The sequence below is a fragment of the Dermacentor andersoni genome, chromosome 1 (genome assembly GCF_023375885.2).
Source record: "Dermacentor andersoni chromosome 1, qqDerAnde1_hic_scaffold, whole genome shotgun sequence".
Lineage (NCBI taxonomy): Eukaryota > Metazoa > Arthropoda > Arachnida > Ixodida > Ixodidae > Dermacentor > Dermacentor andersoni.
The window spans coordinates 176,536,476-176,795,015 of record NC_092814.1 but is presented as its reverse complement, the minus strand read 5'-3'; the positions used below and the strand labels follow the sequence as shown (position 1 = coordinate 176,795,015).

The 258,540-nt window shown below is 45.1% G+C and overlaps 3 protein-coding genes and 1 pseudogene across 5 annotated transcripts; 1 reads left to right on the top strand and 3 right to left on the bottom strand.

The window, feature by feature from the left end:
* Positions 1-22,155: 22,155 nt before the first annotated feature.
* Positions 22,156-180,077, bottom strand: LOC126547186 (heat shock factor protein 1-like). Of its 3 annotated transcripts, none has more exons than XM_050195073.3 (11): positions 179,810-180,077; positions 178,760-178,868; positions 142,992-143,113; positions 102,100-102,468; positions 101,583-101,860; positions 100,403-100,568; positions 98,960-99,228; positions 86,591-86,735; positions 69,956-69,994; positions 55,282-55,321; positions 22,156-23,088 (listed from the first exon to the last, which is right to left on the bottom strand). In XM_050195073.3, exons 1-11 carry the CDS (start codon positions 179,912-179,914, stop codon positions 22,778-22,780), a joined length of 1,953 nt encoding a protein of 650 aa, XP_050051030.1. In that variant the 5' UTR covers positions 179,915-180,077; the 3' UTR covers positions 22,156-22,777. The 3 variants fall into 3 exon arrangements, with proteins under 3 accessions (XP_050051030.1, XP_050051031.1, XP_054918785.1); XM_050195074.3 differs by having other exon boundaries at positions 86,633-86,735; XM_055062810.2 differs by lacking the exon at positions 69,956-69,994.
* On the bottom strand, positions 55,346-57,862 carry LOC126547193 (uncharacterized; annotated as a pseudogene).
* Positions 180,078-184,699: 4,622 nt separating the features above from the next.
* On the top strand, positions 184,700-239,615 carry LOC126547191 (inactive peptidyl-prolyl cis-trans isomerase FKBP6-like). Its single transcript, XM_050195086.3, has 7 exons — positions 184,700-184,809; positions 187,328-187,413; positions 193,160-193,388; positions 215,390-215,520; positions 220,994-221,246; positions 227,731-228,161; positions 238,990-239,615. The coding sequence occupies exons 2-7, from the start codon at positions 187,340-187,342 to the stop codon at positions 239,258-239,260; spliced, it is 1,389 nt and encodes a 462-aa protein (XP_050051043.1). The 5' UTR covers positions 184,700-184,809; positions 187,328-187,339; the 3' UTR covers positions 239,261-239,615.
* A 1,871-nt stretch (positions 239,616-241,486) lies between these two features.
* Positions 241,487-245,663, bottom strand: SWIP (strumpellin and WASH-interacting protein). Its single transcript, XM_050195058.3, has one exon. It carries the CDS (start codon positions 245,190-245,192, stop codon positions 241,749-241,751), a length of 3,444 nt encoding a protein of 1,147 aa, XP_050051015.1. The 5' UTR covers positions 245,193-245,663; the 3' UTR covers positions 241,487-241,748.
* Positions 245,664-258,540: the final 12,877 nt, after the last annotated feature.

Here is a 258,540-nt window from a genome sequence, read left to right as displayed (position 1 = left end):
AGGTTCTTTTTTTAAATAACATTCGGTGGGCTCTTCTATTGTTCCTTGAGCCACAGTCTGTTGCGTGCTACTCCCCCAAAGCACAATGTTTCTTTAGATCGGCTGACTGTATTACGTTCACGACTATGTCTTTCAATCACGTGATTTCCATTGCACAAAAAGCCTTGATGCTTTTGAATGGGACGTATTTGCAGTAAAATTCACCGAGGATGATTATATTTACAGTTTACTCCAGTTATACCTTTTACTAATGTTGTGAAAACAGTACTATGGTGCAGCTTGGAGGTGAAACGAGGCTAATCGTTGCCGTTGAATGCAAAACAAGACATGCCCACCTACAAGCCATGGTCTCCATGCTGAACTCGGCGTTGTACTGACGGTGCATGGAGACACGGGCGCCAGGTGCCCCTCTAGTAATTTTAGTATGAAACTCTGTGGACATACACATACACTGTGCCAGCAACAAATGAGCGACATCTTGGGCAGCCATCTGGACAGTCTATATTTATTTCTTCAAATTTACGCCTTCCAGGTAAAAGAAAAGATAAAAATAAAAGTCAAATGTGTAAAAGCTGTACTTTGTCTCATTTCCTTACTGATGTGTACTGAGTATGATGTTTGATGCCATATAGTAGCGACATGGACTTCTATTAGCATCATCATCATCATTTATTTATTTATTTATTTATTTATTTTAGATGCCTCTATAAAAGTTATCGCCGCGTTTTGTTGTTTATGATGGTAATGATGATTTACGTACTGTAATACATACCCCTAACACGGGATTGGCCAAGAAGCGGGCGGTACGTTTAAAAGAAATCAAGGAATGAAGAAATGCAGGACAATACAAGATTTGTCACACTGCGTAGCGCGGGTGCGCGAGAGCGCATGCGCGCGCGCCGGTTTCCTTTACGCCAAAAACGCAGGAACAAAAAAGGGCAAACCGAGAGCATTTAGTCAACCGAGGCTTCGCAAAGCCTTCGCCTCGCATACATTCCGAAAAAATGTCGCATTGGGTCTGCATCATTTTACCTTTACATCGGATTTAGTCGCAATGATTTAGCTGCGAGTCAGCTCCGTTGCTCGTGTACCGTTCCTTTCTTTTGTGACTGACTGCACGTAGGAGGCCACACATGGCTGCTTCGCGGAAGCCCCCCACCATAGAGAGCAAGCTCTTTTTGTCCTCGTTTTCAGTTCGTGCTCGGTTTCCGTGCACCTAATTCCCCCGCGTACTGAACTCACCGTATGCTGTACATTTAACTTAAACCCCATAACCATGCCTTTGTTCCGTACAAGTTTACAACTCTAGAGTACAACATCACGCTCTATCTATTATCTCATTAATATTGAGCCTTCCTATTCGTGCGCAAAGCTCTCGTCGTCTTAGAATTTCCTGCTTTTGTTGCAAAGTAATTATAAGTGCTTCATGTGGCATCTGAGCTTCTTTTCTTTCCTAGAGTGCTTATTTTCTTCCTTAAACTTGCAATAACGGTGAAATAAAGGTTTCGCGCAGGTGGTGGTACATGTACTACAGCCGTGAGCAATACAAGAGTGAAAATCGAATTCGTATTTAAGCAACGATTACTCGTGACTTGTGGGTTCGAATCCTACATTTTATTACACAGAAAAAAAAAAACTTTCCTTTCGAACATCGAACACCTTTAAGCGGGCATTTGTGCTTAGCTGCCACGCAATTGTCGCCAGTGGTGAGATTTATAGATCGTTATTTAAAATACTAACTTCAATTGTGCGCTACACGGGCTAGCGACCGTGTTGTGAACGAAAGCGTGAAATAAAAAAAAAAAACGTGACTCGCCCCTGAGAAAGTGGATGTCCAACGAAGCGGTTGCAAAATCATCCCTACAACTGCTGAGGGGAATATGCACTGCTTTATTGATGGCTCGGATGCTTGTTTTGAGCTTGTTCGATTTGAAACGTGTGCTGTTCTATGTGTTGTATGAGTGATTTCAACGAATGTATGCACCGTTCACTTCACCTTGCTGTGCGCTTGTAGCCTCTGCCTTAAGGGGGTATGAGACATTGCATTTTTCGCTTGCCCACGGGGGTATCGGCCATTGCTTACTGATGTACGAGCCATTGCTTATGATGACAGATGCTTGTCTTGAGCTTGTTCTTTATTAAAACGTACGCTGTTCTGTACGTTGTATGCGTGATTCAAATGAATTGTGCGCTGTTCTCTTCATTTTGCTGAATGGTTGTAGCGTTTAAATTACGAGGGAGATGAGCCATCACATTTTCGCTTGCTTAGGGGTATAAGCCATTGCTGCTGATGATAATTTTTGTTCACGGACGGACACGTAAAATGCTGACCATCGAGAGAACCACGATGGTGTTATTCCTCGCATTGATTATATTTTATTCAGTGTGAAACAAAGGCTGTGCCAAAGGGCACAGTCTCATGCAAACAATTCAATGTTTTTAATGACGACATACGTATGGCTTCACACAATCATGCCTCGCAAAATCATTATTTGAAAACGTCATTATTTCTCTAATGCACTGAATTGTGCAAGGTGGCTGCAAACAGCCATGCATTGGTTTATCTCGCATGCTCGTTATTTTTCTCATTTAACTTGAGTAAGGTTACGTTAGACATCTTGCTTGTATATACCTAGTGTTCCAACTTCAAATGTCAGTCATTCTAAGGATAATTGCAGATAAACATGTGATTTCCTTGTCGACGCCATATTTTCATCGGCGGACATCAAAAAGTGTGCGATAAATTGCTGATCAATTCTTTCACTAAGGAATACACTAAATATGTTCTCTTTAAACGGTATTAAAGAAACATGTCGCCATTGAGGACGAAAATCGTGCTCGCGGTATGTCCACTTCACCAGTAGCATCAAGTCACAGACATTTTTTAAAATCAAAATAACACCAATTTACAGACATGGGGTTCTAGAAACCTTCAGCAGGCTCCATTTTCCCTTAAAATCGCTTTGAAAACGTGCAAAGTCCACATTGAAGGCACTAAGGCTTTCTTAGGTGTGCCATGCGAGTACGAAGGGGAGGCACTGTTGTGGTTTTATGCATAATCGCGAGCGACGTCATTTAGAGAGCAAGGTGCTGCACTGTGATAGGGTCGTAGCGCGCGTGTAGAATTGGGGTTCAGCATACGTGACTTAGAATTAAATATGGCGCAATTGCAGCGGCTGTTTTCTCAGCCGTAAAACTTGAATTTTCATTACCAGCCAGAAAAGCGCATGTTTTTGCTTTTCTGAGTAAATTGTCGCCACGCAACGCGACTCACGTGCCAAGCGTCTCAAAGCTCTGGCTTGCACGATTGAATTTCGTAAGGGCGTTATGTGGAAGGAAGGAAAACAAGAGTTGAAAAGCAGAGAGCTTAGTTAACCAGATTAAGTGTCCGGTTGGCTACTCTGCGCAAGGGATGGGGTAAGGCCAGAAAAAATAACAAAGCAAGACAATATTAAAAAAGGAACTCATCAGTTTCTACATTCTATAATTTTTCGATGAATTTCGTTTCTTTTAAAAAGCACACTACAGCACTTTTAAAGCAGTGCATGCCGACGTCGGCTGGGACCAGGGTCCAAGAATTCTAGCTTTCCGTAAGGGGACGGTTGTCAATCTTGTCGAGCGTGGTGCTGAGGACCTTTCCTTGTGCATTGAAACGACGAAAATTCCAGAGAAGGTGATCTATCGTTTCTTTGCACCCACAAACTTCACCGTCTGGGCTCATGGTCATCGCGATGAGGTAGGAGTACGCATTGGTAAATGCCACTCCAGGCCATAGGTGACAAATGAGAATTACCTCCCATCGTGGTAAGTCATGTGGAAGGCGGAGCTTCAGATTATGATCCAGGGAACAAAGGCGCTGGTTCCTAGAGTCTGCCGAATTGCATTGTGCCAACGCAAGCTCGCGAGCAAGCACACGGAGCTTTCTCGCTGCGTCTGTTCTTGACATCGGGAAAGCGATGCAGTCGGCACTATAGTATGTGAAGATCGAGCGGCTGCGTCTGCTTTCTCGTTTCCAAGTGTGCCACAGGGACTTGGCCACCAATGAAATACGATTTCATGTCCTTTCTCAACTGCCCGATGGTAAATTTCTCGTGAGTCCGCCACAAGTAATTCGTGGGATCCACGGCGTAATGCACAGAGAAAACTCTGGAGGGCGGCATTGGAGGATTCCTAGGTTTGTCTAATGGGTATACCATAGTATACCATAGTATAATGGGTATACCAAGAATTCAAAATTTGCGCTCCTACTCCATGCAAAAGAAAACACTTCGAAACACTAGCTAATAAAGATAAAAGAGCACTTAGCTACGAACGACGTCGCTGAAGCCTCGAACACAGGAGCGTCCGCGAGCAATCCTCTCGATGGCCACACGATGCCACACGATCACACTGCTCACGAGCAGTGCGAGTGTTAGCCATGGAGCGCCACCACTCGTATACCTTGGCGGCAGATGTGTAAGATCCTTTCTGCCGCAGGCGTCATGAGTATATTATCTTTTTGGGTGAAGGCAACTGGTCAACAAATAACCCACACATGCTACCCGAAGGTATTATTTGACATTTCGTGGCTTCATGTTTTCGAGTTGTATACACAATAGGTACAATTACAATTTGTTTAATGCTATGTACATCTTGCAGTTTTTGTGCGTAAATGTCGCTACAATTATTTCTCGGAAATGCATAATCATCCAGTGTCATTTGCTGTTCTACCTTATCTTTTCTGGGGCTTTCATTCCTGCCTTAATGCAGCCATTGTAATAGCCACATTGTGTATGCTAGTGTTTTTAGCTTTGAATTCTTTTTCCTGTCATGTTTCTTTTTTTTTGGGGGGGGGGGTGCGTGACGGCTCTCTCTTATGGGGGCTGGGACTTAAGATGCTTAACTGCAGGCATCCTATCCAGTATTTTCAGACAGGTTGGGTGGAAACTTCAGTAGTCAAGGCCAGTGGGAGAAAAGGAGCCTCGGACCTGCATGCTTACAGTGTCATTATTGAAGGTAACTTTAGAGGACTGTTGTTTGACAAGGCATAAGTGCAGTGATTCTTACTCCCAAAATTCATGGTGTTCGGAATGAAACAAAAATTGATAGACACATTTTAAAGAGAAAATTGGCATGCACCCAGTGTAGCTACAGTTGGGTGGATGGCAATTTTTATATAAAACTCCCTCCCATTTGCAGTTCCATAGAACTGGGTTTCCACAAATTTAATGTATTAATTGCAGAACTGTTCGTATGTGACACTGATTCAGGTATAAGCCAAAACTGATGATACTCTGTGTTAATTGCATTGTTTGACTAGATGGTTTGGTATTCCAGAAGCTATTCGAATCTATTCCACATGGGAAAATGTGACGACCCGTGCCATTTGCCAAGCAGCAGTTGCCTGGTTGAAGAATTGCAGTTTGCAAGCGGGTAAGAAGTTGGCATGTTATGTTATTGTTCTGTTAGTTTTTATTCTGAAATTTAAACTACTAATGTTATTGACTAAGTCAGCATTGTGTAGCATGTTTAAATTTAAATAAAATTGACTGTTGGTTCTACATAAGAATTTAGTGCATGGTATATGATTAATATTTTGTCTTAGGGTTCTAAACTCTCCTTACATCAACATGTGGTCTTCAAGTACCTATTGACAATGGCTAGATGACGTCCGAGGACAGGGGCATAGCCAGGGGGGCTTAATGGGGCTTCAGCCCACCCCCCAACCCCCGGCCGAAATTTTTCGTGCTGTCGTGCACTGCCGACCAAAACAACCCCCGGCGCCGAAAATCATTCTTGATTTTGTCTAGAATGTATATTTATCACTCGAAAAGACATTTCAGAGTGAACATTGCGAATTCCGGCTGGATTTCGTAGCAATGCCCATCACCTCGAGTCGCATAAGGCAAGGAGGCCCATCTGAGCACAAAGTTTCAAGGGCGTTTTGATGGCCAGCGGGCTCATCGCGGCATCTCGCGGAGGCCGCGGAATCTACAGAACTCGTGGATTTCAATTCTGAAACTTTATGGGTGTAAAGTTCGCATAAACTTTTGGTGCGAAAGATACATTGACATTTCCAAAGTTGTGCTTTAGATTTTCAATTCCGGATACATTGCGGGTTTAATGTTGCTATAAACATTGGACGCCAAAGGTGCATTGACTTTTCTCAAGTCGTACAATTAACGGACCTTACAATGAGATAAGCGAAATAAACACACTATTACCCAGGTAGCACAAAAGAGATACGTAACGTTTTCGTAGCGTTTATCCAAGACGATAAAAACGGGTTAAAGAAGACACGAATGAGAGAACTTCGGCGGGAAAACGTCGTATATCTCTGCTAATGTCCGGCTTAATTACTTTCTTGAGACGATCTAGAACAGGTCTGCAAGACGTATTCGAAAAGCTGGTCTAGAAATAGGATTGGGAAAGACAAAAGTAATCCCTTTGCCAAAACTATTCGTAACCAATTTCTAAACGTTTTTAGGACGTTATCAAAAAGCTGGTCTAGAAGCGGTCTTGAAAGGTTTACGATCATCTGAAGCTAATTTTTGCGGGTGACGGGCGCGATCAGACATCGTTGTTCAAAACACGCGTTTAGTTTCGCCTCACGCGACTGGCCTATGCCGCGCAGACGTCGTCAGCCGCACCCGTTGGCACGGCCTAGGCCAATCGCATGAGGTGAAACTGATCGGGCGTTTCGAACAACGATCTCCAATCGCGCCCCAGATGAGTAGAAGCGTCGGTGTTGACTGTAAGAGCCATGGCGCAGTGCCAAGCACTGTTCCCCGCATGGCCGGCGCATCCTCTACCAAGTCGCACGAAAATGAGCCTGTTAGGAATAATAAATCCTTAATACCGCCTTTAGTAAGCTACAATGCTTACAACCACAATGGGAATGACATCCTGCAAAGAACAAATGGCCACGTCTTGGCAGGTGGCCAGACCAAGCCCTTCATGCCAAGAGTGCATGAAATGAGAACATTGTGACAAAGCAAAAACACTTTATTAAAATGTAATGCTTATGCAAGGTTCGAACAAACTGTGTGAGAAATGCAAATAGAAGTAAAAGTACATCAACAATGACAAAAGTCGCAGAAAGGATTCGTAATGAATTCGAAAGTGAACATTCACTAGCACATAAACAAAATTCCAAGTACACATACAAAAATGAACAGAAAAACCTGGAGTGTACTAAAGTGTCTAATTTATCATAGTAAAGTGCACGTGCTATTAGATGGACTAGAGTTATGCAGAAGTGACATCGGAGCGAATGGAAGAAGTAGACTGAAAAATGCAAGAGTATGAATCGGATGGTAACTGCCTCCAAGCAATGTTACCAATCAGCTGGAAGCTCGAAAAGAGCACAAGAAGAAATACCACCGCATACCATCATAAAACAATCCTGTGACAGAAATTAAAGAAAAATGGGAACAATGCAAAATTGGAAATATTGCCTTTAGAATATATCAAAGAAGGTAATGGCGAGAAAAAATAACCATACAACAAAAAGCAATAAAGTGAAATTAGTACAGAATACTTAAACGGGGGATTCAGTGTAACAAGTGAACACTACTGTAGTACAGCGAACGATGAGACAGTAATGCTGCATCTTGCCACTCCAGAACGTGAGAAATGAATATGCAAGCCTCATATTAGAAACTTACATAAACATGGAAATAAACTGGAATGCACTGGAAGCTGCATTTGTGTAACAAAGGAAGCAATGGTCGTAATAAATAGTAAGTGTTTTATCTAAAAAGCCCTTTATAAGAGGCAAAGTTGTACCTCTCTGGCAAAAACAAAGTTGCAACGAATAATTTGCAAACCAGCAAATACATTAATTAGCACACTGACATGTCACACTTTGCGCACATCTCCAGTCTCCTAAAGTAAAAAAAAAAGCACTCTGAATGAGAAAACGTTTCACACATGTAGCCCAGAGCAAATTCTTTGCCAGTTCACTCACACTTTCACATCCAAAAACATTTGCCACGAAGTCCAGGCACAGTTCCACTGATGTTTACCAATTACCCCCACTTTCACGTCCAAAAATATTTGGCCCACAGTCCAGGCCGAGCTTCATAGATAAACAGCTTGAGAGCACCCTACTGATTATTGTGCAGTCCCGCTGCTGGAAATAGAACTGCCGCACATGCTGGTAGTGGTTTCAATGTAGACACACTTGCTGCCCTGGACAGGTATGCTCAGATATCTGCACTGGTGCTCCATTTTGTCTAAATAGACACATTGATGCACTACGCTGGCAATTGAAACGTTTTGAATGCACAAGTATTGGCTTCACCAGAAAGACTTGCCCACATACCACCACTGGCATATATATGCACTTGCTCTTCACTCAGTAGCATTGAACTTAAAGTGTTCCCTATGTGGGAGCCATGTGTAAAACCGGTGTCACACGACCACTCTCGATCGCGATCAAGCCCGATCCGGATCGAAATTATCGATGCGACTGGCTCACTCTCGTAACTTACTCAAAGGAGCCAATCACGACCGAGAAATTCGATTTGTAACGGACTGGATAGCGGCTAAAAGAGCCCCGTGTGAAACTGGTATCAAATAATGCACAGACGTACGCTAGGAAAATGTGTTGCACAAGGACAAAGAACTGCGACATGCCCTGTTGTGCGAAGCGCGCGAACAGAACACATGTATATATAAAAAAAAAAAAATCTGCGAGAGCGCTTCGCGAACTCCATGCGCACACATGGCACCCGCACGAACTCGGTAGGCCGCCGACTAAGTAAAGCGCGAAGGGCGCACAGCGTACATTCCGACACATGTCCCAAACTGCAAACAATCGTACTACCTAAAGCATACAAGTTATTTTATACCAAGGGCATACTCGACTCACGTATGCAGTATCCACAAGCGAGCTATGCAGCGTACATGCTGTATCCATTCGCCAAATAGTAAAATTGATAACAAGCACAAAGCTACAAGGGACTCAATACATTACTACCATTTGAGGCGTCAAATAAAATCGAATTTGGCCGTTTCATATATTGGACACAATATATGGACACATGTGGTACCCGGTAATACCATGAAATACCCATCACGTGGGTAAAGGGGGCGAAAACACAATCGAGAACCTGAAGCGCAAACGATAAAAGCACGGTATGGTGCACTGTAGCGCGAGGGAAGAAAATAGGGCGAGCACTTGACCTCACCTTTTGGGATACCGCACTAGTACTGAATCATTAAAAAAAAGGCCTGCTTGAACCAGTTCCCTTGTCTGCAACACTCTTGCTAAACGGGAGACAAAAATACCACGATGACGGCTCTATTGCGGAGATCGGCAAGGTGCGCACAAACAGAAATTTTGCCGCCTTTCTTCGCATTCTGCAAAATACTTTCTTGTTAGGATCACGCATAGCGGCCGATCCCGACGCTAGGGACACACAGGCACGATTTCATCCCTCTAACTTTCGTCCTTATACTGCCCTTAACGCCTTAATTACAGCGTCAGTGAAAAGGCGCCTCACATAACATGACAATGAACTTGAAGAGCTGATTAGTGCCCTCCACTCCGCGCCCTCCAATTGAAAACACTACTGATTTCCAAATTAAACTACACAAACAGATCGCACAACCCAAACTAATCACAGAACGTCGTTTTCTTGACGGCAAAACCCTGCAACACTTACATGACAAAGGGCAGCGGCAGCACATTCAGAACAGCCGCTATCATACCACAGCGCAATGCAAGTGCGATAACGCTATTATGCCCGGCTCAAACAGATCGCACAACCCAAACTGATCACAGAATGTCGTTTTCTTGACAGCAAAGCACTGCAACACTTACATGACAAAGGGCAGCGGCAGCACATTCAGAACAGTCGCAAACAGACCATAGTGCCATGCGAGTGCGATAACGCAACTATGCCCGGCTTCACGAATAACGTGGCCGCCTTGGTCACATAACAATTGAAAACACTACTGATTTCCAAATTAAAACCACACAAACATATCGCACAACCCAAACTGATCACAGAATATCGTCTTCTTGACAGCAAAACACTGCAACACTTACATAGCAAAGGGCAGCGGCAGCACATTCAGAACAGCCGCAAACACACCACAGCGCAATGCGAGTGCGGTGACGCGACGACGCCATGACGACGCGACTATGCCCGGCTCGCCCGGCTGCCCGCCATCACGAATCACGTGGCCACCTTGGTCACATGATTTGACGACGGTATCGCCACCTTGCGCGAGGTTGGATCGCGTTGATGGGTTGTTGAATATTGTAGAAGCCGCTAAAGAGGCTGACGCGCCGTGGCGTGGCGGTGGCGCCTTGAGTCGTTTTCAAAACGTATTCACCCCTCGTGTTTAAGCTGCCTGGCTTCCAACGTTATCAAAACGTATTCACCCCTCGTTTTTAAGCTATCTTGTTTGGAACGTCTTTGATGCGTCGATTTTGGTCAAAAATCCGTTTCAGACGTTGAATCCCTTAATACGACGTTTTCAAGACTTTGTGTGCTACCTGGGAATACACGACCGCTGACAGCTGCTCCTGTGCAATACATTAGAACAAAGGACAGCGTCATTGAGATTTTTCTCTGGCCGCTGCATTTGTACAAAAATGTAAACAAGGTTCATGAATGACAAAAAGTTTCATTAAAATATTTGCCCTCAACTTGTTCATTTCATGGCCTTTACATTTTTCATATCAGCGGCATGCACTGCTTTGCTGGTTTCGAAATGATATAGATCTAAAGTTCATGTGATATTTTCTTTACTTATTAAATAGACAAGACATGGAAGCATTGACATTAGTTATTTCGGGTACATATTTTGGGACATACGAGTATATTCTTTCATGAAAAAATACATATTTTACTTGTCTTGACATTGTGCAGTGTTCAAGAATTCGTTTGCAGCATCTCTGGCAACGTAATGCAGTTATTCATCTATTTGATCCCTCAACAAATTCAGTCTGATCTTGATGCTGTATCCGCTTGGTGCAAGACTTGGAGCATGGAATTAAACACTAAAAAATGCAAAGTCATGCGTGTAACTAGATATACTAATGAAAATTTTTCATATCATCTTGATAACTTTCCTTTGAAAGTAGTATCGTCATATATATATCTTGGCGAGATATCTTGGCGTCACTATATCCTCAAAACTAACCTGGAATGATCACATTGAATCCATAATCGCCAGTGCCAACAAAACACTTGCATATCTTCACTGGAATTTCTCACGCGCTCCTCAGGCTCTTAAACTTTTACTTTATAAAACATTAATTTGTGCGAAGGTAGAATACGCTGCCTCTGTTTGGGACCCTTTCCACGACAATCTAATCTTCTCACTCGAATGGTTCAAAATAACTCTGCACGTTTTATGTCTAATTATGCTCGAACCGCAAGTGTGACTAATATGAAATCAAGCCTTCAACTACCATCACTAGCATCTCGCCATAAGATTCATCGCTTGTGTCTTTTTCACCGCATATTTCACCATCGTTCACTACACAATGATTTCATCTTTCCTCCCCAGTATGTATCATCACGCATTGACCACCGACATAAAGTAGCCGTTCCTTTTTGTACACTCTTAGGCAAAGTTACACCCTTTGGCTTGCCCCTTCTGCCACACAACAATAATCGTTATCTGCCTTGATGCGTTTCCTTTCTTTAACGCTGCGAGCCCGGAACTTTCCAGTAACGAACGGCACGCGCGTTATCAGAAGGGGCAATCCAAAGGGTGTAAACTGTTCTATGCTGATAACGGGCATGCCGTTCGTTACTGGAAAGTACCGGGCTCGCAGCGTTAAAGAAAGGAAACGCATCAAGGCAGATAACGATTATTGTTGTGTGGCAGAAGGGGCAAGCCAAAGGGTGTAACTTTGCCTAAGGGTGTAGGACTTCTACTTTTCAGTATTCATTTTTTTCACAGGACTTGCGAGGAGTGGAACCATCTTCCTACCACTACTGCAGAAATTACAGACCATCAACGTTTCAAAAATGCTTTAACTAAAAGTAACTAATTAGTCCTTTACCTCATGTTATTTTTCGTTGTTTCTTCTGTATTGTATTGTATTGGTACATTACATAACTCCATGTATAAGTGTATCTTTTCACATAAATGTTTTTTTGCCACTCCCCTCTGTAATGCTTCAGCCCTGAGGGTAAAATAAATAAATAAATAACGAGGAGGCCGAGCTGCGACATCATGCTTTACTGTGGTCATACGGAAATTTGTATACATTCTGATATATTCTACTTTAGACATAATAAATTTTGCTAACACCAAGTAGTGTAAGACATCAATTATTGCAGCTGTAATTGGTGTTCAGGGCCACTTGCCAACAAGATGGAAAGTAAAAGAAAGCTATAATAACTATTAACTTCCAAGCAGCAACAGAACATGGGAGATGCTTTGGGTGAACATGAATAGGCATTTTAAATTATAGAGTGAATTATACTGCTCTTCTGGCATTATGCTATGCCTTCACTTTTATATTTTTGGTCCCTTAGTTATGGTGCCTGTTATCGTTGTATTTGTTTTTATGCCATTGTTCAGTCTTGTGAGGACCGCCATGGAAAAGTGAGGCTTAAAACAAGCAACTATACATCGTGCGTGTTAATTGAAGTCCTAAAATATTGCAATTTCATAACTAGCATGAAATCAGTCCTTGAAAATGGTGTGCGTATTACTTAAACTATAGAGTTATAAAAATACACTTGACAGCTGTCAAAGGGGCACAGTATCTTTTTGGATAGTGTCATCGTTATTTTTTTAAATATGTAGAGATTATTTCTTAATCATGTTTATGGTAAGCATTCAACTCTTATTTGCTGGTTTTACTCTAAATGAGTAATTTTTTTTTGACGTGCAGATTATTCTGCCATCAGCTGACATGCCTTTCTTCGTCCTCTTTAGTCCTGTGCCTTAGTCTTAGGAAGTGGATGCGGGGTCAGTTTTTCTAGACATGCCATTCATAATATATATATATATATATATTCTAGTCAATCACTGCAAAGCATGCCATTTCATTAATTACTTATGTATAAATTTTGTCACAATCAATGCAAGGCTAGCAGATGTACAGAATTTGCAACGAAAATTTGTATTTTGCCGATTTCCTTGCTTCCTAAACATTGTTATAAAATGCTGGTTATAAAAAAGCATTTTACAGTATATTTACAAGATGTATTTTCAGTGTGCCCCATTCAACACCCTCGTGTGCTGCATGTATTTTTCTTGTGTTAGCAGTAGCCAAATTTCTGAAGTGCTGTTCACTTGCAAAGTGTTATGCTGTTGTGAGACTATTCATTCGTGAAGAATTTCATTTTGGTGCAGAAGTGACATGACTGCCATATGTACACATGCTTGTGTCATACACAGGCTCTCAATGTTATACATTCACAGATTTTATCCCTAACTGTGGAAGCTATGCAGGCGCTTTCAATAATCTATGCTTTTGCAAAAGCATGCATTAGGCCATAATACTGAATGTTTTTCAGGTTAGTACATTTTCGCGTTTTAATTTTGAAGTTAGAACCAGTCATACTGAATACATGTACACTTACTAGAAATCCAGGATCATGAAATTGGTCCCAAGACAAGCATACCAGTACAGTAATCTGCAATAGCGCATGATTAACATAGTTAACCTTTTTTACAGGGCAAATTGCATACTGGGTGATCCATCGAACACTTTCACATTTTTTAAAATATTACCTGTGTCAATTAGCATAATTCTAATTGTTGAGCTGGTCTACTCGAAGAGCTTTCTTCAAATGGACATGCCTCGCAGTCTCACCTGTTGGAATTTCTAAATTACAGAAGTGCCATAACGCAATTAGTTTAAAGCTTAATAAGTGAATTTTTGTTAATTAGCCAATTTGCATTTCAATTTCTTCTGCAAGTAATGCTCGCCTCTGCGAGAAGACCAGCTCATGGACTAGAATTGTGCTATCTGCCCCAGGAAATTTAAAAAAAGGCGTTTGAATGTTTGCTGAAACACCCTGTATTTTCTCAGGCAAATAAAATAAGTTTACTAACACGCCCAACAAATGGCAATGCTGAAATAAAATAAGCCTTCATATGCGCGTTCTACACAGTCTAACGAACAGCTTGCCAAGACTTCCCCAAGATGAATACAAAGGGACCATTAGCTTAGCTTCTGGAGTGCTTGCGGAGTTCTAGGGCTACTGCTCAGCTTGTACAAGCTGGATGGTAGACAACCTTTTGGCTTGAACAAGCCCAAATATAAATGTCTTCTAGATGGGTTTGTGCTACCTGGGCTGCTATGATTCAGTTATCGTATCATCACCATAAGTCGCCAGGATGGCTCCTTTTCTCTAGCGGGGCCATTTTAATGAAGAAGAGCTCGAGCATCGCTACTGCGGCTTGTCTGCTGAAGAGGAAGAGGACTGATGCCTCGGCACTGCAGCTCGTGCTTGGCTGGGTCTGCCAGGCCGCTCTGTGCTCGACTCGAGGTGACTGCTTACGGTTTCCCGCTAACTGTCAATAAACCCCACAGCAGTAGTAAAGTGTGAGGGTTCCGAGTCTCACATGTGAAGTGCAGCCCTCATTCTAGTTGGCAGTGCATGTAATCCTCAGGCTGCACAGTTCACGTCTGCCATTTTATGTTTTCTCGCTGCTATAACACTACTTTTAATACAATCAAATCGACCAGCAGACAAACATTGAAAACAGCTGTTTTGAACAAAACTGTACAGAGTGGTGAAAGAAGCTAGAGCAACAGTGTTCCTCTTCCAAAAGGAGGATACTGTTGGCGTTCAGTTAACTGGGCAAATCGCATGCGTAAACAGTGGCCGAGCTTTTTACGATGTGGTGCATATACAGCTAGCTAGCTTACTTCTTTGATGGGGCATAATGGGACATAAAGAAACTTTCTTTGAAGCAATGTCTACGTGCTTCCGTTACTGATTTCCTTGTTGCGCATCTTTTGATTCCGTCAGTTTCAGTGTGTAAAAAGCGAAAGCCACCAAAAAGAATGTGCCTGTGCGGCCTTTGATAGAAAGATGAACACACAATGCTTAGAAGGATACTTCTGCACAAGCGCGCTCTCGTAACCCAAGACCGCCGAGCAGTTTTTAATGCAATACCGTACGATAATTACTTCGCGCTTTAAAGCCCGCCAGGACTTTAATTATACACGATATACAATGAACCACACTGAGCTTGTGGTCCTTGTTTATTCGTCGCAAATTAACTCGCTGCGTGCACTTTCTTGTAAACATGCAGGCTCTCTTCGAAGAATCTTGGTTCGAGCAAAACCGGGAGTTCCTAATTTCATCGCTCCATAGTCTTCTGCCGTCCTCGAGAGCACTTCCCTTCTCTTGGTACCCATTCTGTAAACCTAATGGTCCAACGGTTATCTAACCTACGCATTACATGACCTGCCCAGCTCCATTCTTTTTCTCTTAATGTCAATTAGAATATCGGCTATCCACATTTGCTCTCTGATCCAAACCACTCTCTTTCTGTCTCTTACATTGCGCCTAACAATCTTCGTTCCATTGCTCTTTACCCGTTCCTTAACTTGTTCTCAAGCTTCTTTGTCAATCTCCAAGTTTCTGCCCCACATGTTAGCACCGGTAAAATGCATGGTTTGTACACCTTTCTTTTCAATGACAATCGTAAGCTTCCAGCCAGGAGCTGACAGTGTCTGCCGTACGCGCTCCAATCCATTTTTATTCTTCCGTAAATTTCCTTCTCATGATCAGAGTTCCCTGTGAGTAATTGAGCTAGATAAACACTCCTTCATAGACTCTAGAGACTGACTGGCGATCCTGAACTCTTGTTCCCTTGCCAGGCTAGTCATCATTATCTTTGTCTTCTGCATATTAAACTTCAGCCCTACTCTTACACTATCTCTGTTAAGGTCCTCAATCATTTGTTATAACTCGTCTCCTGTGTTACTGAACAGGACATCTGCAAACCGAAGGTTGCTTAGATATTCGCCGTTGATCCTCACTCCTAAGCCTTCCTAGTTTAATAGCTTGAATACATCTTCCAAGCATGCAGTAAATAGCATTGGAGAGATTGTGTCTCCTTGTCTGACCCTTTTCTTGATAGGCATCTTCCTACTTTTCTTGTGGAGAATTGAGGTAGCTGTGGAATCTCTGTAGATATTTTCTAAAATACTTACGTAAGCATGCTGTCGTCATCATGATCATCATCATGATCAGCCTGGTTACGCCCACTGCAGGGCAAAGGCCTCTCCCATACTTCTCCAACTACCCCGGTCATGTACTAATTGTGGCCATGTTGACCCTCCAAACTTCCTAATCTCATCTGCCCACCTAACTTTCTGTCGCCCCCTGCTACGCTTCCCTTCCTTCGGAATCCAGTCCGTAACCCTTAATGACCATCGGTTATCTTCCCTCCTTATTACATGTCCTGCCCATGCCCATTTTTTTTTCTTGATTTCAACTAAGATGTCATTAACTCGCGTTTGTTCCCTCACCCAATCTGCTCTTTTCTTATCCCTTAACGTTACACCTATCATTCTTCTTTCCATAGCTCGTTACGTCGTCCTCAATTTAAGTAGAACCCTTTTCGTAAGCCTCCAGGTTTCTGCCCCGTATGTGAGTACTGGTAAGATACAGCTGTTATACACTTTTCTCTTGAGGGATAATGGGAACCTGCTGTTCATGATCTGCGAATGCCGGCCAAACGCACCCCAGCCCATTCTTATTCTTCTTATTATTTCACTCTCATGATCCAGATCAGCAGTCACTACCTGTCCTAAGTAGATGTATTCCCTTACCACTTCCAGTGCCTCGCTACCTATCATAAACTGCTGTTCCCTTCCGAGACTGTTAAACATTACTTTAGTTTTCTGCAGATTAATTTTTAGTCCCACCTTTCTGCTCTGCCTCTCCAGGTGAGTGAGCATGTATTGCAGTTGGTCCCCTGAGTTACTAAGCAAGGCAATATCATCAGCGAAGTGCAAGTTACTAAGGTATTCTCCATTCACTCTTATCCCCAATTCTTCCCAATCCAGGTCTCCGAATACCTCCTGTAAACACGCGGTGAATAGCATTGGAGAGATCGTATCTCCCTGCCTGACGCCTTTCTTTATTGGGATTTTGTTGCTTTCTTTATGGAGGATAACAGTGGCTGTGGAGCTGCTATAGATATCTTTCAGTATTTTTACATACGGCTCGTGTACATCCTGATTCCGCAATGCCTCCATGACTGCTGAGGTTTCGACTGAATCAAACGCTTTCTCGTAATCAATGAAAGCTATATATAATGGTTGGTTATATTCCGCACATTGATACATTCCGCACATTGACATACATATTCCGCACATTGACCTGATTGATAGTGTGAATATCATCTATTGTTGAGTAGCCTTTACGGAATCCTGCCTGGTCCTTTGGTTGACGGAAGTCTAAGGTGTTCCTGATTCTATTTGCAATTACCTTAGTAAATACTTTGTAGGCAACGGACAGTAAGCTGATCGGTCTATAATTTTTCAAGTCTTTGGCGTCCTTTCTTATGTATTAGGATTATGTTAGTGTTCTTCCAAGATTCCGGTACGCTCGAGGTCATGAGGCATTGTGTATACAGGGTGGCCAGTTTTTCTAGAACGATCTGCCCACCATCCTTCAACAAATCTGCTGTTACCTGATCCTCCCCAGCTGCCTTCCCCCTTTGCATAGCTCCCAAGGCTTTCCTTACTTCTCCCGGCGTTACTTGTGGGATTTCGAATTCCTCTAGACTATTCTCTCTTCCATTATCATCGTGGGTGCCACTCGTACTGTATAAATCTCTATAGAACTCCTCAGCCACTTGAGCTATCTCATCCATATTAGTAATGACATTGCCGGCTTTGTCTCTTAACGCATACATCTGATTCTTGCCAATTCCTAGTTTCTTCTTCACTGTTTTTAGGCTTCCTCCGTTCCTGAGAGCTTGTTCAATTCTATCCATATTATACTTCCTTATGTCAGCATCCTGTACTCCCTGATTACTTAATATCTCTATGACTGCTGGTACCTCTACAGAATCAAAAGCCTTTTCATAATCTATGAAAGCCACATATAGAGGCTGATTATATTCTGCGGATTTTTTTATTACCTGATTAATGGCATGGATGTGATCCATTGTAGAGTATCCCTTCCTGAAGCCAGCCTGTTCCCTTGGTTGACTGAAGTCCAGTGTTGCCCTCATTCTATAGGAAATTATTTTGGTGAATATTTTATATAGTACTGGGAGTAAACTAATGGGCCTATAATTTTTTAATTCTTTAACGTCTCACTTTTTGCGGATTAGTATAATGTTGGCATTCTTCCAGTTCTCTGGGAACCTTGAACTCGACAGACAGTTAGTATAGAGGGCCGCCAGTTATTCAAGCATTACGTCTCCTCCATCTTTGATTAAATGGACTGTTATTCCAACTTCTTCTACCACATTCCTCGTTTTAGTCTTGCAAGGCCCTTCTAACCTCTTGTTGGTTACAGGAGTCTCGGTAACCTGTTCATAACTACTTCGAATGGAGGTATCGTGGCTTCTCTGGGAGGTCAGTATAGAATTCTTCCGCTGCTTTTACCATACCGTCGAGATTGTTGATGACATTACCCTGCTTATCTTTCAGTGCATACATCTTGGTTTGTCCTACGCCAAGCTTCCTTCTCACGCATTTCATGCTGCATCCATTTTTTTTAATGCTTCCTCAGTCTTTCCCATATTACAATTTCGAACATCCCTTATTCTCTCCTTGTTGATCAGTTTTGACAGTTCTGCGAATTCTATTTTATCTCTTGAGCTGGACACTTTCATTCTTTGTCGTTTCTTTATTAGGACCTTTGTTACTTGGAAAAGCTTGCCTACTGGTTGCCTTGGTGCTTTACCTCCCACTTCAATTGCTGCTTCTGAAGCCAGCCTAATTACGGTTTCCTTCATTACCTCATGTCATTTTCATCTCTCTATTCTAAGACTGCATATTTGTTTGCAAGTACCAGCCTGAATCGGTTTGCTTTTACCCTTACTGCGTCTAGGTTGGCCTGTTTTTTGCTGACCAATTTTACTCTTTCGCTCTTAAAATTGAGGCGAATCCTAGACCTCACTAACCTACGATCACTGCACTTTACCTAACATTTCAACATCTTGCACTATGCTGGGATCGGCAGAAAGCATGAAATCTAAATTATTTGATGTTTCACCATTAGGGCATTTCCAGGTCCACTTTCTGTTGCTACGATTACGATACTCCCTAATGCTAAATTTGGGCGCAGGTCTATACGCATTTTCATTTCGCGATATACTGGATCGCGCGGACAATGTCTCGTGCTACACGTTGCAAACAGAGCGAAGTGTCGCGCGACAGCCTCCCTACTCTAGAGATCGCGAGAGCCGTCGCGTGGGTGACGCGTGGGCGCGATTTACAACAGCCGCCGCCGACATACCTCCCAAACGATGGATAGATACTATGAGCGTCTCCTTTGGAACGAGCCAGTAGGTTGCGCCACCAAGCTCTTATTACATTTCCTAATGTCCTACCCATATTTAAAAAAAGAGAGAGAAACACGAAGAATTCCCAACACCAAACTTTCCTACAGCCTATGGGGAACTTTGTTTTTGTACGCCCCCGTTTGTCGTTTCCCTACTTTTCTTCCACCAAACTTCCAATCACCTCTTACTAACCTTTATTGCCGACCTTTATTGCCGAAGGGATTCAAAGAGGCCAGAGGCGCCTGAATCAACCGTTGGGCAAATATCTTCACATTCTAATAAAAAGTTAGAGGACGCAGGCTTTGCTTTGTCCCAGGCGGCACGTCAGCTCGGGCCAACATTCTTTACTTATTGGCACTTCCTGGCCCAATGATGGCCTAGGGTTAACAGCGTGGTGCCAATATGGGCTGCATCATTCTGATTCCTTGCCCGATGAGGGCGTAAGATAAGCAGCGTGAATCGAATATCGGCTGGAGCACTGCGATACGAGATCCAAGGTTGGCCGTTTGCACATGCAACAAACAATATTAGCACTGCCATTCAAAAAGGCGGGAATTATTGGACCTACATTTATGCGGATTTGCCAACATGGGTTACTAAGCTGACTTTCTTGGAACAACACAAGGCTTGAAGTAAGCAAATGCCTTATTCCCGATTTTTCAAATGCGTTTTTGTACGACTTGCTAAGCATAACTGACGTTTCAAAGAAAGTCGCTAAACTTAAAATCTCGGGTTTTATGTGCCTAAACCACAATGTGATTATGAGGCGCGTCGTAGGGACGGAGGGAGGGGGACTTGGGATTTATCTTAACCACCTGTAGTTTTTTCCACGTGAACCCCATGCATGGTACACGGCCGTTTTTTGCACTTTGCCTTCATCGAAATTCACTCCCCTAATGAGAAAAGCCAATGCACAACGTAGCAAGCAGGGGAAGTCATATATCGGGCAAACTAGCCGCTGCTTTATTGATCGTGCAAGTGAACATGAGCTTTCCATAAGATAGAAGGATACTGCGCATTTGCCAGCACATTGCATATTTTGTATGTGCGCTCAGTGGCTTTGGAGGATCTAGATTCTGTGGAGAATCGAGAATTTCGGAGCCACAGAGCTCATGGAACCGTTTTATATTGCCTCGAGATGGAGTGCATACCATATCAGTGAAACTTTTTTTTAGCAGCAACATGCATGCATGGCATGTTGTGGCGACCTAACAACCATCATGCTCCTATTCTAATAAATTTATAGATTTGCTTGTTTGTGCATGTGTAGTAAGCTCCTTGTATAGACGCCCCTGACTGAAAGAAAATTTAGTTGAAAGTTTGCGCTTGTCCGTGTCAACGCCCACTCGTCCTTGCCCTTCTTTGGCACAGCGCACTTTCACTTTTTTTCGGCCCAACTTTCCGTCTTTCAACCCCCACCTCCCTTTCCCCCACGCACCCTCGTGAACCTGGTCAGCACTATGAATGAAGCACTCTGGCAGCTGTGTCGAAATGGCTGCGCGCGCAGGCACAGACTGATGTTGTAGGGTGATTAGTGTCCCTCTTGTCTCCTTCCATCACTTGCGCACGAAGAACGCGGTGGGGAGAGGTCCTGCGGGGTACATACCTTTGGGAGAGCAGGAAAGAATAAAAAACGAAATAAAATGTCTAAGTTCATTTCACTTTTTTTTTTTTTGCCGATGCTCGCGTCAGCTAACGGATGGGGTGAACACTAAACGTGACACGTTTCCTGTTCTTAATTTTCATCGAGTGTCCCTCTTGCTGAATTTTTCTCTATGAAAAAGGCGCGATCACGGGAACACGTGGAGCGCATTCGCTCATGGCAGCGGCGCAAGCGAAGTAGCACATGCACAGTCGATCCGTAACACACGCCAGTGCTTTGTTTCCATATATGATATCGGTCGACACGCTCGCCGCATGCTGTTTGCTGCAGCGCGTCCACCGAACATAGTGCATAGGCAGAGTAACATATTCAAGGAGCAAAAGCCCCTAGATTTTCTCTCACGCCCGCTCTTACTCGTGTCTGCGCACAAACGGCTGGCTGGTGATCCCTCAAATGAACGTCTCGTGCTCACCACCATGACGCACGTCTCATGCAGCACTCCACTTTCCTCCTCACCCTTTTGTCATACTCTACTTCTCCGCTTTCCTCCTCGCGCTCTCGCAGTCTTTCATCCCCCGCTGTGCTCATTCGCTCGGTGACGCTGACGCTCAATGCAGGAATGAAAAAGGCAATGAATGCTTCGCTTTAGAAACGTGAGCTGCCGTCCACGCCTGCGCGCCTCCTTCCATATCCGGTCTCGCTTCCACTTCTCCGAAATAAGAGTCGCCTGCGCCGACGCCCGCACCATTGACAAGGTCTGCGCGGCTGGCTTGTGCGGTACAGGGAACGGCAGCTTGCATTTTTTTTCCCAGAAGAATGCTGCTCATTATTACATCAAATATATTTTTAAAACCGGTATTGTTATAAGTCGATTAAACTGTACAAAATCACCAGATTACTCCATGAAACGGTTATGATAGTTGGTAGGCCAAGCACACAATCTCAAAAAGCTACTCACTGTACACAAGTTGTTGTACTGCACAATGAGTGCGGTACAAGTTCTGGAAAGTCTTACCAGCATGTAGCTAGAAAAGACTATTGCTGGCCAGTTGATAACTTCACAGCCCTAGCTATAACTAAAAGTACATGCAAGAAAGCAAAAACATGGTCAACAGAAACACTTTATTTATCTCTAAACTTATGTGGTTTTCCACTACAATGGTGTACAATGTGCACAAGACAGCTGAAAATGTTGAAGTACAACAATATAGAAGCAATTGAAAGGCTTTTCAATTCTTCTCTTGGCCAACACTGTCACTCAGTGTTGGTTTTGCAATATATTTGACATGTGCGAATCTAGGTCAACCAAGATGTCACATACAACAAAAAATAAAGAATAGTATATTTAAAAGAAATGAAGGGAGTCGGCTGAAAAGGGAAGCCATCACAAGAGGTTAAAACAATAAAGGTGCAGAGAAACCTCACTTGTTGAAAGGGTAGTTATAGGTGTACAGTTAATAAATACACAATTTTCAACATGGGAAACACATTGTGCAGAAGAACAAGTTACTGAATATCTAAAATGCATGTAGGTATTACATGTAAAGGTACTACTAACAGGAGCTGGTCATAACAGAAGGCAATGATACCAAATACTTGAGGCAGTTGGTATCCTACACTCACAAAGACCAATGTAATGTGAAAAACTGGGTAAGGGTGTTAACGAGACTGGGTCCAACACAAATTTAGTTCACTAGTTACTTTCCCTTTCAATATTAGTCAGTTTCACTTTTTGCTATTTCCACGGCGCTTCTTGCTTGATGTACTTCCTTTCTTTCCAACTAACCGGGGCACAGTCTGCACCGCTTTAGTGCTGTCGGGTTGCAGGTGTGATGGGGATGCAGAACACAAGCTTGTACTCTTCTCGGAAGCAACCAAGGAGCCAGGCCTGCTGATTGATTCACCGTTAGCTGGCATAGATGAGTTGCTTGGGAGTTCATCGTCGGACAAAAGAAGCTCATTAACAGGCTGAAATGAGGAGTCGTCTTCAATGCCCAGGTCAAGGAGGCTTGGTGTGTACTGTACCACCTCGTTGCCTGCATTTGAGCAACAAGGCAAATCCTTTCAAGAAACAGAAAGGCAGATAAAAAGAAAAGAAAAAGAACTTGCACATGCAAACCTGACAACCTTAGTGTTTGAAAATATGCAATTGAAGCCTAAAAAACGCTAAATTTTTGTTAGAAATACTAAAATTTTCCCCTTGCTGCACCACTCTAGTGGAGGTCTTCTGTCCTTTGCTAACTGTAATAAGACATCTGCCGACTGCCCCAGTCTCTACACACGTCTTCTGCATCATGCAAGTCTCATCTTTTTATCCGCTCCCATTCGTCTACAGCTAGCTGAGCTCCGAGCTCTTAACTACTTATTGCAGTAAAATAGCACTACTTATTCATGTTGTGGCTTGCAATACATGTGTTATGACTTACTATCTTCTGAGCTTACACCACTGGAAACTCTACACACAGGAAATTCACAACCAAGCTGCAAGCTACTTATTTGCAACCACACTACTTATTCACCACTCATTTTGCCTTGCATAGCTCACATCTCGAGAAAATGCACACTTTGCAGTATTATTTTTATCTAACGAGTGCATTCATATAATATTAATTTCAATTAGTTGCAAATTACGCAAACTGCAAATACTGGGTCTCCATCCCCCACCACGCGTGCCAAGCTGTGATCAATGATATAGAGGACTGGCCATACTTGGATTAGTTAACAATTGACAGGTCTATTGATTATGGCAATGATTCCTACTAGTAGTGCTCACCTTGTGAAAAGGTCACTTAAACGGGCCCTGAACCACACTTAGGACTTAGTGGAAAAACACAGTCCACGAATAGCATACATTGCTGTGAACAACTCAGCCAAAGTCATGCGTGTCCTGTGGATCTCGCAAGCGGACGGCAAAGTCACCTTTCACTCAAACACTCTCTTTTCAGCAGAAGCCTGCTCCTCACTCTTCTCTGGACACTTTATTTCGTAATATAGTAGATTCCCATACACAGCTGCTATTGGCTGATACAGCTTACATCAATCAAGAAGGGTGTTTGGATCAGTGTGCGACTTCCCAATGTTACCGTGTATATTTATTGACACAGGATAATAAACAGGCTGAAGTGAAAATCTTCTTATGAATTTCAATAATAATTATGTATTTCCAGAAGAAGCCAACTACTGTCTGCTCACGCTTGGCCGCAACCACTCGCGTAGGAGTTAAGCTTTGGTCATCTTGCTCATCGGTGTCGTAGCCATCAAGTCTCGCTAATTTAGACTAGTTTTGAACACTCAATTAGCCTCAAACCACGCGAAACTTACGATCAGACCACATGCACGCTTGCTAGCGCATGCTCAGTCCTGGCCACTCCTGGTTAGATACCTTGCCAGACTTCGCTTCGTAATGAGTTATTGATAGCGCTTCAAAATGTGCAAGTTGGATGTGCGTACTATCGATCGGTAGAGCTGGTGCAAGACAAAGTCGGTCCACACCACGTAGAGCAGCCAGACAGGAGTATATTGCAAGCAGCCTTTCATCCTGGTCCACGGATGTCCATGGTGTGGCACGCTCCCGACAACAGTCCATTGTGCTACCACTGTGGGGAGGCTGGACACTTGTATTGTGACTGGCAGTACCGACGGATTATTCTGTGGGGATACCACCTGGATGCCCGTTGCCTGTGCTATGGTGAACGCTCACACAAAATCAAGGAATACTTGGAAAGCAACAGTCTTGCTCCTGCCCCACAGCAGACAGTGGTGGTCACCATCACCTTGTCGGCATGCTTCCCCCAAACCACACTCCACCCACCTTTTATTCCACTGGAGTCGACTGCAGAAGCCCGCACTGATGAAACTGATAACGGCAACCTCCGGGGGTGAGGCTGCTGTCATGAGAACTGTCAAATATCCTACGCCGACGTCACCCCCTCGTGTCGTACCGCTGATGCCTTCCTTCAAAGCCGCCATAAGAACTTCCGCTGCTATTACTGTTTCTATCGATTGTTATTTAGTAACTGCAACTGTCGATACGGGAGCTGATTACTCGGTTACGAGTGCCTCACTGGCCACTAAGCTATGCAAGGTGCTCACAGCGTGGGACGGTCCACATCTGATCACGCCTCAGATGTGGGCCACAGGAAACTCTACACACAGGAAATTCACAACCAAGCTGCAAGCTACTTATCTGCAACCACATTACTTCTCCACTCATTTTGCCTTACATAGCTCACTTCTCCAGACAATTCACACAGTGCAATATTATTTTTACCTAACGAGTGCATTCACAATAATATTAATTTCGATTAGCTGAAAATTGCACGGGCTGCTAATACTGGGTCTCCATCCCCCACCATGTCACCCATTGGACGATGCACCCAGGGTATCTACCAAGTTAACATTTCCAAATTCCCTGAGTGCCTTTGCAAGATTCCCTGAGTGACGCAGAACTATGTTTTATGTCAAGACAGGCTGAAACCATATCGCTCGATGCTGTCATTTCTGGTCAGCACGTGAAAAAAATTTAAAGAAAACGACTTAATCCAGTCTGAATACCAAGGAGTAGTGTTTATGTTATTCAAAAAGAGAACAGAAGGGAGGGGTCAGTAAAATGCACAGCAAATAAAATGTCTGCGAAAAAAATTGCAAATCGAGTCGGACATTTTCAAGTACGAATAGAAAGGAGATGCATATAGAAGCAAATATTTTCGAATATGAGCTATTTCTATCAGCTGATAGCAAGCTCATTGGTACAAGGCCCAAAACTTTGTCACAATTGAGATTCTCTCTCAACAGCTTGTAAGTCAACCTCAACAGTCCTGACATACTCTCAGCATGCACACGAAGCCTAAGTGTTGTGTTTCACTGCTTTAAAGAGTTTATTTTGGTTTAGATGAGGGACAACTGCATCTTGGCATCAGCCAACACTGCTTTTTGAGCTCAAGCTCCTTCAAAACGGCAGCAGCATGCTTCCTTTCCCGTTCATTCCTCAATGTGTAGGTCCTTTCTGTTCTCTTTGAAACATCTTCTTGGTCAGTTGCACAGTCAATGTCCGATTTTTCAAACTCCCTAGGGGTCACGAAAACGTCCAAAAAATCGGCCAGTTGGAAAAAATGAATGCATGTCTTTTACTGCCCCTAAGGGCTCAAACCGCCACAGGCACATTCGAAAACAATTTGAAGGCCTGTCGGTACATGTATTAGGCATATCGGTGCTCGTACTGTGACAGGAGATAACTGGGTGCGCGCGTGTATAATTAAAGAATACGTACTGTGTCCCTTAGCAATAGCCCCTTCCCACGCTTATGCTTTACTGCAATACTTTTGCGTATGCTTCACCAAGTAACATTTCTGTACAGAGGCGAAGCTGACTTTCGAGAACTGGCATTATGCAACGCATTGTGCTTTCCGAGCTTCTAAGCTAATCACGAGGACCACAAAGGCGGAGTCAGTGCCATTGCTGTCAGCGGCGAATTCTTTCAATGACAATCACGACACCCAATGGCAAGAAGCTTAATAGTGAACATCGAAGTGGCTAGGCCTAGCGTTGCCGCAGTGGTGGCTACGGCTGCCAGTGGATCTGCCCACGAGAGCGCCGGTTCGAGGCGGCGAGATAATCAAAATGGTGGCATTGGTGGCTTTGATTAATGCTGTTTTGGACGTGCGGTCACGGCAAAAAGTCTGGAAAATCGGATGGCGAATGGTTCTTGTGTCCAAAATTTCATACGTCCTTATACATTGACTCTATGGGGTACATGGTGGTATTGCGAAGCCGTCCAAATTATCGGGCATTCGGAAGGTCGGTCGTTGACTGCACACTGGCAACTCCTCCGGCCGACAACAGGGCGTCAAAGACGATTCGGTACAATTCCTGCCTGTTACTTGAGCCAGCATTACCACGAATTTCGCCCCTTTCAATAATATTACAGCTAATTTTCACTGATAGAAGCACAAGTTCCCTGAGTTTTCCCCGACTACTCAAAATCCCTGAGAATTATTCCCAGTTTTCCAAGTTGATAGACGCCCTGTGCACCGCCAGACTCGCAATCTGTATGTCGACTTCCATAGCATCTTTCCTTGTGCTGCCCAAGTGTTCTCGGCTGGTTATACTGGGTATGGATATCCTTCAGGAATATGGGGCAATCATTAATCTGCGTGACTTATTCGTGACTTTTTCTAACTATGTTTCTTTGGATTCAAATGTGGAGGATGAACATCATCGCACGGCTTTACGCATAGTCGACGACCATGTAACGGTATCGCCTCGAAGTAGAATCTTCGTCCTCATTCAGTGCCCACAAGATCAACTAGATATAGGCATTGCTGAAGGTAACCTCACCATTATTCTGGATCGAGAAGTTGGCATCGCATGCGGTCTCGTAGACCTCCAAAATAGGCAAACCACAATCCTCGTTACTAACTTCAGTAGCAAATTCAAGCACTTTGCGAGGCATACTTTGAGACACTGGACAAGTCCAACGCCTGTGCTTCGGTAACGACAATCTCGATTCAGGAACACAGCGATGTGGAGTTGACCAATCACATCCAACGTCAATCCACAACTGGAACAACCCGAAAAGGAGAGGCTCTTCAGTCTACTATCATCATTTAGCGACTGTTTTGCCACCACATCGAAGGTCAAGCAGACTCCTCTAACCAAACACAGAATCAGACTCGACCGTACAACCTGTTCCCCAACATGCTTACCGCATGTTGCAGGGCGAACAGGATGCTATTCGTGATGAAGTTAAACAAATGCTGGATGATGATGTCATGACTTTCTGTCAGTTATCACAAACTGAACAAGATCACAAAAAAATGACGTTTATCCCCTTCCTCGGATTGATGACCCTTTGGATCGCCTGAGACATGCCCGTTACTTCTCTTCAATGGATTTACCTAGCAGGGTACTGGCAGGTTGAAGTTGATGAATGGGAGTAGGAAAAAACGGTGTTTGTAACACCTGATGGTCTCTACGAATTTAAGGTCCTGCCTTTTGGATTGTGTTCCGCTTTGGCCACATTTCAACGCACGATGCCTCAAGCGGCACTCGTGTTTAGTCTACTTAGATGATGTTGTTCTTTCCACCAAGTTTGAGCAACAAATCGAGCAGCTTGAGGCAGTTCTTCAGGACCTCCGCACCGCTGCCCTGCCTCTGAAGGCCGAAAAATTTCACTTTGGATGCGAGGAGCTTAAACTTCTGGGTCATATTGTCAGCAGCACCGGTGCTCACCCTGACTCTGACAAAGCCACGACAGGTGCTTTGTTCTCAATACCGAAGACAAAGCATGATGTATGCAGATTTTTAGGGCTTTGTGTGTAGTACCGCTATCTTGTGCAAAATTTTTCTGAGATTGCTGAACTTCTGCAATGCCTCATCAAGAACAATGTCACATTTGTTTGAGCCCGGCACAGTCCAACGCTTTCCACGACCTTCAGTGACATCTACAGACACTGCCGATCCTTGGTCACTTTGACACAGAGGCCGACATAGAAGTGCATAGTGATGCTAGCAATGCTGGCCTCAGAGCAACACTCGTACAATTTCAAGCTGGTGTTGAACACGTTATTGCCAATGCCAGCTGCACATTGTCTGCTGCTGAAAAGAACTACTCAGCAACTGAAAAAGAATGTCTGGAGGTGGTGTGGGCTACCCAGAAGTTCCAGCCACATTTGTATGGATGCCCCTTCCACATCGTCAGCGACCACCACTCTCTCTGCTGGCTGGAGAAACACAAGGATCCTTCAGGCTGTCTCGCAAGATGGAGCCTTCGGTTGCAGGAATTTGATGTGAAAATCATCTATAAGTCTGGTCAGAAACACACATACACCAATTGTTTCTTCTGTGCTGCCGTCGAACCCGCACCACTAGATGCTGATGACCGTGGTTTTCTTTGTACTCTTCCATCTTTAAACCTAGCTCAACAGCAATGCTAAGAATCCAAGCTGCAGCCCTTGATTGAATATCTTGAAGGACGCCGCCAACAACCCCCATGGCAGTTCATGCATCACTTGTCCTCTTTCTGCCTGCACAGCAACATCCTATACAAGCGGAACTTTAATCCTATGGAAACCATTCTCCTACTCATTGTTCCCACTTCTCTTCGTGACATTTTACCTGAATGCCATAACGAACCAATGTTCGAGCATCATGGTTTTACATGTACTCCGGCAAGGATCAAGCAGAAGTACTACTGGTGAAAACTCACAAAAACCGTGAAGCGGTGCGTCAGAAGTTGTCGAGATTGCCAACATTGCGAAGTTCCACCAATGAAACCAGCCGGTCTGCTTCAGCCTGTACGACCTCCTTGGTCACCTTTTGACCAAGTTGGGATGGATTCACTCGGCCCATTTCCAAGTGTTCAGCTGATAACTGCCGGATCACTGTCACCACTGACTACTTCACTCAATACTGTGAAGCCGAAGCTCTTCACATGGTGCTCCCGCTGTCATCATCACAGACCGTGGTATGGCCTTCACCACGCAGCTGGTCCGAGACATTCTGCAGCTGAGTAGAAGAATGCACTGTATGGCAACTGCGTATCACCCGTACGACCAACGGGTTAATTGAGCATCTCCACAAACCGATTGCAGATATGCTTTCCACGTGTATGGAAAGCATATCTGCCTAAAACCAGTCTAAAACCAGTCTCTTCAGGGGCGTGGGTCCCTGTTGAGTCCCAACGGTGGTCCCACCGTTGCCACTAGATGTCAGAGTTGTCGGACGATCTCGCCACTGCCACCAGTTGAAGGGGTTGTAGGTCGTAGAGAGGAACTTGGGAGGAATTAGGCGTATAGGGTTTATTTACAATATTTACATTTTAAACAAGATACACTGGACAGTCTAGCGTGACTCCCAAATGGAGCATACAAACGAAGCATACAACAAACGAGCACGACGACGAGCACACCTAGCAGCCGACAAACAACCGCTTATAAACACTCAGTGCTCCCTAGATCCCTAGATGAGAGAACCGTTCGACCAGTCATCGAAGTTGACCCGCCGGTTGTCCATTATCTTGAGTCCTGTAGTCGCCACTAGTGTCAGAAGACTGTGACGAATCCTGGGGCCCACGCACCCCAAAGCACCCTTTTGGGGGGAAGCTTTTCTTGCTGCAGAGAGACCATGAAGACCCGGCAAATCAACCAACAATGCATGGGGCGCCAAACGTGGCCAGCCCTGCTGCCGTAGTCTCCAGTTCTCCGAAGGAAGTTCATGGTCGGTTAGCGCTGTCATCCTTGCTGGTTCTCGGAAGGGCGCCACCGCCGCGGGTCGATCGAAGCACCTGCAGCGGGCTGAAATAGCTTTGCAGAGCAGTACCCCTGCAGGCCGATCTTAACAGCGGCGTAGATACTGTGGCCGTCATGGTGTGCCACGAGTCCACTGGCTGAGTGCACTGCAGCTCACTGAGGCCAACCACGTTTGGCACGCTTTAGACGCCAAAATCACAAATAATGGCGTCTACATGAACATCCAAAATCAAATTTGCACAGCGTGCCATGGTTGCATTCAGTAGGCAGCACGTTGTGGGCACACCCCATTCCGCCATAGCCTTCGCAGTGCAAATCATCGAGGGAGCGAAAACACCGCAAACGGTTTGTTTGATTGCAATTAACTCCATTTCTGCTGAATGCACTGAAGAACTTTCTGCAGCAAAGTATTTAGGAAACAGTCTAATTTAACTTCAAATGCATTTCTCAACATTGATAAAGAAATGGATCAGGACCCATTTAATAAGATCCTGCTTCTGCAGGTTTATGCACTTCACCATTACATGTGTAGTTGTAGCTTCTCATTCAGTAGTGGAAACCGACTAGGTCCTTTTGCACTATTTTCCTGCACTGATTCCCCCTTGTTTGTAAAGCTTGCACTCGTTTGTCTGTGCAAAAAGTTGATTTTTATTTGAAGGTGACAAACACCCAGACACTATTCCTAAACAGCTGGAAAAAGGAAATCATAGAAGGAGTGCAGTGTATTCCCTAAAGTCTTGATGGACAGCACCAGGTACCATAAGTAGTAAACTATTTATACAAAGCTCTAGAAGGAGACAGCAGGATAAGAAAGAGTGCCAAGGATAGATTCTCCAAAAGTTGGAAATGAAAGTCATAGAAGGAGTGCATGTTCTTTCCGAAATTCTAGGACACAACAGAAAAATAGGCATGATTAGAGCAGTTAGAACAGATAAAAAAAATAAAACACTGATAACAAAAAAGAAAGATTTTTTTTTATGTATGATGAACTGCTGGTCAACATATCCTACACTCCACAGAGCCATGCTGGATTTGGAATATATATATATATATCGAGAAGAAAGGGCGTTAACCAAGGGGCCCAATTTTTATTAGTCATATCATAAGAAGCCAACAAACACTGACACCAAGGACAACATACGGGAAATTACTTGTGCTTAATAAATGAAATAAAGAAACGATAAATTAATGGAAATTAAAGTGGATGAAAAAACAACTTGCCACAGGTGGGAACCGAACTCACAACCTTCGCATTTCGCGTGCGATGCTCTACCAATTGAGCTACCGCGGCGCCGTTTTCCCATCCACGTTCTTGGGTATTTATGTGTCCTAGTAGAACCCTGGGAGTGTTAGCCAGCGCCACCACTCACAGACCTTGGCGGCGAACGTGGAATGTCCTTCTTGCCGCAGGCGCCACGAGAACGTGATCTTTTTGGGTGAAGGCAATTGGTCAATAAACCCACATATGCTACCTGAAGGCATCAATGTTGCCGGATTCGAGACCCTCATTATGTAATCAACGAGATGTCATGCCCATGACGCCGTGACAGTCGACCCTTGACATCAACAACAGCTACATGATACTTGCACACAGAACTTTCTGGTTGGCCGCGGAAAATATTAAGTTCCAGTGAATCGCTGCAGAGTGAAAAAAATCGACCACGCCAAGAAAACAACTACCTCCACTGTTTTTGCAGGGCTCCGTGGCAGTGACAAAATCATGTTTTTTGTGCATGCATTGAGCTTGCTTCTGTTTTTGATTTGTTGATTAAAAAAAAAAAACTTTAAATAATAATTGGGTAGCTTTCTTTTTTCTCTCTCTCTTTCTTCGTGTGCGCGGGTGTGTCTCGTGTGTATTTGGTCTTGCAGGATAGTCGGAGCGTCCTTTCGCGCAACGTGCTTTCAACACATGCAACCGGGTGGGACATCCAAGACTAATAGCTATTAGTGGTTTTACTGTGTGTCCTTTGGTATCGGGAATATTGCTTGGGAAGGAAAGTGAGAGCATCGCCGCGTGGTTGAAGACATGCGAAAATGTGTCATACTTTAAGTCGGTGCGGCATTGATTGCTTTTAAAACATTGGTGAGAATTACTTTGCAGCATTTTAAGGATTTAGATTCTGTGCATATCGGTTTTTGATAGAAGGCATGTGCTCCACATTATTACAGTATTATAGTAATTGAATTAGAAAAAGCCATGCAATACATGGCAAGAAAGCCGGAAAAGTGTGCAGTGTGCAGGGGGGGGGGGGGGGAGGGGGAGTCCCGCAAGGCAGACGAAGGGACGGGTGAGAATGGAGAGGGAATCGAGTCAATTGGCACGCACTGTGATGTCGATGCTAGGCAGAGGAAAATGGAGGCTTTCCAGGATGAGCTTGTAAAACAGGTCGAAGAGCTCAAAAATGACCTAAATATGGAGTATGATGCACGGAAGGTAATGGGAAAAAAGACTTCAAGCAGCCGAGGAACGGCTGAACAAGGCCACCATTGCGAACAAGAATGGTCATGACAATGGAACGCAGTTCCCCGACGTGACAGGAGAGGAGCACGTGGAATGCGTGCTACGTGGGGAGGGGGTAGCTGGAAAGAGTGGCACCAACCATGAGGCCACCACACAAAAAAAGCAGGAGCGCAGGGGTCAATGCCCCTTGTCAAGTCCAAAACGTGCGGAAAAGGACAAAGAGAAGCAGGGAGAGGTAGGAGAGAGTGGAATGCTGATTATCATCGGCGACTCAAACCTAGCTAGGTGCTCAGAAGAAATTGTGGAGAGGGTGAAAGGCGATAAAAGAGTGGTGGTAGGGACATTTCCAGGGCGGACACCAGGTTGCCATGGAGCGAGCAAAAGCAAAGCTCATGTAAAATGCCCACATACGCAACCTTGTCATAGTAGCAGGTTGGCCAAATGACATCCTAAACGGGAAAGGGACAGGACTAGCCCAGCGCTTGGTGAAGGGGGTAGACGACTTGTGCACGCTGTCCCCTCAGATGCAGATCGTGGTGTACACGGTGCCAGAGATGCCTGTACGTGACAGTCACGTACAAAGAGCCGCATTGGCTGCTAATGAGGCGATATCTAAATGAGCCGAGAGAGAGGTTTCGAGGCTGTCAAAGTAAACAGGAAAGTGAGAGTGCGTGGTGGTTTTGAATGAGACGAGATCCACTTCAATTACAGGCTTGGAAGAGAAGTGGGCTGGTGACTTGCTGGTCGCGCCGCTGCTTCTTTAGGGGGCCCACAGACGCTCCGGAGGCCAGTGTAGGTAGTAATGAAGACGGTCCTCTAGAGGAACCTCAGAATAGCATCGCCGTCAATAACAGAAAAAGGAGGAAAACAAGCAGGGTGTCTACCAAGTTGACATTTCCAAATTCCCAGAGTTTTCCAGGTTTTCCCTGAGTGCCTTTGCAAAATTCCCCGAGTGATACAGAACTTTTGTTTGATGTCAAAACAGGTTGACACCATGTCACCCAATGCTGCCACTCTCTAGTAAGCATCGCTCCTGCTAGGGCGTAGTGTTTATTTTATTTAAAAAGAAAGCAGAAGAGAGGGGTTAGTAAAATGCACAGCGTATAAAATATCCTTGAAAAATATATGGTAAAGCCCATTGGAAATCGAGCCGAACATTTTCATATACGAACAAAAAAAGATGCATACAGAATCAAATATTTTTACATATAAGCTATTTCTATCAAATGATAGCAAGCTCATTGGTATGAGGCCCGAACTTTGCCACAAGTGAGATTCTCTCTCAGCTCCTGGAAAGTCAACCTCAACTGTACTGACATACTCTCAGCCCACGCAAAGCAGCTCAGTGTTGCGTTTCGCTGCTTTAAGGAGTTTATCTTAGTTTGGATGAGGGGCACCTGCACCTCGGCGTCGGCCAAGACCTTGCTTTTTGAGCTCAAGCTCCATCAAAGAAGCGGTGGCACACTTCCTTTCCCGTTCATTCCTCAATGCGTCGGTCCTTTCTGTTCTCTTCCTCCTTTCGCCGTGTGTTCGCCCCACGGACAATTTGAAGTGTCCTCTTGGTCAGGTATGAACGCATGTCTTTTACTGCTCTTAAGGGCTCAAATTGCCACAGCCACGTCTGAAAAAGCTCTGAAGGCCTGCCAGTATACTTATTACGCATATTATCGCTCTTAGTGCGACAGGAGACAGCGGGTGCAGGCGTGTGTAATTAAGCAATATGTACTGTGTCTTGTGACAATTACCCTTCCCACCCTTGTTAAACTTCGCCGCAATACTTTTTGCATGCTTTACCACGTAACAGTGCTGTATTGAAGCGAAGCCAACTTTCGAAAACTGGCATTATGCAATGCGTTTTCCTTTCCAAGCTTCGAGGCCAATCACGAGGATTACAAATGCGAAGTCGGTGCCATTACTGACAGCGGCAAATTCTTTCAATTAAAAACATGGAACTGAATGGCCAGAAGCTTAATACCGAACGTCGAAGCTGCTAGCTAGACCTAGCATTGCCTGTGGCTGTCAGCGAATCTGCGTGCGAGAGCGCCGGTTCGAAGTGGCGAGATAATCAAAATGGCAGCGGTGGTGGCTTAGAATAATGCCGTTTTGGTGCTGCGGTCACGGCAGAAAGTCCAAAAAATCAGACGGCGAAAGGCTCTTGCGTCCGAAATTTCAGACGTTCTTATACATTGACTCTTGGGTACATGGCGGTACCACGAAGCCGTCCGAATTATCGGGCATGCCCAAAAAATCGGTCGTCGACTATACACTGGCAACTCTCGCAAACGACACGGCATCAAAGACAATTCGCTACGATTCCTCTCTGTTACTCTAGCCAGTATTAGCACAACTTCCGTGCCTTTTCAATAAAATTACAGCTAATTTTCCCTGATAGAAGCACATATTCCCAGAGTTTTCCCCGAGTTTTTTTTTAGACTTAGAAATCCCCGAAAATTCCCGGTTTTCCCGGTTAGCAGACAACCTTACAAGACAGAGAGCTCACCATGCAATAGGCTAAATCAACATGCAGGGCGGCAGAAGAAAGGAAAAGTGGGCAGAGATTGAGGAGCCGTTAAATAGAGAACAAATAGGGGTGTGAGCGGTTACAGAAACGCACCTTAGAGACTCAGAAGAGCCGCCAGTTATTGAGAATTATGTTTGGGAAGGGTGCAACAGAACTAAGTCGGAAATAAAGGGAGGGGGAGTCGGAATGCTCATCCATCAGGGAGCCAAATGGAAAAGAGTAAATTCAAAATGTCAAGAGCATCTTTGGTTATCAGGTACAATGAGTGGGAAAAAAACTTCGCTGGGCGTTACGTATTTGTGGACAGGAAATAATTGCACAGAGAAGAATAAAGAGTTAGTGGAATGCATAAGCGCTGATATTGAGGGTTTCGGGAATGGTGCTGAGATTGTCCTATTAGGTGACATGAATGCCCACATACAGGATTTAGATGGCTATACCGACAATAACGGGAAGTCAATGCTAGACCTTTGCGAGCAACATAACCTCGTGATCGTGAATACAGGGCCTAAGTGTGAAGGACAGATCACGTGGGAAGTGGGAAACCGGCAATCGACCATTGATTACTGTCTGATGACAGAAGGAATTCATGATAAGTTGAGAGAAATGGTAATTGGCGAGGAAGGGTATAGCAACATGGGAGCGACTATAAACTCGTCATCTTGCAAATAGGATATGTAGTTGGGAAAGAGAGCAAGGAGTGCAAAATGGCCAGTCCAAATTTGAACGCTGAACAAATAACAAACACAGTCACTAGAGTGGAGGAAGAACTTGGCAAATGGCCAAGTAAAGAGTGGGAATATAGTGAGCTTCTAAGTGTAATAACGACAAAAATACAGAGAGAGAAACAACATGTTCGTTCGAAAGGAAAAAAGAAACTGAAAAGCTGATGGAACAGAGAGATACGAGAAGCGATCGCCGAACAACAGAAAGCATCCCGAGAGCAATGGCAGGGAAAGACGGCACAGTTGCTGCAGGATGAAGTGGCCAGTAAATGGGAAATATACCGGGAGAAAAAGTACATGGCTTAAATACCAGTGCAAGCAAAGATAAAAGGTATGCGAGAATAAATACGCGAGAAAAAGAAGGCTGCACCTAGAACATTTTGGAACCACATAAAATTATTAGGCAGGAAGTCAACAACAATACAACATATCCTGGACGAAGTTGGAAACAAACTGGAAGGGGAAGCGGCATTAAATTACATCCAAAAAATAACAGCCGAATCTTTCCAAGGCAATGATGAGCTTGTATTTGAAGAAGAGCATGAAAGAGAACCGGACGGAAAAGGAACTGGTGCTGACAAACTTCAACGGGAAGAAAGCCGAAGAGAAAATTCCTAAGCGCACAGCCACAGGGCTAAACAAGGTTCGCGTTAGGCTGATTAATGAACAAGGACCAAAAAGTAAGGAAGTTCTGGTGAAAGCAGAGGAAAAAACTTTAAAAGATAGATGAATACCAGACAGTTGGCGACAAAGTAGAATGAACTTAACTTATAAAGGTAAGAGGGAGAAAGATAGAATTCACTCGTATAGACTGTTGCCCATTACATCGGTAATATACAGGTTAGCAATGCAGGCCATCAAATTAAAACTCCAAGCATGGGCAGAGAATAATGGTATTTTGGGAGAACTTCAGAATGGCTTCAGAATAGGTAGGCGTTTGGATGATAACGTATTTGTTTTTACTCATGTATTGAAATATCAAGAGTAGAAAGCAGACCATTATATGTGGCCTTTTTAGACATTACAGGAGCGTAGGACAAGGTATACCACAATATTTTGTGGGATATTCTGGAAGAGGAAAGCTTAGGGGACAATTGTCACTAGAAAATACCATTTGTGTTGAATGGGAAGGGATTAGGAGCGAATGGGAAGGGATATCAACAAGGGACTGAGGCTGGGGTGCCCTTTATCCCCACTGCTGTTTATGATGTACATGGTGAGGATGGAGAGGGCGCTAGAAGGAAGTAATATCGGGTTTAATCTATCAGACAAAGAGGCGGGTACAGTAGTAGAGCAGCAGCTTTCAGGTTTATTTTATGCGGACGACATTGTGTTGCTAGCTAACAAGCAAAGTGATTTGCAATGTATGGCTAATATCCGTGGACAGGAAGGCGAGAATTTAGGTTTGAAATTTAATGTTAGAAAATCAGGTGTTATGGTATTCAATGAAAACAGTGAACAGACAGTGGCAATACAGGGCCAGGAAATACCTCAGGTAACAGAATATAGATACCTTGGTATATGGATAAACGAAGGCAATAAATATTGGAAACACAAGAAAAACAACAGTATAGGGGAAGAGAAATGCAGCCATAATGAAGCAGAGCGCTATGGGGATCCAATAGGTATGAGGTGCTCCGGGGTATGTGGAAAGGTGTAATGGTTCCAGGACTTACTTTTGGAAATGCGACTGTTTGCTTGAAATCAGGGGTACAATCAGAACTCTATGGGAACCAAAGGTCAGTGAGATGCCTCGCACTGGGCACTCACGGGAAGACTACAAATGAAGCTGTGCAGGGTGATATAGGCTGGACTAGTTTTGAAGTGAGGGAAGCTCCCAGTAAAATTTATTATGAAGAACGACTGAGGAATATGGAAGAAAGTGAATGGGTTGGGAGAGTGTTGACGTATTTGTACAGGAAAAACTGTTTCACAGTGGAGGAAAAGAACTAGGAAGCTTACCAGCAAGTATGCGACTTGTATGATGGGCAACACAGCAACAAAGAACATCAAGCAGAAAGTCAGAGAGGCTGAAATGATCTCATGGGTGGTGGCAATGGAAAAGAAACCTGCCATGAGTAACTACTTAAGAGAAAAAAACGAAATCAGGAAAGAAACAATTTATGATATAACTCAAAGGGAAGCTCATTACGTTTTGAAGCTAGATAAGGATGCCTTAGAACACATACCCACAAAGCAAAATATAAGAAGGAAGAAGCATGCGCTTGCTGCAGTAAAGCTAGGGAAACAATGGAGCATGTTTTATTAGAATGTGAAGATATCTGCCCAGCAGTCTATTTAGGCACCACTGGCCTCCTTGAAGCCCTTGGGTTCAGCGAGAGCAGGGGGAAAGTAAACATGTCTGCAATAGAGATTAGTAAGGGGCGATTGCAAGATTGGTGGAAGAAAAGTAGGTAAGCGACAAAAAATGGAGACGTACAAAAACAAAATTCACAATAAGGGGTCAAAAAATTTGGTTATTGTAATTCATCGTGGGTTTTTTTTTTTTCTTTCTTTTTCTCCTGTTTTTTTTTTTTTTCTGTAGGTGCGTCTCTGTTAGCGACACGGCAACTTTGGAGTTCGTGAACCGCTAGCCGAGAGCGATCTTGCTGGCAAACGGCAAGATCTGCCTGTCACACAGTACGGAGGATCTTGCAGCACAGTGACGAGGCCACTCAGCAACAGAGGAGTGGTCGCAGCTGTGCTCTGGCATTCCGATTGCCTCACCGCTGCGGATCGCTCGCCACCGATATTGTCGCTAGGCCTTTTTTGGTTCACTTCGAATCTGTAGCAGGCGGTGTTTCAGAGTGAACCGCTGACGCTCCCATGCAGCAATGTTTTGTTATCGTTGTTACCACTTTACCCCCTCACAATAATTTCACACGAAGAAGAAAACATGTCGATATTTGTAGCACCGCCAGCTGCGATGCGAGCATGGCCGAGCCGCGGTTTGCTGTCTGCCGTCGGTAGCTATGCACTGCAGCTGAGCTCGACTTGTATCAGCACTCTCGTTAATGTTAAACATTTGACGTGGAGGAGTGTTTCGATGGTTTTGAGTGATGAACAGCACTAAGAAATCTTTGGCTTAACAAAGTTCAGGTCAAATAAAATTTTAAATCCATGCCAGCAGTGTAGTTTTTTTTCTGGCGGGAAAATTTTGCAGTCACCATCTTGAATTTTGGAGCTGTTCCACGATAGACCCCCCTCCCCCCTTTTTCCTGGTAATTTCGACTTCCTTGTGTGTGTGTGTATGGGGGGGTGGGGTGCGCTTGCTCGCAATTTAACGGTAAAGTGTCAAAGCCCTTTTCCCTTCCACTATGACTTTACCAACCATTATCCTTGCAATTAGGCTGAACTACCATCATTATGATTATAAAATTTACTGATTCACGCTTCTGAGCGTCTCAAGTGTTGCGTATCGCCGTTTTATATTCCTGTTGTTACCCACCCTGCCTTGATCTTGGTTCGGCAGAATTTAACAAATAACTTTTAAGCAAAACACCATCTCTGACACTCCTGGAAACGCATTTCATTGGTACAGCTTTGTATACAACATTCCTGCAGTTACAAAAAGACAAATGTAAGTGTCTCTGAGCTTTAACCGTGACAGCTCAGTGGCTAGCAGCATCTGGTGCTTAAGCACAGGACAACATACAAGATTCCCAGCCATGAAAGCTGCATTCCATGGAGGCAGAATGCAAAAATTCTTACATGTTGAGATTCTAGTACACATGAAAAAGACTTCACGTTGTGAAACTTATCAAGCTGTCAAACTATGTCATCCATGGTGCCCAGGTGTAGCTTTAAGGTAATTCCAACCAATCAATGAAACTCACTAGCTAGTATCAAATAATTTCTTCCATATTAAGTCAAGCTAGATTAAAGAAAAAAGATTAGGCTTCTGTAGCCGCGTTTACATGGATATGTTAGAAGCGTATCATACCAATTTATTTTATCGCATGTACTCATATGACACTGTTCACATGAATGCGCATCTTCCTGTCCAGTAAGCTAACACCAACTATAGTCGAATACAACTTTAGAAAAAAGGGGAGACCCCGCCAAGATGACCGAAGCGCGGCAGCCGATTGTCTCCACGACTAAAGTAGTCCTGCTCAAAACAACATGCTTTAAAGGGACACTAAAGGCAAATGCTAAGTCGACGTGGACTGTATAAAAAGCAATCCAGAAACCTCGCAACGCAGTTTCGTGCCAAGAAAAGACTTAGTTTATGAGAAAATTGCATCTGAAGGGTCCACATACCTTTTTCGAAATTCGAATCTCCCGCTACCTAACAGGGGGAGTGGTGATGTTGCATACGCCATCACTACCCTTTACTACCGACAGTCAGTAAAACAGCGCCTGTCAGACGGCAGTACCGAGCCAAGACAAAGTGGCATGCAGAGTGGTGAGTTTGCCGCTGCAGCTCCTTTTTGGTTAAGTGGCGAAGACCGTTCAGGCATACCGGAACATCACATGGAAGTTGAATTCTCTTATACTTGCAGTTTGCGCGAGTTTCGTGAACCATAAAACCAGCGCAGCACTACGCAATAACGAAACTACTGAAACACAAAAGTGTGGGCGTCGCGCAGTCGAGCAAAAACGAAACCATTCTACCGCCCGCGTCGTTGTCAAGGGTAATTTCAATTAGTTCTTTTATCAATATACGAATTGAAACTGGACTAGTAGAATTTTATTTCATCTTATACTACAATACAAGCATGTTTTTTTCAACGAGTGGTTCAATACTAGTGACAGAATTTAAATGAGGAGTGCTTTCATCATCGGGCAAGTAATTGAATGTCCCGGGAGAGTCTCTAATCATGTCCTGCATTTACTTCAATATCTCGATTATTAAGCTTATGCTCGCGATAATATTGATGCCGTAGAGATTCTCGAGCAATAATCTATCACTATAGATTGACTTAATATTTGCCTTTAGAGTTCCTTCAAAACGCGTAATTATCAGTATAAATAAAGATATTGTATCTTGATGAAGGGTTTGGTAGAGCTCTTGTAATTGGAATGCTACAGCACATGCCAGATCGCAAGAGAAAAATAACCCTGTGCCATCTACAATGCTGCATGTAGTCTTTTAAGTTTCATTGCAAGAGACAAACGAAGAGCAGCTCTGCATGGCTTTTGCGCTGGTTTACATGTACACGGCACGTTTACTATTTGTTTTCCGGGCTTAAAGTGAATCAGTTGCTATTTAGTATGTATTATTAAAAAAATGCATGGCAAAGGCCTCTCCCATACTTTCAACTACCCCGGTCATGTACTAATTGTGGCCATGTTGTCCCTGCAAACTTCTTAATCTCATCTGCCCTCCTAACCTGCTGCCGCCGCCCGCTACGCTTCCCTTCCCTTGGAATCCAGTCCGTAACACTTAATGACCATCGGTTATCTTCCCTCCTCATTACATGTCCTGCCCATGCCCATTTATTTCTTGATTTCAACTAAGATGTCATTACCTCGCGTTTGTTCCCCCACCCAATCTGCTCTGTTCTTATCCCTTAACGTTACACCCATAATTCTTCTTTCCAAAGCCCATTGCAGCGTCCTTGTCAAGATTGGAGTCGGGCGTGAATTAGAAGGTAGCTGGCCCAAGCCGTCGTCCAACTTATCCACGCTGAGGACGTTGATGAAGGGAAGGACTGCTTCTCATCGAGAACGAGGAATAAGGGTTTATTTACAGTATTTATATCAGTCTAACATGACTGTTTAAGAAAGTACATCAGTCTAACATGACTGCTTGAGAGAGAGTGACTTGAGCAGCCGCACAACAGCGGTTTTTAAACACTCGGTCCTCTCCAGATACAAGGTGACGCGAACGTTCGTTCAGTCATTTTCAACAGGCCTCCTTCCGGGACGGGTTACACACACACAAGCACACACGCATACACACAAGTGCGATGGTCCGGAGCCGACGTCAGAGGGGCTTCGTAGAACTCGGAGCCGTACCAGGTAGCATGTTGTCTAGCATCTTGGTCGGTGCGTGGGAAGGAGCCTGCGTCTGCGTTCCCGCGTCAACTCCCCCACCCGTAGCAGATCAGGTCGGCGTTGTGCTGTTGCGCACAAAGCCTGCTTCGTCGAACTCCTTCAGTCACAACGGCGACGAGGCTAGAGCGTAATGGTGACGGTTTCAGCACAAAGCCTGCTTCGTCGAACGCATCCTAGCTGAAGCGACGGAGAGTGGAGGATGCGCGTATTGTTCATGACACAAAGTCGACTTAGTCACGCCGTGGCTAGAGGTTGGCGGCGGAATTCCAAGATGAGGTTCCCACCACTGGCATTGGCTGGCAAACTTGCACTGCAGCTGGCCGTTCTTAACAGCGCCTCCATGGTCCAGAAAATCACGACTGTCTAGCGCTGACGACCGCTGGGCAGGAAGAGAACGGCTGGTGGACAGGGGGTGATGTCTTGGCTTGCAGTAACCACTTGTGCAATGATGTCACCGCCCCAAAACATCCAACAAGGACAGGCAACTGCAAAATGAACCCCACAACACGGCTCTGCGCCGAGATGACGTACCTTGGCTCTCACTTTAGACCCGCTAGGCTCAAAAAAAAAAAAAAAAGTGCAGACAGAAAAAAAAAAGCTTCATTCTGCTATGCCGATTTCTGAAGCACTTTCGTGCTGACAAATTCAGCAATCATGGAGGGAATCCTGCTATATGAGAGGGGATCTTCTTGGCTTAAAAAATTAACACTAGTAACCCTAAAATTTAGGCGGGACCCTCAAACTCAGAAGTCAAATTAGCCTGCTCAAACCATCCGCATTGCTATGCAAGTTTCCCTTCTTATATCTAACGGAGAAGTTGTACTCTTGGAGAGTGAGGCTCCATCGGAGCAAGCGGCCATTTTAGTGTGACATTTGATTGAGCCACGTCAGAGGACAGTGGTCGGTCTCGAAGATGAACTTCGCTTCGTACAAGTAACTCGACAACTTCTGGGCGGCCCAAACTAAACAAGTGCATTCCTTCTCTGAAGCGATGTAGGCTTCCTCTCTTACATTTAGTTTACGGCTGGCATAGAGGATAGGACGCTCCTCGTTATTGTCGCTGACCTGACTAAGTACCACGCCCATACCTCTGTCGCTTGCGTTGCATTGAACTATGAATTCCTTCGTGTAGTCTGGCGTGCGAAGCAGAGGACGAGAAACCAATAGCGTTTTCAAACTTTGGAAAGCGTCCTCTTTGTCCTTATCCCAGTGTACGTTACTCGGTGCTCCCTTTCGGAGGGCGTCCGTTAATGGACTTGCCATTTGCGACTAATTCGGAATGCACCGTTGATAGTACCCCACAAGTCCCAAAAATGAACGAAGGTCTGTTTTCAAGCACAGCTGAGAAAATTGTCCAATCGTAGCTGTTTTCAGCTCGGCCGGCCGTCTCGTGCCTTGGCCGACAACATGGCCCAGATAAGTAACCTGTGAACAACCAAATCTACACTTTTCCGCTTTCATCGTTAAGCCGGCTTCCCTCAACCGTGAGAACACCTGTTTCAGGTGCGATACGTGTTGTTGCCAGCTGTCCGAAAAAATTGCTACATCATCCAGATATGGCAAGGCAAACTCCTGCAAGTCCTTTAGGACAATATCCATTAACTTAGAGAAGCTAAACGGGGCGTTCTTCAGCCCGAAGCTGAGTGCGAGAGGGCGAAAAGTGCCTACAGGTGAGATGAATGCGGCATAGCGGCTTGCACTTTCTGAAAGGGGAACTTGCCAGTACCCCCGCACGAGATCTATAGTTGAAATGTATTTAGCAGCGCTAACTCTCAATTCGTTCCTCAATGTTAGGTATCGGGTACAGCTGATCCCTAGTGATGGCATTTAACTTCCTGTAGTCAACACACGGACGAGGGTCCTTGTTAGGGGTTTCTACAAGTATTAGCGGTGACGTGTAGTCACTCTCAGCGGGTTCGATAACTCCCAACTCTAGCATGCACTGTATCTCTGCCTCCATAATCTCTCTGTGTCTTGGAGACACCCTGTAAGGCTTTGATCTTACTGGTTCGGTTGATGTCAGCTCTATTTCATGCGTTATTAGTTCAGTTCTACCTGGCCGATCACGGAACCTGTCGAGATATTCCCCTAACACCTCTTTTAGCTCATCTAGCTGCTCGGGTCTTAGAGCGCGAGAGCTTACCGAGTGTTCTACTACTTCTTCTAGGCCGATTTCAGAGTTGGAGGTCGCCCTATACTCCTTAAACTTGGTACTAATGCCATCCGGCTCTTTGATGCTATAGTTAACGACTCCGCTCCGCTCTACATACGGCTTCATCAAATTACAGTGATATATCCTCACTTCCTTCCTGCGACCGGGCATTCTCAAAGCATAGTTAGTATCTGAAAGTTTGTGAAACACTTTAACGGGCCCGTCCCAGTGAACTTCAAGCTTGTTCTTTCTTGAAGGTTTGAGGATCATTACCTGGTCTCCGGCGTTAAACGTACGAAGCCTCGCATTCTTGTCGTAATAGAATTTGGCGTTCTTTTGAGCTACTCCCATGTTCTTTCCGACTAGTTCTTGGGTTGCGCTTAGCCGTTCCAGTAAATTTAGCACGTATTCAACAACTGTTGGACTCTCCCCTCTTTCCTCCCACATCTCTCTCAACATTCTTAGTGGAGAACGGAGTGTTCTCCCATACACTAGTTCTGCTGCCGAGAACCCTGTCGCTTCATGTGGAACAGTTCGCAAAGCGAACAAAGTTGCCAGCAGACAGTTCTCCCAGTCCTCCTTGTGCTCGTAACAGAGTGCACGCAAAACTCGCTTAAGCACCGAATGCCACCTCTCTACACTGCTTGACTGAGGGTGATAGACAGAACTGTGTATTAACTTTACCCCGCACTTTTGCAAGAATGTGGAAGTCAGTGCGCTCGTGAATACTGACCCTTGATCTGCCTGAATTTCGGCTGTAAACCTAACTCGTGCAAACACTGTCAAAAGCGCGTCTACTACTTCGGTGGAGCTGAGCTCTTTCAGAGGGATTGCTTCTGGAAACTTTGTAGCCGGACACAGCATGGTAAACAAGTACCTGTAGTCCGATCTTGTTTTTGGAAGAGGCCCTACTGTGTCTATTACAAGTCATCTGAAAGGCTCTGTTATTAAGGGCACTACCTTCAGTGGAGCTTTCCATGTCTCACCTGGTTTACCAGAGCGCTGGCAGGCGTCGCATGATCTTACAAAGTTTTCTACGTCTTTGAAACAGCCAGGCCAGTAGTATTCCATAAGCAATCTTTCCTTTGATTTGTTTATGCCTAGGTAGCCGGACCACCCATTTCCATGACAGAGACTCAAAAGGTCCTCCCTATACTTAGTAGGTACGACTAACTGATCTAAAATCCTACCCTTTCGATCTCTGTAATGCCGATAATACAATCCTCCTCTCTCATGTATCATCACGTTTCGCCTAGCAATGCCTTCTTTGGCTGTGTGATGTAATTTAGCTAAGCTCTCATCATTCTTTTGCTCGGCTGCCAATGACTCTCTATCCACACGTAAGAGTTTATCAAAGTTCTTTGAGGCCGGTGATAATAAACACCCTGTCTCGCTTGTGAGTGCGTCAGCTGGCACGCTCTCCTTGAATGATACCCGAAAACGAGCCTAGCTCGTTTTCGGGTATGGAAGTTATCCCCTTTTCTGCTTCCGCTGGAGCAGCTTGTGCATCTTCAGCCGAAAGCGACGCGATTTTACGAGCTTGGCCTCGTGTCAATGCCTGTGCTATGCCCTCTCCCAGTTTAAGCCCTTTGTCACGCAGTAACTGATTCGAACGATTCGAAAAGATGTAAGGGTACTGCAGTGACAAAAATTTGGAAACTGCAGCCTCAGTCTCTAGCGCCCCGAATGGTCCACTGATTTTGAATTTGGCCATGGGCAGACATACGCTGTGTTCTTCTACAACCTGTTTGATCCATGCTACTTCTCCGGTGAAGTCATCTACCGTCACGTAAGACGGATGAACAATGTCCATTGTGGCGGCACTGTCTCTTAGCACTCGGCATGGTTTGCCATTAACTTGCAGGTCGTGAAGATAGGGGCTTAAAAGTTCCATATTCTCGTCTTTTTCCTCTACGTAGGAAAAAACTACGCTAGGCTTACCGCAGTTTACAGCTATATTTCCCAGTTTGTGGCATTTATACCAGCGGATCGGCCTAAAAGATTCGAATTTTCTTTTCTGTTCCTTTTGTGCGGTTTCCCCGTTAAGTTTCTCCTCGCTCTTTTCTGCGGGCTTTTCCTCCACATCTACAGACTCCGATCGTCTAGTCTGCGATCCCTTTTTGAACGGAAATGGTTTCCGCGGTCCGTTTCGACCGTCCCAATTTCCATCCTCGGCGTTCAACTTTCTACGGGTTGCGCACTCTTCGGCTAATTCAGCCGCCCTTTCCACAGTGTTTACATTCCCTCTGTCTTGCAGCCACAGTTTCACAGCTTGGGGGATGGTTTTGTAAAACTGCTCTAGACACATGCATTCTATGATCATGTCTCTGTTGTCGTATGCTTCCGCGCTTTTCAGCCACTCGACTAGGTTGGCCTTTAAGCTATATGCAAACTCCGGATACCCCTCGCTATCTTTCTTGCCTGTGCTTCTAAACCTTTGCCGAAAAGCTTCGGCCGAAAGGTGGTATTTCTTCAGGAGACTAGCCTTAACTTTTGCATAATCATATGCATCCTGTGTACTCAGTCTGGCGATTACTTCCGCCGCCTCGCACGGCAACATAGACAGCAACCGCTGTGGCCACGTACTCGAGCCAAGGCTCATCTTCTCGCAAGTCCTTTCAAAATTGCATAGGAACAAGCCTATGTCGGTCCCGACCTCAAATGGCTTTAATAGCCTGTCCATGCGGTATGATTCTGCCTCACTTGATTGTCCCAGAGCCCCCTCATTTCCTTGAGACAACTCCAAACGTTTGCTTTCAACTTCAAGTTGCATTTTTCTTAACTCGCTATCTTTATCGCGTTCCTCCCTTTTTTTTCTCTCTCGTTCTTCTGTCTTTTTCAGAAGTTCAAACCCCATTTCAATTTCTTCCTCACTGGCCTGTTCGGTTCAAACCCATTTCAATTTCTTCCTCACTGGCCTGTTCGGAAATTAGGTGCAATAATTCCGATTTTAGCATTTCCTTGCGTACATCTAGGCCCAGTTCCTCACCAGCAATCAACAACTCGTCTCTCAGCAGTGTCCTTAACTCCATGATTGCTGCTTTACTGCCTTGATCCTGCTCTCTAAATCTAGCTAGGAAAACACAACCTAGCTAACACTCAACAATCTAGCTTCCCTACTGTTCTAAACAGAACAACCACAAAATGAAGCCTAGAGAGTCAAAGCAAGAACCAAGCACTCACCGCAGTCACAGCACCACGTCGCAAAGTCCATCTCACCGCTGTGAGCCAGTTGTTATGATTGAGGGTTCAATCCCATCGCTCGTGATCCGTTGTCAAGATTGGAGTCGGGCATGAATTAGAAGGTAGCTGGCCAAAGCCGTCGTCCAACTTATCCACGCTGAGGACGTTGATGAAGGGAAGGACTGCTTCTCATCGAGAACGAGGAATAAGGGTTTATTTACAGTATTTATATCAGTCTAACATGACTGTTTAAGAAAGTACATCAGTCTAACATGACTGCTTGAGAGAGAGTGACTTGAGCAGCTGCACAACAGCGGTTTTTAAACACTCGGTCCTCTCCCGATACAAGGTGATGCGAACGTTCGTTCAGTCATTTTCAACAGGCCGCCTCTCTCCGGGACGGGTTACACACACACAAGCACACACGCATACACACAAGTGCGATGGTCCGGAGCCGACGTCAGAGGGGCTTCGTAGAACTCGGAGCCGTACCGGGTAGCGCGTTGTCTTGCGTCTTGGTCGGTGCGTGGGAAGGAGCCTGCGTCGGCGTTCCCGCGTCAACTCCCCCACCCGTAGCAGATCAGGTCGGCGTTGTGCTGTTGCGCACAAAGCCTGCTTCGTCGAACTCCTTCAGTCACAACGGCGACGAGGCTAGAGCGTAACGGTGACGGTTTCAGCACAAAGCCTGCTTTGTCGAACGCATCCTAGCTGAAGCGACGGAGAGTGGAGGATGCGCGTATTGCTCATGACACAAAGTCAACTTAGTCACGCCGTGGCTAGAGGTTGGCGGCTAAATTCCAAGATGAGGTTGCCACCACTGGCATTGGCTGGCAAACTTGCACTGCAGCTGGCCGTTCTTAACAGTAATCAATGAAAGCTATATATAAGGGTTGGTTATATTCCGCACATTTCTCTATCACCTGATTGATAGTGTGAATATGGTCTATTGTTGAGTAGCCTTTACGGAATCCTGCCTGGTCCTTTGGTTGACAGAAGTCTAAGGTGTTCCCGATTCTATTTGCGATTACCTTAGTAAATACTTTGTAGGCAACGGACAGTAAGCTGATCAGCCTATAATTTTTCAAGTCGTTGGCGTCCCCTTTCTCATGGATTAGGATTACGTTAGCGTTCTTCCAAGATTCCGGTACGCTCGAGGTCATGAGGCATTGTGTATACAGGGTGGGCAGTTTTTCTAGAACAATGTGCCCACCATCCTTCAACAAATCTGCTGTTACCTGATCTTCCCCAGCTGCCTTCCCCCTTTGCATAGCTCCCAAGGCTTTCTTTACTTCTTCCAGCGTTACATGTGGGATTTCAAATTCCTCTAGACTATTGTCTCTCACATTATCTTCGTGGGTGCCACTGGTACTGTATAAATCTCTATAGAACTCCTCAGCCACTTGAACTATCTCATCCATATTAGTAATGATATTGCCGGCTTTGTCTCTTAACGCATACATCTGATTCTTGCCTATTCCTAGTTTCTTCTTCACTGCTTTTAGGCTTCCTCCGTTCCTGAGAGCATGTTCAATTCTATCCATATTATAGTTCCTTATGTCAGCTGTCTTACGCTTGTTGATTAACTTAGAAAGTTCTGCCAGTTCTATTCTAGCTGTAAGGTTAGAGGCTTTCATACATTGGCGTTTCTTGATCAGATCTTTCGTCTCCTGCGATAGCTTACTGGAATCCTGTCTAACAGAGTTACCTTAGACTTCTATTGCACACTCCTTAATGATGCCCATAAGATTGTCGTTCATTGCTTCAACACTAAGGTCCTCTTCCTGAGTTAAAGCCGAATACCTGCTTTGTAGCTTGATCCGGAATTTCTCTAGTTTCCCGCTTACCGCTAACTCATTGATTGGCTTCTTATGCACCAGTTTCTTCCGTTCCCTTCTCAAGTCTAGGCTAATTCGAGTTCTTACCATCCTATGCTCACTGCAGCGCACCTTGCTGAGCACGTCCACATCTTGTATGATGCCAGGGTTAGCGCAGAGTATGAAGTCGATTTCATTTCTAGTCTCGCCATTCGGGCTCCTCCGCGTCCACTTTCGGCTATGCCGCTTGCGGAAGAAGGTATTAATTATCCGCATATTATTCTGTTCTGCAAACTCTACTAATAATTCTCCCCTGCTATTCCTAGAGCCTATGCCATATTCCGCCACTGACTTGTCTCCAGCTTGCTTCTTGCCTACCTTGGCATTGAAGTCGCCCATCAGTATAGTGTATTTTGTTTTGACTTTACCCATTGCCGATTCCACGTCTTCATAGAAGCTTTTGACTTCCTGGTCATCATGATTGAATGTAGGGGCGTAGACATGTACGACCTTTAATTTGTACCTCTTATTAAGTTTCACAACAAGACCTGCCACTCTCTCGTTAATGCTATAGAATTCCTGTATGTTACCAGCTATATCCTTATTAATCAGGAATCCGACTCCTAGTTCTCGTCTCTCCGCTAAGCCCCGGTAGCACAGGACGTGCTCGCTTTTTAGCACTGTATATGCTTCTTTTGTCCTCCTAACCTCACTGAGCCCTATTATATCCCATTTACTACCCTCTAATTCCTCCAATAACACTGCTAGACTTGCCTCACTAGATAACGTTCTAACGTTAAACGTTGCCAGATTCAGATTCCAATGGCGGCCTGTCCGCCATATATATGTATATAATCTTTTTTTGTGTGTGTGTGTGTGTGTTTCCAAGCTTCGAATAATGAACATCTTTTTCTGGAAGCGTAGCAACAGAAAGTGGACCTGGAAAAGCATAAATGGTGAAAAAAGAAATTAAATTGATTTCATACTTTCTGCTGATCCCCGCATAGTGCAGGATGCAGAAGTATTAGGTAGGGTAAAGTACAGTGATCATAGGTTAGTGAGGGCTAGGATTCACCTCAATTTGAAGAGAGAAAGAGTAAAATTGGTCAAGAAGAAACAGGTCAACCTAGAGGCAGTAAGGGTAAAAGCAGCCAAATTTGGACTGGTATTTGCAAAGAAATATGCAGCCTTACAACAGAGAGATGAAGATGACCTAGAGGTTATGAATGAAACTGTAACTAGGCTGGCTTCAGAGGCAGCAAGTGAAGTAGGAGGCAAGGCACCAAGGCAACCAGTAGGTAAGCTCTCCCAAGTAACTAAGGACCTAATAAAGAAAAGACAAAGAATGAAAGTGTCCAACTCAAGAGATAAGATAGAATTAGCAGAACTGTCAAAACTGAACAACAAGGTGAAAATAAGCGATTTTCCAAACTATAACGTGAGAAAGACTGAAGAAGCCATAGAAAATGGGTGCAGTCTTAAATCTGTGAGAAAGAAACTTGGCATAGGACAAACAAAGATGTATGCACTGAAAGAGAAGCAGGGTTATATCATTAGCAATCTCGAAGATATAGTAAAAGCAGCGGAAGGATTCTATACTGACCTGTACAGTACCCAGAGGAGTCAGGATACCTCCATTAGAAACCGTAATGAACAGGATACACAAACTCCTACTATAACTAGCGATGAGGTCAGAAGGGCCTTGCAAGACATGAAACGAGGAAGAGCGGCAGGAGAAGATGGAACAACAGTTGATTTAATCAAAGATGGAGGAGACATAATGCTTGGAAAACTGGCGGCTCTTTATACGAAGTGTCTATTGACTGCAAGGTTCTGCAAGGTAAAACTGGAAGAATGTAAACATTATACTACAGTGAAAGCTCCTTAATCCGAATTTCAATAATTCGAATTTATGGATAATTCGAACTGTACGATTTGGTGCGGCCAAGCTCCACAGAAGTCTATGTATAAAAAAGCCCGTTAATTCGAACGTGAGAAGGTTCCGCCACGGAAAATTTGAACTACGCGCCACCGTGCCGGCGGCTTGGCGCCTGGCACACGGCCAGAGAAGCGCACCTACTGCCTACACACAAGGCTGCGTCGCCTCCGGAACGGAGGGAACGTCGAGAGAAGGCAAAATCGGGAACAATCTAACTGGCGCGGGGTCGGCCAGAAGGCGGCAGCGACTGCCTCCTCTCTGTTCTATGTTGACCTCCCAAGTCCGGTCCTTACCAGTGGACTACGCGGCCAACAGAAAGGCATGGATGACGAGGGAACTGTTCGGACAGTGGCTAGCGAAGATGGACAAAAAGTTTGAGCGTTGTGGACGGAAAGTCCTCCTGCTCGTTGACTGTTCTTGGGCTCATAAGGTCGACGTTGAGACGAAGGCCATTGAGCTAGCCTTCCTTCCACCTAACACTACAGCGGCGCTGCAGCCCATGGACCAAGATATCATTAAAAATTTTTAATCATTTTACCGGCACCATCTGTTGGAGCAAATTATTTTGTGTAATAATTATCAGATGACGCTCCTAAGTGCGCTACACATGCTTGTACGTGCTTGGGAGCAAGTAACTGCAGCTACGATAGCAAATTGCTATCACCACTGTGGCTTCGGCGTGCAAGCTCTACAAGGAGGAAACCAGTAACCTGCGCTCGAAGATGGCGTCACCACTCCCATGGCGGACGTTTTGGACGACATCCCATTTGCTGACTATGTCGACGTGTACGAGAGTGCAGTGGTGTGTGGTGCGCTGACAGATGAGGACATTATTTCTCAGGTCAGAAGCGCTGAACCTGTTGTTGCCAGTGAGGAGGAGGAGGAGGAAGCCAAAGCGCTAGTGCGGCCCTCCGCTGCGGAGGCCATGGCTGGGTTGAATGCTACCCGTCTCTTCTTCAGTATTGAAGAAGGTGAAGAGGAGGCCTTCCGCCACACTCGCTTGTTGGAGCAAAAAGTGCTAGCTGTCGCCTTCAAGGAAAAAAAGCAGACTACGATCACGGCCTTTTTCAAGCATTAAATTTCTGAAATGCCCTACTGCTTCGAAATCGCAGTGTGCTGTTTTTATCCTTAACTTTCGCTAGTTCAAACTTTCATTAATTCGAACTGAAGCGGCTTCCCCTTGCGGTTCGAATTAACGAGCTTTTACTGTAATCCACAAAAAGGGAGACGTTAAAGAATTGAAAAATTAGAGGCCCATTAGCTTACTTCCAACATTATATAAAATATTCAAGATAATCTCCAATAGAATAAGAGCAACACTGGACTTCATACAATCAAGGAAACAGGCAGCTTTCAGGAAGGGATACTCTACAATGGATCACATCCATGTCATTAATCAGGTTATCAAGAAATCCGCAGAGTACAATAAGCCTCTCTATATGGCTTTCATAGATTACGAAAAGGCATTTCATTCAGTAGAAATACCAACAGTCATAGAGGCATTACGTAATCAAGGAGTACAGACTGCTTACGTAAATACCTTGGAAAAGATCTACACAGGTTCCACAGCTACCTTAATTTTCCACAAGAAAAGCAGGAAGATACCTATAAAGAAAGGGGTCAGACAGTGAGAAACAATTTCTCCAATGCTATGCACTACGTACTTGGAAGAAGTATTCATTGCTATTAAACTGGGAAGGCTTAGGAGTAAGGATCGACGGCGAATATCTCGGCAACCTTCGGTTTGCCGATAAGTTATTCTATTCAGCAACAATGCACACGAATTACAACAAATGATTGAGGTCCTTAACAGAAGAAGTAAGAGTGGGGTTGAAGATTAATATGCAGAAGACAAAGATAACGATGAACAGCCAGGCAAGGGAACAAGAGTTCAAGATTGCCAGTCAGCCTCTAGAGTCTGTGACGGAGTATGTTTACCTAGGTCAATTAATCACAGGGAACCCTGACCATGAGAAGGAAATTCATAGAAGAATAAAAATGGGTTGGATCGTATACGGCAGACATTGTCAACTCTTGACTGAAAGCTTACCATTATTGTTAAAAAGGAAGGTGTACAATCAGTGCATTTTACCAGTGCTGACATATGAGGCACAGACTTGGAGACGGACAAAGAAGCTTGAGAACAAGTTAAGGACTGCACAAACAGCGATGGAATGAAGATTGCTAGGCAAAACGTTAAGGGACAGAAAGAGAGCGGTTTGGATCAGAGAGCAAACGGGTATAGCTGATATTCTAATTGACATCAAGAGAAAAAAAATGGAGATTGGCCGGTCATGTAACGTGTAGGTTAGATAACAGGTGGACCATTAGGGTTACAGAATGGTTTCCAAGAGAAGGGAAGCGCAGTCATAGACGGCAGAAGACTAGGTGGGTGATGACCTTAAGGAATTCGCAGGCGCTAGTTGGAATCGGTTGGCGCAGGACATGGATAATTGGAGATTGCAGAGAGAGGCCTTTGTCCTGCAGTGGACATAAAACAGGCTGATGATCATGAAGCTTATTTTCAAGAATGTGACTGTTTTTTTTTTTTTTTTTTTTTGCTGTTGTTGCAAGCCTGCACTCTTGCCAGCTCGTGTAGCGTAGCATCAGCGATGCTCGCTGTAATCTTTCGCCACCGGATCGCGGCTCAGAATAAACACACGCGGCACAAGCTCGCAATAATATTTCCGACACGATAGACCACTACAAACAGTTTGGGAATTCACTCTGACGAGGGGTAGACGCACGCGACGGACGCAATTCAGCCCCGGTCAAAGCACGAGCAGTCATCTCCATCAGTGGGGTCACCGGCCGTCCGGCTCGTGACGTCAGTCTAGAGTGCACGCCAATTAGTGCAGGCTCATGTGCATCGGCCTTGGAGGAGTAAACGCCCCCCCTTTTTTTTTAAGTTGTACCCGTCTATAGGGTCATATTTAAAAGTTTGATAAGCTTCCCCAACTTCTGATAAGCTTGCTTTTGATGGCTTGTTGTGAAATGCACCAGAAGTACCTGCAGGGTGTCTGCTACATTTTGTCAGGTTCTCCTTCATTTGTTAGCGTGGACAAAGCTAGGCGAAGTTTTGCAGAAACGTACCATACTGTATTAGGATATTAAAATTTCCCAGCGTATCCACAAGTGTTGCCATGCCTAGTGGTAGCAGAGTGTGGACGACTCAGCTTTCATCTCCTCAAAGCCTAACTGTCTACGCTAATGCCATGAGTCAAGTAACTCACCAATGTTACTGTAATTTATTACTGACAATGAAGACGCTGTTTCGATGCCCGTAACGTACTCACGAGTGAAAAGAAATCATGTGCGGCCTGCTTCGTGAGCAACCATGTTTGTTTTGATGTTCCGCAGTGATGCAGTGGCTGCCACCAGATAGTTGGCTGGCTGTCAACCCGCAGCAAATAGGTTTCCATAATTCCTGATACGATACACCTCTGTATATGTGGGCTACTCAAATGCGCAATCTCTATCTCAAACTGCCTCTGCATGGCGCATTTGATGCAATATGCCTTCCTAGCGAATTACCTTGTTTACATGAGATGTAATACACTTGGAAGTTAATACAATATGCTTCTGTCACATTCATGTAAATGCAGCTTGTAATAATGAATTTGCCGAACGTCGCCTTATGGAAGCAGGAAAATGACTAAGTTAAAAAAATAGGAGTCGCAACACCAATTTTGGATTATCGTACCTCTCTCGTGACGTCAGCACTGGCTGATTCACAGTGTGGCACAGAGGGAGGTCGTGGGGATTAAGTCAAATTGTCCAATAATATAAATTGAGGGCATCAACTTGACCTTCGGTGGCAATTCTACAATATCTATGCATCTATGACATGTATACAAAAGTGATACACGGGCAAACAGAAAATTATGATAGAGTTCTCATTGAATAATCTATTGATCTAACTCAGCATAATATTTTCTTTTAGTGTCTTTCCCAGTGTAGCAAGACATAGCAACATTTAGATAGCTCCCAAGAATAATCTCTACAAGCTCTACAGTTTCTAAGCTTCCATAAGCCTGGTACCCTGTAGCCATAAGGTGCAACATGCTTTACATCGAAAGTAGCAACTAGCAAAGTTACCAGGTACATTTTAATTCTCTTCACTACACATTCCATGCTGACATCAAGAAAATATGCAATAAACAGAGGTGATAGACGAACTTACCTATGGTGTCTGAAATAGACCTGTTTTCAGTAGCCAATTCCTGAAATGCAGACAGCACAATTTCACATACTTAGTTGTTTACCTTTCAAGCAAAAGGCAGTCAACACACATTTAAACAGAAATATTGCCTTGCTGTTGTGGATAACGAAAACTGCGGAAGTGTCACCCACACTTTGAACAAACAAACAAACAATGTGCACATATGCTCCCAGAGTAAAACATGTTAAGAAAGTCAGTGCTACATGATGAGAGACGAATGTAACGGAAACAAGTTAGCTGAGGATGTAATTGGCAGCTCTATAGCTAGGCGGAGATAAAGTTTCAAAGAGGATAAAGTTTAAAGAAGGACAGTACTCATGACATTCCTTTTTATTGGCCTAATAGAGATCTCACTTCAGAGTGTCTTTCAGTATAGTCGTTCAATGGACAGTAATATAATGGCCAAAAACAACAAAGCAAATAGCCCGGTAATTTTCATAATTCACATAGCAGACCATAGCAGGAAGCGCCATAATAAAGATCAAGCTATTAAGCACCTAGACAAATTGGTTGAAAAAATAAATAAAAATCGGAGGTGTGGTGACGCATCTGCAAACAAAATGGGACTCTCCCTGTCACTCCGTGCAAAGAAGAAAACTCACATCTATGGTGCTTCCTGCTGTGCAGATCTGGTTTATTTCTTATAGGTAGGTAGGTGTATATCTCTTTTTAGGTTAAATAGTACTACATGTACCATTTTGTATGAACGGTTCTGAAGTTCCTGTCCTGAACAGATTAATGAGGTCGTGCTACAGTGCCAATTACACAGGGCTAGCATAAATGATTCATTCATTTTGAAAATGCTATATTCTCAAAAGTGTTACACGTACGCACATGAGATATATGAAAAGAACCACAAACTCACCAAATTTACACACCTTCTACAAATATTCAATATGTGCCTCTTTTGTGACACGATACACGTCCAGACAATAATCGAGCTCATTCCATACATATTGTAGCACAGTCCTGTCAATTGTCTGCACTGCAGCACTGATGCGTTCTCTGAGCTCGACTAAGGATTGTGGTAGTGGAGGTCCGTTAAGAGGAGACGCTCCTCAGAAACCTTTCTTTTTAAATATTAATGCTAGGCAAATGGATATTATACCACTTATATAGCTTAATATCCTCATTCCAAATCTGTTTTTAGTTTTGTGATAGCTCGATGCTTTCATGTCCTAAGTGCCATGCATAAGTGAGAAACAGTGCATGCTTGTGCAACTATTGCACCTAGCAGTTGGCATGATATAGCAGTGCAAAAGGGCTTTTCTTGTCCCTAAAACTCCACTGAGAGCTGATAGCCAAGATAATGCAATTCGCTTGACAGGCAACATTTTGAGAGAATTTCATATCTGGTGCATCGTTTTCAGTGGCTGGTACCTCAGTGTATTTAACATTTCCATTCTTAAAAATAAACTGATTGCATTAAAACCTAGATAAATGCATTCTACACATCGTAAAGATTATGCACACCAAATTTGGTCTTGATTGGACCACAATAAGTACACCAAATGTCGTGCACGAAAGCTATGTTTGGCCAAAAACATGAAGCTGAGAAAAACACAACTGAAAGTTATAAAAGTTCTTTGTGTTGTAGCACTGAAATCTATATAAAAATTGCACATAATGCAGGCCAGGGTATCTAGATCCAGTGCACAACTTTAGAATTCAGCTGTGGCTTGTGTTGTTCCCACAGAGTCTTTGTGAGCACGACACTCAAAGCGAGCCTTCTTGGCCAGACGGCAATGGTGAGACCTTGCCTCTGCTGTCAGCTTCATTGACATACTGGAAATCCTTCTTCTGTCACAATCTTTGCTCAGCACAACTAGTTTCCTGGAGGGAAGCACTCCTAGTTCCTGCAAAACTTGTTCATAGCCTTTGTGCCCTTGGTTATCCCACAAGACAGTGAGTGCTGTTGCCATCTCCACGACTGTGCGCGAGGCAAACCTCGTCTTCGGGCACAACAGCCAAATCTTGCTGTTCAATGATTCGGCTCCATTCTGAGTTTTTCCCTTGACACAGCGAGTAACTGTTCTTCTGTCAGCCTTCTGTACACGGGCAGCATTGTCTCACCTTGGCTGTTTGCGAGAATATGGGCGGGTGCTGGGGCTGCCTGACCTAACGCTTCTGCCCGCTTGAATTTACACCAGGAGTCTTCTCCATCCGGACAAAACTTGTGGCTCTTGGCGGTATCCGCTGAGCATGAATGGAAGAATGATGCCCAGATTGCACAATACATTCCACGCACACTTCCTCTGTTGGCAGTGATGGCTACTTGAAAGTAGCTCTGTAGCTTCTGAATGACTGCATCTGTAAGCTTCTGCCCTCATGGCATTTTTAGCTTTTGCAGGGCAGTCCCAAGCCACCTGGCTACATGGTTGGTGCAGTCTTCTTTTGGGATGGGCACACTTTCATACACTTTTGCCACTGACACAGCCATACAAGCCTTGCTGTCGCTACCGCTGAGGAAGGTTGTAAACCTCAGTGGAGTACTGTAGGACTCCGCCCTCTTTCATATCCTCAAAGCAGCATTAGTCTGCATGGCATGTGCTGGGCAATGTACATTTTTTTTCACACATTGGCATATGAAAAGCTTGCCGTATTTCTTCCTCCTCTTCACTTTCAAATGGCTTGCGTGTAGTGCAACTCTGGCAATAGTTGGACAGAACTTCAAAGTCTAGGCAAAGCCCTGTTTCCAAAGAAATGGTTGTGCTTATGCCATTATGACTCTTGTGGCCTCGTTTCTGCCAAGTACATACCATCAAACGTAACAGCTAGATTTGCAGATCTCACTTTCTGTGCTGTTACTTTCCAAGCCAACTCCAAGTGGAGTCCGGTGGAGCGCCGACCAACGTGCTGATCTTTGCTGCTTACTTCTAGGTAAGAGGCGCCTACTTGGTGGGATCGGTCGTTTTTCTTTTTGCTCCACTGGACTGCACTTCTGTCTCGAACCATGTCGCCGCGAGATTGTACAAAGTGTTCAAAGTTGTTTGAAAAAGATCGAGAGAGTATATCTTGTTCCAAATGCAAGAAAGTATACCACGCGGGCAAATGTTTGGGAATGACTAAAAGGCTTTCAAAAACACGGGACCACGCGAAATCGACGGCTGGATGTGTGATAGTTGTAGAAAGCAGGAATCAGAGGAAGAAATGCCAGAAACCAGTGACACGGAACGCAGAGGGGAAGGGAAGGGAGGAAAGAAAAATCAACTGAGTCATGTTACAAAACTGACTGAGGACATTAGCCAAAAGATGGTGGCAGTCTTGGGCCGACTAGGAGATGGGAAAAAAAGGCAGACAGACTGTGCATGACAACAGAAGGAATAGAAAAATCTATGGAACTGCTGTCGCATAAATATGATGAAATTATGGCCACTACCGTAAGGCAAGAAAAGGACATTGCAGAATTAAAGATAACGTCAGCAGAGCTGACACGAAAGATGGCAGAAAAATACAATGAAATTGCAAGGCTGAAGGATAACGTCGAGAGTGCTGAGCAGTACTCGAGGCGGAAAAACATTGAGGTACATGGTGTTCCGTACAAACAGGGCGAAGATCTGTATAAGGTTCTAGCGGGGCTTAGCGCCAAGCTGGAAATACACAGTCGAACGTCACTCACTGAAGGCCATTCACAGGCTAAAAGAGAAGATACCCTCAATCATTGTCAGATTTAAGGAATTAGCTGATCGCGATCTGTGGATTTAGAAGAAATACGCGCTCCGGTCTGATGGCATATACATAAACGAAAACTTGACACGAGCGCAAAAGAAGTTGTTTTGGCTGAGCAGACAGAGGGGCAGACAGCAGGGCTGTAAATTTGAATGCGCAATGGCAGAATTTCACTATGCGCAATGAAGGAAGTCCTGCTATGATCATTGCAACAGAAAACGATTTGGAAAAAATAAACTAATGGCAGAGTTCATGTCTTTTTCTGAGTGGTATTCTCATATAAATCAGTTCATTAAGGAAGAACAGTTAAAGCAGCAGCTAAGTTTATAACATATAAACATACGAAGCATAAAGAAAAACTGCGACCAGTTATGTGCTTATGTAAACACTCGACAGACAAGAGAAGATGTAATCGTCTTGACAGACGTTAATCTTGATGCAACTCAACAAAGCTTTTACAGCCTTGCTGGGTACTCTCGTTACGCTTGGTGTCGAGAAAACAGAAAAGGAGAAGGGGTGGTCGTGTTTGTGAGCAATACCTGGTTGTCATATGAAATTCAGGTATCCATAGAAAACGCAGAAATGGTGGTTGTCTCTCTTAGCAAGATGGATACAACTTACATTGTATGTGCAATATACAGACTACCTAGCACGAACATTCCTTTATTCCTTGAAGAACTAACCTCACTCCTAAAAAAAATATATGAATGAGAAGCAGTTTATTTTAGCGGGAGATCTAAATATAGATATAATGCTAAATTTAAAGAGAGTAGTTAGAGACTATTTAGACCTACTGGCTGAATTTGGCTTAGTTAACCTTATTAATAACTGTACAAGAGAGGAATTTTTAGGTTCCAAGATAACTACATCACGCATCGGCCACATAATTGCCTGCATAGCAAACAGACACTGTTCATCAGGAGTCGTTAAATTGAAACTTTCAGACCACTACTTTGTGGCACTAGTAAGCATGAAAGAAACTTGTAACCACGAAGGCAATGCAAACATCAGACATAGAATCAGGAAGATTTTAGACAACAGGAGTATAGACAAAGCTATTCAGAACACAAATTGGAATGCTATATTACCTCTGGATCATATGAGGCTATATAATAAATTTCTCGAGAAGTTCCACCTCATATACGAGACATCATCCAAAGCTATCAAAATAAAGCAAAGAACATCGGACAACAATTGGATAATGCAGGATATCATGGAGTTGCGTTACTTGAAGGATAAAGCTTGGAAGAACTGTAGAAAGGACCCTGAAAATGCCGCACTTAGGCAGGAATTTTGCATATTGCGAAATCTTGTAACAGTCAAAATGCGACAGGCAAAAAGAAGATACCTATCCCAGCAGTTTGCGCTAAACAGGAATGATGGAAGAAAAACATGGAAATTGGCAAACAGTTTAATGGGCCGCGTCAAACACGCTACGATTGAGGAGGTCATTGACAAAAACTTTCCAAAGGAAGAAACACAGTCATTGTGTGAACTGTTGAACGAGACTCATTCACGCAACAGATAAGCTGCGCATTGCTCATGGTACGAATCGTATTGAATATAAGCCAATACTTTCATGCGCACAGACAGCGTACCTTTCTGCGATAACAGAAGCTGAGCTATGGAATATAATAGGTAGAATGAAGATGTTCAAACCACCAGGTTTTGATAAGACCCGCGTACGAGATCTGTACTACAACTTTAACAAACTAAAATGTGTGATTCTCAAAATACTAAACGGAATATTAGAAACCAGAATGATGCCCAAAGAATTGAAAGCTTCGATAGTGAGACCTGTGTACAAAAGTGGAAAGAAAAGTGACTGCGCAAACTATTGACCGATTTCTATTATACCTGCCCTGGTTCATATTTTGGAAAAGCACATGGCATCCGTTATGCAGTCTTTCTGCGATAAATGTTCATTAAATAACCCAGCACAATATGGGTTCACAAAAGACCAAAACACAACTACGCTCTTAGAAGAATTCTCGGATTACGTTAACACCACAATAGAAAACAATCACCTTATGCTAGCATTGTTTTTAGACCTATAAAAGGCATTTGATACTTTTGATCATGCCTTATAGTTGCAAAAGCTGGACAATTTAGGTTTCAGGGGCCGATTTCATCAATTCCTTGAGGGATATTTCACAGACAGATCACAGTGTGTTAGAATTGAAAACAAATACAGTGAATTTAAAGCAATAAAATTTGGTGTTCCGCAAGGAAGTACTCTGGCCCCATTACTATTTAACCCTTTCGCTGTCGGACCTGTCTGGCCGTGACGCACCCCCAGTGTCGGCTTGGTTTCAGGGAACGAGCATAACAGGGAATGAACATAGCAATTTATTTTTGATTATGATTGGTATACAAATAACGTAGTCAATGCTATATGCACATTTCAGTGTTCTGCAGCTGCTGTTAGTAAACATCATCATCATCATCAGCCTGACTATAAAATCCGTTCAACATCCGAATCTGACGACGCGGAACCCTCTTCCTCGCATGCGACTCTGTCCGAGTCCGAATCCGAGCTCGGCTCGTATTCTAAATCGGAATTGAGCCACCGCCCCAATGAGCAGACGAAGGTGCCGCGCGCTCAGCCATCCGAAAGTAACCGCGCGCTGGGAGGATGCGCTTTCAGTCGCCCTCACAACGGAGAGAAATGGGACGTTGTGTGATCAAGAAGACAGAGGGAGATGGAAAAAGGCTAAACAAAGTTCGAAGGGCTTTACGTTTACTGCTGCAAGTCGGAAGCGAGGGTTCGGCGAGAGAGCGAAAGCAGCAATCGAGTCACTCTTTTCGGAGAGGCAACGGCACGGCACTTGACGCGGCGTAGCAGACACACCAACCAAATAAAAACCTTCAAACCAGCGGAGATGGCAGAACAACCCTTGAACCCATAACCACACGCGCGCAGAACGCGGAGCCACCGCGCCACTCAGCAAAGAGAAAGTGGGGAGTGGCAGTCGCACCGTACTCTTCAATAGATGGGTTAAGACAGGTCGGGGAGAATATACGAACTTGTAGAAAGAGTCAACAGATGGCGTGGCCAATTCAGGAGCGCCAGCTTTGCGCTCAGGCGCGAAATTTTGAACGCACGATAGAGAACGTACCGGTACGTCAGTGACACCGTGGGGGGGAAGCGCGATGACGTACCGGTACGTCCGTGACAGCGAAATGGTTAATATCTACGTGTCTGAACTGGGTTTTTTGAATTTAAGATCAAGAATCTTCCAATATGCAGATGACACAGCATCAGCACTAGAACTCACTGATCTAGATCTTGGGTGCAAAGTGTTTCAACAAGATGTGTGCAGGATAATAGATTGGCTGACGCAAAATTCAAAATAGTTAAATCGGCAAAAAACAAAGCTTACCTGTTTTAGAAACCCACACAAACGAATTCTCCTAAGGGAGTTTCTTTTTTTACATAACTCACATTGCGCTCCGTGCATAGTAATGCAATACCATTTGAACAAGCAATCAGGTATCTCGGAATAATATTTGATGAGCATATAACATGGAATGATCATGTGCAGTATATATGTAAGAGTCTTAGAGCTGTGTCTGCGATGATGTACAACCTAAGAGGTAAAACTTCGATGTACTTGAGGCGCACCATAAACATGGCGCTGGCTGAATCTGTTATAACCTACGGTATTACATTGTATGGAACTTGTTCTGATCACAAAATGGGAGCCGTAAACCGCATAATTTAAAGAATAGTAAACAGTGCAACCTACGGAACTATGCTGCAACAGGCTGACAAGGAGGAACAATAGGCTTGGCATACTAGAAATGTGTGAACTATTTTATTACACTGTGCTCACACGGCATTACTATGTAAAGGATTTCAAAGTACCTGTCAAAAAGAACATTGCCCTAAGAAAGACAGAAATATACATTAAGCCATGATGCTTTACACATTACAGGAAAAAAATAAGGTGATATTACGTGCCACAGATATTTAATGAACTTGGAGAAGCGCTTGGAAATTTCAAAACTAAACGAAAAATGACAAAATCAATAAGGAAATGGTGCTCATCTTTGCAGATAAATCACTGATGGCCTCTTGCATGTAGAAGGTTGCTTTCCTGGATTTGCTCCTTAGATGTTCTGTGAGTTGTGATATGGCTCATTGTAAAGCTATTATGATGTCCTTTATTTATTTATTTACTTAGTTTTAATTTTGCTCGAGTTGTACTCATTATGTCTCTATAATTTTGTATAATATGCTTAGTATGTACTAGTATGCCTTACTTCATTGTTTTGTGGTACACATTCGATGATTCACTATGCTGCCTGAACAACCAACAAGCACGCTGTGCTTAGGTTGGACAGGAAATGAAAACCTATGTACCAAATGAAGATGAATAAAATTTTGATTTGATTTGATAAAACCAGCTCAACATGACTGACATGTCATTGAGGAAGAAAACACTATTTGTCCTATGAAAGTGATGAAATGACCCATTTTTTGCTGTTCACCATTCCAAGCTTATTAAGCGGTTTCTTTAGTGAGTCTATGGAAAACCAACCAAACATTCCCACACAGTTTAGAATATCTGAGAATTTCGGTTAACCGAATTCATCTTAACGGGAGTTACCTGTATTGTGATGACTGGGTTGGTGGCACCACATTGTAGCAGTGCCCTTCAAAATGCACACAACAGCCAGTCTTATCAAATGCAGGCACATTCTTACTATTAATATCTTATTGAATATCCTCTCATAGTAATCTAGCCAAAATTTTGAAACATTTTTGAATAGGCCAGAATTTCAAATCATAGGCTTGAGTTATAGTGAGTCAACTGTATAGTTATAGAACATAAGAGAATAAAACTGCCTTTGAATTACTGGCTAGTGTGGCTCCTCACAATACACTGATCGCACCATGCCTACTGCGCATGCGCACACTTTCTGGAAGTTCTCTTGTTGCCATATTACTCGTACTAGTTCTCGGGAGGTAATCAAACACAGCAGGAAGGCTCTGCATGATATATATTTACTCCGGCTCTACGCCAACTAAAGCTTTCTGGAAGCAGTGGGTGGACAGCTCATAGGATTACATATTTAGCAGTTAAACTTCTGCCCAGATGAGAGGCTGGGCAACAAAATTTATTCTCTCGATGTGAACTGCATTTTATTTAAAGCTGTTAACACACACTGCTATGCAAAGCGACTTTATACATTCTTTTTTTGTTCATGGTAGAAAACATCAAGGGCATACAGTGGCCGACTGATTTTTCGGACTCCAAAAACTCGGACATGCTCGACTATTCGGTCTTGCTTCGCGGCACCGCCATTCTCCCCATAGACCATAATGTATAACAACTGCCGAAAGTTCGGACACCTTGCAACCTCTCGTCTGATTTTTCGGACACTCCTTGAGCGAACTCGATTGAGAGCACCATGCACCGACTCTGACCGGTGCATGGTTCGACTTGCTGAACGCCATTTTTGTTTTGTACGGAGCCTCCTTGCTGTCCCACGAAGTGGCGCTACTGCAAATTCCCACTCATCATCATCGTTTCTGCCTGGTTTGTGGCTAGAGCAGTTCCGGTCTCAGCTCAGTAAGCCATGTCAAGACAATCCAGCAGCTGATTTGTTTGTTAATTCGTGCACGATGCTGCAAATAGGCCATGTTTTTCGTTTGTGCGAGTGGTATAGGCATGACAGCGTGGTGATGTTTGCTTTGTGTGCTGTGCTGAGGTTGCCGTGATGCAATGCAGCATACAGAAACATCGCATCAAGTGTCTAACGGCACTGACAGTGTCCGCACAGACTGCGCTGGGGAACGCCGGCAAGCGGATGCCGGGAGGCCTAGGATTTGTCGCCTTCCGATGTGCACCCTACTGACGCCGAAAGTGTTCTGCCGAGACCTGTGCAGTGCAGTGGTTCCGGACACTGTCTCATTTGACATTTTCACAGGTGCTCACACTGCTGTACTGACATGCGCAGAACTCGATGGCGGCGAGATCATTCGTCAGGTTTCTGCTGCACCGCCGGACGATGACTCCGAGTCGGAAGATGACGCACTATGTGTTACGCTGCCGTAGCATGCGGAGCGTGCAGAAGCAGTGACTGTGCTTTCAGCCGCCTATAGTGACCGTACGACCCTCTCCAAGATTCAGGCTTATCGGATTGCGTGTAAATGGAACAGCGTGCAACCGCACATTCATAATTTCGTCAAGCCTACTGCCAAACCCGAATAAATGCGTGGAAATAAAGGATTTCTTTTTTTTTTTCTTAATCTGCTTTTTCGGACACCCGTTTATTCGGAAATTTCCGCAGTCCCCGTGAGGTCCGAATAAACGGTCGGCGACTGTATATCATTGCTCTTCAAAGGCGCTGTGCATTAATATTCGAGTTTGAAATGCCCAAATTATCACACTTTGTGTATTGAAACAGTGGTGCTCATGTGGTTACATTTAAGCAGTGCCTCAACTGAGGCAATAATGTGTGCATGTATTGCAATTGGATATGCCGGTACGCTTTGAAACTTCTTGAAAGACGTTTCTTTGTTCCAAAAAATATTTCTCTCAATGCTTACTTGCATAGATGCTACGAGGCACTAGGAGTGATAAGCTTCATCGCATATTCAACTGATCTTTTCCGAGAGCTCCAATAGTTGAGTGAAACAACAACAAAGCTGTGTTCCACTGTTTTTGTTACAAAGTGCTTGCTGTAGCGATAAAGCTTAGTCAGTTTGCTAGATGACCCTAAAAATGCGGAAGAATACTCTGAAATGACCACCGAATGAGCAACTTACAAGAATGTCGGACTTACATACATATCTATTCTGACCATGTGAAGCAGCGGTTATGCTTTCTTCAATACTTTTCTTTCAATGCAAAAAGTGTAGAAGTACAAGTGAACTAAATGCTTCGTCAGGGTGTCTACCAAGTTGTCATTTCCAAATTCCCTGAGTTTTCCAGGTTTTCCCTGAGTGCCATTGCAAATTTCCCTGAGTGATGCAGAACTATGCTTTATGTCAAGACGGGCTGAAAACATATCGCCTCATGCTGTCACTCCCTAGTAAGCACATGAAAAAAATTAAAAAAGTGACTTAATCCAATTTGAATACTAAGGAGTAGTGTTTATGTTATTCAAAAAGAGAATATAAGGCAGGGGTTAGTAAAATGCACAGCAAATAAAGTGTCTTCGAAAGAAATTGCAATGGAGTCACACATTCTCAAATACGAATAAAAAGGAGATGCATATAGAAGCAAATATTTTCGAATATGAGCTATTTCCATCAACTGATAGCAAGCTCAGTGGTATGAGGCCCGAATCTGTCACAACTGAGATTCTCCCTCAACAGCTCGTAAGTCAACCTCAACTGTTCTGACATACTCTCAGCCCGCGCACGACGCCCGAGTGTTGTGTTTCACTGCTTTAAAGAGTTAATTTTGGTTTGGATGAGGGACACCTGCATCTCGGCATCAGCCAAAACTTTATTTTTTGAGCTCAAGCACCTTCAAAATGGCGGCAGCAAGCTTCCTTTCCCGTTTATTCCTCAATGCGTAGGTCATTTCTGTTCTCGTCCTCCTTCCGTCACTCGTTCGCCCATAGGACCATTTGAAGCATCTTGGTCAGTTGCACAGTCCACGACCGGTTTTTCGAACTCCTTAGGGGCCGCGAAAACGTCCGAAAAATCGGCCAGTTGGAAAAAAAATAAAAATATGTGTCATTTACTGCCCTTAGGGACTCAAACCGCCACAGGCACGTTCGAAAATGCTCTGAAGGCCTGTCGGTACACATATTAGGCATATCGGTGCTTGTACTGCGACAGGAAATACCGGGTGCACGCGTGTATAATTAAGGAATACACACTGTGTCCCGTGGCAATAGCCCCTTCCCAGGCTTGTTATGCTTCACTGCAATAATTTTGTGTATGCTTCACCAAGTAACATTTCTGTACAGAGGCGAAGCTGACATTCAGTAAACGGCATTTACTAAGTCAATCGCGAGGACCACAAAGGCGGAGTCCATGTCATTGCTGACAGCAGCTAATTCTTTCAATAAAAAACTCGGCACCCAACGGCAAGAAGCTTCACAGCGAACGTCGAAGCAGCTAGGCCTAGCGTTGTCGCAGTGGTGGCAACGGCTGCCAGCGGATCTCCGTGCGAGAGTGCCGGTTCGAGGTGGCGAAGTAATCAAAACGGCAGCCGTGGTGCCTTTGATTATCGCCCTTTCGGACCTGCGGTCACGGCAAAACGTCCGGAAAATCGGACGGCGAAGAGTTCTTGCGTCGGAAATTTCACACGTTCTGATACGTTGATTCTATGGGGTGCGTGACGGTGCCGCGAAGCCGTCCAAATTATCGCGAATCCGGAAAGTCGGTCGTTGACTGTACACTGGCAACTCCTCCAGCCGACGACAGGGCATCAAAGACGATTCGTTAAGATTCCTGTCTGTTACTGAGCCAGCATTACCGCGACTTTCGACCCTTTCAGTAAGATTGACGCTAATTTTCCCTGATAGAGACCTAAATTCCCTGAGTTTTCCCTGACTTTTTCCAGACTACTAAAAAATCCCTGAGAATTCCCGGTTTTCCCAGTTGGTAGACACCCTGTTCGTTAATTAATAGACGAGCTCTAAGTTGTTATTTGTTGCATCAGAGTAGTTGCAATTTGTTTATACAGCGAGACGTACTTGCTGATATGCACCCGCAATTCTGCAGTTAAAGCGCTCCTTATTAGTAATGCCAGAAGCAAAAGAAAACAGTGTTATCTAGCCATGAATACTATTTTAGCTTATTTTCTACAGTCAGACATGTGGTTAGCGCTGTCGAGCAGCAAATGAGTCCAGGAAGTCGGACCAAGCAACATATCCTAATTGTTTACGATGGCCAAGACTGGCTATGTGAGCAGCGCTTGATTGTGATGCTTGCGTCTTGAATATCTTAATATCATCTGGTATCGCTTGATTTCGTCAGTGCCTCTTTCACTTGAAAATACTACTAAGACTTCACTAAACACTACTGATCCAGAGCAGATGCATACCAGTGAAATTGCTCGTTCCTGTACTGTCTATTCATCTTTTCGTGTCTTTCCAACATAACAGCACCTGCTGTGGCACAAATGCCACAGTGCCCCATTCTATGCCATGCTAAATTTTGCACATATTTTTTTTAAGATGCCCTAGGAGCTGCATCAGTACTTCAATAAAGAAAATAAAGTACAAAACAATAATTTCTTTGACTTTCTGTTAGGCTCATTTACTAGTGCTCAACACACATTCCTATGGCCAGCTACTGTGTCTTTTTGATGGACCTTGCACCTTAACACTTAAGAGGATGCTACAGCTCAGCAGCTCCTATCTAAATAGTACATGGGAATGGAGAAATCATTTTCCCTGCAACCACTCCACTGATGTGGATGAACTTTGTTGTATTAAAAAAAACGTCATAATGTGGTGATTTGAAGCAGCGATTTTTTAAAATTAGGTCATGCATCTTAAAACATTCTTGAAATTGCAAAATTTGAAAAAGCTGAAGAGTCAAGTTTGCAACTTCTTAACTCAGGCATGAAAAACGATATCACAATTCTTTGAAATGCACTTTATAATACATATAAAGCAGACAAAATTGACGTATTATACACCGCTCTAAAATGTAGCACTAGTTTGTAAGTAGGATTGTGGAAGAACCCTCGTAACATTTAACAATTTCACATAAGCTGTAAATTAATATATAAAATTTATCCCCTTTAGATTCTCTAACAGATGCAGTTGATAGAACAGCAATATCGGGTTTGGGTGAAGACTTACGAATTTGTAACCTTAGTGTGCATTTTTTTTTTCAAACCTTACTAATTTATGAGAATTTTCTAAAAGAATTATATGCTCTAGATCAAAATTATATTCTCCTGGTCACTAGAATTTAACTTTCTCTGTCAAATGCGACAAATTTCATTCAAATGGGTCCAGCGGTTGTCTTATGAAAAGATTTCTGCATTTTACATGCATTTTAACAGACAGCATTGCAGCTGGCCCTGAGCTAAAGTTTCCTCTTAGCTCAGCGTATAGCGATGTAATACTTTGCAGACATGATCATTATCACGCATTGTATGCACTGTGCTTGTCAGCTCAATATGGCCAGACCTGGTGGGGGGCCCTTTAAGAGGAACACAGCTTCTGTTGATATTATGAAAATTATTGCAAACAGTTTATTTTTTTATTATACTAACACAATGTGCACCGTTGAAAAGACGCTGCAAGCGATTAAAAAAGACTCGGCGCATTCCGTGCTGCATATGCGTTCGCTCTGCGTGTGCCAACGCTCTTGGGGTACTAAAACTACCGGCGTGTACCGCGGCAGCAGTGGCGCCGGTAGTTGTCTATTAATCGGTCTGTTAACTGCGAACAGGCACATGGCTAAAAAATATTTTTAAAAAAGAAGAAAGGTACTGGCAACTCAAATGCAGAAACTGGCTAGAATGTCACCACCAAACACAGAACTCCACATTTGGCAGCAAATTTCAGACCAGAGATTATGATAGTTCAAAATAAAACTGAAAGGACCTTGAAACAACAACTTGAAAAAATATGAAGTTAACAAAGCTGTGTGCAAGTTTAAGCACAGCACTTTGCACTGTGAAGACAGAGCCACATGCCTAGCACAGTGCTCCGAGTGCGGTTCATCATTTTTAAAGTTTGCCGATACATGAAGCACCATGCACTTTTAAATTTAAAATAGAACAAAATCAGCTTGATGAATGAACTCCATTTTCATGTCGCAGCAAGGCACATATGGAGCCTCAGCTTGCATGATAGCATCATGAGCTTGTTCCTTTTCTTTTTTTCCACTGCACTGTTTCAAGTACTCTAAGACAAAATGTTTCCTCACTAAAATACAAAAATACACATATTTATAGTGCATCACATGGGCAAACTTTAGAAACAGCGAACAGAACAAAATAGATGATACATTGCTAAAACATATAACAAAACTTACCCCCAAACAAGACGTCAATGGATCTTCAGGAGAGAACAACTGAAAAAAAAAAAAAAAAAGGATATATATACAGTGCAACCTCGATCATATGTGTCCGGGTCATGCGATGACCCACATTTTAAGACAAATTGCTTTGGTCCTGGCAAAATCTCCATAAAAACAATATATTGAACATCTCGATTATACGACACAATCACCCATCCCACCTGGTACCGTCCAAGGGGAGCTTTAAGCAGACGCAGGCTGGCACATGAGCACACTGCAGCCAGCCTGTGCAGTACCATCTTTACTTGATTGTAACGCAAGTTTTTTCACCATTTTCGTTGCTTGAACTTTACCCTCACGTTACATTCAAACAATGGCAAAATTCGCAATTTTAACATACATATCCTAAATTTCGTGGATTTTAGCATTACGTTGGCAACCTGCACTGTTACGTCTCTATCCAATCCACAGATAAGTCGACCAAAGTCAAAACTTGTTTTACTGAGATAGCAATTACATAGTGCCTAGAATATACATGCTAGAGTGGCGACCGGAGGGCTCTTTCAGTGGGAGGAGGTGGCCGCGCTAGCGCTGCCTTCCAACTTTGAACGCCAGGGGCACTGCGTGTCATTAAGGTGTCGCAATGGTGCCAGTAGCTCCAGCGCGCTGCAGTTGTCCATGTGTTGCCCTTTGCCCCATGCAAAGCATTTCGTTCCAGTGTGCGGTATTCTTTGGTATCGTGCGGTGCAATTTGAGCCCATGTGAGTGGAAGTTGCACCAACTAATGATGCTAAATGCAAAGCATCAAAAGAACAGACTGGTGGGCTAGTTGGCACTGCATAACTTGAGGTTCAGCATAAGAGAGCACATAGGACAACACAAGGGGACGAAGACACAATGCTGTATTTTCGTCCCGTTCTGTTGTCCTACTTGCCTAAAGTTATGCGAAGCATCAGGGCACGGAGAATAAATCTTTCATGCCCTGTGTCAGACCATAGAATAAGGAACCAGCTTTAGGAGTCGCAGTGCCTACCGGTCGAACCCAGACAAGGTACAATTGAACCTCGCAATAACGAAATCGGCGGAGAACGCGAAAAAATCCGCTTTTGAGAGAATTTCTTCATTGCGAAAAGAGACCACACAGGTAGGTAATGTCTCGCAGAACAAAACCTTACTGTCAAAACTCCGTTAGCCTACTTTGCAAGCTTTGCTTGAGGATATAGAACCACATTGCCGACAGTACAAAGTGTGCCGCATGCGTTGACCAGCAGTGGCGGTACTGCCGTAGCGCAGTATTCTCGGTCAACTGCTTTCGGAGGTGCGATCACTTTTGCAAGATATTGCCTAACTCGGCACTGAATGCAGAGCAACAGCGCATGCAGCAGTATTTCTCCAGCGCACGCTGGTTCCCGTAGCGCCGAAGCGTCTGGTGCCAAGCGCAAACATGATCGTATCTCGTGTACCCGAAGGCAAACGATCGAGATAACAGCCCTTTCGCGCAAATCTACGTCCGGCGCCAAATCCACACGCAATGACAGTCAGGTGGCACCAAAACCAGTGCTCTTGAAGCAAGGGATGTGTATTCCCGGACGAACACTCAATCATGGCCCGATGCGTGACACTCTATATGCTGCAACTGCCATCTCAAGCGCCATAAACAATTCCATGTCAGTGGGACATGAATTTCCTTGTTTATGCTGCATTTTTCTCACCGAGTAGCACATTACGCAGTGCAATGCCGCAATTGGCAATTGTTGTTTGAAACGCGCATTCAGTTTGGCCAAACGGGATTGGCCTAGGCCTTGCCGAGTCGTCAGCCGCAGAGAACGCAAACTTAACGTGCGTTTCGAAGAGTGATCTACGATCTTGCCTAGTAGGAGTGCAAAAGCTGTTGTCACATGTCGGTAGCAATATGCGTGCCACTTCAAATGGCCGATCAACAAACAAGATGGCGGCCATGAGGTGTTTCCAGTGCACTGATCACTTCCGGTGCTTCTTTGTTTTTGTGAACAAAAATGGTGGTGCCCACACAAGTGTAATGTGGTGGTATTTTACGCAATTTTAGTGCAAAGCAATTGCATTTGAGCACATCTTGGAGCCTGCTAGCCTTACGCAAGTAGGCAATATGCGGAGTTAAGTTCCGGCAAATTTCGTTGAGGGAGTGCAGTACAGCGACATTTCGTTGCAGAGAAGCATGAAATGCATTGAATCCTATGGGCGTTCACCGGGGATACGAAAATGTTTCATTGTTGCGAGAATTTCGCTGTAGCGGGATTTCATTATCACGTGTTTTGACTGTATCTATGTTTGGCACGCCGTCAGACCCTACACGGCTTGCAGAATTGTAGCAGGTAATCAAAAGGGATGCCAGAAGTTGACTCCAACATATGTTGTCTGCATGAAGCACTTTTAGAAGATTTACACTGAGATAACTTCCAAAGTTACGGTGAATGGCGTTGTCAACGAGATTGCCCGAGAGGGACCGTTTATTATTATTACGTTGGCCTTTTGGACAGTTTTTGTTCTATATTGCAAACATTGTAGATGAAAAATCGCCATACATATGATCGGCGTTTTCATTTGCTTCTTGCTTTATTCTCACACAAGGGAATGAAAGTTGAGGTAGCTGCATAAGAACTATTTCTATGTAAAGCAAGTTGCGTCTTCTAAATAAAATGCACGAATAGAGTCTTATTCTGACTTCTTGTGTTAATTACCAGATATGATCATCGAAGACAGTGACATTTTCGGAAAGAGCAAAGGTGTACTTGCTTTCTTTTTGCATATATACTACACTAATTAACACCTACTGACCAATATATTAACATTTCGAATCGGCAAGCACAGCATTATATCGACAAAAACGTCGATATACCTTATCCAAGGTATGAGACCCACTGATATCTTCATCACTGGACTGCAGCCCTGAGATCCCTTGGGATTTAACAAGAAAGTGAACAAAATTCAAAGCTGGTGTAATGCTCTAGCAAAAGAAAAAGAAATTAACCCGCTTTTCTAAAACAGTGTCCCTCGTGCAATACTGCGATAAACCCGATCTGCATCATTTTTTTTTTTTACTAGCCATTAAGAATGGTAGCCAGGATACAGGTGATTAAGTTCCCTCAGCAGGACTGTGTATGGTGCTACGCCCGCGATTGATACTGCAACAGCAGTGACTGGACCGCAATCCAAATTGCCGTGAGGCAGGTTCATGCATAATGACTTATTGTGATCAACATGCACAGAAACCTTTGGTGTTTGTTTCAAGTGGTGTCTCTCGGTGAATGCTCCAAAGCCAATCTTTGATAACAATAGACAAAATAATAAAGAGCAGCCGGCGAGCCCGGTGGTAGGAGGTGTTCAAAGTTTTGTGCGTCTGATCACGCTAGTGTGTGCAGGATTTTTTTCATAGGGCGTTTACGTCTCCCACCAGCAAAGCATTTAGACAAAGGGCTGTCAAGGCAAAGAGAAAAGACAGTTTTCATGGTGAAAAGTGCAGTGCAGCTGTACTACCCATGCAGGTCTATACCGCAAATGCACACAGTTGCAACTTAGTTCAGGGGTTTTACACCTTAGGGATTAGCAGCGCCGGCTGTGGGAAGGCATCACCATGGTGACCACATGAGTGCACGCCTTCGGTACTCTAGCCAGTATATTTTAGGCACTAAAGAAATCTTATGGACACACCGGGCGCACTTTTGCCTTCGCTGTGAGATTGAGTATAGTCCAAGGGCGACAAAATCGTTGCCGCACGCCATGCACTGTATGCAGGGTTCATGCTGATGTATATGACAAAAATTCAAGGGTTTTTAAGGGCTTTCAAGGTCCTGTGTGTGGATTTTCAAGGACCATACGCAGGGCCATAATTATACATGCGTGTATAATTATGGAATACGTACTGTGTCCCGTGACAATGCCCCTTCCCATGCTTGTTAAGCTTCACCGCAATACTTCATGTACGCTTCACCGCGTAACATCGCTGTGCTGAGGCGCAGCTGCCTTTCGGGAACCAGCATTATGCAACGCGCCACGCTTTTTAAGCTTCGAAGCCATACGCGAGGATTACAGATGCGGAGTTGGTGCGATTAATGACAGCAGCGAATTCTTTCAATGAAAAACACGGCACCGAACGGCAAGAACCTTAATAGCGAACGTCGAAGAAGCGAAGCCTATAGTGTTGCCGCGGTGGTAGCTACTGCTGCCAGAAGATCGGCGTGTGAGAGCGCTGGATAATTCGAGGCGGCAAGATAATCAAAACGGCGGTGATGGCTTTAATAAATGCCATTTGGGGCCTACGGTCACGGCAAAAGCTCCTGAAAATCGGACAGCGAAGGGTCTTGCGTCTGAAATACAGATGTTCTTATACATCGACTCTATGGGACGCCTGGTGGAGCCTCAAAGCTGTACGCGCTATCGGGCATTTCACAAAAATCGGGCGTCCAGAAAATCGATTGCTGACTGTACACAGGCAACTCCTCCAGCCAAAGACACGGCGTCAAAGACAATCGGTAACAAGTCCTCTCTTTTACTCTCGTTCCCTTTCAATAAAATGACAGCCAATTTTCCCTGATTGAAGCACAAATTCCCTGAGTTTTACCAGACAATTCAAAATGCCGGAGAATTCCCTTTTTTTTTTAACAAAATCACAGCGGGAATTAAGGAGGGTTGAAATTTTCTCGAATACAATCACTGGAAGTTTATTAAAAATAAAAATTTAGGAAATTCAAGGATTTTCAAGGATCTCCGAAAATTCCAGGACTTTCAAGGCCTTGAAAACGATCTTTTCAAATTCAAGGGTTTTCAAGGGTTTCAAGGACCCTCACGAACCCTGTGTATGTGCGAGTGAAGGTGTGCGAGGGTGAAGGCTGTTTCACATGCTGCGACTGGAATGTCGAAAATCGATGCAGTTGCACGTGTCGCAATGCGATTTTTAGAGGGCCCGTTTCACATGATTGCAATTTCAACAATGCGACTGGTGCGACGCCCAGGGTTGCTAGCTGCCAGGTTTTGTGGCACAAGCTGCATAATTCTTTTAATATAGCGAAGAAAACATGTACATTAAAATATTATTGACCTTCCTTTGGTAGAAGCAAACAATAGGCATCTTTCGTAATTTAAAAATTCTTTGAAGTTTACATTCGTTTTGGAATGCACAATGGCAGTTTCTGCAAGTTCGGTGCAATCTGACACGGCACACGTAAACAACAGCTATTTGCAGCTGGTTGTTCAGAGCTGTGTTGTCTCATGTGCCTTCTATGCCTGTGTCATTCTGTCTGCACTACAACAACCTACAAGATGACCTATCAACAAGTTCATAAAGCTACCCTCACCGCATATGCAGTATTCGGAATTCAGCTGCAGTGAAGTCACCGTGAAAGCCCAACAAGATCCTCGCGCTACGCGGGCTGAGTGCCATCGTCTGGAGAAATGATGTGTGTATATCGTTTGTGATTGCGCATAAGTGTTTCTTGCTCCTAGTCATATTCTTGCACCAAACGCAGCAACAAGCACCAACATGAAAGCGCACGTCTGCCCCTGAACGAAGCCGCAAATGAACTGTGTGTGATTACTCAATGTGGAATGGAAATTATGTTGCGACATTCTACATTAGCGCTAGCCCGGTTTGCCCAGCGCAGTGCACATGCTGTGAATATATATAAGAGTCCTCTCTGAATATTTCTAATAGCGAAAAAGCTGACACATCAAATGTTTTGAGCAGCTACCGTCCTTTGTCTAGAAACCTGTCTGTGGCATCATAGCGTTCTGAAAGACATGCCTGTCGTCCACTTTGTTGTCCTGTGTCTTGTGCTGTTACAGTGAAATCTCGATAGAATGAATTTCAGGAGATTGCGGTAAATTGTTTGTCATTTTGAAAGATCGTTATAGTGAAAGCCCCAAAATGAACCATTCTACCCATCAACTCAACAGTTCATAAGTTGTCACAATATGGGCTATCCACGAAAACTTCGCTGATGGCTCTCGGCACGTGCTGTTGCTATATTCCATAGATTGCGCTGCCACACACCACCGAAGTACCGTATAATAAAAGCGACACGCACAAAACAGACACTGATGCTGAGAAAACTACCGACATGTCGCCAACAAAGCGCAATGTTTTTTTTTTATTTTTGTTTCTTTTTCACATTTCTTGCCATGGACACCGCAACTGTCCCGCTCCAGGTGGACACCTGAACCATGTAAAAGTGCAAGCACGCCTGCATGGAGAGTGCAAAGTGCGACCATGTGGCATCCCTGCGAGTATGTAGGTTACATTCCACCGCGCGTGTAGCTACAGCTGCAAAAGCGAAAAAAAAAAAAAAAGAGGGGTGCGCAGAAAGAAGGGACAAAGAAGGAAGAGATGCACCTCCGTTGCTAAGCAACACTTTCCCGGGCGGAGCATGCACTTGCAAAACCTGATGTGTCATCACCTCCACTCGCCCCCGTTCTCGGCCACTGTCTCAGGTTTCTTAAACCCATGCGCCGGGACGTCCGCTCTCTGGACCTTGTCGTCTGCTAGCCTGCCGTTTCGGCTGCCGTGAAGGATACTCGGAAATCTAAGACTCCCCAGATTCCTGAATAATAGTTCGTAGTATTGAGGCATTGTTAACATCACAGGGAAACTGAACAATGATCGTTATTCTGTAAAGATCAGTATTCTGAAGTTCAAAGTACTAAAATATTTTTACACTGAAATTATAAGAAGTCAGCAGGGGATTTCAGAAAAGTTTGTTAATGTGGTGTTCGTAGTAATGAGGTTTCACTGTAGTGTACTGTGAAACTCTAACAAGAAGACCATACCAATACGTGGTATGCATAATGCAGGAATGTAGGCACACGACAGCTGCACTTGCCATACGGTTTTTCACCTTTCTGCTCATCCTCGCACGCCACTCACGGTTAGCCTGTTTTGTGGAAATAATTATTATTACTATTATATTATTAGTTATTAGAGGTTATAATTACTTCACTGTAATTTATAGCAATCACCTAGATTTCTTAAGCTAGTCATGTACAGTGCTCACGGAATGAAATGGGACACGGAGCATTTAGTAGAACCCTACATATGTGCAAAGTACGCGAGAGCAGCATGTCATGTCGCTAGGAATTTGGTCACCAAAGGTGACCAGGACTCCGATGTAAGTGTGTGCGCCAGAATTACGTCGATGTGACACGAACCGCAGCCGGTTCAAATGAAAGTATGCGCATTACTTAGCCCTAAATTGACGTATTTCATTCCGTGAGCACTGTACTTAGGTGGTATTAGATCAACATTGTTACGACATGCTAATAGGCGTAATGTCAAACTTGATTACTCATTCAAAGAAAGTACAAAGGAAAGCCTCAATGAACATTCTTATCTGGTAGTCCTAAACAGATTCTATTTGCAGAATTGTATGCCTGCTTGAATTGCCTGGAATTCAATGCTGAAAGCTGGAAAAACTGATCCCTTTTCTTGCTGTCATCAATGTCGATAGCAAGCTATATTTACAGTAATTCCTCATTATAACGAAGTTGGCAGGACGGCGAAAAAATTCGTTATAAGCAGTAATGCGATTAAGCAACCACTCGAGAAAAGCTAAAGAAGCTGAGCTTTAATTGTGCAACAAATGCAAGGAAGTCAAAATACAATGCATTTAGTGAAGCAAAAATTTAATCGGGTGCAAAAAAAGGCAGTGAGCTTAGGCTGTTTCATGTTCTTACCGGGCGTGAGCAACCCCTCCTCTAATCTGACCAAGCATTGCACAAGGCCATGGTCGTCGCCCATGCATTTAACCATATTCCACAGCAGACGTAGGTACTCCCGCTTCTGTACAATAGCTGGCCCTTCATGTGGCTCTTCGTCCTCGTCGGGGCCACCAACAGTGTTGATTAGTATCTTCGCATCTGTCGCTGGGGCGACCATGGGAGCAGCAGCGTCAGCGAACGCGAATGTCTCGATGTCGCCTTCTACCTCTTGGTCAACACTTTCCTGAACAGCCTCGTACAAATCGCTGTAAGTCCGGTCATAGTCAGGCTGGTCATCGTCAAGGTCACTGACGACGGCGCGGGAAAGGCAGGCGTGCGCAAAGGAGTCAGCGACCTTTGAAGGTGCGAGTTCTTTCCATGAAAAGTTCAGCAAATGAATCGCACCAAGGAAATGAATGTTGTACCTTTTGCTGGCGTCATATACTGTGAGCATGCATTACAAGAGAGCCTTGCTGTACAGCTTCCGGGTGGTCTCAATGGTTCCCTGATCCATCGGTTGCAGTACCACGGTTGTGCTTGCAGGCAAAAATTCCACAGCAATTGCCTTGAGGTTGTCAATCTTCCTGTGGCTCGAAAAATTTTCAATTATGAAAAGCACTTGCCAATTCCTTGCATTGAACCGTCTATCCAGAAGGTGCACATTGTTGTGATCGGCTGTTCACCCCGTGACACCCCACAGTCGCGGGTCGAATGATTATGGCGAACGGGCCGACGGCCTCGTCAAAATGGTTCTAGAAACGGATGAATTATGACCAGCGCGGGAATACCTCGTTCATGAGAGGTTTCAGCAATTAGCAATGATACGGCTGTCACCTGTCAGCAGCACAAACTGGCGTGTCCAAGCCAGAGACGCGCTTGGCTTGCCTTTCCGCTAAAAACTTCAGGAATTATGATAAGGCCAAGAGTGTTTTACTCCGGCATTTCGAAATTCTTGTTGAGAGCGAGAGACAATATCAAAGTGACCAGTACAAAATTTGTCAAAGACACTGAGATTGCGCCAGTAAATGAAGAGCACGAAAAGTGCAAGGTGGCGAAATCCTCAGAGACAAAGTGCGTTGAGAGCAAGGCCGTTACCGGTCTACAGAGAGGGACCACTCCGGACGGCGTCTCTTGCGAGGGCGAGGCTTGTTCCAGTAGCCATGAGAATGTTAAGGAGGCGCTGGAGACCTTCCTCGTATCCGAGCACTTGGGCGACTTTCCAGAATCGTCTAGGATAGACCCAGATACGGTAGTGGCAGAGCCAAGAGAAGACCAGATGCGGCAGAACGGAGAGGAAATCGCTCAGGGCTCCAGCATCGGTGACTGCGCAATGCAGTTGTACACTAAAACCGAGCTAGCGCCCATCCCGGAGAGCACTCCTTTCGGGGACGATGCTTGTTCCAGCAACCCTATGAGGGTCAGTGTAGGGCTGGATACCTTCCTCTTGCCTCAGCACCTGAGTGACAGTTTGACAACTCATGCCCATCACTTTGCAAAACCTGTGCTTTCCCATGGAGGTCTAGCTTGCTTAGACAGCCTCCATGCTTAATATTTAACACCTCAGCCACGTCTACAGGCCTTCCGACATTATCATGTCAGGTTAACAGTGCTTGTTTGACTCCACTACATCCCACAGCACCCAGTTGTAGTACACTGTCATCTGTTACCAAGACTGCAATGGAATTATTCAAGACATTCATTATATGTCTCCTCGAAGCTGTCTTATTTGCCATCCACATCAGGGTTGGAACAGGATTTAAAGGGACACTCAAGGCAAATATGTCACCATGGACCCATAAGCCACGCACTGCATGTTTCATGCAAGGAAAGCACTTAGTTTAAGAGGAAATTACGCCTGAAGGGTCTGCATTCCTCTAGCATGATTCAAATAGCCGACCCACAAGCAAGGAGTTGTGACATTGCATATGCCATTAGAACCACCCTTTTTGTTGTCAGTGAGTAAAACCGCACCCGACAACCACCTAGGTTTTCTTTTTTTTTCCCTTTTTTTTTTTTTATGAAACACAAAACCACAGCCACAAACCGAGCGAAGACACAGCCGACAGCATCCCAAGACATCACATGGACATGCAATTTTCTGCTGCTTGCAGAAATTTTACTTGTTACCTTAAGTCCATGCAGTAGACCGCCCATCGCCACACGATTGCATAACATGACAGCAACCAGTGCACCTACCTCAATCCGAATTCACTCTTGCTACTTGCTCTCCTCCTGACAGTAATAAATAAATAGTAAAAAAATTCAACGATAACGATACTCCCTGATGCGAAGTTTGAGCGCAGCTCTATACGTGTTTTCATTTCACAATATATTCACTGGCACAAACTATCTGTCTCGATTGGCACGTTGCAAATAGAGCGAAGTGTGGTGCGACTGCCTCACTAATAGGGAGATCGCGAGAGGCAGTGCATAGGCGCTATTCACAGCAGCTGCCGCAGACAGACCTCCACTCATGCAGCACTTTGTTTTCATATATGTCATCAATGGCGTCGCCAGTGAAGAGATGACGCGTGCTACTCTGGTGCCAACTCGTAGCCATCATCGCCGCAGAGCGCCTCTTGCACAGCCCTACGCTTTTCTTATCACGCTTTTGCCATACCCTCCTCCTCCGCTTTCCTCCTCACGCTCCCTCCGCTCTTGCCATCTTTCATTCCCCGCTGCACTCTGCGTTTGCTCTCTGATCCTCCTCTGTGCTCGTTCACTAGGTTAGGCCAAGGATGCTGATGGATGCCAATGCTCGCCACAGGAATGGGCACCTAAGAGCTGCGCTCTAAAGCAGTCTTCGCTTCGTCTCATCTCCCACTAAGTACCAAGCATCGGAGATTGCGCACACCAGAGTCTCAGAAACCACAAAAGTGCTTAGATTTCTAGCTGTCGGATGGCACCACATCATTTACCACTCACAACAGGGTATGCATTTTTACTGGAAATTAAGGGCATACTATATCTAGTACCCTCTGATTAAAACATTGGCCTCGTGGGTTGATTTCTTTATGGGCATACAACTGTACTGATTCAGACAACAACGAAAGTTTGTCGCTGTCTCACAGTGAGACACAACAGTACGAAAGGATTAGTCTATCGCGTCGCTTGCCACTTGAATATCGCGTGCATATGGTTGTCTCTTTATTATGAGCTTTGCAAGCCAGGAAGACAAGCATAAAAGTACCTGATACAGAAACTATTATCAAAACACAAGAGTGCAGAGTCGAGCAAAACAACCTTTTGACCATCCACTGCATGATTGTCAAGGGCAACATCAATGGGTTCTTTTTTCTAAGTAATAGAAGTAAACAAGTAGCATTTTCTTTCTATTACAGTGCAGACCACTTATAATGTAACCGCTTTTACCGGGGGACCGGTTACAGTGTGGGTTTTTTGACCGCTGATATATCTCCCATAGAACTCAATGTATAGGGGGACCGTTTATTGCATAGGTGCGCGAAGCAGAATACCGGTTATAGCGCGGTTCCTTTAAGCGCACAACCATGAAGTCGGCGCACGGAGCACGGCCTTTTCTCGGAGGCGTTGAGCACGGCCCGCACGGTTGCCAGGCACGCACACGCAGAGAAAGGGGAGCTAAGTGCGCACGTGGAGACCAGCGGCGAAAAGCAAAAAAAAAAGAAGGAGAAGGGCGAGAAACCTAAGAGGAAGGAGGACGAGTATTTTTGTCACTATAGCAGCGTCCAATCAGGGTGCGCGCTGGGCAGAATGCGGGGTAGAAGCGATAGCGGTGACAGCGCACTCCTTTCTTTTTTTCAGTCTCTTTGTTGCATTCGGTGTGGGCACGTCGTGATCTCGTCGTGTCATAGTTGTCCACTGTGCACATGTGTTGCTTGGCTTTTGTCACCATGGCGTCGGCGGCGTCTTCAAGCCGAAAGAGGCAGAGAAAGAGGCAAGCCTTATCGCTGGAGACGAAGGAATGCATTATAAGGGACATAGAAAGTGGGCTGAAGAAGGCGTCGGTGGCGGCCAAATACGGCGTTTCCGACATAACCGTGTCGACCATATACAAGAACAAGGACAAATTGCGGCAGCAACTGCAGCAAGATTCGTCTTCCCTGTCACGGAAGAGAATACATACGTTGAAGTACAAAGACGTGGATGCAGCGCTCTTCAGGTGGTTCTGTCAAGTTAGGGCTCAGAGCATACCAGTGAGTGGCCCCATGCTCCAACAAAAAGCCGTCCCTTCATGCTCTTTTAGGCCATGACGACTTCAACCCACTTAATGGATGGATCCAGCGATTCAAGGATCGCCATGGCATCAGCTGCAAAGTAGTGTGCGGTGAACGCAGTGATGTCAACGACGAGTCCATCGAAGTCTGTCTTCGCTTAAATTCGAAAACCATGCTGTCCACATATACGGACAGAGACACAGACAAGGCCGACGAAGCTAGCATATTTTATAACATTCTGCCCAACCGCACTCTTGCACTGAAAGCGAAGCCTGCTCTGGTCACAAGGCCTCAAAAGAGCGCATAACTGTGTTGTTCTGCGCTAACATGGATGGAAGCGACAAGCGCCGCCTGTTTGTCATTGGAAAATCAGCGAAGCCACGTTGCTTTAAAGAGCGGGAGTGCCTGCAAGTGACATACAAATCCAACAAAAAGGCGTGGATGACGCAAGACATGTTCACAAGCTGGCTTTGCAAGTTTGATGAAGACGTGGTGGCAGCGAAGCGACAGGTCGTGCTCATTCTCGACAATTGCACAACCCACAACATCTAGCTAAAGTTGACTGCCGTCAAGTTAAGGTTTCTGCCTGCCAACACGACTGCAAAATGTCAGCCGCTCGACCAGGATGTCATCGCAACCGTAAAGGTACTTTACAAAAAATGCATCCGCGAAAGAGTCTTACTGAGCATGCAGCAGCAGCAGCCTCTTAATGTGAATTTAAGGGGAGCGGTTGATATGGTTGCTGCTTCGTGGTGGCAGGTAAAAGCCACTACAATAAGCAAAAGCTTCAACAAAGCAGGCTTCGTGCGCAATGCAGAAGCTCATGACGTTGGATGAGCCGAGCGACAATGTTGCCGATGAGACGGTCAACACCGACGACGTGTGGTCCGGCCTCGTTGAAAGCAAGTTTGTTTCCCCCACAGACACCTTCCAAGAATATGTCGATGCCGGTGAGTCACAGCTTCCTGTCTGCGAGGAAGCGAGCACGGATGATGCGATCATCGCAGCGATGCGCGGTAGCGCAGAGCTTGCAGCCGAAGACGAGTCGAACGACTATATTGACCCGACGCCAGACCCAGATGTCCCGTGCAAAGACGCTTTGGAATACCTAAGCAAAGTGAAGATGTACTGCGCGAAGAACAGTTTGAGTGAGAAAGCACTTCGGTGCTTAAGCCTTATAGAGTACGAAATTGTTCGAAGCGCTGTAAAAAAAAATCTCCAGATGAAAATATCAGCATTCTTCCGCTGATGCCGCACTTGTCAGGAGAACTTGGTTTCCGTGTTGTGTTGCGATTGTGCTGCATTATATATATACAAGAATGCATTTCCGACATTCTGTATATCAGCTGTTCAAACTAAATGTCACGAAGAGTTAAAATATATAACGGAGGGCTGTATGTTAACAACACCTGCTATACGTTGATGGGCATTGTTCATGCTAGTCATCGGTATATTTTTCATTTTGCACAAATAATGAATTAATAAAGTTTAATTATCTAATTTTTAATCTACTTAAGATGTAGATGTTAAAATTGTAGAGGACGTTAACAAATGACCTCCTCAAATACGGACCTAGTTTGTTGTATGGGAATTCAGTTTTTTGGGCTGGTTGGTTCATTGCAGTAACTGACTACTAGTAGCGCACATCCCGCCGTCTTTCTTGTCCGTGTCAATTCAGCACTATGAAATCAATTACGAGTTTGCTGCACTGGTTAAACTGGAAGCAGTTAAACTCCTTCCAGGATGCGTCAGCAGTTTCTGGTGCAAATCTTCGGTCCTTATCAAATGCGAAGTCCTGGTTTTGAATGTGCATAAGATGTACAGCGTACTAGATGATGGAGTATGAGATGCTGCAGTCGCTAGTGCATGGACACATTATAATGCAGTTTTTTTTCATTTGCAGTAATGTAGCTTTTCTTTATTCCTTGAAAGAAAGGATCATGTAAGACCTAGGTTGCTTTAAATGTTATCGGTCTACATCAACGGCCTCCACAAGTTTTGCGTTGATGCCTGGTCAATTAAAAAAATTAAATATAAGTTAGTTGATTAAAGTGAGTAATTATTTGTGCACAATGAAAAAGGTACTTGTGTGGCAATAAGGGGTCATACAGGTTCAAAAATTGCTTTTACCTTTTAAAACATCTGTCACTTTTTATATGTGTGGTTGCACAGTTACACTTCAGCATTCTATGTTCATGTGTAAAAAAATCGACGCAATCCTCTATCCAGAAGACTGGGAGAAATGGTTCTTATAGAGGCTTGGTAGTTGCAGGGACCTCATTTTTTTCATTCATGCCCAACTGATGATGGTCACAGCCACAAGTTTTTCCCATACGGTGGGCTTTTTTGGTGTAAGAACAGGCAAGCACTAGCTTCAACTGAGCCGACACAAGCTCATTCTCTAATATTCACCAGTGCTCAGCCGAATTCATGCACTTTTGTGGAGATGGTCACTTCTATAGCCATACTGTGGTTGAGTAAAGGCCACAATGGCTTTGATGTTATACAGGAGCTGGCCATCCAACTCAAGAGTTGATTTGCTCTGAGAAACCAAACAGACGAGAGACAAATCAGAAGAATGTCTGGAAAACAGACAGCGGAAACTACATCTTGACGTTACAGTGAAGCAAAGAAAGTCCTCCTGGAGGAGGATGCTCACAAGGGCTATGAGGGGTACCACCTACGCAGGAGAATTTTTAGATTTTACACTTTTGCAAAGACTGATCTGCATTCTGGCCAAATTTCATGTAACTTAACCATCTCCAATAGTAAAGAGCATGTATAGAACCTCCAACTTAAATTTTTTTCTTTTTTCAATTTCAGGCTACTTGTATGGCTTGTGCACCAATATTCTTGTACTTAAAGTGACTCAATCTCAGGCAAATTTTGCAAGCATAAGCATTTGTAGAATGGAAATATTGAGATCTTATTGTAACGGTCAATAATTTTGGCCATGTGTTTTTCAGTAAACCACTCATTGATGTTCTCAATAATGATAGTCTGGCAAATTCTTTTCTTGAGATAGTAAAGCTAAAAGAAAATTATTTTTGAGCTTACAATTACAAGTAGTTGTGCATACGAAGTGATATATGCTATCTATAAAACTCTTGTATCTTGCAAAAGACACCATATATTTCCCATTTCAAGTGGTCAAAAAAGTACCATATTTACTCGCATAATGAACGCACTCACATAGTGAATGCAGCCCTCACTTTTCCAATCAAGAAGTGGGTTTTTTCTTTATCTCGCATAATGATCGCACCCTGAACTTGCTGCTGTAAAGTAGGAGACACACGGTACCATTCGGCGTCTGATATGGCATTCGGCGGGTGCAACTGTGTCCGACGCCGTGTCGGATGCCGAATCGGGCCGTGTCTCCTACTTTTATTGTGATAGCAATTATATGGATGCCACAGGCGCAGTTTTGCCATCGTCGTCGCAGTGCACGGCATGGTGTAGGTGTGAGTGAAAGCGCATGAGGGAAGCACAGATCGCGCAAGAGACCGAGGCGGGGGGGGGTTGAACTCAGCAGCAAACGCGTCCTGCGCAACAGTGCCTGCAGGGCGTCAACGATCGCGGTTCAATTTCTCGCTACAAGGGAGGAAAGTGGGAAGGAAACACACTGTGTTTCGTTGCGCACATGGTGTCGGGGGGAGGGGCGTGGCGTTTTACTCAGGCAGCAACTGCGGCGCATTGTGCAGCCACGGCACACCCTATCTTTAAAGCGATCTGCATCGGGGGGCTGAGTCGACGGCGATTCACACCTTTGTGCGCATTGCGCTCACGCCGCTCAGTTTGCGTTGAAGGAAATGTTTGCAAGTTAATACAGTCGACAAAACTACTATCCTTATTCTGTGTAGCTGTCTACACATTTGCAATCGCAATCGATGGTTCGCATTTTGGGCGAAACTGACAGTGGCCGCAGAAAAGAAAAATCGCTAAAAATGTTACCCTGCATAATGAACGTACTCCCCAACATTGCACATATTTTTCGGGGGAAAAAAAGATAGTTGAAAACAGGAGATTTAACTCTATGTCCTGTATAAATTTCATTAAATTAGCTTTATTATTAATGAAAGTTTATCTTTGAGGCACATCTCCCCTTAACAACACCCATCAACATACACTGGGTACAGGTCGCGTTAAGTCCTTCATTTTGCTAAGTCCTCTATTTCAAGACAGACCACATGAAACATTTTCATATGTTCATTGTTCTGTGCGACAGTATAAAGTAAAACTTATTAGGCAAAAGTGGAGCATGAAAATTATTGAATGTCACTTTGTTCATTCTATAGTGGAGTTCCTTCCCTCGTTTTTTGGATTGAGGTGTGGGAACCCTCGAGTTAAAAGGCGGCCGCCTGTTGAAGACAGCATTGGTGACTGAAAAGATTCATGCCATTACGTGGTAGTGAATAAGCACAGGATTTTGCTCAAGCTTTAGAGTTGCCCATGACACAGCACATAGGAACATTCTCAGAAGGTGATGTTGATCATGTTTTCAAAATGCTGTGCTCATTCATTCAAAATGTCCAAACCTGTCAAGATATTTGTAAATTTATCCTTATCAGGCAGAAACAATGCTTCGGTCTCAAAAAGTGTTGCACAGTGTTGCTGAATAAAATATAGCGATACACTCTGCTGGGAAAAATAGAATTTGCTTAGTGCCATTCACACAGAGAATGTGTGAGAACTGCTTTAAAGCAGTGTCACGACTTCCTTTGTCATCTACCTTTGAGGCTTTTGACAGAAGCCCTGTCCAGTCAGGACATACCCCCATCAGTGTGGAAGTGTCCAAGTTGAGCCCTCCACTCATTAGCTGGTCTTGCAGCCAATCCAAGTCGGTATCTATGGATTCCACATGCTCTGCAAAAACCCTGCATTCAGAACACAGAAATTAGGTAACACTGCTCAAATATGTTCAAAGGTGCATGTTTATTTTGCCACAGAAGTGTGCAACATGTTGCAATCATTCATGAATGGCTGCTTTCTGCAGCCACTGAAAGGTGGTGACATAAGTTCATGCTAACGCCATCTTGGCAACAGCTTGCATTCTTATAAACAAAGGCAACATTTCATTTCTTTCTGAAAAACCAGGCAAGTAATTCTGCTAAGTATTACACTGAACAATGTAGACTCCAAAATGGGATCTTTCGGCGAAATTTGAGCAAGAACAATGCAGCAGTAAGCTCAAAATTCTTTTTCAAAAAGCTTTGAGTGAAATATGCACATCCCTGCACAATGAACCATATGAACCCAAAAACAATGAAGTAAAAATAAGGAAGTGGGAAATTGCAGGGATGAAATAATCCAATTATCACTCAAATTCAACTTAATCAGTAAATATAAGTGTGTGCAAGACACGAGCTACTGCAACACTTCTTAGGTATTGCATGACACTAGTATGTGATGGGCACTGAGTCACCTTGAGTATCTGAAATACTATTACCTGGCCATATAAAACAACACAATATTAAACATTTTTAGGAATACCCTGCTATACTCCTGCTTCTCAGATTCTGGATAGGGCACACATGTAGGTAACATTGTAAACCTTCTCAATTCCGATTTCAAGGGACTGAAAAAAATGTAAAAAATTAACCGAATGCACCAATATTAACAATAAGCCAACTGGTTACTATGTCAACATGTCTTTACTTACTGAAGAAATCCAAACCCTCTTTCATATATTGTGACGTAGATAAAGAGTAGGCAAAATTATATTTACAAAATACATACAGAGGAGCCACAGCCAAGATGGCAGAATAACGACAACCACAAACATGCTTTTTCGATTGCCATCTTCGTCGTCCTGCTGAGTGCTTTCTGCAGAATGTGGGAATGGCCTGTAACAATATTTTGAACAAAATCAGCGCAGAAGCTGCGATTATCATCATCTCGTCGCTGATAAGTGCTCAAAGCAGCAAGGGCCTCAAATTCCCTCACAGTGTGGCAGCAGTGCAAGACACGCACCTTCATCCGAGTAGATGTGCTTTCTATAACTGTGTGTACGCACTTACCATTTATTTGAGTGCTAGTGAGCTGGTCGGCAAGTGATCATCAAATGTGATGTAGCCGATGGGCCTGGCACAAGCGTGCAGGTCACAGCAGAATTGTTTTTCTTCCTTGACAGCTTCTGCCGTGTTTGTGACATCACAAGCACCATGCAGTGACTCAAAACGAAAATTCCTGCACCCCACAACCACTGAAGATGAATTCACGGTCACTATCGTTGTTATTATGGATGGTGACTATGCAGTTCTGAAGGCACGCGGCTGGACGCAATCAACATGGCATTATAGTAGCTAGATGAGTAGGTGCGCCAACCGTCCTGCCTGGAGTGCAGTTCACCCCTTCTCTGCATCATGATGTGAAAATGTTACTGCACTCAACAGAATGATGTTAAATAAAGTGTGAAAGCGAAATAGTTGTATGTCATCTGTAGCAGTCAGTTTCTGCATTGAGGAACTACAAGTCTCTATTATTGTGTTTGGAAGTTGCTAAAAGATGATGAAGCTCCTAAGAATGAAAAATGAGTGGCAAGAACAGTGGAAGGTCATCTCCACGTACCAAATGACCGGAGGCAAGACCAATATGTAGAGGTATTCCTCCACAAAAGATCAACTCGTGCACTTTTGCTTTGCTCCAAAGTGTAAGGTCTTAAGCAGCATTGTTTTCAGCACAAAAAGACCCTGACCTTTTTCAGAAATAAAAATTGGCCTTTCACCAAACTGGCAAGAACTACAATGGACATGAGCTGTATCTGAACAATCCTTTCAAGAATAGTTCCTTGAGTGTGATTTCACCCATGTTGTTAATGGAGAGAGAGAGCTACCAAAGATGTCATGCACTCAATCCTGCAGGGGCTCCCACTCATCTATGTAAGAAGATGTCTGAGAAAAAAGAAAATTTGTCCAGAACCGTGATCACGCACGACAGAGTGCAAGCACCGCTGACAATGTGGTGACATCACAGGAAAGGCTGCTAATGAGCCCTGCGCAAGTTCTACCAACTTTTTGTTTTCTGTGCTTGCACTTGTGGAGATCATCACTGCATGTGTAGTACCGCAGTCTCTGCGTACAGCAGTGGAAGGTTTCATGGCTACCTCGTATTCTGTTTCTGCAAAAGACAGTAATATTATTGCCCTCATTAAAGTGATGTTTTTTGAGGTGCGCGAGTTTATATCCAAGCCACCGTGGTGTGATGGTTGCACCATAAATCTGCAAGAAAGAGAAGTTTGTTTCTAGCTGAAATAGGCAAAATGTTGCCAGTCATGAAATTAAATGCAGTGAAAATTTTTCATGATGATTTAGGAAAGGTGAGAGAAATTATGATTAACGGGAAAGGCAAGTTCACCTTTGAATGCAACAGCAACACTTCAAATGATTCTTACCTGCCATAATAGACAGCTTTTGTTTAGCGTCCGCAACTTATCGCGTACGCTATATGCTATATAGTGTAGCGTACGCTAAGCAGCATACGTTTTTTACAGTTTTAGTTGGCCGGCGAGTTCCTCAGACTCAGAGGCCATATGCCGTCGTTGCGGCTATTTCCTGACTGTAGCGATAGGTGGTGCTGATATCGCGAATGTTTCATCCGTTAGGCTTCGACTCGTTCGAAACGAGAAGCGATCTCGAAAACACCACGAGATTATCCATAATACTCTGTCGTCGAAGCGGCCTGAGACTAAGCGAAAGCCATTTACACAATAATTTGCTACGAACGAAGTGCATTTTACAAAAGCAACACCAAATTCGATTATCTTTCTCACCGCACACAATTTGTTTGTATTGATGATTGCTATTCAAACCACCTGCCGGTCACTTCAGGCGTCCCACAGGGAAGCGTCCTCGGACCTCTCCTCTTTTTGATATATATCAATGACATTACTAACGTTATAACTACCCCTGTTCAAATTAGATTATTTGCAGATGACTGCGTTTTATTTCACCAAATTACTTGCCAAGATGATCAAGTTTTACTAAACTCCAATCTTCAGAACATACATACATGGTGTAATAAATGGGACATGAAGCTAAATTTAGAGAAAACAGTATACATGACGATAACTAACAAAAAGGCTTCCTTCTCATTTCCTTACAATATTTCATCTCACCTTCTGACCGAAGTCAGCGAGTACAAGTATCTAGGAGTTACAATAACGAAAAACCTTAGCTGGAATAAACATGTATCCAACGTATGCTCCTCAGCCTTTCGTAAACTCTGCTTTCTTAGACATAAACTAAAACTTGCCCCACCTGAACTTAAAAAATTAACCTACTTTTCAATAATAAGGCCATCACTAGAATATGCGTGCACCGTCTGGGATCCCTACACTAAACGTAACATTGAGGCCCTTGAAATGATTCAACGCAAAGCCATCCGTTTTATTTTTTCAAAGTATCGTGTAACTGACTCACCAACGACCCTCATGCGAACTCACGGTATTGAAACATTACAGCTGCGCCGGAAAATTCAAAGACTGAAACTACTGTTCTTACTAAAAAACCATAAACTGTCTATGAATGCAGACCCCTTCCTTAAACCTAACACTACGCGCCAAACACGAAATCATCATGCACAATCATTAACCCCTTACAGTGCTAGGATTAACGCCTTTAAATACTCATTTTTTCCACGCACCATTGAGGAGTGGAACAGGTGTCCGCCAGATCTTTTAACCAGAGCTGATTCTTTTGACTCAATGTTTTCTTCACAGCATTTAATTTGAGAGCCATTTATTTCTACGTTTACTTTTTGTATTTTGCATCTGAGCCTTGTATTTATTGCTGTATTTTGTGTCACAACTTGTATTTAACATTTTTTCAATTTTGCTAATCCTGTTCTTTTGCATATATTATGTATTCGCCCCTCCTGCTTGGGCCTACTGTAGGCCTGCAGTATGTTCTAAATAAATAAAATAAATAGATTCGAAGCGTCCAGCCGGGACTGCCGCCATGTTTCACAGAAACTCTGCAAACCACGCAAAAACGCTAACGCTAACTCGTTTGAGTTGCGTACACCCGCTATACCCGCTATTTCGTTTAGCGTTCAGCGCATGTGCAGTGACGACCAGCTATTTTTTAACGTACGCAATGGTATAGCGTACGCTATACTAAAACTGTCTAATGGCTCAGTGGCTATAGAGTTCTGCTGCTAAGCATGAGGTCATGGGTTCAATTACCTGCCACCATGGCTGCATCAAGAACCTGACACTGCAGTGTCCAGGTTCTTGAATATAGCCTATAAAATTATTTCCATCATTTCTTTTTATTGCAATATCAAAATTCCCCATTCTGGATTTGCTTATTCCTCAGAACAAAATAATGACATTCTAAAGGTGTTTATTTGGCAGAGCTCGGAGCAGCGCAATGTCGACGGGCAGGGCAGTCACAGCTTCCAAACACGAGAGCCACTGCTGAGCAGGAGTGCTCGACCCACTAGCGTTTTGAGCCAGTAGCGCTGAACCCACTAACGTCTCTCTTCGCTACAATCACCCCCCGGGAGCGAGAAGGGAGCTAGTCACGATGAGTGGGTTGTAGTAACGCTTTAAACGGTCGAGATGGACAATGTCTCGTCCACGGCGGCGCATGTCTGAAGATGGCTCAACTGGTTCTATGACATAGTTCACAGGAGATGCGCGTTCGAGAACACGATAAGGGCCTTCATACTTAGGGACCAGTTTTGATAAGAGGCCAGGGGCAGTTAAAAGGACTGAGAGCCACACGAGCGCTCCCGGATCGAAGGTGACCGTGGCAGTGGCGTCACCGCGAGTGCTCCTCTGGCGCTCTTGATCATCGGAAGTAAAGGCCCGTGCGAGGTCGCGGAACTCTTCTGCATGTCTGACCGTGGCAGAAATAGGCACGCACTCGGATGCATCCGGCCGGTACGGAAGGATGGTGTCGATGGTGTGCAAAGGGTGTCGACCATACAGCAAGAAATAGGGTGAAAATCCAGTGGTGCTCTGCGTAGCGGTATTATACGCATAGGTGACGAATGGCAGAATGGCGTCCCAGTTCGTGTGGTCGGAGGCAACGTACATTGAAAGCATGTCGCCGAGCGTACGGTTGAAGCGTTCTGTGAGGCCATTCGTTTGAGGGTGGTACGCCGTAGTTGTACAATGAACAACGTGGCACTCTTTGAGAATCGCTTCAACTACTTCCGACAGGAAGACGCGTCCGCGATCGCTGAGCAGTTCTTGATGTGGACCATGCCGCAGGATGAATCGACGAAGCAGGAATGATGCAACATCGCGCGCTGTAGCTGCTGGGAGAGCGGCGGTTTCAGCGTATCGTGTAAGGTGATCTACTGCTACAATGGCCCAGCGGTTACCAGCCGACGTCAGGGGAAGTGGCCCATACAAATCGATGCCAACGCGCCCGAACGGCTGGGTAGGGCAGGGTAGAGGCTGCAGACCAGCTGGCGAGAGGTGGGGTGAAGATTTTCGGCGCTGGCAGCGGACGAACTCTTGAATGTAGTTGTACACTATTCGCCAGCAGTAGCGTCGTTGGAGGTGCTGGTAGGTTTTGAAAAGTCCCGAGTCAGCCCACTGTCGATCAGAGTGGAACGATGTGCAGATTTCAGAATGCAGACTTCGAGGTACAACTAATAACCACTGGCGGCCATGAGAGGTGTAATTGCGTCGGTGAAGCAGGTCGTCGCGAATGGCGAAATGGCGAGCTTGACGGCGCAATGCACGAGTGGTTGGCTGCGATGACGGATCAGCAAGGCAGTCTATGATGGAGGCAATCCAGGGGTCCTTGCGCTGCTCAGAAGCGATGGTCCCAATGTCAACGGGAGAAACGTCAAGCTGGGATATTGCGCAGCAGGCATTGTCGTCTGGCAAGGGAGAACGTGAGAGGGCGTCAGCATCGGTATGCTGGTGTCCGTTGCGGTACAGTACGCGGATATCGTAATCCTGTAAGCGAAGCGCTCAGCGGGCGAGACGGCCTGAGGGATCCTTCAATGACGACAGCCAGCATAGTGCATGGTGGTCCGTGACGACATCAAATTGGAGACCATACAAATAGGGCCGGAACTTGGTAAGCGCCCAGATGATCGCCAGGCATTCTTTTTCCGTGACGGTGTAATTGGTCTCGGCTTTAGTAAGCATACAGCTTGCATATGCCACAACATATTCAGGAAACCCTTCTTTGTGCTGCGCTAGGACAGCGCCGAGGCCAACACTGCTGGCATCTGTGTGTACCTCAATAGGTGCAATTGGGTCGTAGTGGCACAAAATGGGAGGAGACGTCAGCAGACGACGGAGCTTACTGAACGCCTCGTCGCACTCGGGCGACCACGAATGGAGAGGTCCGTTGCTGCAAAGGAGCTTCGTCAGGGGCAATATGACGGCGGCGAAATTGCGAATGAAGCGCCTGAAGTAGGAACACAAACCTACAAAACTGCGCAGTTCTTTGACGGACGTCGGTTTAGGAAATTCAGCTACGGCACGAAGTTTGTCTGCATCGGGGAGGATTCCATCCTTCGAGACGACGTAACCTAGTATCGTGAGCTGCCGCGCTGCAAATCGGCACTTCTTTAGGTTCAGTTGGAGGCCAGCGTTTGCTAAGCACGTCAAAACACGCCGTAGGCATTGAAGGTGCGTGGTGAAGTCAGAGGCAAAAACAACGTCGAGATAACATAAGCACGTGTGCCACTTCAAACCGCGGAGAACCGTGTCCATCATGTGTTCAAAGGTTGCTGGCGCATTACAAAGTCCAAACGGCATGACGTTAAATTCGTATAAGCCGTCGGGTGTGACAAAGGCTGTCTTCGGCCTGTCGACGTCGGCCATGGGTACTTGCCAATAGCCGGAGCGTAAATCTAGAGATGAAAAGAATTCTGCTCCTTGTAGGCTATCGATGGCGTCATCGATTCACGGCAGCGGGTATACATCTTTGCGAGTGATCTTGTTCAGGCGCCGATAGTCTACACAGAACCGTACCGAGCAGTCTTTTTTCGTAACAAGGACGACAGGGGATGCCCATGGACTGTTCGAGGGTCGGATCACTTCGCAGCGAAGCATATCGTCCACTTGCTCATTAATCACACGACGTTCTGTGGCAGAGACGCGATATGGTCGTTGCCGCAATGGCGGTTGGGAGCCAGTGTCAATATAGTGCGTGACAGCAGACGCCCGGCCCAGGGAAGGTTGCCCGACATCAAAAGAAGAACGAAATTCTTCTAAGATGCGCAGAAGCTGCGAACGCTGAGGTGGGGTGAGGCCATCGGCAATAGATGAATCGAACACACCTGTGGGCAAAGGGTCGGACGTAGAGAGAGAACCGAGCGTGTTGTAACTGGCGCAGGACGTGTCTTCGGAATCATCCGCAATTTGTACGGCGTCAATCACTTCCACGTGGCCAAGACATTTGCCTTGAAGCAGCATCACAGGGTATGAGAAGGGGTTACAGACAAAAATAGCTGTGGAGCCGTTTGACGTTCACAGTCGCAAAAGGCAGCAGCAGACCTTTTCGAGTATAAAAGCGGCCCGACGGAGAAAGTAGTGCGATGGCGTCAGAGAGGCTGCTGCAATACATTGATACAATCACTGACGAGTTGGGAGGAACGTTGGTGTCGTGCCTGACGAGTAGTTTGTTCGCAAAAGAAGCATTATCGGCAAGCGTCATATCTGAGATCGGCGACAGTTCTAGTTCGGCCCGTGCGCAATGAATGAGGGCATCGTGGCGGGCGAGAAAGTCCCACCCCAGGATAACTTCGTGAGAGCACGAGGAAATCACAATAAATTCGACGGCGTATACAACATCCTCGATGAGAACACGAGCAGTGCACGCCGCAATCGCGTGAATACGCTGTGCGCCTGCTGTGCAGAGGGTGAATCCAGCAATGGGCGTCGTGACCTTTCGAAGGAAGCGACAAAGCTTTGAGTCCATAACTGATACAGCGGCTCCGGTATCCACGAGGGCATATGTGCGCACCCCGTCAACTAACACGTCTATCACATTGGTCGGGCTACGTTGAGGACTTCCGCGCTTCGACGGCGTCGCAGCCCTTGCCTCATGGACTGCGACGATTAGTTTTCCTCATCCCGAGCTTCGGGAGGAGGCCGCATCGGTGATGGGGAGCGTCGGCGTGGAGAAGTTGAGCGGCGGATGTTGGCGGACTGGCGGAATGGTGGTGACGCAGCCCGAGGTTCGTCGTCGTAATAAGGGCGCGGAGAACCCGCCATAGAACTTGGCACATATGGTGTAGCGCCAGGCGACTGCACGCGACTACAGTGGCGTGCGACGTGGCCTACGTAGCCGCACAGAATACATATCCGTCGATTGTCCGCTGTACGCCACCGAGTCGTTGCGGCGGGTCCCATCCATGTGGAAGGACGTGTTGGACGTGGCGGCTGGTGAAGTGATTGCATAGCAGGCTGTTGTCGGGGCATAGCGAGGACTTCGACGTACGTGAGAGGTCCCCGCTGAGGTAGTTGTTGAGGCTGGGTGACGACTTCCGCATAGCTGAGTGGCACAGCCGTCGGGATCTGTTGGGGCCTGGCCATGACTTCGACGTAGCTGTGAGGTGCAGCCGCAGGAACACGCTGGTGGTGCTCAGGCAAAACCTCATGCAGTTCTTGCGCTATGACGCGGCGAAGCGGAGGCGCAATACTTGGCGTAGGTGCGTGTACCGCCTGCGGCTGTGCAAAATCCATCAACGAGAGTTGCCGGGCAACTTCCTCGCGGACGAACGCCTTCATTTCTGCGAGAAACGCTGCCTGGTTGGACATGGCAGCCAAACCAGCGAGGTGTTCGTCACGCGGTAGAGATCGACGGGTCAGTGACCGCTGCCTGCGGAGTTCTTCATAGCTCTGGCACAGTGTGACAATTTCAGCCACAGAGCGGGGACTTTTGGCCGGCAACATGTTAAAGCCATCATCTTCTATGCCCTTCAGGATGTTTCGGATTCGATCAGACTCCGCCATGGTCGAATTGACTTTCCTGCATAGGTCCAGGACATCTTCGATATAACTGGTGAATGTTTCGCTGGGCTGTTGAGCTCGTTCTCGCAAACGTTGCTCGGCATGCAGCTTGCGAACAGCAGGGCAACCAAATACATAGGCGAGGGAAGTCTTAAATTCCGACCATGTCTGGAACTCTGCTTGATGGTTGTTATACCACAGGCTGGCCACTCCAGCGAGGTAGAACAGAACATGGCTCAGTTTGGCCGCTTCATCCCACTTGTTATGGTCGCTTACCCTGTCGTACACCGTAAGCCATTCGTCCACGTCAGTGTTGTCCGCTCCAGTGTAGATAGGAGGGTCGCGATGACGAGGCACCCCGGGACACGCAGTGGGTGCAGGAGGAGACGTTTGCTGGGAGGCATCTTGGGGCATGGTAGATGGTAGGGTACGGGGCCGGAGTTCCAGGATAATTGTCTGAGGGTACCCCGCACACTCCACCAATTCTAAAGGTGTTTATTTGACAGAGCTCGGAGCAGCGCAACGTCGACGGGCAGGGCAGTCAGCTTCCAAACACGAGAGCCGTTGGTGAGCAGGAGCGCTCGACCCACTAGCGTTTTGAGCCAGTAGCGCTGAACCCACTAACGTCTCTCTTCGCTAAAACAAATAAAAGCTGAATTCAGAGGCAGCAATGCTTTTACCCACACTGCTTGTCCTACAGTGTAACCGACAGTGCATGCAACAGCATCATTCTACTCACAGCAGTGCCATTACACCATTATGATGCAAAGAAGTGGTCAATGCTCAGCCAGCACACCTATTCTTATGACCACCATAGTGGCATCATGTGTGGCGGTTAATGGAAGAACAAGTCAAGTGTTCCTGTACAGTTTTTGCTGATGACTATGATGATGCAGATTCCCCTGCATTGTTTGTGTTGGCCGCTAGTGTTGCTAGTTGCGCTGCACAATTGCAGCGCTCTGCACTCTACAGACTCTAAAGACTGTCAGAATTAACTGCTGTGTGGGCAAATGCCTCCAAATTAATGAGAGATTCCGTTAAAGGGATCCTGAACTGCCCCTCATGCTTGGTGAAAAAACACATTTTACGGATAGCATATGCAGCTGAGAACATCTCAGCCAAATTTTACAGCCATGCGCAGGTTGTGAAGTTCGCAAGTGGAGCGTGAAGTTACCTTTTTCTCATACACCCTCTTTTCTAACAGAGGCCTGCTCCTCATCAATTTTGAAACTGCTGGCGACTTGCATATGTCGTCACATGCAAGATTCCTATAAATGGCTGCTATTGGCCAATGACCGATATTGACATGTGTACTTGTTTATCTTTCTCGAGCGACCGCTTTTTCGCCGGTTAAAAAAAGGTTGAACATTATCGCTCAGTGCAGGACTCGCCTGCATGTATCGGAAGTTATCGAAAGTTATCTATGGTTCTATCCGTTGTCAGTTGTCACCGAAATTTGTGTAATCTGATGGTATCTGTGACGTGAATTGTGTAGTACTTCCTGGAAGACACGCGAGCAGGCAGCAGTGGTTATTCTGGAACCTTCGATGACTTATGTCTTATCCAAAGAGTTTGGATAAGTGCACTTATTCCTGCTGTTACTGTGTATACTAGATGCAATGAACTATAAACAGGCCAAAGCAAGAAAGCGAAAATCCGATTTCATTTTCAATAACAATTACTACGTGCGTCTAGAAAAAACTGACTACCGTCTGCTCAAGCTCGGCCGTGCCCACCTACAAAGGAAGAAAACTTTGAACACACTGCTCAGTGGTGTCACAGCCGTCACTTCTAGCTAATTTTGATTAGTGTTGAACACTCAAGTAGCCTCGACCCAAGAAACTTAAGCCCAGAATAAACATATGCTTGCCAGCATGCGTTCAATCTTGGTCGCTCCTGGTTAGACGGCACGGCAGACAGTGCTTCATACTGAGCTATTGATAGCGCTTCAAAATTCGCAATCTGGATTTAGCGAGTATTCGTTCAGGATCAGGCCCATTTGCGCCACATATCACAACCAGACTAGAGCACATGAGCACAAGCCTGCACTCGAGCTCTGCTGTGCACATAGCAAATGTTGCTCTATATGCACTGCAGTTGCGTGTAGCTGCTGCGGCTGCTGCATGGCGCCGGACTGCTGCATGCTCTCATTGGTTGATTGGTCTGTGTGGTTAATGTGGCTCCAGGTGCACGATAACCAAGGAGGTTACAAAATATTTTTTTATAACCTCCTTGGTCACTGGCGATGACAGCCAGCCAGCCAGCCCAAGTACCTACATCAACAGGTTGTTTGCTTCCCGAGTTGCACAGTCTAGTGTGCGGCACCCATCACTGAGCCAATGTGCACGCTGCCGATGTATTTACACAAGCAACTTAAAGACATTTCGTGCGAGCCTTGAAAACTGTGTGATTGCCATAGAGATAAGTACGAAAGGAAATGTGCTACTTGTGCCACTCGGTAAGAGAAAAAACATCTTCACGCAGCTATCTGCTACGCTGCAGCGCAGTGACGAGACCAACGTTACTATAGTACCAGCAGTCGGAAGTATGGGTTGGCATCAGCATCTCTCATTTTTCGTTGAAAGAAGAAACAGAACACTAAAGCCAGGTAGCATAACGCTATAGGCAGTGCACAGCCACTGGTGCCATCCCGCTCTTTTAGAAAAGGGGGTGTTGAGGGAGAAAGAAGAAGGTAAATATCGCGCTCGTGGTACCTACCCTTGTACTAGGTCGATCTGAAAAGTTATTTGGTAATATATTTCTGGGAGGCTCCATACTCATTTCAAGGCATCTTTAAGACTTAAAAAAAACGTGGTTCAGGGTGCCTTTAAATAATGCATATGTTTGCTTGCGGACCAAAGGGCAAGTCCAAATTATGCGATTTTCCAAATTGCCGAGGATTAAATTAACACAGTTTTATAATCTGTCATGAAAAAACTAAAACGTCGGCTCTTGGGACTTGTTACACATTCAAACTCATCCAGCATAGAACATGCAGTGACATGCAGGCATGAGCTAGGCAGTACACATTCCCTAGCAAACAACACAAGAAAGAGTGCAAAGAGTAGACAACCACGCAGCACCACATTTCGTCATTGTCTGCTTGTGTCCATCTTTTACCAAGCTGTTTGCTAGTGGTCTATTACAGCATGCACTGAGAGGTTCGCTCACTTAGTGGATCCAGCAGCCTTGTCCTGCAATGCCACCTGCATTCCTGGGCTGCGTGGTGCAATTGCTTTCTCCTTGTGCTTGGAGCTTTCCTCCGTTGCAAGGTCAGCCAGGCCCGACGGACTGGCTGCTACAGGAGGTTCACCCACAAACATGGGAATTTCCTCCAGCAAGACACAACTGTTCAGCAGGTCTGAGGTACCATTGGGTGCCTGCCTTTGACCCAGCATTGTTGGCTCTTCCTCACCAATCGAGTTAGATGAAGAAAAGGCCTATTAAAGGAATAAAAAAATTAAGTTGTATAAGTACGCGAACTCCACTTGGAAGCTTAAAAATTTGATCCTGACTTAAGAAATGTGACAAAGTTTTGTCACGACAAAGTTTCACACTTAATCTTAATTTAAAGTATGCGTACATCTGTTTGTTCATAAAATATTCCCCTTATAGACATCCATAGCTCACCTTTTGTCATGAAAAGATGCGTGACAATGCGGAAAAACAGCCATTTATGTACAATCACACAAAAAAAATTAAAATATTGAAAGAGCACCTAATATAAGGTAGAGTATTCATTAAATTATAACATGGTCATAATTAAAACCCGAGAGTAGGCAGACCCAAGAGAAAGAAAGGATGCAACGTAAAGTTGAACCTCTATATAACAAAGTTGATGCTTCCACTAAAATTACTTTATTATATTGAATATTCATTATAAAAGCACACACTAATATTGGCAAGAAAAAAAATCAAGATCGCGCCAATATGAGAGAAGAGAAACTGTGACGTCATCGTCATATTTCTCACTGCTGTAGGTTTTAAAATTGGCAGCTCAGAGTTATAAGCACTTGCAGTGACGACGGTTGCCCTTTTCAACGGTATTATTTTGGTGTTTTTGGATGCTTCTTCACCTCAAGTAAGCAATTAGACTTGTAAAGCTTTAGTGAGTCGTGTTCAGAGCTTCAACTTAGTATTGACAACTACAAGGAAGAGTTAAAGCCTCTGGTAGCCTCTCTCATTTGGTGGACAAGGCTCGACAATAATGCTGTGCCACTTCTGCCTCAGCGATTTCCGTTACTCACAGAGCCAGGAATGACATGTTGCAATTGAGAACAACAAAAGCGTGCTTTATTTCTATTCCAAGTAATGTCAACCTTCATTTAGATAGTTTCTGTGGCCATGTTTATCGTCAACTCAAAAAAGTTTTTAAAGATTGACAGCAACCGATAACAAAAAATAATAAATGAACTGCTCATATTGAATTAATGAAAGCTGTTCACAATCACTTCGTTATAAAAACATTCAAGCAATTTTGGTGGTTTCAAAATACCTTCGCACACAGAGGGTTCAACAAGACAAGACTTTTTCATTGTTGTAACTGCAAACACATATAGCTTTGAAACCCAATAGGCTTTGACAAATCTGCTAAAACTACATCACATAACTTACTGAATTTGCAGATGTGGCCTGCTTGTCAGTGGTAGACGTCACAACTTGGACAGCCTTCAGACTGGGCACTGCTAGGCTCTTGGAAGAGGATGCAGCTAGTTCCTTTGAACTGTCCTCAGATGAATCCACAACCACTTCTTCAATGTCACACGGAAGTACATATGAGCTGTAACAGGCAAAAATATATATATGGTGTAACACTTATAAGCAACAATATTAAATTTAAAAAATTGATCATTTTAACTGTATATCATAACTGGGCCCATTTCAAGCACCTTTAGTACCTGATGCAATAGAGAGCCCCCATGTTATAACTAGTAATCACTGTAAATTGACTACACTGTAACTGAACTTCAAACTTCCTAGAATTAGTTAACAGCTGCATCAAAACAAGATGCAACTGATGCCAAGAATAATATATGCCTGGGTAAAATTATATTTTCAATTACATTAAAGAGATATAAGCAGTGAAATATGACAGACAGTTATCAATACACTTTCATCAGATTAATTTCATGTGTATTTTGCATGTCAAAAACCAAGGGCGTCAGCAATTTAGAAAGTAAAAATAGCATATGAAATCTAATATTTATAGTGTGACACAGTGGCATTTCCAAGGAGGGGGGGGGGGGGGGATAAAGGGTTTGTTGTTACCCGCCAAGCTACCATGCTATTTGTGGCACAAGAAGCTGCGCATTTCCAGTACTTAACCGGATTGTCAACCACACTGAGCTACAGAAAAAAATTGATTCCCAGAAGTGTATCAAATAAACGACTCCCTCTATTTTTCTCTCGTCTCCGACTTTCATCATATAAATAAACGTATGTTTTGCAAAGCAGCATCTTGTCACTGTCTGGTCTCTCAACGTCAAACGGCTGTGGTCAATTTCCTGCAGTACACCTTGCCATCAAAACACGGGCTGCTTGCAGCTTTTAAGCCTATCATAAAGAAACATTTCTGCAGTCTCCAGAATAACCGCCTATGTCAGGGGATGAAGGTTTTCGAATCTCTCTTGGCGTCTAGCAGTTACTCCACTACCATCTACGGTTTTTTTTTTTTTGCAATCGCCACTCCCCAACCCCCCTTAAGGCAAAGTCTGGTACTGACAATGATGCAACACAAAATTCATTCATACAATTGCCATGAAATTATACAATTAGGACTAAAACATATTCTCACCCCTCCTCATCTTGAAGAGGATCAAGTAGGCACAGAGGCTCTATTGCTTCTGTGGCATTCAAAGGACTAGCCACTACAGGACTAACGTCCAAGTCATTGGAGGCTGCTGGTGAAATCGGACGAAATGACATCACAGGAGCTGGCACCTCGCCTGCCCCGGGGGACTGGCCAGCAGTCACCACATCAGCAACAATGGGGCCACTTGTCTCACCAAGGTCTTCCATTAGATCAGTTACATCACGAATTACAGGACCTTCAGACACCTGTGAACCAGCAGGCTGCAAAGTGCAAGAAATCCACCAGTTATGAACGTTCAAGAACCAAGAAACTAAAGTAGAGGACATCTTAATCGTAAGTAAAGTTGAACTGTACAATCAACTACCTTGCACAAAAGAAAAGTTTCTACAAACTAAAAAGCAGGCAAGAAAACATCGGGGGAAAAAAAATTTTGTACAGAAGGCAACATAACATTCTTTAAGCAAAGGCCTTTGACCATGATAAAAAACTTTTAACGTACTGAACTGACTTGGTAGTCGGCAATAAAGGCATTCTTGGCCAGTCGGGGCACCTTTGCATGTGTGCTGGGACTGTCGTGGAGCATGAGTGGGATTTTTCGCTTTACGGTGATATTACGGTTGGCCTGCACCATGGTGACCAAGAATTGGATGAGCTTTTCAACTATTTGCTGCTGCTTCATGTGTTTCTGGCGCAGACGAGCCACCTCCCGCCATAATGCCTCGTTTTCTTTTTTCATTTCTGAAAGCAGCTGGTCCATCTGCTCTTGGCGGCCCTGGATGCTGCCCACATCTGAAAGCAGCTCCTTGAAAACCTCGCTGCGTGCTCGTCCATCATCAGGGACAACTGCACCTGCCCGGCTAGATGGAACCTGCAAATGATGATGATATATGGGTTTTATTGGCGTATGGGCCAGGGATGGCCAAAGAGCCCCAAGAAAAACAGTATGGGACAGTCTATGAAGTGGAAAATGACAAATGAGTTATTGCACAATGGCTGTATAGAGGCCTAAAAGCATTCAGTGTAAATGGCATAAAATATATAGACAATAAAATAATGACAACGACATGTGACATTGAACACATTCTTCATGTGGATAATACAGTTAAACCCTAATATAATGAAGTTCAATATAACGAAATCCTCGATATAATGAAGTTTTTTGCTTTTCATAATCTCTTGTCCATGGAACACCAGGTATTTAGAGCCTCACTATGACGAAATTTTACTGCTGCCACAAAGGAATGTTGAGACAATAAATTTAAACTTCGGAGGACGCAGATGGTCCAAACGCATCTCTCAAATCACACATTGCGCAACAAGAGCGACCACCAAAAAGAAGTCTCATGTCCCGTATAAAGTTAAAGTGTGATAAGATCCTATCGTGGCCTGCCCACTGTGTGCTTTAGATGCGAGTGAGTGTGCGAGGGTGAGACAAGATAGCATAGCCTTCCCGCGTGAGCAAAGGGAAAGCGGTGGAGGGGAGTAAGCTTGTGGCAACACGATCAAGCGCACACAAGAGAGCAGCGGGGCAGGGGGGGTAAGTTTGCGCACGTCTCGATTTCTGGTGTGCATTTCAGTCTTGACTGTGCATGGCGGTAAGCCTGGCTAAGCACATACGCAGCCACACACCCAGCTTTAGAAGTAATCTGCCAAGTGTGCAAAGAGTGGGTGTGCCGAGACGGTGCGGCGTCATGTAAGCTGTCTTCCGGTGCATTCAGTATTGGAGATTGCTTAATCACTAGTTTCAGTGACCTAATGGCGCGAGAGGCAGATGAAGCATTCGCTCCCCACTGCCAGTGCTTTTCATGATAATGTTGTCCCAGTGAAGGTGGTGCTATCAGCCTCAGGGGTGGAGTGCACACAAAAGCGAGGCTGGCTTCGCTTAATTCATACCCCCGATGTAAAGATATTGTTGGCGTTGCATCAAACTTTATAATTAGTCGCCGCCTCTCAAATTCATCACATTGAACTGTTTTCCCATATAAGTTTGCGTTTGTCAATTGCCGCGATAATTTGGAAAATTCTGCAGCCTCTTTCCTTGTAAGAAAAGTCAATCGGCAACCGTACTTATATGCATAAAAGGTCGAATTTCAATACAATGAAATTTTGAGATAACAAAGCAAATTGCTGATTCTACCGACTTCATTATATCAAGGTTTAACTGTACAATAATATGTGTCACTGCCAGTGGAACAGCTGCCACACCAGGGCCCCTGAGTGTAAAGGCCTGGAAGCATAGTGCCTTAAAACACTAATTAATTGCAGTAGCGCCCTCTAGAGAGAGGGCATGCTACAAATCTCTTGGGTTGTAACATGGAGCACATCATTTTAAAAATTTAACATTGCTTTTGTATCAAAAAACGGTTCTGTGCCGAGAAGCAGTGTGGGATGAAAAGGGACATGCTGCTGGTATGCAACAAGAAAGTGCTTTTTCTGTTCAGGTTCTGCTTCAGACACTCCAGCAAGACGTGATGCATGGTCAGTCTCTCGCCGCATCTACCACAGTTGGGGGTTCAGCACCAGTTAAAAGATAAGAATGGTACCATACAGGTGTACTATATCAGTTGGCAAAACAGCACATCACATTGCTGTGATTTTGATGGTGATGGCCAATTTCCTAAGTGGGGTTTAATTACGTGGAGCTTATTCAGGGCTTCAGCATCCCACAAGTGTTGGCAGTGGCTCCTCAATTTTTTACGCAGGAGTGGCTTCACATCTGTGGCAGGAACGGCTATGGACAGATTACTAGCTTTTGTTGCTAAGGCTTTAGCCATTTCATCTACTAGCATATCTCCCTCGATGTTTCTGTGCCCAGGCACCCAGCATAATACTACAATGTGTTGGCTAGATATATAGGTTGTGCATAGCAGCCCATAAAGATAGTTGATTATAGGATTTTTATGTTTGTATAGTGATTTTAAAGCTTTCATTACACTTAAGGAGTCTGTGAATATAATGGCTTTTGGTAGCTTTATTTTCCTAGTGTTTCACAGCCGCTATCACTGCACAGGCTTCTGCAAAGACGGTGGATTCTCGGTGCAGGACGTCGCATTCTGAAAATGCTGGACAAGCAGCTGCGTATGAGACACCGGAAGGCGACTTCAATATTTCTGTATAAAATTGTGGGCAAGAGTACTTCCACAGCAGTTCAAGGAAGTGCATGTGAATGTGTACCTCTGGAGCATGTTTAGTGATTTCAACAAATGACATGTCACACTCTATCTCTTGTCACAGCCATGGAGCAAGCGATTTCGCAGGAGCCATTATTTCATGCGTAAGGAGCGGAACACCCACATCTTCACTCAATTTCCTTACATGCAGTGAGAAGAGCTCTTTCACAGAAGGTCAGTTATAAAAAAGTGTACTAGACGCTGTATCGTTTATTGTAGAATTGCATGGGTGTTCAGAGTTTGAAGTTACTTTCATAAAGTATAAGAAACTAGAATATGTCCTCTGCAGATCAAGAGACCATTCATTTGATACTGCGTTGAGGACTTGTTCTGAAGGCAACAGTCGCGAGATGAATACCTAGATGGTGCACAGGATTTAGCATCCTCAGGGTGCTGGATGCAGCAGATGGGCAAACTACAGTGCCATAGTCCAAACGCAAGTCTTAAGGCTCTTATGCACGGCCATGAGGCACTTTCTGTCACTACCCCTTGTTGTGTGTGACAGGATTTTTAAGGATATTCATTGCTCTTAGGCATTTACTTTTAATATACTTTATGTGGGGAATAAAGCTAAGCTTTGAGTCTAACATGATACCTAAGAATTTGTGTTCTCCATTCACAGGTACACATTCTCCATGGAGTTCAATATTGGGCTCTGGAACCAAGCATCTCTTTCTTGTAAACAGGACACAGGCGCTCTTTTGTTGATTTAGCTTAAATCCTGCAGAATTGCTTGTGAATGAAGGCACAAACTTTTCCCTCAATGCGAATGAGATGGTCAGTCGTCGACCGGCCTTCCCTAAAGCTGGACTGGCACGGGTCAAGCAATTTGTTGGATTCCAGAAAATGCAGAAGACAGCGATTAGCCATTTTTTCGTAGAGTTTGCAGATACAACTTGTGAGGGCTACTGGACGGTAGGCTGTTACTAATGAGGGGTCTTTACCCTGTTTCAAAATCGGGATGACAATGGCTTCATTCCATACAGATAGAAGGCACCCGGCATCCCATATAGTGTTGAAAAGTGCAAGTAGCGTCATTGTCATTTCAGTGTCACTGTGGGGGTGTCGTACATGATGCTGCCAGGATCCGGTGCACAGCTCTTGCATATGTCCAAGGAAGCTCTCCTCGGCGATGTTAAAAGGGAGGTTATAAGGGTGATTTGGTGTGCATTTACGTAGAGTGTCTTACGTCTGGCTATTTCTTTGTGTTTGAAAAATGATCCTGAATACTGGATCGAGCTGGAACACTCTCGAAGTGTTCAACAAGGGTGTTGGTCTGGTCTTCTAAGCTGTTTCCTTGTTCATTGACCGGTGGTAATTGATACATTTCCTGCCCCTTTAGCCTTTTTAGGCCATTCCATACTTTGGACTCTGAGGGTAAGATGCTATGTCAGTGAGAAATCCCTCCCAGTTAGCTCTCCTGGCCTGTCGCAGTGTCTGCCTTCCCTATGATTTTACGAGTTTAAATTCTATGAGATTTTCTGCAGTCGGGGAGCGATGCAGTATGCCTCATGCTTTGTTTTGTTTTTTTCACATCAGTCTGCAGTCCTCATTCCACCAGGGGACCCATCTTTTACATGGGAGGCTGTTTGTTTGTGTAATGAATTTTTCAGCTGAGTCGAGAATAAAAGCGGTAAAATACATTAATACGCTATCAATACAAAAATTGTTAATAAAATCTCGTGTTAAATAAGTTGCATCTTTAAAATCTTTCCAATCAGCCAACGGTATTTTCCAACGCTGGGCGGGGGCTGGACTGCCATGTTCCCGTATTAAGCTCAGCATTACAGGAAAGTGGTCACTCCCAAATGGTTTCTTGACGACTTTCCATTCTATGTGAGGTGGAGAGTCTGTTAAATAAGTTGAATCTTTAAAATCTTTCCAATCAGCCAACGGTATTTTCCAACGCTGGGCGGGGGCTGGACTGCCATGTTCCCGTATTAAGCTCAGCATTACAGGAAAGTGGTCACTCCCAAATGGTTTCTTGACGACTTTCCATTCTATGTGAGGTGGAGGGTCACAGTACCAATTGCTAAATATATGAAAAAATATACAAGTTGTATAGGTCCCGAAACATCTCTGTGTTATTTTCACCTTGACTTGGTCAGTGAACGCAATTTCTTCATCCTCATGTTACCTGACCAGACAAACTTTTGTTGAACTCTTGACTACATATCCAACAGAACTAACTACAGCGTTTATTTTGAGCAAGTTACTCGTACCAGCATCTGGTGGCCATCACTGACAATTTTTTAATAGAGCGGAGCACACTAGTCTCAGAACCGAGAACTGCAAGCCAGCCGAGGGCCACCTTGGTCATCTTGTATACACATAGGGTGAGTCATTGCCTGAAGAAAAACAGCTGAAAGAGCTGCAGTTCGCATTGTTTTTTCTGCACCAAAGAAGCTAGGCGCATTTGCCGCAAGCTTAATCAGACCGAGCCAGGATGAGCAGTATGCCTCAAGAAGCATACACAGCAGTTCGTCGCCTTTGCAGTTAGTATTGTATACGAAATTACGCTGTGCTGCAGCCAGAACTACCTAGGACGGATGGGATAGGGCCTCAATGAACGCCTTCAAGAACATGCCAGGTCTTTCAACACAAGATGTGGCAGAAACCATTCATGCAGTGTCGTGCAGCTGTACTTCAGAATTTGATAAGTGCTGAATAGTCAGGCAACACAAAGACCAAAGAATGCACTAAATTGTTGAAGCGTAGGCCATTCATAAGAGGGGTCTTTCTTTCGTAAGCGCACAATCGCTCAGTTTAATTGATGAAGAGCTAAATTATCTGGACAGTTTTATTGTCTCATCAAGTCACTTGGCTGTTTGGTCAGGGTTGTTCTGTTGGCTATTTGGTATCACATTAAATGATTCTTAACAATTTGTGCATCTTGATCATATATGTTCCTTCTGTAATGAAGAAGAGCTCGAGCATCGCTCCTGCCGCTTGTCCCCAACGTGACTGTGCCTACAGCGTCCTGATAACTGCCAATAAATCCCGCAGCATTTGGTGAAAATGCTGAGGTCCCTACCACCTCGCCCTGGAACTCCGGAGCTGCGCTCTTCTCGTTGCTACCACTACCACCGTGAGAGACAACACCGGTGAGCGACCCACTTCGTCAAGTGCTTCAGTCACCTGCGGTGCCGTTTGTCAATGTGACCCAGCTGTGTTCAGTGGCACTGCAGACATTGCCATGAATGATTGGCTTTCGTCGTATGAACGGGTGAGCAACCACAACAAATGGGACAATCCGACCAAGCTCACCAATGTATATTTTACCTAGCAGATGTTGCTAACTTGTGGCTCCACAACCACATGGACTGAACTTAAGACTGCCTTTGTGGAGGTATTCGGCCGACCTGCCGTGAGAAAGCTTCACGCCAAACAACGCCTCCGCCAACCCACGGAACAGCCAGGCGAGAACTCCACAAGCTATATTGAGGTTGTCGTCGATCTTTGCAACTGTGAAAGCCAAACTATGACTGAGGAAGATAAGACTAAGCAGATCCTCAAGGGCATTGAAGATGACACTTTCCAGGTGCTCCTGGCCAAGAATCTTACCATAGTTGAAGCTGTAGTCACCTACTGCCAAAGCTTTGATGAATTATGGAGGCAATGAGCGCTCACTTTCCAAACTATTCAAGTGGCTTCCCTTTCGAGCTAGGTGGATGCGCTCGAACATACTGATGACCGCTCTCCTTTTTCCACATCAAAGCTTTCATTCGTGAAGAGCTGGCACACCAGCTCTCCCTGTTCCCTCTCACCCAGAAGCCTGGTCAACCTTTGTCCTTGGACCTACAGCAGACTATCCATGAGCAGGTTGCAGAGGTTCTCCTGCCAGTCCACCAGCAACCTCTGGTTACTGCATCACGTCCTAGACTGATGACGCTCCCCTAATCGATGCCACCGTGTCCCGCACCCCTCACCGCGCCTCATATGTCCCCTCAGTACTTCTGGCCACAAGATCCCTAGCGCACGCGGAACAACTAGCCAATACACTTTGCCTGCGGTCTCGCAGGACATGTGGCATGCTTTTGTCGCCGTCGCCTGCCGCATTCGGACGTCATCACTGAACCACATGTGACTGCAGCCCACCACGATGCCGATCACAACACACCGCCGAACTTTTGGAACGCTCATCAGAACTTCAGCACACATCGTTCTCCCTCACCGAGTCGTCACTTGACATCGCTTCGACGACTCGGGAAGACCACCACGGCTCTTACTGGCGTTGTACTTTCCACCGCCAGCACTCAGCCCGTCCAACCGTCTGCTGCGCGTATTGCCAGACTCATTATTCAGAAAATTCTCCATACTGTCGAGCTTGTTGTGCTGCCTTCCTGCTCTCACGACGTAATCCTAGGGTGGAACTTCCTGTCGCGTCATAGCGCTGTCATTGACTATGCTTGTGCCGAAGTCGCACTGTGTGGCCGGTTGAACACTGTGCAAGATACTGTTGCCACCTTACAAAAGATTGTTGCCGCCACCGATACCAACATCACTCCAGAAAGTGCGGTGCTCATCACGTCACGTGAACAAACATTAGGAAGAACTCGGAAACAATATTTTTTGTAACTTGTTTGGGCAGTAACTAGTATATGTAAAGCGGTCCTATACAAATGGTTGGGGGCCAGAGACACATTTTCTTAAGTTTTGACTGGTTGCCCGGATGATCTTGTTTTGTTCTCGCACCTTGCCCAAATGTTCTCATTTGAGCGCCCAGATAACAGCTCTGGCTTTTGCAAGGTCACTTGAAGGTCGCCGATAACGGGAGCTAAAAACATTTCAGGCTTAAAAAGCACTCCGGGACACAGCATCGGCAAGTCGGAAAGCGCTGCGGCCACCTCTCGAAAGGCCAATCGGCCACAATAATCACTCCAAAAGTTCCGAAAAAAGACTCAAAAGCAGCGCGGCCGTCACGCGAATCGGCGAGTGCGAAAACTGTGCCCGTGCATGCACACATGTTCTTTCGCGCATGCCTTTTCTATACCAGCCAACCCTAACAATGGCAGATGACACAACAGCACGCGTTGCAATGGGTCTGTCCGGTTTAAAACGCTGCCCTTGAGCTCTACAGCATTGCAGTGTGCCCAAAGGCCCCACGTGGACTTATATTCTGACAGCACAGCTCAGTAGAGCAGCAGGACCGGCAAGGCGAGAAGGTATGCTTCGGGTCAGGCATCACAGCAATTTCCTCTGCCCTCGACTCGCACTTTTTCGTTCCGAGGCCAGGTAACATAACAGTTTGTCAGCTGTACAGTAAGGCAAGCCATTTTTTCTAAAAAGGTCCCAAAGTAAAGGTGGAAAGGTTTGGGAGGTGTGAAGAGCGTGGAGCATTTCCCTTGTCCTGAAGTGTCGCCTTGTGTGATCCTTTCGCTAGAGCGAGGTAGGGCGCGGCGGTTGAGGGCACAATGAATGAGGCGTAGAAACGGTGTGTATGTGGCAGTCAGTTCGCAGTCTTGTTGACGTTTCACGTTTCTAAATTCCCTTGTGTTAAGTGCCTCGTGAAGAATGCAGTCAACAAAAAGGAACTCGGCGATAGTGCATTGTACCAGGATGCGATTCAGGCTAAGGTTGCGCATTATACGCGGAAAAAGTGTCACTTTTTCATGCGTTGGCTTGCAAAGAGAAATAGCAGCTTGAGAGTGGGCTATCCCAAGGGCCGACATGCATTTACAGGAGAATTCAGCTGTCTGTGAAAGACACTTCGATGCAAAGTAAACCATCTGAACCCATTTAAGCGTGTTTGTGCCTTAGCTACTAACAGAGCTATTAATTAAAGTGTGTAACATGCATCGAGAAAATCAGCTTATAACGTGCTCCACGGCACTTTTATAAACTTGGCAATTGATTTTAGATGAAAGCATTTGTCATGCTAGTCACATTTTATTTTCATATTCTTCAGTTTCATCGTGCGAAAATTCGTGCACATTGTCAAAGGTAAGGAAGTCAGAATACAGCACAATATTCCTACTTTTAGAGCTGATGCAGTGCCTACTATACTGTCAAACCTGCCTAAATACTTTTATAAGAGCTCGCCAAAGGAATGAGAAAGGCGAACTGCAGTTTCTGCCGATTGTGTACCAGTGAAGAAGTGCTGCAAATGCCCGAGCATATAGGAGGATCGCCAGTCTGACTCGATGACAACAAACATGGCGGATCTTGCAACTACTGGCGATGTCCCTGCCAAACACTTTATCTATAAGCTACAACTACCATCTGAGCAATGGACTCTGCAAACATTCCAGAACCAAAATGCAGTGTCATACCGTACTGCACAGCTTGTCAGTGCTTAGATACCGCTTTTTTTTTTTCCTTCCCCTCCTGCAAGATTGTTGTGTATGAGCCAGATGGAGGAGCCATCTCAATAACTTGCAGCATTTTCCTGGCTGGACTACTTCACAGTAAGCACAATACACAGTTGGAAAAAGAAACCCAGGACTCCTCAGGCAAACAGAGAGCCTATCAGTGTTGTGGCAATGGGAAGGCAGTCAAGTACCAGCCTATAGACCGTTTCATTGGGAGAGGAGGATAGGGCGCACGGAGAACCTTTCCTCCTCTCTGGCTTGGGCGATCCGGCGCGGTGCTGCTTGAAAGTATTACTGTCGTGTGCTGCGGAACGATTTCGAGATGTTTTAGGTCTTACTTTGTGAAATTTACAACATGTTCGTTCATATAAGATCGTCAGGGAAGCCTTTCGGTGCATCGGTAACTACTGTAGGCAGAAATATGTCTTGGGGGCGCAAAAATGTGACGCGCATTATCAGTCGCGGTGCGTGTATGTGTTGTTTACTATATTGCTTATATCGATTTTAATTCAACAAGAAAAACTGGCGTCTTTGTATTACCAGCATTAAATGGTAAATCAGCTCACTGTCTGATCGATTGGCGTAGGGAGTAAAACATAAGAGCGCATGCTTGTGCACGACCAACCTAAGGCAACCACGAAACATCTGAGCGGCAGGCGCTATCAAATATTTGTGATACACTGGCATCGTTCTGACGCATTTCAAGTCTACACTCTTAGGCAAAGTTACACCCTTTGGTTTGCCCCTTCTGCCACACAACAATAATCGTCATCTGCTTGATGCGTTTCCTTTCTTTAACGCTGTGAGCCCGGAACTTTCCAGTAACGAACGGCATGCACGTTATCAGCATAGAACAGTTTACACCCTTTGGAGTGCCCCTTCTGATAACGTGCGTGCCGTTCGTTACTGGAAAGTTCCGGGCTCGCAGCGTTGAAGAAAGGAAACGTATCAAGGCAGATAACGATTATTGTTGTGTGGCAGAAGGGGCAAGCCAAAGGGTGTAACTTTGCCTAAGAGTGTAGTATGCTTAAAATTACCATATGTCTACGCTAGCCTTGCTGCATGAGGCCCATGGCGCTGCTCAACACAGCGATCACTGCGGTTGGTGAGCCAGCACGACACATATATAAGCTGTGTGCTTCGGCATTGCCTTCTTATCCTGCATACAGCCATAATATATGAGAGGGTTCGCATAAAAAGAATGTGATGGCTATTTTTGAGCGCAAAATTTCCGCAATACGTGTGAGTGCGTCGTAGAGAACTAAACGAACACAACCGAAAAAAAAAAAAATCGGTTATCATCCTCTTCCTCTAAAAAGCAAGAGAAAACGGGCTAACGCCGCACAACGTTTATAAATATATAACCCATGATGCCGTATGCTTGGACCATGCGCTATATAGAACAAAAATATCTAATCCAGCACCTACTACTGCTTAGGACGCTTGCACAGTTCGTAAATGGTCGCTTTGCTGGACAAGCTTAATTCAGACTGTAACATATGCTGCTATTAGTAGCCAAAACTATTTTATTCATGGGTGGAAACCTCATCCATCCAACGAAGTAGTCACGCAATGTAACCTGCAGCGAACAGTTTGAACACTTGTCAAAGTATAACAGCACCGCTCCTATCGTAGCAGAACGGTACCCACACTGTTACGATCGTCGCGTATGTTTCATGGCTCCTAAACCGCAGCTTAGAAATAGAGGATAATAGTGCAATAAGGTAACATTAGTGATTGGAACATTCAGAAATATACAATTGATCTCCGAGGCTGATTGTAGGCTCAAGTATGCGCGCACACATCGCGCTGAGTGTTCCGTCCCCCTCAAAGCCAGCAGAAACTTCGGCCATGACGCCTTAAACCACTTCAGCACGTCTCACAGAACCGTTTACCACGTAGAAAACTCATGTCATACTAAATAGACCGCACGACCACGAAAACAAACGCCAGAACCTACCGCCGAGCGTATACCTGCCATGCAAAAGACCGCTTTCACCCAAGCCAGTATGGCGCTGCTCATAGGCGGCGCCACTGCGTTCACAATATGGCGGCGCCTACGAAAAAACGGTCTATAGACCCACCTGATGCGACTAAATTATCTAGAGATAACATGTACGCTAGTGCATGCAATGGCTCTGTGTCGTAAGGTATGTTTTGTTTTACCACGTTCTAATATGTTTCTTCGTGTTAGAAATTAGGTATCCCACACTCCATGCTTAGTAGAATTGTTACAGTACTACCATGTGCTGTTCTTGCTTTTTTCTCACGGACATCATGGACACACACAGCTCAAAGATGCTCTTCGTGTAAAAAGGTTGCGAGAATCCTAATTGTTCCCTTGCACTGAGTGAAGAATAAAGTGTGGCGACCTCTTGTAGTCTGTGGGAAGGAGACTAGAACATGCCTTGCACACCCTGAATGGAGAAACAAGCAAATGCAGAGTGTGCGTGGCCTTATCGAAAGGCTGCAAAAGGAGAATTCTGTGATACAGGAGACTGTCTTTGAATAAAAGGCGCAACTTCGTTATTTTTTATTTTTTGGTTCCATGCAACTCATTTACCCTTCTTTTTTTTTTTTTTTTTTGCAGATCATGAAGCTTCCCAAAAAACAGGAAAATACTGTGCGAGCATGTCTTGAGGAGTCAAAGTGACAGTCCCTACGCAGATACAAATATGATAAGAGTAGCTCTTAGAAGAGCCCATGCTTATACAAGCATTTGAGGTGCCACGAAGTCCTTGCCCTACTTAGTCGCGTATACCTGCAGAAATACAGAAATGTTTATGTCCACTGCCTTCTACCTATGAGTGCAAACACATAATGCACCTTACATTAACAGGCTTTCAGATCATCATATTAAATTAATTATGGGGTTTTATGTGCCAAAACCACTTTCTGATTATGAGGCACGCCGTAGTGGAGGACTCCGGAAATTTCGACCACCTGGGGTTCTTTAATGTGCACCTAAATCTAAGTACACGGGTGTTTTCGCATTTCGCCCCCATCGAAATGCGGCCGCCGTGGCCGGGATTTGATCCTGCGACCTCGTGCTCAGCAGCCTAACACCATAACCACTGAGCAACCACGACGAGTAGATCATCATATGGCTTGTCAGAAGCTCGCTCCTTGGGTGTGAGAAGGAAAAGATAAAAGTCATGAATGGGACAGGCACACACCATGGTCTGGTTGTGATGTTCCAAACATTCATTGGAAAGTGGACACAGATCACTGATAGCATCCATTATAAGTTAAATTTTGTTACAAATGAGCTTACCGCTGATTTGTGTTTTTTTTTTTTTCCGTGTCTTTGCTTTCAATGTTATGTCAGGCTTACTGACAAAGATCATCCCAGAAGCTACACTTGTGTGTGAAAAGGCTGGACTTCGCAAGGATTATACCTGCTGTGATGGCGAGTCATGGAATAGAGCAATGTGGCATAATATAGGCATTCACGGAAGCAACAAAGGTGTTCGGTGCAAGATGACATACCCATCTGACAAGGAGAGATATCTCCACTTTATATGATACTATCTGCACCTGTGAAGTATGTGCGGAACACAATTTTGAAGCAAGGCTTTAATACTCATGTAGGCCGAGGATCTGCAATTATCTATCTTGTCTTTGAAAGTGTAAACCCGAGATGACTTAATGAAACAAATTTGAAATATTACAGTTACACTAGGATCATGTTTCAACTACTTGGAAGCTTGACCGCAATGCCACCACACTCAAAGTTGCACCCAAATGAACAAGGTCGCATGTATATCCACAAGTGTTTGAAAAAATGCGAGTAAATTTGGCCTTCTACATCTTCAGCATTCCAGAGGTGCACACCATGAGCTTCTATAAGGAAATGATTGAGGAGCAGTATCTGAATCTTGAACCAACGAAAACATTTATCAGTATGATGGCTCAACTCACAGAAGCAATGACAAAGATTCCCAGTAGAGGCAATGAGGTATCTGCAGTGCTACCGCAATATTTTACCTGTGCAATTTGCTTTTCCAATGCCGTTTCAGGCCTGGCAGTGCAAAAAAGGCTGTGCTTGACAGAATGCTACACTTCCTGAATGAATGGGAGTCCCACACAAAAGGACTTGGTCATCTGAGCAAGAGCACCTCGGAAGGCCTTCGTGTTACACTCAATGCCACAAAGGACCTCAGGAATTATTTAGCTGAAACAATTGGCTTCAAGTTGCTGGACTGAATGAAACCAATGCCAAACTGTTTGATTAACCTTTTGAGTTTCTACAGTCTTGCGAAGAGCCGTAATGATGGGAACCTGTTGCCAGGACTTTTGGAGTCTCTGCTCACTGTAGAGGAAGGACTACAGTGAAATGAAAGCCAGCAGGAAACTATGGGTAATACTGCAGTTCACAGAGAGGCAGCAGAAATGGCTGTGGATCATGCTGATTACATAGAGCAACACAGTGATGCTCGCCTTGTTATATTGTGGTGTTATGTGTAAGAGACATGCGGCGCGAAATGACAACGATGATGAGAGAAAAGCGTTCGAAATGGCACAAGCGCACGAGGGGAGAGTGCCGGAGCCATGAGGCACGACCCGAGCCGTGATTAGGAGAAAAGCAGCGCTGAGCTGAGATTGTCTGCTTGGCTCTGGATGAAGAAGGTTGTCTCGCCAGCACTGTACTGGCGACGGGAGCAGCGAGTGTTCGCTTCCAGAGGTCATGATGCTGACATCCCGAGGTGTGGCTGTCGACTTCGACGACGTTTCAGCGAGGCTCCTTGGATTTGTTGCAGCCTCCCACGGTAGTCCCGGGCACTCCAGCAGCAATCCCCCCTTTGAAGGCAGGCCAGCAATGCTATGCAAGACAGTCCCCGGAGCACCTCAATGTCGCTTGAACAAGGCACTGGACGGTTTGAACCCATCGCTAGGCCTAATCGGCTAGGCCTCGTTGAGACGTCATCAACGACGACCGGGAAACAGGCATTGGAGACAGTCGGATTGTCCGGCTGATACTCGGGCGACGACATCTACAAGATCGTCAGGAGTGTCGACCACAGACAAGTTGCCTCCAAGCTCGGACTTCGAAGCAACACAAGCCGTCGATAGAAAGTAAGAATTCTCCATATGTGTAGAGACTACAGGTATGCGCCAAGACGTCGGCGTGCCGCCACCACCGCCTTTTTTTCTCGGCAAGGCCAGCACGCCATTTAAATAGGAATAAAGATTTTTTAAAAAGTAAATGCAGTTTCATTTGAGATTTTCTATTGTGTTGCTTAATTTTTTCCCCTCTCTCAGGCAATGGCCTCCCGTTAGGAGGTCCTGACAGTAACTCCTCAAGATTAAATAAAGTTCGTTGTCTGTCTGTCTGTCTGTCTCTCAAGCATAGAATCATGTCAAATAGGGAGGGGAGCAATCAAGCAGCACAAAACAAACAAAAGCAACCCTGCTTTCCGCGCGTCTGCGCATGCATGTCGTGAGCAGTCAGTGCAACGCGAGATTCCGAAACTGCCTTCAAAATCGCAATATGGCGCACTGAGAAGAAAGAGCAGCCTCAGAACGTCGGAATCACGACTTGAGGGTCGTGGGCACAGTAGTTGCTGGTAGAATCGGCGATAAGTGTCAAAACGACATCAACACGAGAGATGTAACTTGTAGCAAGATGGAAACTTCTGGGGCTGATGGGTTTAAGACGCCAGTTGGAAGTTTTCACATTATTCCGTTGAATTTGAAGATGAAGTCTAGTTTTGTAAGGAAACATTTTGGACACTTAACATACCTCACTGGGAGAAAGCAGAAGACAGTTGGAACGGACTACTACTGTGAGAGCTGCTTGACCAAGTCTTTAAAGAAGGACGACTCAAAGCCTTTCAAATCCTGAGTAGAGCGCTTTTGGTCCTTTATGGAACTAAACTATTTGGTGTTAGCCATTTCATCGTTTATTGTGAGAATATAAATATTCGCCTGTTTCCTCCACAGCTGCAAAGGTAAAACGCTACACATGCACAGTAAGCACGTCGAACCTGCAGAGACACTTGATGTCGACGTTCACACACTGCAAGATGCCTACAAGAAGAGGGTAGTCGCGACGGTCAAGGATTATTTATGAGTGGTTCCCAGGCACAAGACGACATCATCAAGAAAGAGCTTGCTCGCCAGAAACTTGGTTTTGTATTTTTCTCCCTTTCAACGCCTCTGTATTCGGTCCTCTCAGCCCTTAGTATGAAAAGCCCAGAATTTCAACCAGTTTAGCATAGAAAGGTGTCATGAATCAGCTTCTTTAAATTTGTGTTTTCGGTTTCCATGCTACCGGTGCCGCCACCGCCAACGAAAAATGGCCGTGCGCCACTGCTCATGAGTACACGGCGCACACCTTTAGTAGTGACACAGTCAGAGAGAACAGAGTGGTCAGACTGCTGCAAGAAGCGAGAACTAGAGTTAACGTGGTGGGAAGAATGTACAATTAATAATTAGCTTTGTGTTTGAACATCTCATAAGGTTGTTCACATATTTTGAGGGTTAATGAGTGTTGTTTGTTTTGTTTTCTTTTGCCGATTTTTGTTCGGTGATTAAATCATGTTTGCTGTGCCGCTCGGCGTGCCTCATTACCATCTCTGGAAGGCACACCCCCAAGATCGGTGACATGCGGGCTATGCAGCAAGAAAGTGAATTGTACGAAGAAGCTGTGAATTATGCAGGGGTGCCTGTATTGTCCCAAGAAACAGTGCTGTAGCGGAGCTGCCGACTGAAATATCAAACGAATGGGACATCCGAGGGCTTCTGTACCCTTCAAAGCCACTGTTGTTAGGAATGGCCTGCTGAGATGCCGCCATGCAAAGTTTTGCTAGCCAGGTGCGACAGCAGCGTCGACCTTTCCTGGAAAGCCACTGCCACCCTCTAGCCACACGGTGTCACTGGGTCTACTGTGTGCGAAGAACAACACGCAGCGTCCTCGACCCTTCGTCGCGGGATTGCCGAGATGAGTCCGACGAAGCAGGCTTTGTGACTGAACCCGCCACCGCCGACCTGGTCTGCTGTGAGCAAGGGAGTTCCCAAGGGAATGCATTTGGCGGCAACGTCGCACGCGCCTTTCAAGACGCAAGACAATGGAGAACCGGGGGCCACGCGGCAGGGGTCAGCTTGGGGAATGAGAGGTGCCTCCTTTGGTCAAGAAGTAAGCCCGAGTTCTGCGAAGCCCGTCTGGCCTCGATGGGGGCAGTGAAAGTTGTGCGTACGTGTGTGTGCAAGCCCTCCCGCTCAAAGGCGGCTCGGCTGCGATGACTGGAACGTTTTTCCCTCACCTAGGGATCTAGGGAACACGGAGTGTTTATAAGCAGCTGTTTGTCGGCTGCTAGAGTGTGCTCGTCAATGTGCTCGTCAGCGTACTCATGAGCTGTGTGCTCGTGCTCGACCAGCAGTGTGCTGGGTGTGTTTGCTTGCATGCTGTATGCTTCGTCTTGCGGGCTCCATTTGGGAGCCACGCTAGTCTGTCGAATGTATCCCATGTTCTAATGTAAATATCTGTAAATAAACCCTGCACGCCTAGTTCCTCCCAAGTTCCTCCCTACGACCTACAACCCCTTCAACTGGTGCCAGCGGCGGGATCCTCCTCAAACCCTTACAACTGGTGGCAGCGGCAAGATCGTCCTCCAAATTCTACAATGTACAATTTGATTTGATACAGTCCTGCTTGGTCTGTATAGACTGCAGTATGTACAAATAAATAAATTCACACAATTGAAAGTCGACCAACGCATGCGTTTAGTACAATACACCTTCATACTAAAGTTATAAGCCGCCTACTGCAGGCAGTACGTAGCAGCGTGCCACAAATTGCCTGTGCCAAACTGCATCGAACTGACGAAGCCAGTAGTCAGGTCTTTTTTTGCATTAAAATATTAATTTCTTTTCACAGGGGCTAAACCAAGAAAGTGAGAAAAAAATTATGAGGCTGAAACATTGCGTAGTTTAAAGCAACACCCACCAGTGACTCAACGATAATTGAATTGTGGAAAATAAAGTTCCATCTAAGTGCTGTCTCAATTTCTGAACAACTTTGAACATACTGTCTCCAGGATTGCATGACAGGCAATGCAAACGTGCCATTGTGTAAACTACAAGGTATAAACGAGCATGGAACACTCGCACTATTAAGATTAATGTCAAAGAGCCATTACAATGTTTCACAGGTTAGGGCACACTCATTCCGGAGCAACGAATCAAGAAAATATAAGCAAATGAGCAGTCTTTACGGGTAACGGTGCCCCCTCTTCCACTGGAACAGCCAGTTTATAGACTATTCTCCATAAACAGGTCGATAAATCCACTAAAGAGATCAATTCGCCTCCCCAAAACTTCTAATAAAGACGCGATACTTTCAAAAAACTTTATAAAAAAATTGTTGCATCATATCTGCGCTACTTTGGCCTGCTAGCTGGTGCCGTGATCTGTGGCTGTTGAGCCTGAAAGATGCATATTCTCAAGCGGCAACATCGTCGTTTACTGCTCACATTCATAAAAACACTTGTACTGACAAAAAAAGTGACAACCGACACGAGCTCAATGCCATACAGCAAGAAGACTCCGCGAGCACACACTGCGGCCCCGATGGCAGCGCCACTGCACTGGGATTGCGCATCCCAGCAAGCTTGGAGTGGCCAGTTTTTACACCTCCCAATCTAGCCACCCTACCGAAGTGGCGATTATCATGCACAGGACTGTTTAAACACTAGTTAGGGGCTTCTAAGTTAGTAGGCCAGCATACAAGGCGCAGGAAGCGCATGATTTCAGGCAACCTGAGACGGCACCCGAAAAAAAAAGGGAGAGAGAAAACCACGAGCGAGAAGATTTTATTTATTTATTTATTTATTTATTTACTTATTATACTGTTTAAGTTGGGCATCCTCAACCACCCACGTATGCAGCGCATGGTCATACGTACGTAGCGAAGCACGTGCGCACACGAAACAGCAATAGTTGGCCGGATGCAAAAGTTGAGAAGGGAATGGCCGACTTGCATGTGCAGGAGCCGGTAGTGTCCTATTCAGCACTGCCATATGCCAGCTTCTGAAGCTATGTAGCCAATATCAGCCGCCACAAAGTCAAAGCACAAGCCGGAGTCATATCTTTAGCAAGAACCATATCGAAAAATTCACTCTTGTGGACACGCAAGAACACGCGAGAATGTACAGCAAAGCCCGCAAAGCCCGTGCGTGCTCCTGCGTACTGCGCATGAGCGCTGTCGCCTCCGCGGGTTTCCTGTGTATGCAGAGCTGCTGCGAACGCCCAACTAAAACTGTCTATTTATAGAAAGCTTTAGTTGGGTGTTCGCAGCAGCTCTGCGTACGCAGGAAACCCACAGACGCAACAGTGCACATGCGAAGTACGCAGGTGCATGCACAGTCTCTTGCATGCGCCCACAGCGTTTCAAAAGCTGCGTAGCATCCGCTGCGGGCTTTGGGGTCATTCTCACGTGTTCTCGCGTGTCTACAAGAGTTTATTTTTCTATATGGCTCTTGACGAAGATATGACTACGGCTTGTGGTTTGACTTCGCAGCAGCTGATATTGGCTACAGTTTCAGAAGCTGGCATATGGCAGTGCTGAGTAATAGACTACTGGCTTCTGCGTGTGCAAGTCAGCAACGCCCTTCTCAACTTTCGCATGCAGCCAACTATTGCCGTTTCGTGTGCATGCTTCGCTACGTACGCACGGCCTCGTGCGCTGCATATGATGAGTCGATGGACAGAACGGTTAATTTTGGGGATTTCACTATAATGACTTTTGAGAATAACGAACCATTTACTGCAGTCCCCTGAAGTTCGTTATATCGAGATTTCACTGTATGACGTCGCCCTCCAGACTTTCCACCACTTGTTAACATCTCCTCCGATACTCCGTCACTACGATCCCCAGGCTCCTACGGAAGTACCTACACATGCCAGTGGTGTCGGCCTTGGAATGGACTGGCGCAACGCAATCCTGGCTATAAAGAATATGTTGTCGCCCACGCAAGTCGCACACTCACAAAGGTCGAGACGTAGTATTGTCATTGAAAAAGAGTGTCCGGCCATCGTGTGGGCTCTCATGGAGTCCCGACCATACCTCTGTGGCTGTCCTTTCTACATCATCACGGACCATCACACTCTATGCTGGTTGTCATGCCTAAAGGATCTCTCTGGCCTCCTTGCCCGCTGGGCACTTTGCCTGCAAGAGTACAATCAACATACAAGTGGTATACAGATCTGGCCGGAAGCCCAATGATGCGGATGCCCTTTGGTGTCCGCTACCACTTGATGCTTCGTCGGTCTTGGCACTCGACTTCAATTCTAAGCCGTTGAAGCAGCGCAAGGATTCATGGATTGTTAGCATCATTAACATCTAGTGCACCACATCTGCCGCCTTGCCTTTTCTCGCACTCTGCTGGCAAGCCGCTCATTTTGCTGCGTGCGAAAATCTGCTCTACCGGTGGAACTATATGCCCGACAGTTGAAAGTGGCTCCTTGTCAAACCGCATCACATGCATTCAGACATCTGTGCTCCTTTTCACACCGATCCACAGAGTGCTCATGCCAGCGCATTGAAGCCTATAACCGTAGAACCACCGTATAAGGTTGTTCTAGCGCTTTTACTGGCGTGGAATGTACACCTTAGTGCGCAAGTACATTCATGGTTGCACCGCTTGCCAGTGATGCAAGGTGCCTTCGCAGCATTCGACCCGCACACTCCAACCACTACCTTCCCCAGAGAGTCCTTTCGACCGCGTCAGCTTTGAGCTCTCCGGCCGACTCCCATCAACGTCTGGGAACAGATGGATCATCGTTGGTGTTGACCACCTCACCTGCTATGCTGAGACAGCAGCCCTACCTGCCGCTACAACATGTGAGAATGCTTTCTTTGTTCTATGCGATTTCGTGCTTCGACACAGTGAGCCGTGTAAACTTCTCATTGACAGAGGGCGTGTGTTTCTATCCGAAGTCGTCAAAGCCCTTCATACCAAGTGACACATAATTCATCGCACGTTTACAATATACCAACCGTACACCAACATGTTAACTGACCGCTTCCACCACACTTTTGGCAAAATGCTCACAGCATATGTCATCTCCGACCATTCTAACTAGGACATGGTTCTCCCTTTTGTAATGTATGCTTATAATACTGCAAGGCAAGCAACCACTGGCTTCTCACCATTCTTTCTGTTGTATGAACTAGAAACATAGCGCACATTGGACACTTTACTACCGTACCAACCTGACGCCTCCGAATGCAGGCCTATTTCAGATGATGTGTGGTGTTTAGTGGCGCAAGGGCTAGGTATGGCCAAAGAGCGCCATGTAATTAGTGATTTCGTGCCAATGGTTTGTGAATGAGATCGACAGGTGAATTGCGATAGATAGATGTTAGTTGGCTGTAAAAGGGCCTAAAGCTCAGTCACTGTGAAGTGCGTAAAATGTACAGTTATTAAAATAATGGCAATGAGCAATGGTGTATGCTATGATCATAACAGCTCTATTACAAAAGAATGATCTACTAAGCATGTGGGTAGCAGTAACACTCATACCTCACCAGTGAATCCTTGAATGCAAGGGCTGGGAGGTTCGTGCTTTACAAAAACATTATCGCAGCAGCATCCTTTAGCGGGAGGATATGCTACGTATACCTTGGGCTGATAATATGCAATGTCCCAACATCGCATAAAAACGCTAAAACTGACTTATTGTCAGTTAGTTGATCAATGCCTAAAAACATTGCAGGATGGAGGGGAATATGTTGACTGTATGCAAGGGCAAAGTACTGTTTTCTTTAAGTTTCTACTTCCCAACACTCTAACAAGACATGAAGGACTGTTAGGGTTTCACCACATTTATCACATACAGGAGGATCGTTACCGGTTAAGTACGAGTGAGTGCTATACATATGGCCTATCCTGAGACAGCAAAATTATGTTCAGTTCATCATATTTTTGTTATTGCTCGCCAATTACACAACTGAGTCTTAATTAAATGAAGCTTATTCGACATTTCAGTGTTCCAAATTTGCTGCCAGTATGTCCTAATTTTTCTGCGGCGAAAAGGCTTCAAGTCTGTCACAGGGACAGGTACAAAAGTGTTGTTCGCTTTTGCTGTAACAGATGTAGCCATCTGTTCTGCTAGCATGTTCCCCTTGATGCCTCTGTGGCCGGGCACCCCGCAGATCATGACAAGTTGGTTTGACATATATGCAGTGCACAAAAGTGCATAAAGCTCGTTGAGTACAGGTTTTTTGTTTTGGGGGAATGACATAAAGGACCTTACTAAACTCAAAAAGTAAGTGAATATGATGGCACTGGGTAGGTTGGTTTTCCTGATACATTTAACAGCCGACATTACTGCATATGCCTCAGCGGAAAAGATACTTCTCTCTGGGTGCAAAACATCAGATTCTGAGAATGATGAACCAACCGCTGCAAAAGGCATGCCAGCATGGGACTTTGCATGCGTCAGTATAAAATTCCGGGCATGAGTACTTTAACTGGAGTTCTAGAAAGTGCATTTGGATGTGTTCCTCTGGAGCGTGCTTTGTAACATGAACAAACAACGTGTCACATTTAATAAGCTGCCATTGCTACGGGGGTAAGAGCTTTGCCAGGGCCTTTAAACAAGGTTCTAAAAGTGGGACACTCATTTCATCCCTGAGCTTCCTCACACGCAGTAAGAAGGGCTCCTTTGCTGTGGGTCGGTTGCAGAACAGTGTGGTGCATGTCGTATCATTTATAGTAGCGTAGCACGGATGTTCAGGGTTTGCGTGTACCTTCAGAAAATATGTAAAGCTTGAGTATGACCTTTGCAAGTGACCACTCGTTCGATTCCATGTGGAGGCTTTGCACTGGACTTGTCCTGAACACACCTGTGGCCAGGCGGCTACCCAAACATTGAATCAGATCCAACGTCTGAAACGTTCCCAGTGCGGCAGAGTGGTACACCACGGCACCATAGTCTAAACGTGTAGGTATAAGGTTTTTGTAGAGGTCCAATAGCCACTTCCTGTCGCTACCCCATGTGGTGTGTGACAGAAGTTTTAGGAGCGCCCATTTCAGAACTCGCCCAGTACGCAGAAGAGTGCAGGCAACTTGCTCGCATTATGACAACTGAAGATCAAGCACACGAACAGAATAGACAAAACAATGGCTTAACCATTACAACATTCCATATCGGCTCCCTCGTTTGGCTGCGGACCCCACCCAACGTCCCAGGTCTTTCGTCCAAGCTTCTGGCTCAATATCATGGACTCTACCGCATTGTCGACTGTATATTGCCAGTCAACTACGTGATCGAGCCTCTCACGCCGTCCGGCACATGCGCCGTCGCGTTCGACACCGTATAAGTCAGCCATCTCACACCCTACTATGATCGCGTTATTGTATATTCGCCATAAGTCGCCAGGATGGCTCCTTTTCTCTCCCGGGGCCATTCTAATGAAGAAGAGCTCGAGCATCGTTGCTGATGCTTCTCTGCTGACATGGAAGAGGACGGATGCCTCGGCGCTTCAGCTCACACTTGCGTTTGGCTAGGTCCGCTCGGCTGCTCTGCGCCCAACCCAACGCAACTGTGTGATAAGCACCAATAAAGCTTGTAGCACTTCAAATAAATATGAGTTGTTAGTCTGTACCCAAGTGCTGTCTTTTCTTGTCCCGTCGTTTAGATCTCCTCTAAAGGTATCTATCTACCAACAAACTCAATTTTCAACCTTTCTGCAGGTTTTAATGTTTTATTGCCAAAGCACAAATTCCATCGTCATTTTAACATGCCTCACATGACATAGACATAGGTATGTACGACTGTGTAACACTTGGTCACAGGTGACACCATTATTTGTGTTTCTTTCACTTATGCCCATCTAGTAAAACCTTTGTAAAACCCAACAATCAGCATGTTGTAAACTTGCACAGAATGGCCAGATTCAAAATCATGCCATTGCTTTCATACCATCGTCATCACCGTTGTCACTGTCTTGCTGCTACCCTCACACACACGATCACGTCACACACACGGTCATGTCACACACACAACTGCTCACCTTGTACAAACACACTGGTTCACTTGGCAGCACTTCGTGGAACCACTAACAATGCCAGACAGCAGCTGGCTACCTTTATAACATCGATTCCCACAGTACATGGGATCAGCATAAATCCCCAAGGCACTGAGCCGTGCTCCCTCAAGGGTTGTGGAATATAGTCTTTTACTCTTCACAAGCACTATCTCTTTCTCTCTCTCTCATGGTGGTGGTCAGTTGGGTCAATCTTTCAACTTGATTTACCTAAAGTGATGGCACTCACTGTCGACCAGCTCTTGCATTATTCTGTGGTTCCTACAGATAACTGTTTTTCTTAGCTCACATTTCCCAGCTGCATTAACCATAATAAAAGCGGATTCCAGGGCTTTCATAATTCTCATTGCTTTTCGAGGGTAGCACCATCTTCATCTATAGTCAGTGCCAGGTCAAAAATGCAGCAGCAAGTGCTCCTCAATTGGAGCATGTATATACATGCACCAGCAAATCACTGCTGCTTTGTGACAGTGCCACTAGATGGCACAGTGTGTCCAGAAAGAAGCGTGACTGAGGAGCCCGGTTGCTGGATGATGCGTTTCTCAGGTGCCATGCATTTCGGAGGCCATGCACAGGCTTCGGGGTGGCAACACTAGATGGTGCTGAGCGTTCTCAGGAGAGTGCGAAAGAGGAGTCCCGCTGCAGTACAAATACAGACTGCTTACATAGCTTGTTTCAACTGTGGAAATAGCGTAAAAAACAACGTATAATATGAGGTTTTTTTCCCTATTATTAGCATCCCAAATTTTCGCCTCATACTATAAGCGGATCCAAAAAAAAATTTCAGTCAGAAATTTGGGCTAGAAGTTTTGGTTTCGTTATTGCTGCGTGGCTACAGCTTGGCTTCCTTATTGCTGCGCGGCTATGGCTCGGTTTTCTTATTGCTGCGTGACTACAGCATCATTTCTTTATTGTTGAGTGTGCACCTTGGCAGCACATGTACAAACCACACTTCGCGAAGTGCATTTTTTTTTATTCCGCACGAAGGACCAAGATGTCCTAGCCACAAAAACAGTACTCGGCTGCTTTCAAGAGAAAGGTTATTTTAGCCGCACAGAACATCGGCAACAGTGTGGCCGGGAAGCAATTTGACGTCAACGAGGGAAGCATTCACAGGTGGCGTCGACAAAGGAAGCCCTTTTCGCATGCAGAGGAACGCGAAGAAGCTTCTGCGGCCCGAAGAGCGGGACATTCCCGGAAATCAAACTCGCCCTGACAGAGTTTGTACGCGAACAGCGAGCCACGCATCTAGCTGTTGAGCGTGGAGCTTATGCAGGCAAAAGCTAAGGAGCTTGCAAGAGAAAAAGGGCTACCGAGCTCCGCCTTCAAAGCGAGAAAGCACTTGATTTATCGCTACATGTGCCGTGTTGGATTTTCCTCACACCACCGAACTTTGATTTCGCGAAAGCTGCCCGAATCGTTCGAAGAGCTGCTTGTGGCTTTCCAGCACCACATTATTTCGCTGCGCAAGTCCAAGAATTTCAAGCTAGGGCAAATCACAATGCTGACCAAATGCCGGTTTATCTGGACATGCCATTGCCCCTCACCATGCACGAAAAGGGCTCTAAACAAGTTTATGTCTGGTCCACTAGCAATGAGAAAACGCGACTTATTGTCATGCTGTCGTGTACAGCAGACGAACGCAAGCTCCCGCCCTATGTCGTCTTCAACCACAAGACAGTGCCTAAAGCTGAGGAGCTGCCAAAAAATGTGGTCGTGAGATGCCATGAGAAAGGCTGAACAAGAATCCTGTGCTCGACTGGATTAAGTCCGTCTGGTGTAGGTGGCCCGGCGCACTGTTGTCAGTCCTATCCATCCTCGTGCTGGATGCATTTCGTTGCCATTTGGCCAACTCAGTGATGAGGCTCTTGCGCAAATCCAGCACTGAACTCGTCATTATTCCGGGTGGGATGACGTCTCGACTGCAGCCTTTAGATGTTTACGTGAACAAGCCGTTCAAGGACGCGGTCAAGCGGTGTTACGCAGATTGGATGCGCTCAGGTGAGCCTGCAGTGACGCCGACCGGGCGGCTAAAGTGGGCTTCGCCAGCCACACTATGCAAGTGGATTGTGGACGCATGGGCCAGCATACCAGAGGACTTTGTGCGTCGCGCATTCAAGAAGTGCGGCACCTCAAATGCGCTCGATGGCACAGAGGATGAGTACCTCTGGGAAGATATGTCCGACAAGGAACTATCCGAAAAGAGCGTAGGTGAGGAAGACAGCGATTGAAAAAATTAAATTATGGTGTTTTTACGGAAGACGAAGTGACTGCGAGCCAGAACGCTATTTTTCTAGCTCGGCTATTTTCGAATGCAGCAAGGTGCCAGGAGCGTACTGGTATCAAGTTTCAAGGTGGGAAATGTTTTTTCGCTACTTTAGAAAGCACTTTTGGCCGAGCAACGCCGACCCCGCGTTAAGACGCTGCGCATGCCTGGAGGCAAGCCTAGGCGAGCTACCGCCCGCCAGGCCTAACAATACCCAAGCCCTACGAACCAATTTTTCGCCACGCATGGAGGTTCAGGTCGAAGGAGAGGAGATGTCTCCCGAAAAATTCGGTGAAGATGCCCGCTGGTGCATGATCGGCTCCAAAACCCGGTCCGGCCTTAGCACATCGCGGGATAGACCTAAGAACGAAACCTACTCCCGCACCGGCGAGGGAGACTGTCGACAACCGCCACGACGCCCGCAGAACGTAAAACAACAAATACTCAAGGCCAGCAGAATGCCGGCCCTTCCGAGGAATGACATCAAGATCGTCGTTAGACCCAAGGGCGGCCTCAACACCGCAACGATCGGCGCAGTCAGGATTGCGTCAGCCATATACCGGGCTGCAGGAGTATCAGATCAAGACGCCAGCGAAGATACCGTCTGCCCCAACACCAATCAAAACATTGTCGTTATCAGCACACCCAGCTGCACCAACGCAGAAAAATACAGGAAGCTCGAGGTCATCAGGATCGGCGACCGCCAATACGAGGTCAACGCGCATGAAACGGCACCCGATCATACGGCCAAGGGGGTCATCCGAGGCATACCTCTCGAAGAAGACTCCAGGACAATTAACTTCAAGATCGTGAACGACAGGAACCCGACAGCCCTAGCAGCCAAGCGTCTTAGCAACACGACCACAGTCATCATCACCTTCGAAGGCCTAAAGTGCCCACTCTCGTCAGGTATGGAGGCACTCTGCTTCGCTGTTCGCTGTACAGAAAGCAGGTCGACATCTGTCACCAATGCGGTAGACTGGGGCACCGTATGGACGTCTGCCCAAATCCCCAGGACAAGATCTGCAGGGGCTGCGGTGCCAAGAACCCAGACCCCAATCACCAGTGCACCCCAAACTGCTGCCATGCGGAGGAAAACACCCCACGGCAGACAAATCCTGCCGAGCAAAGTTCAAGACCCCGTATATAGTCAAGAAACGAAGATGGGAAAGGAAAAGAGCCGAAGCGGAAGCAGAACTCGAGGCGGTCAAGGAATCCGGAGGAGAGCAAGCCCCCACCCTGCAAAAGCCAAGATCCAGATCCAGAGGCCGGGCCAGGTCCAGATCGACGTCGGCTACCGGGACCCCTCGATCCCGGCAGCACAGCCGGTCGAGGAGCAGAGTTCGCAGTCGCACCCCGGGACCGGGCCGAGCCAGGTCCAGATCTATCCAGGCCCTCCCAGAAAAGGTGAGCTGGGCAGACGCGGTCAAGGGTGCGCCAAGGCGCGGGGTCTACGAAGTAACTGCCTCAGAACCGCAAGTCACAAAGAACATAGACAATGAGATTATTACAGAAATAAAACGTGAGAACGCCATGCTCAGGAGCCTAGTACAACAGCTAACCCAAGAGGTACGCGAACTGAGAAAGGTCACGCCTCCCACGCAACCCCCTAGACCCACTCCCGTCACCACTCCTGCTCCGAGCAACAATGGCGAGGAACAGGACAAAGCAACCCCACCCGCGAAAAAGCGAGCCGTACAAATCCAAGACACCAGCCGCGCCGAACAGGCGAGATCGGAAATAAAAGCCATGCTTACTGAACTACAAAGTGCAATCGGCAATCTGTCTTCCGCCATAGCCGGCCTCACAACTAGGGTTGTCAAGCTCGAAGAATGTGCGATGTGGGCACCGTCCCTGTCGCAATCACCACAGCCGAACACGGGAACTCATGATATAAATCCCGTAATCTCAGATGGTGGCACCGCCCCCCGCGCACCGCTCCAGTTTCTCAACAGGTCCTTATTCAAGACTCCAGGATGGCCAGACACGATAAAGAGCTATTGGTCTGGCAGTGGAACTGCAGAGGTATAGCCGGGAAAGAACCTGTCCTACAACAATACGTAAGAAACATCCAACCCAAACCCGATGTGATAATGCTACAAGAAACCGTGGGCGCGTCGGCCAACATCCCGGGCTACCGCGCCCTCGTCCCTAAATTCCAAAACGATAGGGGCATCGCCACACTAATCAGAAAGGGCCTAGTACCCATAGAACATGAGATTAAAGGCCCACAGGCCGAGTATATAATGATAGAAATTATTCCTAACAGAATGCAAAAGAATAGCATCTTTATACTGAACATATACAGTAACCCATCCAAAAGACAGCAGCGTTTTCCCTCCCTGCTCAAAAAGGCAGCCGAGCTCGCCGGCCTGAACCTGCTAATAGTGGGTGGGGACTTCAACGCGCCGTGCCATGCCTGGGGATACGGCCACACCACAACCAAGGGCAAACAGTTATGGCAGGACTCGCAAGACTTGGAATACACGCTCATCACGGATTCCAGCGCCCCAACGCGTATGGGCAATTCGGTTGCAAGAGATACCACACCGGACTTAACAATGATCAAAACATCGAGAGGGCTACCTGGAGAAACACCCTAGAAGACCTAGGTAGCGACCACATGATCATCGAGATCACGATCCCCCGAGCGGGAACCACCCTCCCAGTCAAAAGCTTCAAATGGACAGACTCGGACAAGTTCAGAGCACCGGGATATCAGGCAAGACGACGAGCCAATCGGTGACATTGACAGATGGATCGCGGACCCGTCCAGGGATGTCGGGGAGGCCACGCAAACCATCACTCCCGATTTCCTGACGGAGAAGATGGACAGTCGCCTCGCCCACCTCTGGGAAGCCAAGAAATCCATACAAACCCGATGGCAAGGCCAGCGGCTCAATCGAAAGCTGAGAAAAAAGATAGCCGAATTAAACAAACAAATTAAAGAGCACTGCAAAACCTTGAGCAAGCAACAATGGGACGAAGTCTGCAACGCCGCGGATGGCCAACACCATAACGGAAGTACGTGGCGACTGCTCAGGCACCTGCTGGGCGAAACCCAATGCAAATCCAAGCAAGGAGCCGACATGCAGAGACTTCTGCACAAAGAAAAAGGGGCGGCGAGCAAGAAGCAAATCATCATGAAACTCTGCGACAAGTACCTCCCGCAACGACCGATGGTCGAGCACGGCCGGTACACTGGCAGTCCTAGTCCCAAGTTAGATGAAGACTTCAGTGAGGCGGAAATCAGAACGGCACTCCAAGGACTCAACGGCAAGTCAGCCCCAGGACCGGACAGGGTTAACAACAAAACGCTCAAAAACCTGGACGACAAATCTGTCACCAAACTCACGGGCTATATGAGCAAGTGCTGGAGAGAAGGCCACATCCCAGAGCAGTGGAAGAGGTCCAAGGCTATCCTCATACCCAAGCACGGAAAGCCGTTGAGTTTGGAGAACCTACGCCCAATCTCTCTCACGTCGTGCGTGGGTAAGGTCTTGGAACACCCCTTCCTGAACCGTATCAACAGCCATTTAGAAGAGAGGGAAGCCTACCCCCACACCATGATAGGCTTCCGATCCCGCCTGTCGACGCAGGACGTCATGTTACAACTAAAGAACCAGATCCTTGACAACAAGACAAGAAACACCAGAGCCATCCTAGGACTAGACCTGGAGAAAGCATTCGACAACGTCGCTCACGAGTCGATCCTTAGACAAGTGTCTAATCTGAACCTGGGGGAAAGGGCCTACAACTACGTGAGGGACTTTCTGAACGATCGCAAAGCCACCCTGACGGTTGGCGACCTCGAGTCCGAAGAACGAACCCAGGGAAGTGCAGGTACCCCCCAGGGCTCAGTTATATCTCCGCTCCTTTTCAACTTTCCCCAGCAAACTACGGGAAATCGAAGGAATCCACCACGCTATATACACAGATGATATAACGATTTGGGCGGACCGCGGCAGTGACGGGCAGATTGAACACGCACTACGAACGGCCATTCACAAAGTCGAAGAGCACCTCCAAGGAACGGGCCTCAAATTCTCCCTGAGCAAGTCCGAACTACTCCTTTACCGGCCCACGCGCAGAGGCATGCCACCAAAGAGCTACACAGGACCCCAAGAGTACGAGGAAATCGGCCTGTACACCTAAGACCGAAATGCAATCCCCAAAGTAAAGAAGATCAAAATCCTCGGAATGATCATTGAAGCCAACAAAGCTAACGGCGAAACCATGAGGAAGATCGAAGGCAAAGTCACCAGCGCCACGAGACTCATAAAGAGAATAACCAATAGACGCGCGGGCATGAAGGAAGAAAACATCATAGACTGATCTACTTATTCGTTGTCAGCCACATCACCTATGTAGCCGCCTACCACAACTGGTACGTCGCGGGAAAGAACAAGATCAACACGCTCATAAGGAAAACGTACAAGATAGCCCTGGGCCTCCCGGAATCGACGAGCACTGAGCTCCTGGCTCAGCTGGGCATATACAACACCCTAGAAGAAATAGCCGAAGCACAACGCATCTCGCAGCTCGAACGCCTGTCGACCACCACGACGGGAAGGTACATTATGAACACGCTCGGCATAACGTAGCACAACCAGCACGGCAAGAAAATGCAAATCCCCAACAAAATCAGAGAGACCATTATGGTGGCAACCATACCAAGAAACATGCACCCTGATTACAACCGAGGTAGAAGAAAGGCAAGAGCCGAGGCTCTGCTCCGTTCATTCGGCAGGGAGAGAAACGCGCGCTTTGTCGACGCAGCCGAATGTGCGAACGGCCAAAGATACACCGCCGTAGTCATTGACGCAGAGCCAAAAATCAGAACCACATGCAGTGTATACACCAAACACTCGGAAATAGCGGAAGTAGCGATTGCGCTGGCCCTCACAGAACAGGAATGCGAAGTCATACTAAGTGACTCGCAAACGGCAGTAAAGAATTACGCCAAAGGTCGAATTTTCAAGGAAGCCCTGTCCATTCTGGCCAAAGCGGGCAGATCCAAAACCGCGAGCTCGAGGATCATATGGTTCCCCGCGCACGTCACCACGGAAGGCGACGCGCTCCCGAACCTAAACGAGACGGCGCACCGGACGGCGCGAGACATGAACCGCCGTGTCGAACAGGGCAACGCCTCTCGCACGATAGCGAACGCTTCTCGAGCAGAACGGGACAGGCTCACCAGATACAACGACATAACCAGTGCATATTTGAAAGCCAGAAGGATATACCCACCGCCGAGTCCCAAATTGAACAGGAGGCAGGCCGTCGCCTGGCGACAACTCCAAACGAACACTTTCCCTAATCCATTCCGTCTGAAACGTATCTTCCCAGATAAGCATCAGGACGACACGTGCAAATTGTGCCAGGAAGGACCAGCAACACTCAAACACATGCTGTGGGAGTGCAATGTAGATATAGGAGGGATGGCAGTTACTCCGGAGACCCTGTCATCGAGGTGGGCCGCCGCTCTGCACAGCTCAGACCTCGGAATCCAGACGTGGGCAGTCCAGCAAGCCCGTGAGGCGGCGTTGATGCAGGGCCTTGACGTTCCCCCGTGGGAGACCTGAGCCCGGGTCGCGTTAAACCTTGCCGGACGTACAAGAAAGTTGTATCCATCCATCCATGGTGTTTTTACATGCCAAAACCACTTTCTGATTATGAGGCACGCCGTAGTGGAGGACTCCAGAAATTTCGTGCTCCTAAATCTAAGTACACGGGTGTTTTCGCATTTTGCCCCCACCGAAATGCGGCCGCCGTGGCCGGGATTCGATCCCGCGACCTCGTGCTGAGCAGCCTAACACCATAGCCACTGAGCAACCACGGCGGGTGACAGCGACTGAGGTGCGGAGTGCAATTTCAATGAATGTTTTCCTCGAGTTTTCCTACCTTGCATTATACACGGATAAGACTTTCTTTTTTTCCATTTCACATCCCAAAAATTTCACCTCGTACTATATGCGGGTTCGTATTATACGTGGGTTTCTACGGTACGTTGTGCTGCTGTATTGATTCAATGCTAACGCATTACCATTGACAGTCATCGTGACATGGGTTCTGCCAATTTTTTCTTTTATGAATTCGCGGAACTTCACATTGTCTTTAGCACCAAGAAGAGTAGTGATGCAATGTTGGCGAACCATTTATCGTGGTTAAACTGTGTTGGATTGCTGAAATGCCAAGGGATCAGCACTGCTATCTCATGACTTCCCAGACAGAGTATGTGTAAAAGATGGGTACATGTACCCTACAGAAAAGATTCAGCTCTAAGGTAACTGCTCAGACATCACTGCTAAGACTGGATGAAACAAGTGTTGCTCAGAATTGTACTTGAAAAACACCTAGCAATTAAATACAACAGTCAAATCTTTATATAACAAAGCACGCGGGAGCGTCGAAGATCGTTCGTTATATTGAAATATTGTTGTAATGAAAAACTTGCAGTTATAAGCCAGTGGACAAACCTAGGAATGAAAATGACGTACCTTGGCAGTAGACGCATGTGCAGACAAGCATACTCTCAAATAAAAATGTTTCACTCACTTCAAAGCTGCTTTATTTGAAGAAATCAGTGATTTTCTTCTGGCGCATGAAGCCCGCACAACCGATTAGGAATGCGTCTACATCTTCCACTTTGCCCAATACCTCATCGGGTACATCATTGCACCGAGTGATGAAAGTGCGGACTTTGTTCACATGCACTAAAACATCAATGTTCGATACAAACTCATCTTCTGTGTTCGGTGACCTACAGTCGTCTTCCTTAGGGTCGTCATTGTCACTGGAGACGACGCAAACGCAGTTAACAATCTCTTCAGTTGTCAGGTTCGCCGCATTAGTGCTTCGCTGTCGCTCTCCCCGTAGTTGTCGAAGGAAGAGATGGTGGGCAGCAGTTCCGCAACCTCAGTCAACAGGGCTCCTGGGTTGTTGTCAGTCACCATCTTCAAGCTGCACAGGCGCTTTAACAAGCCCTCCTTTTCGACAGCAGTTCCTAATGGTGGACCGCCTTCAAGTTCCACCAAGCTCCTGTAAGCATTTCCGTTGCCTGACGAATATTGATTGCAGCCGGCTACTTTAGGCGGAGGTTGATAATCAACCTCTGCACAAGGCACGTACGAAATTCTGCTTTCGCAGTCTTTATAATGCCCTAGTCTAGGGGCTGCAGCCAGGACGTGTTGTTTGGCGTCATAAACTCCAAGTGAACGTGCTTCAAGCTAACATTCACAATGTGAGCAGAGCAGTTCTCGACAACCAGCAGAATTCTTCGGTCAACCCTCCTCATTTGGTCGTCAAGTTTGATGAGCCACTAGGAAAAGAGTTCTCCGGTGATCCAGGCTCGTTTGCTGGTGCGTTAGTCATACAGCAACGACATGACTTCTTTCATGCAGAGGCTTCGCGTACTTGCCGATGACGAGCAGTTTATTTTCTTCGTGCCTGTTGCATTGCAGCAGAGTAGGACTGTCACGCGAAGATGCGACTTCTTCCCTCCTTTGCACTGCTTCCCTTTGAAGTGTATCGTCCGGTCTGGCAGGAGCTGATAAAAACATGCGGTCTCATCCGCGTTGAAAATATCATCATCAGAGTACGATTCAGCCACCTCTAGAAAACGATCATTGCACCAGGAATCCACGCCTTTTCTGCCAGCAGCCTTTTCCTCGCCCGAGACTACCTGTCGAGTTATTCCATTCCTTTGGCTGAAACAAAAAAGCCAACCCACACTGGCGTCGAACCCAGTTATTTTAAGTGCAGCGGCAAATTCACGGGCTCTTTCTTCTAGCATTGGGCCAGACACGGGAACGTTTTGCAGTCTGGCATCTTTGAACCACGTGAGAACAACTTGGTCCACATTTTGAAAGTTTCCCAGATGCAGCCGTTTCCTCGTAGGAGCGAGTTGCGATTCTCGGTGAAGCTTGACAATTGTGTCTCGGTCTTTTAAAATGGTCGCAATGGTCGATAGGGCAATGCCCCGCTGTCTGCACATGTCGATTTGCTTTCTCCCTGCGTCGATTTCCTGCACATCCAAGTTGTCCTGCATCGAAAACTGCTTTTGTTTTTTCTTGGCGCAGTCGCTAGCTGCATTCATCGTTGGATCTCGTGTGAACATCACCAAACCTTTGTCATGAAGTTCTTGGTGAAGTTTGTGATGAAGCAGTTGGCACTCGACATGGTGATGATGATAGCTACTGCACTCGTGGTTTCTGTTTCACGTGAGAGTTGCGGCGCTGTTACTTTTAGCCGAATTCGTAATACTGATGTTCCTCGGTTATAACAGGGAAAATAAACTACGTGCATTATTCTGAAATATGCGCTGTATTGAAACTCGTAGTTCTGAAATATTTTTACATTGAAAATATAGGCAATCTGGTGGAGATTTTAAAAATATTCATAAATTTGAGAAATTCGTTAATGTGGGGTTCATAGGAACGAGATTTGACTGTATATGCACACTGTATAGTGGAAATAAGTTTGGGTTCCTCAAGTTACAACAGTTCTGGCGTAAAACGCAGTACCAACAATTTCGCCAAATCACCAAGAAGCTGTCCAGGCAGAGGCAACCCAAAATAAGCAAAATATCCACCAACACTAAATTATATAGCAATACGTGGTCACACTAGTTACACGTCCACCCAGTGAGCATGTTCATAAGCGCAGTGGAGATTATGGCAACCTGGATTCCTTCTAACATATGCATTCTTTTAAAAACTTTTTCATGCTTCTAAATAAAGCCCTTTTGTTGTATATAACATTAAGGTACATTTTACTTTTTGGCACTGATGGTTTTTCAACTCTGCTTCACATCCGATGAGAACTGTCTCTATAATTTCCACTCGAAGCCCTAGGCAGCTTGAGTTAAAGCTCGATTTAAAGGGCCCTTAAACCACCCAGAGGTCGAAATTTAGTTGCAGTGTTGCAGTTGTGCACAAATCTCCAACGAACATGTAGCTGCGAGAATTTTTCGAAATGGTGCCGTGATAGCAAAGTCGACGATCGAAATGGGGCCCTCGCTTGTTTCGCTCTTTCCTTCGCGACTTTTCATTTGTTGGGTGGTCTCCTCCTCGCAATCGCAAAGTGTTCCTCCAAATGTCACGTGACATACGTCATCGCCAACATGCTTTTCAAAGCGTTGTCCACTTTCGGTTACCGCAGCTCCACACTTCTCGGCTATCCACTGTTGCTGCCGTGCTGGCCCGTGCTCATGCGAAGCGTGCTGCATGGTCCCTGTATTGCGCACACCTCTAGAAAGGCTCACCAATATAATGCACCTGTATGGTGACACGCCGTGCGAAGCACCTCCACTGGAGATCAAAAGCCGCCATCGCCACATTCCCCAGATCGTGGTGACAATATGGCTTGGTACATTCTGCTGTTTTCACCCATTGGCTGTTAGCCTGTTCCACGCTAATGGCATCATCAATGCAGGTGCATGCGCGGTCTATGCGTGGCGAGTACAAATGCCGAGGAGAATGTTTGCAGCAGAGAGGGAACAGAAGTCATTGCTAAAGGAAATTATTGCATTACACGGCACCCATATTCCCAGCATATGTCTGAATCCTGGTGTGCTCGAGGCGGCGTACTATGCTTTCCGGGATTTCGGCACACAAATAGAAGCAGAGAAACACAAGTGAGCAAAATATGCATTCACTACAACGTTACTAGGTGAACTCATTGAAACAGCTCCAATGCGCTCAAAGCATTGTGCAGGGCGTCATCATGACGCAGCCAATGTCGCATCGATTTGTTTTTCTAGATAGTGTTTTTGCAGCCAAGCACCGCACATGGATGCCTTTTAGCCATCGCAAAGTACTGTCAGACTCTGTTCGCACAGCTAATCAGACCTCTAAGCATGGTGCTGGAATGCAAGCGATTTGGCACTTGCGTTGAGGGCAGTAGCTACCGATTCGGAAGTGCACACAAGCGAGCAACATGACGAGGAAGAGCATGGAGCACGTGTACCTGCTCGCAGACTAACCAGAAGTCGTAGGTTCTTGTTGGAACAATCGACAGTGTCTGCTCCTGGTGACGTTGCGGCGTGCACTGAGGATACTGCAAAGGCCCGGAGAGGTGCACTGGATTGTATTTTTATTTTGGGGCACGCCCGCAGCGTGTAGCGCTGCCGCGTTTATCATCATTGATCATGACAGCATTCTGAACTCGATGCGCGTTTACTTGAAATGTTTAAAAAATATCAGAAGTGGTTTAGGAGCCCTTTAAGCGTTAGGTCTGGTATGTCCAACACACAACAAAGCTATTATGGAAAAGGTTAACAAAATATTCTTTCTTCTCGTTGAAACTTTAATATCCTTATTCGTGGTGTATACAGCACACTTTGATGAAGAATAAACATGTTCTTCAGGTATTGTTATCGTCCTCAAAGGGTTAATTTATTTACCGTTGTTAAGAATGGCCGTACGGGGTGGCAACGTGCCAGCTTTCAGCCCGCTGCACGTGTTCCAAGCCCACCAGACGGGGCGCCCTTCGGAGAACTGCGAAGAGCCGGCAGCCACGTGGCGCGCGATCAACTCAGGAAATTGGTACTTGGCCGAGCCATCCGGGACAAAGCAGAGTTCTACGAAGCCCTCTGACGTCGGCACTGAAAGCTGGGCGGTACCGAGAACTGTCCGGCCTTTTCACCTGTGTGTGAGTGCAACACGAACATTTCCGTCCACGGGGCCATCGAACGTGTCAGCCTTTGTGTGTGTAGGCTCGAACGTGTGTGCTCGTGTCGTGCTCGTTGTCGGGAGCTGAGTGCTCCTTGTCATGCTAGAAATGAACTAGTGAGCTGTGTGCTCGTAAGCTGTTTGCTGTATGTTAGTCTTGCAGGCTCCATATGGGAGTCGCGCTAGACTGCCAATGTATATTGCTTAAACTGTTAATATAAAAATAAATCCTGTTCACCGAGTTCCTCTCTACGACCTTCAACTCCTTCAAATGGTGGCAGCGGCGAGTTAGTCCGACGACTCCTACATCTGGTCGACAGCGGTAGGATCGTCCGACGAATCTAATAACTGGTGGCAGCGGTGGGATCCGACTATGGCTCCTAGATCGGCCTACGACTCGGGAGACAGCAACGGCAGCTGACGGACGTTGGCACATGGTGACCGACCGGCATCCTGATCAAGTTGGAGGCGACTTGAGATTGACCACCTCTTGCAACTGACTGGATACGGCGGGGAAGGACTGGTGATATGGTGCTGCTTCAGTGGGTAAGCGTTTGGTTTTGGCTGTAAGATTTACCAGGCTTCAATTTCTCTGTGTTTTTGGATTTGATTCGCTGGGGATCTTTTACTTGCATTCTAATTTGCGTGGGTATCGCAGCAAGTATTGTGTGACAGCAGAGCCAAAGCTTAATGTAGCAACCATGGTCCTAATGAGTTTGACGAGAGCTGACCTGTTGTGGTTGTGTGAGGAGATCGAGGTGTACATAGAGGAGGACTTGACGGAAGCAGAGATTCGTAAGACCATTCTCGAAAGTGACAATGATTTGAAATTCATAGAACAAATGGGCAAACGAATTCTAAGCAAAAAGCGGGAACAGGAATCAATTAAGCAAGAATGCCAAGAGCGCGAGCGAAAACGCCAAGAGCGTGAGCAAAAACGGCAGGAGGTTGAAAAAGAAATTGCAGCAGTAAAGAAACAGATAGAGGGTTTGCAGCAGTTAAGCGCACGAAGTCAACAGCGGCTTGAGAAATCTGTAGGCTGGACGCAGCAAAAGTGTGAGGAAGTAGATTGCAGATTTTCGTCGAAAGCCGAGAAAAGTAGTAGTACCTGTGAGAGTAGCAGCACGTTCATAGGTGAACTCGAAGTGCTAGCAGCTAACGAAGCCTTAGTGGCAAAAGAGGCGGTTAAAGGCCAGAGTGAGAGCGACGAGGTGCTGTGCCAACAGAGGACTGTAGAGACAGCTAGGCCAGCTGCGAACAAATTGGCACAGTTACCGCGCGTGTGCGTCGCATCTCATGGTAGCGAGGTCGTTAGCAAGGTACAGAATACTACGGACATGACAGATGCGAGCACCCATGTCAGGTCAGATCTGCGTGCAGAAGTGAAGTGCGAGCTGGACGATGCAGTTGAGAATAGTTCTCGGGGTGGCGAGCTCCGTAGCTCACGAGAGAACAACTGCATTGTTCAGGGATCGGTGCGGCTCTCCGCCAGTCTAGATAGCCTAGATAGGGATGATTCAGTTGTTAATCATTCGGACTGTGCGTGTGAGACAGCGATCGATACCGACGGGCTGTGTGCAGATGCACAGCGTGAGCTGGGCAATGCAGTAGAGGGCAGTTCGCAAGAGTGCGAGTTGCATAACTTGAGTAAAGCCTGCTGCATTGTGCCAGAGCCGGTTGAGCTGTCCACCAGTCGAGGCAGAGAGAATGTTGATTTAAATGAAAATCAATCCGACTATGCGGGTAAGAGACCGATCCGGGCCGACAAGATGTGTAACGGCCAGCACGAGGCGCGAGATGACGGCATGAAAGAGAGTTCGAGGAGAAAGCGCCGCAGAAAGAAGCGCCGAAAGGATCGGAATGCGGTGGCTAATGTAGCGAAGCCAAAGACGGCGACAGGCGCGAAAAGGCAGGGCGCGAAGAAAAGACAGGTGCGGTCGTCACGGACGATGTTGACGCATCAAACACGTTCGAGCCACCGGTCAAAAGGGGACCGAGAAGCATGTTCTGCACGGACGCGGACAAAGGGCACGGGGCAGTTAAATTCCTCGTCGTTCCGTCGTTCTCTTCGAAGCTCAGCGTGCAGTACAAAGAAGCGCAAGGTGGCAAGACGAGACCAGGTGGGGAGTAGCGACGCGGTCAATCGAGCACATGCTGAAAGCGAGGCGCGAGGACGCAAATTGGCAGGGGACTCTAACGTCTTGGGGGAGCTGATAGTGAGTCAGCCCTTTTGTTGTTCCTCGGCAGCCAGAGTAGCTTTCAAACCGCAACCACCTCGGGTACGACTCAAAGTATGAGTCAGACGTAAGCGTTTGGAAAGGGAGGCCGAGAGCCCTTCCGTAGAAATGAAGTGTGTTGTTTTTTATTTTTGAACATTTGCAAATTTTCGCGATTTGAGACTAGGATTTCTTTCAATATGTAAGGTATGAGCTCTGTTTATGATTTGTTTGAGAAGCTCGAGATTTGAAAGACGCGTTTTAAGTAAACCTGTAGTCTCGCGAGGTGTTCATTAATAAGTATATAGGCTTTCTTTTTGTGTATGCGTGAGTAACCTGAAGGTCAAGGTTATCGTTGAGAGGCCTATCGTAACGCGCGTGTGTGTTATTTAACCTTCTTTCTTTCTAAGTGTTTTTGAATTTTCTAAGGTTAAACGCGTAGATTTTCAGTAAGTGCGTCATTTGCACTGAGAAGAGCTCTTAGGTCCATTAACGCGTGTCCTGTGCGGACGGAAGGAAGCAGAACGTTGATGACTGGGTTGCTCGTGTGTGTTGAGGGCAGCCGTATTCTGACTTCTCTAGTACGCGTGCGTAGAGCTAGTTATTAGAAGACACATTTGTTCGAAGGTTCCTCTGTGATGCGTAAGTTACGCAAATTTGGTTGTTTGTTTAAGGAACGTGTCCTGTGTGGACTAAAAGAACAAATGTGAGTCAGCGTGATGAAAACTTTGTATGATGCAAGCACGTGTTCAGAATAGGGACCTCAAACTTAGCGCGTCTGTGATGACGTACCTGTGGAGTTGGCCAGACGGTTCAGTGGCAGCAGTACATGAGATAAGTACGCCACTGTGATAGGGTAGGAACAGGCTGTTCGCGAAGTTAGGCTGCTGAAGTTATGTTTGAGTATTGGTGTTTGAAAGGCTTCAGTTTAATTCTGCGTAAACCTTTACTCTTGTGCAGCGCGACGGTCGGGTTTGGTCGAACTCAGGAGGAACGTGAACGCTCGCTTTGGCGGCACGAAATTTTGGGGCAAAATTTGGGATTCCCAGTTGAGTGACTTGCATTGGAATTGTGATAGGAGGCCTGGTGGGTTAGCAGCTGATTCCGGGCGTTTGAACGCTGAGCGGTATTGTGTTGCCGGGTCGGCTCTTCCGTGCCAGTTGTAAGATGGTTGAAGGCATTCCAAGTACGCAGGGGTTGCAGAGAGCAAAGCCATCATCTTGCTCGCCAGCCATTCTCTTCCTGCCCAGCGGTTGCCAGCACTGGCCAGGCGAGATTTTCCGGGCCATGGAGGAGCTGTTAAGAATGGCCGTACGGGGTGGCAACGTGCCAGCTTTCAGCCCGCTGCACGTGTTCCAAGCCCACCAGACGGGGCGCCCTTCGGAGAACTGCGAAGAGCCGGCAGCCACGTGGCGCGCGATCAACTCAGGAAATTGGTACTTGGCCAAGCCATCCGGGACAAAGCAGAGTTCTACGAAGCCCTCTGACGTCGGCACTGAAAGCTGGGCGGTACCGAGAACTGTCCGGCCTTTTCACCTGTGTGTGAGTGCAACACGAACATTTCCGTCCACGGGGCCATCGAACGTGTCAGCCTTTGTGTGTGTAGGCTCGAACCTGTGTGCTCGTGTCGTGCTCGTTGTCGGGAGCTGAGTGCTCCTTGTCATGCTAGAAATGAACTAGTGAGCTGTGTGCTCGTAAGCTGTTTGCTGTATGTTAGTCTTGCGGGCTACGCACTGGTTCAGTGCGTAGCCTCGCCGCCAGCGGTTTCAACGATACAAAATGTAATGCATAAGAAAAGGACACAGAAGTTCATTTGAGTTGAACAGCTTTTAATAAAATAAGCAAAACAGAACTCGCTCATATTCTGTTCTAACAGGAACAAATGCTGTCTCGTCGCACGCTGCCATGTTGTTCCGGATTGGCTAGGCATTCGTCTTGGCCAGCACTGACTTACAACACTTTTACAATAAAATAATATTTTCATTTTTTGTTGAGAAAAAAGATAGTTCTTCTTATTTATAATACGATGTAAAATAACCTTTTAGAATTTTTTTTTCTTTTTAATCACCATATTAAAGAAATACGCTCTTAGGCTGTCGCCAATTTTTTTACTGCGTGCGCGCTCTGTTTTCCTGTTTAGCACCATGTAGCCTAAAGTGTCACTCAAGGTCCCGAAGTGCACTCCCCGTAAGTGCACTTAACTTGCCCGCTTGACAGGGGTACAAGTTGCATTGAAGAGATTCTCACATATGCGGACCTGTGATGTGATGAAAAAGCGACCAGTTGTGTATCTAAGGGTGGTACATTTCCATTTTTTGTGCTCCTCGGCATGAAATGGAATTTAAAAAAAAAATTTACTGTCCCAACAGTGTCTCTGCAGCTTAAATTGTAACCCACTTTGTAACAGAGTGAGGCAGTATTCCTTCAACACAGATCACCACTTTATGCAAAGGACAAAAACAAATGTACTGGCCACACTTATGCAACACAGACCTAAAACAGCTATGATGGCAGTTTGCAGTTTTTGTGTGCTATTACCACAGCTGAAGCTCAACAGCAAATAAGTGTCAAGTAAGAAGGGTAAGAGATTAAACTTCATGGTCAGAAGTAGAGTGCAAAAGCACCAATCAAGAGGAGAAACAAGTCAAACTGCAGCATGACAGAACAGCTGGTGAAACTAGAAAAGAGCAAGCAGTATTTACCTTTCGCTTGATGAATTCTAGCAGACATTCTTGACCCCGAATGAAGAAGTTATGGAAAAACTCTATTCCCTCTCGGTCTGACCTTAGACCCTGGTCTATGTTGGCCACTTTGCGAAAGCCATCTGTAGGAAAAGAACAAGATTAGTCCATTTCTTAATTTTATATACCTCATAATGGCCTTGAAAACCAAGAACATTCAAAAATCAGTGTTTGGCTTATAATAAAATTATTTTCATGTATTTTCACTTCAACAGACTGTGGTACAAAATTCAAAGAAGATACCTGAAAAATTATCACATGGCAGTATTTGCATTAGCCGTACCACACAAAATTTTAAAATTTGCCACTCTAACTGCTGCGACAACTTGTGTCAGTCAGAATTTCGGAAGGAATATAGCACACAAATTTTCGACACTTGCAAATTTTATTTTATTGTTTTATTGTACGATGATAAATTCTAAAGAAAATCACCACTCTGTGTGCAACTAAATTCAAATACCTTTTTATTGAAAATCACAGGATCAAGAATAAAGAAAATGCACTGCATTTGAAATATTGTCCTTTTCAAACATTTGCTTTCTCAAGGAACCAAATAACACTTGTGGAGTGACCTCAAAGTTGGCAAAACACACCCTCCATGAAAATGGCGCCTCCACCTGAAACAATTTCATAATAGTTGCTTTCTGAAGAAACAAAGTTCTGTTCTGTGCGTTCTGACTCATATGTGCACGATATATAAAATTATGAAGAATTAGAGATGTGAAATATACAACCTGTTCCAGTTTTTCATGGAACTGCCAAAAAGAAAAGCTAAAGTCTACGTATGTTGGGAGCAGAATTTTAACTTCATAGCTTTGCACTAAAAACTGATATCAATTCTGTAAAGTATACATTAGGTCAATTGAATAAATACAACATATTTGTTTACGCCTTTTTTTTATACTAGTCTCACACTCCCAAGTTTCCCAACGGAATGGTATATTTCAGAATGGTCTATAACATCAATTTCACCAACTTTAAATGTCCCAGCAGATGCAGCTTAAAGAATTGTTATAGGCTTTTTAAACATATGCTGTTTTTTTTATTGCTAAATTACACAATTGTAAACATGTCTCATATATACTTTAATTCTGTGACTTTCTGCTGCTTTCGTAAAAGTTCGATGGCCTAAAGAAAATATACCGTATTTACTCGATTCTAACGTGCCCTCGATTGTAACGCGCACCCGTTTTCCGCAACCAACAAAAAAGTTTAAAAGAAAAAAACGCTCTCGATTGTAACGCGCACCTGCTTGCCATGACCTAAAAAAAGAAAAGTCCTTTACAGTGCCGCACACCTCACTTTTTCATACAGAAATACAACTTTCTCTCATATGAAAAAAAGATTTACTCCCAATGCAGTAAAGTTGCGATAAATAAAAAAAGTTGCAGTTTCGTCCAAAAGGCGAAGCATCAATTACGATAGCAAATTAGTAAACAGCAATATGAAAAGTAAGGATAGTAGTTTTATCGGCCCGTATAAACTTTTAAACATTCGCTTGCTAGCTAAATTAACAAGCATAGCGCCATGCACACACAAGCAAACATGAATATGTCTCACTCAATGACCACGGAAACTCTTTATCAAAACGCTGGAGAGAAGAAGTGCGGTAGCAGGAGCTTTGTGCGGCCTCTTGCTTCAACGTAAACTAAGCGACGAAAACACAGCACGGTGCGCCTAGATGTGTAGACTCTTGTGTCCGTCACAGATTGCTTTCAATATAGGGGCTGCGCAGTCGCGCTGTACGCAGCAGCCGCTGGTGTAGAACGCCCCCCCCCCCCCCTCCGTTTGCACCAGAGCCGCCCGCAAGTTTCGAGGACTCCGAACGCCCGAAGCGGCCCGATTTCCACCGGTCCCTGCACACGTGATCGCTTTCCTTTTAATTGCAGCTTTGTGATAAACTAGGCATGTCTTTGCAGTCGGCACTTCCATGCTGATAGAGCAAACGCAGAAAACGGGAAGACAGACAGTGCAGTAACCTAAGCCAAAGGAAGCATTGCCTAAGCACATGTACAGCAGCAGATGGAGGAAGCTACGGCAGCTAGGCTCGAAGCGTGTACGAGGTGGCCATTTTAAAATGCCGATGGCGATATGGTAACACAGGTTTAGGGTCGTAGTCGATTCTAACACGCACGCAATTATTGAACCAGTTCTTTAAAAAAGAAGTATGCATTAGATTCGAGTAAATACGGTATATATTTTTGACAGACAGTAGATTTTTTACCTTTTCTAATGCAGCAAATCTCATGAAAATCAGTTTAGCAGCATTACGAACCCACTGCCCCTCCACGTGCTGGTGTTATGGTGCTTCTGTAGCTAACTGCAGCTTTCATGCAACCATGTGTCTGGAACGCACCACGTGTTTTCACCAAAAAAATTTGTTCTGACAAAACTCAATATTGTAACTAAACCATCATCACTGTATTCTGCACTTCGCCATGCACTTTCACTGTTGAACACGCCTGACAAATCCCATATTGTTACTCAGCTACCCCAGCACTTGCCCTCTTACATTTTATTTGTGTTTGTTCTGTACTCTATACCATACTTTTTCGAAATCGTGTCTGCTCTTCGTTAATTAAATAACCAGTTGTTGCCCGTCTTGATAGTACCTCAAATAGATGCCAAGCAATATGATTACTATATATTGTCACGAAGATAACTAAGATGGGCTCGCCCAAAGAGAATAGCCTTCTTTAAAGGGACACTAAAGCGAAACAATAAATCAGTTTAGACTAATGAAGCATTGTTTGAGAACCCTGCAGGCAGTCATTTAAAAAAAATAGTTTATTACATAAGAAAATGAAGGTCCAAGTATCAGTGTTTGAATTTCGCACCGAAACCCCAGCGCCGGTACGTCAACATGACATCAGGGATTCCGAAGTATGTTTTCGCATTTGGGCTCGCCGAAAAAGAAGAGCCTTCTTTAAAGGGACACTAAAGTGAAACAATAAATCAGTTTAGACTAATGAAGCATTGTTTGAGAACCCTGCAGGCAGTCATTTAAAAAAAAAGTTTGATTATTAGATAAGAAAATAAAGGTCCAAGTATCAGTGTTTGAATTTCGCACCGAAACCCCAGCGCCAGTACGTCAACGTGACGTTAGGGATTCCGAAGTATGTTTTCACATTTGGGCAGCGTTAGCTGAATAAAGGTTCCCAAAACTTGCCATGTTTAATATTTGGTTCCTTTAGAACACAATGTAGTCAATCTGTACCACTATATATAATTAGTAGGCCCTAGAAGATGCCATCAAAATCTAAGACGTCACAGCCCCCAGGTGCAAGAATTTAAGTAGGGATCGCAACCCGTATTTCGTTCTTGCGCTTTTTCTGGCTTACCAAACGTCTTATCGTAAGAGTGGTGCTTTTGGTGTTGTAGAACGGTAATTTACTGATGCAGAAGAAATAATTTTTCATTTTAGTGTCCCTTTAATGATGGCCGACACCCAAAAAACCCGGCACCACAACTGCACCCTTCGTCGTCTTCTCTCTGGCGATCAGTGCCTGTAGTGGACAGCTGACTTCTGGCGATCGGGACTCGCAGTGGGCAGCTTACTTCGCGTCATTACTCCCCACGTGGAAAGCAACCGCCCCAGACGCTGATCGTAGGGAGTAAAGGGCGACAAAGGACGCGGAAAAAAGTTTATTAGAGGGACACTACAGTTCGATCTGTACTACGAGGAGAATCTCTGCTCATGGCCATGGTCGGCTCGACCTCATAGTAGTACTCTCAGGGACGACCTCGTAGTTCACGTCGTTGAGTCGCCTAACAATCTTGTATGGGCCAAAGTATCTGCGCAGTAATTTTTCCAACAGCCCCTGATAACGGATGAGCTTACAGACCCAAACGTAGTCGTCGGGTCCGTACAGGATGTTCCTTCGGCCACTGTTGTAATGGCAGGCGTCATTACTCAGCTGGAGGCGGATGCGGTTGCAAGCAAGCTGCCAAGCCTCTTCGGCCTTCTGGACGATGTCGTCAGCATTGTTGCTTCTTTTTTCGTTGTTGACCAGGAACATGGCGTCTAAAGGTGTTGTTACGCAGCGCCCATAAACAAGTTCAAATGGTGTGAATCGGGTGGTTTCCTGAACAGCCATATTATATGATAATGTCACATACGGTAAAAGTTGGTCCCATAACTTGTGCTCTACGTCAACGTACACCGAGATAATATCGGCGATAGTTGTATTGAGGCGCTCCGTAGGTTCATTAGTTTGTGGGTGATAGGCCGCAGTCTTCCGATGATTGGTGTGGGTCAGTGCGACGATCTCCTGTAAGAAGTCAGCAGTAAATGCAGTCCCTCGATCGATTATTAAGACGTTAGGGGCCCGTGACATAATACGATGCCATGAACAAAGAACATGGCGACTTCTGTGGAGGTTCCAGGGGGTACTACTTTTCTTTCTGCGTACCACGTTGGGTTAGTCCTTTGCGACGATTACCAATTAGTTGCCTGCGGACGACATAGGGAATGGACCAAGAAAATCCATTCCAACCTGTTCAAACGGTGCTGGAGAAGGGTCCAGGGAATTGCAGAAGACCAGCTGGTTTCGAAGGTGAAACTGCGCCGCTGACAATCATGGCAGCTTCTCACGTAGTGCTGAACGGACGAGAACAGCTGTGGCCAGTAATACTTCTGGTGTATGTGCGCTAATGTCCTGGCGAAGCCAAAGTGTCCGGCCCACGAGTCGTCTTGACAAGCTTGCAACACTTCGCGCAGTGAAACTGGGACGATGAGAAGGAATGTTTCTTGGCTGTTTTAGAAGTTCCTTTTGTAGAGAACATTGTTGTGGAGGCAGTAAGAAGTCAGTCCTCGTGACATCGGCCGTGGGACAACGTCGCCTCCCTGGAGGTGTAGGATGAGGGCAAGCAATGTACTGTCTGCACGTTGGAGGTCAGCTATCTCAACAGTGCCTACTACAAAAAGAAGCGAGAAGTCTTGCTCTAAGTCACTTGGCTTCAAAGGTATAGGTGCATGTGAGAGGCAGTTAATGTCGCAGTCCTTCTGTCCGGATCAATAAACCACTGTGACATCGTGCTTCTGAAGGCGGAGGTTCCAACGAGCAAGGTGGCCTGAAGGGTCCCCAAGAATTCGCAAGCCAGCACAGTGAGTGGTGGTCATTATTACTTGAAAAGGTTGGCCGTACAAGTAGGGGAAGAACTTGCCGATGGCCCAAACAGCGACGAGGCACTAGTTTTCAGTCGTGGAATGGGTGACCTCCGCCTCTGTCAGACTGCGACTCGCATAGGCTACTACTCATTCAGTACCGTCTTGCCACTGGACGAGCATGGCAGTGAGCCCAACGTTGCTGGTATCTGTGTGTCTGTGTGGATTTCTGTGTCAGCCTTGTCATCGAAATGCACGAGCACAGGGGCTGTTTGCAGTCACTTCCGAAATTTTGTAAAGGCTGCTTGTTGCTCATCCGTCCACTCGAAGGGTCGATCTCGGCGTGTTAATCTCAATGGTTCAGCGATCCATGAAATTCCTTCGACAAAATGATGGTAGTAAGCGCAGAAACCTAAGAAGCGTTGATTGATGCTGGATAACACTGCAGCAAGTGTAAACATCTGTCATTGTTATGCTTACCACATTATGTATGATGTGCTCGGACTTCAGGATTTCACAAAGTGTCTGCAAGATGGGTGCCCCCGGCAGCATGACCCCTGAATTGAAACAGTGACGTGTTGATGTGAACAACTTCTGCAGTGTGTTGCGTGTCAAGGCACGCACATCCTCCATAGCATCGGTCATCATTCAGAAGCTGCGCACCTTGTGAACACGCGCCCACTATCCCCGAAACAATGAGAACTCCTAACCATAGCTCCACTGCCATGCCACATGAATCCAGAACGAGGCAAGGAGAGGCGACGCCAGCAAGTTGCCTACTGCAAGAGGTACACGGCAAGACACCCTGACGGCATATACTTCTACGTGATGCTAGCATTGGTGCACGGGGCTTCGCTATAGCAGTCGTGACTAACGACCTCCAAACTGTACAGGGTCGTCCACTCTTAGGGTGAACACGGTTCACTGTGGCCGCGCTCCACAGGTCGCCAGTGCGTCCGGCTCGGCGGCGCATCGAAGCAAAGCGGCGCAGACGTAGACAAACCAACCAAGGGGAGGCACTTCGCCTCATCTGCTACAGCGCTGGAGCACGCCGCTCTGGCTTTGCTGTAAAGTACACTTCGCTAGACCCAGGTGACTGAGCGACCGAGACGGCGTTGCGGGAAGGCGCACTTCGCTAACTGGAGCATTTTCCAGCTGGTTCGGTCTACAGCTTGTGAACAGCCTGCTTAATCAATATACAATAACAGAAACAAGCTTCTCACCACATAAATCACTTAGCATGTTTTTTTATAAGTGATGAGGGTAAAAATAGTCATTTTTTCGCGCTCTTTATTAGCCTGGGGCATAGAGGCAATGCTTGATAGTCGTGTCAGAGACGTCACCCAGCCTGAGGCTGTTCTTAATTTCCCGAACGGTGGAGGTCGGGTTTGCAGCAGCAGCCGCCACAACAATGGTCATGTATTCAGCTTCAGTGGTCACTCTTTGTCGGGCTTTATGGGGAGCATCCGCAATTCTTCAATCCTTCTTGTAAACCTGGACGATTCGATTCACAGTTTTCAGTGGCCTTTTTGTCATCTCCAATATAACCCATTGAGAATAGTTTTGTAGGCACAGATCTACAATGCGTCGTCTTTCTGTTTTCCGGTACACACGACATGGCTAGTTTACAAAAGTGCACCAGTGAAATAAAATTAACCTGTACTGTTACAGCGTTTTTTATCCCTGAAGTGCCATGACAACCAGCAACCGAACAAAATGCAATTCATCATGCAAGTCGACAGAAATACGTTTAGTGGAAACACCTCTGGTGTCTTTCGATTTGACGAGTCATCCCAGAATCTTTGACTCGTGAGCGGCCAGTCACTCACTTGAGCAGCCGTTGGCTGCACCGCATCATCATATTAAGCTAATATGGGGTAGCATGACCTAAGCAAAAAAAGAAAAGGGGAGCGGGGGGCCTCGGTGGTAGATCCGGCTAACGCCCATGGTCAGTTAAAAAGTAGACTGGCCCGACCACAGCAATCTGGCTTGGGCCGGGCTTGGCTTTTACAAATGTCGAGCCCGTTTGCCAACCACCGGCATGCTATCGACAGACGACACCGGGCCGGCCTCATGACCGCCGGTTTAATTATCGTGGCCGCGTTCGTCCAACACACGGACCGGCCACTTTCCCACGACGGCAACAGCATCGCTTGTTCGCGGCAAGGGTTCCTGTGCCGTATTCATATTTGGGTTTTACCCACTCAGCCCCCCCTTGCCCTAACGCCTAAAAAAAAGAAAAATCAATTCGTCCTTTTCTCCAAATTTATCCGATGCCCACCTATATGGCGTAACGCAGAGGCCATGTGTCGCTTCGGTACGTATACCGCACGATTAAAAAATATTTATATGCTAGTGAGAATATGCATATGGCCTATTCCTAGGAAGTACTGAAATGAAATAGAAGCGAACAATGACTTAATTACCCAGCAAGACGTAATTTAAGCTAGAAAACAGACATGTAGATTATAGATTTTCCACTCCAATTACCTATTCAAAACGGACAGAAACAGCATTCGCATGCAGCGTGCATTGACTCCAAGGAGAAAAAAACAACCAAAAAAACGACGGCGCCACATGTTTTACTTCACCTAATCAATGTAATCACATAATTGACCAACGATTCCTCTAAATGAGAATGTTACTTCTCGCGTCAGGGAGCCGTCAAAGGAATGGCACCGCTTTGGTGATTTTACCCAAACTGTGACAACAAAAATGAATTTTGTTTCTTTTACAGGATGTAGAAAGATGAGAAGGGGGAGTAAAATTGTCGCTAAATCAGTTGCTATGCCGGGAAGAGAATTTTCCTATATCGCATAAAGTGCTCCATGCACCCCTACCAGCGACATTAACGCGTCAATAAGAGAGTCGAGAAGTAGTGGATGTGACTTCTTAGTTGCTATCGAAGTAATATTATTGCCCTCCTTAACGGTAAAATCGATGGCAAACGTGATGATGCATGATTGAACAATCGCTGTGAAATTTATTACGGGTTTCGGTCGCTTTCTTAGGCCAATTAAGCAAATTCGTTTTAGCATGAAGACATGCGCGAAACGGCACGCTAGGCTCATCAAATCATGACTCCAACGAAGAAGAGCGCGCCTAATAGGCTTCTCGGTATGCACTACACCAAGTGCTGTGAGAGTAAAATAAAATGGCTCCAGCCTAATAAAGAGAGCGAAAAAATGATTGTATTTTTACCCTCATCAATTATAAATAACATGCTAAGTTATTTATGTGGTGAGACGCTTGTTTCTGTTAATGTATATTAAGCAGGCTATTCACAAGCTGTAGACCGAACCAGCTGGAAAATGCTCCAGTTAGTGAAGTGCGCCTTCCCGCAACGCCGCCTCGGTCGCTCAGTCACCTGGGTGTAGCGAAGTGTACTTTGCAGCAAACAGCAAAGCCAGAGCGGCACGCTCCAGCGCTGTAGCAGACGACACAAAGCACCTCCCCTTGGTCCGTCTGCGCCTGCACCGCTTCACTTCGATGCGCCGCCGCGCCGGATGAACTGGCGCCCCGCGGAGCACGACCACGGTGAGCCGTGTTCACCCTAAAAGTGGATGACCCTGTACATACAGAGGTGCTCCCAGAGACAAATCCGACCTTAGCGGAGCTGACAGCCATCGCAATCGCGATGAAACACATGCCCCTAGTAACTCAGCCTACCCAAGAACCATATTTACCGACTCCATGGCAGCTTGCAGCAAACTTGCACAACGATCTCCCTGCCCACATTTCGACATTTATTCAAGAGCACCTTCAGGGTCCTTTGGAAATGATCTGGATACCTGGTCATGACGGCCTGCCGGGAAATGAAAGAGCTAATCAGTTCACCTGCGAGACTTTGAACCAGGCACCCTGCATTCCGTGACCAGCCCAGATGAAAAGGTGGGCTCCCCTGCTTCTGTGGCCATATCAAGAGGCAAGGCGCAAGTTCCCCAAGCTCAGCAAAGTGCTCACCCGTGAACAGGGTGTACTGATTTGTCAGGCCCAAACTAAAACACTCCATACACCAGCGTGAATGCACCTCATCCGCGGCCTCTTACCTGAAGATCCCCCCCCCCCCATGCCGATACTGTGGCGAACACCCGAACACATCCCACCCATATCCTCTGGTCCTGTGGACCACCCCCATCTCCCCTGCCTGCCCCTACAAATCTTTCCCCAAACCCCATGCCGGGTGGCTGACAGAAGCAGCCAGCGCCAACGACCAAGGTTCCTTGTGGCGTTTATCAGTGCTGCACTGAAGAATGCCACAAGCGAGGCTCTGGACTGAGGGCCTTTCCACCACACCACCCAACATGAAAATAGTTTTTTCTCTCTCTCTCTGCAGTGCGTTGAAGAAGGGGATGCCTTCCTATCAAAAATTGTCACCAGGGACGAAACCTGGGTTCACTACCACCAACCAGAAATAAAGAGAGCAAGTAAAAAATGGCACCACTCCTCATCACCCAAACCAAAGAAGTTCCGAACACAGCTATCAACAGGGAATGTTATGCTGACCCTCTTTTGGGATGAAAAAGGCATCATCTAGGTGCACTAGACGTCGCGAGGGACTACTATCACTTGTGAATCATACTCTGACCACCTCAAATATAATCTTCAACCTGCAATCAAATCGAAGCGCCATGAATTGCTGTCTGCAGGTGTTGCATTGCAGGTGTTGCAGCATGACAATGCATAACCCCATATGGCCCGTGTAACAGTTGCGACAATAATAGACCTGAAGTTTGAGTGTCTTCCGCATCCACCATACAGACCAGACCTTGCCCCAAGGGACTTCCATATGTTCGGACCACTGAAAGAAGCCCTGGTTGGCAAGAAGTTTCATTCTGATGAAGAACTACACCACGAAGTGCACAAGTGGTTTTCCACTCCCAAACGAATTCTTTTCTACGGGAATACAGGCGCTTTGTAAGCGCTAGCAAACTTACTTGGAGTGTGGAGGAGATTATGTCAGAAAGTAATAAAGCTTTGTGCTGCGTGTGTAGAAAAAAAATTTTACAGCAAAGCTGTAAAATTTAGCCTCTAGCTGGTTGGAATTTTTTTGTGGCATGCTCACCCAAAAATCAGCAACTGTAGAAATGGTTTATGGTTGAGTTTCCACGTAACAGAATTATGTTTGCTCATATATTGGAATTACAATGTGATGCTACTGAGGGAGACGATGCGAAGAGGTAGCCACCGTAGCCACTGTTTATTTAGGCCGACCGGCCATGGTGCCGCGGGATCTCCAGAGCGGCCGACACTGCGGCCACTCAGGTCAAGCGCAGTAGTGCGTTCTATTCTCGCGCTACCTGCATGTGAGCCCATCTTCTTCACCCGCTTTGGAGGCGATAGTCATGCCGCTACACTATCATGTCTGTAGGTTGAGTGTAACTCGTACTTTATGAAATTTGTGGCACAGTTTACTTTGAAAAATTCAATTAGTTCAATAATGCATTGCGCCAAGTGGCCTACAAGAATGAGGATGCATGCCGCACTTCTGCACATGTGCGTGGGTGCGTGACAAACGTGTGCACACAATGTATCTGTCGCACAACATGTGCTGCCACCATAATTAACATTATGGCAAACACTGTCCAACGACAGTGCAGCCATGGCAGCTGGAAAAGGGGTTTGTGTTAGAGTTTCCACATAACAGAATGTTTTCTCGTATATTCAAATTACAATTCAATGCTATCATGCCTGTAGGTTGTGTGTAAGTCGTACTTTATGAACTTTCTGACATTTTACTTTGAGAAATTCAATTATTTCGATAACGCATTTGCAGGCAGAGGGCCTACAAGAATGAGGATGAATGAGGATGGACCTCGAACAGCAGCTGAAAAAGAGCTTTGTCTTTCAGTTTCAACAGAATTATGTTTCTCGTATACTCGTATTACAATCCGAAGCTATCATGTCTGCAGCTTGTGTGTAAGTTGTACCTTACAGATTTTCTGATGCAATTTACTTTTAAACATAAGACAATAAGACACTTGTGCGTGGAAGATGGCCTAGCAGAATGAGAATGTATGCTGCACTTCTGCACATGCGCATGCGCGCTTGGTGTACAGGGTCCATTATGAAAGTAATGCGCATTTTCTGGGAAAAATAGATTTATTGACCAGACCTGTACAAATGGTTAAAATTCTTCAAAATACTCTCCTCCTGCATCAATACACTTGCGGAGACGTGTCTGCCACACCTGGAAGGCACCCTGAAAGTCCTCGATGGGAACGTCTCTCAAAAACACTGTAACGTGCTTTTGTATGTTTTCCCCGGCCTCCCAATGCTTTCCTTTTCTTTCCTTTCAGCGCTCTCTTCAGTCGGGGAAACAAAAAAAAGTCGCACGGAGCCAAGTCGCGACTATAAGGGGGATGGGAGACTACCGGGGTGTTGCTCCGGGCCAGGAAGTTGGTAACGATGATGAACGTGTGGCTGGGGGCATTGTCATGGTGGAGCTTGACTGTGTCTTTGATGTCAGGCCTCATGCGCACGACCCGGCATTTCAATCTCTTGTACACCTCCAGGTAAAAGGCTGAGTTGACAGTTTCTCCCTGCGGTACAAACTCAAAATGGACAATTCCTCGGGCGTCAAGGAAGACAATGAGCATCGTTTTGATTCGAGACTTGCTCATTCGCGCTTTCTTGGGGCGGGGGGTTGATTTTGTGTGCCCCTCGCTTCTTTGCCTTTTCGATTCTAGGTCGTACTCGAACATCCAGGATTTGTCTCCGGTTACGACAGAGTTATTTATTTATTTATTTATTTATTTATTTATTTATTTATTTATTTATTTATTTATCTATTTATTTCAGAATACTGTAGGCCATTGCTTGGCCCAAGCAAGAATGAATTTACATTGTTACATAACCAAGAAAATAAAATTGATACAATATTAGCAGTACACGAATATCAAAAGAATAAATCAAAAGAATAAAATGATACAATATTGGCTGCACACGGATACGAAACATACATATTATCAGGTAAGTAGACAATGTAACGCATCAGAAAAATCTTGCGGGGAAAATACAGATGCCGGTAACGAATTCCAATCTTGCACTGTTTTAGGGAAAAAACTGTATTTAAAACTGTTAATTTTGGCAAAAGGGGAGCAAGTGAATGCTCATGAAAGCTCCGAGTCCTTCTCACTAGAGGACGCTTAATGCACTCTCCAAGCTGGAGCTTGTCTTTTTCTGTTAAACTATTAAACAAGAATATCAATCAATTATTCTGTCTGTGGGTTTTTAGTGTGTGAATGTTATTTGAGATCATTAACTGCGAGGGGGAGTCTTCCCCTTTGTATTTTCTGTATATAAACCTAACCGCTTTCCTATTGACTTTTTCAAGGATCATTATATCTTTTTTCGTGTATGGGTCCCACACTACTGAAGCATATTCAAGTAAAGACCGCACACAAGTTATGTAAGGCAATTTTTTTATGTGTGCAGGGGCAGTTTTTAGCTTTCTTCGTAAAACCCATAGCTTTCAAAATGCAGCTGTAGAAATATTAGTAATGTGAGCCGACCATTTTAACTTATTATGAAGTGTTACACCTAAATATTTATATTTCTCAGCTTCCAAAATCATGTTGCCGCGAAGAAAGTAAGGACGCAAACTGGGAGACTTTTTTTCTAGTTATACATAAGAGAACAGTTTTTTCACTATTAAGTTCCATAGCCCATCTCAGACACCATTCTTCAATGGCAAAAACTGCTTTTTGTACAGAGCTGTGGTCAAGTTCTGATGAAATTTGTTTAAACACAACACAGCCGTCTGCGAATAACTTAACAGAGACATCTTCAGGAACAACCGTAACTTAGTTAAGAAAGTCCGGCTCATTCTGAATCAAATCCAACAATTCTTGACAGCGCAAAACTCGAAGTTCTTTCTGATCTTACGTCACCACTTTCGGCACAAGCTTCGTGCGGACCTTCCGCAGTTGCAGATCCTTGGTCACTATCCCATGTACCGCAAATGTGGACTTGTGTAGGGCAGAACCCTCGCCAGATTTCCCGACTGGTTTCACCGCGCTGCCATGAGTAGTTGCGTCATAATAAAATAATGCACATTACTTTCATAATAGACCCTGTATGTTGCTTGTGTAATGTCGTCTAACATCAGTTTGGGTGGTGGTATTTGTCTAACGTTCATACCATCTTTGCTGGTCATCCACTTTCACAGTGTGGAGGGAGATTAAAAAAAAAAAATACATTTGTGGTTTTCATTCAACTGACTCTCGTACTTTCCTGACACGATCGCCAGTGCATCATGTATATGCTATACTTGTTTGTTAAAAATGGCCAAACCTGGTGAAGGGCCATTTCAGGAGAGAATTGCACCCTAGATCAAAACTTCTTTAAAACCTTAATTGTTTGAGGTATGGTGCAGAAGAATTGTAAATATATGCAATGCTATGTGCTTATTTCAAATACAAGATCTGTTATGGTTTATCTCCTTCGGTCACAATTTTATGCAAGATTCCTTTAATTATTTACAGCGAAGATTAGCAAAATATCAGTTCCTCAAATCTTGCTAAACAAGGTTATCACGGGCTTCTGTATGATCAAAGGAACACAGTAACACTAACCTTATTCCTATGCCTACTCTATGCTGCATTTGACAAGTCCTTTGTAGCACTGTGGAAGCTGCACGACTCCTTAGCCAAAAGGAAGGCCGAATGCCTCTCGAGATGTGTTCATCTGCATCGCATCATCTACTCATCGCCACAGTGATTCGCGATACACGATGTGAATGTGCAAAGATCTTAACACGTCACATATCACTGTAACATATATGTACCGAGAAAAAATTTAACTTTCTAATTCTGCCAATAATCGGACAGTTATGCCCAGAACCATATTCCACTGCAAGCGGATATTACCTGTCCATGGCTCGTACCTTCGGCCACGCTGCAAATGACATGGAGTATGGAACAAGAGTTGTGAGACTTTTTCACCTGGAGCTTAACTTCGAACTCTCAACACTCTTGTTCTAAGGGAGGCAGAGCAATAAGGTTGGTTTAACTGCATCCCTTGAATCATACAGAATCCAGTGATACCCTGTTTAGTGAAATCTAGGGAAATCTGAGGAGTTGATATTTTGCAAATCTTTCCGTAAAGTTAATTACATGAAATTTGCATTGAATTAGAACCAAAGGAGGTAAAACAAAAACCGACATCATATTCGATACAAGCGCATAACATTACACATATGTGGAAGTTTTCAGCAACACACCTTGAAGAATAAAGATTTTTTAAATTTTTAGTCTAGGGCCCAGCTTCTCCCAAAGCTGTACTTGAAATCGGCAGCCTGGAAAAACTGCATCTATGCTTTCTTTTGAGCCACGTGAAGCATCTTCAGCAGTAAGCACAGCTTTTTCCTTCCTTTGTAAAGTACAGTGCATGCAACAATGCCTCTCATGCAAAAAATTATTCTAAATTCTCAATCCAGTCAAGCTCAGACAGTAAGGTATCCATGCCTCGACAGATTAATTAGCAGAGGTCTGTGCTTTGTGTTACCAGATATAAAAAAACATGGCATGGAGACCTCTGTTGACAAGCATTTTCACAGACCTGCCTAGGCAGTATAATGGGCCTATATGCAGGGATCAGCATTTTCATTTTTTTTATTTTTCTCACAATTCATCAAATTTTTCTCTATTTTTATTCTCACATGAAATGTTTTTCAGTTAATACATTTCTCAAATGAACTTTCAACAGATTTATTTGAAGAATTTTTTGTATCATGGTTACAATTTTTTTTTACAGTGAATATCGCTATTTATGGTGATGCTGAAATATTCTGTATGAATCCATATGCTGCTCTTCAGCACAGTAGTTGCATCCAATGCACAGAATAACAAAGTTTTAGAGAATGAGCCTATAGCAAGGGCACAATGCCATAAGGCAATGTGACTATACCATAATCAAGAGTGAGTGCATGTAACATAACGCAGATACAGAGCTCCAACAAATGATGCAGAAAAAAAATTACAAGCTACCATAACTGGACTCGCCCAGTTCATTCACTACAATGACCGCAGCAAGATTAAAGGCATGGGCCAGGGGTACCCTAACCCCTCTATGTAGCATCCCCTCCATGCTTCTAGCTTTTATTACAGCGGCAGGCAAATGCATGTACACGTTTGCAGCTGCAGGCCAATTGCTGTTTTAGCTCTCTGGTAAATTCGCTTTCACTGACCTCTTTTGGTTAGTGAAACCTCTTATACTTTATCAAATAGGTTTGATTAAAAGAAAGTACTTTTGTTTTCCCATTTTTCCTGTTTGTAGAAACAGCGCTGAACCCTACCTAAAGCAATTATTTTTTCAAATAGTGATAATCGAATTCTCTGGAATAAGAAATTTTAATTCATATTTGAAATCTCAAATACTTGCACACCCCTGGCACAAGGCCCACACTTTGTCAATAAAAACATTTATTCATTCATAGCTGTGCAGATGCTTCAAAATGAATGGTGAGGAAGGTGTGGTATATACGTATGATCCAAAAATTGACTCTGAAAGCACGCATATTTGCTGTGCCGCTGTCAGAATATTCATTTAATAGCTGAAGTGAAAAGCAAAGTATGAATCAAGACTTTCAAGCATTCATGATGACAACAGGCATATAAAACATTATCAGCAACAACTGATGATAATAAAATGCAATACACCATCAATGTTCTACATTAGGTAGGGGCGAGACCAGCGCAGGTGTATGTTCAAGAATTGTAACGTTCTGAAGTGGTGGACATTCTTCTTAAACAATGAACCCAAAACTACAAAATTCCTTCACTACAAGTAAAGGAATTCTGCTGCTATGGTCATGAGCAGTGCTGGCTAACACTTTAAATGCTAGATTTGGTACACATGCACAAATAGTCAAGAAAGTAGATGGGAAGGCAGCTGCTGCTGAAGCTCCATTATTAGAGCATCACACACATTGTGCAGAGGTTATGGGTTCAGCTCCCACCAGCGGTAAGTAGCTTCTGCATCCCCTTTCATCCTCCTTTCCCATATTAATTCAATATTCAATTAATTTCCGCTATGCTTTCTATTGTCTATTGGCTTTGTATGGTCCACAAGACGTGACAGAATAGCAAGCATGCATTTTGTCTATATAGCCCATGACACCTAATTTTCTAACTTGATTTATGCATCACTAGTTAAACGGTATGCAGGCTGGCAAAACTTGAGTAAATTTGGTGCCATAGAAAATATTTAAACTTTTTTTTATATATCATGGTTGAATCGTACAGCAGTCCGGCAACACTGACAGCTGGCGAAATGAAGTTCGTTCTGTGTGGCCAATATTTGCACACTGAACAGTAACACAAGGGTTCTATGCAATGGCGATGCCAGGGTCCTTGAACACTTTTCATCTGGTCATGAAACTTCCACGTAACGATATGTGACAGCTTCATATAGCATCCGCAGTGTACACACCGCAGTGCTGGCGGAAGTAGGTGGACTGCAGCAGATGCCGAACGGACACCACCGGCATTCCGTGTGTACACTCGCTATTGCGTAAGGGTTGACTGCCGGTACCAGACTATGAATATTGTCAACACAATGTGCAAATTGCTGCCCTGTTTCTGTGCAGCGTTCAGAAACTAAAACGCAAACAATTTTGAAAGTACAATGCTTTGTTTCATTTCCAGGTTCAACTGTGTTTGGAACAGCGGCTTAATCCATAATTCAAACTACACTTGGACTACTGACTACAGAGCAAGTTCCCTTGCACTTTTATGTAAATGTGCATAAAAATACCTGCGTTTCAAACTAACGAAGTCACCCAACTGATTAACTAACCAAGCAAATAGGTGATTACTACAGTAACATGTTTCATGAGAAGATTAAAAGTACTGAAGGACCCTGGCGACGCCCCCGCTCTGCCATTGGGTGCCAGAGTGTACTGAGCAAGAAGATCCGGCATGGCATACACGTGACTGCCATGAGCAGTGGCCCTGCATTTCTTGATGTCACACACGCTATGCCAAAATGATGGTAGCTGTCAGTGGCAGGGAGTTAAAGCAGGTCTTTCAAACTGAAACCTTGGGTAAAAATGTTCAATGAGACCCTCTCTCTCTCTCTCTCTCTCTCTCTCTCTCTCTCTCTCTCTCTCTCTCTCTCTCTCTCTCTCTCTCTCTCTCTCTGCATGTACACATATTTGCCCCTCTGCTCTCAGTTACAATGATGAACTAAGATTAGTTGGATGACAATGTCATGGCCTCTTCAAAGACACTAAAAAGTGAAATGTTAAGTGCATTTACACTGAAAGTATTTGAAAAAATTATGCAAATCCCACGCACTGTGGGAATCGATGTAAGCGAAGCTTCCTGTGCTGGATGCTTTGATTGACAATAATTAGTGGTGATGCTGACGGCTCAAGTTTAATTTCATCAACATTTAGGCTAACACAAGAGTGGTGAGTTGATGTTAAACGTTACCTTGCGTGCACCACTGCTGTTTGTCTGTGTACTACACAGAACACACATGGAAAGGCTTTTGCTTGAGGCGCTGTTGTGTGCCATATTTTATAACCTCTGAGAAGGTTGAGTGTTGTCATTTCCTCACATGGCACATTACATTGTGGCAGAAGTATTAAACTTGAATTGGATTATGGGGCTGTACGTTCCAAACCACACTCGGATTATGAGGCAAGCCATAGTGGCAGACTCCGGATTAATTTTGACACCATGATGTTCTTTAATGTGTCCCTAAGTGCACGTGCATTTTCTATTTTGCCCCCGTCAAAGTGCGGCTGCCACGATTGGGATCAAATCCAGGACTTCTAGCAATGCCATAGCTGCAAAGCTAAAACAGCGGGCACAGAAGTGTTGATTTGACGGGCGACCGCTTGCGTAGTGTCTCCTGGACCCTGCGGTGCGCTTTAATTAATGCGGCTCTGTTTCTGCATGCCCCGCGTAAGTTGCCCACTTGACAAATTTGCATGGCGTTTATTGTTCAGAAATAGCAGCAATATACTGTACCGTACTTTGAACTTAAGCTTATCCTGTTCCTCCGCGACCGCTGTTGTATAGTAGTGGGGTTTCCTTGCCTTCTCAGTACACTCTAAATACCGCCACCCTGGCCATTCCAACAGCAGCGTGACGACAGCCAGGAGTGGCCATGCATGCACCGGCCACTTGCCGGAAGCACCGAAAAGCCGAGTTAGAAGCACGAAAATTACACGAGAAACCGTGCGGGAGGCACCGTCACGTGGTGTGTGGAACGTGAACGACTGCACTCTTTTCAGTGTATTTTTTTTTATTTATTGTTTCTGCTTTTCTGCCACCATTTCTCCTGCCTCTGCAGACTGTCCCTCCAATTTTGATAAAGACAACTAACATCTAACTTCATCGACCTACAATCTTTTGTATTCTTTTGTTTTGTTGTTCATTTCAGTTCGGTGCCAGCCATGGTTTTAACTCTCCAAAAGTTTATTATACTATCTGGTAGTTGGCACTGCTAGGAGTGCCAAGTGTGTGGCGGTGGTCTGTGTGTGTCATATATGTGCCACCTGAGAATTGGTAAAATGAAGGTTGCTTTGCTTATTTGAGCCACCGAGTGCTTTGATATACTAGAGAGATCACCAGAGTCATCGATATAGCCTGAATGTGTGTGCCTTATGACCTCTCCGCATTGTGGTGCTGAATGGGCTGCCATGACGATGGCTGACAGCTAGGCCTAACTGTTGGTTTACTCGCACCTCCACTGTAGACGCACACCTGGAGGTGAGATTATCAATGATAGATGGCGCTAGCAGCATGATCATCATCATCTCATCATCAAGAGGTGGTGCTAGCTGCACTACTCTGGACTATTTTGCGCACTAAAATGGCAAAGTATTCAAACCAAAAACCTTCTGCAGAGACCCATGTACAATTTGACAACTGCATGAAGTGGGTATGCAAAGATGAGCTGGCTTCGACGACACACAGGCAGCCAACGAGGCAGACCCGTTTGTCTGCAAGGCCTGTATAAAAACTCGAAGTGGTGCTTACTCAGCTGAGAGGTGCGGAAACAGAGTTGGGAGCATTCAGAGCAACCATGCACCAACAAGAGGCACAACTTCTCGAGCTGTCATAAAAATTTTCACACTGCACCGCTGCAATGGCAGAAAGGATCCATGAAGATTGAACAGATGACAAATTGAACAGCGCACCATCCAGCGGCCCTGGCAATGCTAAGAAACCCGATCACCAAAGCGACAAATCTCGGCAACAGACGGCTATAAACGGAGAAGTGGTGGCTATCGCTCAGGCATAAAAAAAAAGTTTGAAGGCACAGGTTCTCCAAAAAGCGTTGTGCGACAAACTGCCCTCGTCGAGCAGTCACAGTTGTCCGCAACAGTGATCAAGCATTTCACATCGCAAGCCAAAAGCACCCAGAAAGCCAACCACAGATGCCACCAAATGAGCAAGTCGGACTGAACAAGCAGAGTGATTCTACTGGGCGACAGCAATGTGAAGCAGGTTGTGCAGGCCCTCAAGTGGGAACTGGGAGACAACTAACATGTGACATTTCACCCTGCCAAGCATTTCACAATGAGTACAGAGCGCCAGCTTCGTCCTTGCAATGGGAAAGCAGAGTGCAACAGCCAGCAGTAGTGATCTTGCATGCAAGAGTTCACAACATCCTCCGAAGGGTCGAGACAGAAAATATAATTGCAGCCACTAGGGAGAACATCATTCAGGGCCGTGATTTTTTAGCGATGCCTTTTCAGATACTAATGCCTTTCAGTGCGTTTCGCATTCGTGAGTGGTCAAGAGATGCTCTGTGTCAAATGCGGTCACTCACGAATGCAAAAAGTGCCACACTAAACCACACCTAGTCAGTTGATAGTCTGGCATCGTCCTGTACACTTCTTGTCTCAGTGTACGCGTCTAGTTTGCTGGTTTAATTCATTACACACCATGTACCAACTCACCCAGCATTTAGTCTTACTGAAAAGATGGTCAAATAGATATGCTGTGGCATAGTGGAACATCCTGCACAAAACTCGAATGCACTTGAACCGAACACTTGTATGGATGTCTGGCAACCTGCTCCACCTTTCTGGGCATGTGAGTGTTGTGTAATATTCATGCGCCAGTGATAAACATGATTCTAATGTCAGCATCTTACGGTGCATTGTGAAAGACTTGCATTGTTGGGCAGAGAGGTACTGGTAATGGGTGACTGCAATGGGCATATACAGGAACTTGATGGCTTTTATGATTACTATGGCAAACTTGTGCTGCAGCTAGCTCAGTACTTGTCCTTCGATATGCTGAACCTTCGTGCCGACTGCGAGAGCAAGTTTACTTGGTGCACCAAGACCAACCACACATGCGCTGACTATGCACTCGCATCGCAGGGACTGGCACAAGTCAGGGAGATGCACATCGACGAAGTAGGACAATTCAGCGTCTAAAGTGATCACATCCACATCCACCTCCATGTGGCAGAGGCCATGCAATGAAATACAATCCCCAGCAGTATGCCGCCTGTCAGCAGCTGCCTACATGGCTGTCGCAGACGAATTTGAAGAGCACCTGCAGTTGAAAAACCTACTAGCTATGAAGAATATATCAAGAAAATGAGACAGAGTGTGTGTTGAAGCATGAAGTTGGAGTGCGTTGGTGGAGTGCATCGCTAGGGATGATGGGACACAGAAGTGCAGATGGCCTTCGAAGCGTGCCAGGCAGTAAACAGGCAGGGCTCTCTGAGAACTGCCCGCCGACGAATTCCAGGAGGCCTGGCAGTCATACGTCCAACATAAACAGGCCATGCAGGGGATTGTGCAAAGAAAATTGCAAAATATCACTGTTGGCTCCTTTCAATCACCAAGCCTGGTTGCAAGGGAGTGCAAAAATTCTGGTCGTAGGTGCGAACTCTCGATTGGCAAGATCCTCACCAACAGGATGAGGACATCGGCCACCCAATCTAGCACCAGAAGGGACACCTTGCAAGTCATTTGGAGCAGCTATTCACTTACCCGCCTGCACCGCCACCAGAAGCTCCTCCCACCTACCCATGCATGGGCGTCAAAGATAGTGTACAGCAGTGTGAGTGGGTGATAGCACTGCTTGCGCTTTATCTTTATTTATTAGTTACCTGCATCGCTCCGTAGGGCATTACAGCAGCGAGGTTACAAACTTGAATAAATACATGAACAAATTATTTCAATGCGCGGAAAAAAGCATCATTTTCTGTGATGTAAACAATGCTTGATGGCAAGCTGTTCCAATCTCGAACAGTTCAAACAAAAAAGGAATAACGAAAGACGTCACCCCTACAAGAAAATTCCCTGACCTTCAAACAGTGGTCAAGTCACTATGTAATGTGGTGCCTGGATATATTGTTCGCGGTTTATACCTGTTTCATAATAATAAATATCGTGGAAAATTTTTAATCTGATATGCCTTCTACGATCCTTCAGCTTTTGCCATTTAAGTTTAAGTTTGCTTTCTGTCATGCTAAGCTGCCGGCTATAGTTACCAAGAACAAATTTAACTGCCCTATTCTGGATTTTTTTCTAATTTATTTATAAGCTCAGATGTGTGTGGGTCCCAACAAACACATCCATATTCAAGTATTGAACGTGCATGACTGAAATACAACTGCGTGTTTAGGTTACACGGTAAGTGACTAAAGTTGCGCCGCAAGAATCCCAAAACTGATGCTGCCTTATTTACAATATAGTTAACATGCTTGTTCCATCGTAAATCAGAAGTAAAAAACACCCCTAGATATTTAATTTCCTTGCTTGTGTTTAGAGTTATATCATAAATTCTATACCTATACGGATGATTAGCTCGTTTTCTTGTGAAGGTGACATGAACAGTCATTTATATTTAATGACATATCCCAATGCACACACCAGCCTGCTATAGTATTTAAGTCAACTTGCAAGATTTGTGAATCAGAAATGGCATCTACGACTCTATAAACAACACAATTATCGGCAAACAACCTGATTGAAGACTGTATACCAGTTGAAATATCATTAATATACAACAAAAACAATTGTGGCTCCAACACAGCTTTGGGGAACTCCCAACGTAACTGATGCATAGTGCGAAGATATACCGTTAAGAACAACAGCCTGTTTCCGCAAAGACAAATATTCGGCAATCCATGCTATTATTTTACCCTCCAAGTTATAAGCTTTTAATTTGGAGAGTAGGAGACTGTGTGCGACTACATCAAATGCTTTACAGAAATCTAAGAAAACGGAGTCCACAACTTGTTGCTTATCAACTGCCGAGGCTAAATCATGAATAAACTCTACCAACTGTGAATTGCAAGATAAACCATGCCTGAAACCATGTCGGCTGGGGCTTAGGAGATTATGTTTAGTTAAATGGGCCATAACGCAACTGTATATTACATGCTCCTAATTTTGCAGGTTATACTAGTTAAGGAAACGGGCCTGTAGTTCTGAACAGAGTTACGCACCCCACTCTTATGTATGGGCACGACTTGTGCTAATTTCCAATCATCAGGCATGTCGATTTCGTTGAGGGATTTCCGAAACAACCGGGTGAAATAAAAGCATAACGCGTCCGCACAATTCCGTATGATAGCGGCAGGAATGTCATCAGGGCCACATACCTCAGCCTGGTTCACATCTTTTAATAATTTACGAATACCATCGACACAAAAGGTGACTTCCGGCATGCGGTCTATTTCGGCAATTAATTCAAAACAGACAGTACGTGAGCTAGACGGCAAAAACACAGACGAAAAATAACGGCTAAAAATTTCAACTTGAGACTCATTATCATGAATAATTGTTTCCTCATTTTTCAAAGCAGGTATCGATCTGTTGTCGTTGCCATTACACTTCACATACCTCCAAAATTCTTTGGTATCCCTGACAAGTCTTTCTCCTAGATAAAAAAAAAAATACAAGTCCTTAGCGATGTCGGACTTTTGTTTAAATTAAATTTTTATTGCTTTCAGCAAGGCAGTATGCTCTGGCGAATTAGATGCCTTGTATCTTTGATAATTTCGTCGCTGTCGTCAAACAAGGGCACGTAACTCTGTTAAACCAGGGTTTGTCTCGAGCTCGCCTACTTGATATGACTCGTGATGCGACAGAAGCTTCACGTAGGTCAAACATTTTCAGTTTGAAAGTATTCCACAGTTGTTTGATATCTAGATTATTTGCGAGTGCATCGAAAGTTGGAAAGAATGACTCGAAAGCAGCGCTAATCGCCTCGTAGTTGGTCCTGCTGTAGGCATAAATCTTTCGACTAGGTGTTTTTGCAACCTTCATATACGGAACTGATAAATCTGCTAGAACAACGTTGTGATCGCTCAAACCTGGCAACACCCGTACATTGTATAAAACATCAGGTACGTTACAGAGCAAAAGGTCGAGTACATGACCTGCTCAGTCAGTGCACGACGGCTCGTGCACATACCAATAGAAACTGTTCTGATCTGAAATATCAAAGAAAGTTGAGTATAGGCTCCCTCGAGCAGTATCCCTTGGTTCACCAGCTGACCAGTCAATATCCGGAAGGTTAAAATACCCCCCTAGAACAAGGCATTCATTGTTAATAGTTTCAAGAAAATTGGATAAATGAACTAGTGGTTCTACAGAAGGACCAGGAGGCCTATAAAGTGACCCAAGAACAATTTCTTTCCCATTCGGCAGCCTTACGTTACAAAAAATCGATTCAGTTTCATTACCCGGAAATTCCATTTGCACGCTCGGGATACTATTATGGGCAACAATAAACACCCCTCCACCACGTGCACAGCAGTCTCGACGAAAACACTCGTACATGTCCAGAAATACTTCAGTGCTTGCGATAGTCGGGTCAAGCCAAGGTTCTGTTCCTAAAACAATGGTCGGTTGGATGGTACGAAGAAAAAAGTGAAAATCATCAACTTTATTTTTTACACTGTGGCAACTGACTAAAAGAACGCTGACAGGGCACATCGCAGCATTGACAGTACTTTGTCATGGCTCCCGTGCAACGCCGGCTTTACTGTTCCACTGAAAGCCCCTGCTCCCCAAATGAAGCGTATCAAACTTCACTGTTCACAAGAGCTTGACCAAGCTCTTGTGAATATTCCGGCCCATATAGCCCAGGGATTGTACAATATCCCGGCCTGACTGGAGAAATGTCTGGGTAAAAGTGTAAAGTGTAAAGCATGCACAGTGGTTGGTCATTCCAGCTGCTGTCCACCTCTCTCGGCTGGGCCTGCAGTTCAATGCCAAGGAATCTGCAGTTCTGTAGTTCTCCACTCTCAAGGTGACACACCTGTGATTTCTCCCAATGGTACCACCCTACCATGACCATACCGTTACTTTGGTGCAACACTTTGTGCATCAGAAAATGTTGTGGAGAAACACAAGGACCACGTGAAATGGGCTGCTCAGAGAGCATGAAAATCGCTGCACAGAACGTGTATTTGGGGTTGCAGCTGCCCTTTGGTGATGCGAAAACTCTGGAAGCCAGTACACGTGCCCTTTCTCACCTTTGGTAATGCTGTTAGCCTGTCGGCCAAGATGCGAGGATGAATGAAATGCAGTCGGCTCTAAGTTGGGAGGATAGCTATGGGTTGGCATGGGCATGTCGCTATCGAAACAATTCAGAGTGACATGGGCCGGTCCTCTTTCAAAGTTAGAGAAGCAACTAAGATTTCATTTGATGGTCGTCTAAGGCTAATTAACGAGGAGAGGTGGGCCAGACGGGTGTTTAAATACCTAAACTTTCATCATCAGCCTATTTTATATCCACTGCAGGACGAAGGCCTCTCTCTGCTATCTCCAATTACCCCTGTCCTGCGCCAACAGATTCCAACTAGCACCTGCAAATTTCTTAATTTCATCACACCACCTACAGTTGGATACAAGTTTAGAAAAAATAGGAGGCCCCACCCAGATGACCGAAGCGTGACAGCTGATTTCCTCCGCGATCAGAATAGTCCCGCTCAAAAATCAGTGCTTCGAAAACATGTAATTCTCAGTATAAATAAAGACTTGGGTATTTCGATGACTGGTTTGGTAGAGCTCTCATGATTGAAATGCTACAGCACATGCCTGATCACGAGAGCAAAATAACCCTGTGCCTCCTACAGTGCTGTGCGTCTACTTTTTAGCCTCATTTCAAGGGACAAATGTAGAAAGAGCAGCTCTGCATGGCTTTTGCGCTGGTTTACATGTACATGGTACATTTACTACTCATTTTCCGAGCTTAAAATTAATCAAATGCTATTTAACAAGTGCTTGAAGAAGTGCGCCGCGTCGCTTTTTTGCGTTGACGGCGGCACGCGCGAGCTGCTGTGATTCTCTCATTTCACACAGTGCACGATTTTGCGCGCTGTGCACGAGGGCACCTGACCAATGGTATAAGTCAGTGCTCCACGAATACTGAGGCAGACACGAGCAGACCACAGAGCACGATCCCGTGCTGGAACACAGTAGAAAATTACAGTTTTGGTGTCTGCACGCGCGACTGCACGACATGGGAACATGCAGACGAAATGGACATCTTTCTTGATGAGGTGTGAAGTAAATGAAAACATGCAGACATTCAGTTTGTGTATTTTGTTATTTCTCTAAGCTTTAATTCGTCTATTCAAGCAACATATTACCAGGGTGCCTACCAAGTTGACATTTCCAAATTCCCCAAGTTTTCCAGGTTTTCCCTGAGATTTTCCCTTTGCAAAATTCCCTGAGTGATGCAGAACTATGTTTTTTGTCAAGACGAGCTGAAACAATATTGCCCGATGCTGTCACTCTCTAGTAAGCATATGAAAAAAAATTTTTTAACGACTTAATCCAATTTGAATACTAAGGAGTAGTGTTTATGTTATTCAAAAAGAGAATAGAAGGGAGGGGTTAGTAAAATGCACAGCAAATAAAATGTCTTTGAAAAAAATTGCAAATCGAGTCGGACATTCTCAAATACAAATAAAAAAGGAGATGCATAGAAAAGCAAATATTTTCGAATATGAGCTATTTCTATCAGTTGATAGCAAGCTCAGATGTATGAGGCCCGAACTTTGTCACAATTGAGATTGTCTCTCAACAGCTGATAAGTCAACCTCAACTGTCCTGACATACTCTCAGCCCGCGCACGACGCCTCAGTGTGGTGTTTCACTGCTTTAAAGAGTTTATTTTGGTTTGGATGAGGGACACTTGCATCTCGGCATCAGCCAACACTTAGTTTTTTCAGCTCAAGCTCTTTCAAAATGGCGGCAGCACACTTCCTTTCCCATTCATTCCTCAATGCGTTGGTCCTCTTTGTTCTTGTACTCCTTCCACCACTCGATCACCCCACGGACCATTTGAAGCATCTTCTTGGTCAGTTGCACAGTCCACATCCAAGTTTTTGAACTTCTTAGGGGCCACGAAAACGTCCAAAAAATTGGCCAGTTGGAAAAAAATAAATGCATGTAATTTACTGACCTTAAGGGCTCAAACCGCCACAGGCACATTCGAAAACGCTTTGAAAGTCTGTCAGTACACGTATTAGGCATATTGGTGCTCGTACTGACAGGAAATACCGGGTGCACGCGTGTATAATTAAGGAATACATACTGTGCCCCATGGCAATAGCCCCTTCCCATGCTTGTTATGCTTCACTGCAATACTTTTGCGTATGCTTCACCAAGTAACATATCTGTACAGAGGCGAAGCTGACTTTTGGGAACTGGCATTATGCAACACACCGTGCTTTCCAAGCTTCTAAGCCAATCGCGAGGACCGCAAAGGCGAAGTCCATGCCATTGCTGAGAGCAGCGAATTCTTTCAATAAAAAACACAGTGCCCAACGGCAAGAAGCTTCATAGCAAACGTCGAAGCAGCTAGGCCTAGCGTTGCTGCAGTGGTGGTTACGGCTTCCAGTGGATCTGTGTGCGAGAGCACCAATTTGAGGTGGTGAGGTAATCAAAATGGCAGCAGTCGTGGCGTTAATGCCATTTCGGACCTGCGGTCATGGCAAAACATCCGGAAGATCGGACGGCGAAGAGTTCTTGCATCCGAAATTTCAGACGTTCTGATACATTGACTCTATGGGGCACATGGGACGCGAAGCTGTCCAAATTATCAGGAATCCGGAAAGTCGGTCTGTGAAGAAGAAGACACGCCTCGCGGCACAGCCGCATCACCAACGCGCGGCTCGTCTCGGCTCGCGCTGTTGTTTGCTGGCGTCCGTTTGTACAGTGCTTCGGGCTGCCTCGCCGTTCCCGGTCGCTGTGCCTTCGCATTAGGCGCCGCCAATAAACCTTTTCTCAATTGGTGGAGGTGCGGGGTATCGATCCCCGTACCTCTCGCACCGCGAGCTAATCCTTGGAGGACACCTGACAATCGACCTATCTGTTATTCTTGCTGCACTCCCGGACACGTCGCCCGATATTGCCGCCGTCGCCCTCAAGCGTTCGGCGATGCCTCGCGGCCCTTCCAGTACGGCAGCCGGCCATTTCGCCAATACACCGCTCCTTCCCCCCAACAGTACGCTCGTGCTGACATCCCAGAATTTCCTTCGCGTCGCTCGCCATCCCCTCGCCGACGCTCGCTCTCCCCAATGCGTCGGCGACCCGCACCACCTGACCAGGAAAACTGAACGTCGCAGTTCAAGAGGCAAGAACTGCGCCCCATTCGAACTGTCCTCGCGCCTCTCCTTCTAACGTGGTCGAAATTTGTGTAGAAGGTGTTCCTGCATTCGCTCTTGTGGATACCGGCGCAGTCATTTCTGTGACAGCCGCCAAACTGTGCCATTCGCTGCGCAAGGTGACCACGCCGCTTTCTGGACTGTCGCTTCGTACGGCAAGCGCGCAGCACGTCACTCCGCACGCAGCCTGTACTGTACGTGTGCTTATTCACAGCATTGTTTACATCGTCGAGTGTATTGTTCTTCCCACCTGCTCACATGACGTCATCCTCGGATGGGACTTCTTATCCAGTCATAAAGCCGTGATCGAATGCGCACGCGCCGAAGTTGAATTTTCCCCTTGTGACACACCCTTGGACAAAGATTGCGACCGCCCCTTTAAACTTACCGTGCGCGAGGACACAGATATTCCACCTGGCTCCTTCGCCCTCGTACCTGTCTCTTGTGATGCCATCGCTGATGCAATGGTCCTCTTCACACCGTCCGACGTCTTCATGAACCGTAAATCTCTCCCACTACCCTTCGCGACGCTTGACATGGCTGGCGGCTGCAGCAACATATACTTTTACAATCCCCTCTGTGCGCCTATTACGTTGCTCGTTGGCGAATGCCTTGGCTTCGTGGAACTCCTCGACTCTTCGTCTTTGGTTGACGTCCCCGCAGACTCTTTTGATGTCGACTCCGGCCAACCGTCTTCGATGTCCACCCTTGAGGAAACGTCCAGGGATGCGTTCTCGAATGCCATCGCCGATACCCTCACACCTGCCGAACGCGCCGACCTTCTTGATCTCCTGCATAAATATAGAAGTTCATTCGACGTTTCACAACCTCGCCTGGGCCGCACGTCGGAAGTGCAGCACTACATTGACACCGGTTCACATCAGCCGTTACGTCAACGACCGTACCGTGTTTCTGCCGAAGAGCGTCGTGTCATTACCACCCAAGTCGAAGATATGCTGCGCCGTGATGTTATTCAACCTTTGCACAGTCCCTGGGCATCTCCTGTCATTCTCGTTCGCAAGAAGGACGGGTCTATTCGCTTTTGCGTCGACTACCGTCGGTTAAATAAGGTAACGCGCAAAGACGTCTATCCTTTGCCGCGCATCGACGACGCCCTCGACAGTCTTCAGGGAGCAGAATTCTTCTCGTCCCTTGACTTGCGTTCAGGGTACTGGCAGGTCCCGATGGCTGTTGCCGATCGCCAGAAAACCGCATTCATTACACCTGACGGCTTATATGAATTTAAGGTGATGCCTTTCGGGCTTTGTAACGCCCCTGCCACCTTTGAACGACTCATGGACAACACGCTGCGTGGCCTCAAGTGGTCTATATGTCTGTGTTACCTAGACGATGTCGTGGTTTTCTCGCCTGATTTTCCTACTCACCTGCTCCGCCTCAGACAAGTTTTGACCTGTCTAACGAACGCTGGCCTTCAACTCAACCTCAAGAAGTGCCGCTTCGTTGCGCGAGAGCTTACCATTTTAGGCCACGTTGTGTCCAAGCATGGCGTTCTACCCGATCCTGCAAAACTTCGAGCAGTCGCTGAGTTCCCGAAGCCTCAGACCATCAAAGAACTTCGAAGCTTCGTGGGCCTATGCTCATATTTCCGGCGCTCTGTTCGAAATTTCGCATCGATCATGGCGCCATTGACTCAGCTTCTACGCGGTGACGCCGCCCTCTCCTGCTGGTCCCCTGCATGTGACTACGCCTTTGCCACGCTGCGTCGTCTTCTCATCTCCCCACCTATTCTTCGCTATTTCGACCCGTCAGCTGCAACTGAAGTACATACAGATGCCAGCGGGGTCGGTCTCAGCGCCGTCCTCGCCCAACGAAAGCCGGGCTACCCCGAATACGTAGTCGCCTATGCGAGTCGCACGCTGACGAAGCCTGAGGCCAATTACAGCGTGACCGAAAAAGAGTGCTTGGCTTTAGTATGGGCACTTGGCAAGTTCCGACCATATCTGTACGGGCGCCCATTCGACTTGGTCACAGATCACCATGCGCTTTGTTGGCTCGCCAACTTGAAAGATCCCACTGGCCGCCTAGCCCGTTGGGCACTACGTATCCAGGAGTAGTACGATATTCGCGTCGTATACCGCAGCGGACGCACACACTCCGACGCAGACGCCTTGTCTCGTTCACCTTTACCTCCAGACTCGGCCTGCGGAACAACTTCCGCACATTCCGTGTCATCTCTCGACATGGACTCCTTTGCCACCGCACAACGTCGCGACCCGTGGATCGCTTCTCTTTTCGACTATCTTTCTGGATCATCGACCATCCCTGTATCCCGAACCCTCCGACGCCAAGCAGTTCATTTTGCCATTCGTGACCAGCTGCTGCACTGACGCAATTACACTCCTGAAGGTCGTCGGTGGCTTCTGGTGGTTCCCCGCAGCTTAAGGTCTCAAATATGTGCCGCTTTCTACAACGATCCGCAGTGTGGCCACGCCGGCATTTTCAAGACGTACGAACGAATTCGCCACCGCTACTACTGGCGCGGCATGTACAATTTTGTACACAAGTTTGTTCGGTGCTGTCTTGACTGTCAACGCCGCAAATCGCCACCTTTACGCCCGTCTGGTGCCTTGCAGCCGCTCCCGTGCCCTGCCACACCCTTCGATCGCGTCGGCATCGACCTATACGGCCTGCTTCCTATGACGCCAGACGGCAATCGGTGGATCGTAGTTGCTGTTGACCATTTGACACGCTACGCCGAAACTGCTGCTTTACCAAGTGCTACAGCGCGGGATGTAGCCTCTTTCGTCCTACATCGCTTCGTGCTTCGACACGGCGCACCTCGAGAACTCCTCAGCGATCGAGGTCGCGCCTTCCTCTCCGAAGTCGTCGAAAGTTTGCTTTCGGAATGCCACATTATTCATCGGACAAGCACGGCATACCATCCACAGACTAACGGGCTCGCAGAGCGATTTAACCGCACACTTGGTGATATGCTCTCTATGTACGTGGCATCTGATCATGGTAACTGGGACCGCATCCTTCCATTCATCACGTTCGCGTACAACACCGCGATCTAGGCCACTACGGGATTTTCACCTTTCTTCCTCCTGTATGGCCGCGAGCCTACGCATACCATCGACACGCTCCTTCCATACCGTCCTGACACCTCCGAGTGTCTACCCGTGTCCGACGTCGCACGACAAGCCGCAGAATGCCGCCAGCTAGCGCGCTCCTTTACGGCAGAGCAACAGCAGCGCCAGAAAGAAATCCGCATCGACACGCTTCCAAGGACCACCTACGCTCCAGGCATTCTTGTGTGGTTGTCGGTCCCTTTCCAAACACCGGGGCTTTCCTCGAAACTCGTCCCAAAATTCGAAGGGCCTTACCGAGTCTTGGAGCAAACATCCCCGGTGAATTTTCTCATTGAGCCCCTGTCACCACCTGAAGACTTGCGCCGGCGTGGACGTGACATTGTCCACGTCTCGCGTCTCAAGCCCTACCACGACCCTCTACCTCCCGATTCTTAAGGCGCCAGGATGGCTCTTTTTGTCCGGGGGGAGATTGTGAAGAAGAAGACGCACCTCGCGGCACAGCCGCATCACCAACGCGCGGCTCGTCTCGGCTCGCGCTGTTGATTGCTGGCGTCCGTTTGGACAGTGCTTCGGGCTGCCTCGCCGTTCCCGGTCGCTGTGCCTTCGCATTAGGCGCCGCCAATAAACCTTTTCTCAGGTCATTGACTGTACACTGGCAACTCCCCCAGCCGACAACAGGACGTCTAAGACGATTCATTACGATTCCTGTCTGTTACTCGAGCCAGCATTACTGCAACTTTTGACCCTTTAAATAAAATTACAGCTAATTTTCCCTGATAGAGGCACATATTCCCCTAATTTTCCCTGACTACTCAAAATCCCTGAGAATTCCCAGTTTTCCTGGTGGGTAGACACCCTGATTACACAAGTAACAGACGTTGCCTTGAATAATTCTCGAAGTCACGTGTCACAATGAGCGACGTCACAGTGCAAACGTGTAGGTAGGCGCATTAGCATGTGTACGTCATCCTCTGGCTTGGAGTGCAGCAGCCGCGAGAAGGAAAAATGGTGTTCAACTCGAATTTTCAAATCTCTCAGCAGCACATAGCGACGTAATACTTTGGAGACACGGTCGTTATCGCACAATGTATGCTCTGTGCTTGTCAGCTAAATATGGCCAGACCTGTAGAGGGGCCCTTAAACATTATGGCTAACATTCTTCGTTCCATCGCTCTTTGCGTGGCCCTTAACTTGTTCTCAAGCTTCCTTGCCAGTCTCCAAGTTTCTGCCCTTATGTTAGCACCAGTAGAATGCACTGATTGTACATCTTTCCTTTTAATGATAATGGTAAGCTTACAGTCAAGATCTGACAATGTCTGCTGTATGCACTTTAACCCATTTTTATTCTGTAAATTTCCTTCTCACGATCAGGGTCCCCTGTGAGTAATTGACCTAGGTAAACGTATTCCTTCACAGAATCTAGAGGCTGAATGGCGATCAACACTTGTTCCCTTGCCAGGCTATTGATTATTATCTTTGTTTTCTGCATATTAATCTTCAACCCCACTCTTGCACTCTCTCTGTTAAGGTCCTCAACCATTTGCTGTAACTCATCCCCAGTGTTGCTGAACAGGACAATGTCATCTGCAAACCGAAGGCTGCCAAGATATTTGCCGTTGATCCTTACTCCTAAGCCTTCCCAGTTTAATAGCTTGAATACTTTTTCCACACATGCAGTGAATAGCACTGGAGAGATTGTGTCCCCTTGTCTGACCCCTTTCTTTATAGGTATCTTTCTACTTTTCTTGTGGAGAATTAAGATAGCTGTAGATAGCTCTGTAGATATTTGCCAAGATATTTATGTAAGCCTCCTGTACTCCTTGATTATGTAATGCCTCTATGACTGCTGGTATCTCTACTGAATAAAATGCCTTTTCGTAATCTATGAAAACCATAGACAGAGGCTGACTGTACTCTGCAGATTTATCGATTACCTGGTTGATGATCCATTGTACAGTTATCCTTTGCTGAAGCCAGCCTGTTCTCTTGGTTGACTGAAGTGTTGCCCTTATTCTGTTGGAAATCATCTTGGTCAATATTTTATACAATACTGGAAGGTAATGGGCCTATAACTTTTCATTCTTCAATGTTTCCCTTTTTTTAGAGTAGTATAATGATGGCATTGTTCCAGTTCTCTGGAACCCTTAAAGTCATGAGACATTCCGTATAAAGGGCCGCAATCTTCTCAAGCACGACATCTCCATCTAAATTAAATCGACTGTTATTCCATCTACTCCAGCTGCTTTTCGTTTCATGTCTCGCAAGACCTTTCTACCTTCATCGCTAGTTACAGAAGGAGCCTCTGTAACCTGTTCATTACTACTTCAAATGGAGGCATCGTGGCTGCTCTCGGTATTGTACAGGTCAGTATAGAATTCTTCCGCTGCTTTTACTATTTCTTTAGAATTGCTGATACTATTACCCTGCTTATCTTTCAGTGCATACATCTTGGCTTGTCCTATGCCAAGTTTTTTCCTCACTGATTTCATGCTGCATCTATTTTTTAATGTTTCCTCAGTCCTTCTTACGTTATAATTTCAAATATCCCTTATTTTCTCCTTTCACAATTCCACAAATTCCATCTGATCTCTTCAGCTGGACACTTTCATTCTTTGTCATTTCCGTATTAGGTTCTTCGTTGCTTGGGAGAGCTTACCTATTGGTTGCCTTGGTGGGATACCTCCCACTTCAATTGGTGCTTCTGAAGCCAGCCTAGTTACAGTTTCATTAATTGCCTCTATGTCATCTTCAACTCGGTGTTCTAAGGCAGCATATTTGTTTGCAAGCACCAGCCTGAATTGGTCTGCTTTTACCCTTACTGTGTCTAGGCTGGCCTGCTTCTTGACCAATTTTGCTCTCTCTTCTTCAAATTCAGAATTCACTCTATTCTCTCTTCAAATTGAAGTGAATCCTAGACCTCACGTAACACTTCTACATCCTGCACTATGCTGAGATCAGCAGAAAGTATGAAATCAATTTCATTTCTTGTTTCACCATTGGGGATTTTCCAGGTCCACTTTCTGTCGCTATGCTTCCTGAAAAAGGTGTTCATTATTCGAAGCTTATTCCTTTCTGCGAACTCTACCAGCATCTCTCCTCTATCGTTCCTAGAATCTACACCGTAGCTGCCAATTGCTTGTACATCAGCCTGCTTTTTCCCCACTTTTGTGTTAAAGTTGCCCATTACTACAGTATACCGAGTTTGCACTTTTCTCATCGCTAATTCAACATCTTCATAAAACTGATCTGCTTCATCATCATCATGACTAGAGGTTGGAGCGTAGGTTTTTACTACCTTTAACCTATACCTCTTATTAAGTTTTATTATAACTACTACTACCCTCTCAGTAATGCTGTAGAATTCGTCAATGTTGCCCGCTATGTCCTTATGGATTATAAATCCTAGTCCGTACTGCTTCTTATCTGGTAGTCCTCTGTAGCAGAGAACGTGGTCATTTGTCAGCACTGTATAAGCCTCACCAGTTCTGATGCCTGATAGTTTAATGCCTGATAGTTCTTCAAAGAGGACTGCTAAGCTAGCTTCACTCCAGAGAGTTCAGGTGTCAAATGTTGCCAGGGTCAGTTTCCATAGGTGGCCTGTACAGGTCCAGAGATTCTTAGCACCCTCTGCCGCATTACAGGTCTGACCGCTGCCTTGGTCAGGTGCTCTGCAGCTGCTGGGCACTGAGGGCCATTGGTTCATCGAATGAGTCATTTGCAAGGGAGTGGCCAAATACAGCACCAGGGAGGCCAATTCCTGTTCTGGTGAGGGAGTGTCTTTTGTTGAAGCTTAGTGGGCCTTCCTAATTGGATTATTATAGCCCCACTGGTTCTCTGCCTAACACCGGCATTTTTGCCGGTGTTTGGAGCCAGTCCAAGCCTGGAGATGTAGTGTATTGGAGGAGGAGCATTCGAGCTTATTACCTTCAGATTTAGAAATACTCAAGGATTCAAACTTTTAGCATGTAGAAACACAGTGGAGTAGACACCTCTAGACTCTTCCGCCAAAGTTTGGCTTCTTCGCTCGTCCCATGCAGAAAGACAGTGAACGCAAGTGGGCGAAGGTAGGGAGAGCTTGGCTTAGTGAAGAGGAAACTGCGCTGTGGCAGTCCACCACACTCTCTGAATGAATGCTGCAATTATACAGGAGCTACAAAACAACCATTGCAGTGAAAAACCTATATGACAACAGTAATGGAAGCAGTCTCCTCTTCAAGGCTTGTACAGGTGTGCCGTCGACAGCTCTATGACCCAAAACAGCAAATGCTGGCTGCGAGGTGCCGGGAGTGTGGAGAAGGAGAAGAGAATGGGGATCATCTGGTCCTGAGCTGCAGGAGCCTCACGCCACCCCACACAGAAGGCACCACGTTACCCCAAGCGCTGGGATTTCCAGTTGCCACGGGAGCAATTACCCGTGAGGAAACCGATAGTACACTGGACACATTCACAATAGCAGTGTCTACCACGAAGTAAAGGCTATATCAGTGGTGGAGGATAGGGAGCGGAGATCCATGAACTGAAGTTAGGCCATGCAATCAATAGTGACAATTTAGGCTGTTTCTATTTTTCATTCACATTTTTTGTCCTTCTGTCACACTGTTATTTTATCCTTTTAATTTTTGTTAGCACAGCTAGGATACAGGCCTTGTGCCTGTTCATTCTAAAAGGTGAAGCTACACCAATATCAACGCAAACAATTGAAATCGCATTCCATGCTCATTATGTTCCCTTATGTTTTCTTTTTGTTAACTTCTTTCTCGCTGTGTAAAGGTATTACCACCTTCTGCTTGGCAAATCCCCATCATGGGTTTGAGGCCACAAGTTCTGAACAATGGCAATATCCACAGTGGGAACCTGCTGCTGTTACAGCAAATGAGCTCAGAACTGGAGTAATCGATAAAGTTGGTTAATTTTATCAGTGCCATTAGTAATGAATTCTTTTTAAAACAGATACTTACACATATTTAGCTGCCTGATCAAGCTTGCCATGTTGTTGTGCTTGAAGTATAGGGGCAGAAGTTCCTTGGCAAACTGCGTCTGGTTGTGTATGATGAAGCTCTGTCCAGTCTATTAAAATGAGAGGAGGAGGAGGTAAGCACTGAAATTTGGTCAATCCCCAGGGTTTTCTACGAATAAACGGCCATGGCGTGCTAAGTTCGACATTTTTGAATAAGGAAGCAGACGCCGGAAATTAATACATTTCGTACACGCACGCACGCAAGGGGAGGGTAGGCTAAGGGTAAGAAAAAAAATTCAATTGTGGGGTTTTACGAGCCAAAATCATGACCTGGTTATGAGGAACCCCGTAGTCGTGGGCTCCCGATTTTGACCACCTGGGGTTCTTTAACGAGCCCCTATTGCACGGGACACGGGCAAGAGTAGGGGAAAAAAAGATAGTCCAAAGAATTGGAAAACCACATTGCGAGAAAGTGAATCCAACCGCATGAACGACACGCAAAAAAAAGAAGCTCTAAGGTGGTTCGAGATAGAAAATAAGGCACATATTTGAGAGTGCGAGAAAGCAAAGCAGTTAACGACGGCCAAAACGGATGACGCTGCCTAGTTATGTCGCAGTGCCAGATAGCTGCAGCCGCACAACATACATTTATATAACAGGTGCAATCATCGGAACACTGTTTACGGTGCTCCAAGCAATAGACGGGACGTGAAAAACAATTTACTGCACGTAGACTAAACGTAGGTGGATGAGTTCGTTCAACTGCCAAAGGCATCTCGAAGTGATTACGCACTTATGTGATCACTACAATACATAGGACGACGATACATTTACATGAGCGTATACTACGAGCGCCGTCCAATTGCCGGCAAGTGTCAACAGTCGTTTTCACAACGATCGAGTGTGGGACGCTCAAATGCGCCTCCACGCTGTTGTGTTTTCGCGAGATGCCAGATAAAACCGTAGCATGAAAAAGCTAAACAATGCTGCTTTAAAATGAAGTACACATTAGCCTAGCCCTAACCCATCCACAGGGACAAGCGCGACGTACCGAGCTCCAGCTGATCAGGTCGTTGCATTTCTCGTCTTCGACAAGCTTCCATAGCTTAACTAAAAATGCGGGGACGTTACTGACGCCAACTTCCGTGGTATGCATAGCAAACGCGGTAACGTACTTAGAACAATATTACTGTTCTGTGAAATGTGACCATTGTCGGCACATACAGAGACCTAGGGGACAAATAAAATGATAAAAACTCGCGCTGCCTCTACGCCGCACGATGCCCGACCTTGCGATGCCTGCCAAACATGGTTGCTTGCAGCGATGCGCTTTTTTCCCTCGCTATTCTGATTTCGGCTGTGTGAGTCATTGGTCGCCAAATCGGAAAGTGTCCACTGCTAATAGGCCTCAAAATACTTTTACTAGCCTTAATATAGCAAAAATTAAAAAAAACGCATTGCAATCTTCGGCGCAGTCGGGTTTAATTTCTAATTGTCATGTTTATTAACCTTATCAGTTGAATAAAACAAAATAAATGTGAATTGGTTAGCAGCTACAAATGCTTAAGCAAACATTGAGCACGAACTTTACTGTATTTTTACGCTAGTGCCAAGGTCGATCCAAATAGGTCGTGAAGCTATGGTGGCTACCATAGCGAAGCTTCGGGCGAAAAGCGGTTCCGTACAAGTTGTCACCGACATCAGCAAGGGGGGTTATGGGAGCAGCGATTGAAGCGCGACTATGTTTGGAGGGAACAAACATTGGGAAAGAAAAAAAAAGCGTTTTTTTTTTTTTTTAATTCAAGCGAGACACAGTTAGATTCATTCAACGAAAATAAAATTTCTGGTCAATCTTATATATTCGTGAGGAGTTAAGAAAATACAAGTTTATTGAATTTATTATTATTAATAAATACATTTCTTTTCAGAGCCCATCGTTACAGGGGGCGTTGACGCCACTATCACTCGGGAAGCTCGCAGTAAAATTGCGTATGAAGAACGGCTGAAGAATATGGAGGAAAGTAAATGGGCTGGGAGAGTGTTCAGGTATCTGTCACGGAGGAAGGAAACTAAGGAGAGGCCCTGACGTCACTCTTTGTGAAGCAAAAGTGAAGCCGGAAGTTGGCGTTGCTCATGGCGATGCCCCGCCTTTTGTGCCACCCTCCTCTCTTGTTTACATCTTTCGCGAAACCACGCCGCGCTGCGCGTGGTTTCGCACGCGGAGCGCGCGCGCTCGCGCAACATCCGGCAGAGCACGGTGCAGGTAACACAGCGCAACAAGACACGGTGACTAACGCAAACCCGCCCACACAGCGCCTTTGCCACGGCACGAAACCTACCAGAGCAACACGTGTGCGCGCTCAAAAAATTAGAAGAACGCCGCCATTGTGGCCCAAAAGGCGTGGCCATGCAGCAAAAAAAAATAAAAAAGCAGCAAAAGAAATGAGAACCTATACGTCATTTCCGCCACACTTTTCTCCTAGCGCGCGGAGGGGGTAGGGCCTCTCCTTAGTTTCCTTCCTCCGTGGGTATCTGTACAGGCAAAACATTGATTCACAGTGGAGGAAAAGAACTAGGAAGCTTACCAGCAAGTATGCGGCCTGTGGGGTGGGCAACACAGCAACAAAGAAGGTCAAGCGGAAAGTCCGAGAGGCTGAATTAATCTCATGGGTGGCGGCAATGGAAAAGAAACCTGCCATGAGTAACTAATTAAGGGGAAAAAACGAAATTAGGAAGGAAACCATTTATGATAACTCAAAGGGAAGCTCATTACTTTTCGAAGCGAGATCGGGATGCCTTAGAACACGCACCTATAAAGCGAGATATAAGAAGGAAGAAGAAGCATGTGCTTGCTGCGGTAAAGCTAGGGAAACGACGGAGCATATTTTATTAGAATGTGAAGACGTCTATCCAGCGGTCAATTTAGGCACCACTGGCCTCCTTGAAGCCCTTGGGTTCAGCGGGAGCAGTGGTAAAGCAAACAGGTCCGCAATAGACATCAGTAAGAGGCGATTGGAGGATTGGTGGAAGAAAAGTAGGGAAACGACAAAAGGCGGAGACGTACAAAAGCACAGTTCGCAATAGAGTATCAGAAAATTTGGACGTGGTAGTTCATAGTGTTTTTTTTTTTTTCATTGGTTAACCTAGGTAGGATATTAGGCAGCATAGTAGCAAGAGCTTGGTGGCGCAAGCCACCGCCCCGTTCCAAAGGGGACGCTCATAACATCCATCCATCCATCCATCCTCGCAATGCAATGTGTGCAGAAAGGTGCGCTCGTAAACTTCACCTGTTGAAATACGCCCCCCTCACAGGTGGTGTTTTTTTGCTTGTCGGAGTTTTTCTTAATTTTGTGACGCGGGTAGATACATCGCTTCTTAACCTGTTCAGTCAAAAGTATGGAGTTACGACCGCCAGATAATTGTGTGGTTGTGACTGCGCTGGCCGATCGGGCTTGTCATCCGACGATAGGATCAGCACTCTATACTTAAAGCTTTCGTCGGCCTCCAAAGAAAGTATGTTCGGTGCAGGGATGCGATTTCGACAACCCTACGGCTGGCCTTTTTCTGCATCGCTTTCCTCGCTGAAAGCTCGAAACGCCCATCAAGTCGAATGGCGGGGCATTTGAATATATAGCTCTAAAGGCAGGCCAACAAATCAAATTTTGCGCCTTCGAAAACAAAGTGACGTCACTTTTGCTTTTGGTGGATATGGCGTCGCATTATTTTTTCTTCCGCCGGAAGTGTTCCCACCACATACAGATGGCGCTAAGCCCCATAAACCACTAACGCCGTATATATTTACCTTGGTCATGCGGGGAAAAACTAATATGTAAGTATTCTTGCCAAAAATTAATTCAATATGCTTAAGAAGTGACTGTACAAAAATACAAAGATTTTTGGCTACTTTTGCGCTACTCAAATGTTTTGCTTTTGACTACATTTGGCAACGCCTCCTTTAAAAAGATGCCTGCCGCGTGCGCCGAAAACCTGCTGCCCTTACCTTTCCCCTTTTCTTCCTTTTCACTCGAGGCGGTAGCTAGCGATCGTTGCGGTGGTCGCTTGCAACACATGCGCGCATGCGCACATCACCGCATGGCAGCGCGGCCGGCGCGGCCGCCGCCGCGACACCCCACTGCCCCAGTCATGCCCCAGTCCCCTTAGCGGAGATAGAGACGTAAGTGGCGCCATCTCTTGACAACTGACCGCAACTCAAGGCGCAACGACTAGCGAGCGACGCCGCAGGCATCTTTCTAGAGGAGGCGTTGCATTTGGGCTACTGGGGAGGCCAATTTGGCTACCTGTGGCTGGAGCGGTCTGGCAACCCTGGGCACCATAAACATTTGTGTCTGTGTGTTTGTGTCTCTCGCTAGCTTCACCACAGAACACCTATACAAACTTAGAGAAGGGAAACTGTACCTTCCACAGTGCTACGGAAATAAGCGTAGCGGTGGCGTCGTGAACTAAAGTATGTGACCACGGGTGGCGCTGTACAACAGGAAACGGAAACGGGGTTTAGCACACGCTTCACCAGGTTTGCACACGCTTTACCAAGTGTTCTGTGGCTTTACTGGGTTTCTGGCTGCTGCGCCTCGATCGTGCTCCCGCCAGTTTAGTTGCTGTGTAGCAAACGTAGCGCCTACATATTTATGTAGGCGCTACGGCGAGTTGTGCCGCCGCGCTCCAGCTGTTGCATTTCGTGTAGGGCTACTGACAGAATGCGGTTTCCAGGTGGCACGATGGCCTCGACTGGAATAAACACACACGACACCAAAGATTGAGTAAGCCTGAAAATATTTTATTTGCATTTTACAAGTACAACAAAAAACACACGTCTACGCATCCACACAAACGCGGTTACATAGTCAAGAACATAGTCAAGAGATGGCTCATTAATAAGGGTAGCACAAACGCACAAGAAAGAAGACCTAAGCTACAAAACGTACGGTCGGCTGCTAAGTATATTAATTTCCCTGTCACCGCGTGTCACTTTTATACAGCATCTTTACAGCACTACCAGGCCGGGTAGTTTGGCGGAAAGAACGCAACAGCTTATACGGCCGTCAGCTGCCTCTTCCTTACGGGTGTCATAATTATCCTAATCGCCGCATCAACGTCGTGCAAGTTCGCATACAGGTATCTGTATCTGAACCATATGTACCAGCTTAATACACGTGTAGTGAAATTATGATAACCACTGCGTCTTATCAAACGTATTGGTTTTGCAAATGCGCATTGCAGCTGACGGAACGACATACTGTAAGTGAAGCACAAGAGAACAAGGACAAAATGAGGATACAATACTTGAAGAAATGAAGAATTAGTAGGCATACAGCAAACAAGCGATGACGGAGAACACACAATGATGCATCGGGTGTTCTGCGACATCGGTTTGCGTACTTACGGTGTTGATGGAGATCAACGGCATAAAAACGTACCTTCAAGCGTACTCCCTCAACCTCCGCCGCATTCATTATGATAGTCAACGCCTAAACAAAATGAGGCACTATTCTTTGCCAAGAGTAGACCTTCTTACAGCAAGTCTATGTAATGACTCGCAGACGAAACCAGCATGCTTTCGAAAATGTTTTACCGCCGTAGTATTCGAACGCCAACGGCCAGGAAACACATCGATACCAATAGGCTGTCGGCTGTCGGTGGTTAATCGAGCACAAAAACCTTGACGCTATGACTAAAAAGCAGCTTCAACAATCAAATTAAAAGAAAATCAACTGCCTATTTGCCTGAGGTAAAAAAGCATCCTTAGACACCTCGATTGTTCATGTCAATGGTTTGTGTAAATTAAAAAATTCAGCATGTTCAGCGCCCCTAGCAGAGAAAGCACAAATTAAACTATTCGACCAAATTACAGTAGCTCCACTTGCGCGCTTATGCTGAAACGCGCCTCGATTGATTTTTTGCCCTCTGTGGCCATTTGTTGAACTTGAGAGTGTGCGGGGCCGGCTTCACTGCTTTTTGGCGTTGTGTCGTTGTGTCGTGTGCCCACGTGAAAGCACTGGACCGAAAGCGCGCTTACTTTGGTTCACGCGGAAAGTGAGTAATTATTCAATTTGACCTCGACGACATTCATAACATAAATGCGTATAAAAACATGCTCCTGTCATTTATAATGGTTATTGTGGGTACTTGGTTGACATGGTCCTTTCTAGAACGCTGTGCGCGTTGTGTGTCATTCGGTGCCGGTTCGTATAAAATAGCACCCGTCTTCTGTCTTGTCGGATTAGCAAGTGCTGGAACTACTCTCGCCTTCTTACAAGCGATAATAGGCCAGCGTATATTTCTTGTGAATCTCGCTGTGGCTACCTGCGCGTGTGACAGCAACTGCTCGATTCTCGTTCGGCTGATAAGACGTGATTCTCTTTTAGAGGTTGGTTTGCCCATAGTATTACTGGCATGTCACTTTTAATTCCGAAAAGGGTATTCTACGGTAACCCAACTGATAACGGTAGTTCACTCGTTCGCTTTATCTCTTAATCGTAACGGCCAAATAGACGTAATATTTCTTGACTTTAGTAAAGCTATTGATAAGGTCCCGCATGATAAACTAATTTTTAAAGCTTAGAATCCTTGGCATCCCTCAAATCTTTGTCAACTGGATTTCCGCATACCTGACCTGACTAACAGAAAGAAACACACTGACATTGGGGGACAGCTTTCTGGCAGTCTCCCAGTCACGTCAGGGGTACCACAGGGTAGTGTACTGGGCCCCCCTGCTGTTCTTGGTTTATATTAACGATATTGTAAATGTAGTAACTCCTGGTGTGCAAATCCGGCTGTTTGCAGATTACTGCGTTTTGTTCAAAGAAATTTTTTGTTCCGATGATCAGATTGAGCTCAATGACAACCTGAATAACATATTGAAGTGGTGCAAAGATTGGGGGGATGTTTAACACCGACAAAACTATTTTCCTCCCCATAACACGTAAAAAAAAACACCTCTGTCTTTTACTTACAGACTTGGCCCTTCGTCATTGAAAAAAGTCTACAATTACAAATACTTAGGTGTTACATTAACAACTAATTTATCCTGGAATATACATGTTAGCAATATTTGTTCATCTGCCTTTCGAAAGCTCTGCTTCCTGAAACATAAACTTCAAACCACTCCAAGCAATGTTAAACTACTATGTTATTATTCCTTAATCAGACCCAAATTAGAATACGCTAGTGCAGTATAGGACCCGTATACTCATATTAACATTAAGTGTCTTGAAAGAATAGAGAGGAAAGCAGTCCGGGTTATTTATAACAAATTCTCAAACTGACTCTCCATCCGAAATAATGATAGCCATTGACATTCCCCTTCTTAAAACACGTTGGAAACAGTTCCGAATCGACTTCCTTTCACTACTTCTTAACCATAAACTTGCGATAAATGCATCATCGTATCTATCACCCTTACTCTATCACCCAGACCCACAAGGCACCATCAGCCTAACTCTTTTAACACCTTATTTTGCTAGAACTGATACTTCCTATTTCTATTTCTATTTAGTATTCTATTTAGTATTTCTATTTAGAAAATAGTATTCCTATTTTCCGCGCACGGTCTTAGATTGAAATGAATTAATCCAGACATCTTAGTCTCTCCTACCGCACCGAAACATCACTGTTGCACCATTTCAAATCTGTTATTGTAGCACTGTTATTGCACTAATCTAGAAACAGATTCCGTCGTTGTTTTGTACTCAGTTGTATTATATCTTATTACACTAATCTTTAAACAGATTTCATTGTTGACATTTTATGTTTTATTATCTATGTTATTTCTTCAAACAGTTCGTACTGTCGTTTTTTTGTATTATGACTGTTTTTTGAAACTACCCACCTGCTTGGACCCAAGGGTCTGCAGAATGTAATAATTAAATAAATACTTAAAGGGACACTAAAGTGAAACAATAAATCAGTTTAGACTAATAAAGCATTGCTTGAGAACCCTGCAGGTACTCATTTCAAAAGAATAGTTTGATTATTAGATGAGAAAATGAAGGTCCAAGTATCAGTATTTGAATTTCGTGCCGGAACGCCAGCGTCAGCGTGACGTCAGGGATCCCAAAGTATGTTTTAGTATTTGGGCCGCGTTGGCTGAATAAAGGTTCCCAAAACTTGCCATGTTTAATATTTGGTTCCTTTAGAACACAATGTAGTCAATCTGTACCGTTATATATAATTAGTAGGCCCTAGAAGATGCCATCAAAATCCAAGGCGTCACAGCCCCCAGGTGCGGGAACTTAAGTAGGTGTCGCCGCCCGTATTTCGTTCTTGTGCTTTTTCTGGCTTACCAACCGTCTTATCGTTGTAAGAGTGGTGTTTTTGGTGTTGTAGAACGGTAATTTACTAATGCAGAAGAAATTATTTTTCACTTTAGTGTCCCTTTAAGCGGTTCAGCGTTAACCTGCGTCACGTTATGAGACGAACATGTCTGAAGAGAACTGTCCTGCAAAAACCAATTTCTGCTTATTACGTCTTTTATAGAGTGTCTACACATAACTATCCTTGCATGTGATGCTCCTGTTATGATAGTAGTAATCCGTGTTGCCCTGACATCCAGGTGCTGTTTGCCATGGAGAAGGAGATAACTGAAGAGGATGAGATGGAATACGTCCGTTCCGTCTTGAAAGAGCCACTGACATACGAGTGAGTTGTATTTTGTTCGTAACTGAGACTTAAGATGCACGTGTCGTGTCACTGCACAAGTTACATTTGTACTTTGCAGAGAACTTGCAACTGGTAAGCAGTTACATGCAAATGTATATATATTCCAGCAGAAACCATCACAGGGTGGCTGTCGACATTAACGCGATTACCATTGAAGCAGTTTAGCAACACCTTATTGCCCCTTCCGAAATGCGTTATGTATGAGGCGTGTACTGCCGCCGAGTTTCTCTTTTTTCCCTCTGGACACGCTGTGCCATGTAGCAACGCCACCACGAAGTCTGCGCGTGGCGAGTGTCGAAATATATATTCAGACAACCTTCTGTGAATATATATATTCCCCCCCAGAACCAGATAAATGTTAGATGATTTCTTTGTGATGATGAGCAGTCTGTACCCAGTGACCTAGGTTGGCATAAAAGATTAATTGAAGAGCGGCACACACCCACCGACCCAAGTTGGTCTGACGGTTGGTTTGGAACCCAGTTTTTTCAGCATAGCAGCTTGATGCTACTCTACCAATTAGACCATGGATTACCCAGTGACTCAAGTTGGTGTGAAAGAGATTAGTTAAGGATAGGTAGACATGCATATTGCAAACTGGGCAAAGTTCTCAAAGAATGCTCTTCACATTAGTAAAGATAAATAAATGTTAAGGTTGCATGAGACAATAAAACAGTCATTTTGTGTTCACAGCCATTGCATGTAGAATGTGGAACAGAGGTAGGTTAGAAGAATGAAGGATGCACATTTGCACCCATTGATGGACTACATGAAGCTCCAGAGAAGTATGTTGTTGCATGTGTGCGATAAAACCCACAAGACTACAAGGTTCAAGTGGTAACAGCAAAACTAAAGGACAAGGTCTGATAAAATAGAGCAGGGGGATGAGATTGCATGTCTGTCTTCTGTCAAGAACCCCTTTTCAGCCTAACACTCATTACAACTCAAAAAAGTGGGCTCTAGCGCTGCTCTTTAATAAAGTGGTCACTGTGTTTTAGTGAAGATTTCCAAAGCGATTTCTGAATGAAGATTGATCTAGGTGTTCTCTGTCTTTAAGGTTGCACTTGCGTGAATGTTTTTCTTGAGCTGAATCTTGCCATAGCATTACCTGAAAAGCATTAATTGAAGTACAGTGTCTTCCATTCAGAGGTTAGCACTTGGAGTCAAAGCCCATGTGTGAATATGTGGTAATTCCTTGTGTCGGTGTGTATGCCCAATTGGGGGGAACACAGGAGCTTGGTCGTCACTAGTACGAGAGCAGCCCAGCAACGCTTGGTGCAACATTCTTAAAGGGGCCCTGAACCACTTTTTATCAAAGTGGAGACAGGCATTTGAACTGAAAATAGGCTATTTCAGAAATACTTTGCTACAAAAAGTATGTCAATATGTTGAGCAGAAGCGGATTTATTGGCAAGTAAACGCAGCCTCTGCTGTGCTCCCATTCCTTCTTCAATGCCTTGCACTGTGAAGGCTATGGTGCAGTGGGGTGTGCCCACAACGCTCTGCCTTCTAAATGTCACCGTGGCACGCAGTTGAAATTTCATTTTGGATGTTAATGTAGACGCTGCGACTTCTGCCTTTGGTGCCTGCGATGCGCTAAGCACGGTTGTCCTCAGCAAGCCGCAATGTGTTTAGCCAGTGGACTCTGGGTGGCCACGGTGTCTGTGCCATGTAGCCAACTGCAGCTTGATGTCAGCTTTCGGCCAATAGCAGCCCTCAAGGAAGTGATGAAATAAAGCGTCCGGTGACAAAATAAAGCGTCCAGAAGAGAGTGAGGACTGGGCCTTCTGTTGAAAAGAGAACATTTGAGAAAACGGTGAATTCGCGATCCACTTGCAAGCTCCACACACCACGTACGACAGCAAAACTTGGCTGAGAAGTTCACAGCAGCGTGTGCTACCTAGGGACTGTTATTTCACTAAGCCCAAGGGGCAGTTCAGGGCTCCTTAAATTCTGTATTACAGCATTGCTGATTCCGCATGCTAATGCTAGAGGTATTGCAATTTGCAATCCTTTAGAACCGCCACCTTCCGTGTCAGAAAGTGCAACTCTAGAAAAGGGGTGCAATTTTATAAGCGTAGGAATTGCAATGGTGTGGCAGTGCAATGCCATTGTAAATAATTGCTTCATGCATAGCATGGTAGGATAAGTAGTGCACAGGGGCATTGCCATACTGCTGCTCTTGTGTTGGCAGATTCCTGATAGTGCTCACATTCTGTTGACTGCGCCATTGTAAATAAAGGAATAGAAACAACACCTGCTCACTCTGTCGGCTGTTCTATTCTGTTCTTCCTCGTTCCCACTATTCGTCATTACACAATATATAGAGGTTAATTTTGTAAAGCACACCTGCCATGGCGGCGTAGTGGCGTTAAGCTACTCAGGCCAAGGACACCAGATAAAACCCTGGCCGTGGCGGCACCATTTCGATAGGGACAAAATGCAAAAACGTCTGTGTACTGTGCATCGAATGCACGTTAAAGAAGCCCAGGTGGTCAAAATTAATTCGGAGTCCCCCACTGTAGCATGCCTCACGATCATATTGTGGTTTTAGCACATAAAACCCAAGAATTAAGTTTTATGTAAAGTGTGTTATTGAGAGGGATATTGACAATTTTGTGAAAATGATTGATGGTAAAAAAGGCATTTGCAAGTGGTGTCAGCAAATTTGCAATAGTATTCACAGCAGGGATGGAAGTGCTGCGCCAATTGTGCCATCTTGCGCCAAAGCACCTAGCGGCACCAACTTGCACCAAAACCCGAAGTTTGAATGAAATCGCTAAATTTTGGGGGATGTTTGTGTTCTGTGGCAACCACACAGTCATGAATTGGCTGTTCGCATTTAGCCCTAGAAGCCAAGCTAAAGCAATGTATGTCTTATGCCTTCGTGTAATATGCAGACCAGCTACAGATAATTTGAACTGATGCTTTCTTTATGGGGCAGTCTGGACAGACAGCCACGCTCTCAGTTGAATGAATAAGTTATGCAGTCTGTCATTATACAATTTAGGGCTTGCTTACCGGTACCGATCGCCGGTTAGCCACTCATACGAACATATTAGCAGCAAGCTTTCCACAACTTGTGGGGGGCTTGTGGAAAGCTTGCCGGTCACATCGGCCAACAGCCAATTTTAGCAATGGCACACTGCCTTGGCCGTTAGGGCTAATCGGTAGTGCTTCGAAAGGCCGGTCGGGTAATGGCGACAAAAGTTAAGTTTTACGCCGAATCGACTCGTATCTATTCACAGAGGCCTCACGACACGTAGGAAGCCGACAATCTGCCTCACAACAAAAGCGTGCGTACAGGATGGTACGTGGTCCACCACTATCACCATCTTTACGTTTCTTCGATTCCCCAAGGTACAGTGGTGCACCCTGCACCCCCGCACTCGATTGCATGGGGTGCAAGACAAGGTGCCACTGTGGTGCAGTACACCCTTGAACCTTGCAGTGAGTGGGTGCAACGTGACCCATAACAATTGGCACCACTTGAAGCTTTTCATTTGGGGTGCTGTGCACCTTTTTTGCATCGAAGTAACCTTTTGTGACACTGCACAGAGGCATTTCATCTTGTAGCCGTTCATAGACGCATAGTCTCTTGTCAGGCTTCTAGCATTGTTATTGGGTGTATAATACACATTTTGTCTAGTGCGGTAAAGCATATCAAAAGACACCTGTCATTTGGAATGTACTACATAGGACATTTGGGATCAATTTTTGTCTTGTGCCTTATGGCGCAAATTGTTCTGGCTCACTTGTAATTTGATGTCTGTCTTGCACCCTGGCACATATCTTTGTTCTTGTTAGCCTACAAAATTTTATGTAATTGTTTACAAAATTAAGTTCCTTGCCTACCCAAATAAAAATGTTTGCTACGTACCGTGCTTGGTATACCGTCTGTGGGAAGGCAAGCTTAATTGGTCGTTATTGGCTTTGTGTCTTGCTTCGCTGTTGAGCAGCACTTACTAGTTGTGCAGTAATAACAAGCTTCACCAAATGGCTACAGATTACTGCTACAGTGAAAGCTCGTTAATTCGAACTTCAATAATTCGAATTTATGGATAATTCGAACTGTGCGATTTGGTCCGGGCAAGCTCCACAGAAGTCTATGTATAATAAAGCCCATTAATTCGAATGCAAGAAGGTTCCGCCACGGATAATTCGAACTACGCTCGCCTGACACACGGCCAGAGAAACGCGCCTACTGCCTACACACAAGGCTGCGTCGCCTCCGGAACGGAGAGAATGGCGAGAGAAGGCAAAATCGGGAAAAAAATCTAACCGGCGCGGGGTCGGCCAGAAGGCAGTGGCGGCTGCCACCTCTCCGTTCTACATAACCTCCGAGACTTCTTGCCCGTTGCGAATCTCGGAGGCATTGCAAATCTTGTGCAGCTGCTAATGTTGTGCGGCAGATGGCACAGCAAGCACCAAAACACAGCGAATCAAATGCGTCGCAGCTGCGCTTGCAATCAAGAACCAACGAATCGGGGCCTTCGCCACCTTCACATGTTCAGCGTCTTTGTCTCAGCAGTCTTCATCGGTTGTGCACGTCTGTTTTGAGCTTAGGAGGTATTGGCCGTCGCGATTCTTTGTGATGGTGTTAAGCCTCGGCTAACATTCGTTTCGGTGGACAGCGGTGGTGTGGCACAGTCAAACCCAGAGCTTCAACTTGAAGATGGCGTGTGCCTGCGGCACACACTTTCTGACATGCCCTACTGCTTCCAAATCGCAGTGTATTGTTGTTCTCCTTCACTTTCGTTAGTTCAAAATTTCGTTAATTCGAACTGAAGAGGCTTCCCCTTGTGGTTCGAATTAATGAGCTTTTACTGTATACTATGCCAAGTGTTCCAAAAAGACAAATTTTTCTGCTCCAAAACTGCTCCAAAATGCTGGTGTGGCTGTTCCTAAACTGCTTCAGAATGACATTTTTCCTGCTCCAAAAATTACTCCAAATCCTAAACTGGCAGAACCACCACTGTATATATGATCTACCTAGAGCTAACTTCACGCCACATTTGTAGCATCCTCTGTCATGTATCTATTGCATCTGTTTCACAATTTGTGTGTTCTCTCAGTGCAAAGTTTTGTGTGGTATTAATTTTTGTTTCATGTTTTTCATATATGAACAATTTATTTGCATTTTCTCATTTTTACCTCTAGCTAATTTAGTTTTAGTAGTTGCCACATATTTTTTCTTTACCTTGTTCAAATTTTATTTAGCTTCAGTGAACATTGAGTTGTGTGTAAACTGGGAAGGGGGATGAGTGCTACATCAGGCTTTAAAAAGCCTTTATGCTTCTAGGCAATTCTGTGTACTTGTTGTCTGAAGAAAGATGAATTAAATTTATTCTATTGTTAGCATGCACTCTTTTTATAAGGTGTTAAAAAAATATGACGCGAGAAATGGTTTATGCCCATCTTGAATACCTATTTTCCCCCTTGTTTGCACACTTACAGGTGCAGAGTAGGGAACTAATGCCTGTTAATGCATTGGCCCAGAACTATAACCCATGCTTTCATTCCCAGTCCAAGTAACATGTTTATGACTGCAGCTAATCTTGCACCTGCTCCTTTTGATAATTGTTTGTATATCTGTCTCAGCACATTAAAGTAGTCAAAGTATTCTTGTGGTGTCTTGCTCACATGTGGCTAGAAATTTGGAACAAACTGGGAAATGTTCTGCTTTAGTCAGAAGTGGCATAGCAGTGATCTATCCTTTTTACAGGAATGTGCAGCATGGAACAGTGTTTGAAATTCAGCCAGAGCCAGCAAATGAAGACAAGGCCAAAGAAGAGTCAACTTTTGAACCTGCAAAAGTTATGGAAAATTTGCGGCTTGACCTGCTGGATGGCGGCGAAGATGAAATAGACCCTAACTATGATATAGCCCTTCCATTTGAGAGAATGGCTTTATCTATGCAGCCTCTCACAAAAGACCGAGGAGTCCTCAAGAAAGTAAGTTCATTGATATATAATTCATTAGTAATCGCAGAAGGAATCTTTATTTGAAATCTATTGAAGATAGAAAGAACAAGCATATTTAATTATGTATCTGAGTTTACACAAGAAATTTACTGCTTTTGTGTTACTACTATGTGTATTTCGGTGATGAACAGGTGCATGTTAGTGTGTGCCTGCATGGATTTCACAAGTGGGCGTCCTTAACTCTTTTGTTACCATGGGAAAATGATCGTTCTTAAATGATGTAAGAAAAAAAAATTGTTGCTATGGGCAACACTTTAGTATATAATGCAGCATTAAAAATTGTACAAAAGTAATTGGTGTTTTGAAATACATAAGTTACAAGATAGAAATCTTTAATAAATAATAAGCATAAATTTACAAAGACATTTTTGTGGCCATATATCAAATGTCTATATATCTATTAAAAAAAATCACTGATACAGAATATATGTTAAATAAATGTTCCAAGAACACTTTTCTGGAAGAAATAATCAATACAAAACTGTTTTTGGGGTACGAAACATGAAATGTGCTTGAAAAAAAAAAAAACATCTCAGTCAGAACCTGAACTTATCGGCAGACAACTGGTTGCTTTTTCTACCAATTACAACCCTTCAATGCTATGCGATCGTAAATCTGGCTATGTAATGTCATCCCCTTCTGGTGCTCTGACCTTAGTAGAAAAATCTATTGTTGATCTGCTGTAAACACAAGCCACAGGCTTTTTTTTCCCCCCCATAAGCAGCGAACCCTGCCACAGCCTGCACATTTCAGTTTACCAAAAGTTGTTTTTGCAGCAGAAACAAAACCGAAAGTGATTCCGAAAACCCTTTTTCTGAGCTACGCACGGGATAGTGTTATGCATCTGAAAAATGGTTTCATTGTGTCGAAATCTGCGATCGAGATCATTTATCACTATGATCTATTTGAATACTGGTGGCAACGAAAGGATCACTTGTCCATACCCTTCCAGGGCAAAAACGTATGCACTGGTTCATTACAATAAAGGAGAGCTTTAGATTAGGGGACGCAAGCCGCACCCAAGCGTTTGGGGACGCAAACTAAATTGTGGACCCTTTGCGCTCTTTTGCACTCACTTTGAATTCCTTTGTATGCCTGGCAGTTTGCATCCCACAGGGCTTAGGTGAAGCTTGCATTCCTTTATCTAAAACTTTCTAAAGTTGCAACACCTTAATTATGTTAAAAAATAATAATAAAGGGAAAATGAGACATCCACCCAAACATAGCAATTGCTACGAAGGAAACCCACACATGTTCCTCAAAAGAAGAGCCTCGCAATTGAATAAAAATTCATCCTGGTCCAGACCAACTGCGAGGCCTTTCTTTCGAGGAACCTGTATGGGTTTCCATTGTAGCAATTGCTACATTTGGGTGGTTGTCTGACTTTTCCTTTATTAATTACTTCTCCCCACCTTGCAGGTTTCTACAGAACTGTTACGTTTAGTCAGATGTTCACATCACATATCTTTAATTATTATATATTAATTTGGCCTTTCTCTTTGTAGCATGACATCTGTTGTCGTTGTGGTGGGGCTGTACTAATCCAGGGACAAGCAAATTAGTAAGACCCACTACGCTTCAACAACGCACTCCCTCCCAAATTACTCATTCGGTTAACCAATGGCCCGCAGTCCCCAGCAGCTGCGGAGCACCTGACCAAGGCAGCGGTCAGACCTGAAAACGCAGCAGAGGGTGCTAAGAATCTCTGGACCCGGACAGGCCGCCGATGGAAACTGACCCTTTCCATATTTAACACCCGAAACCTCTCGAGGGAAGCTAGCCTAGCAGGACTCTTTGAGGAACTATCAGGCATTGTTTGGGATATCATTGGCCTTAATGAGGTTATAAGAACTCGTGAGACTTATACAGTGCTGACAAATGACCACGTCCTCTGCTACAGAGGACTACCATATAAGAAGCAGTTCGGAGTAGGATTCCTAATCCATAAGGACATAGCGGGCAACATTGATGAATTCTACAGCATTAATGAGAGGTTAGCAGTAGTCGTAATAAAGCTGAATAGGAGGTTTAGAATAAAGGTAGTACAAACCTACGCTCCAACTTCCAGTCACGATGATGAAGAAATAGAACAGTTTTATGAAGATCTTGAATTAGTGATGGCGACGGCAGCGGCAATGTGAAACGCAGGGACGGGCGCCAAAGAGCTGCGCTCTAAAATGGACGCAGCCTGAAAACAGTGAGAAGGAAACTAGGCATCTGACAAACCAAGACGAATGCACTGAAAGATAGGCAGGGTAATACTGTTATGTGAACGAATGATTAAGAACTGGAGACTATTTACAAAGTATATTATTACGATATCATCGAGCGATGCTCAAGGAACAATATTTACAAGGGATAACTGCAGCGCTGGCCAGTTCAGCCGACAGCATGAGAGCCAGAGAGTGTTTGTTCTCTTAGTCGGGGCGCCCATGTTTATCATCCACAAAAAAAACGCAGTATGCATGTATCATTTATCTCCGGCGGTGGAAGCACCGTCCCGGTGCGTCTAAATATCGGTGAGAACAGGAGAGTGGTATGGTTTGAGGCGTGCAACATGCACAACTTCAGTGGAATTCGGGGCAGATGAGGCACTGGTACTGACTGGGGCGATTTTGTACGTAACTGGAGTCATGGCACGCAGCACTCGATATGGGCCTGTGTATCGAGACAGGAGTTTTTCTGACAGGCCAACGTGATGAGTCGGGGACCACAGGAGTACCAGCGATCCAGGCGAAAAGGGGACGTCTCTGTGTTGGTGATCGTACAAACGCTTTTGCTTCTCTTGGGAGGTCAGGAAGCGAGTGTAGGCAATTTTGCGTGCTTGGGCTGCCCTGGTGATGGCGTCAAGTGCATACTCGCTGCTCTCTGCTGCGGTGCATGGAAGGGATCCGTCCAGTGGCAATGTGGGTTCTCGGCCGAAGAAGAGAAAGAACGGGGAATAACCGGCAGTGTCGTGACGCAAAGAATTATATGCAAAAGTGACATAGGGTAGGGCAAGTCCCAATCAGTATGGTCGGACGAGACATACTTTGCAAGCATGTCTGTTAGGGTGCGATTCAGACGCTCCGTTAGACCATGAGTCTGCGGATGATAAGACGTAGTCAGCTTGTGTTTAGTTGAGCAGGACTACAGGATGTCATCGATGACTTTAGAAAGAAATGTTCATACTCAGTGTCCGTAAATGTCTGTAAATGTCGATGGTCAGTAAGCAGTTGGTGCGGAGCACCATGCTGCAGAATTGCATAGCGTAAAAGATAATCGGCGACATCTGTGGCGCAGCTTGTTGGAAGCGTTCTGGTGATGACGTAGCACGTGGCGTAATCTGTCACCACAGCGACCCACTTGTTGCCAAACGTGGATAGAGGGAAAGGGCCAAGTAAGTCCAATCCAACACGAAAGAACGGCTAGGCGGTAAGCGTAGGCGATAACACGGTCTTCACGTTGTTGGCGCAGGGCTAAGACGGCTCCGATACCGTGACCACTGGCATCGGTACGCACCTCTGTAGGAAAGGACTGGTTAGTAAGGTCGGCAAATGCGGCAGTTTGAGCGGGGCCCCACCTGAATGGCACGTCCTTCTTCAGAAGATCAGTAAGTGGTCGGGCAATTGCTGTGAAGTCTATAGCGAAGCTTCGGAAGTAGGAGCAGAGTCCTACAAAACTTTGGACGTCTTTGACAGACTGAGGTACAGGATAAGACGTGACAGCACAAATTTTCTTCGGGTCTGGTTGAATACCGGAAGCGTCGACGAGGTGGCCCAGCACTGTAATCTGCCGACAACTGAAGTGACACTTCGAGGAATTTAGTTGGAGCCCAGCCTCGAGGAAAACTTGAAGAACAGCTGATAAGCGCCCAAGGTGTGTCTCAAATGCAGACTAATATACAAGAATGTCGTCTATGTAGCAGAGGCATGTTGACCATTTGAAGCCTTGATGCAAAGAGTCCATCATACGTTCGAACGTCGCTGGGGCATTGCATAGACTGAATGGCATAACTTTGAATTGATATAGACTATCAGGGGTGACAAACGCTGTCTTCTCTTGGTCTTTTTCATCCACAGAAATTTGCCAATAACCAGACCGAAGGTCTATTGATGAAAAGTAGTTGGCACCGTGGAGACAATCGAGAGCGTTGTCAATGCGAGGCAAGGGGTAGATGTCTTTCTTGGCAATTCAGTTTAGATGACAATAATCTACGCAGAAACGCCATGTGCAATCCTTCTTTTTAACAAGCACCACGGGCAATGCCCAAGGGCTTGACGAAGGTTTAGCAATGCCTTTGGCAAGCATCTGGTTCACTTCATCTTGAATAACCTTACGCTCTGAAGCAGAAACTCGATATGACCAGCAATGAATAGGACTAGCATCACCAGTATTTATGTGATGCTTAAGAAGTAAAGTCTGGCCCAATTGGTGATCGTTGAGATCGAAGATGTCGTGGTAGGAAAACAAAAGGCGACACAGAGCTGCTGCTTGTTCAGGCAATAGGTACGCAGCAATCGTGACAAAATGTTGCGTCAGGGCAAATAGCATCCTGTAGCCATGGTGAAGAATCTGAGCAGATGTCTACTGAAAATGTCGTGATTTGGTCATCTCCTACAGCACGCAGCGTTGCAACCGGTATGCCTTGGGGTAGAACTTCCTTTGTCAGGCCAAAATTGACGATGGGGAGGCGTGTCCAGTTATCGGCGGCGGTGACGACGGAGTTGGGCACAGTGATATTGCACTTCAAAAGGGCATCAGGAACAGGTGTGGCGACGTAATCACCATCGGGCAAAGGAAAAGATGATAACAAATCGACGAAAGTCAAGGCTTTAGGTGGCAGATGCACGAAAGCGGTCATACTAAAGTTGTTTCGTAGTTCGGCACGAATATGCACGAGTAGAGGAAGTTAGAGGCAAAGGGTACCGGCAGAACAGTCGATCAAAGGTGAATGTGCCGCAAGAAAGCCGAGTCCGAGGATTAGGTCATGGGGACAATTGGTCAGCACTGTAAAAAGAACAGGAACGTGGTGGTTGGCAATACCTTTACAGGAAGTGCACATTCCAGTGACGTCAACAGTGCTGCCATAGGCCACGCGTACGGCTCGTGTAGTAGCAGGCATAAGAACCTTCCTCAGTTGATGATGGAGGTTACAACTCATTATGGACACCTGGGCTCCAGTATCTATTAATGCCGTCAAAGGGACGCCGTCGACATGAACATCAAGTAAGTTCTGGTTTGTTTGAAGCATCAATGGAGGATTTCGACACGATGAAGATAATGCAGCACTACCTCCAGGAGCTGCATGAACTAGTTTTCCGTCCGGGAGGGTCCATAATTGGTCGGTGACGAATAGCGGTGTGGCTGGGGCAACGAGGACCGACGGCGCTGAGGAGACGGCATGCGAGCAGGACGACTGTCATTAAAGGATTTGTCAGAGGTGGGAGGCATACGGCAAGGCGAGTAATGGCGCGGGTCGGCATATGGGCGAGGATACGGGGAAAAGGAGCTCGAATATGGTGACGTCCAGGAGATGCAGCAGTGGCGAGCGATGTGACCAATGCGGAGGCAACAGAAGCAAATGGGCTTGTCGTCTAGAGTTCTCCACTCGGCAGGGTTGCTGTATCAGGTAGGGGAATACAGATTGCTGTGAGGCATAGCTGTCGGCACCGGTCAGGCGTCAAGTCATGAGACTGAGCAGGCAGCAGGAAAACTGAGGTTTGCAAATTCCTGCCACACAGCGGCCTGAATGAGAGAGATCGCTGGGGCTGGTTGGTCAATGGTGGGGTCAAGTGGGCGTGATGGAACGGAGCAGGACTTGTAGCCTCGAGTTCCCAGTGAACAATACGTGTGACGTGCTTGTTTAATGGTGGTAAAGCGGAAAGGTCGACGCAAGACGACGTCGCAGCTGTGTTAGGGAGCCAGGAGAACTGTATAGTGACGCAGCGGCTTTTGGTGAGCTCAAAGCGGCGGCATTCCTTGACAGTGATGTCGATGATGGACACATTGTTGAAGACTAACAAGTTGAACGCGTCGTCCACGATCCCTTTGAGTATGTGGCCGACTTTGTCAACCTCGGCCATTTTCTTGTCGACTTTCCGGCAAAGAGTGAGCACTTCTTGCATGTATGAGACATACGATTCAGTAGAAGACTGAACTCGGGTAGCAAGCTCTTTTTTAGCAGCCAGCTGCCGACTGGTGGGATTTCCAAAGAGGTCGCTGAGCTTCTCCTTGAAGGCATACCAGCTAGAGATCTCGTCCTCGTGTGTCTGGTACCAGACATGAGGAGTTCCGCCGAAGTAGAAGTGGACATTCGCTAGCATAATGGTAAAGTCCCAGCAGTTGTTTTGGCTAACATGCTCATACCGGCTGAGCCAGTCCTCAACGTCAACATTATCTTGGCCAGAGAAATTACCAGGATCGCGGGGATTGGTAACCGTAACGTACGTTGTCGTCAAAGTCGCAGGAGTAGAAACAGGCGAGGGATTGTCACCGGGAGCCATGGCGGAAAGCAGGATGGTGTGGCCACTGCGGAGCTGCGTGGCAAGGACGGGGAACGGCACCCTCCGCCAAAATGTTACACGAACAAAGGATTAAGAACTGAAGACTATTTACAAAGTATATTTACAAAGGATAACTGCAGCGCTGGCCAGTTCAGCCGACAGCTCGAGAGCCAGAGAGAATTCGTCCTCTTAGTCGGGGCGCCCGCATGCATCGTCCACAAGAAAGACGCAATATGCATGTATCAATATCATCAGCAATCTCGAAGATATAGTACAAGCAGGGGAAGAATTCTATACTGACCTGTACTGTAAAGCAGCCATGATACCTCCATTTGAAGAAGTAATGAACAGGTTACAGAGGCTCCTTCTATAACTAGTGATGAAGCTAGAAGGGCCTTGCAAAACATGAAACAGGGAAAAGCGGCCGGAGAAGATGGGCTACCAGTCAATTTAATCAAAGATGGAAGAGATGTCATGTCTTGCGGCCCTTTATACCGTATGTCTCACAACATCAAGGGTCCCAGAGAACTGGAACAATGCCATCGTTACACTATACAAAAAGGGAAACATTAAAGAATGAAAAGTTATAGGCCCATTATTTTACTTCCATTATTGTATAAAATGTACACCAAGATAATTTCTAATAGAATAAAGGCAACACTTCAGTCAACCAAGAGAACAGGCAGGCTTCAGGAAGGGATACTCTATAATGGATCACATCCATGTCATCAATCAGGTAACCAAGAAATCTGCAGAGTACAATCAACCTCTCTATATGGCTTTCATAAATTATGAAAAGGCATTTGATTCAGTAGAGATAACAGCAGTCATAGAGGCACAACGTAATCAAGGAGTACAGGAGGCATACGTGAATTTACCGGAAAATATCTACAAAAATTTCACAGCTACCTTGATTCTCTGCAAGAAAAATAGGAAGATACCTATAAAGAAAGGGGTCAGACAAGGAGACACAATCTCTCCAATGCTATTCACTGCGTGCTTGCAAGAAGTATTCAAGCTATTAAAGCTATTTAAGCTATTAAACTGGGAAGTCTTAGGAGTAAGGATCAATGGCAAATATCTCGGTAACCTTCGATTTGCAGATGACATTGTCCTGTTCAGCAACACTGGGGACGAGTTACAGCAAATGATTGAAGACCTGAACAGAGAGAGTATAAGAGTGGAATTGAAATTTAATATGCAGAAGACAAAGATAATGATCAGTAGTAGGGAAAAGGAACAAGAGTTCAGCATAGCCATTCAGCTTCTAGAGTCTGTGAAGGAGACTCTTTACCTAGGTCGGTTACTCACAGGGGACCCTGATCATGAGAAGGAAACATAGAGGAATAAAAATGGGTTGGAGCACATTCGGTAGACATTGTCAGGTCCTGACTTGAAGCTTACCATTATCATCAAAAAGAAAGGTGTACAATCAATGCATCCTACCAGTGCTGACATATGGGACAGAAACTTAGAGATTGACAAAGAAGCTCAAAAACAAATTAAGGACCGCACAAAGGGTGATGGAACGAAGAATGTTAGGCGTAACGTTAAGAAATGGGAAGAGCAGTGTGGATCAGAAAGCAAACATGGATAGCTGATATTCTAATTGACATTAGGAGAAAGGAGACTGGAACAAAGACTGTGAAACTGCAAAGAAACGCCAGAACAGAGCATGGAGTAGATTTTCATTCTACCCAACAACAGAAAATCTTATAGAGTTTAAGCAGCGCAAAGCAAATGGCCGCCTGGAGTAGATTTTCATTCTACCCAACAACAGAAAATCTTATAGAGTTTAAGCAGCGCAAAGCAAATGGCCGCCATATGCGCCGAATATCCAAAAGAGAAAGCTGGACACTCTACGCATCCTCCATAAACTCTTAACGGATGTTATCAAGGTATATAATAGGGTACGTAAACTAAAAGGACAACGTCCAAATCCTTTTCCTCTCATCCCTGGCTCTGGCGATACAATAGAAGATCAAGCAGACACTCTTAGTGAGCACTTTCAGAGGGTATCAAGCTCCGAAAATTATACCGAAAAGTTCTTGCATCATAAAAGAATAGCTGAAAATATTCCTCTGCGTCCAAACAAGTTGTCATCAGAACGATACAACAAACCACTAACATTACATGAACTCAAGCTTGCCCTAGGTTCTTGTGGCAGCTCGGCTCCAGGCTCTGACACAATAACTTATGAAATAATCAACAATCTGCCTGGTGAGACCCTAAACTGCATCTTAGCTCTATACAATAAGATTTTTGCAACTGGTCATATACCTTCATTTTGGAAGAAGGCAATAGTCCTGCCAATACTGAAACACGGCAAAGACCCTTCCTTAGTTAACAATTACAGACCTATTGCACTCACTAGCTGTTTAAAAATGATTAACCGTCGTCTTGTGTTCTTTTTAGAATATAATAATATCTTGGACCCTCACCAATCTGGCTTCCAAAGAGCAAGGTCTACAACCGATAATCTTGTTCTCCTTGAGTCATATATACGTGATGCATTTGTATTCAGCCAATACTGTCTGTCTGTATTCTTTGATCTTGAGGCATATGATACTGCCTGGCGATACGCTATTCTGCAGGACCTGGCATCCTATGGAATTGGTGGTAATATGCTGAAGATCTTGCAGCATTATCTATCTGAAAGGAAGTTCCGCGTAAGAATTGGCAGTGTACTTTCGCGCACTTTTGTTTAAGAAAATGGCGTACCACAAGGAGGAGTGCTAAGTTGCACACTTTTCCTAATTAAAATGAACTCTCTCCGCTCTGCGATACCATCCATGGTGTCTTATTCTATCTATGTGGATGACATCCAAGTCAGTTTTAAATCTTGCAATCTGTCTATATGTAAACGCCAGATACAGTTAAGTGTTAATCGGCTCGCGAAATGGGCAGACGAAAACGGGTTTAGATTCAGTGTCACCAGTCGTGGGGAACAGATAGGTATTGTCTCCTATCTCTTTTTAAAAGCCTTCTGTTGTCACGAATAGACTATGGATGTATTGTTTACCAGTCAGCTTCAAAGACAACACTTAAGCTACTCAATCCTGTCTATCACTTAGGCATCCGGCTAGCACTTGGTGCCTTTCGTACGAGCCCTGTCCAAAGTCTATATGCAGAATCGGATCAGTGGCCGCTGGATTATCAGCGTACATATCTGGGAGTCACCTACGCAATAAGAACCTTGTCGCTAAAACAACATCCATGCAAAGCACTCGTAAGTGATTAGTCCACAGATCAGTTGTATTCAAACAGGCCTTCACATGCTCCGCCGTTCCCGTTAGCAATAAAATCTGTTGCGGAAAAACTCGGAGTAGTTTTCACAGATCTGCAGGAAAGCGACTACGCTGAACCCATCCCACCTTGGGAGCAATGTACAGTTACCTGTGACTTGTCCTTTACAGAACTTAACAAAAAGAGTTGTCCAAGTGACCTCATCCAGCAACATTTCTTGGCCCTTGAAGACAGGTATAGATCGATGGCATTTTTCACTGATGCTTCGAAGTCTGCAACTTCAGTATCGTGTGCAGCCCATGGCCCAAACTTCTCCTACTCTAAAACCTTGCATAACCATAGCAGCATTCTTACTGCCGAAGCGTACAGCACAAGATACAAAAGTCCATAATATACACAGATTCCTTAAGCGTTGTCATAGCCCTGTCCTGTGGCAAAGCAAGCCGAAACCCTGTAATCAACCAGCTCCTTAAACACATTCACGCAGCGTATTAACAAAACCTTGCTCTTGTTGTATGCTGGGTGCCAGGCCACTCTGGGATCGCAGGCAATGAAATGGCGGACAAAAATGCAGGATAAGCGGCTCATTGGGATACAATTGATGTAAGCTGGGTACCTGGTGTAGATATGAAACCTGCAGTATGAAAGGCGCTCCGTAATCATTGGCAAACTGAGTGGGACAAGGAAGTTGAAAATAAGCTGCACCTGCTTAAACCGCAGTTAACCAAATCTTTTGCACTGAAGCTTGATAGGCACACCGAAGTCATCCTGGCACGACTCAGAATAGGACACACTTATGGCACTCACAAATACCTCTTGACAGCAACTGACCCACTAACGTGCACACGCTGCGGTGAGAACCTAATCGTCCTACATGTCCTCATTCAATGTCCTGAACTTCACCGAGACCGATTGGCTCATTTTAGGGAACTCTACTCACACCATATACTCCCCCCCCCCCCCCCGTCCCTTTATGTTCTTATCAGAAGATGCACTTTTTAACTTTAAAAGAGTGCTTAATTTTCTTGCACAAGTTAACTTTCTCGGCATCATCTCATACCATCCTAACCTTCAGATTGTGCCTCACAGGTGAGACACAATCTGATGCATAAAAGTATGTCTGAGCTCTTGAACTTCTTGCGTAAGCAAGAATTGTACAGCAAGAGACTCGGACAATCCAGAATAATGTAATATGTGTGTCTGTAGCAAATGCATTTAAGGCCTTATATTTATCTTAGTAATTATTTTAGAATTCATCCACTAGTATTTAAAGCTATATCTTACGTGTAGACATATATACAGCCTTTAAGTCATAGTCCTAAACCATAACACATGTCCTGGCGCTCTTTGGCCTTAGATGCCCTTGCGCCAATAAACATCAATCAAGAAAGGAGTGGAGCTAGGCAGGTCATGTAATGCATAGGTTAGGTAACTGGTGGACCGTTAGGGATACAGAATGGGTGCCAAGAGAAGGGACGTGCAGTCGAGGATGGCAGAAGACTAAGTGGGGTGATGAAATTAAGAAATTCGCAGGCGCTAGCTGGAATCGGTTGATACAGGACAGGAGTAATTGGAGTTCGCAGGGAGAGGCCTTTGTCCTACACGGGGCATAAAACAGGCTGATGATGATGTCATGGCAATGTTTGTTAGAATTGACAGAATAATACTGGCATGACTGCTTTTAATTTGTCTTTGTGAGCCTGTCAATAGTCTTCTACAAATGCAAAACAGGTTGAACACGGGATACAAAAAATTCACAGATAAAGCACTAACAATCACTGGTTTTGTTGCTTGTTTACTGCTTGTACACCAGGAATGTACGAAAAACAATGCATATGACACCATATGCACCCAGAAGGAGGGAGGCACCCCCCCCCCGTTTCCCACCTGGAATTTCGGATATTTTTTGATGCACTACCAAAAAGCTACACAGCTTGATTAGTGCACTCAGGTCCCACATATCCATATGAAATGCCCTTCAGGATTGCGAGACCACTTTGCATGTTACACACTGACTAATCTTGCCAGTCAGGTCACGGCAGCGAAAGAAATGCTGCCTGTGCTGGCTATTAAAGATAGCGAACAATTCTCAGAAAAGTTTCACGATTTCTTTTTTGAACTCCGAGATTCATGCAATCTTATCGTAAGAACTTCAGTTTTCACATGAAGTGCTGGCTACATTTAGAAAAAAGTCTTGACCACTACACTTAGTAGGGAGTGTAACACCCTCTCATCTCCACATCTCCTTGTAGACCCTCGTTGCCGAAATGTCGGCCACCCCACCATGCAAACCTCCAACCCAAACCTATAAATCTGCCCCTCAAAAAGCTTGTACTGCATTGAAAGCCAGAGGCCAGCAGTATCCACATTATGTGAGCCATTTCAAAGGGATTAAGATATCACCACATAGTTATCTTGGTACCAGGTAAATGAAACCGAAAACAAGTTTGATGCATGGTTACCTATCTCAATAGGATAGGTAATTAAATACACTTTATTACTGTAAGAGTTTAATAGGTAAGTAACATTGTATGCCTTGCTTCATTTTCTGTGTATAAATATGAGAGTCAAGCGCTTCAGACGAATGTAAACAATGTAAACACCCAGAAAGCTGCACTGTCATCAACACGGCTGCAGTGCCGTGTTGATGGCCAGTAGATCGGGACAAACTGGTCGGTTCAGCGCGGGACACCTCACGTGGGGAGGGGATGATCTACCAGGTCAACATGTCAACACCACACATTGAAGACTGTGATGAAGTTCCGTGAAGTCAAGCGTCAACCGTGCCATACTTCACACTTTGAAGTTCGTGACAAAGTTCTGCTACTCAAAATTTTCTTGATTCAGAGAACCCCATTTGTGCAACATTTAGATACAGATGCGAGCTGTCAGAAGCTCCATCCATCAATCTCATACATGTGGCCGGTCTGCGCATTTCTGTTATGTACACCCACATAACTTTTTGGCCGGTCACACATAGTAGAAACGTAACACGCATTTCTTGAAAAGTGGGCTCCTGCATGTGTGCGTGTCTCTGTGTGTGTTTGTTTAATTCAGTGTTCATAATGGCACGGCTGTCAACAGAGTTGAAAACAATCAGGACAGCGGATGAGAGAGTGACAAGAGGCAAGCAGCAGTGTGTGTGCAGTTGCTTGACAGTGCAGGTGCAAGAGCGAGATGGAGTGAGATGTATAAAGTTGTGAGCATGTATTTTAATCTGTGAATATGTTTTCTTTGTACATATAGCCCTTTTGAGTTTTCAAAGTGACCATTTAATTGTCCTTCTAATCAATGTGTGTATATTTTCTAACACTATCAACCATGAGGAACTCCCTAGCCAGCTTTGCCTTGCGCAGTCCCAAATGATAGACATCCAACGCTTCTTCAAGCGTCAGCGGTTGTCTGACGGAGTATTATTCAGCTGCCAGGCCGAATTTTCTGGTGCAAAATGTGACGTCACAGCCTTTAACCAGAGTGATGGAACCTTTGATTAGTGGACAGTACTGAGGTTGTAGACTCCATGAAAGGGACTCCACCAACAGTGAGCACCCGTGACATAGTAAGCTATGAGAATTCCCTTTCTCCTTGCTTACGATTAAATTGTGGTGACAATAACAAGAAAGCAACTAACTTGTCTCAAGAATATGACTTGGGAGAGTTTATTGGCAAAGCTAAACATATGGGCATCCTGGACTGTTTGAAGTTATGCCTTCTTACAAACCAGTGTTGACCAAACGCTTATCGACTTTAAATGATGTAACACCTGACAAGAGGACTTTTCGCTACCAATGGCTGGTAGATTATGCCCCTTGGCTTGCGTACTCAGCTACAGTGAGAAGTGCCTTTGTCATTTCTGCGTCATTTTTTTCTCCAAATGTTCAGTGGAGTCTTCAAGGTAGTTTCATCATGCACACTTTCAGTAACCAGAAAAAAATGCATGAGGCGTGCAGGGATCACGTAAAGTCCCAATGGCACCAGGAGGCAATGGTGGCCTCACATAACTTTATAGATGTGATGACTGGCAAGCAGCTACCCGTTGTACAGCAGTTGAACAGAGCACTGCACAAACAAGCATAAAGGAGCCGCAAGAAACTGTTTTGGATAGTTTGCATCATTATTATTTGTGCAATGCATCACTCACCAATTCGCAGGAAACAGTCTTACGATGGAGTCTTCAATGATCTCCTTGTCTTTCGGGTAGAAGATGGAGATACTCGACTTCAGAAACACTTCACTTATTCTGCTGGCAATGCTAAGTACACTTTCGTCCAAGTCCAGAACGAGATCATCATAGTCTGTGGTGACATTCTGAGAGAGCAAATAGTGGCCGAAGCTGACAGACCTGTATGAATGAGTTGTATGCATGGTCTCATAGGGGTGGTATCGGGGCTGGCTAACGTCCGTAAAGTGAACAACTACGGTAATGAACGATAGTATGGTGCAAAAGAAAAAGGACACGTGATTTCACTGCATGCCGCACCTGCGCAGTGGGGGAGTGCACCCATGCTGGTCGCCGTTGCTGTCGCCGTCTACTGTCGTTTGCCCTCAATACACTGACATGGCAGTTGTGGCGGGAAAACACGGGGGCTTGTGCTGCGGTGTATAAGAACCGGATTGTGCATTGTAGAGATAGACAATTGCAACAGTTGCAACTCCAACAAAAATTGAAAAAGTGGGATGACCATGCATTGTGCGCACGGCCAAAGAACAAGCCGAGTATGAGGAGAAGCGCGAGTTGCCACCTCCTTCGAGTTTCACCAAGGCGAATTCCAAATTCAAGAGAATGTTTCTGGACCCGGAGTTTGGTCATAGTTTCACTGGCTAATCCGCCACCATATGAATGGTTTGGCCCAAATTTTTTTTCCATCCTTGGGGACAAAGCTGCAGATTATCTATAGGCATTCACTTCATTGACAAGGCAGGAACCAATGTCTGCGTTTGAGAACAATTTATGGGATTTGTAGAGCTGGAGCAACTGAACTGTGCTTGCGTTTCCGCTCTGATCTTGAACTTTTTAATGTATGATGGGTTGATTCTTTTGAACCTCATTGGACAGGGTACGATGGATGCTCTACAATGGCTGAAAAAGAAGCTGGGATGAGCAGAATAATACAGAAAGAGCTCCCAAAGGCTTTATTCTTCCACTGCGCAAGTCGCAAACTGAATCTCTTGATCAACGATCTGAATGAGGTCTCTGAAATTCTTAACACAATAGGGATCATCAAACAAACGATAAACTTCTTCCGTGAGAGCATGCTCCGAAGGAAATTGGTGCCCAACATTCTGATGTTGTTTGAAACAAGATGGTCTGCAAAATAGAAGTCTATCAGTATCTTCTCTCAGCATTACGTGGCCATAGTAAAAGCACTGAAAGAGCTCGCATCAATGGAATCAACCTCGAATGCTACAACTAGGCAACGAACTCGCATCCTCTACTGTGCAACAACAAGCTCATCTCTCATCATCTGCTTGCACATTTTAGTGAAATACAGCTTATGGCTGGAACCAGTTATGAACATTCTGTAAAGTGTATCCATGGACTACCATTTTGTACATGGCCACATCTCTGAGTTACAGAATATTTTTCGTGGCCACCGGACTAACGCTGAAGAGCAGTTCTCTTACATCATGAAAACAGTAAGTGAGGAAGCTAATAGCTTAAACATGTAGATATCTGTACCGAAACAAGTCTCTTGTCAGGCCCACCTAGACAACTACAGCATTCAATTGCTGGAGGAGTACTACCGTGTGCCAATATATGTGCCCTACTTAGCTCGCCGCTTTTCTGAAAGCAATGTGAAGAGCTCTGAACTTCTCCAGCTGCATCCAGCAAACATAAAATGTTTGAGCCATGTTGAGTTTGCTGTCTTTGCTGAAGAACTTCAAAGCTTTTACTGCATCGAAAATTTCAAGGAAGAGGGCATCTCTGGATATGAGATGTGATGCAACAAAACTGGGGTCTCCTCAGAAATGACATACTCTGAACTTCTGCTTCAGGCGAAGACATTCTTCCCCAATGTCGCAAAAGCCATTGAGGTAGCTCTGGCCTTGCCACTTAACACCTACGTTGTCGAGTGCTCCTTCAGTACAATTAAGAGAGTGAAAACCTGGCTACGCTCAACAATGACAAATGACAGGCTGGACGGCCCTTGTGTGATGAGTGTGCACCAAGAGAGTGTAATGAAACAAGAATGACTTCATCACAAGTGTCATCACGCAATTTGCCTAGAAAACCAGAGGTGCCTGCAGCTGCTATTCAAGGAAGACTGACTGACTGCAGTTACATGTTAGTGAACATATTGTGCTGTGTGCTGGGGATCAGTTTGCATGGTTGAGAACCTGCACACAGCAAGACAGATCACTCTTTTTCAAAAAGTGATAGTAACTTCTTGGGTTTTGCTTCTGTTTTATTCTTTGTTCATTAATAAAATCCAGTATTCTTCCCCGAGCCCTGCACTAAATTGCTGTTTCTAACTTTTGTTTTATGTGTGTAGTTTAGACAGCCCACAAATAGTGCCTTTTTGGTGCTAACCTACCATTCCTTCCCCCCCCTCCCCACCCCTGGAAAAAGTTCTGCGGACACCTTTGTATGACAGCCATAAACGTGGAAAAATTACATGGCACATTACGCCTACTTCAACCACCTTTTGGGTCACATTGCCTCCATGATGCTGTACTGTTTGAACTTGCTAATAACGCCAGTGTCTTAGTTGCTTTGGCTTTCTAGCTGTCTGCACTGCATACCCTTAAGTAAAGAGGCATGCTCAGATATCTCCTGTGCACTTCTCCATTTTACCCTTTCAAGCAGCACTGAGTTACAAAGGCATACCTGTCGAGCTTTACGAAAAAATAAGTTCTGTTTGCAAAAAGGCTTGGCTAGTCGATCTTCGAACCTTCCAGTGGAAGTGTTCTGACAGGGAAAGGACAACAGAAGTTTATACAATTAAGCTCCTGAAGCAGGCAAAGTTGGCAACAAAGTCGCTGAAAAGTCAGTGGTCCAAAAACAATGTGTTGCTTGTTAGTCTTTGGTGTTCCAAGTTTTCTACTGCTCATGGGCTGTGTCTAAATCTAAATTATTGTTAATAAAGTGTTTATAGCATCCTGTAAAAGATGTGTGCTTGAGGCAAACTTAATAAAAAGTGCATGCTCCGGAGAAACTGAATTTCTGAGTTATAGTGAAACTGACTCATAATGCAAAAATATAGAAATTTTGACATTTAGCCACATTGTTGTTGCAAAAGACAAAGATTACTTTTTATAATTCTTACCTCAGAAATGTGCAATCTGAAACTGAAGTTCGTTGGCATTGATCTTTGGCCTTTTTACCTGCGTAGCATCTATGTAAGGGAGGGAAAGTGAACTCGTGCATGAAGTGAAAAGGAAACCAACGTAGTGCTGTTGGAGCATGTAGCTTTTATGTGGGCACATTTTTGTAACTCATCTGATAACCGTAGTTTGTCTACCTGACAACCTGAGATAACATAATTTGAATAAAGCTGCAAGGCGTCATTTAAGGGTACTGCCTCTGAAGAACAACTTAAGCCCCAACCAGACGTACGCGCTGGTACGCGGCCGCACGCGCCTCACCGCGTCTGAGCGCGTACGGCGTCAGGCGCGGAGAGTGCATCGCATGTCGACGCGCGGCGGCGTGGAGACCTTGCACTAGTAGGTTTTTTTGCGCCCGCACCGGAAGTCGCCGCTCGCGTCACACGCCCGACGCGCCTCACGTGACCACGGCAAGCTAACGTGACTTCTGGAACGATCCTTCGAGCGGCGTGCAGCCAAGCCCGGGCAAGCTGCGTGCGTTGTAATTGGAGTTCCACGCGGGTTTCGGTATTTTATTATGGCAGCCGCTGAAGTCTTCAGCCGTAACGGGTGCATTACTAGAGAGGTTTAGCTTGCCTGGTATTCGGGTAAACGTAAGCGGACGGAGCGTCGGGATGGAGGTGTTAACAGGAGCGGCTTGCATGGTGCAGCCACCTGGTGGCGCAGATCTCAAACAGACTAAAACAGCTAATGTTCCAGTAAGCAAGTGTATTTTACTTTGCTGTCAGTGTAAATTTTTTGGTAGCAACACGATTACGCCAGCGCCGAAAATTTACACTAGCAGCAAAGTAGAACACACTCGATTAAGGCAATATGAGCTCTTTTTGGTCTGTTTGAGCTCTGCGCCACCAGGTGGCTGCACCATGCGGGCCGCTCCCGTTTACGCCTCCGCTCCAACGCCCCATCCGCCTGCGTTTACCCGAATACCGGACAAGCTAAACCTCTCTATTAACGAAATTTTCATCGGCGAAGTTCGGGACATGACCCGGCGTGCAGCACGCGTGAGGCACCCGTAAGTGCACGAGTGATGCTATGCCGACGCTGCTGCAAGTTCCATTGGGTTCGCAATATTGGGTATTAAGTCGCAGTTGAGCTGACTGAACCACTAGGAGTCCTGCGATATCGATCCTTCTTTAATATACAGAAACAAATTTTAACCCTTTCGCTGTCGGCCATTTCTGGCCGTGACGCACCCCCAGTGTCGGCTTGGTTTCAGGGAGCGAGCATAACAGGGAATGAACATAGCAATTTATTTTTGATTATAATTGGTATACAAATAACATAGTCAATGCAATATGCACATTTTAATGTTCTGCAGCTGTTATTAGTAAACATTATCATCATCATCAGCCTGACTATAACATCCATTCAACATCCGAATCTGACGATGCGGAACTCATCTCTTCATCGCGTTAGACGCTGTTCGAGTCCAAATCCGAGCTCGGCTCGTATTCTGAATCGTAAGAGCCACCGCTCCGATGAACAGACGAACGTCTCGAGCTGCTCAGCTATCCGAAAGTAACCGCGCGCAGGGAGGATGCGCTTTCAGTCACCCGCGCAACGGAGATAAATGGGACGTTGTGTGATCAAGAAGAGGGAGATGGAAAAAAGCTAAAACAAAGTTCGAAGGGCTTTACGTTTACTGCTGCAAGTCGGAAACGAGGGTGCGGCGAGAGAGCGAAAGCAGCAATCGAGTCACTCTTTTCGGAGAGGCAACGGCGGCGCGTGCGCCTGAACTTGACGCGCCGTAGCAGACACACCAACAGAAGAAAATAAAAACCTTCAAACCGGCGGAGATGGCAGAACAACCCTTGAACCCATAACCACGCGCGCGACGCATGATCCAGCGAACGCGGAACCACCGCGCCACTCGGCAAAAAGAGAGGGGGGCGTGGCAGTCGCACCGTACTCTTCAATACGTGTACTAACACAGGCCGGGGCGAAAATTTGAACTTGTAGGAAGAGTCAACAGATGGCGTGGCCAAGTCCGGGAGCGCCAGCTTTGCGCTCAGGCGCGAAATTTTGAACGCGCGACAGAGAACGTACCGGTACGTCAGTGACACTGTGCGGGGGAAGCGCGATGACGTACCGGTACGTCAGTGAAAGCGAAAGGGTTAAGTTAAAACATATTGTGTTTTATTGCCATCATTAACACATTGCTCAACGTGACCATTAAGAGAAGGGTGGGCTGCCTTGAAACGTATCAACACTTCGCCACCGCGACGAAACGCGCGGCAACTCGTGCATCGTTTGGGTGCGCGCCCTCTTCCTCCACCGGGCGCGTCACGACGTCGAGTGAGCGCGGCGCGTGCGGACGCGTCCCAGCGCATACGTCTGGTTGGGGCTTTAGTCGTAAAGTCTTTATCAAGCATTTTATAGGAGGCACAAACTTTAACAGTGGCTGGCCGAGTGCTTTGTTTTGATGTGCATGATGGAGTTCATGTAACTATATATATGCTAGCTCTCCCAACTAAATGTGGCCAACAATTAAAATAATTATGCAGGGTTTAGTGTGAATGGCAATCAAAGTTCATTGATGGCCATTGTTCAAGCTATTCATGAGTATGTTTTCCATTTTGCAAGAATAATATATCTAATTGATAAGCAGTCAATGCAAACTTTGTCAAATACAGGTTTCGCTTATTGCTCTGGAAACGGGTAGCTAGGCTATTTCACTGGCATAGCAGCAGCTTTCGGCACGCAGCGTTGGTCCTTATTAAACACAAATTCTTGGCTTTCAGTGTGCCCAAAATGCACAGTGTACTAGAAAATGGGGTTTATGTCTGCTGAAGTGTAGATTCATTGATGCTTTTTTTTTTTTTTATTTAACTGACTTTCTTCTTTTTTCTTTCTTTAGTGTGGACCTACAAAACATAGATTGGGTTAACCTTTTCGTGGCCCAATATTTTGTGCTTAGGGGGAGGAACTTTTTTTCGTAATTGCTCCAGAAGCTACAGAACGATCGGGATGCCTTTTTGTGGCTCAGAAAGGTGGGGGGGGGGGAAACGCCTGTTATTCATTTTTTGTCATACTCTCGAAGTAGGGTCTGCACCAATTGGCACAGGCACAGCCCAGGCAAATGTACCGCATCTCCTTGTCTGCTGCCTTCATGCTGCAGTGCTGGCATAAATTCATGACAAAACACTCGCAGCAAATTAGGAACAAATGACAATTTGTTGTCGCTAAGAAAATTGTTTCAAAGCTTCTACGCACTTTCTGGAGCTGCAGTTCACACAACATAATCAAGCAGACAGCATTACTGAGATTGGTTGAAGGCACGAGAAAGGATGTAGATTCATTTTTGCAGCAACATAGGGCACTGCTAAATTTAAAAAAAAAAACTTTTATTTAAAAGTTTCTATGAGATGGTGACACATACCTGTGGTGGAAATAATGCTTCCCATGTCCTTGTTAGACATATATAGCTGTTAAGAAGTGAAAGGGTTAAATGCCTAGATCAGTCATTTCTCGATATCCTCCACAACTTTTGCATTGATGCCTTATCATTTAGGTGAGGTAATTAAAAGTTAGCCAATTAATCTTGAGTAAGGAATTATTTTTGCAAAATAAAGAAAAATACTCATGACAAGCATGAACAATGTTCATCAACATACAGTTATCACAGTTTTTCATGAAATTTTTTATGTTTAATTCTTGATGACATTTAGGTTCCAATTGCTATATGACGCACCCAGGTCACGGTCTGCATTCCGCTCTCTCCTGTGCTTTATGGACAGTGTCCATTTATGTTTATTTTCTACTTTAGAAAGGTGTAATTTGAAATATTTGCCTAGTGTAAATGGTTAAGGCTTACTTCATTTGTACCCTCAAGACCCGGAGGTATTATAGAGGGGAGCAGTACAATACTAATGAGAAGATTCCTGATTATACTATATTATACAATAAATGCAAAGATGAACAACGTCTTGCATGGAAATTATTGATCTAGGAAAGTGACTCTAGTCCTTCGAAGTCCGTGGGATAAATGAGCACAGGCAAGCCTTTGTGTGGCATGTTTATTGTGACTTCATTACTGTGATCGATGAGTGAGAAATATAAGAAAGTAGGGAGTTCGTATCAAAGCAGAGCTGTGGGATATGCTAATACATTTTGTGAAGCAATGTTAACAATGCTTATAGTGTGATGCAAGCAAAGCCAGTTCAAGGGCACTTTTCATCGTTGTGACGCCAGCTGTGTGGTTATTGTTGTTAGTAATAAATCTGGTGTTGTTATTCTGCACAAGTTTCATTGTAGTAAGAAATGTATTAAATAAAATAGAACTGACATAGAAGTTGCATTTCAAGTTCTGTTTCAACAAGCATGTTGTAGAGTAGTAATGTGAAAAGAAGAGCAGACTAGAAGTTATGATAACAATTGCCTAGCATGCGGTTAGCATTGTTATTGTCATTTCATTGGCCAGACAAATTGGAAGGGCTATGGACTCTGTCTTATTTGTATTATCAGCAGGCTAACTTAGCAGAAGCTCAAGAATCTGTTGGAGCTAAACAAAGGCGCTCGAATTGTTCAGCCTATGAGAGAATCGTTTTGCTCAAAGTAGTCGTGAAGGGAGCCAAATACACTTTTCTGTGATGTCACCCTTATTAACATTGACTTGAAAGTACTGAATGCTGGACAAGTTGGTATTCCATACTAATGAATAACATCATAAACAAAGGGCAAGAAAGAAACAAGACACAAGCACTCATGCTGTGTTTCCTTCTTGTCCCTTGTGTATCATGCTATTCTTGGTCAGTTAACATTGAGCTTGTCTTATTTGCATTTCAGCACACTTTTGGTGACGAATATATCATTGCACGACCATATTATGTCACACATGAAATTTAAAGATGAGCATTCTGGCTGTGTATGGACGTTATCTCTGAATGTTTCTGTAAAGCAGCAATACTCCTGCAGGTAATACGGCCAGGTGCAGGTCCGGTGGTGCCACCAGGCAGTGGTGTGTGTTTCCACTATAACGCCTACCTGGAGATGGCTGATGAACCATTTGATTCCACCCGACTACGGGGCCGTACCTTCCGCTGCTTGTATGTAGTCCTTGCTTACACATTTTTGATTAACCTTTGAAGAAACTAGAAAACACAACTGATAAGCTAAGTGGATTGTGACTGAAACAAATGCAAAAAAAAAAAAAATATTTACCCGCCGTGGCTGCTTAGTGGCTATGGTGTTTGGCTGCTATGCATGAGGCCGCGGGATCGAATCCCGGCCACGGTGGCTGCATTTTGAAGGGGGCGAAATGTGAAAACACCCGTGTATTTAGATTTAGGTGCACGTTAAAGAACCCCAGGTTGTCCAACTTTCTGGAGACCTCCACTGTGGCATACCTCATAATCAAATCATGGTTTTGGCATGTAAAACCTCAGAATTTGTTCAATTGATAGTATACTTCATTTCTAACCCTTTAATAGCAGCATTTATAAATACCAGAAAAAAAAATATTTCTTTTCTTTCTAAATGTGCCAAACACATCAAGAAAAAGCATAATCAAAGAAAAGAAAAAATATTTTGTTGAAACTTTTTCAGCAATAGGGAGAATACACAGGCAGAAAACTGGAAGTGGGCTTCACCCCAAGCTACCACTGACTTCATTTTAAATTTACTCAGTTTTCATTTGTGGCCCGTAGGTGTACATTTCATTTGCTTTACATCATGTATTTACCACTGCAGCTGGAGATTTTGCATCGGTCTGTTTTCTCTGACTGTGTTTTCAAAAGAAATCAAGTCATGTGCCAAACTTCTTCCTCATCCAATATTCCTTCTCTAAATCAAAAAACAATACTTACTGCTTCTCATTCAGTGTTGCCCAAAGACACTTATCCATGAACTTTGTACTCAATACCGGAGCTCAGCAAGAAAATAATTTTTACACTTGTCAATAAAAGTTCAACACAATGTGCCACTTATTGCCAACGTAGGGTTAGGTGTGTGGTGTTTTATGTATACCAACACTTTGTTCAGTCAATTCCACACGCAGTCGGTTCCACTTATAACGATCCCAAATATAATGAATTATCAGTTATGATGACCACATTTCACTGCACTTACGATTTTCTGACCCTGCCTATGGTAACTGCATCCAGGTATAACGAACATCTTAAAAAGCGCTATACTGTTGCAACAAACACTTCAAACCTGGCCATGGTAAAAGGAGAGCGAATGCAAATTTCAGAAGCATGGAAGGGCGCATGGCAGCGTGCGCCCCTTTTCAGACCAACCGCGACGAAGATACGACCAGCGAGATGAGCAAGTGTCGTACATGGCTTTCAGAAACCACAATGAAAATCACTCTCTTTCAACCATGCTAGGGTAACTATGCTTTCAAGGCATGTCTCCAGAGTACTTTGAAACAAGGCAGTACAGTGGTGGTGGCTTCCGACATAGCTGGCGCGCTCACCAGTGCTATTTCGAAGGCCACAACGGTGACACTCTCATTTTTGTGCAGTTCTCCATGTGGCACTACATGAAAACGCATGCGCTATGCGTATTTGGACAATTTAGACCAGCAGTTGCTCAAGGGTTGCTATCTTATCATTGCTGTCAATATTCACACAGTCCAAGTTGGCGTGAACGTGCCATGACGTGCTACTGCCATGCAAAGGGGTAAAGAATCAGTGGTTACTATGCTGTTATCGAAAGCTCAGGTTTGCAGTGGTATTCTACTTTTCGAATTTCATACTTTTTCAGCTAAAGCGACATAGAAAACTTAACTTTGCGGATCTCAGCACGCATATGTATGCACCTGTGACGGCAAGACCATTGCAAAATGCCTGCATGCCACAGTAGTTAGTGCTTCCAGCCGACAAGAACGCTTGCCCCGCTAATAGTAAGATATATCACAAACTTTCGAAGAAAAAGTGGCGGTGGCTATGCTCATATTCCAAAATGGCATGCGATCGGAACCGACTGAGTGTCATTTTTAGAAAGCTATGACACTGCATTTCGTTCTTTAAATGACGTTTTTAATGGAAGTTTGTTGCTAGATGCGGGAAAAAGCGGTGAACAAAAATGAAGATAATAAAATTTGATATTCTAACCAAAGCGGTTTCAAATCATAACAACCGATGCCAGCTTCAGTGTCCTTAAAATTTTGCACGTTATGAAGGGCCTGTCCACATATAATGAACTACTGGTACAGCTACTACTTTTTGCGAAATTATAAGGCTGGTTATAAATGAGTTCGATTGTATTCACTTTCTTGTAGATTCCAGCATGCACAGTTGACAAGGGCACTAAAGAAAAAAAAAAACACATGGACACAAGCACTTACTTGCGACAAATTTTTTATCAAGGAAACTACAAATAAATGAGGGGAATCATAAAAAAGAAGAGAGAGAGAGAGCAGTGAAATGTACAGTCGTGTGCAATACAAGCTGCAACACAATCCCAGTGTTCAAGAAGGCCGCAAGACTGCATGGCGGTGCTGACATACGAATAATTGGAGAACTAAACAACATTAAAATTACTGGTATTTATTACACAAATTTTTCGTCTTTCAGCGCCATTGTGCTGTCTCAAGCCCTTTTGCACATGTGCACCATGTTGCAGCTCATATTAAAAGCAACTGTACATGTTTTGTGTTTCTTTTGTACCCTTGTCAATTGTGCATGCTTAAGGGGGGGGGGGGGGGGGGTGAGTCTTTGAAAAAAAGATTTTATTCTTTGAGATATGTTGCTGAAAACTATATATGTAATGTTATGTGCTTATTTGGAATATGCAGTCCATTTTACAGCAAAGCTGTATATGGCTAGGTTTCCATTTTTCTGCGTGCGTAGAAGAGGTTCACATAGACCATGAAACTGACGTGCCAGGCATCAAGCGATGCTTGCCAGTGCACAGATAACGTCGGACTATAAATGCTAAAGGCACGTTTATAGTTCGATGTTATGTGTGCATGTTATGTGTGCGCCTCTTTACTGTGATGTCATCATTGCCTAGCGATGTTATCAACAGTTTCATTCTGGCCGTGCTATAGGTAGGATGCGTATTGTGCACACCGAGGATGAGCAGCATGCCCTCCAAGAGCGACGGCATGAGTAGAAGCAGGAATGGATGCGAACGCAGCAGGAAGCTGCTAACACTGAGCAAGTGTCGGTCGACGGGCCTGGACAGTGGCGCAGCCGCCTTCCATCTGACGAAGAACAGCAGCATGCTCATGAAGATTGCCTTCGTGAACAGAAATGGGAATGGGCACGGCAGCGGCAGAAGGAGACTACCGACGACAAGTGGGCTGCTAATGCCAGGCGTATGTGCAGTGCCCGTCGGGACCCTGAATACCGCGAGGAGGATAGGTTTGGCATTCAATGCTATACACATGTCAATGTAGCAACTACATGTTATCAGTCATGTATAGACTTGACATTTGGTAAAAATCTTTCCAGCATCATCGTTCAGCTCATGGCCGTCTACCATAGTGACCATAAAGCAATGATCACTATGGTAATAAAATAAAATAAAAGACAGTAGAATCACAAAGTCACTTGTATGTGTATTTATTCAATAAATATAGTAATCACCATATATTAAATCAAGCTTCGCTGGTCATCCACCTTCACAGAGTAGAATAGCATTGAATTTTTCATTAGTCTCCTCTGGTTCTAATATTATGCAAACTTCCTTTATCTTCCACACAGATTTGCAAAATATCTGTTGCTTAGTTTTTGCTAAATAGGGTATCAATGGCTTCTGTATGATTCAAGGAATGTAGTAAGACCAACTTTATTGCTTTGCTTTACCTAGAACATGAGTTGCGAGGTTTGAATTTGAAATTCTAAAAAATGTTTTTTGGTGACTAACTTTGAAGTCTGCGAACTCATGTTCTAGCTAAGGCAGAGCAGTAAGGTTAGTCTTATTGCATTCCTTTAACCATACAGAAGACATTGGTACCGCGTTTAGCGGAATATCAGGAACTAATATTTTGCAAATCTCTGCAGAAGATAATTAAAGGAAGCTTGCATAAAATTAGAACCAGAGAAGGTAAACAAAAATGAACTGCATATTCCAAATAAGCACACAATATATGCATAAGTTTTCAGCAACATATCTCGAATGTTTTTTTTTTTCAAAGACCCACCTCCCTCCCTTTAGTAGAACATTATATGCGTGGAATTACTTTAGTCATGTTGCCAAGAATCTGGTCAGTAAAGCTGGTGCAGACTAAGTGTATGAGCCGCAATTCCACTGATTTCACATAAACTGCATACGGTGAAGATAAAAGTATGCGCATTAGTTAGCCTTAAATTGATGTTTTTCATTCCTGGAGTACTGCACACTGTAACAAAGCTGCTTAAGTGCAGGGCTATTTTGTATAGTTCTAAGTATAGTTCTGCCTCTTTGCTTAGCATTAGGCTGCAGAACCATATTCCCAATCGATTACTTTGCAACACAATTTTTTATGCATCATAATGTCTTGCTTTAGGCACTGTACAGCTACCATTTGGCACCAGATGGCATAGTGAAAGCAGGGATGTGCAAATAGTAATTTTTTCAGCCGAATTGAGTAATGTCAGAGGCGAATTGAATCAAATACTGAATACCTTTTGAATAGCTTTTTTTAAAATACTTTTTTTTATCATTAGTATAAAATGATGTTCACATTCTATTTTCACAACTTTAGCACCTTTGTCATTATATTGCACGTTACGACACATGAAGCATACTTGGGTCTCGCTGGAGCATGCATGGCTGTCAATTATAAGAATGAAGTTAAAAAAGCCAGTCTAGTGGGCTAGTTAGCATCTGACTATGCAAATATAGGAGTCATCTGCAGCAATAACAAAGTGAAAGAAAAAAAGTAGATTATTTCTCTAGTTCGAATAGTCGTAGCTGAAGGTATCACTATTAGACGAAACAATGCTACAATGAAGCATATGAAAATTTATTCTGAATAGAGAGAGTGCAGGTTCAGCATCCATAAGTAGAACAAAACAATACCCACTTCATGCCGTCTGATTACACAAGACTCGTTATAGAATCCGCGACAACATCCGAAAATATTGGAGTCTTCTGCTGAATGATAGCTTGATAACGGTGATAGTCCGGTGATCAATTGTCACTGGCAAAAGAGCGAAATAATGTACCCATGACAATAGTGTGTTTCTGGCCTTCCAACAGCAATGTCACAGCATCCATCGAGTGATTTTTGAAAAGTCACTTGAGATTGAGAACTTGGAATTTGAAACCACAGCAAAGCATGCTGAACATGCTGTGTGGCTAGCATTTCTTCTACAGTCTGTCATCTGTTACACTACTATAGACAAAGTCTCTGCCACAAGTGACAATTGTTCTTTGAGGTCATCACATTTCTGTTGCCCATTCTGGTCGTGTGTTCAGAACATTACTAATGCCAATAGAGAGTCACCTGCCTGAAAGGTATGTTTCATGGCATCTTCCTCCATCATTGAGCCTGTTGGTATACTCTGCAACTGATATCTCTGAAAGTGGTCAATTGGGAATGCATCTTAAAAGTGCTTCTTGGAAACATCGGACTGTTGTTTGCAGGCTGGATGACATGATCATACCTGGGCTCTCCCAAGCAGTGGCAACCATGCGAAAGGGGGAGATTGCACGATTTCTTGTGGCACCACAGTATGCATTTGGCCGTATGGGCTGTCCACCACGCATTCCAGCCAACGCTACCATCCTATACGAAGTGGAACTGCAGTTTATAGTTAGTGCCAAGGATGAACTTGAGCTGAAGAGCTTCATGCAGGATGGAGACGAGCGACGCATGCCCTTCACTGAACTTCTCGAAGTAAGTATCTGAGTGAACAAGGCACATTTTATGTCTTCACTCTTTTACAAAAAATATACTTGGCCTGAAATCGAAAGTTGAGCAACCTATGAAGCCTAAAAAAGTGTGTGCATAAATTTTTTTTGTAGCTCAAAAGCAGTTCGCGGTGCATGTTCTTGAATGGAGCTGTATGTTTGTGTTGCTTCTGGTACCTATCTCTCATACTAAGATAAGTTAATATACTGTTTGTAGAATTTTAGTACCTGCTGCATCATCACTGAATTTTAATGTGGCAGCTTTTCACCTTTGGAGCAATGAGGTTTGTGTTTGAGCTCCCACTTTGACTGACAAAAGTGGTTTATACATGTGCAACTTTTCAGAGTCCTTGAATGATGTGCATGTACCATGTGCTGTGTTGACGCCTTGTCAGAGCACAAGGCATAGTGTACATGTGCAAAGCAGGAACTTGCTGTCTTCACTGATTCATGAAGAGTGCATTGATCTGAGTACAATAACGGAGCCCAAAAGGTGTTAAAAGGCAATCTACAGACAGAAATGTTTGGCAGAACTTAGGTGCTGTGTTGTGTTGGCAATGGCAGTGGATCTAATTTAGCTGCTGTTTTTCAGAGCACTGTTGTGTGTGGACTGTTACTGGCCTTTTCCAAATATCTCAGAAACATTTAACATAGGCAAAATGTATGCACAGCAACACGTAGAGGCTATGCCTCACAGTGCCATTTGTCCCCATTCATAGTTTACTTGTTCACATTGTCTAGCATGGACCAGTCCAGTGCATTATTCCCAAAACCTGACCCATTTAGCTTAAAGCATCGTAGCCTGGAGTGTACAATAAACTGTGGCCCTTACTAAAATCTGTATCAACAGTTGTCATTGTTTTTTAATTGCTAGCACTCCCCTACTTATCTCTTCGCTGCTTACATAATAAACGCCACTCCCAACATGGAGTAGGCCAGAGCACATCAAGAGCTCACCATGGTGTCCGCTGTTTCTCATCTTATCTTTCATAACCCATAGCCATCTAGACATAATATGGTGTCAGAAGTAATGCAACTTAGCAGCTCTTCGGCGCCTCAGTGACACGGCACCTTAGTATTAAGCATGGCACTTCTGCTCATTCAGCCACCTAAGCATTTCGAGCCGGACATTAACCCTGCAGAAGCGTGGTAGGACTGGAAAGCGTATCAGCTTCACGAAACAGTGTGCGAATACAGCGCAAAGCCAGAAGCAACAAGGCGAGCACTGCTACTTCACATAATGGTCCCAACAGCACAGAAAATCATGGAGACATTCCATTTTCCTTCCTCGGCCAAAGGTGAGCAGAGAACCGACATGGTAGCAGCAATTCTTGCACAGTTCGACGAGAGATACCGTTCGTACAAAAACTTGGCGCTAGCAACAGCATCTTCAACATCATGTGTCAGAAAAAAAGCAGCCGATTGACAGGTCCATTGCTGAACTTCAGCATCAAGCAGCAAGGTATGACTTTAGTGACAAGCATGATCGCCTTCTAGGTGACAGGATCATCATCAGCATTCGTGATGCAGCACTACAAGAGAGGCTGTTCCGCTAGAGAGACTTGACTCTGGAGAACATCGTCGCTATGTTTAAAGCTGCGGAAATTTCCAAGCAGCCTGTCTTCACTAGCAACGACTGCAGGTGCACAAGAAGAGACTGTGGATGCACAAGAAGCGACTGTGGACAATTTCAACAGAAAAGGCAAGCAATTTCGACAAGCTGACAAGCAACAGCTGAGAAGACAACCAATGTTTCATGGAAGGAACAGTCATCCCAAAGAAACAGTGCTTCAGCATACATGCGGCAGGTGTGGAACCATACATGAGCCCAGACAGTGTCCCGTCTTTGGCTCTACTTGCTACACATGGGGGAAGTTCTGACACTATGTGGGTGGTTGCCATCAGAAGCAACAAACAATGCAGAGAAAAGTTTGGATGCTTGGTGCCGACCAAGGTGATGACTCCAACCAGGAATTCTTCTTAGGAAGCCTTACAGTGGACATTGTAGAAAGTGCATCATCAGACTGGTTCAAAAGGGTCGAAGTGAATGGACACGATGTGAACTTAAAATTTGACACAGGGTCCGATGTGAACATTCTCCCTGAGCAGCTAGTGTTGAAATGGAAGCATCAAACAACTGTGACAACAAAGGCTAAGGTCACTACCTACCTAGGTCAGCAACTCAACATTGAATATGAGTGTGAGCTCTCTTGCTCAGTGAAAAACAAGCACAGCTTTCTAAAATTCTTGCTGGTCAAAGAAAGGCTCAAGTCTATACTTAGAGTAGCTGCGTGCGCATCACTAAACTTGGTGCAAAGAGTCGGGAACATCAAAGCAGTAGAAGAGGTGTGCCCTCCAGCTTCTCAGCAGCTTGAAGCCGTGCTTCGAGAATTTCCTGATCTGTTTAACGGCATTGGCAGGCTACCTGGAGAGTACCGCATAAACATCCAGCCAGACAAAGCCTACAGTTACTGCCCCTTGCTGTGTGCCAAGTGGACTAGAAAAAACTGTTACAGCTGAGCTTGAATGAATGGAACAAAATGGCATAGTCAAGCGTGTGATGGAACCAACAGACTGGGTGCATCCTATTGTCATTATCACCAAGAAAGATGGGAAGTGTACAAATATGTCTATACCCAAGGAACTTAGATGCAGCAGTGAAGCGACATCACTATCACATTCCAGTTCCAGAAGGTGACTAAGTGGGTGCGCAGTGTTCCCGTTTGTATGCTGAAAGCACTTTTTGGCAGCTAGCACTTGACAAAAACAGCTCGTATTAATGCACAGTTGCCACACTTTGGAGACGCTACAGGTTCCTCCGGGTACCGTTTGGCCTCAGTACAGCCCCTGAACCTTTACAGCAAGCAGGTGACAGTATCTTTGAATGTCAAAGCCTTGTAACGCCATACTTTGATGATATTTTGGTTGCATCAAGAAACTTTATGAAAATGTAGCTCACTTGCATAAAGTACTCAGCATAGCACGAGCTAACAACCTCAAACTGAACCATGACAAACTCGAACTGGGTTTGCCATCAGTCGCCTACCTAGGACATCAGTTCACACAGCAGGGCATCACCCCTGATCCCAGCGACGTCAAGGCCGTCAATGCTATACTAGCACCAACTAGTAAAGCCGAGTGTCTTTGCTTTCTGGGAATGGCAACATGCCTCATGAAGTTCGTCCAGAATTTCTCAAAGGCCGTCAATGCTATACCAGCACCAACTAGCAAAGCTGAACGTCTTTGCTTTCTGGGAATGGCAACATGCCTCATGAAGTTCGTCCAGAATTTTTCAGCTAAAACACAGCCCCTTCGAGAACGGAGTCTGATGTTGCATGGCACTGGACTCCTAAGATGTCAGATGGATTCAACGAGATCAAGAGCAAGCTGACAACAGCACCAGTGTTGCACTACTTCGACTATGTGTAGTCTATTGCCATGTCCACAGATGCAAGTGCCTATGGAATTGACAGCGTCCTCCTTCAGGGTGGACACCCAGTAGCCTATGCATCTGCAGCACTCATGCCAGCACGGCAGCGCTGTGCGCAAATTGCAAGCTGACAACAGCACCAGTGTTGCACTACTTCGGCCCTGTGTAGTCTATTGCCGTATCCACAGATGCAAGTGCCTATGGAATTGACAGCGTCCTCCTTCAGGATGGACACCCAGTAGCCTATGCATCTGCAGCACTCATGCCAGCACAGCAGCCCTGTGCGCAAATTGAGAAGGAACTGTTCGCTGTAGTGCTATCCCGCAAACAGTTTCACTATTATATCCGGTGTCGCAGCATTGTGGTTGAGACTGGTCACAAACCTCTCATCGGTCTTCAGTATAAGGACTTCCACAGTATCTCCTAGGCTACAATGCCTACTTAGACTCTAGCACTACACTGTGAAGTTGGTGTGCGAACGTGGTAAACACCTGACAGTTGCAGACATGCTGTCTCGAGCGCCTGATCTAGCAGAGACCATTAAGACTTCGGACCAAGAGTATCAGGTTCTAGCCTATACATTGGTGCAAGCTTCAACTCCAAAGCCATCTGAGATAAGACACTGCACAGCCACTGATAGTGCACTCCAACTTGTAGCCTCGTACATCCAGAAAGGCTGGCCTGACAAGATCTCAAAAGTTCCAACACTTAAGCCCTACTGTTTAATCAAAAGCGAACTGTACACAACTGAATGCTTTCTCTGTTATGGTGAACGGCTTGTTGTGCCCCAGGCATGCCTAAAGGATGTACTCCCAACTTCCACATGACCGATCAAGGCATAGTCTCATGTAAGAATACCGCTCGCCAGAGTGTCTACTGGCCCAGAATAAGCCAGGACATTGAGCAGGTGATATCTAACTGCGAGGTCTGCCAATGCCATCAGCGAGCTAACCAGCGAGAACCACTCCTTGACAGAGAACTACTGACATGTCCGTGGGAGAAAATGGCAGTGGGCCTTTTCCACCACAATGGTGCTACTTATTTGCTTTTAGTCGACTGCTATTCTAAGTTTGTGGAGGTCAAGAAGATGTCAACAACTTCAGCCTCATCTGTCATCGTAGTGCTCAAGAATATGTATGCACGCTTTGGCATACCTTCAGAAGTCATGAGTGATCAAGGCCCTTCATTCGATTCCACTAGGTTCATAAACTTCAACAAGCAATGGGACATTGTCTACAAACCCACATCACCTATTTCCCTCGCTAAAATGGGCAGTCAAAAGCACTGTCCAAAGGCAAGGAACTCTTAGTGGTACTGATGAACCATAAAGCAAATCCAGTGAATGGCCTCCTGACCCCAGCAGAGATGCTTATGGGAAGGATAAGAATGTTTATTCCAGCCCATCCCAGTAATTTGTTACAGCACTACCCGCATAAGGTGCTCCAGAGAAAGCTTCAAACAAGGCAGCAGGCACAGCACAAGCACGCTGACCAGTATTCTTGAAATTTACCTCTGTTAGACAAGAACCTGCCGGTGTGGTTTTCGCATGGAAAAAAATGGGAGAAAGCAGTCATAATGCAGGTAGGCCCAGAGCCACAGAAGCATACTGTTAGAGCAGCCAGTGGTCAAGTGTACATGCACAACCAACCACCTACAAGTGCAACGCTACTTGGATCCCTAGGCAACACCTGAAGACTACTATCCTGTTGAGTCAACAAAAGAATATGAGGCACGCCATTCCTCACACCCAAGAGCTCTGCCTAACTGTACCTCATACCCGAGAACTGTGCAATCGCAAGAACTCCCAAAGAATACATGCTTCAAAAGTCCAGTGAGAATTCCTTCTAGGTTCCTCGTGTAGTAATCTGATTTTATTTTATTTAAATTTTTTTTGCCAGTAGTACGGTGGCATGTTAGGTAATTGCTAACGCCCCCTAGGTATCTGTTCGCTGCTTACATAATGAACCCCACTCCCAACATGGAGTAGACCAGAGCATGTCAACCTCTCACCATGGCGTCCGATGTCTCTCGTCTCATCTTTCATAATCCATAGCCATCCAGATATAACTGTCATGTCTGAGATTCTACTGTACTACCTTTCTTAGAAGTTTGTGTGCATGTAGTGTGCATTCATTGCCTAGCATCAGCTAATCAGAATATTTTTGCAATACTTGTTCATGTTATATTTATGGGTTTATTGGGCGTTCATACTACACTCAAACAAATGTACACCCTTTGGGGTGTATACTTGTCACACAACAATAATTGTCATCTGTCTTGCTTGCATTTCCTTTCTTGAAAACGCTGCACTCGCTACATTCCTGTCGAGAATGCTCTGTCATGCTGATAACGCACATGCCATTTGTGACTTGGAAGTACTGGGCTCGCAGCATTCAAGAAAGGAAATGCAGACAAAACAGATGACGTTTATTGTTTTGCGGCAAGATAGGACCCAAAGGGTGTAATTTTGCTTAAGAGTGTACCTGAGGGTGCTTAGAGAAGTGCAACCAAAACGTTAGGTTGGAAAGGCTGCACCTCTGAAGCATGCTGTGCCAGTCCACATTTCCTGTGCCATTGCTTCAGAAGGGAAAAAGTTCCAGAAAAATCTTCAGAGCAGATTTGCACTCTTGTTTATTGAATAGAGATCCTCAAAGCTTTCAGTTGAGTTCCCTTAATTTACATGTGTTATTTTGCATACCTATGTTTAAAAAGTCATAAAAGCATAGTTATAACAGGCTTGCATAGTTTCAACTTGAAAAACTATATGACTGGAACCAGTGAGCGTATTGTAGACAAGACACATTGAAGTATACATTCATGCATGTTGCTGCAGTGGCATAGGCAGAGTTATGGGCCTAACCCTTCCCTTCAAAATTCTCAAGCTAATGTGCGTAAATACAAGGATGTAGTATAGCATTAAATAACAACCCACTTGGAGCTATGCAAATTTTTTAAAAGAGGGTGTTAAATTGGTTTCTAGTTGATTTTTTTAATGGTTGTTTCATTTTTAGTGTATTACTCTCTTTTCCTCTTGTTTCAGAGGTGTATTGCCAAAAGGCGAATTGGCAACACCTTCTTTGAGCAGGGTGAACATCACCACGCAATCAGGAGCTACATGTCTGCTATAAGAGCCTTGGAAGATGCACGGACAAGCAATGAGGCAGAAGACAACGAACGTTCTGAAGTGCTGCTTATGCTTTACAACAATGTATCACTGTGTTTCATCAAGACAGGCAAAGCAGAGGCAGCTATTACATACGGGAAGCGAGCACTGCTGAGCCATCCTGACGATGCTCGTGCTCTCTACCGAGTTGGTGTAGGGCTCAAGATGACTGGTGAATTTGATAGTGCTGCTAAATACCTGCGGAAGGCTCTCCAAAAGCAACCAAACTCAACACATGTTGCACAACAGCTGCGCGACATAGACTGTTTGAAAAGGCAGCTCTTCACTAAAGAGAGTGACATGTGCAGGTAACTCACCACCATTTTTCCAAGCAGTGGCAGCTAAATCCAGTGTCTTTTTGCAAACCATTGAAGCAGGCATATATAGCCCCTTCAGGTGCTGTGTGCACAATCATGCACGCCAAGCTACACTTCATTTCACAAGTCGTTTATAGCACTGTCATGAGCTGCAGGACTCCTCCCTCGAGGTGTTTTCATCCGCACCGCATCGTCTGCTCAGTGGCTGTTGAATTTGCTGTATACGATGTGCATGCGCGAAGGCCCTTATATGTCACGTATGGCTGTATGATGTACCAAGCAAAAACAAGTCTCTAATCCCGCCCCATTAAGCAAATAGCTACTCCTGGAACTATATTCCACTGTGCAAGGATATTGCCTGTGTATGCCTCATACCTGCAGCAGTGCTGCAAACGACTTGCGAGGAGTATTGTGCATCAAAAGCAAAAGATGTAAATGTCTCGCATACAACTTGAGACACTTCTGATTTGACGTGTACTGTAAGTTTGGAAATCTGTGAAGTGTTTTAGTGAGACAAGTTGGAAAACTGATGGCTGAGTGTTTTACTCTTGGTTTCAGTATGTTATCACATAGTGGGTTCACTTCTTTCGTTGTTTTTCACGATGTTTTACATCAGCCATATCTTTCAAGTGGCTAGACAAGTGCTTTCGACGCATGGTAAAGATGAAATGCCTAGTTGATGTTTTCTTATCTGACATTCCTGTCGAGTTCTTGCCTGGAGTCCACAATCTGTAGCTGTATGTTTTTCAAAATTCGGAAGATGTAGAAAAATGTGGTGAATCTAAACTTTTGATGAACAAAATCAATTGATGCCTGAAGGTGATATTGTGACGTTCAGCAGTGTTGTTGGTATGGGGAAACCATGAGCTGTGGTTTAACTCTTTTGTTACCATTCCTATATAGAAATTGATCAAATTGTCCCAACTAGCCTCTAGTGCTCCTAGCACTTCTGGAATAGAATTACGCCAAATTTGCGCTTTGGTCGACAAGGCAACATAAGTTTTCAATGACAGCAGCAGTGAAGACACGGAAGCTTCTCTCGGGTTGTCAATTTTCCAATCCCACGTATAGACTGTTGTTCTAAAGATGTATCAAACAATGGTAGATGCTCATGAGTGCATGTAATTTTGATAATTGTGTTAGATTAATATCAAGTGCAACTTCCATTATGGGTTGCTTTTATCCATCAGTGCTTCAACAGTGTATCTACAAATTATTACAAGCAATCATTCCTGTCATGGGAGGTTTTCATTTTCGCACTCGATTTCAGACCAGCCTTCGACTGCAGCTTGATTAGCTGTCTAATCTCTTACATTTTGACCATCCCTGTGCAAGTGCGGCACGGTGTCTACCAACCGGGGAAAACCGGGAATTCTCGGGGATTTTTAAGTCTGGAGATACTCAGGGAAAACTTGGGAAAGCTGCGCTTCTATCAGGGAAAATGAGCCGTAATTTTGTTGAACGGGAACGAAAGTCGCCGTAGAGAGGAATCTTAACGAATCCTCTTTGGCGCCGTGTCGTCCGCTGGAGGAGTTGCCAGTGTACCGTCACGAACAGACTTTCCGGACATAATTCGGACGGCTTCGCGGCGCCACCTCGTCCCCCGTAGAGTCAATGTATAAGAACGTCTGAAATTTCTGACGCGAGAACCTTTCGCCGTCCGAGTTTTCGGACTTTTTGCCGTGACTGCCAGTCCGAAACAGCATTAATCAAAGCCACCACCACCGCTGCCAATTTGATTACCTTGCCGCTTCGAACTGGCGTTCTCGCACGCAGATCTGCTGGCAGCCGTAGCCACCACCGCGGCACCGCTAGGCCTAGCTGCTTCGACGTTCGCTATTAAGCTTCTTGCCGCTTTTTTTTTTTTTTTTCATTGAAAGAATTCGCCGCTGTCAGCAACGCCACTCCGCCTTTATGGTCCTCGCGATTTGTTTCGAAGCTCGGAAAGCACGGCGCGTTGCATAATGCCGGTTTCCGAAAGTCAGCTTCGCCTCAGTACAGCAATGTTACGTGGTGAACCATACTCGAAAATATTGCGGTGAAGCATAACAAGCGTGGTAATGGGACAATCCGCCTTTTGCGATGCATTGTGGCGCTATCGTGCGGTGGCCACGAGAAACAATTTGGCAGGCGCTGCCGACAGCCGCCCAACGCGAGATTCGCGACCAAACAAGCAGCGTGTGAGGGAAGACCGAAACAACGTGTACGCGCCGTCATATTTTGTCATCGTCAGCTAGCGATCGAGCACGCTGGTGAATGCTTTGTACTTGGACGTTTCTTCAGCTTGACGAATGGCCTGGAAGAGCTTCGGCAACGCTTTGCAAGCTCCGCCTTTACCTGAAACTGCTGCACTTGTGGCGCAAAGTGAATAAGTATTAAAACAGTATGAGTACGTACAGCGACGCATGCCCCGAATAGGGCATGAGGTGCAGTTCTTAGGGCGAATATCACGTTTCACCACTGCATGGCTTGCTTTGCGTGTCATGTGCTCGGCGTGCATACATACACAGGCAGTGGGAAGAACAACAGAATTCCAAGTTGCATACGTTATTTACCCACATAAGCTGTGTGTACATCTACAAAAAGGCAAAAAAAAGGGTCAGAATGACGAAAATCGGTGATGACCCCTGTTTGTGGGGTGCCTGTCTTCCTCTTAGACCGCGCCACCGTACGAACATAGCGGCGGACCGCGTCCTTTTTCTGAACTGGTGCATGTACACAAACATCGTCGGTATTGTCATGTATTAGTGACGGCAAAGAACACAGTAGCAATACTGTGAATGACGAAACTATTATTGGCCGAACCTGTACCCACCAAAACTTAACGCACAACGATAGCAGCAAACACAGTCGGCGATCGCCGAAAATCTGATCTGCCGGTCTAGCGCGTCGTCTTCTATACACGAGCGATCGAACATTCGAGAATAATCGCTGGTGCCAGCGTGCCTTCCAGAAACTTCTACACCATTCGCGTGGCGCATATATGCAATCAGATTATGCAAGGTGCAGTGACAACAGACTGCGGATAGAACAATCAATAACATTCGAGAAACTTTCGATACTTGCGGGCACGTCCCGCGCTGAGCGATAACATTTGTTTGACGGTGAAAAGCGGTCACCTGAAAAAGATAGGTCACGTGTCAATATGAAGTCCCGATGTCTGGGCGACAGCAAAGGCGGCCCTGAAATGTGTCAGTTCCACAGTAATTAAGATGACGCACAGGAAAATGAGCCTTAGTACATACCGTACAACATCCCGATTCGCTAAGCGAACATAAAAGCTTTCTGCAAGTAAATATTATTTGCTGCCGACAAGAATGACAACACGACCACTCGCAACAATTGCTAACTAGCACTATCAGCTACTTCCACAGTGTACGCTGTTTCCCACGTCAGCCCGGCAATGCAGGTGAGCTTGGCTCCGACATAGAACCACGCCGACATCACGAGCATTCGCTGAGCATTTATAAAGCTTCAAGTGTGCACGGTGTGAAGTTGCGAAATGACGGCGTTCTAGCCGTCACAGAGAGCATAGAGAGCATAGAAGAAAAAAAGAGAATAGAGCATACACAGAGAGCATAGAAGAAAAAAACTAAGAAAGAATACCTAGCGGTTCACTCAACCAGGTGGCGCGAGCTCAGAGATCGTTTGTTTCGCTAGCTAAAACATACATTTGCGTCTTTGTTGAGATTATTCGTATGAGTCAGTAATGACAAAAACAGAGAGGTAAACTACATACCTGTCACAAAGTGCAGCCCTAATCCAGGCGTCACGGCGCTGTCGATCGCGTTTTACCTGCGGAAATCGGAAAATCCGCATTGCGCTGCTGGGATGGTCACGGGAGGTGCAGCCGTAAACGAGCCACGACATTGGCATCACGCCAAATTTCTATGGCAATAATGTTCAAAAGGCGTTCCATGCGCGCGGCAGCGAAAATGGCAAGGCTGACAAGTGAGTGAAAGAACTTTATTGGAGTTCCAGCGAGGACGCGAGCTCGTCGCGCACCCAGCTTGTCCCACGTCGCGACTGGCAGATCTAGCCTACCGTCCCGGTCACGGGCACGCCGGACAGCCAGGATTTGCTCAAGCGGGGCTACGCAAATGCGAATCCCATTCCTCCTTGCTGAACTTGGGGTACTCGGCCCACACTCCCGGAGCATGTGTGCTAGTGTGGATATCTGCCCGCTGGACGGACAGGCGTCGTCGTGATATAGGTCCGGGTAAACTGTGTAGAACGGCAAGACACGGATGTATGTGCTGGTCTGTAGAGTCTAAGAAAAACGGCTAGCGCCCTATTCCACCGACAAGTGACGCGCCTGCCACGGCCGTACTCCACTTACTCGGAGGAGAGAGTCGAGTCCGGCCGTGCGCCTGCCAAATTGCTTCGGCCCTCAGCCGCTAGGGTGCTGCGCATGCGCAGCTCGGCGTCGCAAAAGGCGGATTGTCATGGGACACAGTATGTATTCCTTAATTATACACGCGTGCACCCGCCATCTCCTGTCACAGTACGAGCACCGATATGCCTAATTAGTGTAGTGGCAGGCCTCCCGAGCTTTTTCGGATATGCCTGCGGCGATTTGAGCCCTTAAAGGGACACTAAAGGCAAACATTAAGTCAAGCTAAAATGATAGATTAGTGCTCGAGGATCTCTAAGGTGTCAATATTATCGCGAACAGAGTCTTTATAATCTAGAAATTGAGGTAAATGCAGGATATGATTAAAGACTCCCCAGGAACATTCAAGTACTTGCCCAATGACGAATTAAAGTTAAATTCTGTCACTAGTACTCAACAACTCGTTGCAAAAATCATCCTTGTATTGTATTATAAGACGAAGTAAAATGCTACTTGGCCAGTTCTATTAAATTTTTAGAAAAAAGAACTCATTGAATTTGCTGTTGACGACGACGCGGGCGGTCGAAAGGTTTTATTTTCGCGCAACTCTGCGCTGCCCACACTTTTGCATTTCAGTAGTTTCGTTATTGCGTAATGCTGTGCTGGTTCTGCTGGCTCGTGAAACTCGCACAAACTGCAAGTAGCAGAGAATTCGACTTCCATGTGGTGTCGCGGGATGGCCGAATGGTCTACGCCACTTCACCAAAAAGCAGCTGCAGCGGCGAATCCACTGCTCTGTCTTGGCTCGGTACCGCCGTTTGTTGGGTGCCGTTTTACTCACCAACAGCAGCAAAGAGCGGTGCTGGCGTATGCAACGTCACTCGCCCGGTTGGGTGGCGGAAGATTTGAATTTAGAAAAAGGTATTTGGGTCCTTCATATGCAATTTTCTCGTAAACTAAGTCTTTTGTTGGCACGAAACAAGCGTTGCGAGGTTTCTGGAATGGTATTTAAACAGTCCACGTTGACTTAGTTTTTGCCTTTAGTGTCCCTTTAAAGGGACCCTGCACCAAGTCTGGCCATTTTGAGCTGACAAGTGCCGTGCATACTATGCACGCTAACGATTGTGTCTGCTAAGTATTACATCGCTACGCGCCGTGGAAAGAGCTGAAATTTAAACCGAATGCTGTCTGCCCTTCTCCTCATGGGCACCGTGTTCCCAGTTGGAGAGCGGACATAATCGCACAAGTACGCTTACATATATCGTACTGCTGTGACGTTACTCGTAGTGACACGCGACTTCGAGAATTATTCAAGGCAAGGTTCGTTATTTGTGTAATCTGTTGCTTCAATTGACGAATTAAAATTCAGAGAAGTAATAAAACACACAAACCGAATGTCCGCGTGTTCTTGTTCTACTTCGCACCGCTGCAAGAGATATGTACTTCCGTTTCGTCTGCATGTTCCCATGTTGTGCAGTCACGTGCGCAGACGAGAGTATGTTATTTTCTACAATGTTCAATCGTGCGATCATGCTCTATGATCCGCTTGCATCTTCCTCAGTATTCACGTAGCACTGGCTTATACCACTAGTAAGGCATTCTCGTGCACAGCATGCAAAATTGTGTGCTGCACGAAACGAGACAAACTGAACAGCTCGCATGCGACGCCATCAGCAGAAGTGCACCGCACAGCAAGAAAAGCAACGGGGAAAAAAAAAAATGAAGGCAGGCGTGTGATGTATGCATCACGCAATCCTCGGGCTCCGGTATAGCAGATTGCAGGGAAAGAATTTCGCTTGCAGAGGCTAGACCGGGCAAATGGAAAGATTGTCTCACTTGGCAGTGGCCCTCGCCTCCTGAAATCATGGGTTCGCAGCACTGAAATATTTCTATCTCGGGTATCAATGAACCAATTAAAAAAATTCTCACAGCAGAACGCTCCCTATAGGGCACGTAACAACCTCCAGCGTATGACTGAAATTTGCTATGTGGCCTAGTCAGGGGCCCTTTAAGGGCAGCAAAAGACATGCATTCATTTTTTCGAACTGCCCGATTCGGACGTTTTCGCGGCCTCTAGGGAGTTCGAAAAATTGGACATTGACTGTACAACTGACTAAGACAATGCTTCAAATGGTCCATGGAGCGAACGCGTGGCCAAAGGACGAAAACAGAAACGACCTACGCATTGAGGAATGAACGGGAAAGGAAGTGACCCACAGCTTCTTTGGAGGAGCTTGAGCTCAAAAAACAAAATGTTGGCTGACGGCAAGATGCAGGTGTCCCTCATCCAAACCAAAATAAACTCTTTAAAGCAGTGAAACACAACACTGAGGCATTGTGCGTGGGCTGAGAGTATGTCAGGACAGTTGAGGTTTACTTACCAACTGTTGAAAGAGAATCTCACTTCTCGCAAATTTCAGGCTTCATACCAATGAGCTTGCCATCAGTTGACAGGAATTGCTGATATCGAAAAAATAAGCTTCTGTATGCATCTCCTTTTTATTCGTATTTGAGAACGTGCGACTCGATTTGCGATGGTATTTACCTTTTTTTTAAGATATCTTATTTGCTGTGCATTTTACTAACCCTGCCCTTCTCTTTTCTTTTTGAATCAAATAAACACTAGTCTTTACTATTCTAACTGTATTAAGTCGTTTTTTTTTTACCATACTTACTAGATAGTGGCAGCATCGGGCGACATGGTGTCAACCTGTCTTGACATAAAACGAAGTTCTGTGTCACTCAGGGAAAACCTGCAAAGCTCAGGGAATTTAAAAATGTCAACTTGCTAGACACCCTGGTGCCCTTATTCTTTACTGTACTTCACATTACTGTGCAGCACTGTAAAGGAACTGAACAAAGCATGTGGAGGCTTCAGCAGTTGAACACACGTTAGACCACTGTGCTTGCACAGAAAAGCTGATTTAATGCAATAATAAAGCATGATGAGGCTTCTCCAGCTCCCTGACCTGACAGCCATTGCTTCACAAGCCTAAAGAAGGAAGTAAAAGAAAGGATACAGGTGCTTGCTACAATGCGTAAAAACAAATGATCCCCGTATAAAAGGAAGTGGCCCGTATAAAAGGAAGTGGCCCGTTTTTACATTAGCAAAGCTGCTGCTTTCCGGCATAGCATGGACATCACTATGACGCCAACAGATCTTCACAATTTTTTTTTAGTGGTCTGACTTACTTTGCTTGTAGACTTACAAAAATCTTAACTGCAAACCATTTTCTTGCCCTTCAGACAGGCATAGAAAATAAAACTGCAGCACAACCTCATTGATACGTTTCTGTTTGCTATGTTTTCTTGGCTTTTACGCTCTGAAGCACCAGTCTTGTGTGATTTCCATAGAGCCATGCGTATTTGCTTCTTGTTAAGTTTTTATTCACATTTGTCATGTCAGAGATCTTCCGCGGCACATCACCAATGCAGCATCATCCATCAGCAGTGTCTACATTGACTGCCATTGTCGTCGCTGAAAACAGTCGCCAGAACCTTTCGTGCAATTCAGAGGGATTGCAATCGCCGTGTTCAGATTCCCGTCGCACTGCGATCTCAGCACGGCTCACGAAGTTAATAGCCAATAGGCTCTGAATGAAGGCAAGGTGTTGCCCACATCTGCAGGTGTCTCGTGACGAAAAACACCTTGCACGGTTACTTCGATATATACAAGGATGCACGGAAACTGAGAAAGTGCTATGAGGGCTCAAAAAGTTACCGTTATTGATGATTTGACCTAAGCGCCAGATGTACACTTCATTTAGTGTGATTCACAGCTATGACCACTACAACATAATGAAGCAATAACAAGCTTTATTGTGGGTTTTCCCAATAGTTTGTCAGCTTTTTATTCCACCTGAAATAAGGTTTTATGTGTGAGTTAGTTCTATCTCGTTATCTGCAGTGCTGTCGGGCAGGAATTATCGGATGTTAAGCTTTCTATGATCATATTTTCTTTTTCCATGGTTCCCTAAATAATTTATTAGCAGGATTTTGCTGCAAAAGAACAAATACAAGGCTACTTCAAGGTGCATAATTGCTTGCACTTTATTCCCATGTTTATTATGCACCCTGTGCTCAGGTTGTTATTGCAAAAGCCTTTTTTTACTTGAGTGATATTGATGGTGGTGATTTCTTGTGCTGTATAGAGTTTAATCACATTAATTAGAACCCAACTAATTCATTTGAACTGGCGTCGGTGATCTTGTCAAAATAGTGTATTTAAATGTGCAAAACTGATTTGTAATTAGAACGCGTGTTTGTGACGGTTAATTTTAACATACTGTGTTGCCGACTACGCTCTCAGCAGTGTGCCGATTCATGTGGCGGCACTTCCGATCCGGTGGTGCGACCATGCGTTGGCTGCTGCTCTTGTCTCTCATTGCAAGTACTGTCTTTTGGTGCATATAACCTGCACCGAAAATTCAAACTATTTGACAGTATAGTCAGGGTGTAGGTTATACGCAAATTCTGCCTTGAGGTATGGCTTCACAGCAGCAAAAATTTTGCCTAGAAGTGTGGATTCACGACAATGTCGCTTGTGCTGCTGTGAAGCCTCACTTCCGGAACTCATCATACATCTGTTAGCTCAGTGCACATGCGTCGCCTAACGCAGTGCTGCACTTAAGTCCTACATTCAATGAGCATCATTTAATACGAACTGAAATTTGAACATACCCTATTTTCAGGCCCTTTTTAGTTAAAATTATCGAGATTCGACTGTACTTACAATTGGAAAGGGAAAGACTAAATCGTTGACCAGATTAACCTTTAACACCAGAACTTTAATTCAGGTTCGTTATAGTGCATTTCGTTGGCTTTAAATCTACTTATGTGCATGTTCCTAGGAAAAAACAGGTTAAAAATGAGCCTGTTTGTATTTTCTACACTCCCAGTGATGTAATTTGAGCCGATTGTGAGTGAGGTGCTATTGGAACTGTGGAATGCCTTAGGCTTGGCTGAGCTTCATAACAGAGACTGGTCTGCTTGACTTTCCTGCACTTTTTTCAGAAGTTGATTGCGCTGTTCCATGCTCATGCAGTGCCAGTTCACAAGTACAGCCACAGTGTGACACTAAAGTTTTCTGGAAACTAATGCAAAAGTGCCGATGTTGTGCCGGTCTTCTGCATTCTCCTCTTGTGCCTTTCATTGCTGGTGTTGACCTGCGTGTGCTGCGATTGTATTACGAATGCCCACTTTTGTCAAATTTGCAGCTGCCGTGCAGTCTCTGCCAGCAATCCCACAGCAAAATTGAGCAGTATAACGGTCTAGTTGCAATGGAAAAAAAATCTTATACCTCGATATTGTGAAGAGGTAGTAAGAAAATATTTTGAATTCCAGTTCAAGCTCCTTTTCTGCCTGTCTCTGGACACATTCAAAGGCCACATACAAATACTGGCTTCTCTCGTGGACATGGATGCCAGTGTTGCCCATTAATGACGCAATTTCTGTCAGTACGCCATTCAGCAGCGTGGCCATATTTCTTGCAGCATTGTCTGCTGCTATGGCGCCAGAGAAATTGTCTGCTGCTTTGGCACTGCACAATTCTGGCACTGAGAATTGCAGTAGTGCAGAAAGTTCAGGAACTGAGTCTGAACTTTACCTGCACTTTTTGGAACAACCAACACTGTACGGAGAGTGCCACACTTGCACTGATGTGACGTGCAGCACTGCCTGAACAAGTTCATGTCGTGCAGGCAAATCGAACATGCCTATTGTCAGCTAATTAGTGTCAACCAAATGTAGGTGGACGAGGATATGCCTGCATGCAAAGCATTCAGCACAGGCTCTCTTGGCAATATATGGGAAGCTAGCATCGAAAATGGAGTGCCTTTTTTGCATGCAAAGGATGATGCCAGCTTGCAAACTATTTCACCCTAGTGTTTATAAATGTAGGCTTCCAGGCACATCCGTGCACTTTACATAGCACATTACATAGTTTCAATTTCACTCTCTGGCCTGGAGTCAAGGCGCCATATTAGATACAAATTGTACATCACAGGAGTTAGCACTGAAAGCAGTCCAGGGACGAGATAATGTAACAATTCCATTTCAATTCATGTACTTTATACCAGCCCAAGTGAAGTTTCCCGTAAAACCATTGATCAGCATGTTACTTGAGATTGGTGGGTGGTGCGACTTTTATTTTTTTTTTAAGCCTTACACATACAAATATATAGTACTATAAGTGCACATTCTATTAAAAAATTAAGTGAAAAGAATGACACAGGACTGACAGTTGACAAAAATGTCATGGTAGTAAGGTGGAATTTAAGAGAATGTTATATAATATTGTTAGCTAGAAACCTTGCTGGTTTTTTTTAACTACTGCAGATTTTTAACAAGAATGCACAGGTGTCTGAGTTAGTCAGTGCTGTGTTAGCTCCATGCATTTTGAATGTGTGAGACTTTATGTATATGCTTAAACCTCATATACCACCTTTATGGCAACTGAGCTTATATGGTTTTTCTTTCATTTTACAGGAGAATGTTCAATAATGGAAAAAGTAGTACTGCAGAAGAGGAGGCAAAGCGTATTGTTGCTATGGAGAGGTCTGGTGTGACCCCAAAGATGAAAATCAGCATACGTGAGCGCCTGGAGAAGTTCAAGCAATCACCATCTAGTACTCCTATAACCTTCACAGCTGGATTCAGCGATGCACATTTTGATTATATTCGTGCTGTTTCAAGAAGTTTGGGGCTAAGGTGTGAGGACTTGCCAGAGGAAGGTGTCAAAGTACTCCACATCGAATAAGTTTCATGTTCCATTATTTACTTATGGTTTTGGAACACATCAGGACACTTTTTTTTTTGCACTTCATTGCCTCTTAAGAAAGCTGGCTTTATTTAATTTTGTGTGTTAATGTAAACACAAATATTCTGTGGAGGTGAATAAAGCTCTATCTGTCATTCATAATTGTTACTTGCTTATATCCACCAGCATCTACAGTGTTATAATTCAAGAACTGGTTGCCATTAAAATCTTACTGTAAGTTGTGTGGTTTGAAGAACTCTGTAGTACAAATGGACATAAAATTATCTAATGACTACCAGAAAGTGCCGCACTTCTGTACTAGTCTGCCAACATGCATTAAAATTTTTTGAATCTATGAGCTTGTCTGAGGATCACAAGAGCAGCTTGGGCTCGGTACATTAAATACATGATGGTACAGTTTTATTCTAATGTGATTGCCTGAGAGGTGAACACAGTGTTTGTAAGTTTATCCTTAAATCATGGGATGTCATTAAGTAAATCATTTGCAAATCCACAAGGTTGTGGAAGTTTCATGATAGTGAAAAATAGCATTTCACCCAAAAGTGGGACAAAACTACAAAGGAAACCTTGGGGATGAAGCTTAACATTGTTTGCAGATTTCTGCAGAATTTATTTGCTTATTTGATGTTTCTGCACTTGAGTATTCCATTAATTTGTTTGCCCTACCATATGCTAGCTGCCTAATTGATAAATTGACCTTCAAACCTTCGGACTGGGAGATTTTCAACTGTAAAGCTCTCTAAGCACAGGTCTCTTTTGTAGCTTTGCATTACTTTCAGGTAGATAACAATTTTTCCCTTTCATTACAGAATGTGATGCAGCATTTTATAACACCATGAAACAGTATAATGGAGTTAGGGCAGTAGCATTCAGGCAAGTCCGTTGAAATTAGGGAAAGCTTTCATGCAGCCAGACTTCACTATGACCTGAGAAAGTATTCCACATTTGCTAATTAGTTATGTACAGTCAACCACAAGATTCTACGGAACACTAGATCTGAGAAAAAGCTGAATATCAGTGCAGCCTCACAATGCAGCCTAGTATTTGCATTTACAGCCTCTACTAATATATGTTAACAACATTGTGATGTTTGGTTTTACCAACTATTGTTACAGGCTGCTCGGAAATTGAATGTTTTCCGAAATTCCCTAGGCCGTAAACTCTTGTGGTTGACTGTATGTGCATCTATAGTTTATCCCTAGCTTTACAAACTTGTAAAATTTTGGAAGGCCACATGCAGAGATTACAAATGTTTTAATAAACCCTACAACAGCCAGAAATTTTCAGCCATTCGCCCAGCCCATGGACTAATACGAATGCCACACGGCGCACTTTGATCACGATCGATCTGGATCAAGTTTCTTGGTCGTGATTGGCTCACAAACTGTGGGAAGGAGCCAATCGCAGTCAAGAATTATATCCAGATCGGGTTTGATCGGGATCAAAAGTGGCCGCGTGACATGTATATTTCACATTTGTTTTGGTTTGCATTTGAATTCTTGTACCGGTGTCACACGTACACATCTGATCGTGATCAGGGCGGATCTGGATCGTATTTCTAGATCGCGATCAACAATGGCCGTTACTACACGGTCCAACAATTCAGATCGAGTTATTGTCTGCTGATTGTCATAAACTCTCAGAACTGCCTAATCTATTAGCTACAAATTCAGATTTGCAAAACATGGTTAAATTTGGACAATAGTTCAGTTTCACAGCTTAGCGTGTGAGGGGGTTACGACGTTATATGCTGGCGATGACCACGCTGTTAATAGGGCGAAAATGCATATTGCAGTCCAACTGTGTTAACAGGCATTTTCTTTCAGTTAAGAGTTACAGCACGATTGCCAGGTGTAAAATTAAAGCGACGGACAATGCTTCTTGTTCAAAACTACACCGATGAATGACACTATTTGCGGTGCTAACCAATGGTAGAAACGATGGGTGGGGATGGAAAAAAAACCATTAAAAGTGACTCTGCCTGCAATGAACCTTTTCGTTTACAAAGATACAGCGGCTCCCCTTGTTATTACTGCGAGTGACCTATAATTTATCCTCGCAAGAAAAGTTCACAGGCATAGTAAATTGAAACCTTAGCTACCCACTAATTTGGGCGACTCACTTCCAGTGCACCCTATCGCAAAGTATGGTACAGCTTGGACCTTGGCCTTGGTAGGCACTGTAATATGAGACGAGGCTAACAGATGTATCAAAATTTATCCTTTAATCACCAAAATTCATATGTCGCTGCATTGTGTATTCGATACAAGAAACATTTTGACAGGCCCTTTAACAACATATTTACAGAACAAATATTATGCTCCCAAAGAAATCAGACTAGATTGCTCAGTGGAATCTGTTCAGTTCACTTGAAAGGGCAGATACCCTCATTCAACGGCTGTGCTGTATTGCTGTAACTGCAACATGCAGCCGGTGGACATGACAACGGCCATGAAGGTTAGCCTTGCTATTCACAAGCCATTGTGCCATCATCAGTATTTTCTTGTTTCTCCTCTTCTGCAGTCAAGTCTGCACGGAAGAAAATGCGTGCACTACTCAAGGAATAGTTGAGAAGGTCAAACTCATGCCGGTAAGTATCCAGGCGCTTTCCTGTTAGTGACATTGCTTGCTGCAATTTTTCATCTTCTTTGCCAGCTGCTTCTTTCTTCTGCTCCCTGACTTGAGCAGTGTCTTTTTGGAACTTCTCAGACACTGATTGAAACCAGTGCAGTGAGTCAAAGTCTTGGTACTGGTCCAGCAGTTTCAAGATATATGCCACACCCATGGAAAAGCCATCATCAGTGAAAGCTGCCCCGACTTTGTTTTTACGACTCATTCGCTCCTTGCAGGAAACTGCATGCTCAACATAGTTGAGGGTCAGCGGTGGGAGAATAACAAAAAAGTTTCTCAGGTGCATGTTGCTGGGATCTCGGAAAGTAGGAGAGAAGACATCAACCAGAAGGCGAAAGTACTCACTGCCCTCAGAGAAATTCTTGGCTAGGCTTGCCACTACAGCATCCAGCCTACGAGCTGCTTCTGTGCAATCATCCCCCAGCAGTGCTTCCCGAGACAGCTCTTCAAAATTAGCCACATATTCCAGGTCAGGCACAAACTGGATGGCGTTGCTGCAGCAGTGCAGCCCACCTGACCGGATCATGCGCACATATCCCATTGCATTGCCTACCTGGCTTACAAGAGTGCGAAACTGGTCCAGAAAGCTTTCACCATCAAGTGTCAGGCCCAATTTGCGGATGCCACGGTTGAACTTCTCTGCACGGTCAAATGGATACTTTGGATCGCTCTGGCTCCGGAGCTCTCTAAAGTACCTTAGGTCTTTGATGAGTCGAGACTTGATGTGTTCATCATACAAAAACTGGGAAAAGATGTAGAACTTCTTTCGCAGAAACTGGTATGTAAAATTGACTGTTGTGTTCATGATGCCTATGCCATGTGTACGAATGGAATTGGCAATATGCCGAATGTTGATTGTGTTCAGATGTTTATTGTTGCTAGTGCGTTCCACAAAAATCTGGTTGTTCAAGTTGTAGTAGTAGCGAGAGACAAAAATGTGGATGTTGCGCATTATCTCAAGCACATCCAGACCTTGTTCTAAAGTTTGGCTAGGAAGGTGGTCTTCAACTGTAGTCAATCCATATTTCTGTCGTGCCATGCTGCGCATTTCACCATAAGTCTTCCAGTCGTGAAGTGCCACCGTTGTCAGGTTGTAAAAGGTTTTGTCAAGGTAGTGCTCCACATATGCCTTGACATTGATGACTTGGCCAAACAGCCTTATGGGTCGAATGTGCAGGATCTGGGCATAGTCCTTGAGACCCACACGGAATGGGTTTCGGTCATCAAGTTGAAGGTGGCAATGAGTCTGCAAACGTAAATCTGTTTCTACATCCTTGCAGAGTTTGTCCAAAATGTGCTCCTTGAATTGCCCATATATTTCTTCTCTGAAGTTGTCAAGGATAGCCTGTGGATTGGAATCATGCTTGGTGGTTTTAATTGCTCTACCAGTGTCCTTCAGTGCAGCAACAAGGTAGTGAATGCGATGCCCATCCACAGCACTCTCATATACATCATCCAAAAAGATAGGGAATACCACTCTGTGCCAATACAAAAAGCTCCCATCAGCACCTTGTTGAAGTTTCTCATGTAGTTCACCAATCAAGTCGAGCTTTCGCATCACAGAATAAAAGGAGGCAATTTCTTCATCTTTGAAACATTTCATCTGCACGCCAACGGCAATGGCAAGATGGATGATCAGTCGTCTTTCCTTTGTAGCTGGGCCGCTCAAGCACTTCTCAACCAGCACAAGTGCAGAGAGAACATCTAGCCTGCGTTCACTGTATTTCTTGTCAGAAATGAGCCTCTTCTTGGCATTACTAACAGCAAATAAGGCCACATAGGTCAAATGCTGCACAATGTGAGTGACAGAATCACAGATTTTCATTGTTTGCCGATGGAACATGCTTTCAATGGCTTTCATCATCTCAATCATCTTGCAAAGTTGCAGAACAGATGACTTTGTCATTGGCTTGTTCAATGATACATGCAAGTTCATTAAAGTTTTTACCTGATAAGAGATGTACCATGTCAAGTAGATACCCTGAAGTAGCAGAGAACTACGACGATTCAGGTCCTCTAGCAGTTTGTCTGTATCTTTCTGGAAAACGGACTCCATGCGGACAAGCCAAGAAGAAACCTGTACGTGGAGTGCCTGAACATCTCTTGAGAGCACTGCAGACTTCTGCTGAAGGTAGCCGAGCCGCTGTGTTTTCACAGCATCTTGTGCTTTTTTGTCCAAGGAGCGCATGACCTGAGGCATCTGTAGCAACAAGAACTGGTCTGGAAACCATAGAATGTTGCCCAAAATATGCACTGCTGGCACCTTCTTGTAAACATCCCACAAAACTTTAAAAAATTTCTTGTCTATGTTTCTGTAGATGTAGTAGTAAAGAACATAAAGGGCATATATCCCAATAAGCTGCTTGCGTTTATCCAACTCATTTGTTTCACCAAGTTTGGCATCGACTTGTGCAAACCAATTACGTATGTTGAGTGCAAACTCCTCAGCAAAAGCACCATTCTTAGCCACGCAAAGCGTGTTGTCATCAAAGCCTTGCTCTACACAGCCCATGAAAATGCGACCTTGCAAGAGCTTGTACTCCAATTCACCCATCAATTTGTCCAGTGCTTTCATGTCTTCTGGTACTACACTAAACTTCGCACAGTTGTTATGTACTGATTTGAGCATTCTTCTGTAAAGCGTCCAGTGCTCACGGAGGCCCCCTTGCGCTTGCACAACCTCGTCCAGGGTCACAAGTGACGTCAGCATTTCGCCCAAGTGCTCAAAGACTGTCTGGAAATGGACGTCCGTCACATCGATAACGCAGGATGTCTTGCTCCTGTCATAGAGTGCAGACATTTGCTGAATGACATTTTTTGCAACTAAGTAGCACCGGCTCACGTGACAAGACAGGTCTTGCATTAGACCGATCATTCTGCCTACAGCGACTTGCGACTCGCCGTCAGGCACGTTGTTACTGGACAGACTTCCTTCTCCGTAAAAGAGGAGAGCATCATGAAATCTCGACTTCGCTTCACGACAAAGCTGCTTCATCTCGGCGCACAACGCTGCAAGAACAGTCATTACTTTATTGAGGACTTTGTTGTCAGTAGAAATAAGCTCCAGGAGAGTAGTGTTCTCGTAAGGCACCCACTGCAGCTCAATCAGGTCGGAGTCTACATCCCATGCTTCCGTGATGCCCTCGTCTAACGACTGTTCGATAATCTTGAATTCAGTGGTTAGATCTTCCATAAACTTGCCATATTTACGCAGTTGCAGCTGCCCTACTATTCGAACGACTCCCTCGTCGATATCCTTGTCCCATCGCTCTCCAGCCATTGTCTTGCTGACCCTGAAGCTCGATTTCTCCAAAGCGAAAAATGACGGGTGTCCTTTCACTTCAGTCCGTGCGAGACCTCCTCCTCACATCACAGCGGCGTCGGTAGTCGGCAGGTGGACCCATCGGTGACGCCTCCCAAGTTCGGTCGCACTACAAACGCTGTGCTAGCAAGCACGAAGCATGCACGAATGGTCTCGGTACAACAGCACTGCAAGTTCGCAGCCAGGTACGAACTAGAAGCATCAACAGGGCCTGGTTATATGCTTGTTTGAGTCCCAGAGCAGGCTCCTGCAGAGCAACACTTTACGGACGTGTTATTGGTGTCATCACCCACAGAATAAAGAAGTTATCACACAGGTTATCACCAATGGTCAGACTGTACTAGAATGCGGTTTAGTGAAACGAGCGGCTAGGGCAGCGCATGCTTTGCAGTGAGGCGCGCGACGACGAAAAATACTGTGGCGGCGCTGCGATCAAAGTGGATTGGTTTTTAGCCACGACCATAAAATTCTTGTAGAGTACACTTTACTTGTACGAAACTCTATGGCCACGACCTACTGGAACTCCAGACCTGCACAGATATCCGGCTTCTATCGGAGCAGCTTGCGCCCACTTTCGTTCACCGACGGCCGTAGGTGGCGCTTTTATAACCTGTTCGTCTGCTACGCGGTGGGCGGCGTTGTAATTAGTACGGCAACTGTTGTGTTGTGACGAACTGCTTCTCTAGTTGATGATTTTTGCTAACACAGTGACAGTGATGTCACAAGGCTTTGATCAGTCACTTGGCTCCAAAAGTTGACTGCCAGAACCTAAAAAATGTCGGAGCGTGTAGTCCGCTGCTCTCTAATATAGCGTAAAATAGCCGCTCCTATTGCCTTTTTCAAGCAGATTAGTATAAATCACATTGTGTATAGAGTTCGCAACGTACACAACAGTTTCATTGTACACGTTGCAAAATTCGCGTCTGCGTTCTTTAGAAACTTGAAGCCACCGTAACGTTCGACGACAGAACGATTACCACTCATTTTAACTCTTAAAAGTTGTCCGTGAATGCGTCGCGAGTTCAAAAAGTGAATTACCCACACAGCTTCACTGCGTACGTATCTTAAGCACCACCGTTATGCTGCCGCCGTTCCACGCAGAAAAGCTAGCTTTACAGTTTGAAAAGAGTTCCGTGACACGATTTTTAAGGCCTGCAGTGCAGCACGTTTTAAAGCACTGGGATCGCTTAATTTTTTGCAAGCTTTCTACTGAGCTAGACATCCAACGATATTAAAAACAAGATATGCTCACCTTCCCTTGAAACAGAATCGATCAGCCTATTGCACATATCGGGCGGAGGACTTACTCGTAAATACTTTTACTATACTTTTACCAATCATCTTCCTTTCACTACGGCACACAGCAGTAAATCCTAATGTCATCTACGACATTAGGCTGTCTGTAATCAACTAAAAAAAGCTAGATAATCCTATGAATCTTTTTAAACAATTTTTCCAGTCTCTTAAGGAGGCTAGGAAAGGGAAATTTATGCCGTCGATCTAGCATTGCAGCGTCCACCTATGCTTGTTGTTTACATTTCTTGCACCGCTCATCCTCTTCTAGTTTCACTATTCAAACGCAAAGCATTCGCAAATATGTCGTTTTTTGTATATTTGTGAATTTATTCATTTACCGCCAATACAAGCGCTTTGTGCCTGCCGAAATGGCAAGACAAGCACTGAACAGATCGCAGAAACAAACGACAGCGAACAGGTTATAACTAGCGCCACTCTGCTCGTACGTTCTTTCCCTAGCGGCAAAAGGTGCGAACTAGACTAGGCGTGCTGGAGGAGGGAGATCTGTGCAGGTCTGGAGTTCAGTAGGTCGTGGTCTTAGCACAAACCAATGCTCCTGTGTACGAGGCTTCAGCGACTTCGTTCGTAGCTAAGTACTCTTTTATCTTTATTAGCTAGTGTTTTGAAGTGTTTTCTTTTGCATGGAGTAGGGGCGCAAATTTTGAATTCTTGGTAGTCGTAGTAAACGTACCGGCTTTGTCTAGGTCTGGCGGCTCCCCCGTTAGGCCTAGGTGGTTGGAGGGACTTATTTGATAGGCTTTTTTTTAATTCTTTCAGCTAGCTCTTCGGATTCTTACATGGAGTAGGGAGTGATAATTCTTTATTTTTGTCTGGGATAGCGGTCGAGGTCGGCTTTGCGTGAGTGATTTGGCGAACTTGCTCGTTGGGCCTAGGGACGTAGGCCTAGCGATGAAATCGAAGAACGTGAAGGCCGAGGGGGACGGGGAGCAAGTGCAGTGCGACGAGTGCCTGCGATGGTGCTTCCTCGACAAGACTAAATTCCAGAATTTAGCAGACGCGGAGGGGTCAAGCTTCACGTGCAGGTCGTGCGAGGGAGTCAGGGAAGCCGTCCAAAAACTGGAAGGGAATTGGGCGGCTAAGTTCGAAGAGCTTAAGGCAAACCTGAGGGAGGAGCAGGAGAAGCGGGTAGCACTGCAGGCGAAAGTTGAAAATTTCGTCAAGGTGGAGGCGGCCCAGGCCGCGCAGTTAGTAAGGACTGTGGCCGAGCTTGAGGAAGAGAAAGAAAGGAGCACCGAACTGAAAAAGCGGCTCGACGCGCTTGAGACGCGGGCAGCGGAGAATGTCGGGTCAGGACACCAAAGCGGTGGCAAAGACTCAGAAAGTAGGGTAGACCCTACAGGCGAAGTGGGAGGCAGGGAGCCAAAGCAAGCGGTCGCCAGCTCGCGCCGGTGAATCGGCGTAGCTATGGGCGTCTTGCGCTGGAGTTTGAGGTATAGTAGCGGCGCCTGGTGGCGGCGCGGGAAACGACATCTGGGTCGTACCAGCTTGGGTCGTATTGAGTCCTGGCTGTGGCGAAGCACGTTTCTAGGCCGAGTTTTGCGTCGATTCGCGCTTTTTTCTGCCCTGTTGGGAGTGCGAAAAGGCTCGTCACTTCTCACAGACCCCGTCGACCACGCTGCGAGCTGGTCGCAGCCTATAGTTTAACGAAAACGGACTCTCCGTGTGCCGTGGGACGTAATGCTGGAAGCAGAAGGAATCGGCGACGCCGATCCGGAGGGACCTAGCTCAGCATCGAAAAAGCGTCACCGTCGATACTGCTGCGTCGTGGGCTCCCATGAACAAGAAGGCCTGAATCCCAACATCCGATTCTATCGTTTCCCTTCAAGGCCTCACGAAGCGGAGCGTCGGGCGCGCTGTATAACTGCAGTTCGTCGCGCTGGGTAAGCGAAACTTCGCGCCATGCTGACTGCTTCACCTGTGTTGAAGCTTGCTTGTTTATAGATCTGCGTTCTAAAATTCGGTCTTTTGCACCTACAGTCCCGACGGCAGACCGACATAGCAGCAGGCATGGCTGGTGATTCACGATTCGAAACCCGGCCACAGCGACAATTAACAATTCGACCGGTGCGAAGTGGTGAAGTGCCCAGGTGTGTGCAAATGACCACAAATGGCCGGGTTGATTCGTGATAATTCACTAACTACGAGCAGCACAGGTTAGAGAGTTAAATGTGCTCATACTTGACCTCAAGCCAGCATGTTGAGGCAGCGCAGCAAGATAGTATTGATTACAGCAGATCGATTTTCGAGCGTTGTCATTAAAAGCTACATCAAGCGAGCAGCGCCCGAGCTCGCGCTGCGCGATTCGCACGTACGTGCGAGCTCATATGCATTGCATCAGTTATTACCAGTTACTAAAAGGGAGAGATGGCCGCTACTACAACGCAGGCCTAACTACTTGTTTAGCGGCATGCAGTCAACAAAGATTGCAGGAGACCCGCCGTTTCGCGGCATGTCGAAAGACCGCTGCCGTCGCGGCGCGTACCGTCGTGTGCTCGAGCAGTTCCGTACACATGATGTCTCCTTATCGCTGCTGTGGATTCATTTATAGCAAGCATTTCCTCGCGTTTGTGCGCCTGAATCTAGCAGCGTGCAAACCTTACCTGAAGTTCCACTTCGTACGCGACTCGCTTCACTTGCGATTGACACCGCGCTAAAACTTCGCCGCTTAATTCTAGAACGGCATACACGTATTCGGCACTGCATAATTTCTTGCCTTTACGCAGCGTGCCACTCCTGAAAAAATCTTAAGCGCCCGATATTCGCTGCAGGCCGTGATACAACACAACCGAAAGTGGCGGGTCCATATTGTAAACGTGCTTTCCGAAGCAGACGACCGAGCTTGGTACGACCCATTTTAGGACAGAGGGCGCGTTTTAGCACCTTTTTCGCAGCGCCCCCTGGGCAATGCAAGAGCCCCCATTGCGCTGGAGTTTGATGTATAGTAGCGGCGCCTGGTGGCGGCGCGGGAAACGACATCTGGGTAGGTCGTGGTCGTACCAGTACCAGCTTGGGTCGTATTCAGCCCTGGCTGTGGCGAAGCACGTTTCTAGGCCGAGTTTTGCGTCGATTCGCGCTTTTTTTCTGCTCTATTGCGAGTGCGAAAAGGCTCGACACTTCTCACAGACCACGTCGACCACGCTGCGAGCTGGTCGCAGCCTATAGTTTAACGAAAACGGACTCTCCGAGTGCCGTGGGACGTAATGCTGGAAGCAGAAGGAATCGGCGACGCCGATCCAGAGGGACGTAGCTCAGCATCGAAAAAGCGTCACCGTCGATACTGCTGCGTCGTGGGCTGCCATGAACAAGAAGGCCTGAATCCCAACATCCGATTCTATCGTTTCCCTTCAAGGCCTCACGAAGCGGAGCGTCGGGCGCGCTGTATAACTGCAGTTCGTCGCGCTGGGTAGGCGAAACTTCGCGCCATGCTGACTGCTTCACCTGTCTTGAAGCTTGCTTGATTATAGATCTGCGTTCTAAAATTCGGTCTTTTGCACTTACAGTCCCGACGGCAGACCGACATAGCAGCAGGCATGGCTGGTGATTCACGATTCGAAACCCGGCCACAGCGACAATTAACAATTCGACCGGTGCGAAGTGGTGAAGTGTGCAAATGACCACAAATGGCCGGGCTGATTCGGTGACAATTCACTACCCCACTACGAGCAGCACAGGTTAGAGAGTTAAATGTGCTCATACTTGACCTCAAGCCAGCATGTTGAGGCAGCGCAGCAAGATAGTATTGATTACAGCAGATCGATTTTCGAGCGTTGTCATTGAAAGCTACATCAAGCGAGCAGCGCACGAGCTCGCACTGCAGCGCGATTCGCACGTACGTGCGAGCTCATATGCATTGCATCAGTTATTACCAGTTACTAAAAGGGACAGATGGCCGCTACTACAACGCAGGCATAACTACTTGTTTAGCGGCATGAAGTCAAGAAAGATTGCAGGAGACCCGCCGTTTCGCGGCATGTCGAAAGACCGCTGCCGTCGCGGCGCGTACGATCGTGCGCTCGAGCAATTCGTACATCGCGGCATGCTGAAAGACCGCTGCCGTCGCGGCGCGTACCGTCGTGTGCTCGAGCAGTTCCGTACACATGATGTCTGCTTATCGCTGCTGTGGATTCATCTATAGCAAGCATTTCCTCGCGTTTGTGCGCCTGAATCTAGCAGCGTGCAAACCTTACCTGAAGTTCCACTTCGTACGCGACTCGCTTCACTTGCGATTGACACCGCGCTAAAACTTCGCCGCTTAATTCTTGAACGGCATACACGTATTCGGCACTGCATAATTTCTTGCCTTTACGCAGCGTGCCACTCCTGAAAAAATCTTCGGCGCCCGATATTCGCTGCAGGCCGTGATACAACACAACCGAAAGTGGCGGGTCCATATTGTAAACGTGCTTTCCGAAGCAGACGACCGAGCTTGGTACGACCCATTTTAGGACAGAGGGCGCTTTTTAGCACCTTTTTCGCAGGGCCGCCGTTCCTGCGACCCGGTCGCAGGAGTGGAAAGGGGGGGTAAGCGTTATAGTGCCCTGGTCGTTCGAACGCTTAGGGCCCGAAAGCGTTAGGTTCACCCAAATAGACGCTGAATAATGGTTTGGCTTGGCTCCGTATATTATTTTTAAATAGGTGGCGCTAAAGCGATGAACGCGACGATCGAGCCCTGAATCGGTGCTTCCGTTCTGTCCGTGCGGTCTTCGCCTTTGTCCGTGGCTGTGGAGAATTAAGTGATTGTAGCTGTTTGATGTCGTTAAATGTGAGAGCTTGTGGCGAAGTGATTGAGTATGGCCGTAGTAGTTCTGCCCATGTAGTGTTTTGCGGACTTCACCTGTGCCTGTGACTGATCGTGTTGCCCAATAGCTTTGTGGAAAGCGACGTGGTTTGTGTGGATGTCATCGCAGCGTTTGCCAGCTCCTGGGTGGCCCGTGTGCCAGTTATTGATGGCGTTGCCCAGTAGCTTTGTGGAAGTTGGTGTACCTTGTGTGGAATTCGTTGCCGCTTATGACTGCCTTAAGTATAGGTGGTCACGCTGCCTTTTGAAGCGCGTCGAGCGCGAGAAACTTCACCGATTTTTTTTGTAAACAACGTGGACGTCTCGAAATGTTAGCTAGAAATCAACCAGCAGCAAGCCAAGTCTTTATTTTGTGTTTTTTCGAGCTTATGCTCATGCGAGCAGCAGAAGGACAAAAGGTCCGTTACATAATGTCAGTTCCATAAAATCAGCTTTGCCGCAAAACAGTCATGTTATGCCGTGAAGCACATGTAATGTATTGCGGTAAAGTATATGAAAAAGTAGGCAGGGACCACTGCGTTACTGGGGCGATTTTCTTGTATCATGGTCATGGCCGTGCGCGAACAAGGAAAAATCACGGTCGAAGCGCATGGCACAAACCTTGCCAACGCTTCAATTGGAAAAAGAAAGAAAACGAATTGGAGTGGGTGATGCTTGGAGTGGGTGATGCCAAAAACAAAGCCTTGACTTCTGTATTATCAAAGCAGTTCCGAGAATAGTCAACCATATTCCAAGCTCCTGCATTATTTATGATTGATTAAAGTATATTCATATATTGTGCACCAGCCTTAGCGCCAATTCTGATGTACTTTAATGATGTAAGTTTAATAACACGTGGCAAATATATAATTTGTGCTGTATGGTGTTGTGCTGTTTATAAGCTGCTGCTTTCATGTGGTAATGTGTAGATTGGCTGGAAGAGTTGATGCATCCTCCTTATAGAACTCATTGAAAGGTGAACCACCTGTCAAGCCATCATTGTTCTTGCTGTTGTACACCAGATTTCACAAACATGGGGATAGTTATGATACAGAAAGAGTAGTTAAGGCTTAATATATCCAGATGCATGCACAGGAGTGCGGGAGTCGACCATCTATCTCTCTAACTCAGGTTGAATGTGCCTACATGAGTAACATGTAACACTTGTTAAGTGCCTGGTTTCTTTTATTGTTAGCTTAGTTTGTGTTTTTTCTCCCATTTGTAGGTTTTAGTGTGTGTTGCTGTGTATGTATATAATTGCTTCCAGAGTGGCTTTCTTGTTGCTAATAAATTTACAGAAGGCAGCGTTCTTCATTTTGTGCATCAGACAGCAAGTGAGCATGTTTCAAAGGATGTTGGATTTTGTTGCCATAAGCAACAAAAAGGCATAAGCATATAGACTGCTTGCTGGAGGTACTCTTTATAGCATTAAGGATATTATCATGCTGATAACTCTGTGCACAATAATTAGAAAGATCACATCATGTCTGACATGTCTTCTTGCCACCATGAAATCTTGTCAGATGCATAACACGGGACATACACCACAGATCTTGGCCAGCCATTCTCATTTGCGATCTCGACCTCCTACCACTGAGCAGACTGGTCCAAGAGACCAAACATGCAACTTTTATCTGATTAAATGTAGTGTATGTTGCACAAAATTAGATGTCAGGTGGTGTTGTTGACACAGATACATATCTGTGAGCCTCATAAACTAATGTCAAAAGATAGAGAATAATACCCATGAAATGCCCTCTTGGTAGGATGGCAGTACCATTCTCTTGCAGAGATAAATAACAACCATGCAGTAGTATCATGATATCAAGCTGAACAATAATTTACTCCAACAATAGTTTCCTTCGTGGAACATTGCACTGATAGTCTTGAAATACAATACCCATTGCTAACAGAAGGCCTTCCAAATTATGCATGACAGGAGGGCATATTTTAGGAAGCAAGAATGAAAACGGAGCCGGTTAACTATGAAACTTGTGAATGCAACTCTGCAGAAGTTAGAAAAATGAACCAAATGGAATAGTTTAAAAGTAAGTGGTTTAGAGACAAAAGGCCATTTTATTCCATGCCAGAAAAGCAAGCAGAGGTTGAAATGCTTTCCACATACATACCTTCAAGGTGCATGTACAGGGTCTGTCCTGAGAGTAATGTCAGTAAGGCGATTAAAAATCATTTATTGATTTTGTTGTTACAAAAAGTTTAAAAATCTTCAAAATACTCTCCTTTTGCGTCAATACATCGGCTCCAGCGAGACTTCCAGCTCTCAAATGCGTTGTGGTAGTCCTCCTCCGGAATGGCATTTAATGCTGTGGTGCTAGCTGCTTTAATCACATCCGCTGTCCCAAAATGATTGCCTTTCAGGGGTGTTTTGAGGCATGGAAACAGAAAAAAGTCGGGGGGGGAGCCAAGCCCGGGCTGTACGGGGGCTGGGGGATCGTTGGCCCCACTGCATTAACCAGGTAGTCGGTGACGATGAAGGCACTGTGGGCCAGCACATTATTGTGGTGCAACTTCCAGTTGTGTGCAATGTCCGGCCGGATATGTTGAACCCTGCGTTTCAGTCTTTCGAGGACATCCACATAAAATTTGGAGTTCACAGTGGTTCCAGGTTCTTCAAACTCATGATAAACCAGTCCGTGGATGTCAAAAAAAAAAAAATGAGCATGATCTTGATCTTTGATTTGCTCATCCTGGCTTTCTTCTGGGGAGGGGACGAGTGTGTGTGCCACTCAGATGATTGCCTTTTGGTCTCCAGGTCATATTCAAATACCCAAGTCTCGTCTTCTGTAATGACGTTGTCCAAAAATTTTCGCTCACATTTGCACATGTTGAGATTTTCTTGGCATGTTTCAACGCGGTGTGACTTTTCGTTGTCAGTGAGCACTTTTGGAACCATTTTCGTGCACGCCTTCCGCATGCCGATATCGTTTGTAACAATTTCATGAACTTGAGTTTTCGAAAGGTTTAACATGTCGGCCATTAAACGAACACTTAATCGCTGGTCTGAGTTCAACAGTTCCCTCGCTCGTGTCACATTGTCAGTCGTAGTGGTCTGGATGGCCATCCAGCGCAGTCCTTGTCGTCGCCCTCTTCTCGGCCTTCCAAAAGGCCTTGTGCCACCGAAACACTTGCCGATCTGACCATGCATGGTCAGATCGGCAAGAGAGGATTGGGTTTTCATTTAAAGATAAGCTGAAGGGAATATGTGAAGCAATAAACAAGCACATTCTTCACAACGGGTGTCTGAGCAGGGAGGACTGCAAAGTGAAATATAGCATACAGTTTGTCTCTTGCACACGAAATGTTGTTTATTCGATTCCTTTTTCTTGAAGCCTACAAAATATATATCAGTCAGACTGGAAGGTGCTTAAACATTCGACTAAGGAAGTACCATAGTTTTTTAAGGGTTTTTGCACATCCACACCTTTCTGTGCATTGTTGCAGCATTGGGCGTCATCCAGTTTTTGAAAGCACTATTCTGCTGTTCACACACTGTGAAAAGCTCTCACATGAATTAATGGAGGCTTATCACATTAGAAAGAAAGGCTCACTATGTGTTAGCCAGCCATCCATCTCGCTGTAAGATAGTGAGGTTGCCGTGTTAGATCTTAAGTAAAGCCACTGAGTTGCATTGTGCCTTAGTAATTGTTTTTTTACATTGATTAATCAGCCGTGACATGTGTGTTGCCGTCAAAACATGTGCATTCGATGATGTGAAGGTTGTTTTGGTATGTATCTGCATATGCTAGGGGGCCGGGTGTTGGTCACGTGATGTGTGTTATATATTGGTTGTTTTCTTTCAATAAACTTCATTTGATAGTGCTGTATCCTGTCCCATTCTATTACTTTTGTCGGCATCTGTCATGCAGTAGCTGCCATGAAGCTTCAACAACTTGCCCAATTTTCTATCGTATTTTCTATCGTATGGAGCATTAGAGTTACGGAATGAGTGCCATGGTATATATATATATATATATGTGTGTGTGTGTGTGTGTGTGTGTGTGTGTGTGTGTGTGTGTGTGTGTGTGTGTGTGTAAAGGTAAAATGGTGGTAAGGTGGGGTGATAAAAGTAAAATGAAGAGATTTTCACATCATGACTAGTCCTTTTAACACATTTACCTACAAAATTAAACACTCTGTTCTAATTAAGCACCTTGTACATAGGTATTCATATTACTAATAATCTTTCAATGCAAATGCATATCAACTTTTTGAGTAATGCTAATAACTGAACACATGGCTTTTTGTGCTGCAAGTTTTCTTGGGACTCCTGCTTCCCTTAAACTTATACTGAATAATATGCTTGTAAGATCAAAACTGGAGTATGCTTCATAAATCGGGGTATACCTACAAAAAACACAACTCTCATATTTAGTTGAAGCCATACAAAACCAACCTGTACATTTTATTGTAGCTGCTTATTCCCACACCGCAAGCATATCAACAATTAAAGGTTGCCTTGATTGGCTAGGCAACAAGAAAACTTACCTGTTTATTTCACAAATTCTCAATTGAAACATGTTTTTATTACCTCCTTGTAGCTCATTGATATATATGTGTGTGCGTGTGTGTGCGTGTGTGTGTTCTGAGGCTGCCTTTTACAGGAATAGTAAAGATTGGTATGGCAAGTTGGCACCTGTACCTTGAGGTTGTAGTTCACTCTCAATGAGATACAAGGAGGTAATAACATATGTTTCAATTGAGAATTTGTGAAATAAATGGGTAAGTTTTTTTGTTGACAAGCCTGGCCAATCAAGGCAAGTTTTAATTGTTGATATGCTTGCAGTATGGGAATAAGCAGCTACAATAAAATGTACAGGTTGGTTTTGTATGGCTTCAACTAAATATGAGAGTTGTGTTTTTTGTCGGTGTATCCCGGATTGATGAAGCATACTCCAGTTTTGATCTTGCAAGCATATTATACGGTATAAGTTTAAGGGAAGCAGGAGTCCAAGAAAACTTGCAGCAAAAAAAGACATGTGTTCAGTTATTATAGCATTAGTCAAAAAGTTGATATGCATTTACACTGAAAGATCACTAGCAAAAAATCTGATAGAGCAACCTAATAAAAATTATATCAGTTTTTTTCTATTGCATTATGAAACGATACAACTGATACACTGATAAAATTACTTTTAGTTCTATTCCGGACGTATCTGTGCTATTCTGCTTGTACAAGTCTACTAGTGTATTCTTTTTATTAGTGTAATAGTGTATTGATATTAGTTTGCCAGATTTATAGTCTTTCAGTATCTATGTGTGTTGTGTAGGTGTAATGTGCTTCAAGGAGAAGCAAGCTTCCTCATTTGCCCAAAAAATGCGTCAGAAATAATGCATTTATATTATCACAAAAGACAATACATATAAATCAGATATGAAGCCCAGGATTCAGAAAGGAAAGATTGTTGGAACAAATATACACCATACAACAGCTTAAAAAGAATAAAAATGTGATCACATTTAAAAGAGAAAAGATGTTTAGATTGGTTCACAACAAAGTTTGCCTCTTTAAAAAGGAGGTTATCGGCAATCAAGCCACCGAATTGGTTCACACATACACCACAAAGATTATTAGACTTCACAATCTCAAAAGCTAGTGAATGGAAGTGGTGGGTTCTTCATTATTCATTACCATGCCTTCATGGCTTTTTGCCAGATAAGTATGTCAGACATTCCAGTTTGCTTGTGGAAGGTGTCTATATACTTCTACTAGACACCGTCACTTCAGATGACCATAATGAGATCATCTGATCTTCTCTCGGAGTTTGTTGTGAGAGCACAGTCTTTGTTTGGATTGGGTGCAATGACATACAATGTACACCAAATCCTGCATCTTCCTAAAAGTGCAGCTAAACTAGGACCTCATTGGTCGCATTCTTCATTTGTATTTGAAGGCGGAAATGAACTTCTTGTGAAATTGGTCAGCGGAGCTAATGATGTTCCTTTACAAATATTGGAATGTTATGTAGTTGCTCGAAAGTTACAGGCAGCTAAAGCTAGTTTAAATCTTTCACCAGAAGCAGTGAGTTTTTTTGGTGCACAGGAGAGGGGAGCTGATCAGCAGACAGTTTTGTTAGGCACTGGAAAGCTGTGCCTGAACTTGGATGAAAGTGAAAAACAGGCTGTAGTCCACAACCGTGGCGGTGAGTCAACAAGTGTCACTGAATATTACTGAATGGTCATCAACCAACAAACATTCCACTCTCTCCAGTACACTTGAACTATAAAGACTAAAAACAGTGCATTTGTTAGCTTCTCAGGTGCGTTTTCTCTCATTTGTAGAATTCTTACTGGAGCGAATTCTTGTATAATTCTGAAATGCAAGAAACTATTTCCTGTTGAAATTCCCCATGCAAAGCACCTTTCAGTCTGCGTCAGGAGAGAGGAGCCACTAGTTTACGTAACACCCAGCGAAGTTATGCACCTTTATGTGTTTATAGAAATAGACTACAATATTTTTTAATGGACAATACGAAACCTTTATGAAAGAGACTAATTCCCATGCTCAAGACATGGCAACGATGAACAGTATGTCTTCAGCCATGGTACATGAATGTCTGGTAATAACAGGTTATAGCTTTAAAAAACAACAGTTGGTAACAGTGCACCACACTTTATGGCGTTCTGTAATAATCAGCTTTTTGATGTTTGAATATATTAACCAAGCCAGAGCCGTCAAAATTCTAGAGTGTTTATTTTTTCTTGCGATAGCTTCTTGTTTTCCTAATGAACCAGCTAGCCCAATTTGCCACTCTTCATTATTGTACTCTTGTTGATTAAGTGCTTGGGGAATTGCATGGTCTGCATGTTGGCAGTAGTGATGCAGCTGCTGATGAACAGCTGCAGTAGCCAAAAAATGACTATATTTTACAGGACTTATGCACAGTTTCGGGTCGGTGTCCTTACATGTAGCGAAGGGCCTTACTTAACCACGTGACTGCCTTGAGTGGGTGATCACAGTGAACAAACACTGCTTCATTAGCAGATGGTGAAGAGGTAAAGTTTCTCAGTCTGTATGCAGAGGCATGGAAAGCAGCTGAATGTTAAGTGAGCAGTTATGCTACTTGATACAACAGCATCATTTTCACACCATGCATCCTTCTGCCTCACTTTATTTACTCCTTTGACTCAATGTAGCTGGTGCAAGTTTATCCGTTAACTGTGGCAGCATGACTCAGACACTATCTTTTTTCT

Coding starts and splice junctions, on each gene's coding strand:
- SWIP (XM_050195058.3), bottom strand. CDS start 245,192: ATGGCTGGAGAGCGATGGGACAAGGATATCGACGAGGGAGTCGTTCGA.
- LOC126547191 (XM_050195086.3), top strand. CDS start 187,340: ATGGAGAAGGAGATAACTGAAGAGGATGAGATGGAATACGTCCGTTCC. Junction 187,414..193,159: donor AAAGAGCCACTGACATACGA/GTGAGTTGTATT, acceptor TCCTTTTTACAG/GAATGTGCAGCATGGAACAG. Junction 228,162..238,989: donor AAAGAGAGTGACATGTGCAG/GTAACTCACCAC, acceptor TTCATTTTACAG/GAGAATGTTCAATAATGGAA.
- LOC126547186 (XM_050195073.3), bottom strand. CDS start 179,914: ATGCATACCACGGAAGTTGGCGTCAGTAACGTCCCCGCATTTTTAGTT. Junction 99,229..100,402: donor AGGCCACATCTGCAAATTCA/GTAAGTTATGTG, acceptor TTCCTTTAATAG/GCCTTTTCTTCATCTAACTC. Junction 69,995..86,590: donor TTCTGTCAAAAGCCTCAAAG/GTAGATGACAAA, acceptor TTTTTTTTTCAG/TTGTTCTCTCCTGAAGATCC.